At 32.1% G+C, this 246,448-nt stretch overlaps 22 protein-coding genes, 1 long non-coding RNA gene, 1 other non-coding gene and 1 pseudogene across 55 annotated transcripts; 13 read left to right on the forward strand and 12 right to left on the reverse strand.

Annotated features, from left to right (window-relative positions):
- Positions 1-13,632: 13,632 nt before the first annotated feature.
- On the forward strand, positions 13,633-17,998 carry LOC110008767 (serine/threonine-protein kinase TOR). Of its 5 annotated transcripts, XR_016321233.1 has the most exons (5): positions 13,657-13,974; positions 14,049-14,456; positions 15,897-15,995; positions 16,761-17,833; positions 17,964-17,998. XR_016321233.1 is itself a non-coding variant. In XM_089722617.1 (3 exons), the coding sequence occupies exons 1-3, from the start codon at positions 14,287-14,289 to the stop codon at positions 16,783-16,785; spliced, it is 294 nt and encodes a 97-aa protein (XP_089578743.1). In that variant the 5' UTR covers positions 14,187-14,286; the 3' UTR covers positions 16,786-16,920. The 5 variants fall into 5 exon arrangements, 2 of the variants coding, with proteins under 2 accessions (XP_089578743.1, XP_089578744.1); XR_016321232.1 differs by lacking the exons at positions 14,049-14,456; positions 16,761-17,833 and having other exon boundaries at positions 13,633-13,974; positions 17,964-17,981; XR_016321231.1 differs by lacking the exons at positions 14,049-14,456; positions 17,964-17,998 and having other exon boundaries at positions 13,633-13,974; positions 16,761-16,920.
- Positions 17,997-22,216, reverse strand: LOC149495406 (disease resistance-like protein DSC1). Of its 3 annotated transcripts, none has more exons than XM_089722615.1 (5): positions 21,614-22,212; positions 20,377-21,457; positions 19,943-20,236; positions 18,914-19,858; positions 17,997-18,797 (listed from the first exon to the last, which is right to left on the reverse strand). In XM_089722615.1, the coding sequence occupies exons 1-5, from the start codon at positions 22,096-22,098 to the stop codon at positions 18,282-18,284; spliced, it is 3,321 nt and encodes a 1,106-aa protein (XP_089578741.1). In that variant the 5' UTR covers positions 22,099-22,212; the 3' UTR covers positions 17,997-18,281. The 3 variants fall into 3 exon arrangements, with proteins under 3 accessions (XP_089578741.1, XP_089578740.1, XP_089578742.1); XM_089722614.1 differs by having other exon boundaries at positions 17,997-18,800; positions 21,614-22,211; XM_089722616.1 differs by having other exon boundaries at positions 18,678-18,836; positions 21,614-22,216.
- Positions 22,217-27,507: 5,291 nt separating this feature from the next.
- Positions 27,508-29,755, reverse strand: LOC119371244 (uncharacterized). Its single transcript, XR_016321431.1, has 4 exons — positions 29,526-29,755; positions 29,181-29,309; positions 28,528-28,611; positions 27,508-27,715 (listed from the first exon to the last, which is right to left on the reverse strand). It is a non-coding gene; the product is annotated as an uncharacterized LOC119371244 (long non-coding RNA).
- Positions 29,756-38,080: 8,325 nt separating this feature from the next.
- LOC149495407 (serine/threonine-protein kinase TOR-like) lies at positions 38,081-39,877 on the forward strand. 2 transcript variants are annotated; one of them, XM_089722626.1, is made up of 4 exons: positions 38,081-38,367; positions 38,972-39,310; positions 39,384-39,458; positions 39,647-39,877. In XM_089722626.1, exons 1-4 carry the CDS (start codon positions 38,248-38,250, stop codon positions 39,833-39,835), a joined length of 723 nt encoding a protein of 240 aa, XP_089578752.1. In that variant the 5' UTR covers positions 38,081-38,247; the 3' UTR covers positions 39,836-39,877. The 2 variants fall into 2 exon arrangements, with proteins under 2 accessions (XP_089578752.1, XP_089578753.1); XM_089722627.1 differs by having other exon boundaries at positions 38,082-38,367; positions 39,599-39,877.
- A 156-nt stretch (positions 39,878-40,033) lies between these two features.
- On the forward strand, positions 40,034-45,446 carry LOC149495408 (uncharacterized). 2 transcript variants are annotated; one of them, XM_089722628.1, is made up of 6 exons: positions 40,034-44,100; positions 44,233-44,344; positions 44,435-44,660; positions 44,749-44,828; positions 44,917-44,997; positions 45,086-45,314. In XM_089722628.1, the coding sequence occupies exons 3-6, from the start codon at positions 44,521-44,523 to the stop codon at positions 45,115-45,117; spliced, it is 333 nt and encodes a 110-aa protein (XP_089578754.1). In that variant the 5' UTR covers positions 40,034-44,100; positions 44,233-44,344; positions 44,435-44,520; the 3' UTR covers positions 45,118-45,314. The 2 variants fall into 2 exon arrangements, with proteins under 2 accessions (XP_089578754.1, XP_089578755.1); XM_089722629.1 differs by having other exon boundaries at positions 44,435-44,828; positions 44,917-45,009; positions 45,121-45,446.
- Positions 45,447-45,666: 220 nt separating this feature from the next.
- On the reverse strand, positions 45,667-49,319 carry LOC149495409 (disease resistance-like protein DSC1; annotated as a pseudogene).
- Positions 49,320-54,048: 4,729 nt separating this feature from the next.
- Positions 54,049-57,219, reverse strand: LOC149495410 (disease resistance-like protein DSC1). The gene is made up of 4 exons (XM_089722625.1): positions 56,624-57,219; positions 55,386-56,466; positions 55,017-55,310; positions 54,049-54,932 (listed from the first exon to the last, which is right to left on the reverse strand). The coding sequence occupies exons 1-4, from the start codon at positions 57,106-57,108 to the stop codon at positions 54,345-54,347; spliced, it is 2,448 nt and encodes an 815-aa protein (XP_089578751.1). The 5' UTR covers positions 57,109-57,219; the 3' UTR covers positions 54,049-54,344.
- A 9,191-nt stretch (positions 57,220-66,410) lies between these two features.
- On the reverse strand, positions 66,411-71,656 carry LOC149495411 (disease resistance protein RPP2B-like). 9 transcript variants are annotated; one of them, XR_016321236.1, is made up of 7 exons: positions 71,020-71,652; positions 69,785-70,898; positions 69,351-69,644; positions 68,322-69,266; positions 67,650-68,217; positions 66,937-67,014; positions 66,411-66,844 (listed from the first exon to the last, which is right to left on the reverse strand). XR_016321236.1 is itself a non-coding variant. In XM_089722623.1 (6 exons), exons 1-6 carry the CDS (start codon positions 71,502-71,504, stop codon positions 68,549-68,551), a joined length of 2,436 nt encoding a protein of 811 aa, XP_089578749.1. In that variant the 5' UTR covers positions 71,505-71,656; the 3' UTR covers positions 68,408-68,548. The 9 variants fall into 9 exon arrangements, 5 of the variants coding, with proteins under 5 accessions (XP_089578746.1, XP_089578747.1, XP_089578750.1 ...); XR_016321237.1 differs by lacking the exon at positions 66,937-67,014; XR_016321235.1 differs by having other exon boundaries at positions 66,411-67,014.
- Positions 71,657-76,397: 4,741 nt separating this feature from the next.
- TOR (target of rapamycin) lies at positions 76,398-116,875 on the forward strand. The gene is made up of 57 exons (XM_089722733.1): positions 76,398-76,652; positions 77,258-77,596; positions 77,670-77,744; positions 77,940-78,112; positions 79,515-79,613; positions 88,516-88,675; positions 88,831-88,974; positions 89,134-89,303; positions 89,388-89,592; positions 89,667-89,861; positions 90,801-90,953; positions 92,804-92,925; positions 93,059-93,158; positions 93,234-93,329; positions 94,498-94,628; positions 95,817-95,919; positions 96,005-96,187; positions 96,261-96,353; positions 96,455-96,490; positions 97,567-97,665; positions 97,755-97,853; positions 97,997-98,159; positions 99,619-99,743; positions 100,054-100,106; positions 100,681-100,804; positions 100,914-101,099; positions 101,590-101,742; positions 101,805-101,957; positions 103,576-103,647; positions 103,759-103,893; positions 103,994-104,055; positions 104,482-104,579; positions 105,579-105,688; positions 105,770-105,943; positions 106,029-106,094; positions 106,492-106,560; positions 106,657-106,767; positions 107,298-107,438; positions 107,539-107,667; positions 107,794-107,959; positions 108,106-108,320; positions 109,146-109,352; positions 110,435-110,548; positions 110,629-110,832; positions 111,457-111,537; positions 112,354-112,428; positions 112,504-112,570; positions 112,654-112,814; positions 112,991-113,164; positions 113,640-113,768; positions 113,850-113,933; positions 114,228-114,289; positions 114,509-114,581; positions 114,683-114,817; positions 115,550-115,720; positions 115,803-116,062; positions 116,515-116,875. The coding sequence occupies exons 1-57, from the start codon at positions 76,533-76,535 to the stop codon at positions 116,531-116,533; spliced, it is 7,416 nt and encodes a 2,471-aa protein (XP_089578859.1). The 5' UTR covers positions 76,398-76,532; the 3' UTR covers positions 116,534-116,875.
- Positions 116,876-118,436: 1,561 nt separating this feature from the next.
- LOC149495413 (inositol-tetrakisphosphate 1-kinase 4-like) lies at positions 118,437-128,881 on the reverse strand. Of its 9 annotated transcripts, none has more exons than XM_089722742.1 (11): positions 128,234-128,880; positions 126,531-126,612; positions 122,865-122,897; positions 121,498-121,618; positions 121,272-121,364; positions 120,870-120,989; positions 120,595-120,771; positions 120,217-120,272; positions 120,031-120,115; positions 118,913-119,114; positions 118,437-118,814 (listed from the first exon to the last, which is right to left on the reverse strand). In XM_089722742.1, exons 1-10 carry the CDS (start codon positions 128,392-128,394, stop codon positions 119,023-119,025), a joined length of 1,020 nt encoding a protein of 339 aa, XP_089578868.1. In that variant the 5' UTR covers positions 128,395-128,880; the 3' UTR covers positions 118,437-118,814; positions 118,913-119,022. The 9 variants fall into 9 exon arrangements, with proteins under 9 accessions (XP_089578868.1, XP_089578861.1, XP_089578860.1 ...); XM_089722735.1 differs by having other exon boundaries at positions 118,913-119,052; positions 128,234-128,879; XM_089722734.1 differs by having other exon boundaries at positions 118,437-119,052.
- Positions 128,882-134,866: 5,985 nt separating this feature from the next.
- On the forward strand, positions 134,867-139,905 carry LOC105650829 (pyruvate kinase isozyme A, chloroplastic). The gene is made up of 7 exons (XM_012237794.4): positions 134,867-135,604; positions 135,977-136,064; positions 136,170-136,354; positions 136,979-137,097; positions 138,057-138,300; positions 138,520-138,754; positions 139,271-139,905. The coding sequence occupies exons 1-7, from the start codon at positions 135,083-135,085 to the stop codon at positions 139,594-139,596; spliced, it is 1,719 nt and encodes a 572-aa protein (XP_012093184.3). The 5' UTR covers positions 134,867-135,082; the 3' UTR covers positions 139,597-139,905.
- Positions 139,906-140,919: 1,014 nt separating this feature from the next.
- Positions 140,920-145,409, forward strand: LOC105650828 (pyruvate kinase isozyme A, chloroplastic). Its single transcript, XM_012237793.4, has 7 exons — positions 140,920-141,751; positions 142,288-142,375; positions 142,464-142,654; positions 142,964-143,082; positions 143,564-143,807; positions 144,379-144,613; positions 144,895-145,409. Exons 1-7 carry the CDS (start codon positions 141,218-141,220, stop codon positions 145,215-145,217), a joined length of 1,734 nt encoding a protein of 577 aa, XP_012093183.1. The 5' UTR covers positions 140,920-141,217; the 3' UTR covers positions 145,218-145,409.
- A 1,893-nt stretch (positions 145,410-147,302) lies between these two features.
- LOC105650827 (tubulin alpha-6 chain) lies at positions 147,303-149,882 on the forward strand. The gene is made up of 4 exons (XM_012237791.4): positions 147,303-147,692; positions 147,781-148,010; positions 148,719-148,826; positions 149,606-149,882. Exons 1-4 carry the CDS (start codon positions 147,497-147,499, stop codon positions 149,726-149,728), a joined length of 657 nt encoding a protein of 218 aa, XP_012093181.1. The 5' UTR covers positions 147,303-147,496; the 3' UTR covers positions 149,729-149,882.
- Positions 149,883-154,222: 4,340 nt separating this feature from the next.
- TUA2 (tubulin alpha-2 chain) lies at positions 154,223-156,492 on the reverse strand. Its single transcript, XM_089722522.1, has 4 exons — positions 156,260-156,492; positions 155,620-155,854; positions 155,153-155,523; positions 154,223-155,033 (listed from the first exon to the last, which is right to left on the reverse strand). The coding sequence occupies exons 1-4, from the start codon at positions 156,350-156,352 to the stop codon at positions 154,380-154,382; spliced, it is 1,353 nt and encodes a 450-aa protein (XP_089578648.1). The 5' UTR covers positions 156,353-156,492; the 3' UTR covers positions 154,223-154,379.
- Positions 156,493-157,455: 963 nt separating this feature from the next.
- On the reverse strand, positions 157,456-160,816 carry LOC105650825 (ATP phosphoribosyltransferase regulatory subunit). Its single transcript, XM_012237789.4, has 3 exons — positions 160,252-160,816; positions 160,114-160,179; positions 157,456-157,924 (listed from the first exon to the last, which is right to left on the reverse strand). Exons 1-3 carry the CDS (start codon positions 160,651-160,653, stop codon positions 157,769-157,771), a joined length of 624 nt encoding a protein of 207 aa, XP_012093179.1. The 5' UTR covers positions 160,654-160,816; the 3' UTR covers positions 157,456-157,768.
- Positions 160,817-162,814: 1,998 nt separating this feature from the next.
- LOC149495414 (putative F-box protein At1g23770) lies at positions 162,815-164,272 on the reverse strand. Its single transcript, XM_089722304.1, has one exon. The coding sequence runs from the start codon at positions 164,030-164,032 to the stop codon at positions 163,004-163,006; it is 1,029 nt and encodes a 342-aa protein (XP_089578430.1). The 5' UTR covers positions 164,033-164,272; the 3' UTR covers positions 162,815-163,003.
- A 3,333-nt stretch (positions 164,273-167,605) lies between these two features.
- LOC105650822 (F-box protein SKIP22) lies at positions 167,606-169,514 on the reverse strand. Its single transcript, XM_089723553.1, has one exon. It carries the CDS (start codon positions 169,417-169,419, stop codon positions 167,776-167,778), a length of 1,644 nt encoding a protein of 547 aa, XP_089579679.1. The 5' UTR covers positions 169,420-169,514; the 3' UTR covers positions 167,606-167,775.
- Positions 169,515-170,182: 668 nt separating this feature from the next.
- EGY3 (ethylene-dependent gravitropism-deficient and yellow-green-like 3) lies at positions 170,183-173,415 on the reverse strand. 2 transcript variants are annotated; one of them, XM_089723547.1, is made up of 6 exons: positions 172,562-173,411; positions 172,090-172,287; positions 171,606-171,830; positions 171,203-171,441; positions 170,749-170,903; positions 170,183-170,624 (listed from the first exon to the last, which is right to left on the reverse strand). In XM_089723547.1, exons 1-6 carry the CDS (start codon positions 173,207-173,209, stop codon positions 170,269-170,271), a joined length of 1,821 nt encoding a protein of 606 aa, XP_089579673.1. In that variant the 5' UTR covers positions 173,210-173,411; the 3' UTR covers positions 170,183-170,268. The 2 variants fall into 2 exon arrangements, with proteins under 2 accessions (XP_089579673.1, XP_089579674.1); XM_089723548.1 differs by lacking the exon at positions 171,606-171,830 and having other exon boundaries at positions 172,562-173,415.
- Positions 173,416-179,688: 6,273 nt separating this feature from the next.
- Positions 179,689-183,810, forward strand: LOC105650820 (serine carboxypeptidase-like 2). Its single transcript, XM_089723125.1, has 14 exons — positions 179,689-179,841; positions 179,946-180,091; positions 180,827-180,903; positions 180,988-181,110; positions 181,198-181,300; positions 181,517-181,554; positions 181,671-181,772; positions 181,868-181,951; positions 182,146-182,286; positions 182,390-182,461; positions 182,554-182,678; positions 183,290-183,403; positions 183,501-183,555; positions 183,638-183,810. Exons 1-14 carry the CDS (start codon positions 179,711-179,713, stop codon positions 183,716-183,718), a joined length of 1,392 nt encoding a protein of 463 aa, XP_089579251.1. The 5' UTR covers positions 179,689-179,710; the 3' UTR covers positions 183,719-183,810.
- Positions 180,245-180,316, reverse strand: TRNAP-UGG (transfer RNA proline (anticodon UGG)). The gene has a single exon. It is a non-coding gene; the product is annotated as a tRNA-Pro (tRNA).
- A 1,574-nt stretch (positions 183,811-185,384) lies between the features above and the next one.
- LOC105650819 (pre-mRNA-processing protein 40A) lies at positions 185,385-207,894 on the forward strand. 6 transcript variants are annotated; one of them, XM_089722459.1, is made up of 30 exons: positions 185,385-185,731; positions 187,278-187,541; positions 187,731-187,789; positions 189,012-189,080; positions 189,176-189,511; positions 189,615-189,812; positions 189,942-190,021; positions 191,458-191,527; positions 193,657-193,709; positions 193,838-193,895; positions 194,005-194,348; positions 194,445-194,514; positions 194,599-194,697; positions 194,790-194,858; positions 194,935-195,012; positions 195,184-195,270; positions 195,364-195,398; positions 195,509-195,614; positions 196,971-197,051; positions 197,141-197,233; positions 197,303-197,356; positions 197,445-197,561; positions 197,708-197,806; positions 198,494-198,541; positions 198,615-198,707; positions 202,651-202,758; positions 202,870-202,934; positions 203,875-203,977; positions 207,093-207,389; positions 207,517-207,894. In XM_089722459.1, exons 3-30 carry the CDS (start codon positions 187,757-187,759, stop codon positions 207,652-207,654), a joined length of 3,081 nt encoding a protein of 1,026 aa, XP_089578585.1. In that variant the 5' UTR covers positions 185,385-185,731; positions 187,278-187,541; positions 187,731-187,756; the 3' UTR covers positions 207,655-207,894. The 6 variants fall into 6 exon arrangements, with proteins under 6 accessions (XP_089578585.1, XP_089578583.1, XP_089578587.1 ...); XM_089722457.1 differs by having other exon boundaries at positions 185,385-185,634; XM_089722461.1 differs by having other exon boundaries at positions 185,385-185,634; positions 207,096-207,389.
- Positions 207,895-211,833: 3,939 nt separating this feature from the next.
- Positions 211,834-218,675, forward strand: LOC105650818 (vesicle docking protein). Its single transcript, XM_089723379.1, has 7 exons — positions 211,834-212,163; positions 213,808-213,951; positions 214,462-214,611; positions 215,297-215,800; positions 216,437-217,987; positions 218,068-218,136; positions 218,361-218,675. Exons 1-7 carry the CDS (start codon positions 212,116-212,118, stop codon positions 218,487-218,489), a joined length of 2,595 nt encoding a protein of 864 aa, XP_089579505.1. The 5' UTR covers positions 211,834-212,115; the 3' UTR covers positions 218,490-218,675.
- An 8,107-nt stretch (positions 218,676-226,782) lies between these two features.
- Positions 226,783-227,406, forward strand: LOC110008772 (phytosulfokines). The gene is made up of 2 exons (XM_020676778.3): positions 226,783-226,933; positions 227,166-227,406. Exons 1-2 carry the CDS (start codon positions 226,805-226,807, stop codon positions 227,292-227,294), a joined length of 258 nt encoding a protein of 85 aa, XP_020532437.1. The 5' UTR covers positions 226,783-226,804; the 3' UTR covers positions 227,295-227,406.
- Positions 227,407-232,259: 4,853 nt separating this feature from the next.
- LOC105650816 (thymocyte nuclear-like protein) lies at positions 232,260-233,062 on the forward strand. The gene has a single exon (XM_012237776.4). The coding sequence runs from the start codon at positions 232,431-232,433 to the stop codon at positions 232,878-232,880; it is 450 nt and encodes a 149-aa protein (XP_012093166.1). The 5' UTR covers positions 232,260-232,430; the 3' UTR covers positions 232,881-233,062.
- Positions 233,063-233,669: 607 nt separating this feature from the next.
- Positions 233,670-241,718, forward strand: LOC105650815 (methyltransferase). Of its 2 annotated transcripts, XM_012237773.4 has the most exons (9): positions 233,677-234,168; positions 235,103-235,176; positions 235,970-236,112; positions 236,204-236,250; positions 236,349-236,457; positions 236,619-236,680; positions 238,715-238,829; positions 239,617-239,780; positions 241,067-241,718. In XM_012237773.4, the coding sequence occupies exons 1-8, from the start codon at positions 234,001-234,003 to the stop codon at positions 239,766-239,768; spliced, it is 870 nt and encodes a 289-aa protein (XP_012093163.1). In that variant the 5' UTR covers positions 233,677-234,000; the 3' UTR covers positions 239,769-239,780; positions 241,067-241,718. The 2 variants fall into 2 exon arrangements, with proteins under 2 accessions (XP_089579539.1, XP_012093163.1); XM_089723413.1 differs by lacking the exon at positions 241,067-241,718 and having other exon boundaries at positions 233,670-234,168; positions 239,524-239,656.
- Positions 241,719-246,448: the final 4,730 nt, after the last annotated feature.

A 246,448-nucleotide genomic window follows, 5' to 3' on the forward strand; every position in this document is an offset into this window, starting at 1 on the left:
TCTAAAGAAGGAGACAAAAATATTCCTTACTCATGTTTAATAAAAAGAATATGTTATATTAATTTTGGCTAGAAATAACTTAGGAAATATATACAATTTATTCTTATGTTAATAATTTGGATATTTATTAAATTCGTGAATAATTATTCCCTACTATATTAAGCTAGCTTTCTTAGTTTTTAGTTTTGTTGCTTGAGGACAAGCAATGGTTTAAGTTTGGGGAATTTTGATAAGTGTTATTTTTATAGTATTTTTATTGTGATTTTGAATAAAATTTCTATTACTTTTAATTTATTTAAATTAGTTTTTATGTAATATTAATATGTTTTTACTTAAAAGCTTCCTTGAAACACAACTCACTTGATTTGGAGGAAAATGTAGGGTTTTGCAAGAAAAAGGACAAAAATAAGGTAAAAATTCATTAAGCACGCCCGTGCTACAGTAGCACGCCCGTGCTGCTACAGTACCCCGTGCTACAGTGCCGTGATGTTATTGCATAAGACTTCCAGAGGAGTGCACGCCCCAGCCCGTGCTACAGTGCACGCCCGTGCTGCTACAGTACCCCGTGATACAGTGCCGTGCTGTTATTGCATAAGACTTCCAGAGGAGTGCACGCCCCAGCCCGTGCTACAGTGCACGCCCGTGCCAAGCAAAGAATCCTAAACTTAGTCAAAAGTTGCCAACTAACTTCCACCAATTTATGGAGCTAATCTTGGACAACTTTCTGCACATACAAATCAAGCCTTAATTTATGCACATGGAAGACATAATTGAGAGAAATTCAAGGCTTGATTGAGAGCTTTATTCCATAAACAAGGTGGAATTTATTCCATAAACAAGGTGGAATTTATTCCTTAAACAATGTAGAAGTTCTCTCCCGAGAAGTCTATATAAAGAGAGGAAGGATGCATTGTAAAAGGATTGGCATACTCTACAACTCTCCATCTTTCTCTCATTTTATAGTTTTGTATATAGTTTATTTTTAGAAGTTAAGTATTCAAGAGTTGTGCAAAGTTTCAAGGAAGTCATCCAAGCAATTCATCACTAGTTCTTATTTCTAAACTCTTAATCTTGTTTATTTCTTTCATTATCCTTATTGATTATGGAATATTTATCAAGGATTATTGGGTTTTATTTAAGTACTATGTGTAACTAAATTCTTATACTAGGGGTTTGATGTAGCTTAATCTCTTTTCCAATTTATGCAATTAGATTTATTTTTCCTTATTCAAGTTATGATTTATTAATGAACTTAATGCTTCTAGGCAGAATTTTCCCCTAGATTGATTTATTTCAATTATCACTATCGGAAGAAGGATCTTTGATATGAAAAGGTTAATAAAACACATGAGAATAATAACTTGATGCGGAAGCTATACGGTTTGACTCATGGGGGGTTTTCATAAGTTAATGACCTTAGGTTATGAATTCACAAAACAAACCATAAAACTTAATGATTTAATTCATGTTTGATTGCACTATTGGAAGATAGGTAATTAGATCGAGTTAAAATAGCTAACAATACATCGGGAGAGCTTGTTAGTGATTTTTGGGTTGTTTCCCCTACTTGAATAATTAAATTGATCAATGAACTAATGAAATAAATTGGATAGAGTTAAGCGAAATCAAAACCCCTAGTAGTTTCATTTCCTTGATTTCTTTAATCACTAATTGCTTGCTTAACTTCTTATTTTTACTTGTTGAATTTAATTTCTATAAACAATTTCCTCATTTATCGTTTAAATAATAACAAGATAACATAATTTTGGTACTTGGTATACAATCCCTGTGGATACGATACTCTACTCACTCTATATTACTTGTAGCGATTTCGTACACTTGCGAAAATAAGCTGTCACTCGCCGTCGAGTCCTCACCGCAGCAGCCCCGCCTTCCTTCCCTTCTCTTCGCCGTCGAGTCCTCACCGCAGCAGCCCCGCCTTCCTTCCCTTCTCTCCGTTTCTGTTTCTGGTGAGCGCAAAAGTCACAGCGAAGCTGAGACCTCAGCTCGATCGAGACAGTCGCGTCTCCGTCCTTCCCTTCGAGCAACTTCGACGACTATCTCCGATGAGGTAAGCTGATTTTCCTCCCATTTCACTCCTTTAGAAATCATTTTGTATAGATTAGGCGATTTATCGCAGGAATTGATCAAAATGGAACTTAGGGATTTAAGAAAAAAAATTGGGATTTTGTTAGATATTGACATAATCTGTAGTAGTTGGCTATAGAACTGAGTTCTATATGAAACTTGCTGTGTTTTGGCGTAAGAATTGCAAGATTCAGGAACCATGGTACCTCCGGCCACCGTAGACGGCGGCGACAGCGGTGGCTCCGGTGACCGGAGTTCCCAAGAGGCAGAACCTTGCATTTTTCGTGTAGAGTATGATTATATAATTAGTTTTACTATCTAACATCAATTGATATTAAATCTGTGGATTAACGTATATTTAGAAATTAGGCTTCAGGCTGAAAAAATCAAGGAAGTCGATAAACAAGAACTATATGATCTTAGAAAGGTTTAATTAGCTAGTTAGCAAAGTAATTAAATTTGGTTAGTAATTCAAAATGAGTTATATGGATGAATTTTATAATAATGAGAATGTTTTAGTTTCTATGAACTTAATACTAATAAGGATTATTAGTGTATTTTGTTATATATATATCATATTGTTATTTGGATGATATGAGCTGCTTAAAGTATAATATGTAAATTTGGGTAAAGTATGACCTGTTGTTCTTATAAGCAGCAGCTAAGGTGAAGCTAGTGCCATTGGGTATAAGTTAATATATTAATGAATGGTTTGATTGTAGACCTTGCCATAATTAGAAATTATATTTCTATGCCAAGACAAAGGAAATTTATAAAGCCTATATGTAAGAGTCAATCAAGTTACTTAGTAGATATATAATGAATAGGGGCTAAGTAACTATCAAACGAGAATAGTTGAATTTAACTTATCGATGCAAGTTTTACTTAGAAGTGTACATTTATTTGATAATTAGTTAGAGGACAATTAATAATATCATTGGAACTTGTTGGAGGTTATTATAATTTGTAAATTTATTTGGTGAACGTTGACATGCTTGTACTGAAAGGAGGATGAGACTTAAATTGTTGATTGCCCGACAGATGGGCTTTGTGTATTGATTGATTACTATATAATAATACTGTGTTATCTAAACAGGTGGATAGTCCAATTTTTAGGGGAGGTGCTGCCGAAATTTCGATAGAACTTAGACTAGTTTTAATTAACAATATAATTAATAAGTTTATTTAGAATAATTCTATAACTTAATACATAGTAAATAAAGTGCTCTAATTATTTTACTATCATCGTTATTTATTTAATTATTCAATTACTTATTTATTTTCATTATTATTGTTTATTATTATTATTATTATTATTATTATTATTATTATTATTTATTTTATCATTGTTGTTTATTGTTAATATTATTTATTTATTTGCATTTGAGTATGAATGCCTAATTGTGCATTGCATTCTGATGTTTAACTGTTCAATATGTCTGTATTCAATTGCAATGCTTGATTAGTTGTGATGTGACAATGCCTTGCTTTGTTTGTGTGGAATTGGGATGAAGTGGGTCACCATGGGTTTGTGAGGACGGTCGATAAAGCATGGATCCTAATTATGATGAATTATGAAATTGGACCGTCGCCGGGAAATTGGGAGATCGGTGCCCCCGTGTGCACCTACCGTACCGTTACCATAAACCACAGGTTGGTCTCTTTATTGGGCGCACCTGATAATCTAGATTTGATCGCAGCCCGCAGGGTGGCCTCCTGTTGTGAGCGCCTGATGATCTAGATTTGATGGAGACGACCGGGTTACCTCCTGTTGGTATGGAAAAGAAAAGAGAGAATGGAAAAATAATGAGAGGGCTGGTCAAGTGAGGATTAGACCGGTCGGCCAGTATGGGGGATCGGCTCCCTGGTGCACACGTTGTGAGAGGATGAGCCATGTGGGAGGACGGCTCATCGGGGGTTTCGGTGACTCCACTGACTAATTTCCACTTGATGTGATTATATGTAGATGTTAATAATTGTGAGTGCTGGTGATATGCCATTTGTGTGACTGGCTGTGTGAGCATATAACTAGTCGGATGACTAGATTGATATATTTATACATTTGTGTGAATGCGTGTGTTGTGCAATAATTATTATTCATTAATAACTCACATCTCTTTTGTTTAAATCTTTCAGGAAGTAGCATTTTCTAAATTCCAGCTATAGCTCTGCTCTTTCACTGTTAAAAAGAAATTCTCTAATTTTAGTATTGATCTATTAAATAGGTAAATGTCCGAAGGCTTATCTGTATACATCTGTTAGTGAACTCCGCAGTTGTAGAATTTGTGTACAATTAGTCGTGTATTAACATAGACGATATAATTACGTGAGCCCATATTAAAGATGTAATGTATTGTTAATTGGGCCCGAACTGTGAAATTTTGTAGAAGATAAATTTGGGCCGAGATGTAATAAAATCTTGAGGTTTATTTTTTTAGTAATATGGGCTGAATATTTGAAATTTATATTGATATAGTAAATTTTAATGTTTCAGGCTTACTACGGGCCTCGGGGGCTTTAAGCTTACCTGGGCCCTAGTGCCGGTCTGGCCCATGGAAACGGGTCGTGACAGTATATTATTAAAAGATATATTTCCTCTTGCATTATTAAATTATCATATTATAAAAATGATAATACCATTATTTATTTAAAATAATTATAAAATTTAACTAATATGTCTAGATAATTCTAGATAGATAATTTAAACAATTTAAACCGTATATTATTATAGATAATTCTATAAATAGACAAATATTATTTATAAATTTAATTATTACAAAGCATAAAAAATACAGAAAATAAATAAAAATTTAAATATTAATATATAATAATTCTAAATAAAAAATATTTAATTTAATTTAATATAAAGACTTAAATAGATTAAAAATAGAAAAGTTTATACAAAAGAAAGTTTTAACTATTTATCTATGTATATTTTATTTTAAAAAAAACTTAAATTTGAAATTTTAAAATTTGTGAAGGCCTAATTAATTTTTAAGTTTTAATTATATATATATATATATATATATATATATATAATTTAAAAAATCAATCTCCAGTTAAATAGTAAAAAATAAAGAGAATTTATTAATAATTTCTTAAAGAAAATAAAAAAATAGAATTCTTTTACTTATGAATAAACAAGTAATTATACGAGAGTCAGAAACAAATAATTATATTATTACAAAATAATGGTAATCAGAGATATTATTTTGTTATCTAACAACTTTACAAAAAATAATAGTTTTACAAAATATTAAAAAAATAATAAATAGTTATCTTTTATAAAATATTAAGAAATATGATATAATATTGATGAAAATATTATTATTTTGTAAAAATTATTTTAAAAATAACTATTTTTTACAGAATATTTTAAATTATCATAAATTATTATGCGTTTAAAAATTTAATTGTCTTAATTCTCATTTAACGCTTTATAGAAAATGTCATTCCTAAAACGCAATTAGGGTTAGACTTAGTAATAATTTAATATTAAATGTGTACAAACAAAACAACCCAAATTTCCACTTCTCTTTTCCTCCCTCGGCTACTTTCCACCGTCCAAACATCAGCTTGCCCATCTTCTTTTGTACGCAAAGATTTACTCATTACTCGTTGGCTGCGCCCTTATTATTGTAGCGATACTTTTAGCACAATACCTTGGCTAAATCTATCGGCGGTTGAGGTGAAATTTCCTTCTGAATCTCGGTTAATTGAATCTCCTACTCCATGAATTATACGTGGCCCATAACCACAGTAAAATATGATGAAAGGACAGATAGTAATATTCTGTTAGTGGGTGATATGATGATGCAACGTGTTGATGATGTCATGATTATTAAATTTGAGGCCAATTTTATGTTAGCAACTAGTTATATGGCAAAAAGTCCATTAATTATCACCGAGTCAACTGTCATGTCATAAAAATTGGGTCCCATAAGTTTGAAACGTCAACTGGAGACACCTAATTGTAATATTTTATAAATTTAAACATTCAATCATTGTTGTTCTTCGTTGAGACATCAAAATAGAAAAAATATAGAAAGTTCAGACACTAATAGAATAATTATCCCTTAAAAAAGTAATCTTAGCTCACGGGAAAGAGAATGAACGCCTTGAGGAAGGAATAATTTGATTTCAGTGCAGAATGAAGCAGAGAACTTGAGAAACTTAAGATAATACATCCTCTAAAGGTAATTTAATAATATATTAGTTGAAAAAATAAAGGTAATTTAATTTTAATTAGTTATTAATTTGTCTATTTAAATATAAATTTTTTAGTTAATATATTTAAATATAAAACTTTATATGCAATTATATTGTAGCAAAATATGATTAAAGTTTTTTATTTTAAATAATATATCATTTTATATACTATTTATTTTTTAAATATGATAAGATTATAATAAATATATGATAATTATATATTTTTTAATACTTTTGTGGGAATAATGATGTGAAAGACTAAACTGATATTCAACATGATGATACTGGCAAAAATAATGAAGTATTAGAATGTTAGTCACAAGAATGGATTATTAAGAAAATAATATTTGTTGATTTTAAGATAAATATTATATTTTTATTATCTATTTATTTTTATATTTTATTTTAGAAAATATTTATTACCTTCTCTAACATTGAAACTCTGAATTCAAGAAAATAAATAGTTGAATAAAATTATATATCAAGTTAGCTAATGGATTTAATTATTTATAATATTGAATGTTCAAAATATTAATAAAACAAAAATTGGTTAAGAATAAGGTAAAATATTCATAATATTAATTGATGATTTCATTATAATATATCAGTTTCGATACACTTAGGTTTCATATTGACACGCCCTAGTTGTTGCTAACAATAGTTCTAGCTCGAATTTCACCAAATCTCAAAAATTATACATTAAATTAAGAAAAATATTATAAGAACTATTAATTTGATTGTTTATTTTACATTTAATTAAGTATTTGGCCAAATTTAACCTTAAACCATAACTCCAAGGACCTTAGCTCCGACTCAAATCATTCCATGAAACTTAAAACTAATTGAGGAAAATGGTGAATTAATGAGAGGTTTATAGATATACAAAAGTTAAAATATAAGTGAGAACAACGAGTAACATATAATAAAAAATATGAATGAGAACAACAAATAACATATAATAAAAAAATATGTATGTGTAAATGTAAAAATTATCAAGACAAACAGTTATTAAATCAAATAAATTTACTATCAAAAAATTAAAAAAAAATATGATAATTAAATTAGATTTTAAAAAATAATAGTATTATATAATATAAAAAGGTAAAAAACTAATTTTCAATTAAAAACAACAAGTATAACATGTTGAAAAAAAAAAAAACTAGTATTATACAATGTATAATATTAAATATGATAATATATACATAAAGTGATAATATTACGTATTATATGGTAATACAATATAATATGATAATGCTATTTGATGGATATTAAATAAGGTATATATTAAATATAATAAGAATATAATATTTTTAAGAATTTTAATGTTATTGGTTGAAAAAATAAAATTGATTTAATTTTAAGTAGTTATATTATATTAAATAAGATACATATTAAATATGGTCAGTACATAATATATTATAAGATTTATTATTTAATATAAATAGAAAATAAAACTCACCAGAAATATATACATATAATATAAAAATTATGACATAACATATTATATTAGTAAACCATGTAATATATTGAAAGAATTTTTTTCTAAAAAAATAACTATAAAGTTAATTATATGTTCAGGAAAAAATAAAAAAATTTTAAATGATGTTCTAAAATAAAAATTGATATATTAAATTTTATAATAACTAATACTGATTTCTCATATTTCAGTAATATAAATAATTTATGGTATTACATTATATATAAAAAAATTAAGTTAGTTAAATTTAAATTGTTGTATCAAAATTTAAATTGATTGATAAATAGGCTTATTTCCGTTAAATTTAGTTTTCAAATTATAGCAATGGTTTATTATTATAAATATATAATTTCCTTAACAAGTTATTTAATTATTGAATTTTATTATTTCATAAAACGTTATTTTTTTAATTTTATGAATACTCTTAGATATTTAATAATATAAATTGTTTACAACATTATAATTTATAACAAAAAATTAATAAAAGATAATATATAGAAATTAAATTATATTTACTTACAATATGTAAATATCAATAAATATAAATAATGCATAACGCACGTTCAAGAAAACTAGTCTATTTAAATGAAAATATCATTTGGGGAATGCAATTCTCAAATATAGTAATGGCAAAAAAAAAAAAAAAAAAAAAAAAGAAATGTATTAAAATTCTTTCCATCAATAACGATTATCATGTACTTTTTGCATTATCATCTGTATATAATAAGTCCATACCTCCAATTATAAAATGAATATGACAACATAAAAAAATAATGATAATGGCACAAACAAGATCTCTACTGCTTCCTCTTTCTTTCATTTGTTGTCTTTGCTCAAGCCATTTGTAATTTCTCTTCTGGTCTTCAAATTTATGTACGTGTGTCTGTGTTTGTTTAGCATTTTTTTTATTTATTATGAGGTTCAATGAGCCGAAATGATACAATAACTAAATAATAAAAGGTAATTTTTCCCCTCATTCACCAAATTGGCGAAAACTCTTGTGGTCAAGAGAACTTAAACTCGAGATCTCTCAATCTTCACACGTGTGTTCATTTAACATAGAAATAATTTTCCAATAAGTTTTAATGTTTCTAATTAATTTTATATTTATATGTTGTAGAAATGAGCGACGATCCAGACCTTAGCTGTGTTTTAGCTTCCACACCTTGTATGTCCAGGTTTGATTATACCGGTCCATGCCTTGGAGAAATTTTTAAATAGAGTCAGTTTAGCATGTCTGCTATAGACTCACCTAATAAATATAATTGTTCCTTTTACATGATTCATCTCTTTTTCCCCTTTAAAGTCACTATTTTTATTATTTTTAATGATGGTATTTTTTAACTTATTTATTAAAATTTTGATATATTTGTTACCTAAGTGGTAGCAAGCCAAAATTTATTTTGAAATTGACTTTCATGCTCCTTGACAATGGCACGTTTTGTGAGGTTTAATTCAACCCGTTATGAATATTAACAAAAGGAGTTCTAACGGCTTTAATTACTTTATTAGTGACAATATATGTTTTCCCAACCTCAAAACAATCATTGAAATGTTAGATAGTAGGTCAAATTTGAAATCCTATAAGAAAAAAATAAATATAATAATTAATGAATAAAAAAATTATAAAGAAAAATTATAAACCAAACAAATGCAAACAACAAAACAAAACTCTACATAAAATGGAGAGATCATAAACTCCACACAAGATGGAGATAAAACACAAATAATAATAGAAACATAAATAACACGAATCTATGCTATAATAGACATAGATACGTAATTTATTTAACGAAAAACACAAAAATTTACAATAAAATTAAAAATAGAAGAGGGGCTGTCACAAGAGCGGTTGGAGCATTAAGCATAAGCTAGATTGGTTCACCAATAAAGAGATATTGAAATCTCGAAGCCTTCGAAAACCAATGCTTCCTTCCTCCTTACTCCTGAACAACTTGGTCCAAGAAGCCTAATGGATGCCAATAGATTTATCTCCATCTATTTTTCCACCAAAACTGATTCATAGCCTTTTCAATTGTGTCACAAATATTGAAAGGCAATAAAAATATTAACATTAGATAATTTAGTATCGCTTAAGCTACCATTTTTAGTAAGATTTCCTTCTCAACTCACTACAGTATCTTACGCTTCCAACCTTGTAACCTTTTCATGACCTTATCAATTTTATATAAAAACTTCCTTTTCGCTTTTGCCAATCACCAATGGTAAGCCCAAGTAGTTTGAGTAACATGATGCGTTACTAACACCAAGAAAATTACAAATAGTCTCATGCATACCTCGATCTGTATTAGCACTAAAATGAACCTCAGATTTACTAAAATTCACCTGTTGTCTCGAGGCTTGTTAATAAAGAGACAAACAATGTTTAATAATGAAAACTTTCGACACTTGTGCCCGAAAGAAATAATACGCAATAAAAGGTGCTCCTCGAGACACACTACAACCATGTAATTGACCAATTGCTTCAAACTTTGTCATTAAAACGGAAAGTGCTTTGGCTTAGATAATAAACAGATATGGTGATATGAGATCACCCTGGCGGAATCCCCTCTCCCGAATAATAGGCTCATACATCTTAACATTATGTATCACTGAGTACACTATAGTGGTAACCATTCTCATAACATTTTCAAACCATGGCACACAAAATCCCAACTTCAACAAGAATTGCTTTAAAAAAAGCCATTCGGCTATATCGTAGGCTTTAGACATATCTATTTTTGGAGCAACAGAACCTTGCTTACCTTATGTTTTTCTTTTCTAAAAGTGCATCACCTCATATGCCACCATTACGTTATCATAAATATAGCACCCAAGTATAAAAACACTTTGTCCTTTTGAAATAACACCGACTAAACAATGTTTCATTCGGTTAGCCGTGACCTTACTTACAATCTTATCAACAACGTTATATAATGAAAATAAGGATATTTTTGTCTTTTCTTATTGACCTAACGACTAAATTGACTAAAATAGAATCAAGAATTAATGTTATGACAAAAGTAAAATACGTGGTCTTCAAAAAATATTTATCGAAATGGAGGGATTTACTAGTTGTTTATTTTCCTTAGAATTTATTTGTTTCAAATAAGGGGGTTTAAAGTCAAAAATTTGGGTAATTTTTTATTTCCTTGGTTATTTGAGAAGGTTCAGCCACATCTTCCAAATGGGAACGGCAATAAAGACTTCTTTAGGCAAAGTAAGGAAATTATTACTATTTAGTATTTACAACATGAAATTTTTACAAAATGTTGAAATTTGAGTATATTATTTTGTAAGTCAGAAACTTTTTTTTTAAAAAAAAAAAATACTCGTTACAAAATACATAAAAACATTACAAAATATTAATAAAAAAAAGTTATAAATTTTACAATTCATCAACATTTTAAAAAAACAACTACTTTCTAGAAAATATTACAAAATAATGGTAACTAGAACTATTATTTTGTAATCTGATAATTTTATAAAAAAAAATCGTTTTACAGATTTCTTAGAAATTTATAAAATATTAGTAATTAGAGCTATTATTTTATATACCACCAAATAGTCACCATTTACTATATTAGGGTTAGACTTAGTAATAATTTAATATTAAATGTGTACAAACAAAACAACCCAAATTTCCACTTCTGCGTTCACTCTTGTTCACTCTCCTTTCCTCCTTCGGCTACTTTCCACCGTCCAAACATCAGCTTGCCCATCTTCTTTTGTATGCAAAGATTTGCTCATCACCCATTGACTGTGCCCTTATTATTGTAACGATACTTTTAGCACAGTACCTTGGCTAAATCTATTGGCGTCGAGGTGAAATTTCCTTCTGAATCTGAGTTAATTGAATCTCTTACTCTAGAAATTATATGTGCCCCATAACCACAGTAAAATATGGTGAAAGAACGGATAGTAATATTCTATTAGTGAGCGATACGATGATGCAATGTGTTGCTGATGTCATGATTATTAACTTTCAGGCCAATTTTATGTTAGCAACTGGTTACATGGCAAAAAGTCCATTAATTATCATCGAGTCAGCTGCCAAGTCATAAAAATTTGGTTCCACTAGTTTATCAATGAATCGAAGACACCCAATTGTAATATTTTACAAGTTTAGAAACTTAATCATTGTTGTTCTTCATTGAGACATCAAAATAGAAAAGACATAGAAATTTCAGATATTAATAGTTATACTATCCCTTAAAAAATTAATACCAGTGGAGTAATCTTAGCTCGCGGGTAAGAAAATGAATGCCTTTAGGAAGGAATACTTTGATTTCACTGAGGAATGAAGCAGAGAACTTGAGAAGCTTAAGATAATACATCCTCTAAAGGTTATTTAATAATATAATAGTTGAAAAAATAAAGGTAATTTAATTTTAATTAGTTATTAATCTTTCTATTTAAATATAAATTATTTAGTTAATATATTTAAATATAAAACTTTGTATGCAATTATGTTGTAGCAAAATATGATTAAAGTTTTTTATTTTAAATAATATATTATTTTATATACTATTTATATTTAAATATTATAAGAGGGGCTGTCACAAGAGCGGTTGGAGCATTAAGCATATGCTAGCATTGGTTCACCAATAAAGAGATATTGAAATCTTGAAACCTTCGAAAACCAACGCTTCTTTCCTCCTTACTCCTTAACAACTTGGTCCAAGAAGCCTAATGGATGCCAATAGATGTATCTCCATTGCTATTTTTCCACCAAAACTGATTCATAGCCTTTTCAATTGTGTCACAAATATTGAAAGGCAATAAAAATACTAACATTAGATAATTTAGTATCGCTTAAGCTACCATTTTTAGTAAGATTTCCTTTTCGACTCACAATAATATCTTGCACTTCCAATCTTGTAACCTTTTCATGCCCTTATCAATTTTATATAAAAACTTCCTTTTTGCTTTTGCCAATCACCAATGGCAAGCCCAAATAGTTTGAGTAACATGATGCTTTACTAACACCAAGTAAATTACAAATAGTCTCATGCATACCTCAATCTGTATTAGCACTAAAATGAACCTCAGATTTACTAAAATTCACCTGTTGTCTCGAGGCCTGTTAATAGAGAGACAAACAATGTTTAATAATGAAAGCTTTTGACACTTGTGCTCGAAAGAGATAATACGCATCATCCGCAAATAATAGATGTGCAATAAAAGGTGCTCCTCGAGACACACTACAGCCATGTAATTGACGGCTTGCTTCAAACTTTGTCATTAAAACGGAAAGTGCCTTGGCATAGATAATAAACAGATATAGTGATATGAGATCACCCTGGTGGAATCCTCTCTCTGGAATAATAGACTCATATATCTTACCATTATGTATCACCGAGTACACTGCAGTGGTAACCATTCTATAACATTTTCAACCCATGGCACACAAAAACCCAACTTCAACAATAATTGCTTTAAAAAAAGCCATTCGGCTATATCGTAGGCTTTAGATATATCTATTTTTGGAGCAACAAAACCTTGCTTACCTTATGTTTTTCTTTTCTAAAAGTGTATCACCTCATATGCCACCATTACGTTATCATAAATATAGCACCCAGGTATAAAAATACTTTGTCTTTTTGAAATAACACTTACCAAACAATGTTTCATTCGGTTACCCACGGCCTTAGTTGCCTTACTTACAATCTTATCAACAACGTTACATAATGAATTGATTCTCGAATCAGAAACACATACACATGTCCAGTGTAATATTTAAGATGAGAGAAAAAAAATATATTAAAGCGAGAAAAGTATGTTATTTGTTTTTATTGTTTATGTATGGTATTTAATTTCTGGGCTTTGATGGATAAATTTTGTGCTATATACAGGAAGGCACATCAATGGCCTTAAGAAAACATCTGGAGGAGGAAGCCCGTGATCTTAGTGGAGAAGCTTTTTCCCGTTTCATGGATCAGTTATACTTATATGAAAAGATTTCGAGTCTGCTAGAAAGTAACGAAGTTGCTGAGAATTTGGAAGCCTTAAGAGCCATTGACGAGTTGATAGATGTGGCACTTGGCGAGAATGCCTCTAAAGTCTCTAAATTTTCTATTTATATGCGGAATGTGTTTGAAGTAAAACGAGATCGTGATGTGTTGACCCTTGCTAGTAGGGTTCTTGGCCATTTGGCTAGGGCTGGAGGGGCAATGACTGCAGATGAAGTGGAATTTCAGGTTCATTCTAGCTTTGTTTAATTGTTAGTATTTCTCTTGCTTTGCATCACCTTACATTTCTTTTTTTGTCATAGGTGAAAATGGCACTAGGCTGGCTTCGCAATGATAGAGAAGAATATCGTCTATTTTCCCTCACAAATTATTGGAAAAAACATTTCTTTTTTTTTTTTTCCCCTTGTTACTAGTGTTTAGTTGGAAGACTAAATTGTTTAGTTCGGAAACTCAGTTTGTCTTTGGTCAACATTTTCTTTCGATTTTCAGTAATATCTTCATGGTCGAGACATATACTCTGCATTTTGACCATGGCAGGAAATGGCAGAAAATGCTTCCACAGTATTCAATGTTCATGTACCTGAATTTGTCGACGCTATCTGGGTTGCATTGAGGCATCCAACACTGGAGGTTAGAGAGCGAGCTGTTGAGGCATTGCGTGCTTGCCTTCGAGTTATTGAAAAGCGTGAGACACGTTGGCGTGTGCAATGGTTAGTACAGTTATGAAATATTTCAATTTATGAAAGTAAATATACTTGGCATCAAGAAGTTCTACTTGGGCGATTGCTTGACCTGTCCTAATTCACCTGGCCACTCATTTGGGGAAAAAAAAAAACAAAAATAAGAGAGCTCCGGAAGCTATTTGAGATGTTTGAAGGATGCAATTGGTAGAAGAGAAGAACTCTCATAGTTTTCCTGTTTAACAATTTACACTCATTGCACTTTGCATTTGGCGGCTGAAAAGTTGAGAAGTTATCCAGGAGAGGTTCATTTAGAAGCAGGATAATGAATTTAAATACCATTTGGTCAAAATAGACGTGTTTGCTTTTTCACTGTTGAAAGCTGAGTTAGGGATCAAGACTCAAGAGTCTTATGGTTGGGAAGATTCTTTTTTGACATTTTCCATAGGTTTGTCTATGTCCTATATAGATCCCACATGCTTTGGCTGGTAAATTTGATGCATTGATGATGGAGGTTAAACTGGGAAGAGGTAGATCTAGAACCATATGGAAGGAAGTTGTCTCAAAAGATTTATTATTTCTTGACGTTAATGGGACTTGGATATGAATAGAATGGAATAGAAACAAAAGAATCATATAGCCGACTCCAACTAGTTTGGGATTAAGGTTTAGTTGTTGTAAAGATGAGGAATATTTGGACCTATAAGGACACCAAATTTCCAATTTATAGTGAATACAAGATATTACACAACAAAAGGTAAATTCTGGTGGTTATTAGTGATGAATAGTCTCTAGAATTAGTCAATGGATTGGCGTTATAGCTTTTATGTTCTCCGGGTTGTTGCTCTGGTACCAAATGTTGCTGAGGTTAATCTAGTAATGATCATTGATCTTGAAAGAGAGGTCTAATAAAAAAAAATATGGAGAATAATTGGCCATGAGGCCCATGACAAGATAACTTAAAGTTAAGAAATGAAGGTTGTGGATTTTTGGTTCAAGCGATGAAAGAAGCCTGTGTCTGAAATTCTTGGTCAATTGGAAAAGATTCTTGACAGACTTTGTGCTAGTTGTTTGTTACTTTCTTTTGATTATACCACCAAAAATTGATAAGAAGCTCTTTATCTGCCCCTCTGAATGGGGGAAAACAGAGGGGTAAGAGGAAAGCTCAGGAAAAAATCCTCATTTAGTTGAATGACATATTTGTTGAAGGTCTATATTAGTATATTCTGATAAGAAAATTGTCCTGCTGGGATTTGATGGGCTTCTCTGCTGGTCCTTTTTGTAAGAAAAAAGTGTTTCCTAATGGGTTTGGTGACCTTGGTGCTGCATGCTTGTGGATTTTACTTCCAGGCTTCACGTTCTGAGATGCATTATCTTGAGACAAGAGTAAAATCTAGGATATGCTTTTCTTTTGAAAGAAAATTATGCTCTATTGAGTAATAAATGCTGTTTCGTTTTGCTTTTGAACAGGTACTATCGTATGTTCGAGGCCACACAGGATGGCTTGGGTAAAAATGCCCCTGTTCACAGTATACATGGCTCTTTACTTGCAGTTGGAGAGCTTATGAGGTCAGATAATACGCTTCATTTCTTTTTCTGAAACAGCTTTTGACCTTTTGCTTATGGACTAATTTAATTTTTGGTATAAGAACATTTGTGTTGAGAAATTTATTCCAGTTTTTGAGGTCAGTTTGTCTCAATTTTATTCATTTCAAGTTTTTTAAAATGTTGTTGAGAGTTGGGAATTCGTCCTAGTCATTTAGGGGCTGGGAAATTGAGAGGCATACGGGAACAATAACCACTATTGGTCTTTATGGGTTCTTAGACAGATTGTTCAGGGTCTTGTTAATCATGGCTTCAAGAACTAAACAAAATGTTCTATATCAAGTGGACTGCAACATAACCTTCTGATGTGTTGTTATGATTTGAGAGAGAGAGAGAGAGAGAGCAAGCTCTGTCTTTAGTCTCTTTCTTTTATGAAAAGAATTTCTGTCCTTTTATTATTTTGATTGTGCTTGAGTGGAGTTCAATATGATTTGGCATTTGTGAGAAACCTATGGAGTCTGAGAGTTACTTGTAGTGTTAAGAGATTTGGTAGTTGCCTGAGGAAGTATGCTTTTGAGGAATTCTACCATTTGATGCTCAATTTACTTGGTTAATTTCCAATGAGCTTCATTTGATGCTCAACTATAAATGGATTTTTTTTTGTTTTAGTGATTTGGAGGATGCTCTGGAGTTACTATTTTGACTTGTGTTTGATAAATTCTTATCACATGACGGGCTCATACTTCTCTGGTTTGAGAATGTGGTTTTTTTTCATCTTGTTTTTGACAGACTGATGGAGGAATGGTGGGAATGATGCTGAATGAAAGGTTGACAAGACTTTATGCTTGTGAAATTTAGATTTCTAAAAGTAATTTTGGAGGAAATAAAGAAGTATGGATATCCTTCAGCAAATTGATTAGTTGAATATATTGGAGGAAATAGGATGTAACCAGAAGCTGTTGATTTTCTTTTTTTAGGATATTTTTAGGATTTTCAACAGTGTGTTGTTTTTTTTTTTTTTTAATTTTTTCCTGGTTGAAATTTAAACTAGATAAAAATGTTATACTATGTTGCACAGAAACCGAAACGTGGAAGTGTGGAAACGTGGGGAAAATGCGTAAATATGAAAAGTATAGGGTTTTATTTATAAAATACAAAAAAATAAATTATTATAAATCATTAAATATATTCAATAACAAGTCAAGTCCAATCAATATTTAATGATATCCAAAAGAATTACAAGTTTCATACTCATAAAAAATATATGTTTTATGAATCTGTATTTATTTATGTATTTATTTTAATTAAGAAATAAGCTTTTGAGTTTATGGAAACATATTTCGAGAGCGGAAAAGCGTTTCCAAATTATTCAATTTACAGAAATGGCCCCGAAACGTTTCCGTGCAAGAATCATTTCTGAAACATAGATGTTTTATGTAGTATTCTTTTTGATTGCCCTGTCTAGGGTGTTCCTTCCTTTTCTTCCTTTTTTTTGCTCCCATGAGAGTTCCTTTATCCTTACGTCTGTTAGATGTGCAAGAAAAGAAAGAGCTCTTACTTGAAAAGCAATTAGCAATCAATCTGGTAAGAGAAACTACAGAGAAAGAAAGGAAAGTTCTAAATCGTCTTAGAAGATGGATTATAAGCTTGTAATGGGAGGAATTCTAGCCTCTATTTGGGCATTGGTTTTGTTTTATAGATTAAGAGGAAAGTACAGTAGAGTTTCCATGAATAACTTTAAAGATGAAATGCTGAAGAGACGTAAAAAAGAAATATGCCTACCTGAGATGGCTGCAACACCAGAAGTAATAATTGTTGGTGCTGGTGTTGCTGGTTCAGCTCTTGCTTATGCTCTTGGCAAGGTAAATTTTGTGATTTAGCATTGTATTATCAATCAATCAAACGAGTTTGAGATGAACAAATCTCAATGCATCAGTTCAAGTGCTATTTTTTTACTACACTGCAACATAGTAGTTTCGATATTAACTGCAGGATGGACGCCGGGTGCATGTAATTGAGAGAGACTTTTAAATTATTGACAAATAAAAATATATATATATAAAATAAGTTTAATACATACTTGACAACTTGAACATTTGTAATGCACTTACGAGTACAAGTCCTACTAAAAAAAAAGTTGAGCAAAGGGACAATTCTTACTGGTGTGGGTGTGGGGTGGGTGATTCAACTGGAATTTTAGTTAAGCTATAGCATAAAAATAAATAGATAAATAAAAAGTTGCTTACAGCTTAGTTGGAGTTCCTCTGCAAAATACTTGGGCTCGCCGGCTCCCCCTAATTCCACCGCCGACTACAACATCCTCAACCTCTTCATCTTTCTCTTTTCTTCATCCTCAACCTCGTCCTCCTCACCTACCACATTACTAAAGCTAAGGTGAGGATGGACGCCACACTTAACAATCGCGTTGTAATTGCGACGAAATTCCTCATCTAGAGCGTAGAATTCAAAGACTGTCTTCTTGTTATCTAAAGGGAGCTCAATTCTCTCACTCCAAAAGACCACATGTTCTGAATGAAGGACCAAACCATCGCTTGACTGTGGACAAAAAAATTCATAACGCCGAGGTAAATCCTTAACCTCGAGATAACCTAGTTCTTTCACAGTCTCGTTCTTGAAAATATAGACTGTGTAACCAATACTTGATACACGATGCCAAACAGGGTCCAAAAACTTTGGATCTATAACAACGCAGAGACCAAATTGCACCCTCTCGTGTTGTTTGGATGATGAAGACAAAGTCACAGAATATCCACAGTTATTTTGATACATCATCGTTTGTGGCAGCTCATTCCCAGGGTAAAAAATCTTCTGTACCAAGAATATCCACAGTTATTTTGATAAAACCTACAGAGAACAGAAATTAATGATATATATCTATATATATATATATATATAGCAGATGAAGAGGGAGAAAGGCATACCTTTCTATTCGCCAGAGGTGTGGCTAGTAAATGATCCACAAATTCATTACACTTACCCAAATCCAAATTGAAGCAATTAGCAAATGTAAATGTAACAATGTTGTCTAGTTGGAATAAGCTGGATGCTGATTTCAGACTAGTGCAATTATCTCCGTATATATTATATAATTTCGAGAGAGATGGAAGCTCACTTGGTAAATATTTTAGTCTCTTACATTGTCTAAAACTCAAAGTACTCAGCTTAGATAGTTGTTTGATGCAATCAGGTATGCTCTCGAAATTATTCCCACCTATCAGTAACCATTCCAGTGATGAATCTGAACGGCAAAGACAGCTAGGAAATTCTGATAGGCCACAAGATTCTAGCCTTATTTTCCTCAGTTGTCTCAACAGATTGACAGAAGACGGTAGTCCTTTGATATGAGTACCTTCAAGATCAAGCCCTCTTAGAGATTCCAAATTCCCTATGTTTTCTGGCAATCTCTTTAGATTTACACATCCTCTGAGATAAAAGTACATTAGAGACTTCAGATTGCAAATGCTGTCTGGGAGACTTTCAAGCATTGTACAATCACTCAAGTCAAGTGAGGAAAGACGAGAGAGAGACCCAATTGATGGGGGCACCTTTTCTATTCTAGTTCGTTGCAAAACTAGCTCCTCTACGTTACACGGCAACTCTGGAAACTCTGCAAGTTTTAAGCATTCAGAGGCCCAAAATTCCTTGAGACTTTTCAAATCAAGGAAGCTTGGTAAAGTGCAAAGACTATTGCAATTCGTTAGATGCAATCGAGTAAGCTTGTTCAAATATTTTGGAGAGGGAAACTCAACCAAACTTTCACAGTAACTCAGATCTAAAAACTCAAGTTTCGTGGCTTTGGACAAGTCTGGAATTCTTATTAGCTCCTTAGAGTGACTGAGATCGATGAATTTCAAATTTCCCAGTTGCTGTAATGAAAAAGAAGTGTAAGAATAAAATCATATATCTAAGGTTCACAAAAACTACCTGCAAAGAAGCATTCTAAATCCTACCTGAACTCCAATGGAAAGTTCTTTTAGTTTGCTTTCCTTCATGCAAAGTTCAACCAGATTCTCTACATAAGAACCCAGCGGCAAAGATTTTAAAGGGAATTGATACCAGTGGAGTAACCTTAGCTCTTCTGGCAGAAAATTGAGGCCTTTAGGAAGGTATACATTGATTTTACTGAGTGAAGCATAGAACTTGAGAAACTTAAGATTATACATTTTCTCAAAGGCTGTATGTTTTAAATTTAGCTCTTTGGCAGTAGACATGTCCAATGATATGCCTTTAATTGCTTCAGTCCCCTGAAAACAAACAGCCAAAATAAGTGCAAAAAGAAATCCGAAAGGTCATTAGAATTGAAGTTTTTTCTTAAAAAGTAGTAACGTTTTTATAAAGCTCAAAATATATAACAATAATATTACTCAAATATATTGATTCTTGCCTCAGCTCTTGTAAACAGGTAATATATATCCTTGGGATCCCACAGCCACCCACGCTTTCCAAACTGTTTTTCCTCGCGAACAATATCCTTGCCCATTTGCTGTAGCAAGTCATGCACATGTAACTCATTCATTGTGATGGTGATGAGAGATCTATCAACGAGACGACTTATTCCAAATTTTGAACCAGGGACATCCAATAGACTTTCAACGCGATGTTTATCTCCTCCTTTAAACATGCATGCAATAGCAAGAAAGATTTCCTTTTCATTCTCACGTAGTCCATCATAACTTATTCTCAATATATGCTTGATTTTTTCATCAGATACACCTTTTAATTGTTCCAATTCATCTACCCATACTTCTTCACTCTTGCCATACAAATTGGAACCTAAAACTTTGAGAGCCAATGGAATGCCCTGAGCATGATCAATTGCCATATTGGACAACTCAAAATATCCTGTTCTTGGAAATTGTTGCTTGAAGGCATGGTTGCAAAACAGGCAGAGAGCTTCACTTTTATTTAATTTCTCAACTTCATATATTGTGGCACCACAGTTCTTAAGCAATTGTCTATCTCTGCTTGTCATAATTATTCTACTCCCTTGACCATAATCAGCATGCTTTCCGATTAAAAGCTCTACTTGCTGCACTAAATCATCCACATCATCAAGAACTATGAGAACTTTTTTTCTTGAGAGCCTACGTCTATTGAAAAGAGACAATGTACTATGATTACTTGAATTTTCTGCCTCTAACAGATCAGAAAGAATTTCCTTTTCTACATCACACAATGTGCATTTTTCTAATCTTTCCTTAACATTTGCAACAAAACATCGGCTTGTAAAATGAACAGAAATTCTATCAAACACTTGTCTAGCAATGGTTGTTTTGCCGATACCGCCCATCCCCCAAATTCCTACAACTCGTACATCTGGCGACCCAAGGCATAACAACGACTCAACAATCTTGACTCGTGAATCAATTCCAACTAACCCATCATCATAAGCATCATTTGGATACACAATATTTAGTTTCTTCAAAGTATAGCCGACAATTTCCTCAATTAACTTGGAGTCAGACCTGGTTTTATACATGGAAGATACGACCAATGACCCACTAAAAATATAAAAAAATAGGTAACCAAATTTATAAAGAATACTAACTAGGTTTACAGCTAAAATAAAATTCAGGAATCATATAAACATAAAATAATAGAACAAGGACAATTGTACTTACTTAATGTTTTGTGAAACCAATCCTGACATTTCTGAAATTTCTCTAAGAGCTTGGCACCAACTATCAACCTCGTGCAAATACTCCAGTTCTTCTCTATGCTTAGCTATGGCATCCCCAAATTTCCCTGTCAGATTTTGAACATGGCTTGGATCTACTCGGTAAAAAACTGGTAAGACCATCTGCTCCATTGTTTTGTTGCACTCAAGTATCTTCACAAGCTCATCCAAACACCAGGGAGAATATGCATAATTTTCCGAGAAAATGACCACTGAGATATATGATTTATCAATTATTGTCAAGAGGGATGAAGAGATGTCTTCACCCCTGTCAAGTTTTTCATCCACAAAAGCAACTATTTCATTTTGACTCAAAGCTTTATGGAGGTGACTGAGAAATACATCCCGGACATCTTCACCTCTAAAATTAACGAACACATCGTACTGCTTCTCCAGTTTCTTCAGTGGGGAAGTGGAAGAAGAAGCCATAATATATTACTCTAATAAAAAACCAAAAAAAAAAAAAAAAGGAGAGAGTTTACAGATATATAGTTGGAGATAAGACTCCAAGATTTCCACTGCAATTACTCCGAAAGAAGGAGATGACACGTTTAAAAGCACCAGCGCAGAAAACACGTGTAGGAAAGTTGGGTAATTTAAATCATAGAAGAAAATCATAGAATTCTATATACACGTTGTTTATATATATATACACGCAGAAAACACGTTGGTTCTATTCACTTAATGACCAAAAGTGAAAATCATAGAAGAAAATAAGAATTCTAATAAATAAGTTAATTTAAATATGAATTTTCATGGTATAAATATATAACTTAATTGAATTTCATGTAATAATGTATGAAATAAATTCATAATTGAAATTTTATTCACTTTTATTTTCTTAAATATTTTTGAAATTATAATAAAAATAAATAATAAATACCAATTATATTTAGTTATGCTATATAATTTTTTATACTTTTATTAAAATAAATGTAAAAAATAAAAACAATATTAATAAAATTATTACATTTAATTTAGTGATAATTATATATTTAACTTAGATCTCTTTATTCAATAGTAAAACAATGTTAAAAATATTAAAATAAAAATCAGAATAATAAAAAATATTTTTTAAAAAAAATAAATTTTTTAAATGTTCGTGGTCAAATTTGATAAAATAAACAAGTTAAATAAATAAAAAAATTTTGAAAAATTGACTTCTACAAAAGAGGAATTTTGTTGTACAAAGTTTGATTCTTCAGTTTTGTTGAATTCATTTGAAAACTCCACTATTTTTATGGAATTTGGTGTAATAATGTTAAATTCCATACATTTAAATTCATAGAATTGAAATTTTTTTTTTTTCATTCCAAACATAAAATATAAATTTTTAAATATAATTTAGAAAAAATTAATTACATCCCATGTATATCGAAATACAACTATTTCATCCCTACCATTTTAGGAATGCCTTTTGAAATCTATACCTTTTGAAATGAGCATATATATTTGTTTGTCTATGAATCCGTCTAATGGCTATATCAGGCTTAGAAGCTATAAAAAACCTTGCAATCATTTAAAATAACCCTATAATCAGTATAAATTATTCAAGTTCAAAAGGTATAAAATAGCTTGACATCATTATAAATGAGCCAAAGAAGTGAGGTTCCTCTTGAACTGATAGAAGATAGAAAGAAAGATAATTTAGAGGAATAGAATTTCTTATTATTCATTCTTCTGTAATGTTAAATTTATACTGTATACATGTATTAGTTTAGGAAAGTCAGAATATTCTGCTCTATTGATTTTAGGCTTAATTTTCTCCTAAATTATTGGTATTTGACTTTCCATATTGTATCATGAACTCTGTTTTTTCTGCTCTGGTGCATTGTTTGAACTTTCAATCAATCGCTTGAAAAGCTAACTGTTATATTATATTACATTACAAAACAAAATTGTATATTGTCTCATGTCTGTTGCGTTTATGTTTGCTTTTGTTTCAGAAGATCTCTGTTTTCTTATTTGAATAGACTTTACTCAAGCACCCAATTTACCCATAACAAGTAAGCCAACCTCTTCGGTCTTCAACCCCAATGCCATACTAGGATTCATCTTATATTTACAGTATACACTATATTTACAACCAATGGTTATTTCATCTTATAGTTCTTGATTTGATTTTTTTATTTTGATATTATTTTACTTTGTTTTTTATTTTGAGTTTATTGGTCTTTGATTGAATATTTCATTATTTTTTATTTTGATTTTAAATACTTTATTGATTTTTTATTTAAGTTGTTTGGATGAAGTTTAAACCGTGGCATTTGGTGATGATGATAATGAAAAAGTGGATGGTTTGGCATAAAATGAAAATGTGATATGAAAATAAGGATATTTTTGTCTTTTCTTATTGACCTAACGACCAAATTGACTAAAATAAAATGGAAGAAGTAATGTTATGACAAAAGTAAAATACGGAGACTTCAAAAAATATTTATCGAAATGGAGGGATTTAGTAGTTGTTTATTTTCCTTAGAATTTATTTGTTTCAATAAGGGTGTTTAAAGTCAAAATTTGGGAAATTTTTTATTTCCTTGGTTATTTGAGAAGGTTCAGCCACATCTTCCAAATGGGAATGGCAATAAAGACTTCTTTAGGCAAAGCAAGGAAATTATTACTATTTAGTATTTACAACATGAAATTTTTACAAATTATTGAAATTTGAGTTTATTATTTTGTAAGTTAGCAACTTAAAAAAAATCACTAGTTACAAAATACATAAAGTATTTACAAATTAAAACACTCTCATAAAGTATTTACTTCATCCAAGAGAAAAAATTACTGAGATACTCATTCCAACACTTATTGATTCAATAAGTTACTTTTTGATAAAATGAAATAGTTAAATCAACGTAAAAAGCATGAACTTTAATGTGATGTTTTTGGCCGATTCAGCTAATTCCTTGTCAATTATAACCTCCGTGTCAATTTCAGCCTTTATCCAGAGTTTGTCAATTTGTTGATTATTCAACCGTTAATTCACCCCATAACACGCCGACTCACATTCATGTTGCAATTCTTTAGTCATTCATCTTCACTTTTAGAATTTCTACATTGAAAGATTGCGTTGTTGAGACAATCTTTTTCCCATTCAATCGCAAGCTTGAAAAAGTTTGGTACAATTACACAATTAATGGATTCTTGATGGAACCTCAACAAGCAACTCGTTGTCAATAATCCCAAGGTTCACCTAGTAGATTTCTTTGCTTCCAGAGTTGCATCACTCAACTGCACCCAATTGGACTGTAGACAAAGACCACAATTGATAATAAAAAATAAATCCATAGTATTGATTGATAGAATTAAAAATGTTGACCAAATAATTAAAAAAAAAAACCCCAAAAATTCAGGCTTTTTTAAGAGATTAAGCCAAAAAAAAAAAAATGTTTGTTGTGTTAACAATTAAGGGACAAAGACCAGAAAACTGTTAATTCATATTTTTGTGGCACAGGATTAATATGAACTGTAGTACATTCCCTTAATTGTTAATGGAATAAAACAAATTCTTTTTTTATGGATATCCTTCAGCAAATTGATTAGTTGAATATATTGGAGGAAATAGGATGTAACCAGAAGCTGTTGATTTTCTTTTTTTAGGATTTTCTACAGTGTATTGTTTTTTTATTTTTAAATTTTTTCCTGGTTGAAATTTAAACTAGATAAGAATGTTATACTATGTTGCACAGAAACCGAAACATGGAAGCGTGGATGATGATGCAACGTGTTGATGATGTCATGACTATTAAATTTGAGGCCAATTTTACATTAGCAGCTAGTTATATGGCAAAAAATCCATTAATTATCATCGAATCAGCTGCCATGTCATAAAAATTGATTCCCATTAGTTTGTTACGTAAACTGGAGACAGCTAATTGTAATATTTTATAAATTTAGATATTCAATCATTGTTGTTCTTCGTTGAGACATAAAAATAAAAAAAATATAGAAAGTTCAGACACTAATATAGAATAATTTTCCCTTAAAAAATTAATACTAGTGGAGTAATCTTAGCTCACGGGAAAGAGAATGAACGCCTTGAGGAAGGAATAATTTGATTTCACTGCAGAATGAAGCAGAGAACTTGAGAAACTTAAGATAATACATCCTCAAAAGGTTATTTAATAATATATTAGTTGAAAAAATAAAGGTAATTTAATTTTAATTAATTATTAATTTTTCTATTTAAATATAAATTTTTTAGTTAATATATTTAAATATAAAACTTTATATGCAATTATATTGTAGCAAAATATGATTAAAGTTTTTTATTTTAAATAATATATCATTTTATATGCTATTTATTTTTTAAATATGATAAGATTATAATAAATATATGATAATAATATAATTAAGTATACCAAATGAGACCAAGGATTACACAAGTACTATTTACAATTGACATTGATTATATTATTTTATTACTAAAATTTCTTATTACGTTTGATTAGTGTAAATAAATAAATAATATTTTTTTACATTAAATATATTTTATTAAGGGTAAGTTGATAACATATTATTTTATATACTATAAATATATTAAACTAACTATATATTGAGAATACTAATTAAGAAGTTTTGTTCCATTATAATTAGGAATTACTGAATTAAAATCCTACTGTAGAAAAACTTTGTCCTATCATATATATATATATGTGTGTGTGTGTGTGTGTTTAGTTTAAATTGCTTTTGGTATCAAGAATTTGTTTATTTTTGTTGTCAATAATTTTTGGTTTTGCTATCAAGAATATGTTCTTATTGGCTTAATAATTATTTTTATATATAACTGCATATGCTATATCATTATATTTTTTTAATACTTTTGTGGGAGATAACAATGATATGAAAGACTAAATTGATATTCAACATGATGATACTCACAAAAATAATGAAGTATTAGAATGTTAGTCACGAGAATGGATTATTAAGAAAATAATATTAGTTGATTTTAGGAGAAATATTATATTTTTATTATCTATTTATTTTAATATTTTATTCTAGAAAATATTTATTACCTCCTCTAACATTCAAACTCTGGATTCAAGAAAATAAATTGTTGAGTAAAATTATATATCAAGTTAGCTAATGGATTTAATTATTTATAATATTGAATGTTCAAAATATTAATAAAACAAAAATTGACTAAGAATAAGGTAAAATATTCTTAATATCATTGATAATTTTATTATAATATATCAGTTTAGATACACTTAGGTTTCATGCTGACACGTCCTAGCTGCTGCTAACAATAGTTCCAGCTTGAATTTCACCAAATCTCATAAATTATATACTAAATTAAGAAAAATATTATAAGAACTATGAATTTGATTGTTAATTTTACATTTAATTAACTATTTAGCCAAATTTAACCTTAAACCATTACTCCAAGAACCGTAGCTATGAATTAGCTCAAATCATTCCATGAAACTTAAAATTAATCTAGAAAAATTGTGAATTAACAAGAGGTTTATAACAAAAAGTTAAAAATATAAGTGAGAACAACGAGTAACATATAACAAAAAAATATGTATGTGTAAATGTAAAAATTATCGAGACGAACAGTTACTAAATCAAATGAATTTACTATCAAAAAAAAATCATGATAATTAAAATTAGATTTTAAAAAATAATAGTATTATATAATATAAAAAATTAAAAAACTAATTTTCAATTAAAAACAACAAGTATTAACATGTACAACACATGTTAAAAAAAAAAACTAGTATTATATTGTCACAACTCATTTCCATGGACCGGACCGGCACTAGGACCTGGGTGGGTTTAAGGCCCCCGAAGCCCGTAGTAAGTCTAACTTATTTAAATTTCACATTCTATTCATAATTATGAATTCAGGCCCATTAACTTATTATACATATGCATCCAAAATACGGTTCATATATTTAATATGGACTTGTATTATTTATTTACAACCCAACTGGAATACAATTGCGGAACTTACCTTTATATTTACATCGTTATTTCTATCATTAACAGTCTTCTACAATAAGTGTCTCAACTCCATAGGGCTTTCCTTTCTTTCTATTACCTGGAAAAAAATAGTAGGCAGGGGTGAGCGTCAAACTCAATGAGTAGGGTTAGATAACCCTCTCACCCCACACAATCACACAGATGCTAAAATATTTTTATCTGGTTCTCGTTTAATTATATGATCATGCAGTTTGTCACACAAATGGCAATACAACAACAATCACAAGTATTATCACCTTCATATAATCACATCACGTGGAAATTAGTCAGTGGCACCACCTGAAACCCCAACGAGCCGTCCTCACACATGGCTCGCCCTCTCGAACATGTGCACCAGGGAGCCGATCCCCCATACGGCCAACTGGTCTCATCCTCACTGACCAGTCCTCTCATTGTTTTTCCATTCTCTCTTTTCTTTTCCATACCAACAGGAGGCAACCCGGTGGTCTCCATCCAATCTAGATCATCAAGTGCTCACAACAAGAGGCCACCTTGTGGGCTACAATCAAATCTAGATTATCAGGTGCGCAACAACAAGAAGTCATCCTGTGGTTTTCCATATAATCCATATCATCAGGTGCACACAGGGGCGCAGATCTCCCATTTACCCGGCTGACAGTCAAATTCCATATCATATCATATTCAGGATCCATATCACATAGACCGTCCTCACAAACCCCTGGTGGTCCACTTCATCCCAATTCCACACAAACAAGGCATAGTATATTCATAGCACAAGTAATCAAACAATTTTTAATAGCAACAAATAGTGCATTATAATATGGCAATTCAACAAAAGAATGCATGTTAACATTTAGCCGTGAACGCATGAATGCAGGCGGATGATACTAATTATCTAACACTACTCACAGTTCTTTATTGTCCTTCATAGGACTATCTCTACCACTGCACGCTTCCAGCTTTTGTCTTCATATTCCGGAACCTTATAAGCATCTAAAATAATAAGAAAATTCTAAATAAGAATCCTAATTCGAAAAATGTTTGCATATTCATTTATTAGTTTGGTTACTAGTTAATTAACTGACTTGTCAACTACATTGTACATATACTGTGTTTTATTATTTATTTATTTATTCTAATTTCTAACCTTTAGATGAAATTTCTAGTTATTCGGTAAGTAATATTTTATAATAATAATAATGATAATAATAAGAATACCTAATGTTCTAATCGTTACTACCTACTAATGTAATTCTTCATTAAGTATTTTACTGAAAATTCGATAACATTTCCTCTATAAACTGGACTATCCAAATTCTCATATTTTTCACAAATTCACACTGTCCATTATAATTAATTATTTTATAACTATTTATTTGTCAATAAAATTCCTAAAATTTATTATTAGTTAGAAATTTATATTTCGATACCAACCTTATAATTAGTATTCATGAAATATCTTTAACAATATCTAATTTAATTTATCTAAATACTTAACTAACTCCATTAATTAATTAATTCGGGATTTATTCAAAAATTGCGAATTAAGCTTTAGAGTGTACCGATTGAAAATCGGATGACGAATCCACAGTCTACACGAGAAGAGGAAGATTCTGCCTTTTTGGTGTCTCGCCGGAGTGTCGCCGGACCGCCGCCGCCGCAGCCGTGCACGGTGGCCGGGAAAGTCAAATCTTCACCAAAATTAACAAACAATACATCATTTTATTCGTTTCGATGAGAGGATTACTAATATGTATTCAAATTAAGATGGGTGTGAACTATTTGGCTGGAAATTGACCGGAAAGGTTCGGTGATACCCATTTTGTGTTTTCCGATTCCGGCTATTACAGTCGACGAGGAGGCCACCAAATGAAAGAGGAAGAAGAGAGGAGTCATTTGATACTCACCTTGCGCCCAAAGCTTGCCTGAAACGGCGTGAATCGTCGGAGAAAGGTGTCGCTACGGTGGCCGAAACTTCAAGCTCTTCCCCTTCAAAAAAGATGCAGTTTCAGTTCAAGTCAAAGCCATATTCTTCTTCCTTGCGTTGAGTAGATGTTTTTAGAGTATTCATTTGCCGGATTTGGTGGCCGGAGGACGGAGATCGAAGGAGAGGAAGAGAGGGTCACGCGAAGAAGAAGAAGAGGAGGAAAGAAAAAGAAAGAAAAGAGGTTCTAGAGAGTTCTGGCCCATTCCGGTTCGATTCGAACCGGTTTGGTCCAAATTAACAATTCGACTCGATTTCTATTTGGTTTATTGGTTTTTTTTCTCTTGGTTTTTGAAAAATTGAAACGGATTTACGGTTCCTGTTATTAATAATTAAATATTTATTGTATAACCCCATTTTTATTCTTTCTCATTTGATTTATTTAATTGATTAATCAAATTTAGGATTACTAAGTGGTAAATCTAATTTTATTATTATTTTAAGTCGTCTGATATCAATTCTAAGAAGTTTAAATTATCTTTCGACTAGGTGTTCCGATAACTTGTTTTGGGCTTGAGTCCAACTGGCTTTTTAGGCCCAGATTAAAATTGCTCGGTACTTAAGCCCATATCGTCACAAATTCAGATTTTTGATTTGTTAAAAATTCATGAGTTTTGAAAATAAAAATTCAGGGTATTACATATATAATGTATAATATTACATATGATAATATATACATAAAGTGGTAATATTCCATATTATACGGTAATACAATATAATATGATAATGCTATTTGATGAATACTAAATAAGGTATATATTAAATATAATAAAAATATAATATTTTTAAGAATTTTAATGTTATTGGTTAAAAAAATAAATTTAATTTAATTTTGAGTAGTTATATTATACTAAATAATACACATATTAAATGTGGTAAGTACATAATATGTTTAATTATCAATTTTAATAAATTTTTAATTTGGTTATAATTATTTTCTACAAATAACTTATTTTACAAAAAATAAATGTAATTTATTAGTTTATTAAGGAATATATTATAAGATTTATTAGTCTATTTAAATAGAAATATCATTTGGGGAATGCAATTCTGAAATATAGTAATGGCAAAAAAAAAGAAATGTATTAAAATTCTTTCCATCAATGACGATTATCATGTACTTTTTGCATTATCATCATGTCTATATAATAAGTCCATACCTCCAATTATAAAATGAATATAACAACGTAAAAAAATAATGATAATGGCACAAACAAGATCTCTACTCCTTCCTCTTTCTTTCACTTGTTGTCTTTGCTCAAGCCATTGGTAATTTCTCTTTTGGTCTTCAAATTTATGTACGTGTGTCTGTATTTGTTTAGCATTTTTATTTATTTATTAAGAGGTGCAATGAGCCGAAATAATACAATAACTAAATAATAAAAGGTAATTTTTCCTCCCATTCACCAAATTGGCGAAAACTCTTATGGGCATGAGGACTCAAACTCGAGATCTCTCACTCTTCACACATGTGTTCATTTACCATGGAAATCATTTTCTAGTAAGTTTAATGTTTCTAATTAATTTTATATTTATATGTTGTAGAAATGAGCGACGATCCAGACGTTAGTTGTGTTTTAGCTCCCACACCTTATATGTTCAGGTTTGATTATACCGGCCCATGCCTTGGAAAAATTATTAGATAGAATCAGTTTACCACGTCAGCATTTTGCCATCAAATTCAATATTTTCAATATTATTGAAAATATTGCAATCAAATGCATTTTGCCAGAAAATTAAGATGAGTAATTTTACTCAACAAATTAATTACATCAAACGTAAACATTCATTTAATCCATCTCTTTTGTTTTACTTTTTTTTTATATATTTTTTATTATCTTACATATCTTCTCTCTAAAAAGTCTCAAAATTCTTTCTAATTTTATTTCGATTTTAGAATAATATTTGAAATAGGAAAAAAAAATAAAAAAAAAAGAAATGTATAATTTAGAAAGTTAAATAAAGTGAAGCAATTGAGTAAAATAGTTCATTTTGAATTTGTGATGAGAAAATTCTAGCTAAACCCACTTAATTGTATTAAAATAATCAATTTAGACATTTAATTGCAAATATTTCTCATTCAAACACCAAAATAGAAAATACTAAAGAATTCAAACACTAAATTTATAATTATCCTATAATTATAAATTTTATTCTACAATGCTCTTTTTTTGGTTGAAAAAGATACGGTTAATCTGCTAATATCAATTGTGTTTCAGAGTAAAAAACAAGAAAAAATATGCGAGTGGAGTTGCGCAGAGTGAAAGAAATTGATGATTTAATGATTTTATGAGACAATGAAATGCATGGAATCAAATCAATCAGGATTCCCATAATTTTATTAAAATTATTTTTTTATCAAAAAATATAAATTGCTATTGTTATCAAATGCAAACAAGCAAAATTCATAATTAAGAATTTGCATAAAAAACATCAAATCAAATAATTTCAATTATTTACTCACTAACTGTCCGTTATGCAAAATTAACTGTTTTGATAGTTATTAACTATTTTAATAACACTGAGCTGTTTTAATAGCGTGAATTAACTTTTCACAAAAACACGGTTACCAAACATAGCCTAAATAATTTAGAATAAGAAACTCGTTAGTTGTTACTTGTTGATTATTGAAAGCTAACCCCAAAAACAAATTAAAATTCTAGCCTTCATACCAAATATTAAAAGGTGAAACTCCCTTGTACTTCAAAAATGTTCAGTATATGAGTTAACGCTTCAACTTTATATAATAATAAATTAAAAAAAAAAAAATCTAATGACATCCTTTTAATTTTTAGATTAAACCATTAAATCCTTCAACAATTAAAATCACATATATTAAACATTTGGCCTTCTAAAATTGCACATTTTATACAATGTTCAATTATTGAATAGATATTTGATAAGTGTAATCATTCGAACAAGTGTCCAATGACAATAAATATAATTTTCTAAAGTCCAAAGTGTCCAACAATAGTATTCAATAGATATATTTTTATAAGTTTAAGGGTTTAATACATCAAATGTAGAACTAAGGTGCCACTAGATATTTCTAGTAAAGCTCAGGCATCAATTTATACTTTTGTCTACTTAATAAAAGAGAAAGAATATGAGCAATCATCTTTCAACCATCTCAAATAGTTTCACGTCCTTTATCAATCTATTTTTTTGCTCAATACACATGCAAAAGAACAAATATAATTGTTCCTTTTACGTGATTCATCCCTTTTTCCCTTTAAAATCACAATTTTTATTATTTTAATGATAGTATGTTTTAACATTATTGATTAAAATTTTGATATATTTGTTACCTAAGTGGTAGCAAGCCAAAACTTTTTGAAATTGACTTTCATGCTCCTTGACAATTGCACGTTTTGTGAGGTTTAATTCAACCCGTCATGACTATTAACAAAAGGAGTTCTAACGGCTTTAATTACTTTATTAGTGACAATATATGTTTTCCCAACCTCAAAACAATCATTGAAATGTTAGATAGTAGGTCAAATTCGAAATCCTATAAGAAACAAATAAATATAATAACTAATGAATAAAAAAATTGTAAAGAAAAATTATAAACCAAACAAATGCAAACAACAAAACAAAACTCCATATAAAATGGAAAGATCATAAACTCCACACAAGATGGAGATAAAACACAAATAATGATAGAAACATAAATAACACGAATCTATGCTATAATAGACATAGATACGTAATTTATTTAACGAAAAACACAAAAATTTACATTAAAATTAAAAATATAAGAGGGGCTGTCGCAAGAGCGGTTGGAGCATTAAGCATATGCTAACATTGGTTTGCCAATAACGAGATATTGAAATCTCGAAGCCTTCGAAAACCAACGCTTCCTTCCTCCTTACTCCTGAACAACTTGGTCCAAGAAGCCTAATGGATGCCAATAGATGTATCTTCATTGCTATTTTTTCACCAAAATTGATTCATAGCATTTTCAATTGTGTCACAAGTATTGATAGGCAATAAAAATATTAACATTAGATAATTTAGTATCGCTTAAGCTACCATATTCAGTAAGATTTCCTTTTCGACTTACAAGAGTATCTTACGCTTCCAACCTTGTAACCTTTTCATGACCTTATCAATTTTATATAAAAACTTCCTTTTTGCTTTTGCCAATCACCAATGGTAAGCCCAAGTAGTTTGAGTAACATGATGCTTTACTAACACCAAGTAAATTACAAATAATCTCATGCATATCTCGATCTGTATTAGCACTAAAATGAACCTCAGATTTACTAAAATTCACCTGTTGTCTCGAGGCATGTTATATGTTGTAGAAATGAGCGACGATCCAGACCTTAGCTGTGTTTTAGCTCCCACACCTTGTACAACCAGGTTTGATTATACCGGCCCATGCCTTGGAGAAATTCTTAGATAGAATCAGTTTACCACGTCAACTATAGACTCACTTAATAAATATAATTGTTCCTTTTACATAATTCATCTCTTTTTCCCTTTAAAATCACAATTTTTATTATTTTTAATGATAGTATGTTTTAACATTATTGATTAAAATTTTGATATATTTGTTACCTAAGTGGTAGCAAGCCAAAACTTTTTGAAATTGACTTTCATGCTCCTTGACAATGGCACGTTTTGTGAGGTTTAATTCAACCCGTCATGACTATTACCAAAAGGAGTTCTAACGGCTTTAATTACTTTAATTACTTTATATATGTTTTCCCAACCACACTACTAGGAACATGCCATACTACTAGGGTTTAAAAGATGAAGATCATCATATAGTTGAAAACTTCTCCACAAATTGCAACATATCCAAATAAACCAAACAAATGCAAACAATAAAACAAAACTCCACATAAAATGGAGAGATCATAAACTCCACACAAAATGGAGAGATCATAAACTCCACACAAGATGGAGATAAAACACAAATAATAGTAGAAACATAAATAACACGAATCTATGCTATAATAAACATAGATACGTAATTTATTTAACGGAAAACACAAAAATTTACAATAAAATTAAAAATATAAGAGGGGCTGTCGCAAGAGCGGTTGGAGCATTAAGCATATGATAGCATTGGTTCGCCAATAAAGAGATATTGAAATCTCGAAGCCTTCGAAAACCAACGCTTCCTTCCTCCTTACTCCTGAACAACTTGGTCCAAGAAGCCTAATGGATGCCAATAGATGTATCTTCATTGCTATTTTTCCACCAAAATTGATTCATAGCATTCTCAATTGTGTCACAAATATTGACAGGCAATAAAAATATTAACATTAGATAATTTAGTATCGCTTAAGCTACCATATTCAGTAAGATTTCCTTTGTGGCTTACAACAGTATCTTTACGCTTCCAACCTTATAACCTTTTCATGACCTTATCAATTTTATATAAAAACTTCCTTTTTGCTTTTGCCAATCACCAATGGTAAGCCCAAGTAGTTTGAGTAACATGATGCTTTACTAACACCAAGTAAATTACAAATAATCTCATACATACCTTGATCTGTATTAGCACTAAAATGAACCTCAGATTTATTAAAATTCACATGTTGTCTCGAGGCTTGTTAATAGAGAGACAAACAATGTTTAATAATGAAAGCTTTCGACACTTGTGCCCGAAGGAAATAATACGCAATAAAAGGTGCTCCTTAAGACACACTACAACCATGTAATTGACCGCTTGCTTCAAACTTTATCATTAGAACGAAAAGTGTTTGGCATAGATAATAAATAGATATGGTGATATGAGATCTGTGGGTCCCGAATATATATGGCACAACCCAAGAGGGGGGTGAATTGGGTTTTCTAAAAATTGAAATTAGTTTTAGAAATTCTAAACAGAAATTAGAATTCTAAATGCAGCGGAAAATAGACAGAGCTTTTTGAGAGTAGAATATGGATTAGAATCTCCCCACAATGTTCTAATCTCAAATATCGAAAGTCTGTGCAAAGTGCAGCTATTGATTAGAACAGCTTCACACTGACTTGTACAATATCAGAGCTTCTTTATGAAGGAAAGTTATTGAACTCAGAACTTCCTCATAAAGCTTGCAGAATCATATAAAGCTATGTAGAAGATAGTTATTGAAATTCAGAACTTCTTCACAAAGCCTTAATTAAATGTTAAAGTAACTTTATGATAGAAAGTTAACAGGATTAGAACATCCTCATAAAGTTTAGAAAATAAAATAGAAACCCAAACAGTGAATTATACTGGGAATAGAACAGCAGTTAGAACATTGTATATTCACTTTATCAGAATACCAGAGTTCTAATGTTCAGGAAAGATAAGACTTATTATCGTTTTTAGAACATCTGAATAATTAACAATTTTAGTGTTTCAGAAAGATTAAGCAAGAGTGTAAAAGAGACAGTATCAACCAAACTTCAGAAATAAAGAGATCAACACCGAGAATTATAGTGGTTCGGCACTAACTCGCCTACATCCACTCCCCAAGACACATCTTGAGATCCTCAACTAAGTTATCTCTTTTAAAGGGTAAGAGACAAACCAACAGTACAAGGCAATAGATCAACACCTAGATCTACCCTTTTGTCCCACTAGATTTTCCAAAGGTTCTAGTTAACCTCAACCCTTCCTGTTTTTGGCAGAGTACAGAAAACTCAGTTCAAGACATTACTATCCCACACATGGAGAAGGTCGCTTGATAACCTCAATCTCAATAGCTTCTAACCTAAGCTATTACACTCAAAAGTTTAACAAATAATAAGCCTGTCTACTATAAAATACAGATTCTAAATAGACAGAAAGAAACGCCTATATAAGCACAGGAAAAAAACAGTTTTATCAGATTAGAAGTTCGATTAGAACACAGAACTGTTTTTCAAAAGTAATTGTAAAAATTCTTTTCACTTTAAATATTGAAAACATTAAGTATAGAGATGAAAAGAAAATGGGGGTAGAGTAAGTTTTGAGAGAAAAGGATTCGTTCAATGAGAGAGAGTGCTCTTAAAACAAATACTCTTACTTCACCGAATGAATAAGGCGTGAATGTTCCTTTATATAGGAAGCTAAGTAGCTGTCGCTTTTGGAAAGAGATAATTTTGTTTTAAAATCAGTATATCTTCATTCCTTTTTAAAAGATGCGAAAATCTTTGTTACCAAAAGATTACTTCATCCCTTTTGGTAAGAGAATAAAACACGGTTTTGATTTCCTTTAAATAAGAAATTTTCGACAGCAATATTTGGAAAGAATTATTTGCGGAAAAGATGTTCTTACTAAAACCGAAAGATATTCCTCTTCGTTTTTAGGTAAGAAAAATAATTAGATCTTTCAAAAATATATTTTCGGAAAGAGAGAGATTTGTATTACCAAAAACATTAAGAAAAAAAATCTCTTTAGTTTTAGGAAAATAAATCTTTTCAATTTAAAGGAATATTTTCGAAAATAGATTGTTTGAAGAAAATTAATTTTCCGAAAAATATTTTGAGAGAGAAAAAGATTTTTGTGCTCATATATGGATTTTCTCTCTATCCTACAAAATTTCCTAAATACCTAGCTACTAGGTCTTCGAAATCTTCACACTCAAAGTAGGACTTGCCTTGTATGATTTTATTTCCAAAGAATTTCTGCATAAAATAAAATTAGCACAAATAACATAATTTTAAATTTATTTATTTTGTATTAATCATTAAAATCCGAGATAAGACTTTTGACCCTTGAGCCAACAAGATCATCCTGGCGGAATCCCCTCTCCGGAATAATAGGCTCATACATCTTACCATTATGTATCACTGAGTACACTATAGTGGTAACCATTCTCATAACATTTTCCACCCATGGCACACAAAATCCCAACTTCAACAATAATTGCTTTAAAAAAACTCATTCGACTATATCGTAGGCTTTAGACATATCTATTTTTGGAGCAACAAAACCTTGATTACCTTATGTTTTTCTTTTCTAAAAGTGCATCACCTCATATGCCACCATTTCGTTATCATAAATATAGCACCCAAGTATAAAAACGCTTTGTCTTTTTGAAATAACACTGACTAAACAATGTTTCATTTGGTTAGCCATGACCTTACTTATAATCTTATCAACAACGTTACATAATGAATTGATTCTCGAATCAGAAACATATAAACATGTCCAGTGTAATATTTGAGATGAGAGAAAAAAAATATATTAAAGCGAGAAAAGTATAGAGAAAATGTCCAGTGTAATATTTGAGATGAGAGAAAAAAAATATATTAAAACGAGAAAAGTATAGAGAAGATGAATGAGAGGAAATTTTTGAGAGGCATTCACCATGCTAACACAATATTAATTATTAATTTTTTCACTCAGGTGTGCCACCTCAGTTATCAGGTGTACTCTTGTGGAAACTGATCAGAAGAGAGTTTAATGTTAAAAAATAGAAATTGAGATAGTCTTAAGTGACAAATTTAAAATGAGGCAGCATAAAGTGGTACCTTATAAGTTGGAGAAGTTCGAGTGAAAATAAACCGGCGTATGTACATATAATAATTTTTATAATTTTATTTCAATGAAAATTGAAAAGGAAAAACAACTCTCTTTCTCTGCAACTACGAAATAGATGTCTTAAGCAAGATCCGTGTAATATATTTACGAGGGAGTTGGCATTTTTGGGTTTTGGTGTGAGCCAATAGAATGGCCTCCACCTCGCAGTCCCTCCGCTTTCTAGCTCCGGCCTCCGCCGGTCCCGGTGGCGGCAGCTTTGATGCTCTCAATCGCATACTTGTAGACCTCTGCACTCGTGGCAACCCCAAGGTATTGCCAATTTTTCCGTCTCTTATTCTTCTTCGTTTTCTTTCTTTTTGTTTTGCGGGGAAATGAAGTGAGAGGGAGACGGAAGGGTGAGAATTGTGCTTCTGTTTGCATTTTGGTTGCGAATTGCGGATTAGTGATGGAGTTAGTTTGGAGTGGAATAAACAAGTGAAGTTCATTTTGCAGTTAGACTTGGTTCCCGGGGGTTAGTGTAAATATTGTTGAGCTTCTCTGTTTGACAGTCGAGAAAGTGGTGGAAAAACAGTGACAGTGAAAATCAAAATAGTTCTATATCTCTTTCTGAATTAAGGATAAACTAGCTTGAAATGAGCTTGTAGTTGTGTTTTGTTGAGTTTATGAGTACTGATTTTAGGATTCTATGCTACTTTACTTGAAAATACAATGCAAGAATGAGAAGTCGACATATGTTTCAGCTTTTCGTTTTGTTGCTTTCTGTTGAATTAATTGTGTAATTTATGTTGGTGCTTTATATTAGCTTCTTTAAAACTTGCTATCTGCCTGATTTAAAGTATGTTATTTGTTTTTATTGTTTATGTATGGTATTTAATTTCTGGGCTTTGATGGATAAATGTTGTGCTATATACAGGAAGGCACATCAATGGCCTTAAGAAAACATTTGGAGGAGGAAGCCCGTGATCTTAGTGGAGAAGCTTTTTCCCGTTTCATGGATCAGTTATATGAAAAGATTTCGAGTCTGCTAGAAAGTAACGAAGTTGCTGAGAATTTGGGAGCCTTAAGAGCCATTGACGAGTTGATAGATGTGGCACTTGGCGAGAATGCCTCTAAAGTCTCTAAATTTTCTATTTATACGCGGAATGTGTTTGAAGTAAAACGAGATCGTGATGTGTTGACCCTTGCTAGTAGGGTTCTTGGCCATTTGGCTAGGGCTGGAGGGGCAATGACTGCAGATGAAGTGGAATTTCAGGTTTATTCTAGCTTTATTTAATTGTTAGTATTTCTCTTGCTTTGCATCACCTTACATTTCTTTTTTGTCATAGGTGAAAATGGCAGTAGACTGGCTTCGCAATGATAGAGCAGAATATCGTCTCTTTGCTGCAGTCTCAATCTTGAAAGTATAGTACTATTTTCTCTCACAAATTATTGGAAAAAATATTTTTTTTTTTTCCTTGTTACTAGTGTTTAGTTGGAAGACTAAATTGTTTAGTTCGGAAACTCAGTTTGTCTTTTGTCAACATTTTCTTTCGATTTTCAGTAATATCTTCATGGTCGAGACATGTACTCTGCATTTTGACCATGGCAGGAAATGGCAGAAAATGCTTCCACAGTATTCAATGTTCATGTACCTGAATTTGTCGACGCTATCTGGGTTGCATTGAGGCATCCAACACTGGAGGTTAGAGAGCGAGCTGTTGAGGCATTGCGTGCTTGCCTTCGAGTTATTGAAAAGCGTGAGACACGTTGGCGTGTGCAATGGTTAGTACAGTTATGAAATATTTCAATTTATGAAAGTAAATATATTTGGCATCAAGAAGTTCTACTTGGGCGATTGCTTGACCTGTCCTAATTCACCTGGCCACTCATTTGGGGAAGAAAAAAAAGCAAAAATAAGAGAGCTCCGGAGGCTATTTGAGATGTTTGAAGGATGCAATTGGTAGAAGAGAAGAACTCTCATAGTTTTCCTGTTTAACCAATTTACACTCATTGCACTTTGCATTTGGCAGCTGAAAAGTTGAGAAGTTATCCAGGAGAGGTTCATTTAGGAGCAAGATAATGAATTTAAATACCATTTGGTCAAAATAGACGTGTTTGCTTTTTCACTGTTGAAAGCTGAGTTAGGGATCAAGACTCAAGAGTCTTATGGTTGGGAAGATTCTTTTTTGACATTTTCCATAGGTTTGTCTATGTCCTATAAAGATCCCATATGCTTTGGCTGGTAAATTTGATGCATTGATGATGGAGGTTAAACTGGGAAGAGGTAGATCTAGAACCATATGGAAGGAAGTTGTCTCAAAATATTTATTACTTCTTGACGTTAATGGGACTTGGATATGAATAGAATGGAATAGAAACAAAGGAATCATATAGCTGACTCCAACTAGTTTGGGATTAAGGTTTAGTTGTTGTAAAGATGAGGAATATTTGGACCTATAAGGACACCAAATTTCCAATTTATAGTGAATACAAGATATTACACAACAAAAGGTAAATTCTGGTGGTTATTAGTGATGAATAGTCTCTAGAATTGGTCAGTGGATTGGCGTTATAGCTTTTATGTTCTCCGGGTTGTTGCTCTGGTACCAAATGTTGCTGAGGTTAATCTAGTAATGATCATTGATCTTGAAAGAGAGGTCTAATAAAAAAAAATATGGAGAATAATTGGCCATGAGGCCCCCATGACAAGATAACTCAAAGTTAAGAAATGAAGGTTGTGGATTTTTGGTTCAAGCGATGAAAGAAGCCTGTGTCTGAAATTCTTGATCAATTGGAAAAGATTCTTGACAGACTTTGTGCTAGTAGTTTGTTACTTTCTTTTAATTATACCACCAAAAATTGATAAGAAGCTCTTTATCTGCCCCTCTGAATGGGGGAAAACAGAGGGGTAAGAGGAAAGCTCAGAAAAAAATCCTCATTTAGTTGAATGACATATTTGTTGAAGGTCTATATTAGTATATTCTGATAAGAAAATTGTCCTGCTTGGATTTGATGGGCTTCTCTGCTGGTCCTTTTTGTAAGAAAAAAGTGTTTCCTAATGTGTTTGGTGACCTTGGTGCTGCATGCTTGTGGATTTTACTTCCAGGCTTCACGTTCTGAGATGCTTTATCTTGTGACAAGAGTAAAATCTAGTATATGCTTTTCTTTTGAAAGAAAATTATGCTCTATTGAGTAATAAATGCTGTTTGGCTTTGCTTTTGAACTGGTACTATCGTATGTTCGAGGCCACACAGGATGGCTTGGGTAAAAATGCCCCTCTTCACAGTATACATATCTCTTTACTTGCAGTTGGAGAGCTTTTTAGGTCAGTTAATACACCTTATTTCTTTTTCTGAAACAGTTTTTGACCTTTTGCTTATGGACTAATTTAATTTTTGGTATAAGAACATTTGTGTTGAGAAATTTATTCCAGTTTTTGAGGTCAGTTTGTCTCAATTTTATTCATTTCAAGTTTTTGAAAATGTTGTTGAGAGTTGGGAATTCGTCCTAGTCATTTAGGGGCTGGGAAATTGAGAGGCATATGGGAACAAGAACCACTATTGGTCTTTATGAGTTCTTAGACAGATTGTTCAAGGTCTTGTTAATCATGGCTTCAAGAACTAAACAAAATGTTCTATATCAAGTGGACTGGAACATAACCTGCTGATGTGTTGTTACGATTTGAGAGAGAGAGAGAGCAAGCTCTGTCTTTTGTCTCTTTCTTTTATGAAAAGAATTTCTGTCCTTTTATTATTTTGATTATGCCCTCTTATTTGGGTATGTTTAAAACCATAATATCGGGCTTTCATTTGGAGGCTTATTAGGCCACAGTTCACCTTTTGTATTTTAAATAAAAGGTTACCACTTAATTAGTTACTCACAGATAATCATAATTTATTTATATGTTAACTTCACAGTATTGACATGTGTACATTTAATAAGTATAGGTTAGTTCACTTGTAACCTGGAGTTCATGGGTTCAAGCCACATAAACAGCTTTCCTGTGAAAAGAATGGGGAAGGTTGTATGCATCAACCCTCCTCAGATCCCACAAATGTGGGATACTTCATGCACTGGCTCTCTCTTTTTTATATATGTTAAGTAATAAATTTGAGTCATTTTGTGTATTTTTTAATTGTATCCCTAGCCATCACAGTCTAATATGCTTCGATACTGGGACACTGTGATAACAATTTTTAGAATCTTGGTGGTACCCTTTTAATGGCAGGGAGTTTAAGGACCTTATTTTGAAAACTTACATTAATGTTGTTATGCTTCAAGGATTAAAGTTATATGATGTTGATGTTATTAATTTGAAGCAAGCGGACCCCTTCTTGTGGCTCCTTGAGGGATATTTTTATTTTTTAGGATATGAGGTTTGTTTGTAATTGTAAGGCTTATAGTTCATCGGTTCTTTTTTCATTTTTGTTTTGTTAGATGTTTGGGCCTTAGGGATCAGAGCGTGGATGACATGATGGTTTATGATCTAAATAGGCCTAGGAAGAAACCTCTCTCCTCCCTGCCCCCCCCTCCTCTCTCTCTCTCTCTCTCTCTCCCCTTCCTTGTCGCAGATGTCTTCTATGTATGTGAATTATGCTTGCTAGGTGGGTGCTTGAGTGGAGTTCAATCTGATTTGGCATTTGTGAAAAACCTATGGAGTCTGAGAGTTACTTGTAGTGGTAGTTGCCTAAGGAAGTATGCTTTTGAGGAATTCTACCATTTGATGCTCAATTTACTTGGTTAATTTCCAATGAGCTTCATTTTCTCCAACTATAAATGGATTTTTTTTGTTTAAGTGATTTGGAGGATGCTTTGGAGTTACTATTTCGACTTGTGTTTGATAAATTCTTATCACATGAGACGGGCTCATACTTCTCTTGTTTGAGAATGTGGTTTTTTTCATCTTATTTTTGACAGACTGATGGAGGAATGGTGGGAATGATGCTGAATGAAAGGTTGATACGACTTTATGCTTGTGAAATTTAGATTTCTAAAAGTAATTTCGGAATTGAAATGTTAATATTATTGAGGACATCCAAAATCTAAATCAAGAAGTATGGATATCCTTCAGCAAATTGATTAGTTGAATATATTGGAGTAAATAGGATGTAACCAGAAGCTGTTGATTTTCTTTTTTTAGGATTTTCAACAGTGTATTGTTTTTTTATTTTTAAATTTTTTCCTGGTTGAAATTTAAACTAGATAAGAATGTTATACTATGTTGCACAGAAACCGAAACGTGGAAGCGTGGAAACGCGGAAATGGACACGGGAAATGGTATTTTTAAAAATATAGAAAACGGAAACGTGGGGGAAATGCGTAAATATGAAAAGTATAGGGTTTTATTTATAAAATACAAAAAAATAAATTATTATAAACCATTAAATATTTTCAATAACAAGTCAAGTCCAATCAATATTTAATGATATCCAAAAGAATTACAAGTTTCATGCTCATAAAAAATACATGTTTTTTGAATCTATATTTATTTATGTATTTATTTTAATTAAGAAATGAGCTTTTGAGTTTATGGAAACATATTTTGAGAGCGGAAACGCGTTTCCAAATTATTCAATTTACAGAAATGGCCCCGAAACGTTTCCGTGCCGGAAACATTTCTGAAACATAGATGTTTTATGTAGTATTCTTGTTGATTTTCCTGTCTAGGGTGTTCCTTCCTTTTCTTCCTTTTTTTTGCTCCCATGAGAGTCCCTTTATCCTTACGTCTGTTAGATGTGCAAGAAGAGAAAGAGCTCTTACTTGAAAAGCAATTAGCAATCAATCTGGTAAGAGAAACGAAAGAGAAAGAAAGGAAAGTTCTAAATCATCTTAGAAAATGGATTATAAGCTTGTAATGGGAGGAATTCTAGCCTCTATTTGGGCATTGGTTTTGTTTTATAGATTAAGAGGAAAGTACAGTAGAGTTTCCATGAATAACTTTAAAGATGAAATGCTGAAGAGACGTAGAAAAGAAATATGCCTACCTGAGATGGCTGCACACCAGAAGTAATAATTGTTGGTGCTGGTGTTGCTGGTTCAGCTCTTGCTTATGCTCTTGGCAAGGTAAATTTTGTTATTTAGCATTGTATTATCAATCAATCAAACGAGTTTGAGATGAACAAATCTCAATGCATCAGTTCAAGTGCTATTTTTTTTTACTACACTGAAACATAATAGTTTGGATATTAACTGCAGGATGGACGCCGGGTGCATGTAATTGAGAGAGACTTGAATGAGCTTGATAGAATTGTTGGTGAACTGTTGCAGCCCAGCGGGTATCTTAAATTGATTGAGTTGGGTCCTGAAGGTATATGGAAAATTCAGCACATCGGATCTTCTGTAGTTCAGAAATTTATTAGAGTTTCAAATTTTACTCAATTAGTTAATGATGCTGCAGATTGTGTAGAACAGATTGATGCTCAGCAAATTTTTGGATATGCTATTTTCAAGAATGGAAAAAGTAGCAAGCTGGCATATCCTCTGATGGCTTTTCATAATTCAAATGTGGCTGGAAGAAGCTTCCACAACGGACGTTTCATACAAAGAATGCGAGAGAAGCTTCTTGAATTTACCAAAACAGAAAAATACAGTTTTATTCTTGTATTCCATGGCCTTGAATTTCAGTACAGCCGCTTCTCCTTCTTCAACTACTCGCTTTCTAATAATACCAAAACATAACAATAATCTTTTCAAGCTCTACTCTTCTTGTAGAAAATTATTAGTGTTTTCCAAATCAGAAAGTGCCGAAAGTACTGGAGTTACAGAGCAAAATCTTCCTTCTTCGTTTTCTGGTATGCTTATTAAAAATTTTCAGTTCAAAGCTTAAGAAATTTAAATTTAATGGCTTTTAAATCTTATTTTGTATTTTCTTTCTAAAAGGGTCATTATCTTCTACTCTGACACAGCTAGATCTCTTGGATCAACTCACATCCACAACCCCTTCAACAGCTGACACCACTGGTATGTTAATGGATATTTCTTGAATTTAGCATAATAGCTATTTGCAGAAACAAGAAAGCACTGAAATACGAAAATTTTTGGTGATCAGGTTATGAAATTGAAATATGTGATGAAAATTGAAATATGGCAGTTCCCGTAGACTTGCAATAAGGGAGCAGCTTGTGAAATTAGTAGGAGAAAGAGGTGATGATGAAAATTTCAGCATTCCATTAGGTAAAAATCTGAAGAAGGTTAGTCCAAAGTTCTTAACCATTTCACAGAAGAGAAACATTAGAAGACAAGCTTATTTGAATGAAGTTTCTCAAAGGAATGATTCAGTGGTTATTGTCATTTTAGGAATTGCTATCTTAACTGGTTATGTGCAGCTTTTTCCATGATATGTATGTATATATATGCTTAATCATGACCGTTGTAGAGAAATTCTATACTACTCCAACTTGATGTTCTCAGTTTTTGCTTAGCTAATATACTTAATATCATAGTTAGAATAGAACTATAAAGTTATATGAAACTCATTTATAAAATTACAACATCCAAATGGGTCTTATAAGATGTAACTTTTAATTGCAAGTTTCATCTGTTAAACCATGAAATGAAAGAAAATCTGCCATGGTAATGCAGAAATTTCATCCATATATATATGGTTTAAAAAGAAAACATACCAATGATGTAAGGAAAGAGCAAGACAGAAGACGGCATCCCAAGTTCAATAAAAGATAGCAAAGTTGCAATTTCAACTCAGCCCAGTTTGCTCTGCGTTTTGCTTTAACCGGAATACTAGCGTTAGGACGCACGATGGGTGGAGTAATATCAAAAAATAAAATAATTTTTTATAATATCATTTAAAAATAACAAAATTATATAATAAATTGATCGTGAAATGCATTATAAGATTATATTTCATTGAGATAAAAATATGTATTTTTAAGTATCTTGCGAAGTCTTTTACCAAGGTAGATGTGTCAAAAAAGTTAGCATTTCGGGTTTGACACGGTTTTATCTAACATGCTACACAATTATGGTCAATACAAACAAGATACAAAAATTAGGCGGGTTACATGAACACGACAGATGTAACCTGCCTAATATCATAAATGGGAAATGTAAAAAAAAAAAAAAAAAAAAAAAAAAAAAAAAAAAAAAAAAAAAAAAATTGTATGTATATATTATGTTTGAAAAATTAATTGTTGGTCCCGCCGATTCTATTTTGGTTTTTTAATTTTGAATTTTTAATAATTTATGAAACTTTTAGAAATATAAAACACTTTATCTTCTTATAATTGTCCTAAATAATTATTATCACCTCACACTTTCACAGACTTTCACTTAACTCACATATAATGCAAACTGATATATATATATATACATATATATATATATATATATATATACTATGAACAAGACTTCAATTTTAAATAGTTACTTACTAACAAGACTTCACTTATCTCCTCACACTTTCTCCTTCCCTCATTCTCAATCTCTTCGTCCTCCTGGTCCCGGTCGTTCTCCTTAATGTACCGGCGACCATCATTGCTCCCGGTCATTCTCCTTAATGTACCAGCGACCATCTTTGTCAGCAGTCAATGGATGTACACCACATTTGATGATATTAAAATCTGGTATCCTGCTTCCGTCGTTATCTATGGCATAGGATTTGAAGGAGGCCTGCCTCAAATGATATTTGGACATAAATACATTAGACTCGCACCACAAGACAACGTGTTCTGATTGGAGGGTCATGCCATCTTTGTTAGAGAAATATTGCCTCAACTGGTATTTGGACTCGGCAGTAAATACATCAAGTGTCACCGTATTCAGTTATAAACCGGCAATCACATTGAATGTCCGAAAGTGGAGCATTATTGCCTTGGCATGACACAACAGCGCAAAAAGCGCAAACCAGCAATTTAGGACTGTAACCTGCCTCGAGCGATAATGATAATGAAGATCCAGTACTTTGATAGCTGAACCAATTTGGGACTTCAGTCCCAGGTATGCACAACCTAACTTCACATAGATCTTCGCAATCAGATGGATCTTCTCATCATCAAATTCCTGTACAAAAAGAAAAAAAATTATAACACAATTGAGAAGGGTACGGAGAGAGAGAGAGAGAGAGCAAGGGAGAGTAGAGACCTGATGAGACAAAAATGCTTTTATACTTCGCATTTTTAGATATGCTTCATTCACAATTTTATCGCACGCATTTGGAACCAGATTGAAGCAATTAGCAAAGTTGAACCACCCTATAAAATCTCCATACCCTTTGTCACCTTCGGTGAATAACATTGGTAATGATTCAAGAGAACTGCAGCTAGGCATATTCACAAGTTCTAACCCAGATGGAAGCTGTGGCACACGTTGAAGGTTCTTGCAATTACTTAAATTTAGTATAGTCAGGTTAGTAAGTCCTTTGATGGTTACTGGCAAGCTCCTGAAATCATTGCTTGATAAATTTAACTCTCTCAAGGACACTGAGAAGCCAAGACTCTTGGGAATTTCTTTTATACCGCAGTTCATTAGCTGAAGCTCTTGTAGACTCGTCAATGCTCCCAGAGAAGGCAATGTCATACATACATATCCTGAATAACCTAAATCTACTAGGTTTTGCAAGCGGTATATGGAGGATAGTAGTTCCTTTATACCGCTAAAAGTGGTATCTATCCTCTTCAAAGATTCTAAATTCCCCAAGTCTTCAGGCAATCTTTTGAGGCGTGGACATTCTCTAAGAAGCAAACTTTCAAGAGACTTGATATTGCATATGCTTTTTGGAAGTCTTGCCAGTTTTGAGCATCCGCTAAGATCAAGCAGTTGGAGAGATCTTATCTTACCGATACCGCTTGCTAGGCTATTGAGGCTTGTGCAGGATACCAAGTCCAATTTAACAAGTTGGAACTGGCGTCTAATTGATGGGGGCACTTCTATTGCAGTTCCGCTTAAATTTAACCTTTTTGTAACTGGTGGAATCTCCGGAAACCTTGTGATTTTTTTGCAATTGCGGAGAGATAGACATTCAAGTCTTGTTAATTGGAGGCAGCCTGGGAAACTACTGATAAGTTTACACTCATTTAGATTCAGATGAGTAATCTTTGTGCAAAATCCAATAGATGAGGGAACTTCAACCAAACTTGTGCAACCTTAGAAATTGACAAACTCAAGATTTGGAGCTTCAGACAAGTTTGGGATACTGATTAGGTACAGAGTAGCTAAAACGCACTAGATTTTCAAGAAGCTGTAAAGAAAACGAAGAAAAAAAAGGCAATATTTGGTTTTGGTACATCGGAAAATCTTAAAGGGAAGAGACTGCAAGGTTTGGAGTTTGAACCCTTCATGACCTCCTGCACTGCGAAGCAAATGCTGACCTACTGGTCCAGTAAATATTATATAAAAAAAAATTAACAAAGGTTAACTACATTTGTTATAGAACTAAATACCTTAACTCCACTCCAAATTTGTCTAAATCTGCTATGAGGCATTTCCAGTTCAACAAGATTTCTTGGATTAAAACTCGCAGGCAAAGATTCCAGTGGGTATTGCTCCCAGTGGAGACACCTTATCTGGTCAGAAAGAAAACTGGGGCCTCCAGGGAGCTGCACGTTGATTCTGCAGGAGAAAGGATTATAGAATTTAAGGATTCTAAGTTTATTCATCCCTTCAAAAGCACGAGCAGATAAATGTACAGCTGGAATTTTGGACATATTTACTGAGATGCCTTCTATTGTATCTGTCATCTGATCACCAAAAACAAAAGAACATAAGAGCTTCACATATAAATATCATAATCATTATCAACTTAAAACAATGAACATCAAATTTTTGTTCATGTTTATGCTTGAATATCTGCTGTTAGTTTGAATGATAAAAGGTTTTCTTTGGTAACAGAAAAACCACCATCATACAAATAATAAACAAAACCCAGGATAAGACAAGGCAAAAAGGAAACAGCATTGTGAATCCTATGATAATTGCAAAACATAGAGCCAGTATGCCTAGCAAAACACGACGCTGCAGAGGAACAACATCAAAAGCAGGAACAGCACAGTCCCCCTGACCAGGAAAAAAAAGAAAAGAAAGAAAAAGTCTCAAAGGAATATAAATGCAAAGGCCATAATGGACTTCATTTCTAAAAGTCCTCCTTTTGTTTTTGTCATTTAAAAACAAGATAAACTAAAGTACTGGAAAAATAAAGATCAATTGATGCTTTTGCTTCTTACTGGAATCCTCAGCCCGCGACGTTCATCCGACGTTTTAGTTAACATTCCATGGATATCCCCACCAATATACAACCTGCTAGAATCATTAGAAGAAATATCCTTGCCCATTTCTTGGAGCAAATCAAGCATCCCTATACCATTGTTCGAACCAATAGTTATAAGGGACTTCTCCTGGAGAATGGATATCCCAACTGATGCATCAAAACCACAACCATTTAATATATTTTCTACACGATCTCTACACTTTCCTTTAAAAAAGCAAGCAATATCCAGAAAAATTCTCTTCTCATTCAGATCTAGCCCATCATAACTGATTCTCAGGATTGGATTAATGTCACTGTGGAAATAATATTGCAGTTTATTTAAAATTGTTTCTCATTCTATTGGACTTCTGTTATATAACAGCTAATGGATGGCGCCAAGCATATTCTGTTGCTCTTTTTGATAGCTTCATAAACCCATCAATGGGATGATTTTGTTTAAAGGCATCTTGGCTGATGAGTTGAAGAGCTTCATCATCAGTTAAATTTTTAACCTCATTTATAAATTCTCCTCGACTTGCACTTCTAAGCAACTTCCTTTCTCTGCTTGTTAGAATAATTCTACTTCCTGCACCGTACCAATTACACTGTCCAATTAGCTGCGTTATTTGGCGTTCATCATTCACATCATCAAGGACAATGAGAACCTTTCTTTTCCGAAGCCTTCTGAAAATGAAAGACTGTGAAACAAAGGGGCTGTCGTATCTTCAATTTGTCATCCTCTAATATTTCATGAAGTATTTGATCTCGTGCATCAGTTACTGTACCATCTATATATATATATACACGAAAGCTGAAACAAGATAAGATTCAACGCTCTCTCTTTGTCCAACTTTCTATTTTTCTCTTTTTAGGAATTTTTGAAATTTTTCCGTGGTGATTGGACAATATTTTAGCTAATATTTTCCTATAAATTATCTATATTAAATTATTTAAATTGTTGAACTTTATATATATAAAATAATAATAATTATCCAAATTGTATTTGAGTTGTATTTAAATACAGCTGCAACAAAATTTATCCATGGTATTTGAGTTGTATTTAAATATGACTAGATCAAATACGTTCTATTGCTGTTTATCTTATCTTTGTAGCTAGCTAGGATTTTCTATTGTTCTGCATTACCTTGGTTTAATCCATATTTAATATTTTTTAGCAGGAAGTGGTAAAGAAGATGATGTCAGCTTATCTCAATGCTCTCACACTAGAAACCAAGACAAAGCTTCAATGGATGCGTCTTCTCTTCATCTCCTTTAAAAAACGAGTGAGTTGATTTTATGGATTTTTGAAATTTTATTTTATTTTCAAATCGCGTTTTGCTTAACCGAATTAATTTCACCTCATAACATTTCGCATTATATATCAGAAAAAATAAATCATGTGTTGAAGGTTTGATGATTGGCCGTGGAAGTGAGATCTTAATCAAGTTGGTTGCCTCTTGCTACTAATTGAAACTACTTTTCACTAAATCAATTCCTTTCTTTCGTCAATTGCTGGGTTGTAGGTAAGGGTGGCCATATTACGGTTTCGGGAACCGGAACCGTCGGTTCGAACCGGTCCCGAACCGTAACCGGAACCGGTCCGAACCGGAACCGGAACCGGAGATTTTCGGTTCAGTTCCGGTTCCAGATTTCTGGAATCGAAACCGGCAGTTCCACAAAACCGGTCGGAACCGGATTGGAACCGCCGGTTCTCCGGCCGGTTAGAACCGGCGGTTCTAGCAGTTATAAACTGTCAGTTGTGTTTTTTTTTTTTTTTAATTTTGTTGTGAAATCTTTTAATTACCCCTCCCAACAGCCATAAACGGCTACATAACGGCTAGTTTCAAGGGTATTTTTGGAAAAATAATTTTTTGGATTTATTATAAATACCTCATTTCATTTACAAATTCATCACAAAAAAATCTATACTCTCTCTAGTTACTCTCTCTACAATATACTACACTCTACTCTATATTATTCTTCTCTACTCTACAATTTCTCTTATTAAGTTATTATTCTCTCTAATTTTTTTTATTCAATTTTCCAAATTATATCTTATTATCATATAATGGCAAGTGGAGGAAACTCAAATTCAGGTAAGGGCAAGGGAAAGATTGGAGAAACACAATATTCATCTATCCCTACAAACGACATCTATGATTTCACTCCCAACCAATTTAATTTTGAGGGATATCCAAATGAAATTTTGGAAATTTCAACTCAAGAATCTGAATTTAATGAGCAATTACAAGAAGAGGAAGAGCAAGAGCAACGAGCAACGAGCACAAATTGTTGGAAGAGCAAGACAAAGTTCTGACATATTCGCCATTCATTTCACGAAAAAATTCAAAGGTGAGAAAATGTACGATTTAATTTGTAATTATTGTGGAAAATCTTATAAATTTAAACAAGCGGGCGGCTATGGATCATTTTGGAAGCATTTGGAGACAAAACATCCAACAAAAATAGGAGTTGATCGGTCTCAAACACAAATTTCCGGGTACGCATCTTCTAACCTTTCTTTATTTCAATATTCTGAAAAAAATACAAAAAGAAGAATTAGCAAAAATGATTTCTATGGAACATTTAGCTTTTAGTTTTGGTGAAAAAGTAGGTTTTAATAATTATTGTCAAAAAGCTTTAAATCATTTTGCCAAAAGAGTGCCAAGAAATACTGTAAAACGAACTATTATTTCTTTATATAATAAAGGAAAAAAAGAGTTAGAGCTTTTATTTTCTCAAATGAAAATTCGTGTTTCAATTTGTTGTGATATTTGGAGTGATCATTGACAAATGCATTCTTATATGGGCATTACATGTCATTGGATTGATGATAATTGGAAAATTCAAAAAAGAATTATTGCATTTCGTGTTTTTGATGATAAACATACTGCAAATAATATTTATAGAATAATTGTTTCAATTTTAGATGAATATAAGTTGACAAAAAAAATTTTTTCAATTTCATTTGATAATGCTTCTGCTAATACTAAATCAATTATTGAACTTAAAAATATTTGTGAACCAAATATTGGTGGAAAATTTTTTCATATAAGATGTGCATGCCATGTTTTAAATTTATGTGTACAAGATGGTTTAAAAATTCTTGAATCTTTTATTTCTTCAATTAAAAAAGCTATTTCATATTTATGGGGACATCCCCAAGTGATGAAAAATTGGGCTAAATTTTGTAAAGAAAATAATAAAAGATCAAAACGTTTTCCAAGGGATGTCCCAACTCGTTGGAATTCAACATATGAATTACTAAACGAGTCTTTTTCTTATAAAAAATTATTATGCTTTTTTGTTACTAATAATATTGAAGATATTAATTTATATCTACAAAATTGGGATATTTGTGCAAAAATTTTAGATATTTTAAAAATTTTTAATGATGCTACCTATAAATTTAGTGGGGTTTATTATCCCACATCTCATTTATTTTTACCTATGTGTATTAATATTGTTAGTGCTTTTCAAGAATTTGAAAATGATTGTATATTAAAAGATTGTATTTTTTCAATGAAAAAAATGGTTATCTTATTTTAAAAATATACCACCCATTTATCTTGTTGCTATTGTATTTGATCCTAGATGTAAAATTGATGTTTTATGTGAATATTTGACTATTTATTATGAAGTATTAAATCTTGATATAGAAGATAATGTTAATATAAATATAGTATTGCATGAAGTTAAACAAAATATTATGCAATTATATAATGAATTTGTTCAATTTTCTAGTTCATCTACTTCTAATTCTTCTCAATCTAATATTCAACAATTTCCAACACAAAAGGTAAGTGGTGTTGGTGTTGCTCAACAAGTTTTACTACAAAGATAAAAAAGACCAAGGGAATCCAGTTCTTTTTCTGAATTTGATAATTATCTAACCACTTCTTTTGAGTTTGGTGATGATTATGCAGATACTAATTTTTCAATTTTAGATTGGTGGAGTCGTCACGCCAATACTTTTCCAATACTTTCTTTAATTGCAAAACAAGTTTTAGCAGCTCTGGTCTCCACTGTTGCAGTTGAACAAGCTTTTAGTCAAGGAGGAAACATACTTGATAAAACACGATCTCGTATGACACCCGATTCAGTAGAAGCACAATCATGCGTGGATTATTAGAGCAAGGCCGAATTAAGAGCACAAGAAAATCTAAAAGAAAATGAAGATTTATATGATTTATACGATGGGTCCTCAATGGAAACATCAACCGGTGGTGCAAATAGCAATTAAGGTAAAAGGGGTGAAATTGGTATAAGGTAAGTAAGAACTACGTGGGCTTTGATTCCTCTAAACTCTAAGAGGATACGTAGGCAACTTAATTTTTTAAAAAAAAAAAAAAATTAAGTTCAAGCCCTTTTTTTTTTTTAAATTATGTTCAAACTTTTTTAAACAAAAAATAAATTCAGTTGAAGAATTTTTTTTTAAAAAATAATTATGTTCAAGTCTTTAAAAAAATAAATTTAATTGAAGTATTTTTTAATTTTTTAGGTGTATTTTTTTTACAAATAACTTTCACAAATTTATTAAATTTTGAAAACCGGTCTTCAAAATTTAAAATTTAAAATTATGCGATTCGCCGGAAAACCAATCAGAACAGTCGGTTTTGCCACCGTACCGGAACCGGAACTTTTCAGTTCAGTTCCGGTTCCAGGTTTTTTGGAACCGGAACTGCCGGTTCCAGAGCCATGGCCACCCTTAGTTGTAAGTTGGTATAGTGACTCTGCTCAACCACCAGGGAACGGAAGGCCCAAACACATGCACTAACTAGTCTTTTAAGGGGATATTGCCCTTCCATTAAATATAAAATAAAAGTTTCATAATATTATTAAATACTTTTCATTTGATAAACAAAGTTTTATTTATAAGCCATACTTTTTTTAATTCATTGGAGGTCTTTATAGACCGAAATAATACTACGGGGCACCCAAAAGAAGGTGGTCTTCCCCTTAACTTACCAAATTGGTGAAAACAATTGTAATCGGTAGGATTCCTCTCACTCCAACTAGACCACCACCAAACTACACTTTTAAATTATTGACAAATAAAAAATATATATATATAATAAGTTTAATACATACATGACAACGTGAACATTTGTTATTTATAGCATACATGACAAGATGGTCTAAGATTGCAGATGATGTCTGGTAGTTCTACTAAACCAGAATTGGTTGCATCTAAGCCCCGTAGAGATTCCAAATTCCCTATGTTTTCTGGCAATCTCTTTAGATTTACACATCCGCCGAGACAAAAGTACATTAGAGACTTCAGATTGCAAATGCTGTCTGGGAGACTTTCAAGCATTGTAGAATCACTCAAGTAAAGTGAGGAAAGACGAGAGATAGACCCAATTGATGGGTGCACCTTTTTTATTCTAGTTCGTTGCAAAACTAGCTTCTCTACGTTACACGGGAACTCTGGAAACTCTGCAAGTTTTAAGCAGTCAGAGGCCCAAAATTCCTTGAGACTTTTCAAATCAAGGAAGCTTGGTAAAGTGCAAAGACTATTGCAACCCGTTAGATACAATCGAGTAAGCTTGCTCAAATATTTTGGAGAGGGAAACTCAACCAAACTTTCACAGTAACTCAGATCTAAAAACTCAAGTTTCGCGGCTTTAGACAAGTCTGAAATTCTTATTAGCTCCTTAGAGTCCCTGAGATCGACGAATTTCAAATTTCCCAGTTGCTGCAATGAAAAAGAAGTGTAAGAATAAAATCATATATCTAAGGTTCGCAAAAACTACCTGCAAAGAAGCATTTTAAATCCTACCTGAACTCCACTGCAAAGTTCTTTTAGTTTGCTTTTATGCATGCGAAGTTCGACCAGATTCTCTACATAAGAACCCAGCGGCAAAGATTTTAAAGGGAATCGATACCAGTGGAGTAACCTTAGCTCTTCTGGCAGAAAATTGAGGCCTTTAGGAAGGTATACTTTGATTTTACTGAGTGAAGCATAGAACTTGAGAAACTTAAGATTATACATTTTCTCAAAGGCTGTAGGTTTTAAATTTAGCTCTTTGGCAGTAGACATGTACAATGATATGCCTTTAATTGCTTCAGTCCCCTGAAAACAAACAGCCAAAATAAGTGTAAAAAGAAATATATATCAATAATATTACTCAAATATATTGATTCTTGCCTCAGCTCTTGTGAACAGGTAATATATATCCTTGGGATCCCACAGCCACCCACGCTTTCCCAACTGTTTTTCCTCGCAAACAATATCCTTGCCCATTTGCTGTAGCAAGTCATGCATATGTAACTCATTCATTGTAATGGTGATGAGAGATCTATCAACGAGACGACTTATTCCAGATTTTGAACCAGGGACATCCAATAGACTTTCAACGCGATGTTTATCTTCTCCTTTAAACATGCATGCAATAGCAAGAAAGATTTCCTTTTCATTCTCACGTAGTCCATCATAACTTATTCTCAATATATGCTTGATTTTTTCATCAGATACACATTTTAATAGTTCCAATTCATCTACCCATACTTCTTCACTCTTGCCATACAAATTGGAACCTAAAACTTTGAGAGCCAATGGAATGCCCTGAGCATGATCAATTGCCTTATTGGACAACTCAAAATATCCTGTTCTTAGAAATTGTCGCTTGAAGGCATGCTTGCAAAACAGGCAGAGAGCTTCACTTTTATTTAATTTCTCAACTTCATATATTGTGGCACCAAACTTCTTAAGCAATTGTCTATCTCTGCTTGTCATAATTATTCTACTCCCTTGACCATAATCAGCATGCTTTCCGATTAAAGGTTCTACTTGCCGCACTAAATCATCCACATCATCAAGAACTATGAGAACTTTTTTTCTTGAGAGCCTACGTCTATCCAAACGAGACAATGTACTATGATTACTTGAATTTTCTGCCCCTAATAGATCAGAAAGAATTTCCTTTTTTACAACACACGATGTGCATTTTTCTAATCTTTCCTTAACATTTGCAACAAAACATCGGCTTGTAAAATGAACAGAAATTCTATCAAACACTTGTCTAGCAATGGTTGTTTTGCCGATACCGCCCATCCCCCAAATTCCTACAACTCGTACATCTGGCGACCCAAGGCATAACAATGACTCGACAATCTTGACTCGTGAATCAATTCCAACTAACCCATCATCATAAGCACCACTTGGATACACAATATTTAGTTTCTTCAAAGTATAGATGACAATTTCCTCAATTAACTTGGAGTCAGACCTGGTTATATACATGGAAGGTACGACCAATCATCCACTAAAAATATAAAAAAAATAGGTAACCAAATTTATAAAGAATACTAACTAGGTTTACGGCTAAAATAAAATTCAGGAATCATATAAACATAAAATAATAAAATAAGGACAATTGTACTTGCTTAATCTTTTGTGAAACCAATCCTGACATTTCTGAAATTTCTCTAAGGGCTTGGCACCAACTATCAACCTTGTGCAAATAATCCGGTTCTTCTCTATGCTTAGCTATGGCATCCCCAAATTTCCCTGTCAGATTTTGAACATGGCTTGGATTTACTCGGTAAAAAACTGGTAAGACCATCTGCTCCATTGTTTTGTTGCACTCAAGTATCTTCACAAGCTCATCCAAACACCAGGGAGAATATGCATAATTTTCCGAGAAAATGACCACTGAGATATATGATTTATCAATTATTGCCAAGAGGGATGAAGAGATGTCTTCACCCCTGTCAAGTTTTTCATCCACAAAAGCATCTATTTCATTTTGACTCAAAGCTTTATGGAGGTGACTGAGAAATACATCCCGGACATCTTGACCTCTAAAATTAACGAACACATCGTACTGCTTCTCCAGTTTCTTCAGTGGGGAAGTGGAAGAAGAAGCCATAATATATTACTCTAATAAAAACCAAAAAAAAACAGAGAGAGTTTACAGATATATTGTTGGAGATAAGACTCCAAGATTTCCACTGCAATTACTCCGAAGGAAGGAGATTACACATTTAAAAGACAGAAAACGCGTGTAAGAATCTTTCCTCTCTTTTTGAAAAAATAAATAAGTTAATTTAAATACGAATTTTCATGGTATAAATATATAATTTAATTGAATTTCACGTAATAACGTTGAAATAAATTTATAATTGAAAATTTATTTACTTTTATTTTATTAAATAAATTTGAAATTATAATAAATTCAAAATAAAATTGAAATATAATAAAAATAAATAATAAATACCAATTATATTTAGTTATGCTATATAATTTTTTATATTTTTATTATAGAATAAAAATAATATTGATAAAATTATTGCATTTAATTTAGTGATAGTTATATATTTAACTTGGATCTCTTTATTCAATAGTAAAATAATGTTAAAAAATATTAAAATAAAAGATAAAAAATATTAAAATAAAAATCACAATAATAAAAAATATTTTTCTAAAAAAATAAATTTTTTAAATGCTCAGTGGTCAAATTTGATAAAATAAATAAGTTAAATAAGTAAAAAAATTTTGAAAAATTGACTTCTATAAAAGAGTAATTTTGTCGTACAAAGTTGATTCCTCACTTTTGTTGAATTCATTTGAAAACTTCATTTATTTTTATAGAATTTGGTGTAATTATGTTAAATTTCATACAATTAAATTCATAGAATTGAAATTAAAATTTTTTTTTTCATTCCAAACATAAAAATATAGATTTTTAAATATAATTTAGAAAAAATTAATTACATCCCCATGTATATCAAAATACAACTATTTCATCTCTACCATTTTAGAAATACTTTTTAGAATTTATACCTTTAGAAATATTAAACTAATAGGTCATTCCGTCCAATTTTATAACTCTCCGTTAGTTCAATTCAAAAAATAATGATCAAACAAGAGAGATTAAAATTTTATACCTAATGTACCCTTAAGAATTATCCCATCCCCACCTCAGTCTCTCATCTCTCCTTAATCTCCGTCACTCTCAAAACCATAACTATTATTTTTCAGACAAAGTATTTCTCAATGTCAAAAAGTAAATAAATTTGCTTTAAGGACCATAATTTTTGACTTAGCACCACGCTCTCCAGTGGGCTCAACCTGTTCCCCCAGAAATTGTAAGTTCGGGACACTTTCCTGTTTTTTTTTTTTTTTAAAAGCAAAGCAACATCACGTTTCATTAATAACCACAAAAAGGAAACAAGCACTGCAGGATAGTATGTTGAATAAACTTTAATATAGCCCAGATCTATTATTCATAAAATTTGTTTGACAAGAATATACAATAATCGGAAGCGTACCTTGATCCATAACGGCAAATCTAAGTTATGGGTTACCTCGTTGGGACAATTCGATTCTCACCGTAACAGCAGATCTACATTTCTTCACTCTGGCCTTTTGTCCGTAAGTGCTCTCTTAATGGTCAAAGAATAATCAACAGCTGCGGGAGTTTCTTTTATGAGCTCTCTCAAACAAACTATCTCCGTATGTGTTTGAGGGAGCCGTCACACTCTCTTGTTTCTATGTTAACCCTAATCTGTTGATTCCTTTATCTTTTATAAGGCAGAGGAAGGATATTAAAACCCTAACTGGCTCTTATCCATTAAGCCCAATAACCATCATCTTGGGCCACCTTAATTAGAACCAGCCCTTTAATCACATGAGTCACATATAGATTATTAAATAATCTAACAATCTCCCACTTGGCCCATGTGCATTTCTTGAATCTATTATGTTTACCTTAATTAGAATTAAGATGATCGGATTATGGCGGTCACAAGTCATTAATCGACATGATTCCTTCCATATATCACAAACCACTTCAATTCATAAAACTTTAATGGAGAAACTGTTCAACAAACAATACATTGTTACAATCAACTGTTATTGTTATCTCACTCAAACCATTATTGTATACATCTATAATGTGGATAACATATAAATAAGCAAAACACATCTTTAATTGAATTCCCAAGTGTCACAATAATATGAGTAAAACAACCATATGTATATATATATACAAGTTTAAACATCATGCCAACAATGACTTATCTATAATGCCCATCCTATCAACATGGCCAGTGAAGATTTTGGGCGGTAAGCCTTTAGTTAGCGGATCCGCTATCATCAAATCAGTACCGATATGCTCAATTGACACTTTGTGCTTTTGCACTTCTTTTTTCACAGATAGGTACTTCAAATCCATGTGCTTTGCACCCTTAGAGTACCTATCATTTTTAGAGAAGAAGACAGCTGCGGAATTATCACAATAAATTCTCAACGGTCTAGCTATACTGTCGACAATGCCTAGACCTGAGATAAAGTTCCGCAACCACAATGCATGAACAGTGGCCTCAAAGCATGCCACAAATTCAGCCTCCATTGTGGAAGTAGCAATGACAGACTGCTTTCCACTTTTCCATGATACTGCTCCTCCAGCTAGGAGAAACAAGTAGCCAAATGTAGACTTTATCGAATCTACACAACCGGCATAGTCTGAATCCGAGTATCCCACCACTTCTAGATGGCTAGACTTTCTCTAAGTGAGTATATGATCCTTAGTGCCTTGTAAATACCTAAGTACTTTCTTTGCAGCTTTCCAATGATCCATCCCGGGATTACTTTGATATCGCCCTAACATTCCTACGGCGAAACTTATATCCGGTCGTGTACATGTCTGAACATACATTAAGCTCCCAACCACTGACGCATAAGGAATAGACTCCATCTCTTTACGTTCCAAATCACTTTTAGGACATTGCATTTCGCTGAACCTATCTCCTTTCTGAATTGGAACTATTCCTGTGGAGCATTTTTCCATTCTGAATCTCTCTAATACCTTATCAATGTAAGCTCTTTGAGACAATCCTAACAGTCCTTGTGATCTATCACGGAATATTTCTATTCCAATCACAAAGGATGCCTCTCCCATATCTTTCATTTCAAAGTTCTTAGAGAGAAAACCCTTTAATCATGCAACAACCCAACATCATTCGCAGCAAGAAGAATGTCATCAACATATAGGACTAACATAATGAGCTTGCTCCCACTGACCTTCATATAGATACACCGATCAACAGTGTTTTCTATAAAACCGTATGAAGTGATGGTATTATTGAACTTAAGATACCATTGACGGGAAGCTTGCTTCAGTCCATATATTGACTTCTTTAACTTGCACACCAAGTTTTCCTTTCCTGTGACCACAAACCCCTCTGGTTGGTCCATATATACTTCCTCCTCTAAGTCACCATTAAGAAAGGTTGTCTTTACATCCATTTGGTGAAGCTCTAGATCATAATGAGCCACCAAAGCCAAAATAATTCTTAAAGAGTCCTTTTTAGAAACTGGAGAAAAGGTCTCTTTATAATCAATGCAATCCTTCTGAGTGTAACCTTTAGCAACAAGTCTGGCCTTATATCTTTCAATGTTGCCCTTAGAGTCCCATTTGGTTTTGAAAACCCATTTACAACCAACTTGTTTTGACCCCTTAGGCAACTCAACTAAATCCCAGACTTGATTATCACTCATTGATTGCATTTCTTCCTTCATGGCATTGAACCACTTTTCAGAATTATCATATTCCATGGCTTTCTGGAAAGAGACTGGATCCTTATCAATGCTCAATTCACATTCATGCTCAAGTGAGTAAACCACATAATCACTAGAAATAGCTGGCCTTCTTTGCCTTTGTGACCTCCGTAATGCTATTTCTTGTGAAACCACTTGATCATTTGTGAATTGTTCATCATTTACTGGTTCATCATTTATATGGTTATTTTGTGGGTTCGGAATGTTGTTTTGTTGTTCAACCATGTTGTTAAACCGTGATACAACAAGTGGAACAACAACCGAAGAAGAGACATTAGGAAAATCCATCTGAGTTGGATTTTCAATCTGAATCTCTTGCACATTCACCTTACGTGGTTCACTGCTCCCACTAATTTGGCCATTTTCAATAAACCGAGCATTACCAGACTCAACAATTCTCGTACTATGGTTAGGACAATAAAATCTGTACTCTTTTGACTTTTCAAGATATCCTATGAAAAATCCACTAACCGTTCTAGCATCAAGCTTCTTTTCATGTGGATTATATATCCTTACTTCCGCTAGGCAACCCCAAACATGAAGATGCCTCAGACTAGGTTTCCTTCCCGTCCACAGTTCATAAGGGGTCTTAGGAACTGCCTTAATAGGAACCCTATTAAGTAAATATGTAGCAGTCTTTAATGCATGCATCCATAATGATAAAGGTACAGTACAATTATTTAGCATACTCCTAACCATTTTCATAAGAGTACGATTCCGCCTTTCAACTACACCATTCTGTTGAGGTGTACCTGGCATTGTGTATTGCGCACAAATGCCACGACTTTTAAGGAACTTTGCAAATGGACCTGGACATTGTCCATTTTCATTAAATTTACCATAATATTCACCACGTCTATCAGATCTCACCACTTTAACTTTTCTATTTAACTGCCTTTCTACCTCATTAATGAATATCTCTAGGATATCCATTAATTGAGTCTTTTCATGCAGTAAATATATATAACCGTACCGTGAGAAATCATTGATAAAAGTAATAAAATAATTTTCACCACCCCAAGAGGGAACATCAAAAGGGCCACATATATCAGTGTGTATAAGTTCAAGCAATTCACTGCTTCTTGTGGCTGGAGTCTTTAATATGTGCTTAGTTTGCTTACCTTTAATGCAATCTATACACACGTCCCAGTCAGTGAAATCCAATTGAGGTAAGATTCCACCTTTCACTAACCTCAAAATCCTTTCTTTGGATATGTGACCTAACCTTTGATGCCACAAGAAAGCAGAACATTCATTATGTGCACTACGTTTAATACCTATATTGTGTTCAACATTAAATAGGGATTCAATAAATTCAGCATCAAGATTAAAATGATACAAACTATCAATCAAAGTACCAGAACCATAATAGTACTTAAGTTTGTATAATGAAAAAACGCCATTATAAATCTTAAAACTGAAACCAACATTATCCAACCTCCCTACAGAAACTAGATTTCTAGCACATTCAGGAACATAGAGACACTTTTCAAGATCCAGATAACAACCAGTGTCCAGGATCAATCTATAAGTCTCAATTCCTTCTATTCGTGCCTTCATTTTGTTTCCCATGAATAGGAACTTTTCAGTTTCGTTTATGGGTTGGATCGAAAGAAATCCCTGTATAATATGAGACACATGAGTAGTTGCACTAGAATCTAACCACCAGGTATTATTAGGCACTTCAATAAGATTTGATTCAAAACATACTGAAACATAAAGTATACCTTTCTTTTCAAACCAAATCTTCCTTTTAGGACAGTCCTTCTTGAAGTGACCATTCTTCCTACAGAAGTAGCACTTCAATTCCTTACGGATTTGGCCCTCTTTAACCTTCATTGGGGCACTGTCCCTTTTCTTGCATTTCTTCCCTGATTTGTTATTGCTGCTGCTAGCTCCATTATGAAAAGTGAGATTGATGGAGTGATCCTTCAATTTCTTTAATCTCCCTTCCTCTTGTATCAACATGGCCTTGATTTCCTGAATGTTCCATTTTTCCTTAAGGGTGTTGTAATTCACCTAGAACTGACCAAACTCAAGAGGAAGTGAGTTAATAATAAATTGAACTAAAAAGGATTCACTCACATCCATTCCCATTGATTTCAGTTTGGCTGCCAAATTCTGCATGCCAGTCACATGATCATGAATGGATTGTGACCAATCAAACTTCTTGATCGTTAGCTCACTCAGCAAGGATCCTACGATGGACTTGTCAGCTATGTCCGATTGTGAGTATTCCTTAATTTTTAGCATGTACTCTCTAGCATTGTCTATTATGGGCATTGATGGCTTAACATTTTCAGCCATTGTCATCCTCATTAAGTTCAAGCTTAGCCTGTTAGACCGCTCCCAAGCCTCATAATGAGACTTGTCAGCTTCAGTGTTGATCTCTGTAATGGCTGCTGGCTTTTCAGAGACTAATGCTAGATCCAGGTCCAGAACTCCTAACTGAAAATGGATTTGTTCGGACCAATCAGCATAGTTTAATCCATTGAACTTAATCAACCCAGTGCCCATAGCAAACATGTTAAAGGAAGCTACAACATTACACATATAGTCATATGTTAACGCTTTGAGTAAACATAAAATGGATTCAAACAAATAACAACTTTAAATATGCATCTAGATTCACCTTTGGGTAATATTTAAATGCATAGCTTTAATCAATAATGATGCCAAGAAGAAAAATACTTTAATAGACTTTCATTATGGAGCAACTTGCGAGCCATTATGCAAGTCAGAGAGAAGCACGCCCGTGCTCCTTTCTGCAATCCAGTTACTTTTTTTTTTTATTCCATTCAACTATTCAATAATGCTCCATACAATATGCATGTTATCTTTGGATATACATTCATATTAATTCGTACAATGATAAGTATCTTTAATGCCATTGATTATAATTAATGGTCTACCTTTGGGTAACCTAACAAATTATAATCAACGAGCTCAATTGTTCAATTTTCACTTTCATATCATATAACGGCATCACACAAATATGAACAATTGAAAACTGCATAATCAATGTCTAAAATAATCCAAACAAGGCCACTTTGGTGACTAACAAGTTTTCCATTCATTAAACATTGATTTATGCAAAACTTTTATGAGATTAAATTAATATCTCAAAACTTTAAAGACATAACAAAATAATATGTCATAACCATTCTCTATAAATAATAACAAAATAATTTATAAAGCATAAAGAAAACAAACAGTTTTCAAATTTCTATAATTTTGGCTTCGCTTATACCATATAAATCAATTTCACAATATGAAATTAATTTTCATTAATTAAGCCAAACAAAACGCTATCAAACAAATCTAGAACAGGTACAGGCTCTAGTACCACATGTTGAATAAACTTTAATATAGCCCAGATCTATTGTTCATAGAATTTGTTTGACAAGAATATACAATAATCGGAAGCGTACCTTGATCCATAACGGCAGATCTATGTTATGGGTTACCTCGTTGGGACAATTCGATTCTCACCGTAACAGCAGATCTACGTTTCTTCACTCTGGCCTTTTGTCCGTAAGTGCTCTCTTAATGGTCAGAGAATAATCAACAGCTGCGGGAGTTTCTTTTATGAGCTCTCTCAAACAAACTATCTCCGTATGTGTTTGAGGGAGCCGTCACACTCTCTTGTTTCTGTGTTAACCCTAATCTGTTGATTCCTTTATCTTTTATAAGGCAGAGGAAGGGTATTAAAACCATAACTGGTTCTTATCCATTAAGCCCAATAATCATCATCTTGGGCCACCTTAATTAGAACCAGCTCTTTAATCACATGGGCCACATATAGATTATTAAATAATCTAACATAGTATCCCAAAGCTGCAAACGAGTGTAAGAATATGATAACCGAGCTCAGCACCTATATTTATTTGTCTATGAATCCATCTAATGGTTATATCAGATTTAGAAGCTAAAAAAAGCCTTGCAATCATTTAAAATAGCCCTAGATTTAGTATAAATTATTCGAGTTCAAAAGGTATAAACATCAGTATAAATGGATCCCGCTAAAGCAGATGGTCTTGGAGCCAAAGAAGTGAGGTTCCTCTTGAACTCTGTTTTTTCTGCTCTGGTGCATTGTTTCAACTTTCAATCAATTGCTTGAAAAGCTAACTGTTATATTACATTACAAAACAATATTTCATATTATCTCATGTTTGTTGCTTTTGTGTTTGCTTTTGTTTCAAAAGATCTCTGTTTTTTTATTTTAATAGACTTTACTCAATTTCCCAATTTACCCATAACAAGTAAGCCAACCTCTTCAGTCTGCACCCCCAATGTAATGCTAGGATTCATCTTATATTTACAATACACATTATATTTACAACCAATGGTTATTTCATCTTATAGTTCTTGATTTTATTTTTTTATTTTTATATTATTTTACTTTGTTTTTTATTTTGAGTTTATTGGTATTTGATTGAATATTTCATTATTTTTTATTTTGATTTTAAATATTTTATTGATTTTTTATTAAAATTGTTTGGATGAAGTTTAAACCGTGGCATTTGGTGACGAAGATAATAAAGAAGGGGATGGTTTGGCATAAAATAAAAATGTAATATGAAAATAAGGATATTTTTTGTCTTTTTTTTGTTGACTTAACAACTAAATTGACTAAAATAGAACAGAAGAATTAATGTTATGACAAAAGTAAAATACGGAGTCTTAAAAAATATTTATCAAAATGGAGGGATTTACTAGTTGTTTTTTTATATATATAGGAATATAATAGTAATTTTCCTTAGAATTTATTTGCTTCAAATAAGGGGTTTAAAGTCAAAATTTGGGAAATTTTTTATTTCCTTGGTTATTTGAGAAGGTTCAGCCACATCTTCCAAATGGAAATGGCAATAAAGACTTCTTTAGGTAAAGTAAGGAAATTATTACTATTTAGTATTTACAACATGAAATTTTTACAAAATATTGAAATTTCAGTTCATTATTTTGTAAGTTAGCAACTTAAAAAAATCACTAGTTACAAAATACATAAAGTATTTACAAATTAAAACATTCTCATAAAGTATTTACTTCATCCAAGAGAAAAAATTACTTATTCCAACACTTACTGATTCAATAAGTTACTTTTTGATAAAATGAAATAGTTAAATCAACGTAAAAAGCATGAACTTTAATATGATGTTTTTAGCCGATTCAGCTAATTCCTTATCAATTATAATCTCCGTGTCAATTTCAGCCTTTATCCAGAGTTTATCAATTTGTTAATTATTTGACTGTTAATTGACCCAATAACACGCCGATTCACATTCATATTGCAATTCTTTAGTCATTCATCCTCACTTTTAAAATCTCTACATTGAAAGATTGCATTGTTGAGACAATCTTTTTCCCATTCAATCGCAAGCTTGAAAAAGTTTGGTACAATTACACAATTAATGGATTCGTGATGGAACCTCAACAAGCAACTCATTGTCAATAATCCCAAGGTTCACCTAGTAGATTTCTTTGCTTCCAGAGTTGCATCACTCAACTGCACCCAATTAGACTCTAGACAGAGACTACAATTGATAATAAAAAAAAAATAAAAAAAATCCATAGTATTAATTGATAGAATTAAAAATGTTGACCAAATAATGAAAAAAAAAACCCAAAAATTCATATTTTGGCTTTTTTAAGTGATTAAGCCAAAAAAAAAAAAAAGTTTGTTTTGTTCACAATTAAGGTACTACTACCATAAAACTGTTAATTCATATTTTTGTGGCACTGGATTAATATGAACTAATAGTACATTCCCTTAATTGTTAATGGAATAAAACAAAATCTTTTTTGTAAAAAAAATTCACCGGCCTTAAAAGTGAAAAAAATATGTGGATGCCAAAGAAGCTTGATCAGTAATTGTACTTGAGTGAATCATTTTGCTCGAGTTGTACATGCAAGATGATTTGGTGCAGCAAACAAATGCATCAATTCAATTTCAAGTTTCAGTCTCAGTTTTTTCTCCAGAAGCAAGCCAACTCTCAAGTCTGAGTTCTTCCATATAAGCTGTTATTCAAGCTTGGAAACACATGCTGCAAAAGGAAAGCATAGGAAATAGGAACGATAACATAGTATATTATTTCAAAATGCCAACCAGATTCATTGAAGATAAGATCAAACAAACCTCTATGGCCAGCCACAGCCTGAAAGGTATTACACATCCTCGTTCCACAAAAAAATAATAAGTAGATGAACACCAACCCTGATAAGTGTAACAAAAGAGAGAATTACTTAGCACTAACTAGTCTTTTAAGGGGATATTGTCCTTCCTCCTGGTTGTAGTCTGACAGTGTACATGAATTCCGTTAAATATATATGCTATATTTACATGGTATCAATAATTTTGTTAAGTTTTAAAATTATAATAATAAGATTCTATAGCTTCGATTGGTCATAATAAAATAAAAGTTTCATAATATTATTAAATACTTTTCATTTGATAAACAAAGTTTTATTTACAAGCCATACTTTTTTTTAATTCATTGGAGGTCTTTATGGACCGAAATAATACTACGGGCTACCCAACAGAAGGTGGTCTTCCCCTTAACTTACCAAATTGGTGAAAACAATTATAGTCGGTAGAATTCCTCTCACTCCAATTAGACCACCACCAAACTACACTTTTAAATTATTGACAAATTAAAAAAATATATATATATAATAAGTTTAATACATACATGACAACATGAACATTTTTAATGCACTTACAAGTACAAGTCCTACTAAAAAATAAGTTGAGCAAAGGGACAATTCTTACTGGTGTGGGGTGGGTGATTCAACTGGAATTTTAGTTAAGCTATAGCATAAAAATAAATAGATAAATAAAAAGTTGCTTACAGCTTAGTTGGAGTTCCTCTGCAAAATACTTGGGCTGGCCGGCTCCCCCTAATTCCACCGCTGACTACAACATCCTCAACCTCTTCATTTTTCTCTTTTCTTCATCCTCAACCTCGTCCTTCTCACCTACCACATTACTAAAGCTAAGGTGAGGATGGACGCCACACTTAACAATCGCGTTGTAATTGCGACGATATTTCCTATCTAGAGCGTAGAATTCAAAGACTGTCTTCTTGTTATCTAAAGGGAGCTCAATTCTCTCACGCCAAAAGACCACATGTTCTGAATGAAGGACCAAACCATTGCTTGACAGCGGACAAAAAGATTCATAACCCCGAGGTATAATCTCCTCAACCTTCACAGTCTCGTTCGTGAAAATATAGACTGTGCAACCAATACGTAATACACCATTGCAAACAGGGTCCAAAAACTTTGGATCTATAACAACGCAGAGACCAAATTGCACCCTCTCGCGTTGTTTGGATGATGAAGACAAAGTCAGAGAATATCCACAGTTATTTTGATACATCATCGTTTGTGGCAGCTCATTCCCAGGGTAAAAAATGTTCTGTACCAAGAAAATCGCAGTTATTTTGATAAAACCTACAGAGAACAGAAATTAATGGTATATATCTATATATATATAGCAGATGAAGAGGGAGAAAGGCATACCTTTCTATTCGGCAGAGGTGTGGCTAGTAAATGATCCACAAATTCATTACACTTACCCAAATCCAAATTGAAGCAATTAGCAAATTCATATGCAACAATGTTGTCTAGTTGGAATAAGCTGGATGCTGATTTCAGACTAGTGCAATTATTTCCGTATATTTTACATAATTTCGAGAGAGATGGAAGCTCACTTGGTAAATATTTTAGTCTCTTACATTGTCCAAAACTCAAATAACGCAGCTTAGATAGTTGTTTGATGCAATCAGGTATGCTCTCGAAATTATTCCCACCTATCAGTAACCATTCCAGTGATGAATCTGAACGGCAAAGACAGCTAGGAAATTCTGATAGGCCACAAGATTCTAGCGTTATGTACCTCAATTGGCTCAACAGATTGACAGAAGACGGTAGTCCTTTGATACGAGTACCTTCAAGACCAAGTTGTGTTAGAGATTCCAAATTCCCTATGTTTTCTGGCAATCTCTTTAGATTTACACATCCGCTGAGATAAAAGTACCTTAGAGACTTCAGATTGCAAATGCTGTCTGGGAGACTTTCAAGCATTGTAGAATCTTTCAAGTGAAGTGAGGAAAGACGAGAGAGAGACCCAATTGATGGGAGCACCTTTTCTATTCTAGTTCGTTGCAAAACTAGCTTCTCTACGTTACACGGGAACTCTGGAAACTCTGCAAGTTTTAAGCATTCAAAGGCCTTAAATTCCTTGAGACTTTTCAAATCAAGGAAGCTTGGTAAAGTGCAAAGACTATTGCAATTCGTTAGATCCAATCGAGTAAGCTTGCTCAAATATTTTGGAGAGGGAAACTCAACCAAACTTTCACAGCAACTCAGATCTAAAAACTCAAGTTTCGCGGCTTTAGACAGGTCTGAAATTCTTATTAGCTCCTTAGAGTCCCTGAGATCAACGAATTTCAAATTTCCCAGTTGCTGCAATGAAAAAGAAGTGTAAGAATAAAATCATATATCTAAGGTTCGCAAAAACTACCTGCAAAGAAGCATTTTAAATCCTACCTGAACTCCACTGCAAAGTTCTTTTAGTTTGCTTTTATGCATGCGAAGTTCGACCAGATTCTCTACATAAGAACCCAGCGGCAAAGATTTTAAAGGGAATTGATACCAGTGGAGTAACCTTAGTTCTTCTGGCAGAAAACTGAGGCCTTTAGGAAGGTATACTTTGATTTTATTGAGTGAAGCATAGAACTTGAGAAACTTAAGATTATACATTTTCTCAAAGGCTGTAGGTTTTAAATTTAGCTCTTTGGCAGTAGACATGTCCAATGATATGCCTTTAATTGCTTCAGTCCCCTGAAAACAAACAGCCAAATTAAATGCAAAAAGAAATCCAAAAGGTCATTAGAATTGAAGTTTTTTCTTAAAAAGTAGTAACGTTTTTATAAAGCTCAAAATATATAACAATAATATTACTCAAATATATTGATTCTTGCCTCAGCTTTTGTGAACAGGTAATATATATCCTTGGGATCCCACAGCCACCCACGCTTTCCAATCTGTTTTCCCTCGCGAACAATATCCTTGCCCATTTGCTGTAGCAAGTCATGCATATGTAACTCATTCATTGTGATGGTGATGAGACATCTATCAACCAGACGACTTATTCCACATTTTGAACCAGGGACATCCAATAGACTTTCAACGCGATGTTTATCTTCTCCTTTAAACATGCATGCAATAGCAAGAAAGATTTCCTTTTCATTCTCACATAGTCCATCATAACTTATTCTCAATATATGCTTGATTTTTTCATCAGATACACATTTTAATAGTTCCAATTCATCTACCCATACTTCTTCACTCTTGCCATACAAATTGGAACCTAAAACTTTGAGAGCCAACGGAATGCCCTGAGAATGATCAATGGCCATATTGGACAACTCAAAATATCCTGTTCTTGGAAATTGTTGCTTGAAGGCATGCTTGCAAAACAGGCAGAGAGCTTCACTTTTATTTAATTTCTCAACTTCATATATTGTGGCACCACAGATCTTAAGCAATTGTCTATCTCTGCTTGTCATAATTATTCTACTCCCTTGACCATAATCAGCATGCTTTCCGATTAAAAGTTCTACTTGCTGCACTAAATCCACCACATCATCAAGAACTATGAGAACTTTTTTTCTTGAGAGCCTACATCTATCGAAAAGAGACAATGTACTATGATTACTTGAATTTTCTAATAGATCAGAAAGAATTTCCTTTTCTACTACATCACACAATGTGCATTTTTCTAATCTTTCCTTAACATTTGCAACAAAACATCGGCTTGTAAATTGAACGGAAATTCTATCAAACACTTGTCTAGCAATGGTTGTTTTGCCGATACCGCCCATCCCCCAAATTCCTACAACTCGTACATCTGGCGACCCAAGGCATAACAATGACTCAACAATCTTGACTCGTGAATCAATTCCAACTAACCCATCATCATAAGCATCATTTGGATACACAATATTTAGTTTCTTCAAAGTATAGCCGACAATTTCCTCAATTAACTTGGAGTCAGACCTGGTTATATACATGGAAGATACGACCAATGACCCACTAAAAATATAAAAAAAATAGGTAACCAAATTTATAAAGAATACTAACTAGGTTTACAGCTAAAATAAAATTCAGGAATCATATAAACATAAAATAGTAAAATAAGGACAATTGTACTTACTTAATGTTTTGTGAAACCAATCCTGACATTTCTGAAATTTCTCTAAGAGCTTGGCACCAACTATCAACCTTGTGCAAATACTCCGGTTCTTCTCTATGCTTAGCTATGGCATCCCCAAATTTCCCTGTCAGATTTTGAACATGGCTTGGATCTACTCGGTAAAAAACTGGTAAGACCATCTGCTCCATTGTTTTGTTGCACTCAAGTATCTTCACAAGCTCATCCAAACACCAGGGAGAATATGCATAATTTTCCGAGAAAATGACCACTGAGATATATGATTTATCAATTATTGCCAAGAGGAATGAAGAGATGTCTTCACCCCTGTCAAGTTTTTCATCCACAAAAGCACGTATTTCAGTTTGACTCAAAGCTTTATGGAGGTGACTAAGAAATACATCCCGGACATCTTCACCTCTAAAATTAACGAACACATCGTACTGCTTCTCCAGTTTCTTCAGTGGGGAAGTGGAAGAAGAAGCCATAATATATTACTCTAATAAAAAAATAATAATAATAATAATAACAGAGAGAGAGTTTACAGATATATAGTTGGAGATAAGACTCCAAGATTTCCACTGCAATTACTCCGAAGGAAGGAGATGACACATTTAAAAGCATCAGACAGAAAACGCGTGTAGGAAAGTTGGGTAATTGTTCTGATCTACTTTAATGACAAAAAGTGAAAATCATAGAATTAGTGAAAATCATAGAAAATAAGAATCTTTCCTCTCTTTTTGAAAAAATAAATAAGTTAATTTAAATATGAATTTTCATGGTATAAATTATTAGAAAGTATTATAAAATATTGATAATCGGAGCTATTATTTTATAATCCGACGACTTTAAACTAAAAATATTTTTTACAAATTATTATAGAATTAGTTGAAGGCCCACGGTTTATAAGATTGGTTGTTTTATGTTGTATATTATATTTATAAATTGTATTTAGTATATTATTAAAAGATATATTTCCTCTTGCATTATTAAATTATCATATTATAAAAATGATAATACCATTATTTATGTCAAATAATTATAAAATTTGACTAATATGTCTAGATAATTCTAGATAGATAATTTAAACAATTTAAACCGTATATTATTATAGATAATTCTATAAATAGACAAATATTATTTATAAATTTAATTATTACAAAGCATCAAAAATACAGAAAATAAATAAAATTTGAATATTAATATACAATAATTCTAAATAAAAAATATTTAATTTAATTTAATATAAAGACTTAAATAGATTAAAAATAGAAAAGTTTATACAAAAGAAAGTCTTAACTATTTATCTATGTATATTCTATTTTAAAAAAAAAAACTTAAATTTGAAATTTTAAAATTTTTGAAGGCCTAATTAATTTTTAAGTTTTAATTATATATATAATAAAATTTAAAAAATCAATCTCCAGTTAAATAGTAAAAACTAAAGAGGATTTATTAATAATTTCTTAAAGAAAATAAAAAAATAGAATTCTTTTACTTATGAATACTAAATAATAAACAAATAATTACACGAGAGTCATAAACAAATAATTATATATTATTAGAAAATAATGGTAATCAGAGATATTATTTTGTTATCTAACAATTTTACAAAAAATAATAGTTTTACAAAATATTAAAACATAATAAATAGTTTTCTGTTATAAAATATTAAGAAATATGACATAATATTGATGAAAGTATTATTATTTTGTAAAAATTATTTTAAAAATAATTATCTTTTATAGAATATTTTAAATTATTATAAATTATTATGCGTTTAAAAATTTAATTGTCTTAATTCCCATTCAACGCGTTATAGAAAATGTCATTCTCAAAACGCAATTAGGGTTAGACTTAGTAATAATTTAATATTAAATGTGTACAAACAAAACAACCCAAATTTCCACCTACTTTCCACCGTCCAAACATCAGCTTGCTCATCTTCTTTTGTACGCAAAGATTTACTTATTACTCGTTGACTGCGCCCTTATTATTGCAGTGATACTTTTAGCATAGTACCTTGGCTAAATCTATCGGCGGTTGAGCTGAAATTTCATTTTGAATCTCGGTTAATTGAATCTCCTACTCCATGAATTATACGTGCCCCATAACCACGGTAAAAAATGGTGAAAGGAAAGATAGTAATATTCTATTAGTGGGCGATATGATGAAGCGACGTGTTGATGATGTCATGATTATTAAATTTCAAGCCAATTTTACATTAGCAACTAGTTATATGGCAAAAAGTCCATTAATTATCACCGAGTCAGCTGTCATATCCTAAAAATTTGATCTCACTAATTTGTCACGTCAACTGGAGACACTTAATTGTAATATTTTATAAATTTAAACATTCAATCATTGTTGAGACATTAAAATAGAAAAGACATAGAAAGTTCGACACTAATAATATAATTATCCTTTAAAAAATTAATACGTGTGGAGTAATCTTAGCTTACGGGAAAGAAAATGAACGCTTTGAGGAAGGAATAATTTGATTTCACTACATAATGAAGCATAGAACTTAAGAAACTTAAGATAATACATCTTCTAAAGGTAATTTAATAATATATTAGTTGAAAAAATAAAGGTAATTTAATTTTAATTAGTTATTAATTTGTCTATTTAAGTATAAATTTTTTAGTTAATATATTTAAATATAAAACTTTATATGCAATTATGTTGTAGCAAAATATGATTAAAGTTTTTTATTTTAAATAATATATCATTTTATATGCTATTTATTTTTTAAATATGATAAGATTATAATAAATATATGATAATAATATAATTAAGTATACCAAATGAGACCAAGGATTACACAAGTACTATTTACAATTGACATTGATTATATTATTTTATTACTAAAATTTCTTATTACGTTTGATTAGTGTAAATAAATAAATAATATTTTTTACAATAAATATATTTTATTAAGGGTAAGTTGATAACATATTATTTTATATCCTATAAATATATTAAATTAACTATATATTGAGAATACTATTAAGAAGTTTTGTTCCATTATAATTAGGAATTACTGAATTAGAATCCTACGGTAGAAAAACTTTGTCCTATATATATATATATATATATATATATATGTTTAGTTTAAATTGCTTTTGGTAAATTTGTTTATTTTTGTTGTCAATAATTTTTGGTTTTGCTATCAAGAATATGTTCTTATTGGCTTAATAATTATTTTTATATATAACTGCATATGCTATATCATTATATTTTTTTAATACTTTTGTGGGAGATAACAGTGATATGAAAGACTAAATTGATATTCAACATGATGATACTCACAAAAATAATGAAGTATTAGAATGTTAGTCACAATAATGGATTATTACAAAAATAATATTAGTTGATTTTAAGAGAAATATTATATTTTTATTATCCATTTATTTTAATATTTTGTTTTAGAAAATATTTATTACCTCCTCTAACATTCAAACTCTGGATTCAAGAAAATAAATTGTTGAATAAAATTATATATCAAGTTAGCGAATGGATTTAATTATTTATAATATTGAATGTTCAAAATATTAATAAATAAAAAATTGGCTAAGAATAAAGTAAAATATTCACAATATCAATTGATGATTTCATTATAATATATCAGTTTAGATACACTTAGGTTTCATACCGACACGCCCTAGTTGTTGCTAATAACAGTTCCAGCTCGAATTTCACAAAATCTCATAAATTATATATTAAATTAAGAAAAGTATTATAAGAACTATGAATTTGATTGTTAATTTTTCATTTAATTAACTATTTGGCCAAATTTAATCATAAACCATAATTCCAAGAACCCTAGCTGTGACTTAGCTCAAATCGTTCCATGAAACTTAAAACTAACTGAGGAAAATAGTGAATTAACAAGAGGTTTATAGATATACAAAAATTAAAATATAAGTGAGAATAACGAGTAACATGTAATAAAAAAATATGTATGTGTAAATGTAAAAATTATCAAGACAAGTAGTTATTAAATCAAATGAATTTATTATCAAAAAATTACAAAAATTAATAATAAATTATGATAATTAAAATTAGATTTTAAAAAATAATAGTATTTTATAATATAAAAAAGTAAAAAACTAATTTTCAATTAAAAACAACAAGTGTAAATATCGTGCAACACATGTTAAAAAAAAACTAGTATTATATAATATATAATATTAAATATGATAATATATACATAAAGTGATAATATTCCATATTATATGGTAATACAATATAATATGATAATGCTATTTGATGATGCTAAATAAGGTATATATTAAATATAATAAAAATATAATATTTTTAAGAATTTTAATGTTATTGGTTATAAAATAAAATAAATTTAATTTTGAGTAGTTATATTATACTAAATAATATACATATTAAACATGGTAAGTACATAATATGTTTAATTATCAATTTTACTAAATTTTTAATTTGGTTATAATTATTTTCTACAAATAACTCATTTTACAAAAAATAAATGTAATTTATTAGTTTATTAAGGAATTTACTATAAGATTTATTGTTTGATATAAAATAGAAAATAAAACTCACCAGAAATATATACATATAATATAAAAATTATGACATAACATATTATATTAGTAAACCATGTAATATATTGAAAGAATTTTTTTCTAAAAAAAATAACTATAAAATTAATTATATGTTCAGCAAAAAATTAAAAAAATTATAAATGACGTTCTACAGTAAAAATTGATATATTAAATTTTATAATAACTAATCATGATTTCTCACATTTAGTAATATAAATAGTTCATGGTATTACATTATATATTAAAAAATTAAGTTAATTAAAATTAAATTGTTTTATCAAAATTTAAATTGATTGATAAGCAATTTTATTTTCATTAAATTTGGTTGTCAAATTATATCAATGTTTTATTATTATAAATATATAATTTCGTTAACAAGTTATTTATTTATTGAAATTTTATATCAATTTTATATAAAAACTTCCTTTTTGCTTTTGCCAATCACCAATGGCAAACCTAAGTAGTTCGAGTAACATGATGCTTTACAAACATCAAGTAAATTACAAATAGTCTCATGCATAACTCAATATGTATTAGCACTAAAATGAACCTTAATTTACTAAAATTCACCTATTGTCTTAAGGCATATTAACTGAGAGACAAATAATATTTAATAATAAAAGCTTTCGACACTTGTACCTGAAAGAAATAATACGTCATCCACAAATAATAGGATATGCAATAAAAGGTGCTTCTTGAGACAAACTACAAATTTGAAATGAGGTAGTATAAAGTGGTACTTTATAAGCTGGGGAAGGTCGAGTGAAAATAAACCGATCTACGTACATATAATAATTTTTATAATTTTATTTCAACCAAAATTTAAAAGGAAAAACAACTCTCTTTCTCTGCAACTACGAAATAGATGTCTTAAACAAGATGCGTATAATATATTTACGAGGGAGTTGGCATTTTTAGGTTTTGGTGTGAGCCAATAGAATGGCCTCCACGTCGCAGTCCCTTCGCTTTCTAGCTCCTGCCTCCGCCGGTCCCGGTGGCGGCAGCTTTGATGCTCTCAATCGCATACTTGCAGACCTCTGCACTCGTGGCAACCCCAAGGTATTGCCAATTTTTCCGTCTCTTCTTCTTCTTCGTTTTCTTTCTTTTTGTTTTGCGGGGAAATGAAGTGAGAGGGAGACGGAAGGGTGAGAATTGTGCTTCTGTTTGCATTTTGGTTGCGAATTGCGGATTAGTGATGGAGTTAGTTTGGAGTGGAATAAACAGGTGAAGTTAATTTTGGAGTTAGACTTGGTTCCCGGGGGTTAGTGTAAAATATTGTTGAGCTTCTCTGTTTGACAGTCGAGAAAGTGGTGGAAAAACAGTGACAGTGAAAATCAAAATAGTTCTATATCTCTTTCTCAATTAAGGATAAACTAGCTTGAAATGAGCTTGTAGTTGTGTTTTGTTGAGTTTATGAGTACTGGTTTTAGGATTTTATGCTACTTTACTTGAAAATACAATGCAAGAAAGAGAAGTGGACAGATGTTTCAGCTTTTCGTTTTGTTGCTTTCTGTTGAATTAATTGTGTAACTTATGTTGGTGCTTTATATTAGCTTCTTTAAAACTTGCTATCTGCCTGATTCAAAGTATGTTATTTATTTTTATTGTTTATATATGGTATTTAATTTCTGGGCTTTGATGGATAAATGTTGCGCTATATACAGGAAGGCACATCAATGGCCTTAAGAAAACATTTGGAGGAGGAAGCCCGTGATCTTAGTGGAGAAGCTTTTTCCCGTTTCATGGATCAGTTATATGAAAAGATTTCAAGTCTGCTAGAAAGTAACGAAGTTGCTGAGAATTTGGGAGCCTTAAGAGCTATTGACGAGTTGATAGATGTGGCACTTGGCGAGAATGCCTCTAAAGTCTCTAAATTTTCTATTTATATGCGGAATGTGTTTGAAGTAAAACGAGATCGTGATGTGTTGACCCTTGCTAGTCGGGTTCTTGGCCATTTGGCTAGGGCTGGAGGGGCAATGACTGCAGATGAAGTGGAATTTCAGGTTCATTCTAGCTTTATTTAATTGTTAGTATTTCTCTTGCTTTGCATCACCTTACATTTCTTTTTTGTCATAGGTGAAAATGGCACTAGACTGGCTTCGCAATGATAGAGCAGAATATCGTCTTTTTGCTGCAGTCTCAATCTTGAAAGTATAGTACTATTTTCCCTCACAAATTATTGGAAAAAACATTTCTTTTTTTTTTTTTTTCCTTGTTACTAGTGTTTAGTTGGAAGACTAAATTGTTTAAATTGGAAACTCAGTTTGTCTTTAGTCAACATTTTCTATCGATTTTCAGTAATATCTTCATGGTCGAGACATATACTCTGCATTTTGACCATGGCAGGAAATGGCAGAAAATGCTTCCACAGTATTCAATGTTCATGTACCTGAATTTGTCGACGCTATCTGGGTTGCATTGAGGCATCCAACACTGGAGGTTAGAGAGCGAGCTGTTGAGGCATTGCGTGCTTGCCTTCGAGTTATTGAAAAGCGTGAGACACGTTGGCGTGTGCAATGGTTAGTACAATTATGAAATACTTCAATTTATGAAAGTAAATATATTTGGCATCAAGAAGTTCTACTTGGGCGATTGCTTGACCTGTCCTAATTCACCTGGCCACTCATTTGGGAAAAAAAAAAAATGCAAAAATAAGAGAGCTCCGGAAGCTATTTGAGATGTTTGAAGGATGCAATTGGTAGAAGAGAAGAACTCTCATAGTTTTCCTGTTTAACCAATTTACACTCATTGCACTTTGCATTTGGCAGCTGAAAAGTTGAGAAGTTATCCAGGAGAGGTTCATTTAGGAACATGATAATGAATTTAAATACCATTTGGTCAAAATAGACGCATTTGCTCTTTCACTGTTGAAAGCTGAGTTAGGGATCAAGACTCAAGAGTCTTATGGTTGGGAAGATTCTTTTTTGACATTTTCCATAGGTTTGTCTCTGTCCTATATAGATCCCATATGCTTTGGCTGGTAAATTTGATGCATTGATTGTGGAGGTTAAACTGGGAAGAGGTAGATCTAGAACCATATGGAGGGAAGTTGTCTCAAAAGATTTATTATTTCTTGACGTTAGTGGGACTTGGATATGAATAGAATGGAATAGAAACGAAGGAATCATATAGCCGACTCCAACTAGTTTGGGATTAAGGTTTAGTTGTTGTAAAGATGAGGAATATTTGGACCTATAAGGACACCAAATTTCCAATTTATAGTGAATACAAGATATTACACAACACAAGGTAAATTCTGGTGGTTATTAGTGATGAATGGTCTCTAGAATTAGTCAATGGATTGGCGTTATAGCTTTTATGTTCTCCGGGTTGTTGCTCTGGTACCAAATGTTGCTGAGGTTAATCTAGTAATGATCATTGATCTTGAAAGAGAGGTCTAACAAGATAACTCAAAGTTAAGAAATGAAGGTTGTGGATTTTTGGTTCAAGCGATGAAAGAAGCCTGTGTCTGAAATTCTTGATCAATTGGAAAAGATTCTTGACAGACTTTGTGCTAGTTGTTTGTTACTTTCTTTTATTATACCACCAAAAATTGATAAGAAGCTCTTTATCTGCCCCTCTGAATGGGTGAAAACAGAGGGGTAAGAGGAAAGCTCAGAAAAAAAATCCTCATTTAGTTGAATGGCATATTTGTTGAAGGTCTATATTAGTATATTCTGATAAGAAAATTGTCCTGCTTGGATTTGATGGGCTTCTCTGCTGGTCCTTTTTGTAAGAAAAAAGTGTTTCCTAATGGGTTTGGTGACCTTGGTGCTGCATGCTTGTGGATTTTACTTCCTGGCTTCACGTTCTGAGATGCATTATCTTGTGACAAGAGTAAAATCTAGTATATGCTTTTCTTTTGAAAGAAAATTATGCTCTATTGAGTAATAAATGCTGTCTGGTTTTGCTTTTGAACAGGTACTATCGTATGTTCGAGGCCACACAGGATGGCTTGGGTAAAAATGCCCCTGTCCACAGTATACATGGCTCTTTACTTGCAGTTGGAGAGCTTTTGAGGTCAGTTAATACGCCTCATTTCTTTTTCTGAAACAGTTTTTGACCTTTTGCTTATGGACTAATTTAATTTTTGGTATAAGTACATTTGTGTTGAGAAATTTATTCCAGTTTTTGAGGTCAGTTTGTCTCAATTTTATTCATTTCAAGTTTTTGAAAATTGTAGATTTAATGTGGGAAAATATTTTTTTCTGTATTTGATTCATCAATAGGGACACACATATATACACATACAAGATACTATAAACCTAATAGGAATCTAACTCCTAATAGAATTCTATTTACAACTAATCCTTAACACTCCCCCTCAAGTTGGAGCATAGATATTAATCATGCCTAACTTGTTACAAAGATAGTCAACCCGTGGTCCGTTTAGAGCTTTTGTAAGGATATCCCCTAACTGTTCACTTGTTTTAACGTGTCCTGTAGAGATAACACCCTGTTGTATCTTTTCACGAATGAAATGACAATCAATCTCGATATGTTTTGTTCGTTCATGGAATACTGGATTTGATGCAATGTGAAGAGCAGCTTGATTATCACACCATAACTTTGCAGGCAAGGATGACTTGAAGCCAATTTCCTCTAACAACTGACGAATCCAAATTAATTCACAAGCAGATTGTGCCATAGCTCGATATTCTGATTCAGCACTCGATCGTGAGACTACATTTTGTTTCTTGCTCCTCCATGATATCAAGTTTCCACCTACAAAGACACAATATCCTGAAGTTGATCTTCTATCAACCTTCGAACCTGCCCAATCCGCATCTGAAAAACATTCAATGTTCAAATGCCTATGATTACTGTAAAGCAGGCCACGACCTGGATTACCTTTCAAGTAGCACAAAATCTGTCTTAAAGCTTCCCAATGGATAATAGTAGGAGAAGACATAAATTGGCTCAAAACGCTCACAGAGTAAGCAATATCTGGACGTGTTACGGTAAGATAATTCAATTTGCCTACTAACCTTCTATACATCTCAGGATCATCAAATAGCTCACCACCAATTGAAAGTTGCAAATTTGGAGTCATTGGAGCACTGCATGGCTTGGCACCCAACTTTCCAGTTTCCTTCAATAAGTCAAGGACATACTTCCTTTGAGATAAGAAGATGCCTCTCTTACACCTAGATACTTCAATACCCAAAAAATACTTCAACAATCCTAAGTCTTTTGTCTGGAACTGGGTCTGGAGAAATGACTTGAGTGACGTAATGCCAGCTGAATCACTCCCTGTAATAACAATGTCATCAACATAAACCACAAGTAGAATCAAACCAGTCTTAGTACTTCTGAAAAATACAGAATGATCAGAAGTACTCTTCTGCATGCCAAATTGATGTACCACATTGCAAAATCTATCAAACCAAGCTCGAGGACTCTGTTTTAGGCCATAAAGAGATTTTCGAAGTTTACACACTTTACCCGACTCCCCCTGAGCAACAAAGCCTGGTGGTTGCTCCATGTAAACTTCCTCCTGAAGATCCCCATGAAGAAAGACATTCTTAACGTCCAGCTGATGTAAAGGCCAGTCAAAAGTAGCTGCTAATGAAATAAATAAACGAACAGAAGACAATTTGGCAACAGGAGAAAAAGTATCAGAATAATCCAGGCCATAGATCTGAGAATAGCCCTTTGCAACTAATCGAGCCTTGAGACGAGCAACAGTCCCATCAGGATTCACTTTAACGGTGAAAACCCACTTACAACCAATAGCTTTCTTACCTGCCGGGAGAGGCACAAGATCCCAAGTACCATTAGTATCTAAGGCAGCCATCTCCTCTTTCATTGCTGCACACCAACCAGGATGGGACAAAGCTTGGACAACAGTTTTAGGAATAGAGACAGAGTCTAAGTTACTTACAAAACAACGAGATGAAGAAGAAAGATGATCATAACTAACAAAAGAGGAAATAGGGTAGGTACACTTGCGTTTACCTTTTCGAAGAGCAATGGGAAGGTCAAGGTCTGACTGGGGAGTGGATGGCACAGGCTCAGGTTGAGTGGAGAGAACCGGATCTTCTGTTGAAACGGCAGGTGGAGGAAGCGAGTCAAGAGTTCCTGGTCTCCTGGAATAAACCTGTTCAAAACGAGGGCGTGTAGATGTTGGTGCAGGAGCGGGAATAGGAGCAGCAGACGCTGGAGTAGGAGCAGGAGCAGGAGCAAGGTTAGGAATACGAGCAGGAGCAGGAGAGTTATGAACTTGCCGGATGGCATAGACTAAAAGGTCATCATCTTCCCCCCCACTCTTATATATAGAAGAAGGAAAAAATGGAGTTTTCTCAAAAAATGTGACATCTACAGAAATAAGATAACGGTCAAGATCGGGAGAGAAACAACGATACCCTTTTTGATGCCGAGAATACCCAAGGAAAACACAACGAAGGGACTTTGGATCTAATTTGGAAACCTGTGGACGAACATCATGAACAAAACAAGTACAACCAAAAATACGAGGTTCAATGGGGAATAGAAGTTTAGAAGGAAACAAGACATTATAAGGAATTGCACCATTAAGCACAGAAGAAGGCATGCGATTAATCAAAAAACATGCAGCAGAGACAGCATCAGCCCAAAAATGTTTAGGGACCTTCATTTGGAATAAAAGTGCCCTAGCAACCTCAAGAAGATGTCGATTCTTTCTTTCTGCAACCCCATTTTGAGAAGGAGTATCAACACAAGATGTTTGATGGAGAATACCATTTTGTGACATATAAGATTGGAAGGAACTAGATAGATATTCTTTAGCATTATCACTGTGCAATATGCGAACAGAAGTATTAAATTGAGTTTTAATTTCAGCACAAAAAGAACAGAAAATAGAGAATATCTCAGAACGAGTTTTCATTAAAAATAACCAAGTAACACGAGAATAATCATCCACAAAAGTTACAAAATACCGAAAGTCAGTTTTAGAAATAACAGGACATGGACCCCAAACATCAGAATGAACTAACTCAAAAGGGGATGAAACCCGTTTATTGACTCGAGGAACTAAAGGTAAACGATGATGTTTGGCAAATTGACAAGATTCACATTCTAAACTTGATAAGGACTGAAACTGCGGACACAACTTCTTTAAAGTAGACAATGACGGATGACCCAAACGACAATGAACTTCAAGAGGAGATAGAGCACCAGCACAAGCCAAAGATAATGAAACGTGTTCATCCAGAAGATAAAGGCCACCAGACTCGCGTCCTCTACCAATAATCCGCTTCGTCAAAAGATCCTGAAACACACAATATGTAGGATAAAATTTGACACAACAATTCAGCATACGAGTAATTTTGCTAACAGATAATAGATTAAACGAAAAACGAGGCAAACAAAAAACAGAGGATAATGGAAGAGATGGAATGGGATTGGCGGTGCCAATACACTTGACAGGAGATGTGGACCCATCAGCTAAAGTAACATGACGATTAAATTGTTTAGGTTCTTTTAATGAGGATAAGAGACTAGGGTTACCTGTCATGTGATTGGTGCAACCAGAATCAATGACCCACTCTGATGATGTAGACATAAGACAGGAAGGAGGAGTACCTGAGTTGGCAGCAGCAGCAATTGAGGAATCAGTAGACTTAGAGGAACGGTATCTAGAGAGCTCAGCATACTCCGCAGCAGAAATTGTTACATTGTCGTCGGACGAAGTAACTGCATAATCTTGATGTGCCATATTTACCTTTGGTGGCTTATTTATTAGTTTCTTGCAATACGTTTAGTGTGACCAGGTTCATGACAATAATGGCAGATAATAATGCTTGTCTCCCGAGTGATTGGTCCATTACTGCGGTTATTTCCACCTCTTCCTCTGTTTCCTGGCTGTCTAGCTACCTGATTACGACTCACAAGGGCACTATTATCAGAAGGGGAAGGTGTATGAGAACCTTCAGTACGTAGCAATCTAGCAAAAGTCTCCTGAAGAGAGGTAACATCACTGCCCGAAAGAACTTGTGATTTGGCAGTTTCAAACACTGGAGCAAGACCTGCAAGAAAACTCATCACAGCCATTTGTTCTCGCTGCGTCTGTTGAACCTTAACATCAGGACTAAAAGGCATTAAAACATTAAGTTCCTCGTAAATCTTCTTAAATTCCATGAAATAAGTTGTAAGGGGCTTATCTTGCTGGTCGGCCCGATAAAATCCCTTGCAGACTTCATACATACGAGACAGATTACCTTTTCCCGAGTACAAAAATTCAAGATAATCCATTAATTCTTTAACAAACTCACAATGATTAATTAACCCAACCACTTCACTGTCAATAGAGTTGCGAATCAGGAGCAATAACTTAGCATCTTCTCTTAGCCAACTTTGTCTATTGTCACCAATTGGTGGATCATCAATTAGATGATCATCTTTTTCAACACTCCTCAAATAAATTCTAATTGTCTTACTCCAATCTAAATAATTAGTTCCTTTCAATCTATGTTCTGTGATTTTATTCATTGCTGGGATCAATTCAGTAATAACAGCTTTAGAATCTGTGGGTGTAGTTTCCATTAAATAAAATACCCCAACAGCAACCAAATAATAGCACGAACTCAACAGAACAGTAACAACACCAAAAGGAACCGAAAACCCAAACAGCAGTAGCAAAAAACAAAGAAAGCGCCTACCAGATGCTGCTGGAACCGAAAACTAACCACTGGAAAAGAATCTGGACGTCGAGTCGATCCTGGGAGACGAAATCCGGTCACCGGAAACTGCCGCACGCGCCTCCACTCGCCGGCGCGTGAGATGACGTCCGATTCTTCTGACGGCGCGTGAGGCACACTCGCCGGTCTTCAGGTCACCGGATTTGGTGGAGACGCCGATCGGAGGTCACTCTTCCTCCCTTGGGTGGCGGTGAGACAAAAGCAAACGCCTAGGTAGGAGACCTAGACTGACAGGCGCGAATTAGAGTTATCGCCGGAAACGTCAACGTAGAAACCGGAAGAGAAAAAAAAAATTTTAACGAGCCAAAGGCTCTGATACCATGTAGATTTAATGTGGGAAAATATTTTTTTCTGTATTTGATTCATCAATAGGGACACATATATATACACATACAAGATACTATAAACCTAATAGGAATCTAACTCCTAATAGAGTTCTATTTACAACTAATCCTTAACAAAAATGTTGTTGAGAGTTGGGAATTCGTCCTAGTCATTTAGGGGCTGGGAAATTGAGAGGCATATGGGAACAATAACCAATATTGGTCTTTATCAGTTCTTAGACAGATTGTTCAGGGTCTTGTTAATCATGGCTTCAAGAACTAACAAAATGTTCTATATCAAGTGGACTGCAACATAACCTTCTGATGTGTTGTTACGATTTGAGAGAGAGAGAGAGAGAGAGAGCAAGCTCTGTCTTTTGTCCCTTTCTTTTATGAAAATAATTTCTGTCCTTTTATTATTTTGATTATGCCCTCTTATTTGGGTATGTTTAAAACCATAATATCGGGCTTTCATTTGGAGGCCTATTAGGCCACAGTTCACCTTTTATATTTTAAATAAAAGGTTACCACTTAATTAGCTACTCACAGATAATCATAATTTATTTATATGTTAATTTCACAGTATTGACAAGTGTACATTTAATAAGTATAGGTTAGTTCACTTATAACCTGGAGTTCATGGGTTCAAGCCACATAAACAGCTTTCCTGCGAAAAGAATGGGGAAGGTTGTATGCATCAAACCTCCTCAAATCCCACAAATGTGGGATACTTCATGCACTGTCTCTCGGTTTTTTATATATGTTAAGTAATAAATTTGAGTCATTTTGCATATTTTTTAATTGTATCCCTAGCCATCACAGTCTAATATGCTTCGATACTGGGACACTGTGATAACAATTTTTAGAATCTTGGTGGTACCTTTTTAATGGCAGGGAGTTTAAGGACCTTATTTTGAAAACTTACATTAATGTTGTTATGCTGCAAGGATTAAAGTTATATGATGTTGATGTAATTAATTTGAAGCAAGCGGACCCCTTCTTGTGGCTCCTTGAGGGATATTTTTATTTTTTAGGATATGAGGTTTGTTTGTAATTGTAAGGCTTATAGTTCATCGGTTCTTTTTTCATTTTTTTTGGTTAGATGTTTGGGCCTTAGGGATCAGATTTTTGATGACATGATGGTTCATGATCTAAATAGGCCTAGGAAGAAACCTCTCTCCTCCCTGCCCCCCCCTCCTCTATCTCTCTCTCTCTCTCCTTCCTTGTCTCAGATGTCTTCTATGTATGTGAATTATGCTTGCTAGGTGGGTGCTTGAGTGGAGTTCAATCTGATTTGGCATTTGTGAGAAGCCTATGGAGTCTGAGAGTTACTTGTAGTGTTAAGAGATTTGGTAGTTGCCTAAGGAAGTATGCTTTTGAGGAATTCTACCATTTGATGCTCAATTTACTTGGTTAATTTCCAATGAGCTTCATTTTCTCCAACTATAAATGGATTTTTTTTTTTTTTTTTTTTTTTTTTTTTTTTTTTTTTTTGTTTTAGTGATTTGGAGGATGCTTTGGAGTTACTATTTTGACTTGTGTTTGATAAATTCTTATCACATGAGACGGGCTCATACTTCTCTGGTTTGAGAATGTGGTTTTTTTCATCTTATTTTTGAAAGACTGATGGAGGAATGGTGGGAATGATGCTGAATGAAAGGTTGATAAGACTTTATGCTTGTGAAATTTAGATTTCTAAAAGTAATTTTGGAATTGAAATGTTAATATTATTGAGGACATCCAAAATCTAAATCAAGAAGTATGGATATACTTCAGCAAATTGATTAGTTGAATATATTGGAGGAAATAGGATGTAACCAGAAGCTGTTGATTTTCTTTTTTTAGGATTTTCAACAGTGTGTTGTTTTTTTATTTTTAAATTTTTTCCTGGTTGAAATTTAAACTAGATAAGAATGTTATACTATGTTGCAAAGAAACCGAAACGTGGAAGCTTGGAAACGCGGAAATGGACAAGGGGAAATGGTATTTTTAAAAATATAGAAAACGGGAATGTGGGGGAAATGCGTAAATATGAAAAGTATAGGGTTTTATTTATAAAATACAAAAAAATAAATTATTATAAACCATTAAATATATTCAATAACAAGTCAAGTCCAATCAATATTTAATGATATCCAAAAGAATTACAAGTTTCATACTCATAAAAAATACATGTTTTATGAATCTGTATTTATTTATGTATTTATTTTGATTAAGAAATGAGCTTTTGAGTTTATGGAAACATATTTCGAGAGCGGAAACGCGTTTCCAAATTATTCAATTTACGGAAATGGCCCCGAAACGTTTCCGTGCAGGAAACGTTTTTGAAACATAGATGTTTTATGTAGTATTCTTGTTGATTGCCCTGTCTAGGGTGTTCCTTCCTTTTCTTCCTTTTTTTTTGCTCCCATGAGATTTCCTTTATCCTTACTTCTCTTTCTATTTTGGGGATTTATTTATTACAATCCCCATTATGGTTCTTGAGATGATGTAGAGGATAATAAACAAGTAAAATGTTTGGGTAGAGAGATCACTTGGTCAGTTCAGATTTTTGTTTGCAAGTTGCAAGACCTAAGACTGAGGGGTGTTTGGGTCCTGGTAATTTCGTCCCCCAAAATACTTGTATGGTTAACAAATAGCATCTGCAGTTTTCCTCAAAATGTCTTCCCATGACATATGGTCACGGTCAGTGGCAGCTCTACAAATATTTTTTCCGGAGTCAACATATAATTTTTTGAAAAAAGATGGGTCAAATAAATATATTGAACTTTATGGATTAATTTAGACAAATATACATTATTTTATATGTTTAAAAAATTCTAAAAAAGAAGGGTCAATTAAGCCCTCTTTTTATACGTGGATCCGCCACTGGTCATGGTGATTAGGAATTGTAACAGCCTTCAGCAAAATAGAACAGATCCTTTGGTTAGAACTGATGATATTGATGAGAGCTGTCCTTTGAAATTCAGATATGTTACTCTTTTTTTGTATGTGTGTGTGTGTGTTAATAAGGAACAATCGGGCATGGTTGGATACTTATTTTTGGGATGATTGTGAGGAGGAATGCTCCATTTGTTGCAGCTTTTCCTTGATTCTGTATGAATGGTTTATTGTCATATAATGATCTTAAATTTTCTCAAGAATCTCAATGCAGAGGGATGGATGGTCTTCTTCACTTAATATCCATACCTTTTGCATTTATCTTCAGAAATTCATAGAAGTTATGGACTTTGGTTATTCAGTAGTCGATATGGTCCCTGTAACTAATTTAAATTACGTCACTAATTGTAAAGTTCTGATAATAAATTTTGCCTATCAACAAAATCTCATGGTTCCATCACCATCAGATTTCATTTTCTGTGCATAGTTTAGAATAGCTTTGAGTTTAGTTGCATGAAACTGAATCCTAGAATCTTGTCACTAGGGTTGGAAAATTTGGGTGGTCTTGAGTTACTTGGTTATGTGGTGAATGTAAGAGCAAGCTAAGGATGTTTTAGTATAGCATTATGCTGCAACCAAACACTCTGCAGCACAACAAGCATTTTGCGACTCCAAAGAAACTTACCTCCCTTTCTCCCATAGCCCATGAAATAAATCAAAAAATAAAAGATATTTGATAGTTCTTAAGATTCACTGTTGAGAAATGATGGAAATGGTCAATTTCAAATGCTTCATGTCATGTGTTCTAAACACGTCTCCACAAAGTTACCACTATGAAAAGACTGAGCACATACATCTTGTTCTAATTGCAAAAAGATAATGGCTGAATGTATATGATATTTAAATTAGGACCATGAGACTATTGTTTGTATGCAAAATATTTGCATCAGGCATTGGCCATCAGTTGTCTGTCATTGGACTTTTGCTTTCACTTTGCTGCGACTGCTTTCAATGTAATTGAACTAAAATTTTGGGCAGGAATACGGGTGAGTTCATGATGTCCAGGTACAGAGAAGTTGCTGAGATTGTTCTCAGATACCTAGAGCACCGGGATCGGCTTGTGCGCCTTAGCATAACTTCGTTGCTGCCTCGCATTGCTCATTTCTTGCGGGATCGATTTGTTACAAACTATTTAACGGTTTGTGAACTTGGCTTCCTCTTCATATACAGTAATAGTAGGTAGCCAAAAAAAGAAAAAAAGAAGATTCCTTTTGGAGGGAAGCATCATAGTCAGATTGTGAGCAAGTTATCTTATTATGATCATCGGGATCCTGAGGTTATGATGTCTTGCAGATATGCATGAATCATATACTTGCGGTGCTGAGGATACCAGCTGAACGTGGCAGTGGATTCATTGCCCTAGGGGAAATGGCTGGTGCTTTGGATGGGGAACTTGTCAACTATTTGCCAACAATTATGTCTCACATACGTGATGCTGTAAGCAACTAGATATGTGGCTAATGTATTCTTCTGCTGAGATTTTACTTATCTTTCTGTTTCATCTTCTCTGAGATTTGTGGATTTTATTGATTTTAATTTTATTTTTGTTTCATGGGGAACAACATTATTGACTTTCATGCTTTCCACCATTTGTAGATTGCTCCACGTAGGGATAGACCCTCACTTGAGGCTTTGGCTTGTGTTGGAAACATTGCTAAAGCTATGGGTCCTGTCATGGAACCTTATGTACGGAATCTTTTGGATGTTATGTTCTCTGCTGGTCTATCCTCCACACTGGTTGAAGCTCTTGGGCAAATAACCATAAGGTACTGCATGATGTATTTTATTTTATTTTTTTTCTGAAATTGTGTCCTTTGAACTTTTAACATCTGTTAATCTTGCTGTTTCAGTATTCCTTCATTGTTGCCCACTATTCAAGATCGGTTGCTTGACTCCATTTCTTTAGTCCTTTCAAAGTCACATTATTCTCAGGCTAAGCCAGCTGCTTCAATGACTCGAGTGAGTACAATCAATGCACCTCAGAAAGTCTCAGACCTTAGTGGTTCAGCTCTAGTGCAACTCGCTTTGCAGACTCTAGCTCGTTTTAATTTCAAGGTTTGTGAAAATATACGTCCCAGTTGAAGCTTAACTGTAGTTTTAATATTGCTCTAAAGTTAGTTCTGATGTAGGGTCATGAACTTCTTGAGTTTGCAAGAGAATCTGTTGTTGTGTATTTGGATGATGAGGATGGGGGCACACGCAAAGATGCTGCACTTTGTTGTTGCAAATTAATTGTAAATTCTTTTTCTGGTATTGCATCTACACAATTTGGTTCTAGTAGGTCCAATCGATCTGGGGGAAAGCAACGTCGTCTTATTGAGGAGGTTTGAATTTCTTACATCATATATCTTGATTTTTTATTCTTAATTAGATTATGTTATTTATGGTTGCCAGTGTTTTTCCTCTGTTTTTTTCCCTTGTTTACATTTGTCTGAGTTCTTCTGAGATGTAGCCATGTATGCAAGAACTTATTTAATAATTCAAGCAACTGTCTTATGTAGTTCAGGTTTTCAGGAAGTATGTTTTATTGATCCTTTAAGAAAAATTCTGGTATAGCATAACATCTGGTCTTGTGGTAGTATGTACTTTGGATTACTAAGCATGCTGTTGTGTGTTTAAAGTCAATTATTTAGCTGGTTTTATGAAATAAATATTATGGACCTTAGGTGATTTGTCTAGCCCCAGAATAAGCACATACGAAATTTTTTATCTTGTGTGGTCTTGAGCAGTTCTCAACATTATTGAGTGTTGAACTTGTCTTTCTGCTTCTGTTTTATGGTCTAAATTATCATAATTTTTATCTCTGCTAGAGTCAAAATTCTGGGGAAGATAGATTTTTGTTCATTGAGAGATGGCTATCCTTAGCCCAAACAAAAGAAAAAATAAAGTTGTAGCTCCAAACCAAATGCATTGTAGAAATTGGTCATAGAAACACCAAAATGAAGGGAAAGAGGTAAAAGTTAATTATTCTAATATCAAGAAATAAAGGATGCATGAGTAATATAAATATAGAAGAGGAAGAATTGACAAAAGTTTTTTTCTGGCTGTGTAGTTGAGTGCTGTGAATGAATTCTAACAACACAATATGGTGCCATAACAGGAAGCATGCTTTCTCTTGCTATTTCTTAGATTCAATTTTGTGTTGTTCAGTACTGTGTCGAGCTTACTGTGTTATGTTCCCATGAAGTGTTGAATTGTTGACCAATGTGGTAGATGACGTGAACTGTTATTCTTGCTTGTAAACTGATCTGGCATACCTGCAGCTTGTGGAAAAGCTTCTCATTGCTGCTGTTGCTGATGCTGATGTCACAGTTCGCAATTCTATTTTTTCATCTCTTCATGGAAATCGAGGTTTTGATGATTTCCTGGCACAGGCTGATTGCCTTAGTGCAGTTTTTGCTGCTTTAAATGACGAGGTACATGTGTGACTCTTGGAGATATTACACTCTTATCAAGGTTTTTTTGGTTGTTTATTCAATGTCATTAGCATCTTGATTACTTTCATGTATTGAAGTTTTACATCTGTCGAAGTAAGTGTATCATATTTTGAAACTTGCCTTAGATTTCTAATGACATCTTTTATAGACCTTGTTGATTTAAGGCTGTTTATTTCTTATTATTTTATTTTGTCTAATGGATGTGATCATTCTAAGAAAAAATATAATTATTTGCATATGAAGCTCAGGAGCAGAATAGAAAAGGTACAATTAACCATATTTTTCCATGTCCAAAGATATTGGCATATGATAGAGAATTTGATTTGGTTCAAGTTTCTCTCTGTCTGTTTTTTTTTTTTAGTCGGTTAGCATTTCTGGTAGTTTTTACTTTTCCTTTTTATATATTTATGCAGCAAGGTCACCTAATTTCATCTTTTCTTCTTATAATATCTTGCAATGAGTGTCTGTTGCTTGTTCATTATTCTTTTGGTTTCAATATCTTAACAAATGGATTTCTTGTCATTTACTTTGAAAGCCCTCCTGGTCTCATTTGTTTGATAATTAAAAGCTGTGCAGAAGTGTTTGTAGCTCTGTCTCATATATTTTGAAGTAGCTTGCTGTGGATTGATTTAATTTGACATGAGAATACTTGTCTACCATCTGCAATGGAAACTCCTTCTGATTGTGGGTAGATTGTTGATGCACTGCTAGTTTATAAAATGAATGGGTATTTTTTTCCCTAGTAAGCTGGAAATTTGTCAGACAAAGACTAAGAAGGTGGTTTCTTGCAGATCTGTGAACTACTTGCATCTTTGGAATATTAGTAGTACACTTGAGCTTAAAACTTTTTGGTTAATGATATCCTTTATGATAAGATTTTGCAACAATTTTCAATTCTATTGATCAGAACTCTTTAATTTTTTCAATTTAGGCCATATACTTTAGAATCAGTAGCAATTGCACTGAAGCGTGCTGGGGGGAATGTGCCTAAGGCCTGAGGTGTGTGCTTATGCTGACATACGTGATTCATTTGCAAGATGATGTGGAGGTAAGCTAACTGGGATGATACTAAGGGTTGCAGTCCACATAATGCTCTCAAATTCACCAGTAGGACCCACTGGATTACTACTAATGGATGGGCTCACATGGTTCAAAAGAGTAATCTATTGTGGGTTTCAGAGCAATTTGCGCGCTCTACCTTTAGTTTTAATCTCTATTAGTCAATTCCTCCATGTCAGCATGTCATTCGGCCACTGAATTTCAGCACCACATCAACTTAGATGTACCTTTACCACAATTCCCGCACTCTTGGATGCAATTGCTATTAATTCTAATGTACATGGTGGGCCACAATTTGACAAAATAAAAAAAATATGATAGAACAGAAGATTGTTGCAAAATTTAGTATTTATGAGATCATTAACCCTTTTTTATCTTCGTTAAATTTGTCTTTTGATAGACGTTTCAATTACATTATTATGCAGTCCAACTTGTAGCTAAGGTAGTCTAGTTTGCTATTTTACATCTATGGATTTTTTGACAAATTGCAAAGTTCTACATGCACATTTGACTTCAATTATCAGTTGTCACGGTTTATATTGTATGTCTGAATGTGTATGCTTGTCTTATACGCTAGCAGTATGTGTGTGAGTGTGGTTGAGTATTTCAACATTCTGTTTATGTGACCTGCATTTGAGGTGTCTTGTTTGTTCTGTGAAATGCGTCTTTTCTTGCCAATTGTACTTCAATATGATTTGTTGTTTTTCTCCTTTTCTTGGCGTCCTCGTCCATTGAACTTTGTAAAAATTTAAACATGTCTTTTGTATCAGGATTTCGATGTTAGAGAATTTGCAATCTCTTTAGCTGGGAGATTATCAGAGAAAAATCCGGCATATGTTCTTCCAGCACTTCGTCGTCACCTGATACAGTTGTTGACCTATCTTGATCAAAGGTGATGTGGTCTTAGTATTTGACTACTATTCAGCTAGATTGTAATATGAGATATGACTATGGACAAAATATTTATTCTCTTTGTCTGCAAGCTTTAGAAGTATTTGATATTGAATTTCTTGCAATGTCAGCAGTGCAGATAACAAATGCAGAGAAGAAAGTGCAAAGTTATTGGGTCGTTTAATACGCAATTGTGAACGACTAATACTTCCATACATTGCACCAATACACAAGGTTTGATTTGCATATGATGTTTATATTTAATTTATTTTACCTAACTTATTTGTATGACAATTAATATTGTTCCAGGCACTTGTAGCAAGACTTGTTGAGGGCACTGGAGTAAATGCAAATAATGGCATCATTAGTGGAGTTCTTGTAACTGTTGGAGATCTTGCTAGAGTGGTGTGTGAACTCCTACTTTATGTGTACCTTTTGTGCATCATTATGAATTTTGTGCCTTATTATTATTATTTTTTTTTGAGATGGGGGGGGGGGGGGTGATCAGAGCAGTACCCGATCTAGAAGTTTCTTTTTCCAGGGTCAATATATAATTTTTGAAAAAAGAGGAGTCAAAGACAAATAAATTGAATTAGTGAATTAATTTAGATAAATAGACATATATATTAAAAAAATTCCAAAAAAAAGGGGGTCAATTGACCACTCTTTTGATGTATGAACACATTGACTATTTATATGGTGGATCTGCTACTGGATAAGAGCTATACATATTTTGATGTATGAACACATTGACTATTTAAATTGACATTTGATTGAGAAAACATAGATTGTTCGTTTATCAATTTGTCTTTACAGTTGAATTTCATGTTGACAGAAATTCCTTGGCCTGCTTGTCCTTTATTGTTGCTTGTTCTGTAAATAATAGTTACTTAGTTTCCAGAATAATTGCCAGCATGTAAATACTCTCCACTCTTTTTGTACTTTGCGTTACTGACCATGAGGGGATCCCGCCAAAAACCCTTTTTTTTGGGAGGGTTGATAAGAGCTATACATATTTTGATGTGGGAATGGTTTGACTATTTACAATGACATATTTGATTGAGAAAATATGGATTGTTCGTTAGCAAACCTACTCTTTTAATACTTTCTGTTACTGACTTGAATGATGAACTTCAGTATTCTAGTTAAAGACCATTCAGGTTGCCCCTCTCTCTTTCTCTCACATGTGCACAACTATGTGCTTGCACAAACAATTGTGTGTGCACTGCACAGCTTCTGGTGGTTATACTGAAATCTTTGGAATAAGAGTTGATCTGAATTAGTATATTACCAATTTGCATGCATGTGCTGAATACTGTTTCTTAAGGTTTTCATTCAAGGTCTCTTCCTGATGGAAAACTTCATGGCAAAATTTATATAATCCACAGTTGAAGTAAGTCCACCCATAAATCTCCTAGATTCTAAGCCCGAATCTGCATGTTAATCTTCATTGTGGTTGTTTTTTTTCCAACGTTTAGTATCTGAGCTTGATTGCCTTACAATAAATAGCATATGTTTTCTTCGTTTATTGTGGTGAATTATTTGTTTAATTTGGGTTGTGGTGCTTATTTAGGGTGGTTTTGCTATGAGGCAATATATTCCAGAACTTATGCCTTTGATTGTTGAAGCTTTATTGGATGGAGCAGCAGCTACAAAACGTGAAGTGGCTGTTGCAACTCTTGGTCAAGTTGTTCAGAGCACTGGGTATGGGACATGCTTTTCGTGTTGCTTCCAGATCAATTTTAATTTTTATCATGTTTATTTCCTTATTTATTCCATTGAGGGCTGACGTGTTCCATGAAAAAACAATATGAGATTTCCTTTTAAATTTGTTTTGTGTGCAGTTTTGATTATTCATCTTAAATCTGGTTGTTTAGACTATTTTGCTGTGAGTTACTTATAAGCCAGGAAATATGGCTTAACCCTTCTCTTTTGCTATGTACCCGACTCAGGACAGCCAATTAATTAGTGTGTTGATTGAAGCCATGAATAGAAGAGCCACAAATTTAGGCTTTATGCTTGCAGATCTAGTGAATAGCACTTGGGTGTTAATATGAGGAAAAACTAGGGTTCTTTTCTTTGAGGTTATTTAGTTGGGGAAATGAATTAAGATCTCAATGGAAGGATGCTAAGGTTTTGGGAAGAATATCAGATTCAAACCATTCTGAAACCTGTTGCAAAAAGGTGACAATTTTTATAGATTAACAATGTACACAACTATAATATCATGCAGTTATATACTCTTATCACCCAAAAGTTAACTCTATCCTTAACCACCTGTTAGGTAATTCTGGTTGAAAATTATTTTTAACTCTTCATATAAAGATGGTTATGAATAGAGTTACCAGAGACTGGCTGTGCTGACCGCTGCCTGTGCATAGAGACAGTAGATGAGTTTCAAATTGCACCATGCTCTTTCTCCTCATTCTCTGTTACTTCATCTCCTGTCTACAATATTGCCTTGTTAAATTTGAACCTGTAAATTCAGATGTCATGTTCTTGTGAGCTAAAAAATCTGGCCTTCTCATTTTATGTTTAGTTCATTTATTGAAGGTGTCCGAGACTGATAGATTTATGGTGTGAAGTGCACATGCTTGAATGACAGTTGGCAATTTTCATGTATCTTTATCTGCTACACGTTGAAATATAATTACCATGCACAGTAAAGTTTATTCTGGTAGCAATTGTTGTATTAAAATGCAAGAGGCTGGGTTTACTTAGTAGTAGTTGCAGTGTGAGGACTGAGGACAATCTAGCAATGACAACAAGGTTTCAATGCTTTTGGCATATAGAAATGTATTTATGTGATTTTAGTTGGGATCCATTTTTTATGAGATATGAGATTTCCTTTAGTACTTAATTTATGTTTAACTGTTTCTCCTTTACTGACAGGTATGTCATAACTCCTTATAATGAGTATCCACAGTTACTTGGATTACTTCTGAAATTATTGAATGGCGAGCTGATGTGGTCCACTAGACGTGAAGTACTAAAGGTAACTCCATATCAATTAAGATGCTTGGTCATATACTCGTACCTGTAATTGTACTTGATACTAGATTTTTCTTGGGCTTCACCAGGTTCTTGGTATCATGGGAGCTTTGGACCCTCATGCACATAAGCGAAACCAGCAAAGTTTACCTGGATCACATGGAGAGGTTCCTCGTGCAGCCAGTGATTCTGGCCAGCACATTCCATCAGTAGATGAGCTACCTCTGGACCTTTGGCCATCATTTGCCACATCTGAAGATTATTATTCCACGGTAACACTTAAAAATTGCATTCATCATTCTTCTCTTTCCTACTCGTTATAATAAGTTTTCTCTAATGATTCAGGTTGCTATCAATTCTCTAATGCGAATTCTTAGGGATCCTTCACTTGCTAGTTACCACCAAAAGGTCGTAGGATCTCTTATGTTCATATTTAAGGTAAATTAACATGAATAATCCTGTTTCATTTCTTTGGTAATATTATATTTTGAATATGAGATTCATCATGTTTCAATCTTCTTTTTTGCGTGCGAGGTTAGTCAATGGGCCTTGGTTGTGTTCCGTATTTACCGAAGGTTAGTGCATTTATTAATTTCGGATGTAGTTGTCTATCCCTTCCCTCCATCCTAGAAATATCCTTTTCTTTTTTATCGTCTTTCTGTTGGAGAGTTAGTTGTATATTCCCAAAGGATAAGATATCATCTGAAATTGTTCCATCCTATTCCCCATCTCTTTTTGCCTTTTTGTGCATGTATGGATGTGTACATGTCCTTTTCCCCTCTCTTCTTCTCTATTCTCTTTCTACAAGAAATAAAGTTGTTTATTTGTGAAGGATAAAATATCATGTGAAATGACTGCCTCCTGCCTGCCATCCAATGCACGTGTGTGTGGATATATGTTTCTATTTGAAGTTTTAGGTACCTCCACAGGGACCATTTGCAAAAAGTACCATAAAACTAGCGGTTTTGTAGCTTTTTTTTTTTTTTTTTTTTTTGAAATTTTATACAATCATGAAATTTATATTCTATCCATTCTCTACAGTGTTTTGCAATTCTATTGATAACCTTTTTGATTTGTATGAATTTATATTTTATTTTGTTTTAAATTAAGAAACATTCTAGAGTATTGTTTGAGCTTACATTTGAGGTTTAGAGTTTGACTGGGTTTTACTTCTCTCTCATATGTCGATACATGAATTTGACTTATGTGCGAGTTAAATATATTAAATATATTTTGGTTTTCTTTTTAAAATTCTTTTGTCAAGGCACATGTTGTTTTTATGTTGAGAACAATATTTTGAAATTTGTTGAAATTATTAACACTGCATCATTGTGGCAATCTGTGTGTTAGAAACAATTTTCCTGTCGAAATATGTAAAAGGAAATTGAAAATTTCTAGTCCGCAACAGCCATGACCATTTTGAATGTGGGGCGGTCTACTTTTAATTTTGACAATTTTTGTCATCACAATAAAGAATGAAACAATATTATGAAACTATGTTAACATTTCGTTTATATGATGTTGGATAACAACTTTGAAGCATGTTGTGGATTTCATTAATGTCATGTTGGTGCCACTTGGTGGTTTAATATAGCATTCTCAATTCCATATTCTTGTGATGATTACTGTTTTTTTATCCTCTTTTGTGTAGGTTTTACCTGATCTCTTTCACACTGTTCGTACCTGTGACGATTACCTTAAGGATTTTATAACGTGGAAGCTTGGAACTCTGGTGTCCATAGTGCGCCAGGTGAAGCAAAAATTTCATAAAATTATTAGATATGTACTGCCTTTGGGGATCTTTATGATGATATATGGTGTTTAAATGTGCTTTTGCAGCATATTCGTAAATATCTTCCAGAGTTGCTGTCTCTAATATCTGAACTATGGTCGTCCTTTAGTTTGCCTGCGACTAATCGCCCTGCTCGTGGTTTTCCAGTAAGTTAATTTTGTCTTTCCATTATCTTTTGCTTTTAATGGATATAGTAACCTAAATATTGTATTTGTAGACTACTTTGCCGTTGGTATCATTGTGCTAATTATTAACTACTCTCTCTCACACTGACACTTCTTCTCATCAGGTTCTGCATCTAGTGGAGCAGCTTTGCTTGGCTCTCAATGATGAGTTCAGAACACATCTTCCAGTTATTCTTCCATGTTGTATTCAGGTTCTCAGTGATGCAGAGCGGTGTAATGACTATACCTATGTTCTTGACATACTACATACACTTGAAGTCTTTGGTGGTTAGTACTCTTTCTTAACATACTATGTACACTAGAGGCTGGTTTATGTGGAACTGCAAAATTTATGAATTTAGTTGGAGCATATGGAATAAGCAATTTTTGCTGTTCTTTATAGCCTCCTAGAATCTGATGAGAAGTTACTTAATATTGGAATCACTCAGTTTTGTGACAGTAAAACAACGATAGTATTTGTTTCCCTTGAGATGTTAATGTAAAGCAAAATTCACATGCTAAACTGATGCACCAGGTGGTGTTGCAATTATGGAGATTTATGCTATGTTTGGATTAGAGAGGAAAAGAAATAGTGAAAGAATGTATTTTTCTTTCTTTTGTTTTTTTCCTTCCTCTTGTTGGATCTGAAGAACATAATTATATTTTCCCTTGCTTGAAAAACTTTAAATATGAGATGAAAGAAATATATAATTATTATAAATTTACAATTTTGACCCTATCCTTACATGATTAATCATTTAAAAAAAAAAAATTATTTTGGAGTGAAAAAATAAGAAAGTTCAAAAAATGGAAAAAAGTGCAAAGTTGATAAACATGAAATATCTATTACCATATCAACAATAAATGCTTTACTTATTTTATTTTAGAAATGGTTAATTTGGTCCATAAATAAAAGTTCAGTAATTCAATTGAACAAAATAAAATTTGAAGGGCCTAGTTGCATGTTTCAATGTAGTAGTATAAGAGCCTCTAAATGTATGTGGTGCATAAACATCTGTACTAGGTAGTGAAATAAAAAAAAAAAAAAAAAGATTGGCAATGCTAAAGCATAGCATGTGAGGGTATTTGAGTAATTTAATAATGAACAGATTCATCTCTCTTAGACGCTCTTCATTTTCTCTCTGGTTTGGAGAAGTTGCATATTGTCGGCTGGGAGGATTTTAGCAAATATTTTACTTAGATATTTTCTACTTTATTCCCAAACAAGGGAAAATTTCTCTGCCCTTATTTTCCAATTATTTTTTTTTCCTTCAATATTTTGCTTCAATCTGAACACTGTTAAGGATCACTGGCTAGGTTATTTAAAATGATTATAGTTGCATTTTGATCGACATTGTTGGGCATTTTATGAGGACAGTACTAGTATCTGAACTTTAGTGGAAGATTTATTTTGAGATTCCAACAACAAAAATGAAGTTTTGGAGAAGCATGTGAAAGTTCATAAGAATAATATGGACAGTGAGATTATTAGGAATATTATGGCCGCTCCATCTTATGATCTTGGCTGCTTGGATTTCATGTTTCTGGATTCAAATATTTTGTATTTGGTGCCTTGTAGAGGCACTGTCATTTTTTCCAGTTTGTGGAAAACATTTAATAGAATGAAAAGCGAAGAGAATTCCTGGTTTCTGCCCTTTGGAGCTCATGTTGCTAGACTAGCCTTGTATTTTAGACTTTATATATTCCAACACTTAAAAGAATTTCTCATCACAATTAAACTTCCCAGGGACGCTGGATGAGCACATGCATCTACTTCTACCTGCACTTATTCGGTTGTTCAAAGTGGATGCTTCAGTAGAAATAAGACGTGCTGCTATCAAAACATTAACAAGATTAATCCCTCGTGTGCAGGTGGGTGCTGAACTTTTTCCAGTAAATGAGTTTTTCTGAATAATCTCTTTTTTTTTTTTTTTTCAATTTGTCCTTTTTTCTTCATGTATTAGAATAAGAGCCTTCGCTGTTAATAATGATAGGACTGCTGTTTCAATCATTGCCTTGTAATGTTTGATGAAGAAAATCCTGTCAACATGTGGTATCGTTTTCGGATTTGGGGAAATTGAAATTCATTTATGTATAAACAGAAAAATCACACACACAGTTTTTTATATAATCAGGCAATAATTTGTCTATGTATATTCTTTTTTTTTTTTTTTTCCATCAGGTTACTGGTCATATTTCTTCTCTTGTGCATCACCTGAAGCTGGTCTTGGATGGGTAGGTCTCGATTCCCTTGCATTTAAAGAAACTTTTGTCCTTTGTATTTAATTATATTTTTGCATTTAGTTTTGCATGTGTTTGAAATTCAAGATGTTCCTTTTTTTCTGTTTTTCTTGTTGATATTCATATGTGCCCTAGAAGGGGAAGAAAAATTAGTTTAGTTTCTTTACTTTTTCAGAGGATTCCTTTGTTCCTTTGACAATCCTTATTAGATCTCAAAGTAAAGAACATAAAGGGAAAGATGCAGCTTTGTTTTGTTTAATTAAATAATTCTGTCTGTCTCTCTCGTTTCTTTTTCCTTTTTTTTCAGCTCGTCCGCATTTCTAGCTTAGAAGGCAAGTAATAGTGGTTCCTTTCTAATCTGCAATAATCTCTCTCTCTCTCTCATATTACAGACCTTTTGTGATAATTTCTTTGGTGTCATAAGTTTTTTTGATTGTTTGTAGAAGCTAATCTATTAACTGCTACTTTAAAATAATCATAGAACTTTAGGATTCATCATTTTCTTTTTTTCCATGCTTAAAGTATTCATTTACCTCTTGCTTCTGTCATATATAATTCTAATTTACAGGAAGAATGATGAGATAAGGAAGGATGCAGTTGATGCACTATGTTGTTTGGCACATGCTCTTGGAGAGGACTTCACCATTTTTATCCCATCAATTCACAAACTTCTGTTGAAGCATCGATTGCGGGTGAATTTACCAGATATCATATATTTACATTTTCTTATCTTTTTTGGAGTGTAATTTTAGGCATTATGTGATTGTTGTTTCATACTGCAATTATGTGTTCTATCTTCAGCATAAAGAATTTGAAGAAATTGAAGGGCGTTTGAGGAGATGTGAACCTCTAATCTTGGGCAGCACAGCTGCACAAAGATTAAGCCGACGGCTACCAGTGGAGATCATCAGTGACCCTTTAAATGACATGGATAATGACCCTTACGAAGATGGGACTGATAACCAAAGGCAACTGAGGGGACATCAGGTAACTTTATTCTAATGGTGTTTGTTCAGTGATTTTTATTGCTGCCTATTTGTATAAAAGTTACCTGTGGGATGCTAGATTGGGCTCCTTTAAGCCAAGGTGGATAAGGAGCATATATATAAAATTTGTCAAAGTAGGATATATTGTGTATTTTTGCTTAAAAACTACACAAACGTGGTTTTGAGGGTCTCCTTTTGGATTGACTTATGAAAAGAATTGTTACTATCAAGCTGACCTGCCAGGCCCTTGGGTACAACTTATAAAGGAATGTTACAGTACAACCATTTATGTACAAGGTACATGATTCAAACATTTGTACTATAACATTGCTTGCTTATGCTGCTGGAAAATTAACAAAAAGAAATAAACATAATAACAATGAACTTATTCTTCAAATAAATAATTATATCATTCTTAGAAATTAGTAATCCTTTTTTACTTAATTAAGCTCTTGCTTTGCGATATTTTGGCTAATACAAGTTTTGTAAAGGTCAATGATGGTCGTTTACGCACTGCTGGAGAGGCTTCTCAGCGCAGTACTAAAGAAGATTGGGCAGAGTGGATGAGGCATTTTAGTATTGAACTTCTGAAGGAGTCTCCTTCTCCAGCATTGCGAACCTGTGCAAGGCTTGCACAGTTACAGGTACAGTAACTGTACACATTTCCACTTTTCTTTTCATTCTTATCTTATACCAGTTTTTGCAGCCTTTTGTGGGTCGGGAGTTGTTTGCTGCTGGTTTTGTTAGCTGTTGGGCGCAACTGAATGAGGGTAGTCAGAAACAGTTGGTCCGGAGTTTGGAAATGGCATTTTCATCACCAAATATTCCTCCTGAAATTCTAGCAACACTACTTAACTTGGTATGCCTGGTTGCGTATGAAATAGTGATTATTAAATTTATGCCTTACTGGTTTAAGATGAGAATTCTTTTCTTGTTATGCTCATCTGCTGTATTTCTTTGTTTATCAAGTATCATTGCCATCATAAATTATCAATTCCATTGTTTTGTAACTCCAAGAGCTTAAATTACTGTACAACCAGATATGTGATTCCCTATAACCTGACCATGACTTTCTTTTTAACATTTTAGAAATGTTTCTTATTGTCTGGGGTATAATATTTTGATAATTTTTTTTTTAAAAGGACTTTCTAGATTCTAATATGATCTAGAATACTAAGTATGAAGCATAGACTTTTCAGCATGCATAGTGCTGAATTCTTCCAAGATATTAGTATTATTGCACTATAAAGAGTTGGTCAATGTTCATGTGTAGTCCCTTTCTGGCTTCAGTGCTCTGGATCATAAATTTCCAAGTTTTGATGAGAGTTGGTAGAGAAGCAAACTTCTGTGACATGGGTTGTTAGTGTTCAGCTCCTTTTCTTTTTGAACAAAAGGAATACAGAGGAAAGCTGCAGAAAAAGAACAGATGCTCAAGCCCAAACCTTGGTCCTTCTTCCATAAAATCATGATATTACCTTTCAGAACTTGGATGCAATCCGGGGTGTTTGGTTTACTGTTATAGTTGTTTCACCTCAATAATTGGGTTATCATGTTGTAGTAAATGAAACGTACAAGCAGTAATTAGCTATACAAACAATTGTCTAAAGACCTGAAAATTTTTCTTTTCGAACAAAAGGAACACAGAGGAAAGCTGCAGAAAAAGAACAGATGCTGAATCCCCAACCTTGGTCCTTTTTCCATAAAATCATGAGGTTACTTTCAGAACTTGGATGCAACCCTAGGGGGTGTTTGGTATTATTGATAGTTGTTTGACCTCAATAATTGGGTTATCATGTTGTAGTGAACAAAACATATAAGCAGTAATTAGCTACATGAAAAATTGTCTAAAGACCTGAAAATGAAACTTTCTCCCATTACATTATAATTTGAAATATTTTAGTGTCAAGTAGAAATACACTATCAGAAGTCATTAATAACAAGCTGATCCATTCTTTAATTTAATTAGCTCATTGAATTGAGAAATGTAAGAAACATCAAGATATTTATACTCTTAGCTAATTTTATATTCTATGTTATTAGTCAGAAACATTAAGATATTATCGACACTTGAAAATTAATAATAAATTTTCATATTTGTGGTAACAAAAAAATATCTATCATGGACATATATGAAAATAACAACTATAAATTGCTAATTCATGCTCTTTTCATTGTGGCCTGTTTAAAAAAAAAAAAAAAACAATGAAATGATAAGATAATGTAAGACTATATTTGAAAATTAATGCATTCTTAATGGTAGTTTGACATATCAAACACAATAACAAAGAATGATTATGAACCCCCACTATTTATCAGCTATCAACTACTATTAATAGTTGAACAGAATGGGGTCTTAACATTTTTTTTCCCCAGGAAGTGTTCTTTTGGATGCATTGAATGTTTGTTATTGTTGCATCTTTGTACCTTGGACTGAAATTATAAGATTGCTGTTCTATTTGTTGCTTTTTTCCTTATAGGCTGAGTTCATGGAACATGATGAGAAGCCTCTTCCAATAGACATCCGTCTCCTTGGTGCTCTTGCAGAGAAGGTGTTGTTTATTCTTTGATGATTATTGCAGTTGCATAGTTCCATTTCCATCAAGACAAGAATTATACTAACATGTTTCATGCCTATGTTTATGGTTAATGGTATATCATAGTGTCGTGCATTTGCAAAGGCTCTGCATTACAAAGAAATGGAGTTTGAAGGTGCACGCTCCAAGAAGATGGATGCTAATCCTGTTGCTGTTGTTGAAGCTCTTATACACATAAATAATCAATTGCACCAGCATGAGGTCGTCTTTCATAAAATTTATTTTTTTGCTTTAATTCTAATATTTCCCCACTTCCTCAGTTTCTAATCTTTTTTATTTGTTATCATTGGTGATCCTTTAGGCTGCTGTTGGAATATTGACACATGCCCAACAACATCTTGATGTTCAACTTAAGGAATCCTGGTATTGATGCATTGATCTATTTTTTTTTTCCTAAATGCTGCATAAATCATTGAGGATTGCTCTAAAAAGTGCTGTTCATTTGTGGAAAGCTCTTTTCTGTTTTTATTTTCCATTTTCCTTGGGGATGGAAAATTTGAAAATGGAAAAGAGAACTAGAGAAAAATGGAGATTATGTTTCTAATTACTGCATAGCCAACATGTTTTCATTGAAAATCTGGAAAATATGGAAAGGAAAATGGGAATAAAGAGCTAAGAAAACTTCATGTCCAAAAAATTGGAAAATTGAAATTTTCTTGGAAATAATAGGAAAACAACAAATTTGAACACATTTTCCATCAAACTGTTTTTGTGGAAAATTTTGCTGGAAAAATGAATCTTTTCCCTACAAACAGGGCCTAATTTCTTGATCTGTTACTGCAATTTTAGGTATGAGAAATTACAGCGATGGGATGATGCTCTCAAAGCTTACACGGCAAAAGCTGTTCAGGCATCAAGTCCACATCTTGTCTTGGAAGCTACATTAGGTTTGTATTGAAAAGGTTCTGTTAGTTACAGGCCATACTCTTCATATTAGAAAAGTGATATTGAAAATGATTTTTCTTTTTCTTTTTTTTTTTTTTTTTTTTGGGTAATTACATTAGGAAAGCTTTCTTAGAATTAGCTTGAGAAACTTGGCTATGGAATGTCAGGGAAATGCAGGCAGTCATTCTGAAAATTAGCCCCTTTATCTACTGATTATTTCATTTACTGATTATTTCATTTACATTTACTGTATTCTGGAAGTGTTAAATAACATTGATCTTACCTAATTGCTGACTGTCTAGAGTTGAGTATGGTTTGTGATTGGATTTGAGAAGGCTTGGCAGAACCTGGCAAAATGACTGGCCAGGGTAACCTGTCTTGCTGAAGCACCATATTGCATTAACTGTTCTAGATTTCTTGAAGACAGTTATTGTTTAAAATGTTTCATATTTGTAGCTGGTGCCTTTGCAGTAAAAAAAAAAAAGTCTAATTATATTGATCAGACCTGTATGTCCTTGTTGAGAGTATTTTTGTTTTGATATCTACCACTAACTCTCCCAAGAGTCAGCGGTTAGGGAAGCTGCTTTGCATTGCAGCACATGCAGATATCCACTGTATTCAACACGGTTCATGATGCCATACTGTGCTTGTTATATCATCCACTGTTATTAATGCTAGTGTGATTCTAATAAATGGGTCAATCCCTTTTGTGTAAGACACCACTTGTTCTGTAAACATCCATCATCTTGATGTTATCATCGGGGAGATAAGGGATGTGTCCCTTGGGCTTAAAAAGTCCTTCCTATTAACCTCAATTAGATGCTAGATTTCTTTTCCAGCGTCTATCTGACCTTGTTTTTCCTTTATGTTCTAACACTCCTGAGGGGCAAAGGTCATCCATATTTGGCATCTTTTTCATCTTATGAAAGTTCAAAGTCCAAGATCTTGGCATGTCTCCTATAATGGTCTTGAAATTCACCAGCTCAGTTTGTCTTCTGTAGGAAGGATGCGATGCCTTGCTGCATTAGCTAGGTGGGAAGAGCTTAACAACCTATGCAAGGAGTATTGGACCCCAGCAGAGCCATCTGCTCGATTGGAAATGGCACCTATGGTTGTTTCTTATTTGAGGCAGTTGAAACAATTTCCTTTAATTGCATCATGCATGCTTATATTTGTAATATGGTTGGCCCAGGCTGCTAGTGCTGCTTGGAACATGGGAGAGTGGGATCAAATGGCAGAATATGTGTCTCGATTAGATGATGGTGATGAAACCAAACTTCGAGGTTTGGGTAACACTGCTGCTAGTGGTGATGGTAGTAGTAACGGTACATTCTTTAGGGCTGTCTTATTAGTTCGTAGGGGAAAGGTACTTTTTTTAATCTTTATGCGAATGTATGCTGCTCTTTGTCTTTGAGTATTGCTTGGTTTATTGTTATTATGGTTTCTTCTAGTATGATGAAGCTCGAGAGTATGTTGAGAGAGCTAGGAAGTGCTTGGCAACAGAGCTTGCTGCTTTGGTTAGTTTCTTATCTTGCTTTCCATGGTTTTCTTAGTCAGCTTCTGTATCTGTGATTCTTATTTACCAATTAAAATTCTTCATCAGATAGGAGTGGCAACAAGGTGGGGCAGGGATGAGGAACCACTCCCATCCTTGATCCCTGTTGCTGCCTTCTTTTTCTTATATTTTCATCGTAAAATTTCATTGTTAATGACTAAAGAATAAATGGCATACTACTGGGTGGGGAATTTAACTTGCCTTCTCTACTAATGGAGGGGAAAAAGCAGCATTACCTACAATGTTTGGGATGAACCATCAAGCAGCTGGGAATCCCTTCCTACTGCCATCCACACTACTGTGTGCTATTCCCGATGTCTGCATATCTTATTTTTTATTTTATTTTATTTTATTTTCAGGTTTTAGAGAGCTATGAACGCGCTTACAGTAATATGGTCCGAGTTCAACAACTTTCAGAATTAGAAGAGGTTAACCTCAGCATTTCAGATTTCTAATTTTGGTTGTATTTTCTTTGCACAAGCATGAAGAAACTGTATAAGAAGTGGCAATTTGTTTTCCAATAGGTAATTGACTATTGTACTCTTCCTGTGGGAAATCCTGTTGCTGAAGGCCGACGAGCCCTGATTCGCAACATGTGGACTGAGAGGATACAAGGAGCAAAGAGTAATGTTGAGGTAGATATGATATGTAGTTTGCCGCTTTCTGCCCCTGTTTTCTAGCAAACCTGAAGATATAATTTTTAGTAACTGAATCATGGGCATGCTTCAAGACAAGTGCATGTGATAGCGCAAGTTACTTTGATTGCCGAATTAATTTATTGAGGAATGAAAATTATGCGCAATTGCAATTTCAGCAATTAGCTAATTGGGCTAGTTTGGATGGCATCAGTTGCAGTTGCAGTATAACAGCATAACCATATAGGCTATATCAGTTGGCGTTACTGTGAAGGTTTTTAAAAATAAGTAAAATCTGGTATTCGTATTTTAACATATAACTTATTCTATACAAGTCAATACTCTCAGCATTCAAAATTAACTATGGTTTTCTAGTGATAACTGCTTGGGTATGGTTTTTTTTAATTGAAATAACAGGGCTGCTTTGGGCTGTTTTGCTGCATCATTTCTAATCTTCTCTTGCCATTTTTCGCCATTTCTTTTTTGGTTTTTCCTTGTTCTGTATAAGCCATTATATCCACAATATACAGGTCTGGCAAGGTATTTTGGCTGTTAGAGCACTTGTGCTTCCTCCAACGGAAGACGTTGACACGTGGCTCAAATTTGCTTCTCTTTGTCGAAAAAATAACCGGATTGGTCAGGCTAGATCAACTTTGGTTAAACTCTTGCAGGTTGGTGGTGTATGTCTGTTGAAAGTAGGGAGGTGCTAATTATTGTGATTGGTGCAAATTTCTCTAAGCTTACTTGACTTATGTTTTGTATTTTGTTCAGTACGACCCTGAGACTTGTCCTGAAAATGTGCGATACCATGGGCCGCCTCAAGTAATGCTGGCATACTTGAAATATCAATGGTCTCTTGGGGAAGATCACAAGAGAAAAGAAGCATTTGCTAGGCTGCAGGTATTTGTAACTGGTTTCATAGTGTGTGTATTACGTAAAATTATCCAATTCTGCTCGAATAATCTAATGTCTGATTCTGATTTTCTTGCTCCATGTTTTGTTTGACTGTTGAATCATTGCAAACAGAATTTGGTGATAGAGCTTTCAAGTTCCCCAAATATTCATTCGGTTGCACCAACTAGTTTAATGGGTGGTACAAGTTCAAATGTTCCCCTTCTTGCTCGAGTATATCTTGAACTAGGGAGTTGGCAGTGGACACTTTCTCCTGGATTGGATGATGAGTCCATACAAGGTGGTTATCCTCACAACCCTTACACACTGCTCCCTCAGAGAAAGGGGGAAAGAAAAGCCTTTTCCTTTGGGAGAAAATATTTTTAAGTCTCAACCCTTTTAACGACCCTTATTTTGTTTTTTGTTTTTTGTTTTTTTTTTTTTCAGAAATCCTTGATGCATTCAGGAATGCCACTCAATATGCAACGAAATGGGCCAAAGCATGGCACACTTGGGCTTTGTTCAATACAGCCGTAATGTCTCATTATACACTCAGGGGGTTTCCAAATGTTGCCTCACAATTTGTTGTTGCAGCTGTTACTGGATATTTTCATTCAATAGCTTGTGCAGCAAATGCCAAAGGGGTGGATGAGAGTTTACAGGTAAAGAATTCTATGGATAAGACTGGTTGTGATATGGAAGTCTTAGATTATGCATCTAAAATAATTCTGTCATTTATTTGACTTCAAATTGATGAATATAAGTGGATTGTGCTTAGTGAATTCCAAATGAACTATGGAGTAAAGGTTTACTGATCAAATAAAATCTGAAGTTAGCATGAGACTGACTACTCTTTGTACCATCCATGGCACTTGAAAAACTTGAAATGTATTAAGTTTTGGTCCCAGGTAGGCTTTTGCTGACTATATTAGATTCTGATTATTTTTTCTGCCTCTGTTACTGAGGTTGCAATTTTTTTATGAAGGATTCAATGGCTTTTGAAATTTGATCTTTCTGTTGAATCCATTTTTTATGTCCTTAATGTTTTCTTACAATGAGTTTTTTTTAACTTAAGAAAGAGGCAGTTTACTTTATGGATTTATTTAAAGAAACATCCATTCCAATATTAGAGATGAAATCAGTAAGAAATAGTATTCATGTTAGTTTGACTGGAAAAACCAGTTCTAATTATTGCTTCCAGATTCTTTTAGAACACATCCTCCCAAAGCTAACCTCCTTCCGTTCTTCCTACTTCCATGCATTTAATATGCATTTTCTACCTACTCATGCATGGGTATTGCCTGCATGTGTTTGCATGTAAACCTATCTATGCTACAGATGGTATCTGCATTTCTTCAACAATGTGGTCCATAATGCATTATATAATGTATTTCACTGGTTATTGTCCATCATATCTTCATCGATCTCGCTTTCTTTAAAATATATTGATCCTCCACTGTTCGTTTGAATTGTGTCATCTTCTGTAGGACATACTTCGTCTTCTCACATTATGGTTCAACCATGGAGCTACAGCAGAAGTTCAAATGGCACTGCAGAAAGGATTTGCACATGTTAATATTAACACGTGGCTAGTCGTTTTGCCTCAAATAATTGCTAGGATACATTCAAATAACCATGCTGTGAGAGAACTAATACAATCGCTTTTGGTGCGAATTGGGCAGAGTCATCCCCAGGTCTGGATTTTGTTACTTTGTACTTTTCAAATTAATATATTACTGTTTTAGGTAGAGTGCTTTGATAGATTTGATATAAAATCTTGTTAAGTTTCTATGCCTTTGGAGCAGAATTAATGTGTTTGTGATAATTTATCCACTAAATAGATTCCAATCAGAACTCTCTTTAGCTGTCATGCATTTCATGTCTTATACGTGTGCAGAGTCAAAACAATATGGTTTCAACAAACTGACAGCACTTTTACACATGCTCACTTTTTTCCCCTTGTTCAGACTGCTTGTTTAGTTTATTAAAATTACTGGGTATAGTCTTTAGTGCATAAACTTGCATCTCGCATGTCAGTTTTGATTTGTGGAATGGTAATTACAGTTTTCCATTAAGCAAGTATGCATTTTGTCCTGTTTTTTTTCCTTGAGGGTAACATATGAGGAGATTGTAACAGTATACGAAATTCTGAAAGAAATACAATCCTTTATTACATTAAAGTTGCAACACTAGGTCCTGAAAAATCTTAGGCCAGGATGGATTTTGAGGGCATCGGATAAGAAGTGGACAAAAATCACTGATGCAACTCAGCTTGGAAAAACACAGAGAGAAAACTAGACATGAGTACTTTTACATGGTTCTTCAATTTGCCCATGTCCATGGAGAGCCACCTGTGACTTTTCATTGTGAAGGAGAAGGTTATAAGGACCTATTCATACGGAGATAGTATTCACTTAGAAGAAGGAATAAGGAGAAACTTGTAAATATAAAATATCTCCTAAAATTAGAATCACCTTTTGAACTCACAAGCTCAACGAGAAGTGGATTGAACTTTGAGTCTCATGGATAGTTTCAATCAACGCATTTCTCAAAATTCAGATATGTGGTATTTCTGATATTTTGCTTAGTGTGTATGGATAACATAAATTCAGATCAACCTTCATATCAAATATACACTTATCCATGTGGGCCTTTATGGGAGTTGCATATGTAAATAATATTCTGAATTGAACATGTCTTCCATCTCTCTCTCTCTCTCTCTCTCTCTCTCTTCCTTTTCTTTAGCTTACCTTTGTTGAAGTGATTTCTTTTGCAGGCTCTGATGTATCCTCTTCTTGTGGCATGTAAATCCATAAGCAATTTACGTAGAGCAGCAGCTCAAGAAGTGGTAGACAAAGTTCGACAGCATAGTGGTGCTCTGGTGGATCAGGTCAATTAATTAGTCAACTTGGATTTCATCAATTGTTTAATGTACTTTCATTTATCTTAAAAATAGGTCCTCACATGCAGGCACAACTTGTCTCAAAGGAACTAATTAGGGTTGCAATACTTTGGCATGAAATGTGGCATGAAGGACTGGAAGAAGCCAGTCGCTTGTATTTTGGTGAACACAACATTGAGGGCATGTTGAAGGTGTTGGAGCCTTTGCATGAAATGCTAGAGGAAGGTGCTATGAGGGAGAATACCACCATAAAGGAGAGAGCATTCATTGAGGTTTCTACCCATATCTCTGTACTAGTTCGTGCTGTTTTTTTTTTTTTTTTCCCGTCTCAATGATTATTACTAATTGCTGCTTGATCATATTAATTTGGAACTATTTTAGGTCACAAAGTATAATTCAATATCGAGTTTTGGGGCCATCTTTCTCGGTCTGATAAGGACAATCTCAAATTTTAAATTGTTATATTGACTAGAATGTTTGGTGGGATGATATCACTATGGAGATTTTCATTGTTGGGTTTGCTTCTTGTTTTTATTTGGAATGTCATCTACATGAGACTTCCTAATATGCCATTAAATAAAGCTGCACTGAATTTTGATCGAGTACTGAAACTTACTCACCCCCACCCTTTCCTCTGTCTTAATTTCTTCTTAGTCTCCTTAATGCGGCGTGCTATGCCTTTAATTCTTCTCTCACTTTGTTCTATTTACTTTCCTCTGCTTATGTCACATTTGAACTTTTGAAGCCAAGAGCATGAAATCAAAATGCTTCTATTCTCTTGGATCATTCATTTTGTGAATTGAGTTCTTTCCCCTTTTTTGAACCCACAAACAATTTTAGGGTACTATTTATTCTTGATGTTAAGCTTCTAATATAGTACTTTTTTGCTGCTCCAGGCATATCGACATGAATTGTTAGAGGCTTGGGAATGTTGCATGAAGTACAGAAGAACTGTAAAAGAGGCTGAGCTTACCCAGGTATAACAAATAGATACATCAATATTTATGTTCCCTTATTTTGAGCTTTTCCATGTTGGTGAAGAAATAGGGTATAGGGTAAATGATATGAACCTTGGAAGAACTATGCCCCAAAAGCTAGATAATGAGGTTGGAGAGCTCAAAGCCCGTATAAACCCCACATTGAAATCCCATACGTTAGATATGTGATCCAAGCCCCACACCTTGCAATTAGGATCATAACTATCTTCCATGCTCTGCAGCCTTAGAGACCACACAGGCTTGGTGTGCACTGGGCTCACCTAGTTTAGGTGAACTCTCGCACCACGTGATTGCAATCCTTTATTCTTTTTATTAGGCCATTTTGGTTTTGGAGTTGTTAAGGTCAATAGAAATTCTTGGCATGTGACCATCTCCTCTCTTTCCCCAACATTCCTTGGATGCTTTAAATTAGTACTTGGCTAGCTGAATAATTGGGTTACTTAGTTATGGTTGCCTTGAGTTGTTATGTAGGTCATTTCCCTTGATTTGGAGACTGCCTTTTTTGTTTTGCTGATTTCTCTTTTCCCATTATATGGATTCAATTACCCCATTTATTGCACACTGCCCACAATTTTATGTGATCGCCCTTCATTCAGAATGACTGAATTGTCACCTTCAATTAGGTCCACTGAGGATAAGTCCTCTAGGAAAATAAATTTTGAAAACAATTTTTCTTAGATGTGGCTACTAAGTTCTGTTTATTTGAGCCTTGCATTGGGTTATTGAAGTTATGTTATGGTGTCCATGCATTACCAAAGACTTGTATCTAAATGAATTGAATTCTGTTTTGATTAGGCATGGGATCTATATTACCATGTTTTCAGACGGATAGACAAGCAGCTTCAAAGCCTTACTACCCTGGACTTGCAGGCAAGAAGAATTTGCATTATTGTTTATAGCTTTTTTTCTCTGTGGCACTAACTTATTCTGCTTATATAAAAACAGTCTGCATCTCCGGAGCTGTTAAACTGCCGTAATTTGGAGCTTGCTGTTCCTGGGACATATCGTGCTGGTAATAATTTGCTACTTCACAAGAATGTGTTATTGTTGAATCTTCATTCCTCAGTAACATTTTAAATTATTTTTGCACTTCAGATTCGCCAATTGTGACAATTGCATCATTTGCACGCCAGCTTGTTGTCATAACGTCTAAACAGAGACCCCGAAAATTGACAATCCATGGGAGTGATGGTGAAGATTATGCCTTCTTGCTGAAGGGACATGAAGATCTTCGCCAAGATGAACGTGTCATGCAGGTATCTCTTTTTCACTTTACTGTTTTTGTACACTGCTGGTAGATGAGTTTATTTGGCTTCTCTTACTAGGAGCCTCAGGGCTTTTAAGGCATATCTTGCCTCCATTCTCCCAAAAAACTATTATGCTTTCCTATTAGTTGCATTGTGAAGGGATCCTGACTTTCACATTTTATCAGCTTTTTGGTTTGGTAAATACACTTCTGGAGAATTCAAGAAAAACGTCAGAGAAGGACCTGTCTATCGAACGATATTCGGTCATTCCGTTATCGCCAAACAGTGGGTTAATCGGATGGGTTCCATATTGTGATACCCTGCACCAACTCATTCGAGAATACAGGGATGCCAGAAAGGTATGTAGGTGGAATTTGGTGGGGACAAGCAGGAGCCTTGGCCTCACCAACCATTTCCAAAATCCTCTGATTACATTTATGAAAAGAACTAAAAATATGTTTATTATGGTAATTGCTAAAATATCTGTATCTTTTCTAATTGGCCCAAAATTATAGAAGTAAATTATTATTTTTTCTATTTGTTTTTTATTTTTCTGACCAAGTTTTATGTGAATGGTATTTGATTAATTATCTAAAAAATGAACAAACATCCAATTCTTAGTTGGTAAATTCTAAATTTATTTATAGTAATATAAATTGTTGGTTAGTTCAGAATGTTTTATTCCAATACCTTCCCCCAATAAATAAATAAATTTCCGGTTCTGCCACTGGCTGGGTATCATGCGCATGTCTGCACATTGTAGATGATTATCTTGTTGCTTTATAGTTTAGGTAATTTGCAATTGATTACTCATGTATGACCTACTGATTCCAGATCACTTTGAATCAAGAGCACAAATATATGCTTAGTTTCGCTCCAGATTATGATCATTTACCACTCATAGCCAAGGTGGAAGTATTTGAATATGCTTTGCAAAATACTGAAGGAAATGACTTGGCGAGGGTATGGATGTCAGATTCATTACTTTGTTCTTTCTTTCAATGGGGATCTTGTTTCAGAGTAACAACATCATGTTTCTGTTAGGTTCTTTGGTTAAAAAGTCGCACTTCTGAGGTATGGCTGGAGAGGAGGACAAATTACACAAGAAGTTTAGCAGTCATGAGCATGGTAAGTGTTCACCTTATATTGTGTATCTTGTTCTTCAATGAAACTTCAGTTCCAATATGGAAAACTTGCAGCAACTTCTCATGAAACGACAGTCATAGATGATTTTGGATGATTTTGGTGATCCATTATGTTGCCTGAAAAACTAAAAAAGAAAATATGGGTTAGCATGCTTTATTAAATAACCATGGTTTTAAAAAAGGTTGTCAAAATTTACATTCTGTTCAGGAAAAAAAATTATTTGCTTAGAATCTTTGTTACCTGATACTTCGCTTAAAATATTTGCTTCTGTTTCAGGTTGGTTACCTTCTTGGTTTAGGTGATCGACACCCAAGCAACCTTATGCTGCACCGCTTTAGGTAGGTAGAAGAAAGTTAAGAAAATAATGGAAAAGAGGAGAAAGCAAAGGAAAAAAGGGGAACTATCCCAACTAAATTTCACTTATTCTCTATCTCTAAACTAAACATCCAAACAACGGAAAAAGAGATTTGATTTGATTTCTGTTTTTCCTTTACTTCCATAATTGCTCTTGCACTCTCAGTGCCCCAAATTAAGTGTTTAGGATTTGCACATTGCAGTGGGAAGATCTTGCATATTGATTTTGGAGACTGCTTTGAAGCTTCAATGAACAGGGAAAAGTTCCCTGAGAAGGTGAATTTTTCTGAAAATAAGGCTTCCATATCCTTCCTATTGTTTTATGATTTTCAATGAAGTTAAGATTTTTAAATATCCTTTTAATTTCTCTAATGTAGGTTCCATTCCGCTTGACAAGGATGCTTGTGAAAGCTATGGAGGTCAGTGGTATAGAGGGCAATTTCCGCTCCACTTGTGAAAATGTGATGCAAGTTCTTAGGACAAATAAGGATAGTGTTATGGCCATGATGGAGGTGGGATATGAAGTTTCATATGCTATTTTATTATGCTTCGAGACTTGTCACTAGGAGCTGCCATAAATTGAATTAATTGAAATCCTTGAATACTGCTAGTGCTAGAAAATTCCTCAAATGTAGAGAGATAGGCACTAGTGAAAAGTGGCAATAACTCCCCTTAAAAAAAAAATAAATAAATAAATAAATAAGGGAAAGAAAGAGAAGTGGCAGTAACTGTGTTGGTAGTGTTAATTTGCAGTAAAGGCTAATGATACACGCTAGAGAACAATGACCAGGGTATGGCCCCTGGTGTCTCTATGCAGTTGTTTAATGGACACCTAAGATAATGTTACCCCTAGGAAATTCAGAGGACTTTTTTTTTATCAGCAATATAAATTTATTTTATTAGAAATCCAGGAAAAACTTATCAAATCCTGAGTCAAATAGACTCCCCAAATACACACAACTTAGCTAGAGAATGGTAAGTTGAAAAAACCTGGTCTTTATTACATGTGAACAAAAGAAACAAGTTACAAAGTGAAGCCTATTCTTGAGATAAGAACAATGAAACCATTTGCAATGAACCCATGTTTCATATTGAGAATGAGTTCATGGACTAAATTATAGGTGTTCATGGATAGGATAATTGGAGTTCCAATGCTACAGAACTGACAGAAGAAATGAAAAAATGTACTCTTTTCCACTTAAATGATAGAATGGGTAATCTAATTCCTGGTTGCATCCTTTTAGGCGTTTGTTCATGATCCTCTCATCAATTGGCGTCTTTTCAACTTCAATGAAGTCCCTCAAATGTCAATGTTTGCAAATACCCATGCTCCGGCTGTTGTAAATGCCGAGGAATCTGCTCCAAGAGAGCTTCCCCAACCTCAACGCGGTGCTCGTGAGAGAGAACTGCTTCAGGTATTATGATAACTGAAATACTAGAAACTTATATAATATTCCTATCATTTGATTCTTATACCTGTTGATTCTGTATATGTAGGCTGTTAATCAGCTTGGTGATGCAAATGAAGTTCTCAATGAGCGTGCTGTTGTTGTCATGGCTCGGATGAGTAATAAACTGACTGGACGTGATTTTTCACCATCAGCTTCAATATCCCCCAGCTCCATCACAGTAGATCATAGCTCGTTAATTTCAGGAGATACTCGGGAAGTAGACCATGGATTATCTGTTAAATTGCAAGTTCAGAAGCTGATTATCCAAGCCACTTCACATGAAAATTTGTGCCAAAACTATGTTGGGTATGATTTTACAATTTTGCTTTTCTTTGTACCTTTTCTCCTCCCTTGTCTTTTGTCAATTCTAATCATTGATGCTGATTTAGTCAAATCCTTGTTTAGATGAATTTAGGAATGCTATTAGTTTTTGTTGCCATTTGTTAGTATATCACGAGTGACGACATCTTTTTTCTTGTTTTCTGAAATTTCAACTATCATGATAGCTAGGTTCTATATCTCTTTATCTCTGTTTTTTCTACTCTTTTGACTGCTCAAATAAATAATCGACTTGTAAAATGCCCTTTTTTTTGTTTTTTTTTTTTTCCAGAATATTATATTAATGTATGCTGGCAAAAAGAAAAAGATAGCATTAAGAATTCTCATAAAAATAAAATAAAAAAAAAAAAAAAAAAAAAAAAGGAAAATCAACTAATAGGGTTTGCTCTCTAATTGTTTCTACCCTTTACTTGTTTCAGGTGGTGCCCTTTCTGGTGAACTAAGAAGATAACATTTGTATATATAGTGTGTATAGCTGACTCGTGGCAGGGCGGGCCTCAAGGAGATTCTCCGGTTAGCCTTTTCTTGTTTATCTTTTTTATATGATTAATTTATAAGAGTTGATTATATTCTTGTACAGTGAAGTAATTTGTGTGTAGTTACCAGAGCATAGCAATTAACTAAATCTTGTGTCCATAATTATAACTGATTTAAATTTAAATTTTTACAATTACTCAGAAAGACCGATGCAGAGCTCATCTTAAATGTACTTTTCCATGTTTAGTAAATTGTAAAGAAATATAATGTAATCAAATGCAGTTCTACAGTTCTCTGACTAAAGGTGTACAGTCTGGAATCATATGCACCTCTCTCAATAAACTCTTCTGGGATATGATTATTTATCTTATTTTATTTTGGATGGAAGAAAGTTTTATTTTAAAGAAGATGAAATGCGCAACACTGATCTTATGAACGCATTTACAGATCTGAATGTTTGTATTTGGTATAAATGAATTTTTATTTAGAATTTTACACATAATTTTATATAGTTGATTATATAACAAAAGATCAAAAGTTATAATATTATATAGTTGATTGAATAACTTTAATTCACATTTCTAGCCACCTCTCTGCTAGTCTTTTTTAACTCCTTCGGTTAAAAAGAGTGATTAAAACTTCAATTACATATCATTTCTGCATCTAATCTAAGGTGTAAACTCAGCTAGTATTGACAGTCTGAGTCGAGCAGAACTGCTTATGGTTTTGGGCCACTTGACTAATTCATTTGGCATGAGCTTTATGTGTGTTTTTCTTAGGGGATTGTTCGGCAATTGTAGCAGTTATAGTAACTGTAAGTAAGAATATATATTTGATTAGTTATTAAATTGAAATGATAAAAAAAGACATTGAAATATTGTTTTACAATTTTAAATTATATGACCGTAGTAGTGAACTCATTAATAAAAAAAAAAAAAAAAGATGTACGCATAGTGACAAGTTCTTTTCTAGATCATTATTGCATCTCGTTTTCTAGTTTTTTGTTTTATTTTTTTTATAATAAAAGATTATTTCTCATAAAATTGAAATGAAAAGACGAGAAAAACCCGTGTTGCAATTTTGGCAACCTTTGTTTTAAGACTAAGAAATAACAACATAAAATAATCCAAAATGAAATGTTTCTTAAGATATGAGAAAGAAAAATCAAGTTAAAGACTAAGAAAAATCAAGTTACAAAGTAAGCGTAGTAAAACAATGAATAGGGATGTAAGACAAAATTAATTAATTCCTTGGCTAAACATTAAAGTGTTTTAAGGTGAAACGTAGACTCTTAAGTCTTACTCAGCCTGAATTTGTAAGGAATTAAAATTCTAAAATGGATTAGGATTTAATTTTTTACGTATTAATTTTGGCTCGACCATATATATTCGTATAAATACTAAAGTTGAGGCCACAGATTTTTAATTTTTTAGAAAACTAAATTATTTAATGATATAAAAAAATAACATATATATTTGCTTCAAGTCCTTTCAAAAAGAATATTTGTTTTTTTAAAAAAAAAATAATAATTAAATGTAAAGTTGTAAAGAATTATTTTTGATCATTCGTGAACTTCGCATATTCTAGTCAGAGAAAAAAACACCTAACCTAAACAACCCTGAAAACTTCAATCTTAATGCAAAAACAAAAACAGACTCAAAAGGACAAAGTCAATCGAACCATATAAAACTTAAATCTTTACACTAATTTGGACATTTTATGAACGAGTATAAAAAAGAAAGTGAAGAATAATTTAACATTGAGCTCATTGGAAAACAAGCACAAAATGGTTTCACAATGTTATAAAGGCTTGCACGTTTTTGTTCCAAGATTTAAACATCACACATCACACATCACACTTCCGTTATAAAAACATAATAATAAAGCAGCAGCAGCATAACTGTTGCAGAGACTTATTTCCACTAAGATTAAAATTCTGCATCTGAAAACATGTAAAGAAAACAACTGACAATCTAGCATTAAACAAAAAGGCCAAAAGAACTTCGAAAAAAAAAAAAAATCAAGGAATAAAAGAATGAGACTGAGAATCGTTAACGAAAAGAAATGCAGTTGAAAAATGAGGAAACTGCAACTCTGCTTGTTCACGAATTATTGAATGCTAGATCTTAAGTTCCATCAGAGATAGCGTTGGGGTTGAGTGAGTCGTACAAGTTGGGAAGTAGTGATTTGTCTCAAATGTGAGTCACTGGATACACGTACACCTGGCATTTGCCCATTTCGCCTAGAAACAGTACAAAATATCAGATATATGAACAGCTGAAATAGCAGCAGCAAGAACCTGGTTTACATTGTAGTGACTTATGCAAAGACATTTCATACCATTAGTAATTACAGAAGTAAAACTAAATTGTCTGTTCTTCATTTTCGCAGGAGATCTAGACCCGCAAGTAAACACACATATACAGTCTCGTATTCTTTTTTTCCCCCCTTCATGTAGCAGGTTTCTTTACACAATTGCTCTGCATTAAGCTCAGTAGGAAATCTGTAAAAATGTGCTCATAATCCGGCATTTTCCCATAGCGTGTCAAGAATTTAAGATATTGTTCAAACTTGAAAGAGCTTGCACCAACCAGCAAATATCATAATATTGGAGCATGGATATATACAAACTTTTATTGCAAGCATCAAGCGCCCAATCTAGCATGAGATTGATGGGGGAAAGAAAACATAAACTACATCGGAAAGAGAGAGTTGCCCTTATAGAACATGTCCCAGAAACTCAATCCCACTGCTTCTTGCTACAGTCCAGAAAATTACATGAAAACTGTTTTTCATCTCTTTTTTGTACTGTGTTTCACAGAGATGAATAGGTCATTTGCACATCAATTATGGGATTCACCAAAAAACTTACAGAAGATCCATTTGTTTCTTAAGTCTAGTTTCCATTTTAAGCATACCACAGCTTAAAAGGGTCATTATATTGATATCAGAATATCATTATCTGAATGACAATGAGAAATTAGGCTCCATTATGGCAGTGCAACATAATCAAACATCTTCAGACTGTTGGAATGAAAAATAAGTAGTAATTAATTTTAAATTTTAATTAAAAAAAGCATGGAAAAGGAAATAAAAAAAAAACCACAATAATCCATCAGATATACATTATGTGAGAAACATCTTTCCATTGGTCAAATTTCTGGTTCCAAGTTACTTTCAGATAATACCTTCAATGGGATGGTGGTTGTTACATCAATGCAGAAACTATAAATATAGATTTAATTTGTCATTATTTACCTTTAGAAAGTACAAATAGAGAGTAGCCAGAGCTCCAATGCATAATGCAAAACGTGAGAGCATGTGCACAATCAGAGAGAGACAGCACAAGATAAATTGGGTTTTTTTTTTTTTTTTTTTGGGGGGGGGGGGGGGGGGGGGGGGTGGTGGTATTGAAGCAGCAGCATGAAAAAAAAGATACAAGGAGAGGTTATACTTGCCAGGAAAGTAATTGATGTCAATCACATAGAATACATCTTTAGTGCCATGCTCTCGGATCATATCTATATTGAACAATCGCAGTCCCTAGAAAATGCATTAGAGTATAAGTGAGAATAACGTTAGATAACGCATAAGCCACATAACACCAAGACACGAACATGAGAAAGCAGAAGAAGAGACCTTACCAGTCGACAACGAAGCTCTCTTGCAAGTCTCTCTAGCAAAGGACGTGGAGGGAGTTCTACAAGAAGGTATCAAATTAATGTGAAACAAGCAGATTAGGACTACCAAGAAATAATTCAACCAACTTATGCTTCGTTCTACTGAAGCATGACTAAAAAAGAACCAAATATGTTCAATCATACTACCTACATGAACAAATGAAGGTGAATAGAGCAAAAACTCAATCAAACATTCAGTATTTAGTCATCGCAAAAAGCATTTTATTGAAGTGTGGGTTAAATGATAAACCGTTTTCCATTAGCCAGGAGAAAAAAAAGAGGAACTAAAAAAAATATGGTACAACATTTTGTACAATCAAAAAGGTTTTAGCAAAATCTCACCACCAACAGAAGGGTCCAAATCTGCATCATCTGCAGAAGCCGCAGCAGATGATACCCTTGGAAAACGGAAAACACCTGTAACTTTTTCCAGCTCGCGCTTACTTACATTAGGTAGAGAGAAACGTCGAACAACCTTTATGGCTTCACCAACAATATAAACCTTAAAGAGGACACCACCTAATACAACATGTGAAAAAATAAATCTAAAACTAAAATATATTTGATGTTTATGATAAAATTATTATCATACCTATATATAGTCAAAAAAATCATACCATGATTAACGAACTCTTGCAACACCAAGGGAGGTTCAAGTTCAGACAGTGAGAATTGATCATAAGCAAGAAACAATTCATGTGACTTGGCAGTTCCATCTACTACTAGCGGTTTTGCAACTAAAATGATAACACATGGAAAGTTATTAAGCTACACAGTGAAGAAATCAATACAAACAATTAGAACATAGAGATAAACATGATAATAATCATAGCTCGGCAACAAATACTGTCAAACTGATGGCAAGCGGATCTAAAGTTCATTAACTAATAATTTATTAATTGAAGGCACAGCCCTATAAACACATAAACCAGAAGATTTTGATGCGTCCTAGCAAAATCACATATACGGAGGCAATATACTGAGCATTACTAAGTTAAATATATGAATGGAAAATTTACCTAGTGGCAACTTTAGCCCAGCTTTGGTAACTTCATGAGGAATGGATGATGGATCTTTATTAATGACCATTTGTCTTGGAATACATACCTTGCCTAGAGGGATAATAAATCAATGCCAAACCGGTAAGCATTATGCAGTTCATTTCACATGAAGACAGGGATCTGACAGAAGTAGAGGAAAAAATAATAAAAGAATGAATATTTTAAGAAAATACTGAAAGATCACCATTGCAGTCCGACAGATTGAGATCAGCTACATCCTGGAGCATGGACTGGCGGTTATGCAGATGATGTATAGCATCTGGAGGATCAAGGACAGTTACTTCTGGATGTTTTTGCTGGTAATCCTTCAATGCAAAAGACAAAAATATAAGGGCTAAGATGTACCCCTTGGCCTGGGCAGGCACAGCAACAGCATACAATGCCCACCACATCAGTAATGGTAAGTATCAAGCAATTCAAGCCATCAAGCACATGTGATGGCTCAGAAAAATAAACTTGAGAACAGAATACATTTAGTAGCAACTGTTATTGAATAAGATCAAATCAGCAATATGCTTTTCAAGTGACATTTAGCAATAAAGCAGAAGGTACCATCTAACTAACAAGAAGCACTCAAATGAGAGTTCTAAGAAACTCTTACAAGTGAGAAAAACCAATGACGAACAAGAAATAAGAGAAGGGATGTGAAGTGATAAGTAGAGCAAGTCAGCTGGAAACGAAGCAGGAAAAAAAAAATTCAAGTCCATGTTGAACTAATTCAAATGGACAGTTATTATGCCATACTATCAACATGAGAAATACATAAGTACTAACATAAGCATACACTATCACAAAGGAAAAAGAAATTACACCATAAGTAAACTAATGAAAGCTATTGTATGTTAATGTGAATCTTCTAGGCCAATAATTTATACAACAGAAGAAGCCACCAGTGAATCTGGATTACATATCTTATAGCTTCTTTTGATTGCGTGTGTGAGAGGAAGAGAAAGAGGTCTACGTAAAGTTAGAAGGAAAGAAGTTAATGAGAAAAGATATCTTTCGAAATGCTAGCCTATCCAAATATCCAAATACCTAACATAGGGCCTAATGGCAGTCAAGAAAAATGAGAAGTTAGTTTTTTCCTGTTTATTCCCAATCTCAAAAACCAATATAAATTGATTAAATAGCTACTGCCCAACCATGATAATAATATCCTCAAAAGTGCCAAGAAAAGAAGATTTATGAAACTTCTTTGTGACTAAGCTCACCAAAACCTAAAAGTTAACTAGATTGGTCACAAAAGTAAATTTCTCACTTGTTTGTTTGAATTCTTGGGGACTAATTTTAACTATCTGATCATGATTCATGGATAGGAACAGCAAGGACTCTGCAACATTATGACAAACAAAAACAGAGGTTTGAGGTTCATGAGATTTGGTTGTTCAATCATTTTCTGTTAATTCAAATTTAAAACCCAGGCATATATAGATGGAACCACTTTACATTAAATCATACACAGCAAACCGAGATATTCTTACAGCCACAAAGTTCAATTTATCAAACAGTATAAAAAGCCAATGTAATTAACATAACAAGCAGATAGCGAACCTCAATAACTTCACGCCAGTCCTTTCCTGACAACTAAAAGGAACATAAAGCTCATTAGACGACTGCTTATACGCTAGGTTAAAATATATAAACAGAGAAGATATATATATAATGGGAGACACATCACTATTCATGAAAAGCACACAGTAAGATTCTTAAATTTTCTATATAATGGGAGCCTATCCCCATGTGAAGGCATAAGTTTGTTTAATAGACTTATCAACTTAAAACCTAAACCCCTCTCCTCTCTTTCCAACGTCCACAGTAAGGATTCAAGGTTAGAGATTCTTTAAACTTTGTAAGTTTAATACTTTATTAAATTTTGTATATGTCTTTCAATTTTGTAAATCAAATTTAATTTTTGTAATTAAATAAAGTTTTATATTTTCAATATAAATTGCTACTTCTTAAAGCCCTGTTAAAGGCTTTCTTCTCTTCTCCCTCCACATTCTGACTTAATTCTGGGGATCCCAGGTTAAGGTTGCAGGAACCCTAAACCTTTAAAATTGTTCTTGCGTAAAATTGTATGTTGTATAAGTATGCTCTGTGGTTGCACCTTAGTGTGATCTTCCACATCAGAAAATTGTAAATTTGTATGTTGATTCTGAAGTAAAATTCATTATTGTTTAAAACTGATCATCATCTTTTATATTCATTTATTGTTATATATGTTTGATTTAAACAGTAACTGTTTGTTTATACTAAAACGATAAACAGTAACTATTTCTTAAGATAAATTTAAACAGTACTTGTTCGTAGAAAGTAATTCATCATTTCATCATAGCATTTACTTCACTAAAAATTATTCCTTTTACAAGATTCAAATCTGTTAAACGGTCCTAGAAGCTTTTGTTGGTATCAGAGCCTGAACATTTAACACTGATAGTAAATCTATTATAACAGAGGAAGCCGACTGAAATACCGTGGAAAGGTTTGGGTATGCCTACTGAACCCGTTGTAAGTCCCGTTTTGAGTTGATTGTTGGGCAGTGAAGGGTATAACCAGGCGATGATCCCTAACTTGTTGGTATTAGAACATGGATCCTTTATTGTGTAGATCTGCTAATAGTCTTAAATGGGATGTTTTTGAATCTTCAAAATTTCAAAGGATTATTAATGAAAATGATTTTAAGTATGATACGTGGCGTTGTTACACCAAGAAGACGACTAATTAAATAGTCCTTTGGACCAGTAGCCCGCACTTCTGGGTTTCCAGCCTATATATCAATACTGTTTACAAAAACAGTTACTGTTTAGATCGTACTTTTAAAAATAAGTACTGTTTATCAAACAAGTATATACTACGGAATTTTACTAGAAATACAAAAATACTGTATAATACAAAAATATTTTATTCGGATGAACTGGTTGTTGAATCTAATTCATCAATTTGATTTTTAGTTTTTCTAAATTCAGATTCTGAATTATCTGAATCAATATACAGTTTATAGATTTTATTCAAAACTTCTTTTTCTAAATTTAATGCATTTAATTTTTGATTGAATTTACAAAAGTTAGACGTATGTCCCTTCTTACCACATGTATAACATGTCAAATCGTTATAAGAAGTTTTATGATATTTTCTTTTATTAGAATCAAGTTTGTCTTTTTGATAATATTTATCTTTATCATGTCGTTTATAATGTTTATTAGGTTTATGAGTTCTAGAACACTGACCATCACATCTTGGAGGAGATGTTATGTCATAATCAAATTGTTTACAATAAGATCCTAATTCTCTTTTAGTTTGTTGCATTTCATATTTTAAATTTCTTTGAAGTTTCAAATCATGACAGATTTGTAGTCCTTCTTTATAAATTATACTAATTAATTGACCATATGTTAATTTATCGTAAGGTATAGGATTACCATGTTGCTGTTTAATAAAATTCCTAACTTTTTTCCCCCAAAAAATAAGGTAATCCAGCCAAGAATTTTTCCTTCCAAAAGGATTGGCTTGAATCTTCCCTTAACATTAATCTGGTGAGAAAAGTGGTTTTATAGTCTTGAAAATCACCTAATGTTCTACATTTAAGATTACTTAGTAATTCCGCATTTTTATCTTTTATGTGAGATGGATCTCCTATAAAATGTAATGAAATAGTAAGAATTAAAGATGACACTGCATCTTGTATTACATCACCATTTTCATCATATATAGGTTGCTCATCTTCATCAATTTTAATTGAATTTAGAATGTCTTCATGTTGTTTTTCAGTGAGATGATAATCCCACCATCCTTTAAGTTGGCCGGTAAAGCCAGCAATTAAGATTTCTGCTATAGTTTTATCAGATATAATTGACTGAGTTTTATAAGCATTTGCAACCATTGTCATTTGTTGCAAAATACTTAATATGTTATATTCACTTAAACCATCTATGTTCCATTCATAGATTGTTGAAGCATTATATTTAAATTGACTGATAGTGTTCGGTTTATTAATTATACCTAAATCAGGTGCTCTATTTATTATTTCCCTATGATGATTTATTGGATTTATGTCAAATTGTTTTATATCTTCTGAGTTTTCGTCTTGTGATCCAGACTCAAAATCAGAATGTTCTTCTATAATGTTTATAGTTGGAGAAGCCTGAGGGGTGTCAGGAGCTACTAGTTGGGTAGTTGTTGAATGTATGTCAAGCTTATTTAATTGATTTTTTAATTGGTTTACAAATTCAAATTTACTAGACTGAGAAAGTTGATGACTTTTTATTGTTTCTTTACCTTTAACACTTTTATTTATAATTGGTTTTTCATTAATTAAATCTGTAGTACTTAATTTATTTTGTTTAATTAAAATTTTACAAAATTTAGATGTGTGTCCTATTTTACCACAATGATAGCAAGTTAAGGGTTTTAATTTTTTAGATGAATTGTTCTTCAATTCTTTATTGCATTTACAAACTTTAGCAGTATGTCCTTGTTTACCACAAGTATAGCAAGTTAAATTTTTATACGATTTTTTAATTGATTTTTTCTTATATTTTCTATGCGATGTAGAGGTTTGTGTGTGATCATTTTTACAAATTAATTGTGATTCTAGACATGTTACTGGATTTACACCTTTATCAGATTGATTTTCTTTAATTAAGTTATACCAATCAAAGAATTTTATTTCATTTTGCCTATTTAGTTTATAGTCTAAATATTCAGATTTTAATTCTTCAAAAGTATAAGTTTTTAGAATCTGCTTCATTTTAATTAAGTTTTTTATTTTAGATATTTCATTTAATAAATCTTTTTCAATATCTTTTTTAGTTAAAATATTGAGGTTTTTAGCAACTGTAGAAACATTTACTGTAGAGATCTTAAAACCATTTTTATCAGGAACAATTACTGTAGAAATTTAAGATTCATACCCTTTGAAGCTAGACTTTAGAACTTGGGAAGGCCAAAATAAATTTTTCAAAAGTTAGGGGCCCAGGCTCCCCCCAGTCCCCCCTCCCTCCACCCTCACCAACAGTCTGATCAGCAATTTAAAACCATATCAGTGGCAACATATAAATGCAGATCAAAAAGCTTTTCAAACATAAAGCATACTTCAAAGGGTATGAAAAATATTTGATTTTGTGTTTATGTGTGTGTATATATATATATATATATATATATATATATATATATATATATATATATATATATGAGAGAGAGAGACAGAGAGAGACTAACCTTATGCAAAACAACATCAAAAGGACCTTGATCTGACAATGGTCTATTTAGATCGATGGCAATGAATAATATCCCCTTATTTCTGCACCAAAGATTGGAGAACTTTCTTTCATTATTATAAAAACAAGGGAAAATCTTCGAGAAGCTTAAGTAATCAAATAATCAAATGGCCACCCAACAAATGCAGCCATTCATTTTCTCCTCTTGTTCCCACAAGACAATATCAATTCATCCAATAAATTTCAAAATATGCATACATGTGCGCATATCCCTCCACCCCAATATATATATATATATATATATATATATATATATATATATATTTCCACTAATGCATCTGGAGGCTCATAATAATGTTGTCTACCATGTTTCTGTTGATACACAGCAAGGGTAGAATCCCTAGTCACTTAATACCCCTAACTGATGCCCTGATTGAAATATAATTATATAATTCAAAACCGTTACATAATAAAGCAAAGTTTAGTTTCAAGTTGCCACTGCAGAACATCACCATCTATAATGCATGGAAACTCCTAGTCGTCGGTGTTTCCGCGTTTCAGAAATGTTTCTCCGTATCCATTTCCCCATATAAAATAATTTTTTCCCGTGCAAAATTACATTTTAAATGTCGTTTCCCCGTATTGTTTCCGCGTTTCCATGTTTCTTCTTTTCCATTTCCATGCAACATAGATCACCACTATAATATCAGAGAAATTCACCTTAAAACGGATAGCGATTGAGAGTTTCATTAGAGAATAAATTATAGGGTAGTCAGTTCAGTTCTCCATTCTCTCCCATATTGGAGGACTGCATGGGTGGGTCCCACCAAAGTGTAATAGGGAAGACAGTCTGCCCGTATACATATATGGTAAAATACTAACATTTAGAAAAGAGTATAACACCACAGTACAAAAAGAAAGCAAAAGATTAATAACAAAATCACCAGTGCAAAATTAGCACAGAACACAAACTCAATTGGTTGAATCTACGAAGATATACGAAAAGAAAGTCATAATTTATTGAAATATTAGAGATCAATATGTATATAAATATCTTTAAAAACAAGGAATTAGACAAATATTGCATAATAAAAATCTGTGATCTTCGGAACAAAGCACCAAACATTGACCTTATGTTCCTCCTAGGAGACCAATCCAAAGAGTATATATGGAGGAATATTCCAACTAAAAAAAAAAAAAAGATTCCACATACCCAGAAGTAAAGCACTTCTGAGGACTCGAGTAAAAACAGTAGCCCAAATTCTAATCCAGAAAGTGATGTCCATATGCCAAATAATTTACTATTTACCATTACCACAAGATATCCCTCAACAGCTAGAAAGTTTGGCATTTAGTATCGCATACAACTAAAAGCAAACTCAAGATAGAAAACAAAAAGGTAAAAACACAAACCCTCTTTGGCAACCAATTTAAACAAAAAACCAAAACTAGGGAAATATCAAACACCCTAAGAAAACCCATTTCAGAAAATTATATAACAAAACCCTACAAACGATCAAAACTTCCAATTCATAATACAGTGTTGGGACACAAATATTTATATTTCTAATATATGTCCATGGCGATGATTGATGTAAAAGCCTTTGAAACTGGAAATAAAAATTCAAAAGCATACTGATATATATGCAAGTACAGAAAGAGGAACATATAAACAGTGAAAGACAATGAAAGAATTGAGTATACCTAGCTACAACTTCAAGCTTGGGTTGCAAGAAACTCTTTTTCTTCTTCGAAGTCAAAGCGTAACCAACTACCACCAGTTTCTCCGGCTGTCGTATAGCCAACGAGAGCGTTTGCATTTCCTCCTCTTCTTCTATGTGCGAGATTTCCCCGTTTATCCTCATACCCCAAAAACCCAGAAAACCCTAAAAACAAACTTAATCTCAAATTCAGTTTTCTTTAATTTTTCTGAAAAGATTGAACCTTTCTTCGAAAATTGCTAATTTGGTTAATTTCTCAGACGGGAAATGAAAAGGGACATTTGAATACGAATAATCTTCCTTTAAGAGGTTTCTTTTTTAAATTTCTTTTTCTGGGATTTATAAATGTAGTTGTGAACTTTGTTTTTCACGCTCTGAGAAACTGATATCCGGTTGGATTAAGCCCTTTCTTATAATTCTCTATCTACATAAGTAGAGAGAGTTTTGGATTTTACAGGAAAATTCAATTTAATTCAATTTGCAGAGAGAAAAGGTATTTGATGATAAGGGAAGAGAAGATTTTAATTGGGAGAATGGTGATTGTGCTTGTTTGTTTGTTTGCTCTGGAAAGAGTTCGAGTGTTGTTGTATATTTATATACACATTCCTATACAGGATTTATTTATGCTCGGAGTAAGGTCCGATGAATGCAGTAGAAGATGGTTTAGAAACTTCTTTTTAATATCTAATTTCCTATTTTGCCCCTAAAAAAATAGTACAGATTTCAACTTGGGTTAGTGTGAATTACTTATTTAATCCTTATACTTTAGTAAACTTTACAAATCAGGATTTATATTTTTATAAATTAATTAAATAGTCCACCTGCTTTATTATGTTCAACTAAAAAGTTGGTCTGTAAATTTTTTGCTGCTTTTTTGTTAATCAACTAAAAAAAAAAGTTAAAAAACACTTTTTATTTCAATTTTGCCTTAGAAAGAACAAATTATTTAATAATTTAATCTAAATATAAATTATTTTGATGTATTTTTATTATAAATAAATCAAATTGGTTATGTTTAAATTTAAAAACTTAAGGTATGATTTAAAAATGATATGTGACAAATATTTTAAAATATTGTTACAGAAAACCTGACAAGAAAAGTAATTTATTAATGTGAGAATTGGATGTTGGTTGGTATAAGAATTTTGAATTCTTACGAAAATCTAATTCATAATCATATTCATAAATTTAATTTTTTTTTAAATATTAATTAATTATAAATAATATGATACGAGTACATCATAATATTTCATAGCATTTAGAAATATAAATGTAATTTGAAACTGTTAAAGACAACAACAAATACAGGTGCATAGAAAAATTATTCATCAACGAGAAATAACTTCATAAAATAAGAGAAAGTATAATAAAATCCCAATAAAAATGTACAAAAACACTTGATATTTATCTATATATAAAGACATCTATGGATAGGACTATAAAAGAGATATATAAATTATTGAAAATAAATAAATATAAGAAAGAAAAATAATTGGCGGTGGCTCAAAAAATAAAATTTAGAAGAGCACCAAAATAAAGAAGGGGAGAGATATAGCTAGTCATCTTTAAGTTATCTATAAAATTTTAAAATCTATTTTTCTACCTATATGCAAAAGCACTTTCCCATCTTAAGGATGGAAAAATTAAATTACTATAAAAGATAAGATATTTTAAAAACAAAAATATTAATATTATTAATTAAAAAATATTTAGTCACACTATTATTTATAACAATAAAACTACTTTTATTTTAAAAGATCATATGAGTTGATCCATTAAATATGTATATATTAAGTAGTTTTGAAACATATTTATATTTTAGATTAATTAGTTATCATAAAAATTTACATTTGTATTTATGCATATTCATGGTATAGTTATTTACTAAATAAATAAAATATATTAAAATAAGGTTAATAATGTAATCTTCTTTTTATTTTTGCATATGTTAATTAAATACGGTAATCTTATTTTCTAAGGAAGACTATACAAAATAGCGTTTAAACCATTTAAAAAATTATTATCCAATACAGTCTTAGTCTTTTCATCCACTAAAGAGTATAAGTAGTCTTAGAATGATTGTTTTATTTTAAAATATAAGATGTTTGATATTTTAATAAGTAATAAATAATTTTTTTAATTTTATTTTTATTTATATTAGATACAATAAATATCTTCATAAATTACCATCAATTTTGTTATAATTTAAGTGAATTAATTGATTCTTTAATCTCTATGCAAAAAAAATATTAAACAACTTATATTTTGAGACGGAGGATGAAGTATTTATTAATATTTTTGAAAAAAATATGATCCAAACATAGGACCTAAAACTCATCCAAATGGAATAATAAATAAAAAATATCCAATGAGAAAATTCTTATCCTTATCAGGAATATACTTGTTTGCAACAATATTGAAAGAATATTCGTCAAGTTAGGCCAACTAATTATTAAATTGACAAAAACGAAAATATTGCGTAATTAAAGCACCTAATCCCTTGTTTAATTATATTTCTTAGGTTGACATAATGACCTCCCCATGCTAGTTAACCCAATATTGCCATACAACTTTCTTTTAATTTTATTTATTTTTATTTTTTGTTCAAATGGAAGATAAATATTAGTGATTTATTTTTAGTTAAATTAAGTAAATAAATTTAATGTTTATGCCAAAAATCTCCTCCATCGTGTCCATATCCAATTCAGTTATGTTTCAATAGGAATATTTAATTCGATTTTTGTTAAGCTAAAAAAAAAAAATCAGGAATTTATACAAGTGAAGCAACAGATCACTTTACTTGCACGTGAGATTATTGATTATTTGTTTTTTTATCAGCAACAAAAAATTTTTATTAGAATTAAAAATATCAGAAAAAATATAACCTAACAGTAAGTTCATGTATGACCTTTAACAGATTTAGGTCTGAATCGTCCTTAAATAATCAAATATAATAAAAAAAAAATCAAACTAATCAAATTTGAAAGTGTACACACTAAAAAAACATAATAAGGACAACTCATCTTTTCATATATTAAAATTAAAATAAAAACAAAAACAAAAATCCACTTTTTTTCACATAAAAACTTTTGAAATAATTAGTGTAGGAATGAGACCATATGAGTTAAGGACAATTGATTGCTTCATGCATAGTACACAGTGGGTTTGGATTTTCTAAACCGTTGAATGGGAAAAATTTATAGATCAAATCAACTAAATTTTTTAAAAATTATATTTGTTATAAAAAATATAAATTATGAGAATAATTTTTAAAAATTCACATTTTTATTAGTTTAGTCGATGAGTAAGAGCTATAGACGGGTCTAGTGAAAGTCTAATCCTTACTTTATGTTGTCCATAAATATATCATAATTTCTTTAATATGAAATTGTGTTGGTGCTTCTTATAAGTATTTTTTTGATAGACCGAATATTAATTTTATAAAAATTATCCATGACTGATGCATACTACATAATTTGATTTGTACAGCTACTTAGTATATTAGTTTAATTTAATCAAAGTGGTCAACCAGTAGTTGATCTTATCCATATCATATCTTTCTTCTATGTGATGAATAAGAACCATATATTGGATAATGTTCTTTAACATTCAGCAAGGATATATGCTAGCATTTGGGAAATATATGCAACCCATATATATTATTTTTGTTGCTAACTAGGGTTTCAGTTTGTTTGGATGGAGCAACCAAACCTATATATATATATATAGGTTTGCGTTGAGAGTAGAAATATTGGAGATGGGAATATCTTTTGGAGGCTAACATTTGATAGGAGGGAAAGCTTCATTTGATTTTGCCCCCTTACCTACTACTACTGTAGTTTGTAACTTTCTTTCTCCAGTAACCAAAATAATTTCATCTTCTGCATCAAACTTAAATTATTTGCAAGTTATAATTATATGTCCCAAAAGAAATATTCAACAGCATTGCACTTTTGCATGCCTCTTAGGTACCGCTTGAAGACAATTAAAGGTACATCTAGAAAGAAAGAAAGAAAGGATAAAAAGCCTCTAAAGATATTTTTGTATATGCATACTAATTACTAGTTTTTCTAACCATTTTGAGAAAGGGAATTAATTAATACACAATGTTTGAAATAAATCTTTATGAATTTATTTGTATAAATCTCCTTTTAAAAAAAATATTCATGTTTAATTTAGTAATTGAATATATCTGAGTATTTTTTTTTTTTTAGATATATGGGAGGCACAATGGACTGTGTAGCCTTCCTATTTAAATAACATTCACCACATTGATGATGGAGTCGACTGTGTTATTTCGGTCTATTGGAGAGATAATTCGAACTTAAGATCTCTCACTTCCTATATCTTCTAAGAGAGGTAAGAAGATCAATTAGACCACACCAGATTGACAACTTATTTGAAGTATTCAGCTTCACAATTTTTACTTTGAATAATTAATTTCAATAGCTTATCTATTAATTTTAGAATTTATTTGCAAGTTTTATCAATTTTAAGATTATATTTGATATAAATGAATTATATATATACATATTTTTTTCCATCAAAACAAAAATATCAATTTGATATGATTAATTTAAAATATGTAATTTAATTGAATTGCATATGAGCATGTATGGAATAAAATTCATAATTAAAAATTCACTTGCTCTTGTTTCCTACAATATTATTGAAATAGTAATTTCACCAAAATAAATAATAAATATCAATTATATTTATGTTATGCTATATAATTTTATTAAAATAAATATATAAAACAAAAATAATATTAATAAATTTACTTCATTTAATTTAGCGATAAATGTATATTTAACTTATATCTCTCTCTCCTTAATATTAAAAAGAATGCTAACAAAAATATTAATATAAAAGATGAAAATATTAAAATAAAAACACGATAATAAGAAAATATTTTTATAAAAAAATAAAATTTTAAATGGTTTTGGTCAAGTTTGATAAAATAAATAAGTTAAATAAGTAAAAAAAAAAAAAAGAAAATTGACTTTGTAGAAGGAGAAGAGTAGTTTTGTCATAAAAAGTTGGATGCTTTAGTTTTGCGGAATTCATTTGGAAATAAAAAAAAAAAATACAATACGATCTTCATGGTTTGCCAAATACAACTAGTCCCTCCTAGTCTTTTTTAAAATCACTAATTTGTCCCCATATTTTACTTCTATTATACTATTTAGTCATTTTATCCAATTTTTTGTATATTTTCTGTTAAATCAACAAGAAAACACAAAGGTCAGATGAGAGATATTAAAATATTATACCAAAAAAAATTACAGTAACTTGTGGTTTGAAAAATACAACTAGTCTATCCATGTGTTTTTAAAAACAAAAGGGGGTATTGTTCATAATTTTCATAAGATACTTAATGGAAAATAAGCAAAAATTGAACGAAATGACCTTATAATTTGATGGAAGTAAAATATAAAAACGTTTTAGTCTATTTCCTAAAAAATAAGGACAGACTAGTTATATTTTACAAACTACACGGATCATACTATAATTTTCTGTTAGATCATAGATCATGGATCCTAATTGATCATAGAAGAACAACATTGGAGTGTTTGGGAGATGAGAGAAGAAAAGAAAGGGAAGAAAATAGAAGAATGGAGAAGGGTGAGAGAATAGAAAAGACAAGGATAGCATATTCATTCATTAATTGTTGTTTACTTGCTTCACAATACCATATTTATGGTTACAGCCACTTAAATGACACCTAGGCTAATTCCTTATACCACTTAGTAGCCAATTAAATCTCTAATCCAAATCATCCCCTGTATATAACACACGCCTGACATTTTCCTTTTAAAAATTCCATTTATTTTTTTGAAATTATATTTATTTATATAGAATTGAATTCATAGAATTATAATCTATATTTTTTTAATTGCAAACATAAAAATAAATATAAAATTCTAAATAAATTCTAAAAATTCATTTATTCCAAACAAGGAGTTTGGATACAATAGAATTAAATCGATTAAACACTTATTGTATAAATTTAAAAATATAAAATTATTATTTCAAAACTTATATTAACTATATATTTAATCAATATTTTACATATAAAGTCAAAATTTTTTAAAAAAATTATTATTTTAGTATAAAGAGGTGTCCGGATTATTGAAAAAAAAAAGAACTTTAGTATATCATAAGTTCAATTTTAAAATTTAAAATGCTAGAATTTTAAAGTTGAAGGGTTAAATGTGTATTTGGATAAATCTAAAACCCAAATTTCACATGGAAAACAAAAAACCAAATCTAATCTAATAATAAGACAAAAATAAAAACAAACAAAAAAGTGAACTTTTCCTTGTGACACACCTGTGTAAAATGGGACCAGATCCCATTCCGTACATTTGTAGGGGCTATTCATGGAAATGATCCTCAAGTTCAAACGTACAACCCCTTGTTGCACTCGCTTGCCTTCAACAGGGTAGTTGACCGTTGAACTCCCTAATTAAGACAGACAGGTAACCCCACTCACCCACCCTCGGCCCACCCAAAACTCTAATAATATAGTTTAATGCAACTTGTATTACTTGATTATCATTATAATTATTGATTAGTATTTAGTACTACAATTATATTATTATTAATAGGTTAGTTGCCACTTGCCACTACTAAACCCACTGCCTTCGACATTGAAAACTCCACCCTCACTGGACAAAAAACCCACAGATTCAACGGAGTTTCCGATCCAAAGCAACCCAACGTCGATAATCCCAACCAGTCTACTATGCTCAAAACCCATTTTGTAATTTGCTATACTACTGAATCTTGATCTTCAATATAACAATTCCATCAAACACCCATATCAGTAATGGCAGTTTCTAGTGATTCAGTCCTGAAAATCTTTACAAAGCACCCCAGCTTCAATTTAAAGAATGAGTTTCTTGGAAATGCTGCTGGTGCTTGTAGGGTTTCTTGCAATGCAAGAAAACAGAGGAACAAGGGAAGGATTATTGGAGTGAAAGCAGTAGCGGAGGCTAGTTTTAAGGCGTTGGAGGGGTTTGATAAGGTGAAATTGGAATTAGGATTGGATTCTGTGGCTGAGAAGGAATTGAGAGAAAATGGGTTTACGGGGATGAGGAAGACGAAGCTGGTATGCACTATAGGACCTGCTTGTTGTTCACTGGAGGATTTGGAGAAATTGGCTAAGGGAGGGATGAATGTGGCTAGGCTTAATATGTGTCATAATACAAGAGAGTGGCATAGAGATGTTATTAGGAAAATTAAGACATTAAATGCGGAAAAAGGGTTTTGTGTTTCAGTTATGATTGATACTGAAGGCAGTCAGATTCATGTTGTTGATCATGGAGCTCCTTCCTCTCTTAAAGCAGAGGTATTTTAACTTGAACCCACTGTCCCACTTTTTACTTCTTTCCTGGCTAACGCGCTCTGTAGTTTAGTTAATGCTTTAATTCCAATAAGTTCAGTGGCTGAAATCAATGCTTGCTTTTATCAGGAATAAGTAGTTGACTTGTTATTTTAGGTTTGGTATAACGATTTGAAGGTATAAAAAGTTTCCAATCACAGTGTGGGGCTCTTTTCTTTTATCTTTTTTGGTGCATTAACAGTCAATAAGTGGAATTCAGTGTTTGTATTTGCTTGAATTAGGGAAAAACTTGACAATGAGCTATTTCTTCTATTGGCTTCTCGTAATCATTTTGTTAAACATGAATTGCATTTATCCATTTTTGTTCTCTGTCATCAGGAAGGTTCAGTTTGGGTATTTACAGCTCAAAATTTTGAGGGTTCACGTCCATTCACTGTCCGGGCAAACTATGAAGGTTTCTCTGAAGGTGGTGAATTTGTCGCTTAGTTAGTCATTGATCTTTCTATTTTACATGCAATTAGAAGATAATTCTATATAATTCATTGCCTTAATGTAATTGAATTACTTTTAGGCATTATGGTGGGTGACGAACTGATTATTGATGGAGGAATGGCAAGTTTTCAAGTTGTTGAGAGGATGGGAAATGATTTGCGTTGTAAGTGCACAGATCCTGGTTTACTCTTACCTCGAGCCAAATTGAGCTTTTGGAGGAATGGGAAGCTTTCCTATCAGGGTCTCCCAACTATATCAGAAAAGGTTGAATTATGCTTATTCTATTCTGGCAATAATTTTACATGTATTTTCGTGTGGTTAATACATGTTTCATCAGATAGAGAACTTTTTGGTCTTAGAGTCACTGTTTCAGCATCTGCTGAAGAATTTTCTGTTTCACTACTTCTTTTGCTGGCATGCCTCAAAATATAATGCAACAGGGTCTTTAGATTAGGTTGTTTGATTAAAAACTATCAAAAAGTCAAATTGCTTCCTGCAAAATCTTATTCCCTGAACTGTAGAAAGCCAAGGGTACTCCTTGTTTCTAAAGGGAAGTTCATAGATTTATCTAGTGAAATGGGAGGAAAATATAATGACAACTGTTGCATTTTTTACTCTTGATAGATTTTAGGTAGGAAAAAAGAAATTACATTTCTTCAGTTTAGATGCCTTAGGGTTCATTTCTTCCTGTTGTATTGGGCTGCACACAGCTTTTGAGGGTTGAAAATGCATCTGCCTCCCTAAGCAGCTCCCACCAAGAGCTGCAGTTTGGCCATTTGCAGCAGGCCAAACAGGGTCTCAAATAGATTAGCAGGTTAGCATTGGTAGAAACTTTGAAGCATCCAACCAATTTCTTCCCCTGCTCATAATTCACATTTCACTCTACAGGACTGGGAAGACATTGCTTTCGGAATTTCTGAAGGTGTTGATTTTATTGCTGTATCATTTGTAAATGATGCTGACTCTGTCAAAGATCTGAAGAACTATCTCTCGACCAAGAAATCAGAGTAAGAAAGTATTAATACATTCACAAAGTTGGCATTTCATATTATTTCACTTGAAGAGCATTTCTTTGTATTGCATATGAGGTTTCATGCTGTCTATTTGTAGCTCACCAAATAAACATATCGTATCACATGTGAGGAATTGTGATTTTACACAATGTTTTCCTTCTGCCTACATTTGATGGATCCTTTGTGGTAAAGTGCTTGCCTAAGCCATGAGAGATGCTTTGTGGCATGATTTGATCTAAATCTCACTAGTGACTACCTCGATTAGTTATTTATCTGTTACAAGGTGTAATTTTTTGCTTTGCATGGTGGTCATATATAGAACAGTATGGACTTGTAAAAGCGTGAACTTGTTTATGTAATGGCTTGACCATGGGGCATGTGATCATAACCTGTGAGGAATTCAGCTTCCATTAGTATATGATTCAACAAATTCTCAATCCTGTCTTATGGCAAACTTCAGCGTTATAATTTTGACAGTTGTGCTCGTTGTTTATGATCTGTGGAATTAGAGGAAAATGCACTGGCTTCAGTTGCATCTTTCAGCTAGAGATCCTTTCTTTCCATTTTTCTCATGGTCTTATGCATCATGCGTGACTCAAGTGTCAAATCATAGATGCTACAAAAGTGGTACTAAGGACCAACTTATTCATCTTCTTTATTTCTTGTTTTATACAATGACATTGCATGTTGACATGACCTCAAAAAACTCTTTTTGCTGAATCTGATTCTACCCTATTTTCTCACTTAGTTCTATTCTCTTTCTTTTCCTTATTAATTTTATATCTCTTGACAAATTAAAATACAAGCAGCTGCAGTTGTAACACTGTTCAATTTGTCCGTCCAATATCATGTCAACCTAGTTATGAAAGTATTTTTAGTTCTTTGGCACTGAAAGTTGAAATCATTCTTGGAATCTTCTGGAATTCAATTAATGTGATTTTTGACATTTACAGATCAGTAAGAGTATTAGCTAAGATTGAGAGCTTGGAGTCTCTTCAGAAATTGGAAGAAATTGTTAAGGTCTCTGATGGAATCATGGTCGCTCGTGGTGACCTAGGAGTAGAAGTCCCACTTGAACAGATTCCAGCAGTTCAAGAGGATATAACTGATATTTGCAGGAAGCTGAACAAGCCAGTGATCATAGCTTCTCAACTTCTTGAATCAATGGTTGAATATCCAACCCCAACACGTGCTGAGGTACTGTAATACACCAACTATTATTCTGAAAAATGTTTTTCCCCCTCAAGACATTCTTGATTGGTCAAGTGTTCCTTTTATAATGAATATCCAACCCCAACACGTGCTGTGGTACTATAATACACCAACTATTATTCTGAAAAATGTTTTTTCCCCATTAAGACACTTTTGATTGGTCAAGTGTTCCTTTTATAATGAAATCTTCTTTGATGCAATAAGGTTGCAGATGTATCTGAAGTGGTTCGTCAACATGCTGATGCGATGATGCTTTCTGGTGAGTCAGCTATTGGACCATATGGAGAGAAAGCTCTTTCTGTCTTGCGGATGGTCAGTAATCGAATGGAACTACAGAGTCGTGAGGAAAACTATCAAAGTGCAATCAATCAACATTATCTTGGAGTTTCATTGCCGGATCACATATCTGAAGAGATATGCAATTCTGCTGTTCAAATGGGTAACTTGACTTTTCTCTTCTACATTATATATTTAATGTCGACCTTTCTGAAAGCAGTTATCGGCTTGGTATCTTATAACCTATAATATTTACTGGTAGGAATACCTGTTGGAATGATTTAAAATCTTGAACACAGGAAGAAAAAGGTTCATATTAGTGTGTGCGTATGTGTACATTAATTTGTTGGTCTGTTGAAAGCATTTCTTTTAAATGAAATAAATCATTGTTCATTTTAAAACAAATTTTCGGCATAAATATTAATATATGGTTCCCTAGAAAACCAAGAAATATTAAAAATGAACGAGGTGAGTAGAATCTTTTCTTTTTACATTTTTGAGGATTCTGTTTGAAAGAGTGATTTGCTAAGCTAGGTAATTACTGCAACCTGTTTGGAGAACTATGAACTGACTATATCCTTATTGCCAGATAATTATTTGTCTCAATTGATCGCCAAACATATGAATTTGTTTATCTCAGGCTTGCTACTAAGCTTGTATTGTTATTTTCTATTTGCAGCTAATAAGCTTGGTATAGATGCTATATTTGTCTACACAAGGCATGGAGAGATGGCATCGCTGCTTTCACGCAACCGTCCAAACCCTCCAATTTTTGCATTTACAGATGACAATGATGCTCGAATGGCATTGAATTTGCAGTGGGGAGTTATCCCCATCCTTGTTGATTTATCAGATGACATGGAAGCCAACATATCAAAAACTATTGCTCTTATAAAAATAAAAGGCATGATTAATGATGGAAAATCTGTTTTGATAGTCTCGGATCTCTCTCCATCCAACGCCCGAGCTTCCTTCCAGTCGATCCAGGTGAAGACCATTGAGTAGAGAAATATTCATCTTCAAAATGCGCTCGCTGCTCAGTGATACAAGGGAAGGTAAAAGCAATGATGACGGAATCCTTCCAAGGCAGAAGCTTTCATACTTTCAGTGGAAGTGATTCTTTTTGGCTTTATCTTGTGTCTGCAAATTGTCAAATTAATACACAGACAAACTATCTCTGTCTTGCATAGACAGCAAAAATCGCCTTAGCTTAGCTGCAGAGTGTTGAACAGACTTTGAGGATTGTTTGATTTACTTGCATTTTGTTAATTTCAATTAATAAATGGAAAAAAAAGGTGTGTTTTTACATTAGCACGATTAGTTCTCCTGTAAAACATGGCGTCTCCAGGGCACAAGACTCCCTAGTTTGAAAATAAGAATTTTATCCGTTGGATTGAATTATTTGGTTATAATTGAATAATGCACATCCCTAAATTGTTCTTTATTTTCCTTTGCCAATATAACCCATGGAGAAGTGATATAAGCAGGAAGTTCTTGAATCACAATGATTATGAAATATGCAATTTAGTTGTTAATTTGCATGAAATAAAATATAAAACTTAAATATAGTCGTTTTTAACCTAAAGTGTCTCATCTAACCATTAAACGGCAGTGAGAGAAACGCTTTCTAACGTGTGTGTGTATATATATATATATATATATATATATATATATATATATATATATATGTTTGATAAAAATGGTAATTAAAAAATGATTATCCATTAGCTAACCCACTTACACAACCACCGTTAAATCCGTTACCAAACAGCAAGAACAACAGAAACCATCAAAATTCAGAACAAAACAAAACAGAGAAAACCTTCACTCTCTGTCTCTCTCCTTTATGTTTTTCTGTTTCACTGTAAAATTTCATTTGTAATATGGCAATGCTGCTGTCTGTTTGGACCACTACACACCATTTATTATGTGTTGTCTGCACAGATGAGGGCAGACGTGGCACATCATCTGCATGCAATCTAAAACCAGTTCAGTTCGGAAAAAGAATCTCTAGGAATACATTTCGTCTGTTGTAATGTAATCTAACCGAAGTTATATTTTACAACATGTAATGAATTTTAAAATTATCTTTAAAAATTTCGAACTTTATAAACTAACACTATATTGCAAATTTTGAAATAATAAGACATAAATTTATATCATAGAAAACCTTAAGTATGTTTCCATAGTTAATCAGTCCATTCAAAGATTGAATACTTCAAAATCCCAGATTCCCCCCTTTTTTTCCCTTAATTGCAAGAACAGTCATTTAAAAATTAAAATGTTAGTTTACCGTTAAAATTGGGCAGTCTGTACCACCCATTTTAAACTGTCCTTTAAGTTTCAAGTAATATGATTAATGTATCATAATCCAACTACCAAAACACTAATACTACTTCTTGGTGCTAATTTAATCCACTTTTCAAAAAAAAAAAAAAAAAAAAAAAAAAGAATCTTCTTTCTTAGTTCCTACCTTGTAAACTTCACCAATTTTTCCCAAGAATTCAAGAAATTCCAAGCAAATATCCATCGATAACTCCAATGTTTATGTTACTCAGCACTATCAGTCCTAGTTCTTGATATTCTGTTGCCAAAACTACATTTCCATCAAAAACCCATTTCATCCATGGCAATAGCAAGCGATTCAAGCTCTACCCTTACATTTCACAATTCAATCCCTTTAAAAAACCCAAATGTTAATTTAAGTAAACAGGTTTTCAGTCTTCCACTGTTTTCTCGTGGGGTTTCTTGGAATTCAAGGCAACTGAAGGGCAAATCTTTTGACAGTGGGCTTGTGCGTGCAATAGCAGAAGTGAATACAAAGAAAGAACATAAAACTTCGGATTTTTTACGGTTTGATGTGGTTGCAGAGACAGAATTGAGAGAAAGAGGGTTTTTGGGGATGAGGAAAACGAAGCTGGTTTGTACAATTGGGCCCGAATGTTGTTCATTGGAGGAATTGGAGAGCTTGGCAATTGGAGGGATGAATGTGGCTAGGCTTAACATGTGTCATGGCACTAGAGAGTGGCATCTTAATGTGATTAGAAGGATAAAGAAATTGAATATGGAAAGAGGGTTTTCTGTTTCTGTGATGATTGATACTGAAGGGAGTCAGATTCATGTGGTGGATCACGGAGCTTCTTCCTCTCTTAAAGCAGAGGTATTTGTTTAATTATAACCTAGTATTGGTAATTGTTGAGAAAATAAGGTAAGCAAGGCCCTCTTATTAGCTTTTTGTTTAACTGGAGAAAAAAAATATGAAAATGGTCTTTTTTTTGTTTTTTTCCTTTTGAACCCACTGGTTGGTTTTTCTTTGTTTAGTAAAAATGATGTTTTTAGGATTAATCATGATAACTGTTTTCCGAAAAGAAAATGAAATTGCAATCCTTGTTGGCTTTTTATTCTCTTTGAAGCAACTGAGTTAACCAAATTAACTCCAGTTTCAATTTTGCTTTAACAATGGAAACATCACCAGGTGCTTTGTTTGAGCTGGTTGCTGATGGTTTAATATACCTGTTCATAAGGAAAAGTTATTATTTACTTTTCTCAAGGTCCAACAGTAACTAATTTTACTTGACCAGTCGAAAACATGACTATGCTGTGCTGGTTGTGTCAGCTCATGGTATTTTTTTTTTTCTTGAACATAGTCATAGAAATTAATTTCCTTTGGTGGATTTTTCTTCTCCTTGGAATCAGGAAGGTTCAATATGGTTGTTTACTGCAGAAAAATTTGAGGGTTCTCTTCCATTCACAGCTCAAGCAAACTATGAAGGGTTTTCTGAAGGTAAAATTGGAACCTTAAATTATGGGTCATGGAATTTATCTATCTTTAAATGCAAATGGAAAGTTTGAACATGATGAACACTTGGCAGCTATTATAGTTGGAGATGAACTAGTTATCGATGGTGGAATGGCAAGCTTTGAAGTAATTGAGAAGATAGGGAATGATTTGCGATGTAAATGCACAGATCCTGGTCTGTTCCTGCCTCGAGCCAAATTTAGCTTTTGGAGAGAAGGGAAGCTTGTGGAGAGGAATTATGAATTGCCTACTTTATCATCAAAGGTTGACTTCGTATGCTTCTCTTTTTGTATTGGCTTCACGGTCTCTTAAGGGTTTAATCCTGATCTTACTTTTATGCTTAAATATTTGTTTCTTTAAATGTGGATATAAATCCTGTACAGGCTTATAGGATATAAGGGTAGCATGCAGGCCGTTGTCACTAAAATTTCATTGGTTCATTGGCATTTACATTCGAATATTTAACACAAATAGATTGTTTTATGATAATATTGGAGAATTTTGAATTATATTTTCTTTGTGGGAAGTATTTGCATGTTATCATACTCAAGATTCCTATTTTCATTCCTTCAGGATTGGGCTGATATCAAGTTCGGAATTTCTGAAGGTATTGATTTGATTGCTATGTCATTTGTTAATGATGCTGATTCTGTCAAGCATCTAAAGGACTACCTCTCCACTAATTCAGCCAAGTAAGTAGGATTCACTGAGTTAGTATATATATATTTCTTTCAAGAAAAAACTCCCTTTTGTTAGTAATATTGTATGATGTATTACAGCAGCATTGCCTAAAAAAGCCATGCTGTAAAACATACAACTCGCAGCTTTTTTTTTTTTTCAGCTTAAACTTCTTAGATCATGCATTTCATGCATCATGTTCCGCTGCTTAATGTTGAAATTATCTCTCACTGTTGTATTGCACTACCACTTGCTTGCAAAGAGTTGGCAAATTCCCTTTACTTATCAAAGTATGTAGCTGATCTTAATGCCTGGCAAGCTGATTTTGCCATATTCTAAATGCCATAAAATTTGTTGATTCTGTCATTCATCTGCTTCTCATTTTAAATATGGATAGTTGAGTTTAATAGTTTTGCCAATGAATGAGAAGGAATTTGCTCCTACATATGTGTAGGAATTATGAGTTTGCTGTAAGATGTGTATTTTCATTTACAGATCAATAAGAGTATTAGCAAAGATTGAGAGTTTGAATTCTCTTCAGAAATTGAAAGAAATCATAGAGGTGTCTGATGGAATTATGGTGGCTCGTGGTGACCTTGGAGTGGAAATCCCTCTTGAACAGATTCCAATAGTTCAACAGGAAATAACTCATATTTGTAGACAATTAAACAAGCCTGTGATTGTAGCTTCTCAACTTCTCCAGTCAATGATTGAATATCCAACCCCAACACGCGCTGAGGTATTGTACCACAAAGTCTCTTACATTTTGCATTTCCATTGTAAGGACTTTTTTTCTAGAGAAAGGCGAGAGACATCAAAGGGAAAATGAAAAAAGGTTTGTATTACATATATATAAATGTAAGATATTTTGTTGAAAAATTTAAGAGGCAATAGAAAGCACAATTAGAGAGACTAAATATAAAAAAGGCCAATTTGAATGGAAAATCACAAACTCCATCATACTGTATCTATAAAATTGCATAAAAGAATGAGAAAAGGACTGCTTTTTTTTATAATGTTTGGCAGCAAGAGATTTTATATGTTCATTTTACTTTGTTTGAAGTGAAAGGTTTCCTCATCACATGATGGCATAGAAGTTTTCAGATTGTCAGTTGGAAATGTTGAATAATGAGATTCTTGGGTTTGTTTGGGATGAGACATCTCTTTGTTGTTAATTAAGATGTCTTTTCTGGGATTTGCCTTTTCTTTTCTTTCTTTTGCAGCTCTTCTTCTTTGCTTTCTAAAGGATAATGATAGTACAGAGTATGTTTCGAAATTTCATTAGTGTTTTTCTTCTATGTTGCAACAAGGTGGCAGATGTTTCTGAAGCAGTCCGACAGTATGCTGATGCACTGATGTTGTCTGGTGAGTCAGCTATTGGATCGTATGGACAGAAGGCTCTTTCTGTCTTGTGGATGGTTAGCAGTCGAATGGAACTATGGAGTCATGAGGAAAACCGAGGAAGTATTCTTCGTGAATCTCAACTTGGAGACTCACTCCATGATCGCATTGCAGAAGAAATATGCAATTTTGCTGTTGAAATGGGTGAAGTTATTTTCTTTTAACTTCCCTGTATTATTCTAATATGAAAATGGGAAACCAATAAGGTTATTTGGTAACTTAATTTATATTGATCCCCTTATCAAGTATCTTGTTAGAAGTCAAACACTAACAGATATTGGCTATATAGTATATCTAGACATCAGCTACTATATGTTGTGAATTTACTTGATTTTCTCTTGCTTTCCCGCCTACGTGCTAGCATGTAAATGTTTGTTCTTTACTAACACACAGACTTATTAGGTAATAATTTTTTTGTTCTGCAGCTAACAACCTTGGTGTGGATGCAATCTTTGTGTATACAAATCATGGACAAATGGCATCACTTCTATCCCGCAATCGCCCATATCCTCCAATATTCGCATTCACTGGTGACAGTAGTGCTTATATGGCTCTGAATTTGCGGTGGGGAGTTACCCCCCTCCTTGTTGATCTATCAGATGACATGGAAGACAACATCTCGAAAACTATAGACTTTATGAGAACAAAGAGGGTGATAAATGAGGGAGACACTATTTTGGTTGTATCGGATTTCATTCGAACACACGCAACAACATTCCAATCAATCCAGGTAAAGAAAGTAGTTTAGCAGAAACTTCGAATCTGCAAGAGGGTATTATGAAAGAAGCTGATATATGTTGCTGATGCTCTTATTTGATATACCTAATGTATTATATTATACATGTAAAATGGAAAAGAGAACAAGTTTGTGAATGTTGTGCACTTCTGTTATAGCATACGAGAAGTGTTAATACACTAATAATATTTCTGTTTGAGAAAATTTGCAGTAAGAAATAACGATGGTGCTGGTTCAACTCAGGAGAACAGAAGGAAAAAGCAAAAAGGAAAAAAAAAAAAAATTGTTCATAACCCCATATCTTTAATCAAACATTTTTTGTTAGCTATAATGTTGGTAGACCATCCAAACGCTCAGACAAAAAAAAAAAAAAAAAAAAAAAAAAAAAAAAAAAAAAAAAAAAAAAAAACATATGTTTTTTATGTAGTTTTAGGACATTAGGAGTAGTTTTGGTGAGCAGATATGGGCAAAGAAAGAGTTAAAGTGGTTATGTCCTTTTCTTTTTCCTTATATCTTTTGCAAAAGGAACAATTGTCACAACCAACATAAAAGTTAGGGTACAGTTTTTGGAAGTATACTTATTATTCAATTATTTTAGAGAAGCAATTAAGACCTGCAAGTCTTATTAATTATATTGTGGTCCAGTGTTGATGGGTATTGCTTTGGAGCCATCTTACTGATGCCAATAATTTCTTCATTCTTTTGTATCTCTCCAATATATATAATATAATTAGGGATGATCAAATGACATCATCTGAATAGAGCGGATAAAATTCAATCCATTTAGTGATGGATCGGATATGAATTTTTAAAATAAAATTTATGTGTATATAGATCGAATGCGGATATAGCATAATCCGATCCGTGAAAATAATTTTATTTTTTTCTTATATTTATAAAATTGTTGAGCAGTCCAGATGCCTTTATTCTTCTCTTCCTTTTTTCTTTTTCATTTATATTTTAAATCTTTATCTTCAACAACTCTTTCATCCCTACTTCAAATAATTTTTTTTTTTCAATCTCTACTTCAAATAAAAAAATATGAGTTGAACGTTACAATCCCTAGTATGACCTCTTTTGTGCTTAACAATTGTTAAAGTCTCTTCTAGTTCACATGATATTTTCTAATTATTGTTAGGAATTTTTGTATTTCATCAATAAATAATATGAATTTTTATTAAATTGTTATTTTATTTTTATTTTTCTTTTAAACACAATAAAAACGGATAATATCTGAATATGAGCAGAGTGGATATAAACATAATATATAAAAATATTCGGGGATCAATTATAGATTTTGCATAATCCGATACATCATGCATATTTTTTTTATTGATTGAGGGATCTATCATGCATAATTTTAATAGGAAAGTTAGTAGGATTAATAATTTTTCTTTATACTATGAATTTTTTTTATTAACTATAGCTATTTTTAAAATGTTAAAACTTTCTATTTAACCATTTAACTTGCGGGTCGATTGATGGTTTTGACCTATAATTGAGTGTAGTAAAGCAAAAGCCCTTGATCCTATCAAATATTTTTTTGACTGGTATTGCTAATTCGGATTCACAATCTTATTAATTTAAATTCGTACAGAATAGATCCATAATTCAAGACTTCTAATTAAAAAGGAAAAAGTGTCATTGATTCTATTCATAGAAAGATTCGAACTTAAATTCAAAACCTCAAGTTAAAAAAAAAAATCATTGTGATCTCATCTCACTCTCGAGGGTTTGGTCCTATCAATTTATTATGAAAAGAAAAATTTAAAAATATTATATCTTTTGATTAGAATGGGTGTATTTTAATTCATTGTTTATTTTATAAAAAATATGTTTTTCCTGTAAAATGATTATATAAATTTTTAAAAGAAAGATTCTAATTTTAAACGTAAATCCAAAATTTTCAACGCTTTCAAAATCAAAAGAAACGAAACCGGAAATGATTATATATTTTTTAGCTAACTTCAATTTGGAATTATTTGTATAATTTCGCTTCATTCTCGTGGAGACCGGAAATGTGTGGGCTATTCCTAAAGTGACGTCACTCAACTTCTAAGCCACAAAAGTTATCAGATACACGCATCGTCCCCTGCGCACATTAGCCCCTCATAATACATTCTCACTGAATACCCACTAGGTGACAACAAAGCCACCATTTCTCGCCACCGCTTCTTTCCTCTGTATTCTTCTAACAGAACTTTATAATAATTTAAATTTTTAAAAAAATTCTGTTGGTTTGAGCTTTTTCAATAATTTGAAGCTGTGATGCTAAACAGGTCATAAGAAAAATGGCTTCTTTATACATACTGAAAACCACTCTATCTCCAGTTTCCATTTCACAGCCGAATTTTCCCGGAAAATGGGATTCCAGGAGAACAGTTTTCAGGTTGAAAAGTTTTAGTGCTTTGAGTTCAAGAAAACACATCCTGAGACCGAAATTGAGGGTTTTATGTTCAGTTCAAGAAGGAGAAAACCAAAGCAATGGCAAGTTTTCTGCTTTTTTTAGAGTTGAAGTTTTCATTTTTGTGTTTGATTTTGCTATTCTGATTTTGGAATTTCCGTGTTATTTCAGGTGAGGAACCGCCAGAATCGTTGTTCATGAAGGAATTGAAGAGGAGAGGAATGACTCCAACTTCATTGCTCGAGGAAACTAGCAGAGGGAGTTATGGAGTGCAAGATGAAATAAAGATTGGAGAAGAAGATAGAGGTTTTCCTAAAAGAAACGCCGTTTCTACTGAATTTGATAAAGGAATTTCTAATCAAAGAGAGCGATCCATGGCATTGAATAGTGAAGGCCTTGAGGTAACCTTTTTTTTTTTTACTTTTTTTTTTATAATTGAGCATAATTTTATGTTAATATTGGAAATTATACTAAAAATTTTGATCTTTTTGTTCTGAAATTAAAGCGATTTGATCACAGAAATATTATAAACAAAAAAAAAAAAAAAGTTTTCTTTATTGTTTCTTGTTTACTTATGCCCAGAGTTCATTAGATAACACCTTTTAGAACAGTTTATATCACTTGACATTGTGAGTTCTTGAAGTAGATAACCAAATCGAGTCTAAACAGATAGGAAATGATCAACATTCAATATGTTGTGAAATATTTTACCCCTGATTTGCATTAAAATTGCCTCTTGACGGTTTGCTTCAAAGCATGTTATGAGCCATAAATTGCTCAAATTCTTTATTTTCTGTGAAAAAGTGGCTGTTTTTTGTTTAATACTTGTGTGGAATGTTTTTTTTATCAATCCCTCTGTGGTGCTTGCAATGTTAATAAACCAATCAATTCTGGTATTGTTTCTGACTTGGGTTTGATTGAATTAGAATGAGTATCATGCATCTTCTAATAAGGATAGCACTAATTGCTGGTTTAGTTTGTTTCTTCTTTATGAATCAGATAAGGGTGCGTGATTAGTTGGTTCATATTTTTATTAGTACTGAACTTTACTTTTTGCTCTTTATGTGCATACAGGCAAAAAAGGTACTAAAAATTTGTTTCTGTTTCAGGGTTTAATTCCTCGTGCTAAACTTTTGCTCACACTCGGAGGGACATTCTTTCTGGGATTTTGGCCACTGATTCTCCTAACTGTGGCATTCTTTTCTGGTCTTTACTTTGTAAGTTCTGTTTCTTTGTGATTTATGATGTTTTATTACTTCTAGTCTGCCATATTATTCGATTATTAACTTGTCTGGAGGCAATTAAATAGGGATTTGAAATTTGGAAGTTGGAAGTATGTTGAAGTCTGTTTCCCATGGTGATTGTAAACATAGACGGAATTTATTCCAGATTTTGAGGATGTATTCTCAACTACTATCTTTCTGAATAGGAATAGAGTGGCCACAAGATCTACTCAGTCGATTTTCGCCAAATAAGAATGAATAGGAATATAGTTCAAAATGATATGCTAAATTGACTCAAATTGGTCAGTTTTTTAATTTTATTTCGGATCTAGTATTATCAAGTTGAAGCTCAAATGATCATGCTGTTTGCTGAGCCTGAGGTGTATTCGGCATAACAGTTGACTGCAACCAAAAATTCATTTTCTCAACAATCTTTAGTATAGTATTTAGCTTAAGGTACTTAATTTTTGCAATAATCTTTGGGCTGGATGTGTCTTGGTCATCGCAGAAAACATCAATTATGGAAAAGCCATTATTTTTGGTTGGATATTTTATCAAGTTACACTTCCATTTATTATTTATTTATACACATCATGAAAGTTCGTCTTATTTGTGTTTGAGAAGTGAAGCTATCAAAATCCAGCATTCTATAGAATTGCAAATATGAACATTTACTACTTTTTTTTTTGCTGTTCATTACATCATCATATCACTTCCACCTAAGTTTTTCTATGAAATGCAATTACTGACATGCTTCATCGTTCACTCTGCAGTATTTTGGACCAAGTTTTGTCCATGATGCAAGCAACAGAGCGATCTCACCACCACCATATATCGATCCTTATGAACTTCTTGAAGATGAAAGAATATCACAAATAGCTCCTAGTTTAAAATGAAGGACAAGTTATTTCTTTGAAAGCCAGATTCCCAAGTCTTTCAAAGTAAATTCCTGTAACTTATTTCCTTTGTCCTTGTTAATTCTTTCCCTATGTAAATACTTCATGTACCTGTCAGTAAGAACTTCTTAAGGTAGACATCTTTCAATTTCCAGCTGCTTGTTGAATGGGCATGAAAGTTGTAAATGGCTTAACTCTTTACTTTCTCTTTCAAATTATATTCTACTAGGATCTGTGAAAAAATGCAGGAGATTCTTATTATTAATTATGTTCAGATATTGAGAAATTGGTTTCAATCAATCTGGCAAATCAAAAGATAAACAATAAAATTTTAACAATGTGATAACTACACGTTGGTTTCCTGAACAACTCTTAAAAAGGCAAAAAAAGGTCTTAACAACGTGTGATCTGCATGATACATGATACTCCCAACAAAAGCTTTGGCAAGTTAATTGTAGGAGAAGGAGCCTATCCTTTATATATATTGAAATATACATTGGCCATTTCTTTCCTACAAAGCAATCCCCAAAACTGCAAAAGCATTAAAACCTTGCTTTAGAGATGATAGAAACAGAGGACGATGGCTGAACTCTTCAATTTTTTTTTTTTTTAATATATTCCAAAATGAATATTCAATTACTGAATTACTTACCTTAACCTAATGTGTTGATTTTTTTTTTTCTCTCTCTTCTTTATGATCTATTATTCTGTTACTAATGAAAAATTAGAAAAACAAATGTTTGGAAAAGAAAAAAAAAATTAAACTACCTATCTATCATCTCGGAGTTTAGATGAATCAAAATCTATGAAGTTCTAACTTATTTTGTATAAGATCACTCATTTACCTCACTTAGCCATTCTTGGCACCGGTGGATGTTCCGGTTAAGGACCTATCAAGAATATCATATAAATCTTCACTTTCTTCTTTGACATTTTCTTGTGCCCTTAGTTCGGCGTTATCCAATCATCCAAGCATGTTTGTGGTTCCATTAATTCAGGTACCATCTAAAATCGTATTTCATCTAGTATATTTCCCTCTACACTAAAAAAGCTCGTTCAATCACAACAGTTGAGATTGGTACTGTTAAAAATTATTTCGCTATTAGTACAAGGATCGTAAATGTATTGACATGGCGATTCCACCAATTTAAAAATGGAAAGTTGTTACCCGTAATACTATCACCAAACTTAAAATAAAAATTTAAGATAGTTGTTAAGTTCAATAGTAGAACTACAACCGGATCCTTTAGATCTTTTTTTGTTTTTGTAATAGTAGTTGATCAGCGATACTTACCCTTTGGTTTGCCAATGATTAGTTATGAACTTAAGACGAATCAGAAGCAGGTAAACCAAAAAATTGAACAAATTTAATATATAAATCTATAATATTTTTCCCAACTTCATTCATTATTATATTTACATTGTCTTTTGGGTCAAGATTTAGCATTTTATAATAAACAATCAAATAATCATATAAAACTTCGAAATTTACATCTATGATCAAAAACACTAGCAATAACAAAAAGGGGTAAAATATTTTTAGAATAATTTAATCATTTCTTTTTCATTGAAAAAATGCAATCTTTTAATAATTCATTAATTTCAAATTCTTGAAAAGCATCAACAATAGCAATGCATACATGCAAAAATAAATGAGATGCGAAATAATAAACTCCACTAAAAGTATATATAGAATCATTAAAAATTTTTAAAATATCCAAAATTTTTATACAAACTTCCCAATTTTGTGGGTATAAATTAACTTGTGGCACATGATTAGTAAAAAATATGCATAATAATTCTCTATATCCAAAAGACTCATTTGATAATTCATATGTTAAATTCCAACAAGTTTGCACATTCCTTGGAAAACGTTTTAGTTTGTTATTATTTACTTTGCAAAATTTAGCTCATTCTTTCATTGTTTGGGGATGTCCAGTAAATATGAAATTGCTTTTTTAATTGGAAAAAATAAAAGAATCAATAATTCTTAAAGTGTCTTGTGCACATAAATTTAAAACATGACATGCACATCTAATATGAAAACTTTTTTCACCAAGATTGGATTCACAAATTCTTTCAAGATCAACAATTAATGCAGTATCGGTAAAGCATTCTCAAATGAAATTGAAAAAAATCTTTTTAACTAATTTATATTCACTTAAAATTAAATTAATAATCCTATATAATCCATACATTTGCAAAAATAAAACTTCTAACTGTTTTTTGCCTTTTTTATATAAAGATAAAACAGTTTGTTTTAGAGAACTCTTAGGCACTTGTTTAGCACAAGGATTTAAAGCATTTTGACAATATCGATTAAAACTCAATTTTTCACCCAAAGTAAAAGATAAATGTTCCACAGAAATTATGTTAGCTAATTATTCTTTTTGTTTTTTTTAGAATATTTAAATAAAAAAGAGTTATAAGATGTGTACTTGGAAATTTGTATTTGAGCTCAGTCTACTCCTAACTTTGTTGGATGTTTTGCCTTCAAGTGCTTTCAAAATATTTCACAGCTATCCGCATATTTGTATCTATAGGACACTCACAATAATAATTGCATCGTATAATTTGTCTCTTTTAAATTTCTTCTTGAAAAAGATTGCGAAAATGTCAAAACTTTGTCTTGATTGTCAAACAAATTGAGGATTTTGATCTTCTAAATCATCTACTTCATTAAGTTTGGATTCTTGAGTTGTAATATCTATATTTTCATTTGAATTATGAATGAAGTCGAACATGTCATTCACAGGCATATATGAGATTGAATTTTGCATTTCTCCAACTTTTCCCTTGCCTGACGAAATTTGAATTTCCTCCATTTCCATTATAAAATAATATTATGTTAAAAAATAGAGTATAAAAAATTAAAGATTATTTGCAAAAATTAGTGGGTAAAAAAAGTAAGAATATAGAAAAAAAAAAATGAAAGTATTTGGAAAAATTATGGAGTAAATAGTGAGAGATCACTTAGATAATATTATATTTATGGAATGGAGAAAATAATAGTAAATTGGAGAGATTAAAAAGATTAGAGAGCAGAGAAAAAATTTTGATATTTATAGTAAATTCAAAATTTTTTATTAAAAATACCCTTAGAAACTAACCGCTGTATAACTGTGAAGATTAATTTAGGGTTTTCTAGCTTTTTTTTTTTTAAATATAACTGTTAGAAACGTATAATGAAGCAAAACTTCAAAACCGCCGGTTCCAAAAGAGAGAATCATAACCAAACCAAACCACATATTCACAAGTCTTAGTTCTGATTTTAGCCAATTCCAATTTCAATTTTCACCGGTTCCAAAACAATGATTCTACCATTTAAACCTTAAAAGGGCCGCCCTAGTTACTGGATTCCCTAGTCCTCAAATTGGATCAAGATCTCTACTTCCGTCCAATCTATATATGATTTTGAAAAAGAAAAAGAAACAAACAAACAGAATTAGCCATAGCATTATTATGAGAGGTTTCTTTTGTAGTTCACACATTCAAAGTGCAGAGTTTAATTGTCAGAATTTATAAAAATCATCCCTCCTCATTAATCTTCTGCCTAACTCCACTTGCCCTACTTTTGCTTTATCCTTTCTCTTCTGCCCATGTCTCTTCTACTCCAAGCTTCTCCCTTTTTCAAACTTTCCTTTTATCTCGTCTAACAAGTCAGTTGCTACTAAATATGGCAACATGTACCAGCAAAACCGAAATCCTTAATTTACAAAATAACCATATAAATGGCTTTAAGTTATCAACTTTAACCTTCTAACCTTCTAATTGATAATTAGGGCATAAAGCAATAAAGAGAAGAACTAATATGATTTTGCCAATTCTATTATCACCGGTGATCATATCCCTCCTCAGTAACCAACTATGATGTTGAAGGAGAAAATGGTACAAACGGTTTACAGAAGTTCCAGCTCAGGCACTTGAGAACTGGGATAGTAAAAGAGGCGATAGAAATGAGGCTTATTAACGAAGATGTGGTTGCGTAGGAGGTAAAGGTGGCAGTGAGGTAAAATAGGTGGGGGGTAAATTATCCTCTGGTGAGTTGCACATGCATGATGCAACGAAACGCCACTTGTAATCTTCCAGGCATCATCAAATGTTTGATGTTATCAAAATTGACAAAATTAATTTGTTATAGCTATCATCAAATTTCATTTAATCTCTTCAAAATAAAATTATAATTTTTTTCGCCCAATAAATATCTAACTTTTGTTTAAAGTTATCAAAAATTGACAAATTTAATTTGTTACAGCTGCCATCAAATTTTATTTAATTTCTTAAGAATAAAATTGCAACTATTTCCCCCAATAAATATCTAACCTTAATGCAATTCCATCTTCAAACCTAACCAAACAAACATACCCAAAAAAATTCAGAACAGAGTTTTCTCCAACGTCATCATATTTTAACTATCAAAAGAATCTAAAAGAACCAACGCGACGACAGCATTAGACTAACAAAAGTAGTCAGAACGCAATCCCGACAGAATAGTTTATTAAACAGTAAATAGCATTCATTACTAGAATAGTTTGAAGCATATTCTTGAAGCAAGATGGCTTCAATTAAGAGAATGGTTCATAACAAGACAATCCAAAAAAGTAAAAACATACGCCATTGACAAAAGCATATATAGATTCCCAGAAACTGCTTAATATTCATCGTCATCACCTTCCTCGCCCTCAGCTGATTCAGCCCCAACCTCTTCATAATCCTTCTCAAGGGCAGCAAGATCCTCACGAGCCTCAGAGAATTCACCTTCCTCCATACCCTCACCCACATACCAGTGGACAAAAGCACGCTTGGCATACATCAGATCAAACTTATGGTCAATGCGTGAGAACACCTCAGCAACACTGGTTGAGTTGGAGATCATGCAAACAGCTCTTTGCACCTTGGCAAGATCACCACCAGGAACAACAGTGGGTGGCTGGTAGTTGATACCACACTTGAATCCAGTTGGGCACCAATCAACAAACTGAATTGTGCGCTTGGTCTTGATGGTGGCAACTGCAGCATTGACATCCTTGGGCACAACATCACCACGGTACATGAGGCAACAAGCCATGTACTTGCCATGGCGAGGGTCACACTTGGCCATCATAGATGAAGGCTCAAAAGCACTGTTGGTGATTTCAGCAACTGAGAGTTGCTCATGGTAAGCTTTCTCTGCAGAAATGACTGGTGCATAGGAGGAAAGCATGAAGTGAATTCTTGGGTATGGGACCAAGTTGGTTTGGAATTCAGTCACATCCACATTCAAAGCACCATCAAACCTCAAAGAGGCAGTCAATGAGGAAATCACCTGAAAAACCACATAAAATAATCATGTTAGTATGAAAGGCACCTAATGGTTACAACATCCAAACTTAAATGTTACATGGGAGGCGCCTAATAATCAAACAGAAAGAGAGAAACATTCACCTGAGAGACAAGCCTGTTAAGATTTGTGTAAGTGGGTCTCTCAATGTCAAGAGAGCGCCTGCAGATATCATAGATGGCCTCATTGTCAAGAAGCACAGCCACATCAGTGTGTTCCAGAAGGGAGTGAGTAGAAAGGACACTGTTGTAGGGCTCAACAACAGATGTGGAGACTTGAGGAGATGGATAGACAGTGAAACCCAACTTGGATTTCTTTCCATAATCAACAGACAAACGCTCCAAGAGAAGGGATCCAAGACCAGATCCAGTACCACCACCAACAGCATTAAACACAAGGAAGCCCTGGAGACCAGTGCAGTTGTCTGCAAGCTTTCTGATACGGTCCAAGCAGAGATCAACAATTTCCTTGCCAACTGAAGCAAACCAAACAATAAAAAGAACCATTAGAATTATATAACAAGCAACTAACAAATAAATATGAATTCTACTAATTAAGAGAAGATAATTACTGGTATAATGGCCACGGGCAAAGTTGTTGGCAGCGTCTTCCTTGCCGCTAATGAGCTGCTCAGGGTGGAAGAGCTGGCGGTAAGTTCCGGTCCTGACTTCATCAATGACAGTTGGTTCAAGATCTACGAAGACAGCGCGAGGCACGTGCTTCCCTGCACCAGTTTCACTGAAAAAGGTGTTGAAGGCATCGTCACCTCCACCGACGGTCTTGTCACTTGGCATCTGGCCATCAGGCTGAAGAGAACAACAAAAATTTGAAATTTAAATCACTAATCACTTAACCTAATAACCAAACCCTAGATCTAACAATTTAGAACAGATCTGAAGCGCAAACAGCACATAAAACCAAAATGAGAAACGAAACTGATAGATCTGAAATGAGAGAGATTAGAGCCTAATAGAACAGAAACGGAAGCAAATTTGAGGGACAAAAACTGTAAATAGCTAAAAAAACACAGATCCAAGCAGAAACAAAGGGAACGAAGTTAAACGAATTACAGATCTGATCAAATTTTCGATTGATAATTCATACATTATAGAAACTAATATCGATCTGAAGAAAAAAAACAGATCCGACTCAAAATAAATCACAGATCTAAGCATATATATAAAGAGACACGCAGGTATAGAGAAACAGACCTGAATGCCATGCTCAAGACAGTAAAGCTCCCAGCAGGCATTTCCAACCTGAATACCAGCCTGACCAATGTGGATTGAAATGCACTCTCTCATTTTCGCTGATTGAATTCACAAAAACTACTAATCGAAATAGGAAAAAGAAGACGAACGAAAGAGAATATGAAACGCTAAGAAGCGAAGGCGTTTATTAAGACGCCTTCTGGTTTAACCTTGTGATAGATGGAGATGAAGTATTGTTTTGGGGGTATTTATGGTTAGAGAGACGATGAGAGGAGGTTAGGATATTTGGTGGATTTAACTATGGTTTGGTTAAGGTAGGGTAACGAAGAAAGAGACGTTGATTGATTTAATGATGTGTTATGGTTTTATTGGTTGGGAGTTTACTGTGGTTAGGTTTTATTTCTCTATTTTTGATTTTTGAACTTTTAAAATTTTGCCGCTTGTGGCCAGCTAAGAGAAGCTTGGGACAGACAAACGGCGATTATTGGATAGGATTAGGCTGTTTGGGAACGGGAGTATTGTAGTCCCTTCCTTGGTTTTGACTTTTGAGTTACCAATCTTTTCTGTGTTTAATATTATCCTTGTCCTCTCTATAGTGTATACCTTATTCCGACTAAGATTGCAAATTGGGATGATTTCTATTGTTTTACTTGATGGAAAGTTGAGCCAAAGGAACGGTTTTATTTCATTCTCTTTTTTTCTCCTTTTTTTTTTTTTTAAGAAACGGTTTTTTAGTAGTTATTTAGTCGAGCCTAATCAAATTCAAACTCGAATATTTTGAATATCCAATATATTAAATACTTCTAGGGCATAAGTTGTTCTTGATATATCACAATATACCTTGTATTAGTTTTTACTAGTTTATTATTTCAAATAAAAAATAATATAAAATATGAATTTAAGAAATTTATATTTAATTTTATATAATATTTAAATAATTTATTTTTAATATTAATAAAATGTAATTAACTTTATTACTTTTTAATAATTTATAATCATAAAAAAGTTAATTTAAGAAAAATATAGTTTCACTATTCATATTTTCGTTTATCAAACGGTATAACCTCAAGGGGAATTTTGTAATTAATCCCAAAAGGAACATGTGCAATTTCTACAAGTAATCCAAAGCCCAATTATCAGTCAAGTTGAAACTGGGGACAAACCAAGCACAAATTGTATTCTGCAGAAGCAAGTCCTTTCCGAAACAGAAGATTGCATCTCACTTCTAAGCATAAGAATGTTTATGATACAACATTGTTATTATGGTGTTATTCTTAAAAGCTACCAAATTTATAAGTAGCTTTCTTCCAGCAGCAAAGATTCAAAATTTAACTAATACATGCATGTGATCTTGTATAATATATAAAGGGTATCCTTGCTATTCTACATACAACAAAAGCTTTACCTTATTTTCCCTTCAAGTGCTTCAATAGTACCAAATTGGCTTATGTTCTTATTCTTGATTGGGATTCGATCCCCGAAACCTTTCCTTCTCTAAATGAAAAAAATTCAAGCTGCAGGTTGTGCACCAGTCCATGCATGGTGATCATCATCAAGTTCATTCATCTTAAGATAACGGCTTTCTTGTAGGTAGGTTATCCCAGACCATATTCCACGTATCAGTAAGATGCTTACGAAAACTACACTTCCAAGGGTGCAAACCACCTATAGTTGAAACAAAGAACAAACAAGTAAATAAAAAAAAAAAAAAAAGGGGGGGGGGGGGGGTGTTGAAGCAGCAGCAATCAAAGACTAAAGCTTAACAAGCTTAAAAGCCATAACTATGTGCTTTATCAAGGTTCCGTCATGCCACATTTGAGTAATGAAATATATGCATCCACATGAGCTTAGACCCTAGCTTGGCAAGTCTTAGCTACCATAATGCCAATTATTGACAGCATTTTATTATAAAAATGTAATTTAAAAAAGTTCGAGTCCTTCACCCTTCAAATAGGACAAAACACAAGCATATTTCATATTGAGTCATGTTGGAGTATGTGGGTAATCTCACATCGGATAAATATAACTAACTAAAAGGGCATATAATGTGAAGGGAGAACCAACCAAAATGGCTTAGGCCATTTTGTGTTAAAAGTAAACCCAACTCATTATAAGACTAATATTAAAACATATAATTGAATTTGATTTGATTAATTTGCTCCTAGGACCCAGAGCCCAGATTCTCAACAAGTCAAAAATTTGAGATAGCATCAGCTGAATCTACTGGCTCCAGCTCAAGCTTAAGAAGGGTGAAAAAGCAGGTTGAAGTCGAGCTCTATTCAGTCGATTGATACAAAAAAATCAAGCTTTCAAACAAGATTTTGTTACCATTTCTACTTTAGGTTGCACGTGAAAAAGATTGCACAAGAGCAAAATATATTTGAATACAGGTAACCACCAAGACATTGTCACTGAAAAAGAAACTTCTTTGCAATAGTGCCTCATAATGAATCACTTTGATGTCATATTTTCAAAAGGCCAGGCAACAGAGGTTTGTCCATTCCATTCACAAACAAGATAATTTCACAGTGAGATTCTTTGGTAATCTCAAAGAATCAAACATGCCACTGTAATCACAAGCACATTTATCCTTAGATAACAGTGCAGTTAAAACTTCGCCAAACCAAACAGAAGAAGCTTCACTAACACAGAACTCACCAACAATGGGGTTTGGTAAATGATACGCAATAGAATAAAATGGAGGAAGGACCATCCTTTCACTTCACAGCTTTATAATGAGTTCTCACATGCTCACAATCACAAAAAACCATAATGACTCAACTATTTTAGGCCAGCATCCACAAAAGCAAGAATAATCCAGGACAAAGTTATGAAGCTAAGCACAGCAAATAGAAATTTAGCATGGAATTCATCCCGGTCTTATTTCAAGCTTGAACAGACTAAAAATACACAGCATGTCAGCTAATCGTGTCCAAAATCACAAAAAGGAGTCTGTAATTAGATCTAATGTCAAAAATAAGAGCCACTTCAAACAATGGTATGCATGGACAATAACACCATGACAGAGATTACTAGATGCTCTTAAAATCATATATGCCCCATTTGGCTTGATTTGAGATACACAAATCCAAAACTTATCACACCAAACTATATTGAGAATACACTCCATAGTAGCATAAAAAATGGTAGAATTCTAACGATTAGAGCTGTAAAAAATGCAACCAATTAACTATTGTCTGAGGTTTGCAGAGACAACAGAACAACCTCATGGGGCTCACTGAACATGTTATTACTATTTCATGATGTTCTTGTGATGCAGATTGCCTCATTGCTTACATGGATTTTCCCTCTATACTGACAAGCAGATCAGCTGGCAGGGCGAGAAGAATATCTTAAAACAGCATTGAGGGTTCAAAAGTTGGGATAACTTTCCTTAGTATGCCTTTTTGACAGGTGAGCAAATGACTTCTAGTCTTTTCCAAACGGCCTTGTCCTCTGTCTGTACAATTCCCACCCATCACTTCCAATCTACCATAGAATTCCTCTGATATTCCAATGCATATTTAAGGTAGCCTAGAAACCAAAAACTCAAACTAATAGCCTAATACCGACCGAAGACAAAATTGTGAGTTGGCACAGATGGGACTAGGGGAAAGATTACAGTTTTCTTGTCCCAACTCCCAAATTATACATTGAAAATTGCAAGTATGAAGATTTCTCGGAATGGTAGAATACTATTACATCTGACAAGGGACCATCAATATTTTCAGCATCAATTGTTAAGAACCATATTAACTATAGCTCATGCAATCAACGATAATTGACACAAAAAAGAATAGACTAAATTACGCCAAGTATTATAAGTTTAGAAACAATAAAATCAGGTATGTTACCTCAAGGAATGCCTTCAATACCCACAAAAATGCCAGCACTAGGACTCCATTCACTGAAAAAGTCACCTAAAAGATACAAATTAAAATAAACCCAGAAAGAAAAATAAAAAATTACATTCAAAAGTACAAACAAATTACCAGTTTGGTGGAGATAGAAACAGGCAAGACCGATCGCACCGCCTTCCTGGCTTGTTTAGATACCTTCTTGAAAAGGTTTTGAATGAATCTAACCAACAGATCCAAACTTCTATCTTCTTCTTCCTCCTCTTCCTCATCTTCTTCATTTAAATTATTCAAAAACTCATTGTCAATGGAACGACTCCAAATTCCATGATCATCTACTATATTAGTGTTATTATTATTATTATTGTTTGTATTGAAAACCCTTTTAGAAGCTTGAGGAGCAAGAGGAAATAGAAGACGAGGAAGAGGAGTGGATTTAAGAGAGATAAATCGGATAGTCAATTTGGGATCCGAATTGAACCACTGAGAAGAGAAAGAGGACGGAGAGGAAGTGGACACCGTGACCGTAAATGACATGACTGTGAGAAACTAAGTGTTGTAGACGATTTTGCAGGTGAATCTGTAACAGGGGATGCCAGACATGAAATTGGAGTTGGGAATTGAAATTACGAAACTTGAGAATGAACAGTTTTCCGGACGGCAAACGGGTCCTGATGGACTTTCACGTTTAAACAATTATCAGTAACAATATTTATTGATTTTTTTATTAATTTTTTTAAAATATTAGAACACAGCATCATCTACCTGTATTTACTATTTCTATATTTATATTTACCAGTTCTTTTCACGACACATTCACTGTATTCGTAATATATTTATTTTTTATACGTTTTATTTTTTATTTGAATAATTAAAATATAAATTATTATTTAAATTACAGTAAATATAGTGATTTTTATATATATAGTAAAGTATTTTTTTTAATTAAATATTTTGCACGGTAATATTTTATTGAAAAAATTTGATATATTTTTTTCTTTAAATTGGTAATTTAAATATGAAATATGTTATTTATATTTCTTCAACATACTGATTTATATAGTTTTTATTACACGCTACTTGCTTTTATTTTTTTTAAGCAACAAATTGATTTATAAAAAATCATTATATAGCTTTTATTTTACGTTTTATAATTAATTTACATACTTTATTAATAAATTTCACTGTAATCTCTTTTAGTAAATAAATATACTTTAACAATACAATAAGAAACTAATCTAATAACTAAATTAAATATCTATAAATAATAATATTTTTTATTTTTTTAGCCAATGAAAATTACAAAATCATTTAAAATTATATTCCTTAATAGAAAGAGTAGGATTTGAATTAAATAAAATATCTATATAATTAATCAAATTTGAGATGTTTAAAAATAATAATTTTTTATCTTTTTTTTTTTAACCAACCAAATTAAAGCACAATTTGTAATTAAAGAAATTTAACAATACCATTTTTAAATCAAAATTTTAATTATCTAGATATATTTATTTAAAATAAATTCGGAAAAAATATAAATTTTCAAATGCCTCTTATTTACATATATTCATTTAAAATAATAATATTGAAGACAAATTACAATAATAGTAAATAAAAATAAAATAATAAATAATAAATTACTAAAACTATTTAATTATTATTAATAATATAATGAAATAAAATATACTTGGACATAATAAGATAATGGTACTAAAATTTTAAATGTTTAATTATCTATAGATATTATCTATTAAAAAAATATTCAACCAAATTATAGAGATATTATATATATTTTCAGGTTAAAATTTTTTAATTAGCTATGTCAAGTTATTTTAGAGTATCTTAAATTTTACAAGGATAATATAGAAAATTTCATTATTCCTTTCTCATTTCCACTTTTATATATAGTATAGATAGATAGATTATAAACTTATTTTATTATTTATTAAGTTAAATAGAGCAAAATAATATATATAATAAATGCAGGAAATATGTAATATGTATTTCGCTTTAACATTTAATTTAAATATTAAATTGTATAAATTAAAAACATATTGGTAAATAAAAAATATTTAATTTTCATATATAGCTTTATTATATAACATTAAAATAATTAAAATCTAATATATTTATTAATATATAGCTAACCATCTATTAAGCATAACATTTAAAATAAAATTGAATTGGTATATAATTAATGTTAATTATCTATTAAGCATAATATTCAAAATAAATTTAATTGTACATTAATAATGTTATTTTATAATATTTTAAATTTTATTAAGGGCGTTAACATAACGTCAATTATCTATTAAGCATAATATTTAAAATAAAATTTAATTCATTATTAATAAAGTTATTTTAGAACATTTAAAATTTTAATAAAGACATTATAAGTAATCCCATTATTTCCCTCATTCTCACTTTTATATATATAATAGATATATTTATTTTATACTCCATCTACATCTCCTTTTTTTTTTTTAATGGAAGAACCACTTAATTATTATCAGCAGCAATAAATAGTACATCATGAATAAAAGACAGAGGATTAACATACCACTCTCCTAAATCAGACATAGAACCAATAGCAAGTGCTAAACTATGGGCAACTTGGTTCTCTCATTTTTTTTCACAAAAGAATAGTAGACATTTATATAAAGCACAAATCAAGAATAGTACACATTTTTGGCATGGCTTTTAGCAAAATCACTCTTCAACTTGAATCATTAGTCTCTTGTCTAAGAGATGGAATACATCTTTAGCGTACACTAGAAAATAAAAAACGAAAAATAAATGCTGAATTTGTTCAACATTTTTTTCGTTTTTTATTTTTTTGTATTTTAATAAACCACTTCAAATATTTTTAAAATATTAAAAATTAAATTTAATAATAATGTCTGAAGGGCAAGCCTCTAGGCCGAAATAACCTCTTGCGCCTCCTCCTGCGCACCCAAGATGAAACAAACTTTTCTTTCCAATTAACCAGTCCTTGCATCTCTGGCTCAGTTCCAAATTCCTCAGCATATTTTTGCTTCCATAAATCATTATTTGAAGACAAATAGCTCATCTCTTTACACATACATGCCATTCTTGCAATACCAACACCAGGAAGTGATTCTAAAATCTTGAGCTTTAAGTCTGCCGGCAAACGCATCAAGCAAGGGGGAAGATCCAAAACAGCCTTTTCACAAAGATCAATCAACAGCGGATAAGCAAGCTCATCCCTCACAAGTTTCCAGATATTAAAAATTTCAGTTTCAGGATTAGACATGATAAACGAATCATAACTCTCATTAACATTATCACTCTTGAGTGAATTCACCCAAATCAAACTAATACTTGGGACGAATCTACATTTGTTTAAACGCAATTTATGCACCAAAGACTGACCCTTGGTCAACGAGCCATAGACAATGACAAAACCCCCTAATGTTTGGAAATTCAGGACAACTGATTCAGTCACATTATCATTAGCCAGGAGTTCAGGAACAGTGTAGTTAACTGAAGTAGTGAAAGACATGGAGGACTGCTCTTCCAAAAAACGAAAGAGATCAACTCGCAATCCAGATACTGAATCAATCCCAACAAAACCAAATTCTACGAAAATAGCATGAATTGCTACAAACAAAAGCTTATTGTCAGTAACAATTTCACCCAATTCTTCCCTCAATACGCTCTGCAAGAAATATGGCTCAAATATCCTCTTACCATTCGCATTTGAAGACTCGGTATCAATATCTATACCATCTGGGCTTTCCATGGTTTCTTCTATATGAGTATTTGAAGCGTCACCACCTAAATTAGATTGTTGTTGCACGGACAAATCCTGAATTAAATTTTCTGTTTCTGAGGTAGTAGCTCCTCTCACAGATTCAGCATCTTTTACGGGCATTTTTGATTTGGAGTTTCTCATCCTTTTGATACGGGTTCATGAAAATTAACATTAACAGCCTGAATTAGGGTTTCTTGTTTTCCAGTCAAATCTGAAGCATCGGATTCTTGAAGATTACCTTGTTGATTTTGAGCTTTCCTTGACCTAGCGTTTGATGAGATGGAGGAAATTCATCTGGGCTTAGAGAGAAGTATATAAGGTCACCGGGGGTGATACAGACAGAGATCAGAGAATCCTGTAGAGATGATGACACAAGCTCGTCTTTTCTGTTGAGAGAGAAAAGAAGCGAAGAAGAACCAGGAAAAGAGAGCGCAAGAGAAAGGGTTTCTCTGATTTGCTGCAAAGTACACTCGTTCGGTACTTCTAATTTAACAATTTCTTTCGATTGCAGAGACCTAAGTCCGAGTTTCACGGCGGTGGAAAGAAACGACAAAGAAAGTGAAAATGGTGTCGGTGACGAATGGATTTTGTCAACTACGGTTCCGTCAAAAACAAGAAGGCGTGTTGGCAAAAAAAAATTATATATACATCCTAAAATGGAACCAGAAATCACTGTTCACGGGAACAGTGATTTTGGTTTCTTTACCAACTCTGCCGTTCCCTACTATATCATTTGACATATTTAGCCTCATTGCTTTTAGCTGTTTAATTGTGTAGCTGCCATGTGGATCCAACTCTTACAGTTATAGAATATGACCAATTTCACGGTTCACTGATCAGAGGTTGGATGAAAGTTTTTTTTATTAATAATATAATGAAATAAAACGTAATTAGACATAATAACATAATAATAGTAAAATTTTAAAATTTTAAATATTTAATTATCTATATATATTTATCTATAAAGAAATATTCAATCAAATTATAGAGATATTATATATATTTAAAGTATCTTAAATTTTACAAAAATGATATAGAAAATTTCATTATTCCTTTCTTATTTCCATTTTTATATATAATATAGATAAATAAATTATAAATTTATTTTATTATCTATTAAATTAAATAGAGCAAAATAAGATATATAATAAATACATAAAATATGTAATATGTAATGAGCTCTAGCATTTAATTTAAATCTTAAATTGTATAAATTTAAAACATATATAGTAAATAAAAAATATTTAATTTCATGTATACCCTTACTATATAACATTAAAATAATTAAAATATAATATATTTATTAATATATAGTTAACGTTAATTATCTATTAAACATATTATTTAAAATAAAATTGAATTGGTATATAATTCAAACTAATTATTTATTAAGCATAATATTTAAAATAAAATTTAATTGGATATTAATAAGGTTATTTTAGAACATTTTAAATTTTATTAAGGGTATTAACGTAACATTAATTATCTATTAAGCATAATATTTAAAACAAAATTTAATTGGTTATTAATAAGATTATTTTAAAACATTTAAAATTTCAACAATGGCATTATAGATAATCTCATTATTTCTCTCTTATTCCCACATTTATATATACTACAAATATATATATTTTATATTTCGTCTACATCTTTTTTTTTTTTAAAGAAAAAATTATTTAATTATTATTAGCATTAATAAGCAATACATCGTGAATAAAAGACGAGGATTAACAAACCACTTTCCTAAACCAGACACGAAACTAGTAGCAAGTGCTAAACTATGAGCAATTTGGTCCTCTGATTTTTTAACAAAAGAATAGTAGACATTTATATGAAGCACAAATCAAGAACAGTAGACATTTTTGGCATGGCTTTCAGCAAAATCACTCTTCAACTTGAATCATTAGTCTCTCGTCTAAGAGATGGAGTACATCTTTGGCGTATACTAGAAAATAAAAAACCAAAAATAAATGCTCAATTTATTCAATATTTTTTTAGTTTTTTATTTTTTTTTATTTTAATAAACCACTTCAAATATTTTTAAAATATTAAAAACTAAATTTAATAATAACAAGTATTTATTTTGAAATGTAATAATGTCTATGTGGAGATTTTAAAACTTTTACTCACATCTACATCTATTCTCATATAATATTTATTAGTAATTCTAAAATTTTAATATTTTCATTTTCAACTAATTTTTATATTTTGACTATTAAATTAACAAATTTTTTCAGTTTCAACACATAGAAAATTTGTCTAATGGCATAAATAAAAAATTAAAATATAAAAAATAAAGAACCAGAACCGAAATAAGAACCTTAAATTCACAATTTCGATTACAATTTCAGAACCAAAACCAATGACCATGATTTAATATAGATTTTAATCAATTTGATTTTAATTTGATTTCGATTTAAAATCGAATTGCAATCATCCCTGTGCAACATGATGGGAGGACTCAAAGAAAGGCTTTCTCCCTCGTCTAACCGTCATGTATTATCCTCTGTATAAGGCCTTATCTTCCAAAGAGAGAAGGTTAATGCAATTTTATTCGTCGTAATATTATACAAAACAAATTTTTACAACCCATAACTCTAATTTCGGTCCTTATTAAAAGAAGGAACTATCAATGTCCATCAATAACAATGACATAAAAAAAAAATTATCTTTATTGAAATGAAAAAAAAAAAAAAAAGTTTCAGCAAACTAATATTTTAACCTCAAGCCACATTAGCATAGAATACATGGATAGTACTTTTTTTTTTTTTTTTTTAATTCAATGGAGGGCCTGATGGACCGAAATAAACTACAAACAAATACAATATAAATAACCCTCCTCTAGATTCACTAAATTGATAAAAACAATTATTGTCAAGATCTCTCATTCCTTACTTAAGTGAAAAGACCAATCAGACGAAAATGAAAAGATCAACCAGACCACACGGCAGCATGAATCATACGGCAGCATGAATCATAGAACTTTAATATCATTCGGTACCTTGCTCCATGCTCAGCAGCATGAATCATACGGCAGCATGAATCATAGAACTTTAATATCATTCGTACCTTGCTCCATGCTCAGCAGCATGAATCATACGGCAGCATGAATCTTAGAACTTTAATATCATTCGTACCTTGCTCCATGCTCAGCTCAAAAAAATGCGAGAATATCTTTAAAAAGTTGAGTTGAGGCTCAACAAAACCCAATTTCAGTCAGCAAATTTAGAGTCCTAGTTTAGATGAATACATAATATATATAAACATAATATATATAAATATAGATGAATACATAGTCAAGGCAAGTATTTTCTTAATTTCACACACACAGAGTACATATATTAAAATACAGGCTCCAGTGCCTGCTTCATAATACATACAATCACAGAAGAAGGAAACAAAATGCTTTAGCTATATCACAAATGATATGACATATAACACAAGAACAACAAAGTTCTTTTCATATATTACCATTGCTTAATCAAATCAAATCCATGGAATTTTACTAAATTTTTGTTGTACTGCAAAATCCAAATTTTGCATAGTTGCTAAAATATTAAGGATCGAACAAAGCAGAAGCTTAACAAATTCCAGAATTACTTGCTCAGAAAATGAATATAACTAGACAAGAAGTCTAGAAATTACTCATTTGATTTGTCAATTCAACAAAATGTGCGTAAAAAAATTCCTCATATCTATCAAAAGTATTATCAATTTATGTAAGTCTCAAGCATATATTATATATGTAACAACATATGAATATGTTTACAAAATTATTACTTACGAAAGGACTCTCATAGGAGCCTTCATACTAGTAGATCCAGCACTAAGTTATTAACATTGAACATGTATGACCATGATGAAGAAAACCTTGATCAACCTCACTATACATCAAATCCTCCAAGATTACAATTCGGTGAAAAGTTTCGCCGAACTGGAAATGCTCGAGCTTGACCTGGAAGTGTCAGAGGAGATGGAACACCAAAGCTAGGAAGCCGATCATAATCACCACCTATCATTGCAAGAGGAATGATAAGTGGATTAGGATCATGTCTTATGACCTGGAAGGGCAAGGCTTTAGGCCGAAATGACCTCTTGCGCCTCCTCCTGCGCTCCCAAGATGAAACAAACTTTGCTTTCCAATTAATCAGTCCTTGCATCTCTGGCTTAGTTCCAAATTCCTCAGCATATTTTTGCTTCCATAAATCATTATTTGAAGACAAATAGCTCATCTCTTTACACATACATGCCATTCTTGCAATACCAACACCAGGAAGTGATTCTAAAATCTTGAGCTTTAAGTCTGCCGGCAAACGCATCAAGCAAGGAGGAAGATCCAAACCAGTCTTTTCACAAAGATCAATCAACAGCGGATAAGCAAGCTCATCCCTCACAAGTTTCCAGAGATTAAAAATTTCAGTTTCAGGGTTAGACATGATAAACGAATCATAACTCTCATTAACATTATCACTCTTGAGTGAATTCACCCAAATCAAACTAATGCTTGGGACGAATCTATATTTGTTTAAACACAATTTATGCACCAAAGACTGACCCTGGGTCAAAGAGCCATAGACATTGACAAAACCCCCTAATGTTTGGAAACTCAGGACAACTGATTCTGTGACATTATCATTAGCCAGGAGTTCAGGAACAGTGTAGTTAACTGAGGTAGTGAAAGACATGGAGGACTGCTCTTCCAGAAAATGAAAGAGATCAACTCGCAATCCAGATACTGAATCAATCCCAACAAAACCAAATTCTAAGAAAATAGCATGAATTGCTACAAACAAAAGCTTATTGTCAGTAACATTTTCACCCAATTCTTCCCTCAATACGCTCTTCAAGAAATATGGCTCAAATATCCTCTTACCATTCGCATTTGAAGACTCGGTATCAATATCCATACCATCTGGGCTTTCCATGGTTTCTTCTATATAGGTATTTGAAGCTTCACCACCAAAATTAGATTGTTGTTGCATGGACAAATCCTGAATTAAATTTTCTGTTTCTGAGGTAGTAGCTCCTCCCACAGATTTGGCATCTTTTACGGGGATGCTTTGATTTGGAGTTTCTTCATTTGGGCAATTCAGGCCAAGAACCTCAGGTTCTTGATTTGGAGTTTCACATTCTTTTGATATGGGTTCATGAAAATTAACATTAACAGCTTGAATTAGGGTTTCTTGTTTTCCAGTCAAATCTGAAGCATCGGATTCTTGAAGATTACCTTGTTGATTTTGAGCTTGAGCCTGTCCTTGACCTAGCGTCTGATGAGATGGAAGAAACTCATCTGGGCTTAGAGAGAAGTATATAAGGTCACCGGCGGTGATACCGAGAGATATCAGAGAATCCTGTAGAGACGATGACACAAGCTCGTCTTTTCTGTTGAGAGAGAAATGAAACGAAGAAGAACAAGGGAAAGAGAGAGCAAGAGAAAGGGTTTCTCTGAGTTGCTGCAAAGTACACTCGTTTGGTACTTCTAATTTAACAGTTTCTTTCGATTGCAGAGACCTAAGCCTGAGTTTCATGGCGGTGGAAATTAGATTGAAGGGGAAACGAAAAGGAAAGTGAAAATGGCGTTTCTGAAGAATGGATTTTGTCAACTACGGTTTCGTCAAAAACAATAAGGTGCGTTGGCCAAAACAAATTATATATACCCACTAAAATGAAACCAGAAGTCACTGTTCACGGGAACAGTGATTTTGGTTTCTTTACCAATTCTGCCCTCCCTACTATATGATTTGACATATTTAGCCTTATTACTTTTAGCTGTTTAATTGTGTAGCTGCCATGTGGATCCAACTCTTGCAGTTATAGAATATGGCCAATTGCACGGTTCACTAATCATAGGTTGGATGAAAATTTTTTTATTAATTTTAAACTCCAACTTTTCCTCTTTTGCTTGCAATTCTTCATGTCCGATTTTCATTGGGAAATAACAAATTATATAAAATATTAAGTTTTAGAATTAAATTTTTTTCTTTGGCAGTTAAAAGCCTATATAATTATAATTTTTATAGCCAAATAATTATAAACTAAATTTATATGAAAATATCTATAGTTTCTTCATCTTTTGTCTATTTATAAAAAAATATAAAACATAAAAATATATATATACAAAAATTTTATTAGGCTAATTATTATTATTATTAACTTATTGTTGGTTAATTATAGAAGTAACCATGTTTATTCATAAAGTTTTCAGTTCATGAATAAAAAGATATTATTTACATTTTAATTTTTTTATTTCAATTAATCAAATATTTTTAGAATTACCAAAGCGGGAAAATATAACTAAATATATATACAATTACCAATGAAGCATATACAATATAAGAAACGCTATATTGTTTAAAAATATATACTCAAATAACCTTCTAAAGATCACCCCTAAAAAATGGATCACTTAAAAATGGGCTGGAGAATGTTCCTCCTCCATTTGGGAAAAGAGTGAGGAAACAAATGAGACCAAGAACAATGCCCCAAGCATATCTATCATTTCCTATAGGTGTAATCTCATCTTTTGCAGGGAGCTCCTCTCCGCCCCGGAAGAAGGTTGCAAATAATCCCCAAGCTAAACACAGCACACTTCCGCTTAGACCTCCGATACCAAGCAAAAGAGATGTTGCAAAAGAGAGTAGAGCAGCTGTACTTCTTCCAAACATAGCCTGCGCTATGCGGCCTCCTTCGAGTCTTCCACAGGGCAACAAGTTCAAAGAAGTTACTACCATTCCTGCATATGCATAGAATGTCAGGATTTTACAGCTCTAAAGACGATTCAAGTACCACTAATTAAGCCAAAGCTAATCAGAAAGAATTGCATACACAACAGAGAACCAAAAGACTATGAGACTCACCCAAAAGTCCAGCAAAAGCAAGAGGATCAACTGGAACTCCTACACCCTCTACGGCATAAGGCAATACATTGCCAAGGTCATCTGTATAGGGTCCAATAACATATTGGATGAAAGAAAGTAAAGGATTATTGTAGAAGAATTGCGGCCTTATGTACCTGCAAGAAAATAGCAAGCATTAAATTAAACTAATCAAAATAATAAGATGGGAGGTTATGCTAGAATGCATGAATGCATTCACAAAATTCCTAGTTTTGATGGGGAGCTTGGCATTTTCTTTCTCCAAGTTCACCTAGCAAAAGTGATGTGAAAGTACAGTAGCTGTTGACAATACTATCTGTTTTTACATTTCAGAAGGATAATAGTTGCTGACAATTTCTAAGCCTTTCCATATAATCTTAGAACTAACTTTTAATCTCACAGGAAAGAAAAATGAGGGAAAATTTAGAAAGCTTACAATGCATTGTCACCACCATTGAAGCTACCATCAGCTATAAAAGCAGCAATTGCCAGCACTAGTGATGTCAAATATGCACTAGCTGTGCGTGCGACAGGAATATCAAAAAGAGCCTTCTTGTTTGGAAGCAAAGATTCATAGTTGTTCATGACTCCTAAGCATCCTGTCCAATTTGATGGAACAAGAAAAGATGGGCTGAGTTTAACACCATAACGAGCTGCGGTGACCCTTGTTGCTATCTGCAAAACAGAAAAGAATTCAATTGACTATACATAACAAATGTAGCTAGGTTTTATAGAAAATACTTTAAAAAAAACAAAAAATCTAACAAATGAAAAATACAATTGTAGTGAGACCAAAAAGTGTATCATGAAGTTTGCAGGACAATTAAATGAAAGTGTACCTCAGAAACTCCCAAAATGGAGAGGAAACCACCGAAAAGAGGAATAACATTGGCTATATAGTCATCGAAAGTTGCATCCGGTTTAAGGAAGAAGCCACTCATAAGAGCTATGGTTCCAAAAGTTGTAACGCATAGAGTTATGGCACTGATATAACCCCAGGGTGTACTCAGCTTGGTTGACTCAAACTGAAGATCCATTTCTATCTTGGGTTGCACTACACAGGCCTTAATTAAAGAACAAGAATCATAAGAAATAAACAAAAGAAAAAACAAAAAGCTAGTAATGTGGTGTGTTCTTCCTTTAAATGTTTTGCTAATAGCCTCTTTAGTTTGGCTCAGAGTATCAGTGCTACTATGGACTGGAGTTGCCTTAATTTAGGGCTGTAAGGTGGTGATTTTGAACTTTGAATCCCAGTAAGAGCCTAACAAACAAACAAAAAGAAAAGAAAAGCATATACAAAAAAATTGACTAGTCTTTTAGTACCTGTTTTGTGATATCATCATTCTTTTCCTCCATAAACCAAACCACAACATCCCTCCCTGCTGCTTCAGATAGTTTTTTCTCTAGTTTAGGAATGACCTCTTCAATTGGTCTTCTTAAATTCCCAATAAAAATACCCCCATCTCCAAATCTTCTGACATCAGTTGCAAAGAATGTATCAAACCCAAAACAGCTCCTTAACTGCCATATCAAAACAATAAAATATGCATTAGCTGATTTTTCACACATTTAACAGAAGCATTTTTATAAATGAATGGGATTAGATAGAGACCTTTTGAGTCAATTTAAATTTATAAGGTGCAATAGTCCATATTAATTAATAATGATTGCAGGCCGAACACCTCAGTATTAAAAATTTGATAGTTCAATATGACAGGAAAAATGATAGTTTAATAAAAAAAAAAAAGGATAATCATATCTTATTATCGAGAAATATCATTATTAAATTAATTACCTTATTAAGATCAAGGGCCTTAAAGGTCTCCTCAGCCATCTCCAACCTTTCTTTCTCTCGAGTCAAACTATCACGAGCTAACCTATTAAAAAAACCCACGAGTGGATTATTATCACTACTTTCTCTATCAAGTTCCTTTAGCTTCCTATCAGCCCTCTTCTTCTCCAGCTTAATTGCAGCCTCAATTGAAGGGTTTCCCATAAATTTCTTGAATTCCTCGTCTGTCTTCCAATCCTTTTCTTGCTGTTTCTCTTTTTCCTCCTCTGAAATTCTTTCTTCGCTCATTTGACTTTCTTGCTCACTCTCCTTTCTTTCATTTTCAGTCTTGTCGTCAGTAACTACAGCCATGGAAGATGAAGCTTGTTCCCTTTCTTGCTCATCTTTAACAGAGAATTTAATTGGCTCTGACAAATTTTCTTTACTCACAATTGAAAATGACAACTGGGTTTTCTGCCCAAGTGAGTGTTTTTGACAAGATAATTCAAATGGGGGTTTTCTTGCTCCACTTTCTTGCTCATTTTTTAAAGTAAATTTTAGGGATTTTCTTGATTTGTATTGGAAAAGAGAATTCTTGATACAGGGGTGGGTTTGGTTCTGGTTTTTGAGGGATAAAGAAGAATGTGAGGTAGTGAAAAGAGTAGTTGCCATTGGAGAAGTTCTCGAAGAATGAAGCTTGGAGATTCATGGTAAATGATTTAAAAGAGGGATCAGACTAGTCTTTGAATAGACAGACAAGTCTAGAATGTTGGAGAAGTGTTTAATGATCCCACAAGTAAATATGGAAAAACCTAATGATAATTTTTTGTGGTTCAATGAGACTGTGAAGTTCGATTTGAAAGTGATGGATTTTGGTGATGGATTTTCTTGTTTGGATAAAAAAAAAAAAAAAAAAAAGTTCTGTTTTAGCTTAAGGAAATTTAGTAGGTGATGAGCATATAGATGAGATCATAAACTTTTCTGAGATTTCATAAAATGAAATAATTATATTAAGGTAATATATTGTTTGAGCAAATTCTCAATTTGAATTAAAATTTTGATGATTGATATTTAAATATACATTTCTAAAATTTATTTCCAAATTTTGATTGGTCCATCTGGAAAGAAATGGACTTTGACCAGTAAGAGACAAAATAAGACCCCTACCTATTATTTATCATAATAATGATAAACAAAATATTAATTTGATCTTCAAATCAAATGATAGAAGAGATTTTAAATTATGGTGGGGTGTATTAGGCAAGAGGGATGACCATAGTTTGATTTCAAATTGAAATCGATAGAAATCAAACCAATTAAATACTAAATTGCGGTTAAGATTTTTTATTTTAAATCGCAATTGAAATTATATATTGAAGATTCGATTTCGATTCTTTATTTTTTAGTATAAAATTGGTAATTTTAATTTAACACGATATTTGGGATGATGAATTTTATGGGAGGAAATAAAATATAAGAAGGAAATGCATTGAGAATTTCACTTTCCCTTGTTTGAAATAAGGAGAAAATTTGGGAGGAAGGAAAATTTTTAATATTTTTCTTTGGAACCCACAAATTTTCAATCTCTCCAAATTGGAGAGAAAGTGATGGAAGTTGAGTAAAAATTCATTCCCTTTGTATTTCCTTCCAAACCAACCATGGGGTGGAAAATAAAAAAGGAAAAATGAACAATAACAATTTATTCTTATTATCTTTCCTTATTTTATTTCCTTCCATTTCCAAACATATAGTAAAATTAGCAGTTTCGGTTTGAAACTGTAAAAAACACATTTTTAAATAAATTCTCAACTTTTTTTTTTTGTTTTATTATAATTTTTAAACAAATTTTAAAATTTTTTATTAAATTGATTTAGTGTTTTTAATAATAATATTTATTATCGAACCTATAAATCTAAAAAGAAAAATTTAAAAAGCTTGAAATTCATTTTCAAATTTTGATTCTAAACCGCAACAAAACCGAAAATGATGGCTCCAAAATCATTTAAGAAACTGCATAAAAGTGATTTAATTTCACCTTTTTTATTATTAGAATTGGCGGTTATGAAACTAAAACCGGGAATTGTAGAATCATACTCATATCTAAAGAGTATGAGTCTATATGATGGGAGGGGATTTTTGTGGACAAAATAAACTATTATAGTATATTTTTGTCACCTATTTGTTAGCACACAATTTTTGGAAAAGAAAAAAAAAATGTGTGTGCCAACAACATATAGGTCACAATTATTATTATTTTTTTAATTATCCACGTATTGATTAAAAATGAGTTTGAATATTTTATTAAAATAATTCCGTGACTAAAATGTCAAAATATATATCTAACAATACATGACTGAACTTTTTACAAAAAAAAAAAAATATATATATATATATATATATATATATATATATTACTGACAAAACATTTTGTTGAAATAAGTTTGATCGATAAAATATTTAGCAATAAATTATTAATTAATATTTTTTTTACTAAATAGTTATTCATTCGTTGCTAATCAGTAATTGTTGCCAATTTTCATAATATATTTTTCCATTAAAATATATATATATCTATTGGCAATTCGTCAATAAATTAAAATTCCAAATACTAAATATATTTATTATCGAAAGTAACTAATTATACTTAGTAGTTAGTACAACTAGTTTAAAAACTAAAACTAAACTTAATTCATAAAAAAATAAATGATTAAATTAAACAAATTTTATGAATTACTAAGCTTATTGAATAAACAAATAAAAGCAACTAATTCTCAAAAAAAAAAAAAAAAAAACTACTAGTTAAAAAATAAAAATAAGATAATTAAAGTAATTAAATTTGAATAGCTAAGCTAGTTAAAGAAACTTAATAAAAAAACACAACGAGTACATGCAAGTTGTATATAATTATTTTTAACTTTTGAATTTTATACCGTTGGCACGTTTTTCCCATTTGCATAATTAATTATTCAATTTTGAAGAAACTTGACTAGATTCTTGAAATGGCCGATCTCTGTAAATAAAGACGATGAGGCCAACAAAAACGACAAGGAAGCACAGTTTCCACTTTGAATGGATTTCATTTTTCATTATTTCCCAATACAAAGGATAAGGATGAATCAACTTTTAATTTATCACGTTGCTCCCAAATTCAAAGAGTTAAAATTTATATATTGCTGTTTTTTTTGTTTCTTTCATGAGTGGCCACTCTTTCTTTTATTTATTTATTTTTTTAAATAATCCTAATATTTATATATAAATTTGAGTTCTCAAATATTAAAATTTATTATTATTTATATATTGAGATTTTATTTTCAAATTAGTTTTGAGTTATTATTATCACTATTAATTATCAATTATTTTACTGTCAAAATATATAGAAAAGTAAACATTTAAAAAAATTTCCACTCTCCTTATAATTATTACAAGTAAACAATAATTCATCGATTATATAAATTATTTGTTTTCATTCAACTTTCTTCACATTCTCCTACATTGTAGTTTTTAAGAAAAAATGAAAAAAAAATACAAAGGATGCACGTTTTCCTCCATGTATAAATTAATTCATTGATTTCCGACAAACTTATTTAAAGATAAAATATTTTTCTTTTTCTATTTTTATTTTGCAAATTACAATTGTCTTATATGTTCGTTAAATAAAAAATTAAAGATCTACCATTAACTTCTTCCTTCTTTGTTTAATAAAAAGAAAAAAAAAAAAAAAACTTTGCTGTCAAATTCTCCCGTGACCTTCAGCATTAAAAAAACCTTTACTGTCTTTATATTTATAGCCCTATTTCTCAATAGTTTTTTCAGGTAACATTTTAATTATGATCAAAACTTTATTTTTATTAATTATATTATTTAATAACATAATTTTTATAATAACGTTCAAAAGTCGAGGGAGTATTTTATAATTATTTTTACTGAATCCAGTTTTATAATAGGGTGAAACTACTATAAATAAGGAAAATTTTCTTTATCTATACAGAAATTTATTATATTGACTCTTAGATTAACACTATTTATATGCAAGTTGTAGATTTAAAAATATTTAAATGACTTTTTATCTTTAAAACAAGTTATATTCATTTTTTTAAAAGAACAATTCAGTTTTATTCACTTGTTATGATTATTTTTGAGATTCAAAAAGGCATATATCATATTAATTATTTTTAATAAATAATTCCAACATAAAATTAGAGAAATAAATTAAAATTTTCAATATCCATACATAATTTTCTTTTTCATGTATTAAATTTAGATTATTTAAATATTAATTTTATGCATTTAATAAAAATTTCACTTCAACCTTTTAAAAAGTAAAAACAACTTCAAGATACTAGTTCCTACTTCAAAATAAATTAATTAAAAATTAATGAATATTTCAATTTTTTTATAATGCCAAATTTGCTTTCGATTCATGAAAAATTGTATAATTCTAAAATTTCAATTAACTTTTTATATATATATATATATATATATATATATATATTATATTTTATTAAAAGTTCTAAATCATAATATTTTATGGTATTTACATCTATTTTTTAATAAATTATCTTTAAAGTGAAATTGATTTTACATATTTTCATATGAGATTATATAATTAATAATATACAATAATAAAATACATAAAAGAAAAATATATGAATACATTAAAGGATATTAGATTCTTAAATAAACTCTAACTAACAGATCATATAGGATTCTTATAATCCTTGGCTCCAATATATATATTCAAATTTACTCCGAGCGATGATCAATTCACAATTTAATCAACCATCAATTTTTTAAGGTTTAACACATAGTGCGATTAATGTGGAACACACATTTTGAAGTTTTGTATATATGGTAGAAAAGTTTTGGCCTTGGAGGGGATGAGTCTCGATTCTCAGACGGTGGGACTACGTTTCCTTGCAGAAAGAACAGCTATTTGCATTTGTTATGAGATAAGCAAATATTTACTTTTTGGATAATGAACGATTTAATTAATATTAAAACTTCAAATATTGGATGTTGTGTTTCTTGCGCCAGTTGTACTCGTTTTCAACTCGAATTTTCTTTTATGTCGATGGAAAAATGCACATGATCAACTTAATTAATTAAGGTTTTTCTACTTCTTTATATAAATGTCAACTTGGTTATAGTGAAAGTGATGCACATCAATCTTGAGTATATTCTGATTCATTAATTAATTTTTAATTGAGAGTTAATTAATTAAAACCATTCGGATGGGGATGGATGTTGTGACCCAGTTGAGATCTTTGTGATTTTTCTATTTAATTTTTTTTTTTTATTTTATTTCCTCTTACTTAGTCAAGTGGCCATACACATCAATAGGAACCAGACATTAATTGCGTAAAAAGAAAATAAAAGAAATAATTTGATTTTTCTACTCTATGAGTGCATGTTGATGATGTATGAGAGGAGGATAACTAAGGCAATAATTGTTCATAATCTTAATAAAACGAAATTATATATTTATGTTTCGATGTGATTGGTTAGAGAAACTCAAGCTAAACAATGGGTTTTAGCTAGCATAAGGTTTAATATTTGATAAAGGGTAATGTTTGGCCAAATCTGTGAATGTTGATAATGTAATGCCATAGGAAAAAGGCAAAGGTCATAATGTCATTAACCTAACAATCATGACTAAATAGAAAATAGAGATAAGGATGTTGTACTAATAAGCTTCTAATTGGATTTGTTGTGCATGTCCTAATTATTGAGTAGAAATACTTTTTCTGCATGTGTTGATAGTATTAAAATTGTTTTAGGATGTGGTCATAAAAATAAAAAAGTAATGCTGAAATTTAACAAAAAAATACATCCATTTGATTGGATGAAAAGAATTTAGTAATTATTACGACAAATTAATAATTACAAAAATAAATGAAAACTAATAAAACAATTAATAATTACAAAAATGTCTAGTATTACCGAATATATTATATTAAAATACATATTTTCAAGCAAAGCCACATTCAAATAATAGCTACTGTAGATTTGAGGACCATTGTATTTGTTAAACATGCAAAACAAGTTTAATAAATTTATAATTTTAAACATGGATTGAAGTTTCTATGTGCAAGATTAGATGGGTTAACAACTTTACATATTGGAATATTTGAATTGGTTTCTTTGTCACATTCATCGAAAGAAAGATATAAAAGATATGCGAGCTTTTACACACACATATTATATACTATTAAATTTAAAATTATTGTTTCGTGAATTTTTAATTAAGCAATTTATTTTTCCATGAAAAATACTAATAATAAATTAATTAATGGTGTTAGTGTCACCTTGAAGATTGATTTGTTAATGAACTAATGACAAATTAGTTTATCTTTAGAGATTAGTCTAGACAAGGTTCAATTTTGATGCATGTAAATTCATCTAAAACTCCCTTCATAATGAAAATAAAGAAAAAAAAAATCTTATTGGAGAAAAGAAATCAAAAAGTATGCTTTTATTTTTTTTAAATTAAGCTTCATTTAATTACTAATTAATATATTTTTCTTATCACAAGACTTATTTTCAATACCTAAGTTTTGAATATCGTGAAAAAATAAAGAAATAGGACAAAGTATTAAACTTTTTTTTTTAGTAAGGGGGTGTAATCCTCTTGCATCCTAGAGAGTAAATGTTTTTTACCTACCCTTTCAATAAAATGCGTTCTAAAAAAATCGAACTTGTGTTCTCACTCTTCTCGATAGAGCCTAATTAAATTTTTTTAAACTTTTGAAGGGACAAATATAATTATTTTATATTTTGAAAGATTAAAATCTCATTTTAATAAGGAATTTTGTTAAAAAAAAATTTTCTTTGAGGGGCCACCACGTCCTTTAGGTTGTAAGGGAGCTCCGCCCCTACTTATGAGATTGAAGTTGCTTACCATCCCACTCAGCACTTTATTGATTTATTTATTAATAAAAATATCTTTAATTTTATCAATCAAATGCGGTCTAGTAAAACTTCTCGCATTTATTAAAATGAAAAATAAGAGATCTTAAGTTTGAGTGATTTATCACAAAAGTTAAATTAAAATCACGTGTCTTCTACCAACTTATTACATCACAGTTTTATTCTAAAATTTATGCTTATAAATATGTGTAATGAAAGCTTTGTTAAACATGAGAAGCCAAAAGGAATATTAATTACATTATTAATATGGGTTTGAGCCATCTTTCTCTTCTTCTTCTTCTTCCTCTGTTTGGTTACACGTTGCAAGCTGTATCAGGAGGAAGTATTGTGAAGAATCTACCAGGTTATGGTGATCTTCCCTTCACATTAGAAACTGGGTACGTTAATTAGTTCTTCTTAACTGGGTTTATGTTTGAATGATGAAAATATTATACAGTTTTAACTATTAATTTGAGGATATATTTTTGTGGGTTCATTTCAGATATATTGGTGTAGGAGAAAATGAGGAAATACAGCTTTTCTACTACTTTGTTGAATCTCAAAGTAAACCAGAGGAAGATCCTCTTATGCTTCTGATTAACGGAGGCCCTGGTTGCTCTAGTCTCGCTTCTTTTTTCTTTGAATCTGGTAATATATTTACCATTTTATTTTTTATTTTTAGAAATTATTTGTTATATTCACCACATTCATGTCAAAAATAAAAAGTCTATAAAAAGAAAAATGGTGATAAACAGCTAAAAATAACCACAAGGACATAACTGATCAGATTTACCAAAAAAAGGGGCATTCCGAGAATCGAACTCGGGACCTCTCGCACCCAAAGCGAGAATCATACCACTAGACCAAATGCCCGCTTGGTACTTCTTCATTATTTTAATTTTCTTTTCATCTCATGCTGTGCAAAAATTGTAAAAAAAATTTTATTTTTTAATTTAAGGAGTAAGATGGTATAATGAATCAAAACAATATATATATATATATATATATATATATATTACGTGCATTTTCTCGAATTGGTTAAAAGCAAACCATTAATCTAGAACTAAATAATTCGTAAATAAAGAAAAAATCTTTATTTATAGTATGATTTAAAGAATCAATCCTTTATTAATAAAATAAAATTTAACTCACTTTTCAATTGAGTCAATCATTATCCTGAACATGGGTAATTCATTAGTAAAAAATAGTTGTGGGGTTGATCACCATGATTAGGTTATGGGTTTGATAATTCATAATGCAAACTCTTTCGAGCTAGCTCTTTTGCCTCAATAAGCGAGCGGAATTAGTTAGGTTTGTGAATAGAGTAAATCATTAAAATTTTATTTGATCTTCTTTGTTAAAGAAAAGATTTTATTTTCTTAGGTCCATTGTCCATTGATATTGACAATTACTCGGAAGGCTTACCAACTCTTCTTCTAAATGGAAATGCATGGACAAAGGTATTAAGCTTCTTTTATACATATTCCTGTTATAAATTATAAAAACTACTATTAGAATATAATTAATGTTTGATTATATTTCAGGAACTCAATATAATATTTCTAGATGCACCTGTTGGGACTGGATTCTCTTATTCAAAAACCACAGAAGGTTACAGTACAAGTGACTCTAAATTTGCAGCAAATGCCTATGAATTTATACAAAAGGTTGATTAATTTTATTTAATTTTAATTTTTATAATTAAAAATATGATGAGTTTCATTTTGATTAAGGTTTGAATTTTATATGTGCAGTGGTTTATTGAACACCCTCAGTTTTTGGAAAATCCACTCTACCTGTCTGGAGAAGGGTATTCTGGAAATCCAATCCCAATAGTAATTGGAGATATTTTGAAGGGTAATTTAAGGACTTATTTGTTAATTTTCTCTTTTTTTTTTTTTTAATATTTGCAAAATTATTTTATTTTACTAAATATACTTTTAAATATAAAAAATTTACTTTTTTTTGTCTTTTTTCTTTTTTTTTCTTTTTCAGTTTGTAAACGTATTTTCACAGACCGAAAAAATATTTTTTTTCAAACTGTTTAACCTAAGACCTAACTTTTACATATAGGTAATGAAGCAGGAGTTGAGCAAATTATAAATGTTAAGGTATATATATAATTCTTTTTTATTATATTGAATACTAATTAACTTGAGATTTCTAAGCAAACACAATAAAATCAATCCCCAAGCACTAAGTCAATAATTTAATTGTTTGATATTAGGGTTATGCAATGGGAAATCCAGGAACAGATTTATTTATCGATTTCAATTCAAGAATTCCCACAGCCAATCGATTGGGTCTCGTATCAGATGAACATTTTGAGGTTAATTAATTTTCATATATATATATATATATATAATCAGTACATTAATCACTACGTTAATTAGATCCTAATATTTTCAATTTTCATGTTTACAGGCAGCAAATATTAGTTGCAATGGCACGTTTTTTCCTCCTCCAACAAATAAAGAATGTGTCGAAGCTATTAGCGCTATTAACGAGGTTACATCACAAATTACATTCTCACACACCCAAATTCAAATACTAATTATTATTATTATTATTATTATTTTTTTTGAAATGGCATACTAATTAGTAATTAAGACAAAAATAGAAAATTTCAGTATACTAAAATTAGTAACATTATTCAAAATGTTTGCGTACTTAATTATTTGACAATTAATTAATATTTGCAGTTGCTCTGCCATATAAATCCAACCCAAATTTTAGATCCTATCTGTAGAAGTGAATGTGCGACTTCGACCCAAACCCGTCTTGAATCCGAGTTTATATACTCTTTAATAGAACTTCCGAATGCTGATTACAAACAATGCAGTGTAAGATTTCTTTCTTTCTGAAATTGAATTTGATTAGATTTCATTATCTTAAACCTAAAAGTGCATATATTAATTACTAGTTAATTGGGTATTCTTTTACTAGAAATATCGCCAATCTATTACTGAAATATGGGCAAATGACATAGATGTCCAAGAAGCTCTTCATGTTCAACAGGTAAATAAACACACATTACGTTTGATGTGTAAATCTGTAATTTTGCTATGTTTTGTTGGAAAATAACGTAATTTGAACAATTTTGTTTTTAGGGGTCAGTAAGTTCTTGGTCATACTGTAATGACACATTGAACAGTGTTTATGTCCATGACATCTCAAGTGTTCTTGCTTATCATCAAAATTTTACCAAGTCTGATCTTCGAGGTTTGATATACAGGTGAGTCTAGTTCACTTTGAAAATGAGATTATTAAATTCAACTTTGTAAACAAAGCTCTGTTGTTCTTTTTTTTTATTTTTTTATTTTTTTTATTTTTATGGAGTTCAACCATTTAGTTAAAAATCTAAATTTGATTTTTTTGATTTCAGGGTAGTTTTCTTTTACACAAAATCGAAATAAATGAATTACAAATTTTTGAACATAAAATTTTGGTTCAAAATAAATAGCAATCAAAGTGAATCGATATTGTTTTAGATGGTTCGATTCGGCTTTCTAACAAAATCAGTTAATTTAAAAATATAAATAATGTTTTTAATTTCGTTTATTTGATTTGATTTGTTCATTCATCAATAAACTTAAATATTAAAATTTGATCCAATTTAATTATTCACACCTATTCAATTCGATTAGTTATTTTGGTTAGGGATAACTGTATTCGGTTGAACTGAATGCTCATTGATAATAAATAGTAATGTTATAATAATAAAATTTATATAATTGGTTAATTAAAATTATTATGAGGATTGCTGAATCAACATTATTATTATTAGCAACTTATTTATATATTTATTACTATTGTTGTCTATTAATATTTAATAACTTGCAACAGTGGAGATCATGACACTGGAATTCCATACATTGGAACACAACAATGGATAAAGTCTCTCAATTTGCCTTTGGTAGAGGCCTGGAGAGCATGGACAGTCAATAATGAAACTGCTGGGTAATTTTTATTAATCCCAATTTACGTTTATTCACATTTATTTATTTACAGTGGTAAAAATTATTATGAAGAATATGTATAAATTTATTTGATGCAGATACACAAGGCAATTTGTGAATGGAAATTTCAGCTTGACCTATGCAACTGTAAAGGCAAGATAAATTTGAGATTTCAATTAATTTTTTGATTATTTTAATTAATATTAAAATATATTTGTTTTTATATATTGTATAGGGAGCTGGCCATTTTGCTGCAGAATTTAAAGCTGAGTGTTCTGCAATGGTTGCTAGATGGATGGCTTATGAACCTCTCTAATTTTTTTTTTTTTTTTTGGAACCTCTCTAATGGTTTATGCATTTGATAATCCTCACATTAAAAATTTATAATAAAATGAGGATTTTTATTAAGCGTTTATTTAAATTAAGTGATTTAAATTACGTTATGAATAATAAAAGAATACAAAATATGGAATTATCCAAAATATTAAATTCATTTTTTTATATTTTATATTTATAAAAGAACATATGGCTATATGTAGCTCATATGTTCTCTAGTAATTTTGATTTGTCCCCCAACAACTACTCCTTAATGGTACACGTCTAAAAGATCTTTTTTCAACTATTAAAGTTCCAAAAAATTGAAAACCAACTTGAATGCTTAAATTCAACAGGAGCTTTGAGAGGCAGATGATGATGGAGGTTAAGGTTTTGAAATTTGCAAAAATAGATAATGAAAGAAAAAGAAAAAAAAAAAAGATAATATATATATATATATTACTTTTAGGCTCAATATATAAATTTCCCCTGAAATTTGCAACTTTAATTTTGTGGTATTCTAAATTTTATGGATGACTTATTTGTATTTGACTTACAAATTTTAGTAATATTGCACGCATTTTCATATTAATAAGAATAATTTTTAGGATTCTATCTTTTATATGCAAAATATTATTTTTGGTATGTAATTAATATAACTTTTAAAATAACAATTTTCATATTTTCAACTATTTGGTAAATGTTTAATTGTTTTGATTTTGCAAATTGAAGTGTTCAATATATGTAATTTTATAAGTTAAAGTATTTGATTGGTCAAATTAAAAGTTGTGTATGCAATAAAGTTAAAGTAACAAAGTTCAAAAGTGAAATTATTATATCCGATTATTATTTTTAACTTTAACCTTTTTATCACACAAGATAAAAAGCTAAATACATAAATATGCTCCCCAACTTGTCAAAGAAAATCTCGTGGCATCCCAAATTATTCCGAGTGACCTATTTTATCCCTCAAGTTGCCAATTTCATTTCTATTGGACACCTGAAAAGGCCAGGTGAAAATCACAACTCTTCAGCGCGAAGGTTAAAAAATTTTGCTGCTATGACATTTAACTAATGAAATACACAGTAAAAAAAAATCAAATCTAACATGTTCGTTTTAGTCTTTTCCACCTTCTCTTCTTTAATCCACTTATGTCTCTCTTTCACCATGAATGTATCATTTTTCTGGCCATGTAATTTTTTTTAACCACAAAAAATACTGATAACTAGAAAAGGAGATGAAAGAAAATAGTAAAAATCAAAGTAAATACAAATAGGGAAAATAGCTTTGATCAGACATACAAATATCAAATCAATTATAAATTATTCCATACACGATTATGTAGAATTCAATTAAATTACATGTTTTAAATTAATTATACCAAATATGAAAATTCATTCAGCAAAATTTATTTACAAAGAAATTTCATATTTTGAATTCATTTATACTGAACGGAGCGTAATGTTCACATATCACGAAATACTTTCATTTCGATTTAAATCAAATTTAAAAACTTTTTAAGAATAATAACCGAGGTATTACAATTACAATTTACAATAATTTAGGTTTAAATTTAAAAATATTTTTTTTTCATGCAAAATTTTCCATGATAATAATAATAATAATAATTCACTTCACACAAGGCACGGTTAGAAAGTTGAACTGTATTGTATTGTACAAAAACCAAAAACACAACTTCGGTCTTCTTCTTCAGCTGTTGAGTGTAGAAAAGCGGGGACCCAAAATTCGTGCGTTTTTCCCCCAAACATAAACCAAAAACCAGTAAGCACTTCTATCTTTAAGACACAAGCGCGCACACGCATGGCGAACGGTCTCTTTGAATTAAACCGTCAATAAACCTTGCAGTTACACAAAATCCTCATTGTTGACGGCAGAAAAATTACTCTTTTTGTTTGGTAGGGTCTCGCTCTCGAGCTGATTTCTTTGCTTGCTCTCAATTCTCAAGAGAATGATACAATTAGGGCTACTTGTATGAAGGCTATTCTTCTATAGGTTCGTTGGGTTTTTCATAAGGGGTTTTTAGGTTAAGAATGTTGAAGATTTATTTGGGTCCAAGTTTGTACTAATTTTTGATTCTATAACTTCAAGGAAATATTTTGGGGGAAATTCAGCATACCCATTTGTTTTATATGATTTTGCTAATGGTGGTCTTTTTTTTAAAAATACTTTTTGAGTTTTTGATTCCCAACATCAGAACATAAGGTGAATTAAATCGAGGTAGTTTGGTGATAGAAGTTCAAAAGAATGTAGTGCACCATGTCTTTTTGATGCACTTCAATGAAGGCTTTTGTTTGAGGTTTTGAGGCTTCAGGTGAAAATTTGTTAATTATAACAATTTTAAAAGAATGTGACAATGACATTACTATTTGAGGAATATTGAATTGATTTTTCATCCTCTTGGCCTGCTTGAGTGTATATCTTTGGTAACATGATAGGAGAAATTAGGGATGATCTAGATGGTCTACATTTAATTTGAATGCATGTGTCCATGTTTATTGTTCTTAGAATTACTGTTGCTTTATTTACTTTATCCGATGATGAATCAATGAACTAATTAGCTGTTTGGTTACTGTAATTTGTGCATTCTATCTACGTGCCAGCCTGTTCGTTTATGATCATTTCCCTGATGACTTCACGTTCTTAGGCATTCAATACATAAAAGATCTATTTGGAAAAACTTTGAGTAGTACCTGGATTGGATTCCATGGCTGTATTGTATTGATCCAATGTACTTGAGATATGATGTCTTTTACCATCTGCTGTTGTGTCAATTAACTAAATGCTTTGTTTAGTTGCTAAACAATGAAGATGGAGGAGGAGTAGAATCTTTTAGGGTCTATTTGGATTGCTAGTCATTTGAAATGATTGACTACTTGAACTCGGCATTATGTTTGTTCTTTTTTTTTTTTTTTAAAATAATTTTACACTTCAAACAAAAATTCAAATGCTTATCGTTTCTAATGACTAGCTATCCAAATGGATCCTTAGATGCTCAAATTTGTTTTTTTAGACTTCTTTCATAATATGGTGTAAGAACTTCTAGGTTTTGTTAATATAATTTGTATGCTCCAGTTGTCCACAAATCTGTTAACCATTGGAGTTAGTGGGATGTTTTTGATAGTGGTAGCGGAAAGTGTCACAATATCATTTATTAGGGATATAATATGCCATATTCTGTATTATTTTCAGAAAAAAAAGAAAAAAAATTTGGAGGCAGAAATGCTTTCTAGACAGTGTATAGACACGCAGAGGGTTCCTTTAAAAATATCTTATTAGTCTTCAACATCAGAACAGAATCATCTAGGAAATCTTGTAAGTTCCTTAGACAGTTGTTCTCCCTTGCCTTAATTACACCATAGGTGGATTATCCTGAGTACATGTAGAGGGCAACCTTCATGGTTTCATGAATGTTTGATGTGTGGCTATTGTGAGTTGACATGAATAGGCAAAGTACAATGATGTAAAATCAATAATATTGGTATGCTAGAACGTTTAGATTTTAAAAGTTTGTTCACTTTGTTTGGCTAACTCAAATCAGGTGGTTGATTGGAAGATATACTGAAGTGCTTTTCTTCTAGCTCCATCACTCTGATGTTTGAGGTTTCAACATCCAGTTCTCGAATTATTTTGTTTTTGTTCACATTCCTGGCAATCAACCAAAGGATAGGTGTCTAAAAAGTGAATCTTCCTCCTCCCTCATCTCCATTTCCCCTCACTGTATTAACATATGTTGGAAGAACATGCCTGGCATGGCATAAATGGAAACTTACAACTACTAGGTATACTTGACAGCGCATAACTGGTATGTCTTGTTTATGTGATTATACCTTTAACATCGATGAAACAAAATGGTAGATCATCTAATTTTATTCTGTATGTTTATAATTATTGTACATCTCTTTATGTTAGTAAGGTCATTTTATCTTTCTATGTCTGCTTTCTAATAATATTGTACATGTGAATGTGATGGTGATTTTTGTTGGTTTTTTAGTTGGTCTTCAAGGCAATTTTTTCTGAATGGCCAACAACCCTCCTTATTCTAGTGTACAGGTAATTTTCCATCAAACATTCGATGCCTTGAAGAACTCTTTGGTATTTGATGTTCTAATCTTGATTGATGTGCAATTCACACAGCAATAGGATTTTTGTTAATCTGCAAATCAGTTGAAAATTTTTTACTGTACTCTTTTTCATTATGTATTTATTTCACTTTTTCTGGATTACTTGACATTCCAAACTTTTAACGCCAGAATTTTATTCCCAGTAGGAGGTACCATGGTAAGTAACCCAGTTTTCATGAGACATCTTTGCTTTAATGTTTATGCATTATTTCGCATCTTTCACTTTGTATTGCACCTCAATCAATCTTGCTACTAAAGAAAAGATAAGAAAAATAATACTTTGTGGATAACATGATGATAATAGTAATGGATAAGCTGTGTTCTTGAAGTATGTTAAGGTGCAAGTGCCATATCATTTCAAAAAAAAAAAAAAAAAACTGTAGAATTTTAACCTCAACTCAGCTCAACTTTAATCTAGTAGGGGTTGACCGTGTGAATCCTTTTCCTTTGAGTTACTCGGTTGAGGACTTGGACCTTTAGAGAGGTTTAGCAGCTAGATCCTTCCTCACTCCAATACCTGCTCATGCTTTTCTTCTTTCTTTCCGTTTCTTTCAATGGAATATAATGAACAGCAAGAGAGAAGAATTCTTTCCGGAGCACTCTAAGTCTTATCGAATGTCTAGTAATCAGTATTTCTTATAATGTCTATGGCATGGAAATTACTGAGAATATTGTGGGAGGATGAGTAGCTGTATGAACTTATCTTAGATGGTAATGGTAAACATTTTGATTTCTTGTTTCATAAACACTGGACGTTGACATATTTTAATACTGTATGAACTGTGACTTGAATACTCTTCATTTACATCATTGAATTTGTATTTTTCCAAACTCCCACAAGAAAAGTTAAAAGGCAACTTGCTTTGACAATAAGTTTAACATTGTTGTTCACATAATTGAGATTAGTTAATGATAGATAAGCATGATATTCCTTATTAAGTTCGTTTAAACATACTTTCTATGTTATTTATTATTTAAATTTGCAATTATTTTTGATGTTTTAGATTGTAGTAACTGCTATTTATCTCCAAGTGTATGCTTTGTCCATTAGACGACAAAAAGCTTTGCTTTCACTAATTGTTGTTTAAACTGCTTATGCCATTGATGGACTTTACTCTTGTTAATTCTATATTCCTTTTGTAATGCAAAAGCCTCTTCAGCCTCCTCTAGTTGGCTCCATGGATCGTCCCCGAAATTATGTTCCACCCATGCCTCTTCAAGTAATGTTTCTCATCAATCAAACTCTTTTGTAGTGTCTAGTTCAACTGCTTAAATTTGGTCTTTAGACATAATTTTCAAACAATTATTGCTGCAGTTCCGACCAGTTGTTCCAGCACAGCAGTCGCAGCAGTTCATTCCTATGTCTGCTTCACATTTCCATCCTGTTGGCCCAGGTGTCCCTGTGATGAATGCTGGATTGCCTTCCCAACCTCCGCAACCCCAATTTCCTCAATCAGTGCAGCAGTTGCAAGCAAGACCTGGACAACAGGGGCAGGGTCCACCACCATCACAAGTCATTTCATTGCCAAATGCTCCAATGAACAGGCATGTTGCACCTGGATCATCACTGCCTCCACCCAGTGTTCCGACTCCAATTAGCTATGCACCTGGTTTAGGGGGCCCAGGAATGCCTCTCTCTTCATCATACACAGTAAGATGCTTGAAATGCCATCCATAAAAAACACTTACTCTTTATTTCCCATCTCTTGTGTGAATTGCAAACATCTTTTCTTTTTCTTTTCTTTTTCCCCCAGTTTGTGCCATCTTCTTATGGACAACCCCCGGCAACTTTTAATGCTGTAACTCAGTATCAGCCAATGTCCCAAATGCATGTACCAAGTATTCCTGCAGGGGGACAGCCTGGGTTATCATCTGTAAATCAGGGTGCTGTTCATGTTACGCCTGTGCAGCACAATGGTGAACAATCTTCAGTTACCACTGCCACTATTCTGGTTGATGCATCTCTCCCTCTCTTTTTCTCTTTTCTTTGTTAGTTTTATGTGTTATTTGTGCTTCTTTGCTATATCCATCGTTGTTCATTACTAATTTCTTCATATTGTTGGCAATGTATTAATTTTCAGGCATCCAGTGTCCAGCCCACTAAGCCTAGTGAAGAGACTACGACAGACTGGAAAGAGCATGTGTCTGCTAATGGAAGGAGGTATAATTGTTGCAATCAACTTTGTTTGGCTGTCATAGTGTTTTCCTATTTTACAGTCAAATATTTTTAATGGATAACTGAAAAACACCAAATCTGAAACCTCGTTATTCAGAGCAAAATCATCTATGTGGCTCCAGCTGCTTGTCTTAATGGGTCATTTTCCTTTGATCTAGAGAGCGGCTTTGCTTCCTTTCTTCTCCCTCTCTCTCTCTCTCTCACACACACACACACACACACACACACACACACACACACACACCCATTTTGTGATCCTCTAGTAGGTTTTATGTGTTAGAGTTAAGAGATTCAGGCATACATAACTAATTGGTTGAGCTTGAGTTTGTGCATATTGTCTCTGTATCTTTCTTTTTCATACTTGATACTCCTTTAATTGACCTTTATCATAAGATATGCTACTATAACTTGAAAGGTCTAGAATTTTTACAAAAGGCAAGGTATTTTTTTGGAACAACCCAGATGTGACCTGTTATATTGGATTTATTAGATGAGAGCCACATGGGCATGCATTTGCCATTTAGTTACACAGAAGGTAGATACAGACCAAGTTGGATGTTGATGAGAGAGTAATTGATTTCATGTGCATTTCTTGTTCATTTAGTGCTACTATTGCCTCCTTAACAATAAAGTAACACTTAATGTTGACTCGACATATGGTTGAGAGAGTGAAACCAGCCAATGTAATTAATGCTTATAATTAGTATAAATTTAACCTAAACACTCCAGAGACCATGATGAGATGAAAGAGGCTTTCCTTCTCATTCTTCTCCTTCTTTCTCTTACTGAATGAGCATCAACTGTGAACTATCACTCATTTCTCTTGAACTGATAAACATATATTTTCTCCTTTGCCTAAAGGGATTTCCCTTTTGCTTTATCTTATGGACATACATAGAATTTATCTTTGTAGTGATTATAAAGGAACCTTCTGAATTCCAAAACCTGGTATATCCAGCTATGTCCAGGACTAATGTCTGGAATACTGTTGGCTATGCTACAGTTCTGAATGCATCATTGCCTCAGTGTTCTGTTTGGTTTCTTTTTTGTTACTTTCCATATGGTTTATGACTCAAATATAAGAAATTAAGAATGCACCTGCAGCGATGCCAGTCAGTTCTTGTCAGTTTGGTGTATCACTTCCACAATTTCATGAAGCATAACTTTAGGTTCTAATAACTAATGGATGTAAGCCTTACGTAATACAGATGACATTAGTTCAACCAGCACTTTGTGCTACTTCTGATCAAGATTTCATTGACATGCCTTTTTTTTTTTTTTGATCAGCAATCAATGAATTTTATTGAAAGATATATAGAAATCTTGGCATAATTGATGTTTTCAATTCTTTCATGCATAATTGATGCTTAAATTGGATTTTTGTTGAATGCACTACTGACTACTCTTTCCATGGTGTTCAGATATTATTATAATAAGAGGACAAAATTATCAAGTTGGGAGAAGCCTTTTGAATTGATGACGCCAATTGAGGTGAGGTCATCTTACTCATTGTCTGGCCTCTTAACTTCTACACAGTTCTTGGCTGATGACTCAAACATGTTGCGGAATTGAGTGCTTATATGAGTTTCACTAAGTTTATTCTGTACAATTGTGTTAGCCTTCTCTATATTCAAGCTTTTTGTTATTATTACTTCTTTCCGCCCTGCCAGTTGATCCATGGGCAGAATTATTTTATACAAGGCTATTGAATGAAACTTGCCACATTTGCAAACTGGTAATGTCCAGATGTTCAATCAAGTACCACCACTACAATTTCAGTTAGATTTTTTTTTTTTAATTATTTTTTTCATATCCTTTTCATGTACTTTCGGATAGCACTTAGGAGTTCTGTTCCATAATTAGACAAATACTGGTGAGGGTGTTTTCACTCTTATTTCTCACCTTTGCTCCTCTTATATACTAGTAATTGGTGGAAATAGCCTAGGTGTCCTAGTAGTTGGAGGGAGTAATCTGTCCACGTTGCCTAGGTGTCCTAGTAGTTGGAGGGAGTAATCTGTCCACGTTCTCGTTTCAAAATGCCTTTCTGAAATTAGTAATGTCTGGCATTTAAAAAAAGAAAATGATGTAATTTTCTATTATTTTTTCTGCAACAAATGCTTCCCTCTGTCTCTGTAACTCTTCCACTGTTTGCTTTCTGACTTATTTGCTCATTTGGATTATTCTTAGGAAATAACTGTGTCTCTCCCATTCTGTCTCTCTTTTTCATTTTAATTACTTTTGCATGTATACCTATGTGGAATTTATTAAAAATAAAATGATAATAAGGCTGTCACTGTATTGCATCGTCAAGTGAGACTGCAAAATGAGTTTCTGCATATTGATTTACATAATTTGATAAAATGCTGTTGAGACATTGTTAAGCTTGACATATACCTGTGATATATTTAGTTGATTATTTGCCATCACATGTTTCCCTCCATTAATTGTTATTCAATTACTCTTTTTCAAGGTACTCTCTCGTGGTAAGTATTTCTGAGGTACTATAAACTTTGTCCTCGCTGATATTTATTGTCATAGGTTCAGTGCCATATAGACTCTTAAAGTTCATTTTTTGCATTCTTGTTATATACCAAGTATACCTTTGTGTGACTTCCGTAGCTGCTTGAAAGGTGCTTACAGGTACATGCTGTGCTACAGTATTGAGAGGTAGGATATGCTGTGGGTCTTTGCTGCTTGCACTACCTACTTTATAGCTTGAATGTTAGTAATTTCTGGCATTTGTGTTATTTATTGTTTGTTTTCTTATTTGCACAGGATCTTGTGTTACTTTATTAATCGCCAAACATTTTACTCCTTGTCATTTTTGACCACAAAAATGAGGATCCTTACTAGGATGTAGGTTTTGTAATATGTTTTCTGGAGTTCCTTTTTCAATTTTAAATTGGCATAATGGCCAAATAGACCATAACTTATCCGCTAATTATCAACTTTAGCCAATCCTTTCGTTTTTAATTGGATTCTTAGCACTTGAAATAGGTTATAGAATGAGTTTTATCTTTTTTGGAAGTTCCATGACACACTTTCAGTAGAAATTTTTGTTACAGTCTTTATGAACTGAATATAGATGAGAGAAAAATAATGCAATTTGGTGCTTGATGAGAAAACAAAGGGACTTACATTGGGATTGAATGGAGAAAGTTGTTTTCATTCTTCAATTTCTAAGTTTCAGCATGTAATTGATTACAAACTTTCGAATAATCTCAGACTGTGCTTGAGGATTAATTTTCGCCGCACCTTCTGTTTTTTTTTTTTTTTTTTCCCTTTGTAATTCAGTGTTCATTGAGATGGTAAATGTTCATTTGCTATACAATGCCCAGTTAAATGGTTCAATCTGTTTAGAAGTTTTAATGCATAAGCTGCCATCAATTTTCAATGGCAAATCCTTTTTTTTCCGTCTATGTGGAAATTGTGGATATATTCCGTTATTGAAATTCTCTACAAATCTTCCAATTTTTTATGTTGATTCTGGCTAAATTCTGATAATTTTACCATAGTGTCCTGGAATAAGATTTTTCATAGAATATTTACTATTTTTAAATTTATCAGATATACCATTTGTTGCTTCTTTATTGGTTAATTTATTTCTCTTATCATGACAGAGGGCAGATGCTTCAACTGATTGGAAGGAATTCACAAGTTCTGATGGAAGAAGGTGCATAACTGAATATACTTCTTTGTGGAGCAATTTATTCATGTTCTGCAATCTCTTGTGGTCATTCTTTTACCTGGAGATCTCTTAATGTGATATTATAATTCTTTCTGTTTATGAATCTCATGTAGGTATTTCTACAACAAGGTTACCATGCAGTCAAAATGGGAAATTCCTGAAGAGTTGAAGGTTGCACCCAAAGACATGTTTATAAGTCATTTATCTCTATTTATCTTATCTCTCTCTTTAAATTCTGTGGATCTAGTATTAACTCTTTCTTTAAAACACATGCTTTCAGATGGCCCGTGAACGAGTTGAAAAGGCATCTATTTCGGAAACACAGTCAGAAACTTTAGCAACTTCTGATGTTCGAGCTTCTGTCCCTCCATCTGTGGATAACACACCATCTAGTACTGATGGTTCATCTTTCACAGCTCAAGGGGCATCCTCAAGCCCAGTTCCTGTCACTCCTGTTGCTACTGGTGGTAATTTGCAATCTGAGTCAGTTTCTGAATTGTCAGCCTTAACTGTTATGCCTTCTTCTGTGAATACCAATCTAGATGAAGTCCAGACAACTGAGAATCCTGTTTCTGGAAGTTGTGAGGTCACTGCTGCAACTGTTGATATAGCAATAGAACCAATGTAATGTATTTTTGAAGTCTTCTTTTTTAATCATTAATTATGATTGTTTTATACAGTGTTATGTAGCTTACATTTCTTATGTTCTGAAATTCTTAGGGACAAGTCCAACTTTTTAGGTCAGTATAATTCTAGTTCTGCAAATCAAGCTCCTGAACAAGAAAAAGAGGTATTTATTATGTGTAACTGTCTGGATAATTGGTACTAGATTCTTGCCATGCTTTAATAACTTGATGTGGTTAATGCTTGACAGGAAGCTGGAAAAGATGTTGTGAAAAGTGAAAAAGTCAACAGTATTTCATTGGAGGAAAAAACAGTCAGTCAGGAGCCCTTGACTTATGCTGATAAGCTGGTAAGCTATAAAAGTGATCACATTCCGATATCTCTTATTTTGATTTTTTTTTTCTTATTGAGACATGAGTCCTTACTTTCTTCCTGCCTTAGGAGGCAAAGAATGCATTTAAGGCACTTTTGGAGTCTGCAAATGTTGGGTCTGACTGGACCTGGGATCAGGTGGTTTAACTTATCATCTATAATTTCATTTGCTTCCACTTCTACGGGTACCTGACTTTGTTGCTGACCATGTTAGGCCATGAGAGTGATAATTAATGACAGAAGATATGGTGCGCTAAAAACACTTGGAGAGCGGAAGCAAGCATTTAATGATGTAATTTTTTGCATTTGGTGTTCTTTTAATGTAATTGTGATTCAACGCGTTATTTGTTTCAGATTCAAATTTGGAATGGTCTTATTTGTTTGACACTCTCTGAACTACATTAGTGTTCATCATGATTGCATTCAACTAGTCATTTATCTTGCTGTGAACTTTATATTTCAGTACTTGGGTCAAAAGAGAAAACAGGAAGCAGATAATAGGCGAAGTAGGCAGAAAAAAGCAAGGGAAGAATTTAAGAAAATGCTGGAAGTGAGTTGTTATTATTTCTTCTATCTATCACATCTAGTTTACCCACACAGGGTTAAATTTTCTGTAACTTCTTTTAACTTAAATTCTTTGCAGGAATCTGGAGAGATGACATCCTCCACAAGATGGAGGTTTGAACTTTATATGTCATGTCAATTTGTCTATTTTATTTTCTAGTTAAGGATTCCTCATATTCTTAATAAATTTTGCTCTGCTATTGAATGCCTGAATTGCATTTTAGCAAAGCGATGACAATGTTTGAAAATGATGAGCGTTTTAAAGCTGTTGAACGAGAAAAAGAACGCAGAGAACTCTTTGATAACTACTTGGAGGAGCTTAAGATAAAGGTAGATCTACCTAGCTTGAGTAGTAATGATGACATTTTTTATGCATACAATATGTTACCATATCATTAGCATATATGATATATAAAAGTTTTCTGATGTATTGTCATATCATCGCGCATGGATGATGGATCTTTGCATCTCATTGTTAAAATAAGATATTCTGTTGGATCAATAAATGTAGAGGTTGTAAGTGCCTTCATCCGTCCTGGTCATAGTTACCTAACTTGCTTACCCCTACAGTACCATGATCCAGGATGTGTATTCCAATCATGGTACTTTTGCGATCTGGAATGTGATGGTATTTCAACTGGAACTCCAGTTTTGGAGTATCTGAATCAAATTGATAAGAAAAGAAAAGAAAAGGAAGCCAACAGTAGAGAAGAAAAGTGGAGGAGGAAGAGAGGGCGACTGTGATTGTTGTTTCTTTCTTCATCCTCTGTTTTCCCTTTTGCAGCATAGAAGCTGTACTTTTCTTATTCTATTTGTTTACTCTCTTCACACGTAATTTCCATTTTAAACGGTGGGCCTCTTTAAAACAATACTTGTGGGCCCTGCTAATTTACTATGTCTTTTTTTTTTAGTTATCTCATTCTTTCAATTAAGAAGGCCGTCAACCTATTCAACATAAATATATTTTACTTAAAAATTATATTACAAAAATTTATAAAATAAAATTCTAATCTTAATTGTCAATTTTAAATATTATTTTTGTTAGTTTTAACTTACTATTTATTATGTTAATGATAATTAAAAAAATAGTTCTAGAAAAAGAAAATTTACGAAAGGCCACTTGGTATAAAATTTAACTAATAAAAAGACCAGTGACTCCAGCAACTGCAATTCACATACTGCAGTGATCCAAAATAGCGTACCTACTAAGCCTCCCCCTGCTAACCAGATACTTAGTTAAGTGGTGTATTTCATACCTGTCAATACCAGGACCTGAAATGTAACGTGTTCCAGGTAACTATTGTCCTGGGATATGGTTGGACTAAAAATGGATTTGACATATATTATCAAAAATTCAGAGTGTATCCTTAACGTTTTTTCCATTTGTTCCAGATTAGTGTTTACCACTGTTGCATACATCTATTAACATTAAACATAGTTTCACCATCTTATCTTCCTGAATTGTGGATCATTCTATGAATTGAGATCAATGAATATTAGGAGAACTAAGGCTGTATCTAGTATCTTATATATTTCATTTGTTGTATAAATCGCGTGATTTTGTTAGTTAGAACCTATAGGGATTTTTCTATGGTGCCCTTACATCAGTATAGCAAGCTATCGTTTGAAGATTAACGATTTGAAGCATATATGCCCTGACAGTTCTTTAACTGGATATATTGTCAGGAACAAGCAAAGACAAACGAGGAACGCAAGAGGAATCTTGTGGAGTATAGGAAGTTTTTGGAATCTTGTGACTTTATTAAGGTATCTTCTTGCTAGTTGGTTGATTTACTTCTGTGGTTTCATTTTGCTGTCCAACTTTTCTTTATTTGTTGTTCACTTATTTCCTCTAGGCAAGCACCCAGTGGCGAAAAGTTCATGATCGGTTAGAGGCAGATGAAAGATGTTCTCGTCTCGAAACAATGGATCGCTTGAATTATTTCAATGTAATTTTCTCCATTTAATGAGATAGAATTTTATCTGCATTTTGAGCTAATCGCAGGGTGATGTTTCAGGATTATATACATGATTTGCAGAAGGAAGAAGAGGAGCAGAGGAAGATCCAGAAGGTGCTACATTTAATTAGATTCTCATGAGAGGAAGTAATCTCTGCCACTAATCCTTTTTTTTTTCCCTATTAATTTATTATTAAAATAGGAAGAAATGAGAAAGACAGAGCGTAAAAATCGTGATGAATTCCGTAAACTATTAGAAGAACATGTTGCTGATGGCACTCTGACATCCAAAACTCACTGGCGTGATTATTTTTTGAAGGTTAGAACTCGGCATTGATTAGTAATTAATTGCAGGATTAATATATTTAGTTTCTGCCAAGTTAGATGGTATAATTTTTCTGAGTGATTTCTGCGCTTGTGTATGTTTTTTTTCATGTTTTCATTTCAAATTTATTTGCCTTTCAGGTTAAAGATTTACCAGCATATTTAGCAGTTGCATCAAACACGTCAGGTCCAACTCCAAAAGATTTGTTTGAAGATGTTGCTGAGGAGCTACAGAAACAGGTGACTGCACTTAAGTAGTTCTGTTGAGTTTTTAAAATGACACAGCCTTTGAACCTCTATTTGCTTCAGGACATAAAGCCCGTGAAATATGCTTAATTGTGATTCATTCTTTCCTTTCATGCTCGAGCTTTTTCATCGTCGTTTTTACTAAACTTGATTGATAAAATTGTTCGTGCTTCTTATCAAAAATATAGTAATTATTTTTTATGCAGCTTAAGATTGAAATTGTCATTAACAGAGTATTATTTGCCTGCATTCTCCATCTCAACTATTTAGCTCATTAGTGTAATAGCTGGTCGTTGCTACAGAACACTATTTAGCTCATTATTGTATTGTGACCTTGAGGCTGTGATTTCACATAATGAAAAGAGCTTTTTTTTTTTTTTTTTTTTTTAATGGGGTAGGCTGAGTACAACAGACCTCCCTTCAAAGCCTGCAATGTGGGCAGTCTTCTGCGTGGGGACAGAGTAATACTTCTATGTTGATTGGTTAGGTTTTTCAGAAAAAGGGACAAGCCATAAGTACTGTGTTTTTAACTAGTTTCCTTGTATTTTTGTGCCTTTATGTTATTTTCCATGCCAACTGAAGATTGAAACTTAAAGATATTTTTGTTTTGTGGTTAGTAATGGGTTCTTTGATTTAGTTGTGTTGGTACCTGTGCATTAATCTTCTGCCTCACATTTACAGTATCATGAGGACAAGACTCGGATAAAAGATACTGTGAAGCTGAAAAAGGTATGATCTGACTGTGCTTCTTTTATAAACATATTTCATTCTTTTAGACATTTGATATGCTGCAAGTTTTCAGGTTGCTTTGGCATCAACCTGGACACTTGAAGATTTTAAGGTTGCTGTACTGGAGGATGTCAGCCATCCACCTGTGTCAGAAGTGAACCTAAAGGTATTTTATTTTCTTGCTGTAATTGAATTTTTCTTTTGTGTTTTTACTTATACTTTTTTGTTTGCTTCATTCAATTGGATTGGCAGCTTGTATTTTGTTGTTAGATTATCAGTTGCTCCTAGGGTTCACTGGCTTACCCCTTTATGTTGGGTTGCTTACAAACTGTTACTTTCTGCTACTTATTAATTTATAAAAAGAAATAAAAAAGAACTTGTTTTGTGATTGGTTTTTGCATATTCACGTCAATGTGCTTCATCACTACTTGCTTTGCAATTGTTCAATGTTGATTATTTGGAATTGTAACTTCAAATGTTTCTTGGTTGTATAAAATCCTCAATTTTGTTCTTTTATGATGGGTTCAAGGTTATCAAAATTACGATTTGACTCGTACACTCATTCTAGTTTCCTAGAACATGTCGAATTGTATACAAAATTGCATATCAGTAAGGTTTTGAAATCACAAATTGCTGTGAGACTTGGAAGAGAAGATTTGTTGTGAGAAACCCGAAAAGAAGAGACAGAAAGAAAGTGTGATTGTGAAAGAGAGAGTTTAAGAGGTACAGAGATTGGATATATTTTTTCTTTTGGGTTTTATAATTAGGGAAGAAGGATTTGCCTTGGAGAGGGAGTTTTATGGATTAGATAGATTAGAGAGAATGAGAGATCGATGGAGTTAGTTGTATGTTAGGATTGGTAGTCATCAACTCTAACTTAACTATTTGTTAGCTAAGAAAATGAGAAAAAACCAAGAGAATAGGAAACAGAAGACAATAAGAGAGGAACCTAAAAACAAGAGAGAATGAAATCTGAAGAGGGGGAAAATTATCTTAATCCTATTTCTTCAGTCAATCACTGTTGTTTAGTAAGTCATTCTCTCACTGTTTTTATGTTTTATTTATATCAACATTTGCATGTTTGACACATTGGCATATTATTGCCACATAAGCAAACTAAACTAATCAAACTAATTGGAAATTACAATTCAATTCAAAAGAACACAATCAAATGACAGTTAAGTCCAAATTCAATAAATTCTAATACAATGTATGTGTCTCATTCCTAACGTTGTATGATAATGGTTCAGTAAGACCCACTTATCCTTTTATTTTTTTATACCTTTTACAAAATCAAAACATCTATAACCTATGACCAACTTAGGACCAATTTGCAGCAGATGCTATGATTAGTTTCTTTGAGGGTTGACGATCTACAAGACCTAATCCTGTAGTTAGGAGAGCTTTACTGGATTAAGAGGTGGGTTACATCATTGAATTTTTGATGGAGTAGATGTGGTGGTGGTATATTATCAGTTGGCTTGTAAATTTGACTTTTGATAGTGTAACGCTTTGTAAACCTAACCAGCCCTAGGATGGGCTCTTGCTTAGCAGTAACAAGATGGCAAGCCTAATTCTGTTTATTATGGCATGTATGTATGAGAAAGAGTGATAAAATTTTAGAATTGGAGTGAGAAGTTGACAAAAAAAACCGTTTTGTGTTATGGGATGGAAGGCACCAACCTCCACTTGTTGTCATTCTGGAGAATTTAGGTTTTAGTGTCATCACTATCTTCTCATTCTGTTTTCATTGGAGGTGCCTTCCATTTCATGTGTTTTGTGGTTTTTTGCTCGTGCTCTTATGGTGCTTAAACTAGAAAAAAAAAAGGTCGACTTGCAAAAGATTGCTATGGGAGCCTTTTTGTGATGTTCATTGAAATTTCCATTTTTGGTTAACCATTTTTTATATTTACATAGAAGAGAAGGAAATACTAAACCAGTATTGATACATTTGTAGCTTTGTTATTGTTCTCAGCAAGGGTGCTAGGTTCCTGAAACAACTCAATGCATTTTTGTGGTGCATCTGGTTCTCCTGGTTGTTTTAAGGCTTAATTTTATTCGTCGCGCCTGAACATACCCTTTTCCCTTTATTGTCCATAATCTTCAAAATGTCCCATAAAAATGATTGTGCTTTTAAATTTGTAACATTAAAGCCTAAAACCCACTTAACTGGTCATTTTTTATCGGTTTGCTCTGCTGGCATGTCAAATCAGAAAAAATTGCCACATAATTGATGCCACGTCAGTGATTGCAATTAAAAAGCTTTCACCACTAGTTTCATGTCTACCTTCAAGCGTTGTCTCAGACCCCAACTCGCTTTGCCCGCTGTGCTGGTTCAGTTTCCACTTCATAGAAGAAATGAGCGAGTAAAAGCCCGGTCTGGTCCGAGATGCAGAAAACTCTTCGATGGTATGCTGGCTTGCTGTTGTTGTCTCTACGCCATTGCTGGACTTTGTGCTCTCCTCTCTGCTTTCATCTACACCGAGTTTGCTGTGGACATGACTGTTGCCAGCGGCGCTTTCAGCTATCTCCGAGTAACATTTGGTCTGTTTTATCAATTCCGCATTAATAAAACCCATAAATAATTAACATAACCGGAGCGAATCTCATAATGTACTATGTGATGTCAAATGCGGCAGTTGCTAGAGGCTTCACCGCCTATTGATAGGCACTGCATTTGGCTTGTCCACATCAAAATGGAGGCTAGTGGTCCATGCCCTTGCCAATGACTTTAATGAAATTGATATGGTTGATGTGCTTGTCGTCTTAGCCATTACTCCCGTTATTTGCTACTGGTATTACCGACTTTATTTCATTTCTTGTACCCATATCTCTTCCTTATCTTGTTAAATATTAAATTAAATATAATATTTTCTCTTTATAGCATCAGAGAGTGTTTGGTGAAGAATATGGTGTGAACAACTCTGTATATTCTGTTCATTGCATTTGTAATTCTTGTGGGATTTTGGAAAGGGATTGGAAAAACTTCACAGAACTGGCAAACCCAGAAAACCCATCTGGGTACTTCCCTTTTGGAGCTTCGAGTGTGTTTAATGGAGCAGCTATCTTCCCAACTCCTGGAACCAACGAAATAAAATGGGTCAAGTTTGAGCAACGCTTACCTAAGAAGCGACGCATTGATTCCTGTCTTCCCAACTCCAAATGTGCAACCAGTTCCAGAAAGCACTTCAAAATAGCGAAATCACAAAGATTAATCCATCAACTATACATTCTAGTTTCTAGAAAGTGAGAGCGATTCTCACTGTTCTTTTCATTTGGAGAAGGAGATTGACTTCTCATTTTCCCTCCTTGGCATTCTAGAAGATGTCCACGTCAGTAATAGGGTTCATTTCGTCCTTTTGCCTCACCTTAACAGCAAAAAGACCCAAAATAGGACGGAAGGATGTTTTAATTAGACGGAGGTTAACCTCAGGGACGAGTAAAATATTATATTAAGTGTCGGAGACTACTTAGATAATTATGGCAAACCTGAGGGACTTAATAATTATACTGCTTCATATATTGTATGGTAGAGTGGTTTTCATAATCACATGACCAAGTTGTGGGAATTTTTTGGCCTAATAACAATAAAGAATTGCTTGAAATTTCACACTTTTTTCAATTCTATCATGATCTTTCAATCTTTGCAATTCTATCTTGAAGTTATTAATTTTTCAGTTGTACATATTCTGTTCTTTAGCTTCTTTAGTCTGAATATGCTAATATTTCAAAAGACCAGTAATACATGCCATGTGGAAAAAAAATAATGATATTTCAGTTCATAAATTAAATGTTTTGGACATTCAACTTAAAACATGAAAATCATAATCCCTAATTTCTGTAGCTGGGAGAAGACATTTTAACTTGTTATATCTCGCTTGCTATTTCAATAAATTCAGGCTTGATTTTTACATGAGAGTTTCAGTTATATAATTGAAAAATAAAAAGATCTGCGATAATAATTACAAAATTGAAATTTCAAAGTGGAATTTTGATATATTGGCATTTTTTTGGTGTTGCCCTATTTTTTAATATTTGATAGCTCTGCTTTGTTGATCATATCAACTATTTTTCAGAATGTTCTGATGTAATTGTCTACCTCTTTGTAGATAATATTTAATGAATTGCTGGAAAGAGCCAAGGAGAAGGAGGATAAAGAAGCTAAGAAACGTAAACGTGTTGCCGAAGACTTTCTCAATCTATTATACTCTATCAAGGTGTGGATTTGCTGTTTTGACTCACTTATTTTGTATTGGCTCAGTTAACTTATTTTATTTATTTATTTATTTTTTATATCATCTAACTTATAGCTTTTTCCATTTTGGTAGGATATAACTGCATCTTCAAAGTGGGAGACTTGTAAAGAGCTTTTTGAAGGTAGCCGAGAATTCAGGTATTCTTCAACTTTCCATTTGGAGGGTTTTATTCTTGCAAACAATGTTTCTTCCTGAGTTAGCTGAAACTGATACTGTCAGGAACTTTGAGCCGATGTTCCGGACACCTGCAACTATGCTTCCCCCCCCCCTCTTTTTGATAAAAATATAATAAAGGTAGAACGAAAGAAGATTGCATCTAGTAAAATCAATTATCTTCAACAAAAAATGCACAAAGACAATAGAAAACGAGCAATAAAAAAGTAATGCATCCAATCGTGCTCGATAATATGCTGAAAGACCCTTCTTCAAAAAGTCCCTGAAGTGGAAGCCAACAAAGAAGCAAGCATACCATCTTGTCCCTAAACAGTAAGAAGACAATCTAGTTTTTAAGGAAGAAATGCAGCCATTCCTCTTCTCTTAGGTATCAACATTAGAAGAAGGCACACTCCAAAGGAATATGGCTTTGTTTCTGTCAGTAAGTACTCCATTGAAAAATCAGTAATGCGAAGTCCTCAGAGTATTTCAAGATATACCCAATTTTATTCAAAAAATTAAAGAAGACAATTCCAAATGGCCCAAGCTACTTCACCTTATAGAAATAAGTGAGCATGAGAATAAATAACAGAACTTGGGGGTACATGGTTATTAATGCTCCTGTAAAACAAGTCTGTGGTATTCACCTATTGAAATCCAAAGTCCAAACAAATACACTGACCTTAGAAGCACCTAAGCTTTGTAAATTTTGCTAGAAGGATATGAATTTTCTTTTATTCTAGGTTTCACTTTAACTGATGAAATTATGTACTTAATTGCTTTTTTAGTCATGATGAATCAATGTCCATTTGTTGAATGCATGATTTTATTTGTCTTGTTAGTTTATTTAATTATGGGGGATATCTTGTAAATTAAGGTTATGAAACTTCTTTAACATCTGTATTATTGGATGTTAACTTGTAGTTCTATTGGTGACGAGAGTATCTGCAAGGAGATATTTGAGAAATGTGTAGCTCAATTGAAGGAACATGCAAAGGAGAATGAGAGGAAACGGAAGGAAGAAAAGGTATTAAATCAGTTCACATGTTTACCTACATATGTCTTGTTATTGCAATAATTGTAGAAGGGAAGAATCCATGCTAAGTACTTTTTTTGAACAAATTATGTTTTGCATACACAAAACTGTCTTCTGCTGTTTGCCTTAAACCCTTGATCCCACAGAATCATTTTAGTATCTAGTATCCCTTGTTTACTTGTTTTTATTTTCTGAATTTCTTGTTGAAACTGTTAGCTTTAGTGATGCTATGGCCTATCTATTTATGACAAATAGAAAAATGCAGTAGATTATGCAAAAAATTAATATGAGAATTGTAAATGGTTTACTTCCATGTTCTACTAATTTACATTATAAATATGAAACAGTAATTCTCGTTGTTAATCAAATACTTCGAGTAGGATTTGGTGAAAAAAGTAATGTCATTCTTATCACAGATGGACTTAATCTAGGAACTTAAGTTGGCTAAAAGAATTAAAAATTTCAGGAATTTAAATCAAGAATTAAAAATTGAGGAATTAAAAATATAAACTCAATTGGGCCATCTAATAACATTATATTTAATAATATTCAGAAACCTTTGCAATTCTTAAAGCCTTACTTGCTTTCCCCTTTTTGGTCTTAAACAAAAAGTTCTCTGAACATCCCTAATTTTATAAATTTAACCTCACCAGATCCTGTTTAAATCATTAAATTTAATCTCGTAAATTTCTCAACACTTATTGTAACAATAAAATCATTTAGAATTAATTCCAACTGTATTTAGTCAGAAAGTCTGACGAGGCTATCTTACTGGGCTTATTTAACATTTAAAACCAATGGGGAATCCTAGCCCACCTAGCGGGTTGGGAATGGTTTAGGTCCACCCTGCCTTGATTCCCTAATCTGATCATTCCCCAATGTTAATTGTATACGTTTATTGTATTTTCTGTTCTAGAAATATGGAAAAGATTTTTCTATCAATAAAAATATACTTTTGCATGGTATTAGTATTTTTTTTTTTTTGATGTTAAGAAATAACAGTAGAAGTATCTTATTATGTGTATACTTGTTTCATGTATATGTATAATAGTATCTTATTATTTTATTATGTGTATATGTGTTTTGTTATGTTTATGTTTTCATTATTATCTTATTACATAATATCTTATTAGTATTTTTTTTTTTTTTTAGAACTTGTTAATGATATAAAATGAAAAAAAAAAAAAAAAATTGAAGCATCGATACCTGCCCTCTCCCTGCTCCTCCTTGAGTCTCTTTTGTCTTGTACTAAGATGGTGGCTCAAAACCTGGCTGTCCTGTCCATTGCCTTTTTATTATATTTTTCATATGTTTAGTGAGCCTGCAAAGGTTTTTTTGTCTGTCACTCCCCTCTCTTTCCGCTCTGTCTCCTCTAGTTCCCTTTCTTAAGCTCTATGGGTAAGAGAGATGGAGTATGATGGTGACATTGACAATGAGAAATATTAGCATTGGGAGAGTAGCGGCTGATCTACGGTTTCTAGAGGATAGAATTTTATCCTAATCAACCGACTTTATTGAGAAAGATATTTCGGCTTGGGACGCATTTTATTTGGCAGTTGTCTGGATGTTAAATACCATTGGATGGGACCGCCGTACAAAGAAAATATTTTGTGCAAATGAACAAGATATTGAGGAATTGTCCATATGTAAAATCATAATTCTTGATACAGGCCTATATTAATGATGATAACAATCGCTATTGAACTCGATAGCTTACCATTTTGAATCACAATTTGTTGAATTTGATTTTCCTTCCATGTTGACTTGTTCCTATTTAACTTGTGATTGTGGAAAAGTAAAATTATAAAGATGTGTGTACTTTTTTCTGTTTTCTAAGCAAACAGTCTTTTTTAGAAAATGAGAAATAGAAAACAGAAAATAGAAAATGCATTTTTTTGTTAATAATAAAAAAAATCATATTTTAATTTAAACATTGAAAAAACATTATATATAACTTTCATAATTAAAAGAAATAAAATATTATGAAACAAATTTAGAAAATTTTTTGTTTTAAAATTTTAAAATATTTATTTTTGGTTTTTAATTTTTATCATTTTGTAAAATTTGTAAAAATGATATAACTATGGATATGTTTTTATATAATATAATAAAATTAATTACATATTAATTACATAATATAAAATTAAGAAAAATAAAAACAATTAATTGAGTTATTTAAATATTTTTTATTATTTTTCAATAAAAAGTTTTTTTTAAAGAAAAATTATAGATATTATAATTTTAATCATGAAAAAAATTATTTTTTTAAAATTGAAAAACAATGACTTTTGTTATAAAGGAAAACTGTGGAAAACAACTTAAAGCTGTTTTACAATCTTAGTTAAATTTTGAAAAACTGAAAACCTGTTTTCTAGTTCCCCAAATGGAAAGTTGATAGATTTGAACAGAAAACTCTTTTTTCCAGTTTTCTTGGAAAACTTTCTAGAAAACTATTCCAATTTTCTACTAGTGAACATCCCTTAAGAGTTTGCTTGCGGTCTAACGACAATGAATATATAAAGAAAGTTTTCTTTTATTGCTCACTTTAATTAATCACGAAATATAGATGATTGTTAAATTCGTTGCCAAAACGATTTGGTTGTGTAAACAATCAACAAGGAGAAATGAATGCAATGGTTGATCACACTGTGTTCCATTAGATTCCTGATCTAATTCTATTCTTAGTTATACTTTCCCTTTCTGTGACGACTTGCATTCCTGGTTTTATTTCTTGGCTCGCACATTGGAATAAGAATCAGCTGATAAATGGTTCTTTATGTTTATTCTCACATTCTCATTTCCTTCATGGTGGTTTACTGCATCTAAATAATGAGATGAAGGTCTGATTCCCATTCCTGCTCTATTACTCCTAATAAACAATGGGAATCTAAATGTGTCAGGCATATATTTCTATTGAGAAATCTCTTGATCACATATTGCTGGGATTGGCACTAAACAAATTTGCAGATCTATTTGGTAGTAATACATCGACTTTCAAAATGAAAATTCAAGCACATAATTTTTTATTTCTGTGTTGAGTTTATTGATGTGTACAACAGGAAATTGGATGGTAAAGCTGTACATTTTTTTTGCTTTGTATCTTCAGCAGGCAAAAAAGGAAAAAGAGAGAGATGAAAGAGACAGGAGAAAGACAAAACATAGAAGAGACAAAGAGAGAGGACATGAAAGGGAAAAGGAGCACATAAAGATGGAAGAAGCAGAAACTGAAAATGTTGATATAACAGAAGATCATTTTTATGATGATAACAAAAGATTAGGAAATGATAATAACAAGAAGCAAAGAAAAAAGCATCACGATTCTATGGATGATGCAAATGAGATTGAGAAAGATCGATCTAAGAGTTCCCATAGACATAGCAGTGACCATAAGAAATCAAGACGGGTATGCTGTTCTTTTTTTGCTTGTCATGTGTGGAATGTTTGCCCTTTTCATTGTGATTATGGCTTTTAAAGCACTAACTATGTAATGTGTGTTTCTCTTTAATTTTATTTCTTGATAATTGGTCCAGCGTGCCTCCACTCCTGATTCAGATGGTGAAAGCAGGCATAAAAGACATAAGAGAGATCATCGTAATGGTTCTCGTAGAAATGGGGATAATGGTGACCTTGAAGATGGGGAATTTGGTGAGGATGGAGAAGGTCGGTAGTTATCTCTCATCCTACAGGTTGCTCTTTTTTATCCCCTTCTATGCTTTATCATGGAAAGATGTTTTTCTGTAGCATACTTGATATATTTTCAGCTTACTATAGTCTGTAACTGCAACCAATCACCATGTAACAGTAACAGGATTTTTGGATAACTTTTTAGATAAGTCCTGTTGCATGTAAATTTTTTTATAACTGCTGAAGATCTAAATTATCTATGAAATTACATAGAATACGAGTCATTGCTGTTGCTCTTTTTTAAAAAAAATTCTATGCATGTAGCTCACTGACAGTTGCATTGTTTGCCTCCACTAGATGGAGGAAATAGGAAAATGAATAAAATATTAAATTTGATGTATTTGTTTTTTTTTTCTTTTTTAGATCTTTCTTCAAATGCACATATTTTACAAGTACGGTTGCCAAAAAATCCATATTTGGCACTTCTTTTAATCTTTTTCTTTATCTTCTTTTTAAGTCTATGCGTTTTCCTCAACTCTGGAGTTATATAAATAGTTCTCTGGCTTCTGGAAATATCATGGATTTTGAACATTTGAAATGTGATTGCAAAATGTTAAAAGGGCATGTGTTTGGGGTGTGGAATTTTCACCTGTTAACTTATGAACCTGCCTATTTGTAGACTACCTTTTTGGTCTATGAACTGTGCTGATAGATTCACTGCCAAATGAGATTTTGTCTGGTGGAAATAATAATGCCAATGGCTGCTGCGGATAACTATCAACTGGCTTATTTTCTCCTTGTGAGTCTGATTTTTGCTGTGTTGTAGTTTGATCTTCTGTTCTTTCAGATCTTCTAGCCCTTTGCCCATATAAAGAAAGTCTGGGGCAAACAAAATATCCACCCATAATGGTAACTTCACAGCTAACAAATTGGTAATTTCAAGATGAGGAGCGGTTATATTCATGTCTTTAACAATTAAATCTCATTAACTATCGGACTTGTTTTTATTAATGCATTGAGAAGAGTTGATCCATATGCATTTCCATGGAAATATTTTTACTTCTGAAAATTTTTGGTTGTAATTTGGAATGCAACAGTCTTGAGCTAGAAAAGGAGGGTAGTTCTCCCCTGCTCAAAAACTCATTCCCGCTTTAGTGGGATTTGAATATGGGACCTTCTGACAGAGATGCCAAGCTTTTATTGCTGGAATGCATACTTATAGGATAATTTTATGTATGGCCTGTGGTTATTTTCCAGAGGTATGGGGATTCAGAAACTGAATACACAAATTAGCGGCATCAGACAAGTTCATTTGTAAATAAAGCTTAGGAGGGATATAACATAAAAAATTGAGGCCTCGAAATGCATCAATTGATCTAAATTGATGAGACAAAATCAAGTTTCCAGTTCAATTTCATCGAATGATTATAAAGTATGCATGGTTTAAATCATTAGAACTTTCTTGATCTGCCTGGACAATGATATTGCTGCTTTTCCCCTCTCTATTAACACAAGAGTTGAAGTTTCACTTAGCTTGTGCATGCATTTTAAAAATACCGTCTTTACCACTTACCTCTTTGTTGGTTGTGTTTTTGTAGATATTTGGATTGATATTGCTTCAATTTGCTCAATGCTTACTAAATTTTGTTTTAGGTTTACACAATGAAAAGAATATGTTAGTCTTCCTTTGCCAACACTTTAATGATATCAGTAATGTAAACTCTGAGACTCTTTAGCTTGGATTATTTTGCTGAACTAATTTGCTTTTAGCTGATGTCAGCTGCTGTTTGTCTATTGAACACTTGGTAGTTGAACTAATCCTTTTTGGTATATTCACTTGAATAAGAGCCGCAGTAGTTTCTTTATCAAAAGATGGACAATGTTCTTTACTGGAAAAATAAAGTTACTAGTTGAATTATTTTGTGTATGATAGCATCTCATATCTCTATACATTTCTTTTTTCTTGCTGCATATCATCTCATTCTTCTACTGTGCTAGAAAGATGAAATTTGTGTAGCCTTTACTTCGGTTTCCCTCGCGAGAGAATTTACGTACTGGGAGTCTTTAAAAGAAAATTCTTTAGATTATGAAAAATGCTTAAATTCCGACCCTCTAGGTTGAGGAGCAGCTAAGGTATTTCTCCATTTGATGTTGGTGGTTGCATGTGAGATTTCTGGATGCGGAAATCTCCTTGATCTATAGTAAAGGAGAATTACACGTGGAAAGAGGCGGAAATCTTGATTTCTTCACTGTGTACTTAATATAGGTCTGTGCCTGTAGCAACCTGTTAGCTTGTTAGTGACTGAACTAAAAACATAGAGCAATAGCAGGAATGCTTTGTGACCAATCCATACAAGAAAGAAATGAAGGTTCAAAGTCTTTTGGCATTCGGCTAAACCCCCCAATGGACGAGTGTCTGATTTCTGGTATTGGAGATCCCTGATAACCCTCTTAAAAAGTTCAAAATCTTTTTCCTGGTAACCATTATTTGGTATTTGACTGCAATTTACCTGATGCTTTCTGAAGCTGCTACATTTGTGGGGTTGTTATGCTCTTGCAAGAAATGATGGATGATTTGCTGTTGTCAGCTCGTGCCATAAGGTGTTGGGTTAAGCCCCGCAACGAGAGCAACCCTCGTGTCATGATGATGTGAATCTTTAATAGCACATTTGGAAGTCTTCATCATGAACAAGTTTGAGGAGACAAAGGCTGGTGTGCTGGAGTTGACATTAACAAAGGGTATATATGCCAAATTGAAGGTTAGATATGAGAAAGTAATGTGGTATTTCAAAGACATAAATATAGCTAGGAAGGGAGAGGTTTTGAGCATCTACTTAATTTTTTATTGTCTAACAATTTGGTATCATCAATCAATGATAGGGTTTACCTAGTCTTTTAATTTTTGGTTACATTAAATTCTGGTTGTCGACACAAATTATAATGCTTGAGATAGATTTTGAGAGGTTACAGAGGGAATAATTGTTGTTTTTATTTACAAATTACTCATTTTCGATAATTTGGTCTCAATATTGAGAAGTTATACATATAATTAAACTATAATAGTTGCCCATGACTAATGGTGATGGTTAGTGCTTTATATTTTTTTATCAGCGAAATTAATTTATTTTATTATAATAAAGCATACATAAAGAAAATCAATAGAACAAAAGAAGAGGAACATTCATAAAGTCTCTTTTTGAGATAAGAAAAGAGAAAAAAAAAAAAATCAATACATAACTATGTTATTACATAAAAAAAAAAAAAAAAAAAAAACTTTAAAGCCATGCTGCTAAAAAAGTTAGACAGCATCCATTGCTTTCTTGGTTAGTGATTTATCAACATATGATGAGTGGCAAATGTAAAATTCAAAGTTAAGAGGGCAAAATAAAAAAAAAAAAATTCATAAATTAGAGATTCAGAATAACATAAAAATTCACTATTTTAATAGATAATATTTAAAATTTTCACTATTTTAGTAGATAAAATTTAGAAAATATTTTTTTACTAGAGGAGTCAGGCTACCCTGGCCCCTCCAAGCATTTGCCATAACTAATGATCACAACAATAATTTATGGATCAGTAAATTTATATTTTTTGTTTTTCTTCTGAATAATAAGATTGCCAATTGTCAATATTTGGAAAACATTTTTCTCTTAAAAAGAAAATTTTATTTTATTTTAAAATAACTCAATTTTTCTTTAATTAGAAAAATATTTTTTCAATGATTAATTTTCCTTTAAATTAAGTGCGATGATAAGTATATTCTTTATATAAAAAATATTTTCCTTTAAATTTTAGTGATTAAAAAAAAATTATGCAGGAGAACTGAATAATACACCAATATAATTTTTTTAGGCACCTTTCAAAAAAAAAAAAATTTTTTTTTAGGCAAAACGTATTTTTAAATTCTCAAATTTATCAAGTTTTATCTATTAAACACTTGAATTTTTATTGGTTAATATTGAACCTTTCAATTTTTATTTTTGTTAAAATTAAACTCTTATTTAATTAAGATCATAAAATGTCCAGCTATTACTCAAAAAAATGGAATTTCTTTTTTCTGTAGGGAAAAGGAAGGCGATGCTATTAGAAGTTCAATTGACTCAGTTTGCTGCTTCAAACTTAAATTTTGGATAAGCCCGACCCGGTTGGAACCTTGGACCTGAAAAAAAAAAAAAAAAAAAAAAAAAAAGAACGGTATCATTTCGCCGATACAATGCCGTTTTGATAGTCGGCAGTCGCTTGGGGAAAATTACTCCATTTTGCGCTTTGACAGTTACCATGTCGTTCTCTTCTCCTCAGTTTAGTTGAACAAAAAATTAATGGCGATTTTTTCATTCCATTCAGTTCTCTAACTTTTTCATTACCATCAATCCAAATGAATTCCGCACTCTGTGTATCAGTGTAATTCAATCATATGCTTCGGTAGTGATATGCAAGTCTTGCTCCGTTCTTTCTAGTATATTGATTTGTAATTTTTTGACCTGATAATCCGTAACCTTGAAATGGCTTTGATAGATGTAGCTAAAGCTTGCCTTGATTCAATTAACCAAGTAAGTCTTTTTTTTTTTTTTTTTTTTTTAATTTATAAATTTATTGTTATTTTTAATTATAAATATGAAGGTTCCATTGCTAATTCATTTTGTTAGAATGTGTTAGTTCTAATTTGGGAAATTTTCTTAGAATGTGTTAGTTCAATCGCCCAAAATGGATTTTTTGGTAGAAATTTTTGAGCAAAAATTTGAAGAATCAATATTGTGGCATTATCTTGTGCTTTAGTCATTGATGAACTTACTGAACATATACTGGAGGATGTTCTTTGGTGTATGTGTTTTATTGATGATATAGTGCTGAAACCCAATTAGATTTAGTGGAAGTTGGAGCAGTGGAGTATTGTCTTTCTAGTGAAGTAGAACCAAAATTGAATATATGCATTTGTAATTTTTGCAATGTCAGCGAATTGGAGTTATTTTAGATGTAAAGTGCTGCAAAGTGACCACTTGTGATACATTGGTTCTATCATACAAAGGCATGGGGGAGAATAAGGAGACTTGTAGTATTTATGATAGGAGAGAAGTTCGACAGATGTCCTATGTGATCATAAATCAATTCCATTTGTGTAGGACATAAAGCTATGGATGTTTGCAAATGAAAAATTGGCATATTGGTAGAATGAGCATGTTCGAAAATAGAAATGGGGAAAATGCATGTTTGGAAATTTGTGAAAAGGATCGAATTAGGAATTTGAATTTGTAGGAAAGTGAAAGTGGAGTCATTGGGAAGAAGTTGAGGGAGGGTTTTGGATGTGTACGTTAAAAAAAAAAAAAAAAAAAAAAAAAAAAATAGTGCATCCATGTTAAAGTGGATTGGAGAAAATCAAGAAAAATGAGGATGATGTGAAGTGAAGTGGTTAGGAAGAACTATGAATCTTAGATCCTTTTGAAATAGACCTAAACCGAGTAGACTGATGGAAATATGATCTATATGGTTGAGCTCTACTAGATTGTGATTGAGACTGGTTTGAGTTATAGTGAGTATGAGTAGCTCTTTTTAGATGCTGAACTTCTGATCCTAGCATCACCAATACTTAACTGTTGAAATCTGCTTATTGGAGTTTCTCACATTACCCCTGCTTATTTCTAAACTACATCTAGGTGCTTTTACTTGCATTCTTTTCCCGTTGTATTTCATTAGAGTATGAGATAAGATTTTGTCCTGCTCCCATTAACTTGATTGTAAAGCTTCCTTGAGATGTTGGGAGGCTTTTAGCGAATTAGTTTCTAACAAAGGAGTTGCAAATGTGCTGTGTTTTCTTTTGAGTTTGGGTTGTTCTTGCTGGTATCATCTCAGTAAATGTGAGTTTATATCTTTTCTTTTCCCCCTTGAAATCATCACTTTGCTGCTTGTTTTTTGTTTTAACTCTTGGTTGCGGTATTCCAGTGCCTTATTTTTTAAGAGCTCACTCTAGTTAAGTTTCGTGGCTTTTTTCTACTTTTGTTTGAAAGGCTTTGCACATATGCTGACATTTCTGTATTTGATTACTTACTATGTTTTGGGTAATCTTCCTTCCTTGGTTTTATGTCTTTGTAACTTCAAATTGCCATCTTTATTTATTTATTTATTTATTTTGCCTTCTCTTTTATCTTAAATTTTTGTATGTTGACTTTCTCTAACTTTCCTTTCCGTTTGCCTTTTAGATCTCGGAGCATATAAAAGGTGCCACTCTTTATCTGGATTCTGGATGCACAGAGAGTTTCCAATTTGCTGGAGTTTTTCCTTTGTTATTGGACCTTGGAGTGCAAGCTGTTTGTAGCCTAGAAAACGTGTGTGCTCTTGATGGGGTGAGTATTTGCAAAAATTCATGTTGATGTCTCTTTCACTTGTTATGTACAAAGTTTGATCTGATCTTGTACTAGACTTAGAAAGCGAAAGACATAGGTGGACAATATATTGTTTGTTATTTATACATAATAGTCTTTTGCATTTTTAATGTGATAATGGGATAAAGCCTTACAGATAATGAATATGACAGAAACTAGTGTAGGAACCAAATAAGATTACATAATGATTGCCGTTTTTATTTGTTTCATAAAATAGTCCTGATGATCAGATGATCTTGCATAAATTGGAAATTTTTACTGTTGGAGCATTTGCTCATGCTATGCCTAGAACATGAACAATATGGAAGGAAAAGCACAAGGGTAGGTAATGCGGCATCTGTATGCCGTTTGTGATACCAGATTGCCAGTTTTTTCTTGTTCGTGATCTATAAATTCGCAATAATTTCATTTCAATTATCTTAATCTAGAGCCTCAGGAGTTTGTAATCATCTATATTGTTTCTTTGTCTAGGTGGTTAGTTGGAATCCAGATTCTGACGCTGCAACGAAAATTGTTGTTATCACATCTCGTCTACTTAGTGATGCACATCGATATATCTTACGTTGCCTAAGCACACATCAAGGTGTTCAGAGTTTTACAGTGTACACATCAATCTCAGAGGTATTGCTTTGATGTTATAGTATTTTATTGCTTGAATTTATTTGCTTCACGTTTCTTTATTTTTTATTCCTGGTCTGAATCCATCTGTCTTAACTTTATTCTACTAAAAGATATGTTTAACCTCAATAACTTTGTTTTTTTTAGTGCTATTGTTTGGTTCAATTGTTCACATTTTGTCTGTCTTGCCATTGCTTGTGTCTTTGAGTTAAAAACCGTGGCACCCATGTTCACCAATTTTGTGTAAAAGAAGAAACAGCTATGTGATGTAGCAACCAAAAAAGGGAGACCTACTTTGCCGAAGTATAACAGACTTGATTAAATTCATCTACATGAATTCCAGAGTTTAATCATGGTGGTTTGCAGAGGCACACAGTTTATTTTATGAGTAGGGTATATCCTGTACAATTTCTTAATCCAATCAGGATCTTCCAGACTACAAATATTCAATATCTGGTCAAACCACAGTATCCATATGAAATTAGAATACAAAATAAAAATCATTGTAATTACAAAATTTTCAGAGATCTTTGGCTAGAGGTCCTTGCTTTTCTTTTTGCTGGTTAAAAAGACTTTGGCTTTGGACACTTTGTAGATGTTTGCTCGAAAAGAAAGGTATTTTTACGAGACTGAAACTTTCTATAACAGTTGTTACTATTAGATCCATAAAGTGCTTTGGCAATTGTAGGTAGCTCACTCGGCATCTCCTAATTCACCTCTGGGACCTGATGCATTCCATGAATATGAATCCTTGCTTATTCAAGATTATGAGGAGCTCATTAAGAAATCTAATTCAAAATTTGAACTCTCAAAAGATAGTGCTCTCCAAGAAAATACAGACTTGGAAGATGAAGGATGGTCACGTCTTACATCCAGTGGAGAGGAGGTCCCTCACCTTGCAGCTGCTCCAAGTGGTAGAAATATTTATGGAGATTATGGTTATCTGGAAGATGCAACACAAAAGTTGGTTGTTTCTGTGCATCACTTTCCCATGATTTTTTGTCCTTTATCACCTAGAGTCTTTGTCTTGCCTTCAGAGGGTTCAGTTGCTGAAGCATGCTTATCGACTGAACATGAAGATTCACTTAGTCTTGGATTGCCTCCCATAAGTTCTGGAGTGCCTCCTGATGGTGATGATGTTCCTCCTGGGGCACTTCTCACAGCACATTTTCTTTACCATCTAGCTGCAAAGGTATTAAGTCCTATATTTTGCTTAAACATAGACAGTTTTTTCCCATTTCCTGTATCTTTATTTTTTATTTTTTTGACTTGCATTAAATTTCCTCGGTTATCACTGCACATTTTCTTTACCATCTAGCTGCAAAGGTATTAAGTTCTATATTTTGCTTAAACCCAGACAGTTTTTTCCCATTTTCTGCATCTTTATTTTTTATTTTTTGACTTGCATTAATTTTCCTTGGTTATTTAAGCTAGAACCATTATCCTCAAGTATATTACACTTGTTCTTACTATCACCATAGCATGAAAAAGAGAAAAAGAGTTGATGCCTGAGGAGGGTGAGATAACAAAAGTTACCTAACTCTTAAAACCCAAAGTACATATGGATCCTTTCTCCACAAAAGAGCCTAATTCTTGGAGAACTTATGTAAATTGCATAAGTAGGGGAAAAATGAATAGATAACAGAAAATAAGTATTCCCGTTGTTGGAAGAATCTGTTTCCCCTTGAACATGTTTTTGACCGTCGGCTGAATACTATTCTATGCTAGGAGCATGTTTAAAATGGTTCAGAAAAGTAGCCAGCTTGTGGAAATTCTCATGTTTTCCTTTGTTTTTATTGACAAAGCTTTTCTTTTCTAAAATTTGTAGATGGACCTGAAAATGGAAATATATTCCCTGGGTGATCTGTCAAAAACTGTTGGCAAGATTATGACAGACATGTCTAGCCTTTATGATGTAGGCCGCCGTAAGCGTTCTGCTGGTCTTTTACTTATTGACCGCACACTTGATCTCCTTACTCCATGCTGTCATGGGGATTCACTAGTTGATCGCATTTTTTCATCTTTGCCTCGAAGAGAAAGAACAACATCTTATTCCCACATGAAAGACTCGCAAAATCAACTCAAACTTGGCCCTTCTAACCTACAACATGCGCCGCTTGATGTTCAGATACCTCTTGCTAAAATATTAAGAGGAGCTAATGGAATAAATGGCTCTTCACTTTTACAGAGTATTGAGGCTTTCCTAAGTGGGTGGGATGCTAATAACTCTGCTCCTCAAATTGTAGACCTGGTTAACCTCTGTAATAAAGTTCATGATGAGAAGTCTACTCTCTCTGAGATTCAACTATTTAGTGGGTCATTGGTTTCTACAGAAACTTTCCGTGGAACACCATTTATGGAAGCTATATTGGACAGAAGAACAAAAGATGGAACAGTACTGGTAAGGAAGTGGCTTCAAGAAACTTTGCGCCGGGAAAATATTACTGTTAATGTGAAAACTCGTCCTGGTTTAGCTACAGAATCAGAGTTGAAATCTATGATTGAAGCATTAGCTAAAAGCCAGTCATCATTAATCAGAAACAAAGGAATTCTTCTGTTAGCAGTAGCTGTACTAGTTTCCCTAGATGAATCACATTCTACCAGATGGGATGCATTTATTAGTGCTGAGAAAATATTGAGAGCAAGTGCTGGAGACACAAGCCAGAGTCTTGCTGCTCAAATTGGTGATCTTATCAATAAGAGTATTTTGATGGCATCTAGGGGACAAAATTGCAAAACTGAACCTTTACAAGCATTACTTTCTTTTGAAGATGCTTTGTTCCTTATGATTGTTGGCTATATATTGGCTGGTGAGATTTTCCCTACTTCTGGCTCAGGTGGTCCATTTTCATGGGAAGAGGAGCATTTTCTAAAGGAAGCTGTTATGGATGCAATCCTTGAAAACGCATCAGTATCAAAACTCAAGTTTCTCCATGGTCTAACAGAAGAACTTGAGGCCAACTTCAATAGGAAAAAATTAGAAGTGATAGAAGAATCACCAGATAAGTTAGAAATTGATGATTTTGATGATGACCAGTGGGGAAAATGGGGCGATGAAGAGGAGGATGATGATGATAAGAATAAGAAGGAACAACAATATGATGACATGCAGGTGAGGTTGGAGTTGCGTGATAGGGTGGATAGCCTTTTCAAATTTTTTCACAAGTTATCTTCTCTAAAAAGGAGGAACATACCATTGAGAGAAGGGACGTTCTATTTGGAAAGCAACTTAAGTGATGATTTTGACTCGAATAAAGGGTTACTCTATAAGATTCTAAGAAGTGTGTTGAGCAAAAATAACATTCCTGGGTTGGAGTATCATTCCTCTACCATGGGACGGCTTTTCAAAAGTGGTTTTGGAAGATTTGGTCTCGGACAGGTGTTAATTAAATTCCATAAATTTAGGTAGACCATTTTTTCATGATGTCATATTCTGAACTTGATTTTTGTATTCTGCAGGCAAAACCAAGTCTCGCAGACCAGAATGTCATATTGGTTTTTGTGATTGGGGGCATCAATGGCACTGAGGTGTGAATTTCTTTGATTTCTCCACTTATTTTTGTTGTGCCAATTTTTTCTGCTATTTTTCCTTTTCCCCCACATTTAAAGCCTCAAGATTACTGTTTGAATCTTATGGTAATTCTTTTCAAAATGATTTCTAGTTGCATGTTTTGCATCAATGACCATTATTTCAATTATTCCGGCAGAAGCATAGCTTTTCTATTGACCAATTGCTTTTCGTCTGTTCTAAGGTACGTGAAGCTCGAGAAGCAATAGCAGAAAGTGGAAGGCCCGACGTAGAATTGATCATTGGCGGAACAACATTTCTAACTCCTGACAATATGTTTGATTTACTAATGGGGCACTGTAGTCACTTGTGAGTAAATATTTTTGAAACATCTGGAAGATAAAATATACACAAAAACTAAGGTCAAAATGAAAATAAAATTCGTTTTAACATATCATGTGATTCATGTAATGAGTTTGATGTAGCAAATTGTACATTTTGCTCTGATGTAGGGTAAGAAAAGTGAGAAGGTTCAGTTCCTTATGTTTTATGACCTCAACAGTTTTGCTTCAAAACTATGTCGGCAATAATTTTTTAAGTAGCTTTTAGCGTTTTGATTGGTCAAAACGCTAAATGCTACTTTTAATAGTATTCGTTAACAGTTTTTGAATGAGCTTTTAGATGTTAAGGTAGTGTTTTGTGAAAAATTAACTCATATAACGTTTAGCTTTTAGCGTTTCATGAAAAGCTGTTCAAACATCTAACAGTTAAACGCTACTAAAACAGCTAACAACTACCCAAAAATAATGTGGCATTTTGGCTTTTATTTCTCTCTTTCTTTTGCCTACTTATTAGAAACTTCCAAGGATTTGACATTGGTAAATTATCATAATGCTCCTGAAGTATTCTATAATTAACATACAGGTACCCATTGTTTTAGATTTGGCATTTTTAATTCTTGAATTTTGCTTACAAGTAAATATCGTTGTCATTTACAAAATTATGGGTTTTAATACACTTTAGGTTTTGATATTTTAGCTTGTGCAATGGTTTTGACTTATAAACTTTGACATTTTAGCTTATATAATATTTTGTTCTTAAAATTTTAAAATATAATTTACTTCTTTTTAACAACTAACTAACTAACTAACTAACTAACTAACTATATATATATATATATATGATTGAAGTGCTTAAGTTATTACACTATTTAATAATTAAATCCTTAGCCATCTTTGTACATTTCACAAGATATGTTCATAGGTGTTATGACTTTATAAATTTTACAAAGTCTGTCTAGCCAGCAAACAGATTTACTTTTCAGTATTTGTAATAATAAGTCTATGGCATGGGTGTAGTGTTTTACTCCAATGAATTTTATGGATCTATCATAAATATATGGTGAAAATATGGAAGGTTAAATAATAAAACTCATTCATAAATTTATATTGGTTTATATTAGTGCAGTTCACTCGGATTTATTTAATCTATTAATTAATAAAAAAAATTCTAGTTTTACAATTAATACTGCTGCAATACAATATAATTTTCAAGTATGACAATTAATTATGGAACTAAATCCATGAAAGCATACATGTGCAAAATGATAATTTGATCAAGAAATCAAAATTTTAGATACAAATAATAAAATTAATGTTCAATAAAAAGTCACTTTGAACCCTGGGGCAAATAAGTTTCAAGGAACTAAGTCTTCTATTAATGAACTGAACTTTCTATTGTACACTCAAAACTCTTAAAATGGATTGGGATAGTAACACTAAGTTAGAATTCCCAGTCTCCAATGGAGGTATGAATTTTAAAATATGAATATTCCTATGAAATTAAAAAAAAAAAAAAAAAAAAAGATAATGGTTTCTACACTCAGATATGATAGGGCTTTGAAGGAAGTATGTGACACAATTAGGACGACAATTTGACAACTTTTCATTATTAACTTTGTTTATGAGTGTTGAATTATTTGTTTATATAACAAAAAAAAATTCTCTATACTCTCACCACCAAACACTATCATAATCACTTTGCTAGTGATTTTTTATTACTATAAATATATTTTAGGCCCAACATCTACATAAATTTACATTAATTTTGATAGAATTTACTGATTTAAAAGGTATTGTTAACGAGAAATTATCGCTTCCATATCCCTAGGTCAAACACATTATCACTTCAAATCTTGACCTTGTCGAATTCAATTTTGTTTCTTGTTTTTGTTATTAATTTTCTCCAATTTCTCATTTGAATTTTAACCACAAAAATTTCATTAAAAATGTGAATTTTTTTTAAGATTTCAACATATAATGTCAATCATCACACATGGTTAAAAATATAAATTATGTGATATATATTCATCTAAAAAACATACGAAATGTATCATAAAAATCATGTTTAGACACAAAAAATGAATGACAAGAGTAATATAGAAATTTAGATTAAGAGTAAGGTAATACATTAAATTTAAATTTTAGATTTTCTATTTTTAATTTACATCATGTGATGTCTCCGTCAACTTATAAGCGACTAATAAAGTTATAGATAGAAGAAAAATATACCGACGTGAAATTGATTATTGGTGTAACAACGTTTTCCAACTACTAATAATGGGGCTTTATAGTCACTTATGAGTAGATAATATTTTGGAACATCTGAAAGATGGAATACACAAAAAAAAAAAAAAAAAAAACTAAGGTTAAAATGAAATACATTTTGTTTAAGATATAATGTGATTAATGGAAAGAGCTTGCTACCAAATTGTACATTTTGCTTTGATGTGGGTAAGAAAAAAAATGAGAAGATTCAGTTCCTACTTCCTTGTGTTTTATGACCTCAATAGTTTTGTTTTGTTTCAATTTTATTTCTTTGCCAACTTATTAGAGCCTTCTAAGGATTTGGCATTTCAGTATTCCTTCGAAGGGTAAATAATCACAATGCTCCTGAAGTATTGTATAATTAATATATGGGTCCCAATTGTTTTAGACTTAGTATTTTTAGTCCTTGAATTTTGTTAATAAGTAAATATTTTTGTCGTTTACAGAATTATGAGTTTTACAAGACTTTAGGTTTTGATATTTTGGCTTGTATAATAGTTTGATATTTAATTATATTTGACATTTTGGCTTATATAATATTTTATTTAAAATTTTAAAATATAATTTATTTCTTATCTATATGTATATAGCGCTTTAGTGTTTATGGTTTTATAAATTTTACAAATTTTAAGGATAAGTTTCTTTTTTTTTTTTTTAGGGTTTATACCAGTGTAGTTCACTTGTATTTATTTAGTTTATTAACTAAAAAAAAAAAATTCTAGTTCTACAAAGATTTCCAGATTTTATTAATATTGGCTGTAATCCAATTATCTTCAGGCACCAAAAATTAATTTGGACAAGAAGTTATTTATACCATTATTCTTTTTTAACTATTTTCAAGGAAAATGTTTTTTATAGAAAATATTATTTTAACAAGTTATTTTTCTGTAAATTATTCTATAAAAATAAATGGAGAATAAGTTAAAAATTCATCATTTAATAGATAATACTAAATTAAAATCTCGTCGCATTAACATAGAAGGAATGTAGAGATGATTTTTAGGATGTGAACACTTCTTTTGAAGTTGAGAATATAACCAAACAACGAGGTAAAAGTTGAAGAGCTACACAAGGTTATATCAAATTATGGATTGGAGTGGGTATATGAAAGAATTAAAAGCCAGAACTGTACGGCGTTAAATCGAATTATGAACTGGATTAAGTATATGAGAGAATTAGAAGCTAGATATTTAGCAACCACGTTTCTTATGATTCTTTATCAGACTTAACGAATCTTAAACAAATTGATGATTTGCAAGCTTAATTTGATGAATCATACAAGCCTTACGAAAGTAATTATGTCAGTGTTGAATTGTATTGTTTGTCAATTGCTAACAATAAACATTTCCTATTCTCACAATCAAACTCTAACATAATAATTCCAGTGTTGAATTTTTAATACTACATATATTTCTCTTTTGTTCCTTGCTATTGTATATATATTATAAATATATTTTTACCCACAATATCTAAATAAAACTACATTATATATGGTAAAACTTATTGATTCAAAGGTGTTGTTAGCAAGAAGTTGATGTTTTCATATCTTCAGTTTTACCACGCTTTCACTATACAATCTTGGGTTTGTCATATTTAATTTTGTTTCTTATTACTCACTTATTGTTATTAATTTTCTCCAATTTCTCATTTGAATTTTTAACTATGAAAGTTTATTAACAATTTGCATCTCAATGTAAATTTTAATTTCGACCTATAATGTCAATCATCACACGTATGATTAAAAATAAAAATTATGTGATATGTTCATTTGAAAGAAACATGAAATATATCATAAAAATAATGTTTAGACATAAAAAATGAATGACAAAAGTAAAATAGAAATTTAGATAAATAGTAAGGTGGTACGTTGAACCTAAAATTTATTTATTTATTTTTAATTTTTCGATTTACATCATGCAGGCGGTGTATAGGGACCAATAATGTTGTAAATGAGAGAAAAATATGGGTGTAGGAAAGTGGATATTCAGCTAACTCATGCCCACGTTAATGAAAGCTGACCAAAAAGAAGCTTCTTTCATTACCATTTCTCAAGCTTCGTTCATTACCATTTCTCAAGCTTCTTTCAAAATTTTTTAATTTTTTTTATTATTATTTCAATTTGTAAGCCACCCAACCCCACCATCATAACCCATCAATTAATTTTATAGTACATAGAGAACGGTCAACTGGTTTTTATTTTATTAATAGATAGAAATGTACATGTAATGGTTATTTAAGGTAATTAATGAATAATTAATCAGAAGAGGTTCATAATTTAGTAACCTAGAACATGAAACATAAATCTGACCCACTGAAACATATATATTTTGATTGTCTAATGAGCATGCCAAATTCATCATTATATGTCAATTCAAGTTTGTTCCCTTGTTTGATGCACCTCATCATAGATCATAGATGTGCCCAACGTTCCCACCATTCTAATTAAATCACTATTTGTCAAAAATTAAATTGTATACATTATTTTGTAAACATAGTAAATTATCTTTTGCAGCTCATTTAATCATGTAGCTTACATCAACCCTTTCTTTTGATTACATTTATTTGTTTCTGAAGCTATTCCATTTTGTTTTAATTCAAATTAATATTGCCTAAAGTTTATCGTTATGTCTTCTTGTCAGAAGAATGTAAGAATATATATATATTTTGATATCGAGTGGTGGCCAGCCCTTAAGATTAACCGGCAGATATGCATAGTTCCTACTCTTAATCTCGGGTCTTTGCAAATGCCCCTCTATATGGACCGGCAAATTTTCTATACACGTGGGGTTATGATCCATGAGCATTGGAGAGCTTAAGCTTAAACAGGGGGTAATGCGAAAAATCACATGAATTATTAGAAATTAGTCTTATTCCATTAAAGAACCTAATTAATGTTGTTAACATGGAGTATGAATAGCTACATTACTAAGCATAAGCATCTAAATGTAAAATAACTCCAAAGTAATTTATATAGTTTTTTTTTTTTTAAAAAAAAAGTTACATAATTCCATAAAAATTACTCCTCCGTCTCATTTTATTTACATGGATATTAAGAATTTAATTAACAAAAATTATTTTGCCATTTTTTACTCTTAACTCATTAAGATATTAATAAAAGTATTTCATTTAATGAACAATCATAAATATTACTATAGGAAAAATAATTATTTACATATTTAAATTTATAAACCTTACAAATATTTTTGGACATCTAAAAATGAATAACAAGCAAATAAAATGGGACGAGAGTATTTTTATATATTTGTAAATAGCCACTTGCGAAGCACCGATCAACGACTAATGAGAAATAAATGCATTTACAAATTTATCCAATCAATTTTTAAAGTTTAAAGTTAGTTATCTTGTTTATACAATTTCGAGATAGAGTTTGTAACCATAGAATATTGATATAATGAAATAAATTAAGAATTAAAATAATTAATCAAGTTAAACTGAATTATTTATGCCTTAAAAGATATGTACTAAAAGAGTTTGGTTAAAGGCTTATAATTAACAACATGCAATTTGCTATGAGTTAGGGAAGTATGAATTAAGGAATAAACAAACGTGAACATATAAATATACCTTTTGTGTGTGTGTGTGTGTGTGTGTGTGCATGTGAACATATTGAGAATTGAAAATAAAAAAAAAAATGTCAATTTTCTTTTAAAAATTTGACAATTTTATTTTCTGAATAAAAATTGCATTGTCAACTTGTCTCATGAAACCTTAATACCCGCAAGGCTAGGCATTATATAAAAACCGTGCATGTGAACATAAGCAAAGTTCCAATGTTTGATCACAAAACAATTTAAATAGCCGTTGACAAAACTGAAGAACCTTAAATTCCAGGAATACATGTTCCTTAACTGCATTGCCAAATCCTTTAGGATCACGTGATATTATTAGCAACCAGCATATTTCTCTAATTTCCAGAATTTTTTAACTATTAAAGTCTATAATTAGCCAATACATTCTTATCAAATGGCATAAACTATTCATGAAGCTGAAAGCCTAAAAATTATCAACATCTATTGCTTTTTTTTTTTTTTTTTTTTTTCTATCAGCAAAATTTCTTTTATTATTAAAATCTGGGAAAGCCTTAACACAACCAAGCATCTAAACCCAAGCCATCAAGCCTCCCAAAATACACCCATTCTAGCTCGAAAATGTTAAGTGAAAAAATCCGGGAAACTATACATCAGCTTGAAATCTCTTCTCGAGATAATAAAAGAAAATAAAAACAATTGAAGAAAAAATCATATAGCCTCAATAGTAAAAATCAAATCCCAACAATAAAGGGCACTGTTGCATCTACACATCTCTTAGCCAAGTTATCAGCAAAATGGTTTCTCTCTTGAATCACATGATGAAAGGAGATATTACCCGTGGATTCTAGTATCATATCAAATTTATTGAAATATTTCCACCACTTTCAAAGACGTTTGTCCCTTTGAGATACCCAACATATAACATTTTTAGAATCTAATTCAATAATTAAAAGGCAATATTTAAAGTCCGACAGAGAAAATACCTCCACTGCTTTAAAGATGTCAAGAAGTTCTACATAATAAAAAACAAGCACACCCGCAAACTCAAAAAATAAACAGATCATTGTATCTTCTGAATTTCTAAGAACTCCACCAATACCAGTTGGGCCTGATTTTCCTCTAGAAGCTCCATCAGTGTTAAATTTTAGATAATCCGTAGAAGATTGTTGCCTTTCCAGCACAGATTTTTGTATATAACTGTCCAAATATCCAAGCCATCTACTCTTACAAACCAAGATCGAGTGAGAGAACTAATCATTAAAATAAAAAGGAATAGATGGAAACTTAACCTTAAGAAGCTCAAAGCTGCGTAATTTAATAATATTAATAAGAGAAGCATTGTAGCATTGTCTTGTCTAATCCCAGAGAAAATGAAGTTGTTCCTTCGAAGCCAAATTGGCCAACAAGTTATAAAAAATAAGGAAACCCATGCAATATACAGCCCTTTAAACTTTAATAAGCTTTCCCATTACCAACATAAATCATTCAAAGAGGATGGTAGAACACCAGAAACATTCCACCATTAGAAAATAGATAACCAAATCTCTCTAGAAGTTTCACAAAGCAACAATATATGGTTGAGCATACACATCCATCAAGGCTCAAAATAAGATTTCTTTTGAACAAATTGGTAATAATAAAATATCTCGATGATCAAAAGTCCAAGCAAGCTTTTTTCAAAAGGAAGCCTTTTTCTGATTTAAACCTCCACCACCATTCGCCGAGGAGAGTAGTATTTTTTCTTTTAAATGATGCAACACCTAAACCTCCACTCTTTTTATCAAAAGATATTTTTTTCCAAGCAACCCAGTTCAATAGTTTTCCCCCCTCTAAACCCTTGCCCTAAAAAAATTTACATTGGATCGATTCAATGCCGCTGATAACTTTAGCAGGTAGACATGTAAAAAGTTATCCTATATTACAAGATAAATATTTAAATTGTTAGAAAGTTATCCTTTACAAACTTCAGTACATTTTTTAAAATTGACGAACAAAACTTTAGTAACTAAAATTGATCTCCTGAAATTTAAAGATTTAGTTTGGATTTTTTTCCATGAAATTAAAAACCTATCAAATATTTAATTATGAAAAATATACTATACAACTTAGAAACTTAGAAACCTTAAACCTCAAACTCTAAACTTTAAAACTCAAAGTTCCATGTTCAATTTTTATAGTTATACATATTAAACTTTGAGTTATACTTGTACTTAGGTTGGATTCCTACCCACATTGAATAAAAAATCTAGTAATAAAAAATAACATTCTAGAATTACAATTATTTTTACTGCAAATGCTAGTACTTTAATCATAGTTCTAGAACTTAGTTACTTTTCAACGATACATACATCCAACCCCGAACCGTACGATTTTTCCACTAATTTTAATTTTTTGAATTTTTCCTTCTTTCCATATTATATTTTGATCTTAATTTTAAAATTCCATTCTTACCCTTCCTCAAAAGTCTATAAATTCCTCCCTGCACAGTCTACCCTCTTCACATCTTCAGCTCCTTTGACATTTATACAAAAATGACTTGCAGTTACAAGGTCAGCACCCTTTGCATTATAGCTTTCCTCCTTATCTCCCTCACTCTCGCCAATGCCATCCGGCCGGAGCCAGCCTTTGCCGGTGTTTCTCCGGTGAAATCCGAACACAGGGTATCCTAGTTTAATCTCTTAACTTCAATCTTTCTCTTCTTTTTTTTTTTTTGGGGGGGGTTCATTTCGATTAGGGTATTCTCAGCTTTGCATTCTCTGAACCTAAAATCTTTTCTCGGATGATGCTTCGGCTGTACATTCAACAATTGTTTTATATTGATTTTTTTTTTCTTTCGCACCCAACTGTAGTTTTATAAGTTTTAATAAAAATTTGTATTTTTATTTATTGAAGGATATTGGTCAAGCAAATAGGGATGAAGTAGAAGAGAACTGCGTAGGAGTAGAGGAAGAGGAGTGCTTGATGAGAAGAACACTTGCAGCTCATATCGATTATATTTACACCCAGAAAAATAGTCCATGAAATTATTTACATGTTTAGTCATTTTCTTGTTTCGATAGATATTTATATATATGTGTTATTTTTATTTATTTTTATGTAAGTAATATATAGAGCAGCCACATTTCATTATTAATTTCAGGCTTCTGCTAGGTCTGATACATATAAGATTTTCCTTTGTATTTATATTTGTCTACTTTATTTAAATTTTGTCCAAATCTAGAAAAAAAAAATGTTCTGGAGCTTCATTTTGAGATGAAAATTGAATTGGAAAATTAATTCAGAGACAAAAGATAAAGAAGAATAATATTTTAAAATTAACAAGAAATTTTGCTAATTTTCAAATTTTGCATTGATATAATTTGGTGCTAATTAATTTTCTTTTTCTATATATATTAAAAACTCCATAACCGTCTAAATTCCTAGCTGGATTAGACTGCCTCTAATACCGAACATAAAAATTTTGAATATTATATATTATATCCAAGTGCATATCTATATTTAGCTTGGATGGAACTAATTAATTTAGTCTTTACCAACTTATCTACTCTATATATAAAAATGAAAAAAATATAATTGAGCATCTGCAGGAAGCTAACATAAGGCACATGGAGATACTTTGCTTTGTTATCATTAAGGAAGTCAAACTAAAAAATAAAATAAATATTAATTAGCATTTTTTGGTAGAACGTAGAGTTGTAATCCCAGTAGAATGTAAAGATTTTTAATCAAATTTGTATTATTATTTTTACAGAAATTGAAGCTGCTTAGTATTCAATAACACATTATTATTAATTGCAGACGAATAATCTTTGTTTCGTGAAGAATTGTTTTACGAAATTATGACAACCATTAATACTTCTACTTGACAAGAAAACTTTAACTACCCTGATTGTTGAAAATTTGAATACTCATGGAAGATTCTACAAATGGTCAATTGAAGTAACTTGTCCAGAAATTATATATAGATACATGGTATTGATGCAAAGTCAATTCTCGAAGCCAATATTCTATGCTTTGAATTCAAAATCTGACATTTGAATTAAACCATTTTTAATGGTAGCAATTCTCGAGCTCAAGTCGCATAATAAATAAAAAAATAATAACAATTTAAAATTTTAAAAATTTTATAAGTAAAATTCGTCTGAAAATATAATTAGAGATATATTTTTTTTAATTTTAACCATTAATTTCCAATAACTCGATTCGGTCTTATTCATCGGAATAGACCAAGAACCAAGGAAGGGGATCTACACCAGAAAAGGAGCGGACTCGAACCGCTGACATGCATCCGCCACAGGGTAAACCACCGCCTCTCAGGCCCCCGAGCTAACTCCAAAAACCCGTCCTCAATTCGGATTGCGGGCTGCAACTCGCCTGCATGAAGCCGGAATCGCTAGTAATCGCCGGTTAGCCATACGGCGGTGAATTTGTTCCCGGGCCTTGTACACACCGCCCTAAAAACTTTGCGTCTTTAATTTAAATTGATAAAGCCACTGATTTTTTTTTTATATATATATAACAATGAAATTAACAAATTTTACCATATATGTGGGGCAAAACTGAAAAAAAAAAAAATGCAGATTATTAAAGAAATAGACAATATAAGTAAAACATAACTTGAAATCTTTTAATTCTCATCATTTCAAGAGAACAGAGATAAAGAAAATTTGTCGTATGAAATGCTTCTACGAAGCAAGGACATGAAGATAAAAGACCTGCCAAATTAATTATTATGTCTCAATAGTATTATTTTTAGCCACTCATATATTATGAAAACATAATAATTTATCATCAAGGTGGAGGACCCATTTAGTTGTGTAATGTGCAAGCAGCAAGACATAATTGTTGCAAAATATTAGAAGTATGTTGCAGCCACCATTAGGCACATGGCGCAATGAAATGAAACCCACCCCCACTAATCACATCATTAATTATGCTATTACTTACCTTTAGTGCTCTTATTTGACCTCAGCTAATCCCTTTATTCTTGTATTTTAAAAAATCAAACTAACATCAATTTACTAAAATTACATTTCATTTTTTTGGCCATTCGACGTTTGGCCTAATAATAAGAGGTATGAGTTAGGCTCTATTGGGCAATTTCAGCGATTCTAGTAGATGTTAACTGTCGTAGTAGTTGTCAGCTGTTTTACTAGCTATTAGCAGTTAACTGTTAGATATTAACTATTAATGATTAGTTACTTATATAGCTGTTTAAAATAAAAGAGTTCAGTAAGAATACGTGTTTGATTAGCTGTTTAATAGAAAAAGATAAAAAAAGGATAAGGTTATAGAAAACAAAATAAAGATAAGTGATGTCATAAGTTTGATAAGAATTTTATAAAACACTAACCTTAATGAGGATAACGTTTCATGAAACACTGCTTCAAACTCTAAATGTTAGGATAAATGTGACGTTACTGAACACAAAAATTAATTATCAATCAAAACACTAAAAACTAAACACCACTTCAAACGCTCTTGCCAAACAGAGCCTTAAGGTCTGTTTGGCAATTTGAGCTGTTCTAGTAGCTGTTTATTGTTTTAATAGCTATTAACTGTTTTACTATTGGTTAACTGTTAGATATTAGATATTAGTGATTAGCTGTTTATATAGTGGTTTAGAATAAAAGTGTTCGATACAAATAACTATTTAATTCACTGTTTAATATAAAACGACAAAAAATGTGTAAAAGCAGTGAGCAAGGTAAAGATAAGTGATGAGTATAGGTGTCATAAAAAAATTGTAAAATGCTAAACGTTAATGTTAATGAAGATAATGTTTCATGAAATATTGTCTCAAACTCTAAATGCTAGGATAGATATTATATGACCGAATGCTATAATTAATTAATTAACTAAATCAAAACACTAAATACTACTTCAAACACTGCTGCCGAACAAGACATTAGTTTTTTTTCCCTACTATAACCCCTTAATTTAATTAAAAATTGTGTGGTTTTTGTTAATATTTCAAAATTTACTATGTAATTTTTGCGTAAGTTACTCTAGTTGGTAAGAATATAAGAATTTTTCTTTTGTATTAACTAGGGTATATTTTAGGCAGAAAATATTTTAGGAGAACTAATTGTTTCCTTAATTCTGATTATATTTTAGGACAGAGAATATATAGCTAGCCTAGGATTTAATTTAATTAGATTGTATTAATATTTGTAATTATGCAATTGTTTATGGCATTGTTGACTATTATTAGGTGATTCCAAGATGAAATGAATCTTATGCTGTTCACATTTATATAAGACCGTCAATGAGATTAATTTATGCGTATTATACAATTATTAATTTTTATTTATGTTTACAATACTTATATGCATATCATCTAAAGATGTCTATTAAGGTAAAATTCACTTAAAATAATAAAAAATTGATCTTAAAATTTATATTGGATGTAAAAAATTAATGGGCTTTTAAATAATGTTGTATTATTAAAATTTTGCCAACGAAATCATTAAGTTCTTAAATTTAGATCCTAAATTTTTATCACTTGATTTTCAATTTTATTAAACAACACCACCTAATATTATTTTTCAATTGTTTTATTGGATAATTTAACTTTAAAATCCTGTTTTGTTTCAGAAAAATGAAATTTGCATATTGTATTTTGGTGTTGCTCATAAAAAAAATATTGGCTTAATTTTTTTTTTTTTTTTTTTAAATCCGATAGGTTATCAATAGGTTGGATTTTATCACTAATTGGAGAGTCAGGGTTGAGCAATTCACGAATAGAACTGAATATTCAAACCGAACCGACTACTTTCGATTTGATTTGGCTACTATATAAACAACTTTTGATTTGGATTGATTAAATATAAATATAATTCGTTTATTCGATTATGGTGCGGTTAGTAAAAAAAAAAGTGATTTATCCGAAATAAATGGATTGGTGCTAAGATCTTTTGTTGGGACAGATAAAATTACGAGTAATTCCTATAGATGTCATATTTTGAAACTTATATTTAGAGATTATCGGTTTGACTTTTCAGTTTAAATTATTGTAAATTTAGGTTTGATTTTACTTTTATGTCCTTTTTTATTTTGTTAGGTGTTAGTGTTTTAATTGCTTAGTGTTTCATTTTTTTATTAATTTTCTATTTTAATTATCGGTGTTTTAATTGCTTAGTTTTTCTTTTTTATTAATTTTCTATTTTAATTATCATTTTTTTAGTTTCTTTAATTGCAGCCTCCATTATTTTTATTTTTTTGTCATTTATTATTTCCTTATCGTTATTTCTCTTTTACTTTCGTTTTTTTCAGTTGTCAGTTGTTATTCTCATTATTGGCGTTATTTCACGGTTTTTTTATTTTATTTTTTGGATTCTATTTCTCTTCTGCGATTTCATGTTTGTATGAGTGTATCAGCAACTTAATTTTTACCAAAAAATTGTCGTCACCATGGATGTTTTTTATGCATTATAGAGACAAAATATGACTCTCGATTCTATTTGGATTGATATTATATATATAATATATATTATATATGTCGTATTTACTATTATTGTGGTCGTTGTCGCTGGTCGTCGTCCTCATTATTGAATCACATAAGTTGTATAGGAATTTGTTCTTACAGATTTCGTGTTTCTTTGTGTTTTCTTTTTTTTAGAATTTCTTTTTTTTTTTTTTACCGTTTTTTTTTTTCAGCGTTTCCTTTTAATCAAATATATTAGTTTCGTGTTGTTTGAGATTACTTTAATTATTTTTATTTTATTTTTAACCAAATGCGTTAGTTTCTTAGTATTTAATATTTTATAATATTTACTAAAAACTGAAGCCTTTATAACATTTGTCTGAGTGCCCCTAAAATTACAATCCCTAAATATAATAAAATAAAGTTTGAAAATATGACATTTATTATGGTATCTCTGTAACAAATAAAATCGAAGCCCATCTTTGTACTGGGCTAGTAAAATTGGGCTTAGGACGCTTTAGTTTCCGTACGTCGCTGACTATTCGCTCATGTCATGGCTCAATTTTTACTTGTCATCATCCTAGCTAGCGCCAAAACTGTACGATTCCCGCCATTAGTGAAACCCAACTTTCCCTTCAACAACAGAATCCCTAAATCAACAACAGGGCCCACAACACCAAATCACACAAAACCTTTCTGCAATCCTTAAACTGAAAAACCAAATCTCAAAAATGGGCAAAGAAAAGCAATATTGGCTGCTCAAAACTGAGCCAGGAGAATGGTCATGGGAAGATCAAGCTTCTAATGGAGGCATAACCAATTGGGATGGAGTTAAAAACAGGCAAGCTATAAAAAACCTCAAAGCCATGAAACTTAATGATCTTTGCTTCTTCTACCACTCCGGTGCTAGTGCTCGCCGTGTTGTTGGTGTTGTGATTGTTGTTAAAGAAGGGTATCAGACGGATGATGATGAGGTAGTTGTTGATGTTAAGGCGGTTGGGGAGATGAGAAGGCCTGTAGACTTGAAAGAAATGAAAGGAGATGAAAGGATGAAGGGTTTTGCTTTGTTTAGGCAGCCTAGGCTGTCGGTTGTGCCAGTTTCCAAGGAAATTTGGGAGAAAATCTGTGAGTTGGGAGGTGGGTTTGAAGGTGATGGGAATGACAATGGAGAAGAAGATTAGGTGGTTTGGTTGCAATCTGGGTGCTTTTTGTTTGTTTTGTTTTTTTGGGTCTCGTTACAATGTATTAAGTTAGTGTTTTGTCACTTTTCTAAAAAATGGTAAGGTACTAAGGTAGGGCCTTCTGTTACTAATGCTGTTTATTACTTGTATATATAAAGAAGTTGTTATCTTCTTATTGAAAATTGTGGGGGTTTATGAACTGAAAAACACAATTAAGGTTACCACCCTTTGTGGATTGGCGAGAAATAATCATTAACCATTTATCAATTGACCATTAATAATTTATGAATTAGATCATTTGTCGATTTGCGAGTTACTACCCCTTGTCAATTAGTAAAATAGTTATCATCTCTTGTCGATTGGCGAAATATGATCATTAATAATTTGTCGATTTTGGCGAAATATGATCATTAAAAATTGGCGAAATATGATCATTAATAATTTGTCGATTGGCGAAATATGATCATTAACAATTTGTCGATTATTGATCACTAATCATTTGTGGATAGCTAGATTTGGTCATTGATCATTAATCATTTGTGGATTATAGTTACTACCCTTTGTCGATTAGGGAAATCTAATCATTATACCACTTGTCAATTAGCGAAATTTAATCATTAATCATTGTGGATTACCACTCCTTGTCGATCAATGAGTTACCATCATTTCTTGATTACTTATACTGAAAAATATCTACTGCATTTTCCAGCTGAAAATAATTGAAATTCAATTGTGCATCCAAAGTAGTACTAAGAAGCATAAGCAACGATTTTTTACCATAACAACTATTCCTTTAGGCATTTTATCAAACAACTCGGGGCAAAGAGACCTTAATGGTTTTATGCTAAAAACAACAATTCCTTCAGGCATTTTATCAAACAACTTGTGGGCACAATGTAACAGGCCACTCTATCGGTTAAAAATCAAATTAATCAAAACTGCAAAAAACGACGTGTCATCTCACTGAAGAGCGAAACCTTTTAAGCTAATACAGTAACCGACAAAACTAGAAAGCAATTGTAAAAAGCGCTCAAAACGCCAGAACTGGAACATAGAAGGAGCTTGTCTTCGTCGTCTCTCAGGATAGGCCCAGAAGACATTGCTGAGCAGAGTTGAAGAAATGCAAATGCAAGCTTTAATGCCAATGCGACCTCGTTTTGCTGAACTATTGAGCCGTCAATGGCTAAAACCTTTAAGCTTCCGCGCTTTTTCATCTTCATCAGATTACTCGAACCAATCCCGTGGCGGTCTCCCTCGCTTCTTCTCCGAAGTTCTTCCTTCTTCAAAAGTACTCTCTCTTTCTCTCTCTAGAAGGTGCAATTTTGAGTACTCAATACAATCTTTTCTACTTGGTTAAAGTTGTAAAGGAGTTTTTCAATTGTCTTCAAGAGCTAAAAACCATAGTTTTGTTGGCACTTATTGGAAGGGTTAGGCTATTTGACATGCATTGGCTAGTTCTTTATTAGTTGATTGGATTCTACCTACTAAAAGGAGTTTGATTGTATAATTTGTTCATTAAATTAAATCCTTTCGTTTAACTACTTTAGTTTATCCTGAGTGCTGGTTTATTGTACTAGTCTGAGTTTCCAGTGAATGGTAATAATTAAATCCATAACTTGTCTCCAAGTAGAACCATTCACATGAATCAATCCCAATATGATAATAATATGATGAATTGATGCAATCAATGAGAAGGCATGAGAGGAATGGAACCATTTGAAAATGGAAACCTTGCTTTGATAATATCAATATGAAATGGGTATTATTGAACATGATTTACCTTCTCTTTCCCTTTGCTCAGCGAATAGTTTAAGCGAAAAAAGAAAGATAAAATAGGGGCAAAACTTGGTTTCTATAAATACGTTTGCTATGTTTTTATTTATTTAAAGTAAAATTTCCATGCTGTTATCAAGTTAGGTAATCAACTTTAACCAAACCATATTTTCATTTAGGCCGTTAAATGCACAGAGTTAAGTTTATCTTTTTTTCTTTTGGTTCAAGTGTCTGATGATCTTAATTCTTTTTTTCAATTACTCTCATAAATGATAAACTGATACTCACTTTAAATACTCAAAGCTTCTGCACAATTGGTAGCTGGTTGTACTTGAGGTCTCAGCAGAGTAGGTATATGAAGTAAAGCTTTTACTTTTATGAAAGTTTATAGGTAAATTTATGCTTGACCATCAAATATGGAATTTTTATTATTTTCCATGACAATGCAGGGAGGTGTTGTTCGTCTACAAGGTGATGAATTCTGGCATATGACTAAAGTTTTAAGGTTGAGCACGGATGATAGGTAGTCACTAATTATTTTTGAGTTTTATCTTGCAAACATGCACATGTATAGCCCAATCAAAGCATATCTTTTATATAGACCTTTTCTGGCTTTTTCCTTGTCCTGATTAATAATAAAATGTTATTATCTATTCCAAGTTTGACTGGTTGGCTAAAACTGATAACAGTTTGTTAGTCAAGCTAAAAGTTCCAAAGTTAAAAGGTTTGGTAAAAATAGAAAAACACACTAGTTTGGATTTCATTTTTGGCCATTAGGCTTTTTACAGGGGATTAGTTTTAGTTTATGGAAGTAGCTTTCTGACAAATGCTGTGACTAGTAGCTCTGATACTTTGATATGTGTGGTAGAGGTGGATGGTGAGGGTTCAAAGGCTAATTAATTATAAAAAACATAATATATGGATCTGTCAACTCACTATCATGTTTAATCACATCTGCATCTTTCTGAGTTTGTTAGCAGATAATTTTCTTGGTTTGGATGTTGGTATGATGCACTGGCAAGTGGCATCATAAGCATTTGTGTTTGTAATAGACCTTTAATAGGTTTTTAATGTTGGAATTTCAAGTTTAATGTGAAATTTTATTCAAAAATAATGTAAAGAACTAATTTGGGCTTGGCAGATGGTCTGAAACCCATGTTTTATATTATGCACTTTAAGTTCATTATTTGTTTGTATGGAAATGGAAATTCATGTAAATTTACTGGGTAGTTAGTCCTCTCAAATTTGTGAAATGGAAAGATAGCATGTGTTCTTTTAATTACAATATATAAATTTTCCAAATAATGAAATGCAAGGGTAGAGCTCTTCAATGGGAAAGGAGGTCTGGTAGAAGGATGCATTCAGAGAATTGATCGTACTGGACTTGATTTTCTGGCAGTTGAAGATCCAAAGTTAATTCTTCCTAAGACAACAAAATGGCATGTCTTTGCAGCATTTGGTAAGTTTCAGTGGAATTTGGGCATAAAAGTGATTGGAATATTTAAAGCTCATAACTTTGTAATCACATGCTGAAACCTGTTCCTCTTTAGGTACTCTAAAGGGTGGTCGAGCTGATTGGCTAGTGGAGAAATGCACTGTATGTCTTAAATGCATATCTGAGTATTTTTCTACCTTGAAACTAGACCTTATCCCTTTCTTTTGCAATTGCTAAGCTACTACTTTTTCTCTTCCTAGGAGCTAGGTGCTCATAGTGTGACACCTCTGCTTACAGAACGCTCCCCATCAATTTCAGAAAACCGTGTGGAAAGATTTCAACGAGTCATTTTAGCAGCAACTAAGCAGTGTAAAGAATTAGTCCAGTGATTTTCTTTATGCTCAAATTAATTTGATGCCCTTAAATTTGCTTCAAGTGTTTAATTCACATTGGTCCATATATGGTCTTTTAACCTGAGATTTTTCATTCAGCTATATTTTCTTTTCATTTGTTTCAAACCCCTATATTAGGTCAGCGGCTGGATGAAATGATTCTAAACCCTCCTACAAAAGTTAATGGCCTTTTACCTATTGTGAGTTGTTCTTCCCTACTTTTTGTAGTTACAGGTTGGATAGTTAACTAGTTATCTTGTCTGAAGTTGGAAGGTTGGGTAGTTTTCTTGCTTGAAGTAGGAAGGTTGTTAGCTATCTTGTTTGAAGTAGGACCACTGACCTGTATTTATGAGCTATGTGGTTTGTTAAATTAGAAATTAAAAGGGTTATAATTCAAGGAAGAAAGGTATAATTTTGTTGGTGTTCATTATAACAGGGTCTCTATGAATTTTAGGCTGTAGGAAAATCCAGGGAGCTGAATAGTCAATTGAAAGGAAAACTATAAATTATTGTCAAAGATCACATGGAGCACTAAGGGCTAGAATTTTGGGTGGAGATTTTTAGATTTGAATTGGTTGTTATCTGCTGTATGGCAAACATTACCTGAGACTACAGCAGTAGTTAGTGATGAATAAAGAGGAAGAAAAAGAGGAGTAGGTGCACATAATTTCAAGCCTCACTCAACACACTCGCTTAAAGTTTGTATAATAATCAACTGTAATAATTAAACACACGTCCTTTATAGAGTACTTGTAAATCTTAGTACATCTAGGATTTCCAGAACTCAGAGAGTTATATTATCCCTACTTACATAATTAAAGCCATTTGATTATAGGGCTTTATCTTGAAAATTACATATGCACATGATATGATGGTCGATATTAAAAATCTTATCAGGGCATGTCAAAAGCAAAAGATAAGAAATGATATTTCTGCAAATAATGGTTGTTCAGAATTAGATAGCAAGACAAGCATCAATAAACCTCTTTATTCTTTCATATAAAACTCATGCATTACTACCAAAGCATTATTTGCCTAGAATCTACGGAAAGAGCAGGCGCAAAGCTAGAATTTTGAATTAAGCAGGGGCAAAGTAGCAATATTCTATCAGACAAGTAAAATTATTTAAACAGAGTTCATTATTTTAATTTTGTTAACAATAAGCTCTAAAAATTTATACCTCTTATTTAATTGATATCTTTTATATAGTCACACTTAAAGAGACTAAAGTATCTTATAATGTAACAATTTACTGATTAGAATGCTTAATTCTTTTAGCAATTAAAGAGCTTAATTTTTTATTGGATAAGTAGAGTCTTTAATGAAGAACAATTTAAGTTTAAAATTTTAGGAACTAAACTATAGTGTAGTTTAAAATGGTTTGACACTAAAATTTAGTAAAAAAATTTAGAACTTAAACTATTGAGTTGTTACCAAATAAAACACTTAAAGGTTATCCAAAGGAAAATCATAAGAAAATCTAAATATAGTTGAAGCTATGAATTTTAACAATTTTAAGAATCAAAATTAACAAAAAATAATTTAATTAATAATATAACAAATTATGAAATTTAAAAAACTAGTATGCTAATTATTACACTCACTAATCTTTGAAAAAAAAAAGAATAAAAAAATCAATGTACAAAATAGAATGTGGCACCAATATAGATACATAAATTTTAGAGACCAAAACCTCATGATTAAGTTTGCTATTTTGTAGTTTTCTGTATTTTTTGAACCTTATCTTGCCATAATTTTAGTTTAACTTTTATTTTACATTTTTTGGTACACAAACCAAAAAATAATGAGGTCAACTGCTATTTTAGTACGGGGCACATTAAGTTTAATGTAAAAAATTTTTTTCTACACTTCTTTTAAAAAAAAAAAAAAAAAAAACAAAAGGAGGAAGGGGCAATTTACCCCTTCTTTGTAACATAGCATTGCCACTGGGAAAGAGGTACCATGCAAAGATTAACCTAGTCCAGGCACGCATTAACTTAGGTCAGACTGATTCCTGCCCATGCAAAAAATATCTTGTTCAAGCCATGTCTTGTTGGTTGGGTGGGCTCCAGGACAATTCTTAGCTTGTAACCATGCAATGGATCCACCATTTTTCGCTTTTATTTGTGAAACAATAAAGAATAGGATAGCATGTTCTGTTCCTGAAAACTAATGTTCTAGGATATAGTTTGTGCCCATTAATGAAATCAAAATTTACATTTATTGTTATATAGGTTGCCAAGTCAAAGCTTTCTTTTCTGGCAGCAGCAGAAGCTGCTCCTGTTGTTAGCGTATTGGCGTCATCAAGAAATGAAACAAGTGGATTGATAATGGTGGGACCGGAAGGAGGTCAGTAGTATGCAGCCTTTGTGCTCCCTAACTCTTGCAATTTTCTTCTTCTGCGTATCAGTTCATATTATTTTTTTTTGGCTTGCGTGGTTTCTTACACGGAATATGTTCACTTGGCATTAGAGGATTTAAGTTTTCAGTTCATCCTCCTTTCAGCAGTCTAGTTTTTCGAAATTTGTCTTAAGGATAGCTTGATTTTCTTTATAGATAACTACAGATATTACTGAACACTGCAATTGTTTTTACCATATGCATCTTAACTGTTGATATATCCCTTTTTCAGTATATAGAAGGATAAAACCTATCCTTTAGTAGCAATGATGGGTTTTAGAGATGCTTTTGGACATCTATAACATACACCTTAAACATTAATATATCCAGTTAAGCTGTTTAAGGTTGCAGCAAATGAAAACAAGTTCTTCTTTATGTCCAGATTATCCTTGATGCAATGTTCCATATTAATTGTCTGATTTGTTCTTTAGTTGACACTTTATGATTTGTTCTGTGCTTTTTTGTTGTTGCATATATACTACCATATTCACATTCTGTTTACCTTGAATGAATAGTAAGGTTGATTTCAGAGATTCTTTTGCTCTTAAGGAATTGTTTCTGTACCAGCTCGTTATGACATTTTTATTCCCATTACATTGTACTATTCCAGTGAAATGAGATAATTAACTTTTATCTTCCCCAGTATGCCATAGTCCTAGCTTCAGTTTCCGGTCAGTCAATGTCTTCTGGAAAATGAAGCGAACTTTTGTGGATTTATGATTGTGGAATATTTCAGACTTCACGGAGAGGGAGGTGGCTTTGATTATGGAAGCAGGTGCTACAGCTGTTGGTCTTGGACCTCTTCGACTACGTGTTGAAACTGCAACAATGGCACTTTTAGCAACTCTAACGTTATGGTCTGATGCTCAACAGCTATCCAATGCATAGTTACATTACAAAGTAAGATGTCTTTAACACTTTTGCTGCTCCTTGCTGTCTGTCTGATTGAGGTGTATAGCTTAACTAGGAGGATATCTTGCTTTTGTACGAGATACATATAAAGGGTGCAATGAATTAAACCGAATGAGCGACTGAAAGAAAGAAATTAACTATGATATTTATAACTTAACTCTTGCTTTCAATTTAACAAGTTTCTAGTTATCAAGTGTCGACCACTTCCTATGCGACATCGATGAATGTATTTCAGTTATTCGGCAACAGTGAGGTCTCCTAAAATAGTTTTTGACTGCTATTTTTCTTAGAGCTACAGTAACTCGGTTAGTTTTGGAATAAGCATCACTCTTTATAGTTAGTTACCTAATGGGAAGATGACCTATTATTACGAGGTTAGATAATCCTGTGTGTGCCAAGATCATTTGGATGGCTTGAAATGAAATCTGACTCGTCTAGCACTTTGAACATAGCCTATATGCCAGCCCCCCAGTTTATGTCAAACATGGCTTTAGTCAATGCATTGATGATAGAGACAAAAAGGGGATGAGGAATAGAGAGAGGATAAAACAAAAACATGAGGTCTGATGCTGGTATTAGGCTATTGTGTAGTATTTAGTTCTTTATTTGTGGAACAACTTTACACTCTACAATGTACCGTTTATACTTGCATCTACATTCATTTTGTATCTGTGCTTCCATTTTATTTTGACTTCATTTTCAGCTTTTTTGAAAAATCATATCCTATACGAGGCCTGTGGCTCCTGATGTTTGAACTTGCAAGTATCATAGACATCAAGATCATGACATTTTTTGACTATGTAAAATTTGGATTAAATTAAATTTTTTGAATTTTGTTAAACAAACCATTCAAATGTCAACCTTTGACAAGTCTAGCTAAAACATTCAGTTGCTTGCTTACGCAAGAAATTTGAAAATTTTGGTAAATTTGAAAAGGGAAAGTCAAACTCAAAGGTTGAATTGTAGGTTCCCAGTTGCTTAAGCATTATGCAATGACTGACTCAAGAAATATAGTAATGTCTCATGACTGATTGAGGGTAGAGCGTACTGTACTTGGAAATTACTATGAAAGGACTTAACAGTATGAAAATATAGGTAATTTTTCTTTTTTAACTGTGATACATCTGACCTACCTATCATAAATAATGTTTTAAGCTTTTACAAGTTCTATTACAATATGTTCTTGTTTGAGTGATTATTTCAAAACCAATTGATTTTTTCGAGTTGACTGATTTTCTTTTTAAACTATAACATATAATTTTTTTCTGATGCAGGCGATATTCGAGCTTTACCAGTTTGAAGAGTGCTTCAATAATTACGCTCCATTGTCCTCAATATTTAACTTCCTGCAGTCATAAACTTCAGAACAATTTTGTTCAACATTCATACAGTTACCTATCATGGGTAATTCCAACTTACTCTTGTGCCTTGTAATGAATTCATCTCAAATGTTTGGATACCCGTAGTTCCTCGACTTTGTGTTGGAAAATGTTCATCCTAGTTATAATACTCTCAGGGTTGCCTGCGAATTTTATTTTGTGAAAAGAAAAATGCAGATTCTAGTACTGAAATTTCAAAAATTTTAACATTTCCAAGTCTAAGCGAACAGATCTGGATGGGGTATGGTTGTTGCATGATGAAGGTATATCAGGGGAAGGCTTTGGCTTTGAATTTCCACAATATGACATACCAGTCTTTAATTTATGCTAATCAATTATATTATATTATGGTCACCTTTGTCTAGCATTTATTATTTTAGAGATAAAGTTGAAGGGGACTCGGAGATTCCTTAGGCCTTGTGTTGCTTATTATTATTGTAAGTATGGCCACAGTGGTCGGCTGCTCTTTTTAACATTTATGAATTTATATTATTTTGTAAGATATTAGTATCATTTATGTGTTGACTCTTATCTTTTGTTTTTCCAATGTATATATTTTTCCCATTTGTTTACTTTTCTTGGTGTTAGTTGGGGTTTTATGTTTTTGCTTTTCTTGACCCTTGGCATTTGAGAATTTTCATATTAAGGATTTCTCAAAATAAAACAATTTGAATTTATATTATTTTGTAAGATATTAGTATCATTTATGTGTTGACTCTTATCTTTTGTTTTTCCAATGTATATATTTTTCCCATTTGTTTACTTTTCTTGGTGTTAGTTGGGGTTTTACGTTTTTGCTTTTCTTGACCCTTGGCATTTGAGAATTTTCATATTAAGGATTTCTCAAAATAAAATAATTTTTTTAAAAAAAATTGTTTAATGTGTACCTTATAAATAAACAATTAAATATATTATTATTACTATTAACCAGATCTTAATAAACAAATAATTAAAATATGATTTTTATATTCCTAAATTAAAAAAAAAAGGAAAGAAACGGTTGTATTAGAAAGATTAAAAAAATTTATTTAGGAGAGGGGCACATGCTTTTTTCTCACCATGTATGTTTGGCCATGACCATGCCCTTAATATCTTATGGAGGTTGTAATAATTACTACCGAAAGTTCTCTTATTAATTATATGGCATGGATGGTGTTACATTTTCTGGATTTTTTTTTTTTTTTTTTTTTTTTTTTTTTTTGAAAATGGGTTTTCATGGAAAGATTGGATTTTTCTCTTTTACTTGCTCAATATTTTTAAGCAAAAAATTATTTTGGGTCCTTTGTATTTCACCGTTCTCTATTTTCTTAACCTATTCTTAAATTTGGCAGGTAGAGCATGAACCTTTTTTTACCTTTCTGGAAAAAGGGCAAAAAGAAGTAGAGAGAAAAAAAGAAATAGAAGAAGAAAATTCATTTTTGGGATCAATCATCACTTTCCTGTCAAATTTGAGAGAAAGAAGAGTAGAGTAAAAGGGACAGAATGCCTATTCAATTCCTTAGATGTACCTACTAATTTAGATGATTAATTATTAAAAGTTACAATGATACTCCTTCTGTCTTAACCAAATAGGCTTTTTTTTTTTTTTTAAATTTCGAATTAATTTCTCAATTAACTAGTAACAACTCTTAATCAACTGTTAATTCCATTTATTACATTTTGAAATTTTTCGATATCGGCTGGTAGATGATTTGTACTATAATTACTTTTTTTTTATATTCCTTTCATAATATTAAAAAAGAGAAGTTACAAATTTACAATTGATTAACTACCTTTTTATTAGTTCTCTAAATAACTAACATTTATTTATTAGAAATGTGATAAAAAAAAGTAGATTTTGAGAGTACATTAATTATTTTTTAAAAAATTTTATCTATATTTATTAGATGTTTTATAGCTCATAAAAAAGTAGATTTTTTAATTTGAAGAAGAGTAATTTAGATATTCTACTATATATTTGTAAAAAATTAATACATTTTAATATTTTTCAATTCTTTAAGATAATGTCAAGTGTTGTTATTAAGGTATGCGATGGGAAATTTAAAAAATTAATATGTTTTAATATTTTTTTAATTTTTTACGAAAATGTCAAATGTTGTTATTAACATATGTAACGGATGAGTATTAACTAACAGAATCAGTTAAACGAAATCGACCCTTAAGGAGACAAGGAAATCTCCCAAGCTTTTGGGAAGAAAGAGCTCCAATGTATGAATAGAGTGCTTAATAGTATCTTATGAAAATAAAATCACAAGAAATGAAGATAAGATACCCTATTTAGGAGGTCACGATAGCTCTTGGGGTCAATTAATTGAGCACCTGACTCCTCTGTCAATACGTGTCTCTTTGCACGTGTATTTCTTTTAAACAAATCCAATAGGCCGGCTAGGCTTTAATTTAATTAATAAAAATTGATGTCATAAAACTCTAATTTCCGACATTTGAAATTTTTTAATTTTATGCTAACAATGGGATGATATTTTAATTAAAAATGACGATTTTATCTCTGATTTTATGAGATTTGTCTTTTAATTCAATATTTATTTATGTCGTTGAATAGATACAATTTTTTATATAATAGTAAGTAATATATACTTTTTGAAATAAATAAATAAATCCAAGAGATGGAAACGTGGATATAAAATTATACATTAAATGCATATATTATAAGGAAAAAAATCATCAAGAAGACAGAGGAAAGAAATGATGATGATTGATGAATGTCAAGAATAATACACAATCAAAAAATAAAAAATAAAAAATAGTAAGACTTTGGGTGTCAAAGAAAATCCAAAGTCTAGGCAGAAAGATTAATAAACGGAAGTCCATTTTCCTATGACAGAGATTGAAATGGCGTGCAGGTTGTTCATAGCTGCCTATGTCTGCTCACTCTCAATTTATTGCTTTCATTTCCTATGTTTGACAAATTTTATGAGACATTAATTGACTATCGAAACAAGAAACCACAAATTTTGACTAATAAATTCACTAGGGCCTTCTTTGTCTTTTACTATTTTATTTTTATATGTAATTTTGATTACCAGTCAATTTCATGTATATATACTTTAAATTTATTTATCAATATATATTTTTTTTTTGAAAATTATTTATTTATCAATATGGAATATTCAAAGTGATGAAATGTGACATGGCAATTATTAATGATCAAGTGAATTTTATGCCTTTATTTCTTTTAATAAAATATACTCCTATAATTATATCTTGATAGATTATATATTGAAATAAAGAAATTAATGCTTTATCTTCAGAGATCATTGTTTATATTTTCTTTAAATAATTGGGAGTTGGCACTCGATTTATTAATATTAATATATTCCACGAGTTAGGGTGTATCTTTTTTCAAAAAAAAAAAAAAAAGAAAAAGGAAAAGCATATCTCTGTACATTATTACAAATGATTTTTAAAGAGGAACAGATGATTTTTTTTTTTCAATTTTATCTTTATTTATATAATATAATAATTATCTTCACAAGTTACTATTAATTTTGAAATAAATGGTAATTTGGTCAAATTATTCTTTATTTTGTTATAATTTAAGAGAATTAATTATTTTCTTAATTTTTTGTGCAAAAACTTTAAACGATTTTAATTTCGGCACTGAAAGAGTAATTTCTAAAACTTTGATTTTTTATTTTACTGATCACGGTTGGATTATACTAAAATCACTATTTCCAATCTTGCACGTGATTAGTGAAAAGTTTTAATGATAAAATTGAGGGTTAAGTTAATTATTCTATTCATTCACTTTTCATTTGCCATAACAATTGAATAATAAGAGATAAGCCCTCAAATTCTTATCAATTAAATAAATTTAAATCATCTATTAGTTAATTAATATCCAATATATATTAGGCTTTTCTAGTATTTGTTCAAGACGATATCACAAACTTGGTCTCATTACCTAAAATTAATAAATGTATCTTTGATGTGATTAACAAGTGAATTTGTTATTTGAGTATTTATTCCTTTTTGTCCATTTGGCTTTCAATTTAAAATCCTATATAAGAACTTCAATATTACTAAATAAAAGTTATTGCCTCCATTCCATAATTTTTATCACGTTTGAGAAAATAGTTTGTTTTAAAATATTTATCACATTTGTTGTTTTGAAGAGTAATAAATCATTTTTTTCATGTTTACCCGATCAATAATTATTAATTCAATTTATTGATTTTCTTAGAGAATTAGTATTAAATTAAGGGTAATATAGTCAATTTACTCAATAATTTATTATAAGTCAAATAAATTTAAAATTTTCTTAAGAGACGCGAAGTTCCAAATGTGACAAATATTATAGAACAGAGGTAGAAACAAGTATCAAACATTTATATTGAATAGCATGTAATATTATTGCTAATCACGTGGTGATCTGATTGATTTTTTTATTTATGCGAAGAGTGTCAAATCTCGAGTTTGAGTCCTACTAGCCCTATTGTGTAAAATATATATATATATATATAAATATGAAGCAACAAGTAGCATGTACAAAAAATGCTCCAAAATCCAATTGATGAAAAGAAAAAGTTATTACTTGCTGATTAAAATCTTTACCTAACATTCTAATCTACTCTTAGGTGCAAATTAACTATCAGATGAACCAAATATTATTTAAGTTAAATACTCTCTTTGTTTCATAAAAAAAGACTCAGTTTCTTTTTTTATTTATCGTAAATTATAGTATTAATTCCTTTTTTTAAAAGAGATAATGTTTGCAAATTTTAAAAGTTATATTCCACTTCTGTTTAATATGTGATTTTATCAACAAAAATATTTTTGTTGCTATTATTAAATTTTGAAATAAACTTATCCAAAAAAAAATTTAAAATAAACAATTAGTTAAAACATGGATCTTCCATGTTTCTAGATTAGGAAAAAACAATTAGATGTGTGAAAATTATGGTTTAACCATATTAGTTGTACTCTCTTGTTATATAAATATATATTCACTTTCCTTTTTCATTTATCTTAAATTATAATCCTATTTCTCTTTTTGTAAAGAATAATTATTTTTGTTTTTTATTCTACTCGATTAGCAAAGTCATAATTATAATTATTACCATTAATATTAACCAACTATATAAATTTGATAGGGTTAAAAATTTAAATTTTGATTAATTTCAAAAATGATTTAATATGAGTTATAATACAACAACTTGAATCTTTTAATAATTAATATTATAAGAGTATAATAAAAAATAAAATAAAATTATAGATTAATTATGTTAATATTTTCTTAATATGTATGAAAGTAAGCTA

The sequence above is a fragment of the Jatropha curcas genome, chromosome 6 (genome assembly GCF_041381405.1).
Source record: "Jatropha curcas cultivar XTBG-Jc1 chromosome 6, XTBG_Jcur_1.0, whole genome shotgun sequence".
Classification (NCBI taxonomy): Eukaryota; Viridiplantae; Streptophyta; class Magnoliopsida; order Malpighiales; family Euphorbiaceae; genus Jatropha; species Jatropha curcas.

What these genes read in the sequence shown, in the direction of transcription:
- LOC110008767 (XM_089722617.1), top strand. Translation starts at nt 14,287, where the DNA reads ATGGCAGAAAATGCTTCCACAGTATTCAATGTTCATGTACCTGAATTT. An exon ending in ACACGTTGGCGTGTGCAATG is followed by an intron (nt 14,457 to 15,896) that starts GTTAGTACAGTT and finishes GCTTTTGAACAG; the next exon opens with GTACTATCGTATGTTCGAGG. An exon ending in GCAGTTGGAGAGCTTATGAG is followed by an intron (nt 15,996 to 16,760) that starts GTCAGATAATAC and finishes TGTTTTTGACAG; the next exon opens with ACTGATGGAGGAATGGTGGG.
- LOC149495406 (XM_089722614.1), bottom strand. Translation starts at nt 22,098, where the DNA reads ATGGCTTCTTCTTCCACTTCCCCACTGAAGAAACTGGAGAAGCAGTAC. An exon ending in TTGGTTTCACAAAACATTAA is followed by an intron (nt 21,458 to 21,613) that starts GTAAGTACAATT and finishes GTATAAAACCAG; the next exon opens with GTCTGACTCCAAGTTAATTG. An exon ending in ACCTGTTTACAAGAGCTGAG is followed by an intron (nt 20,237 to 20,376) that starts GCAAGAATCAAT and finishes GTTTGTTTTCAG; the next exon opens with GGGACTGAAGCAATTAAAGG.
- LOC149495407 (XM_089722626.1), top strand. Translation starts at nt 38,248, where the DNA reads ATGGCCTCCACCTCGCAGTCCCTCCGCTTTCTAGCTCCGGCCTCCGCC. An exon ending in CAGATGAAGTGGAATTTCAG is followed by an intron (nt 39,311 to 39,383) that starts GTTTATTCTAGC and finishes TTTTTGTCATAG; the next exon opens with GTGAAAATGGCAGTAGACTG. An exon ending in CTGCAGTCTCAATCTTGAAA is followed by an intron (nt 39,459 to 39,646) that starts GTATAGTACTAT and finishes TGACCATGGCAG; the next exon opens with GAAATGGCAGAAAATGCTTC.
- LOC149495408 (XM_089722629.1), top strand. Translation starts at nt 44,540, where the DNA reads ATGTGGCTGGAAGAAGCTTCCACAACGGACGTTTCATACAAAGAATGC. An exon ending in TCTTCCTTCTTCGTTTTCTG is followed by an intron (nt 44,829 to 44,916) that starts GTATGCTTATTA and finishes TCTTTCTAAAAG; the next exon opens with GGTCATTATCTTCTACTCTG. An exon ending in CACCACTGGTATGTTAATGG is followed by an intron (nt 45,010 to 45,120) that starts ATATTTCTTGAA and finishes GAAAATTGAAAT; the next exon opens with ATGGCAGTTCCCGTAGACTT.
- LOC149495410 (XM_089722625.1), bottom strand. Translation starts at nt 57,108, where the DNA reads ATGGCTTCTTCTTCCACTTCCCCACTGAAGAAACTGGAGAAGCAGTAC. An exon ending in TTGGTTTCACAAAAGATTAA is followed by an intron (nt 56,467 to 56,623) that starts GCAAGTACAATT and finishes GTATATAACCAG; the next exon opens with GTCTGACTCCAAGTTAATTG. An exon ending in AACTTTGCAGTGGAGTTCAG is followed by an intron (nt 54,933 to 55,016) that starts GTAGGATTTAAA and finishes TTTTCATTGCAG; the next exon opens with CAACTGGGAAATTTGAAATT.
- LOC149495411 (XM_089722620.1), bottom strand. Translation starts at nt 71,504, where the DNA reads ATGGCTTCTTCTTCCACTTCCCCACTGAAGAAACTGGAGAAGCAGTAC. An exon ending in ACCTGTTCACAAAAGCTGAG is followed by an intron (nt 69,645 to 69,784) that starts GCAAGAATCAAT and finishes GTTTGTTTTCAG; the next exon opens with GGGACTGAAGCAATTAAAGG. An exon ending in AACTTTGCAGTGGAGTTCAG is followed by an intron (nt 69,267 to 69,350) that starts GTAGGATTTAAA and finishes TTTTCATTGCAG; the next exon opens with CAACTGGGAAATTTGAAATT.
- TOR (XM_089722733.1), top strand. Translation starts at nt 76,533, where the DNA reads ATGGCCTCCACGTCGCAGTCCCTTCGCTTTCTAGCTCCTGCCTCCGCC. An exon ending in TGTTGAAGCATCGATTGCGG is followed by an intron (nt 100,805 to 100,913) that starts GTGAATTTACCA and finishes TTCTATCTTCAG; the next exon opens with CATAAAGAATTTGAAGAAAT. An exon ending in AAGAGGCTGAGCTTACCCAG is followed by an intron (nt 111,538 to 112,353) that starts GTATAACAAATA and finishes TGTTTTGATTAG; the next exon opens with GCATGGGATCTATATTACCA.
- LOC149495413 (XM_089722734.1), bottom strand. Translation starts at nt 128,394, where the DNA reads ATGAGGATAAACGGGGAAATCTCGCACATAGAAGAAGAGGAGGAAATG. An exon ending in CAATCTGTCGGACTGCAATG is followed by an intron (nt 121,365 to 121,497) that starts GTGATCTTTCAG and finishes TTATCCCTCTAG; the next exon opens with GCAAGGTATGTATTCCAAGA. An exon ending in GAGAGCTTCGTTGTCGACTG is followed by an intron (nt 120,116 to 120,216) that starts GTAAGGTCTCTT and finishes TGCATTTTCTAG; the next exon opens with GGACTGCGATTGTTCAATAT.
- LOC105650829 (XM_012237794.4), top strand. Translation starts at nt 135,083, where the DNA reads ATGGCAGTTTCTAGTGATTCAGTCCTGAAAATCTTTACAAAGCACCCC. An exon ending in TCCCAACTATATCAGAAAAG is followed by an intron (nt 136,355 to 136,978) that starts GTTGAATTATGC and finishes TTCACTCTACAG; the next exon opens with GACTGGGAAGACATTGCTTT. An exon ending in CAATTCTGCTGTTCAAATGG is followed by an intron (nt 138,755 to 139,270) that starts GTAACTTGACTT and finishes TTCTATTTGCAG; the next exon opens with CTAATAAGCTTGGTATAGAT.
- LOC105650828 (XM_012237793.4), top strand. Translation starts at nt 141,218, where the DNA reads ATGGCAATAGCAAGCGATTCAAGCTCTACCCTTACATTTCACAATTCA. An exon ending in CTCTCCACTAATTCAGCCAA is followed by an intron (nt 143,083 to 143,563) that starts GTAAGTAGGATT and finishes TTTCATTTACAG; the next exon opens with ATCAATAAGAGTATTAGCAA. An exon ending in CAACCCCAACACGCGCTGAG is followed by an intron (nt 143,808 to 144,378) that starts GTATTGTACCAC and finishes TGTTGCAACAAG; the next exon opens with GTGGCAGATGTTTCTGAAGC.
- LOC105650827 (XM_012237791.4), top strand. Translation starts at nt 147,497, where the DNA reads ATGGCTTCTTTATACATACTGAAAACCACTCTATCTCCAGTTTCCATT. An exon ending in AGGAGAAAACCAAAGCAATG is followed by an intron (nt 147,693 to 147,780) that starts GCAAGTTTTCTG and finishes GTGTTATTTCAG; the next exon opens with GTGAGGAACCGCCAGAATCG. An exon ending in TCTTTTCTGGTCTTTACTTT is followed by an intron (nt 148,827 to 149,605) that starts GTAAGTTCTGTT and finishes TTCACTCTGCAG; the next exon opens with TATTTTGGACCAAGTTTTGT.
- TUA2 (XM_089722522.1), bottom strand. Translation starts at nt 156,352, where the DNA reads ATGAGAGAGTGCATTTCAATCCACATTGGTCAGGCTGGTATTCAGGTT. An exon ending in GTCTTGAGCATGGCATTCAG is followed by an intron (nt 155,855 to 156,259) that starts GTCTGTTTCTCT and finishes TGTTCTCTTCAG; the next exon opens with CCTGATGGCCAGATGCCAAG. An exon ending in TGCCCGTGGCCATTATACCA is followed by an intron (nt 155,524 to 155,619) that starts GTAATTATCTTC and finishes GGTTTGCTTCAG; the next exon opens with TTGGCAAGGAAATTGTTGAT.
- LOC105650825 (XM_012237789.4), bottom strand. Translation starts at nt 160,653, where the DNA reads ATGTCATTTACGGTCACGGTGTCCACTTCCTCTCCGTCCTCTTTCTCT. An exon ending in TTTCTATCTCCACCAAACTG is followed by an intron (nt 160,180 to 160,251) that starts GTAATTTGTTTG and finishes TGTATCTTTTAG; the next exon opens with GTGACTTTTTCAGTGAATGG. An exon ending in TATTGAAGGCATTCCTTGAG is followed by an intron (nt 157,925 to 160,113) that starts GTAACATACCTG and finishes TTTCAACTATAG; the next exon opens with GTGGTTTGCACCCTTGGAAG.
- LOC149495414 (XM_089722304.1), bottom strand. Translation starts at nt 164,032, where the DNA reads ATGAGAAACTCCAAATCAAAAATGCCCGTAAAAGATGCTGAATCTGTG.
- LOC105650822 (XM_089723553.1), bottom strand. Translation starts at nt 169,419, where the DNA reads ATGAAACTCAGGCTTAGGTCTCTGCAATCGAAAGAAACTGTTAAATTA.
- EGY3 (XM_089723547.1), bottom strand. Translation starts at nt 173,209, where the DNA reads ATGGCAACTACTCTTTTCACTACCTCACATTCTTCTTTATCCCTCAAA. An exon ending in AATGGTGGTGACAATGCATT is followed by an intron (nt 170,904 to 171,202) that starts GTAAGCTTTCTA and finishes ATTTTCTTGCAG; the next exon opens with GTACATAAGGCCGCAATTCT. An exon ending in TGCTTTTGCTGGACTTTTGG is followed by an intron (nt 170,625 to 170,748) that starts GTGAGTCTCATA and finishes ATGCATATGCAG; the next exon opens with GAATGGTAGTAACTTCTTTG.
- LOC105650820 (XM_089723125.1), top strand. Translation starts at nt 179,711, where the DNA reads ATGGGTTTGAGCCATCTTTCTCTTCTTCTTCTTCTTCCTCTGTTTGGT. An exon ending in AGCAAATTATAAATGTTAAG is followed by an intron (nt 181,555 to 181,670) that starts GTATATATATAA and finishes GTTTGATATTAG; the next exon opens with GGTTATGCAATGGGAAATCC. An exon ending in CTATTAGCGCTATTAACGAG is followed by an intron (nt 181,952 to 182,145) that starts GTTACATCACAA and finishes TAATATTTGCAG; the next exon opens with TTGCTCTGCCATATAAATCC.
- LOC105650819 (XM_089722459.1), top strand. Translation starts at nt 187,757, where the DNA reads ATGGCCAACAACCCTCCTTATTCTAGTGTACAG. An exon ending in GTGTCTGCTAATGGAAGGAG is followed by an intron (nt 190,022 to 191,457) that starts GTATAATTGTTG and finishes CATGGTGTTCAG; the next exon opens with ATATTATTATAATAAGAGGA. An exon ending in ACCATAAGAAATCAAGACGG is followed by an intron (nt 207,390 to 207,516) that starts GTATGCTGTTCT and finishes TAATTGGTCCAG; the next exon opens with CGTGCCTCCACTCCTGATTC.
- LOC105650818 (XM_089723379.1), top strand. Translation starts at nt 212,116, where the DNA reads ATGGCTTTGATAGATGTAGCTAAAGCTTGCCTTGATTCAATTAACCAA. An exon ending in TGTACACATCAATCTCAGAG is followed by an intron (nt 214,612 to 215,296) that starts GTATTGCTTTGA and finishes TGGCAATTGTAG; the next exon opens with GTAGCTCACTCGGCATCTCC. An exon ending in TTTACCATCTAGCTGCAAAG is followed by an intron (nt 215,801 to 216,436) that starts GTATTAAGTCCT and finishes TAAAATTTGTAG; the next exon opens with ATGGACCTGAAAATGGAAAT.
- LOC110008772 (XM_020676778.3), top strand. Translation starts at nt 226,805, where the DNA reads ATGACTTGCAGTTACAAGGTCAGCACCCTTTGCATTATAGCTTTCCTC. An exon ending in CGGTGAAATCCGAACACAGG is followed by an intron (nt 226,934 to 227,165) that starts GTATCCTAGTTT and finishes TATTTATTGAAG; the next exon opens with GATATTGGTCAAGCAAATAG.
- LOC105650816 (XM_012237776.4), top strand. Translation starts at nt 232,431, where the DNA reads ATGGGCAAAGAAAAGCAATATTGGCTGCTCAAAACTGAGCCAGGAGAA.
- LOC105650815 (XM_012237773.4), top strand. Translation starts at nt 234,001, where the DNA reads ATGCAAATGCAAGCTTTAATGCCAATGCGACCTCGTTTTGCTGAACTA. An exon ending in GCATGTCTTTGCAGCATTTG is followed by an intron (nt 236,113 to 236,203) that starts GTAAGTTTCAGT and finishes GTTCCTCTTTAG; the next exon opens with GTACTCTAAAGGGTGGTCGA. An exon ending in AATGGTGGGACCGGAAGGAG is followed by an intron (nt 238,830 to 239,616) that starts GTCAGTAGTATG and finishes GGAATATTTCAG; the next exon opens with ACTTCACGGAGAGGGAGGTG.